The sequence below is a fragment of the Pristiophorus japonicus genome, chromosome 9, assembly GCF_044704955.1.
Source record: "Pristiophorus japonicus isolate sPriJap1 chromosome 9, sPriJap1.hap1, whole genome shotgun sequence".
NCBI classification, from domain to species: domain Eukaryota; kingdom Metazoa; phylum Chordata; class Chondrichthyes; family Pristiophoridae; genus Pristiophorus; species Pristiophorus japonicus.
Window position 1 is genome coordinate 119,681,751 of NC_091985.1, and position 284,246 is coordinate 119,965,996.

Here is a 284,246-nt window from a genome sequence, read left to right on the forward strand (position 1 = left end):
TCCGTAGCTGAGCGTCAATTGGCAATAATTTTGGCCTACTGGCCTTGGACGCCCACAACTTGTCGAACTGTTTGATACTCATCAGGGACTGGCTGGCCCCTGTGTCTAGCTCCATTGATACTGGGATGCCATTGAGGAGCACTTTCATCATTATCGGTGGCATCCTGGTGTATGAACTGTATATGTGCTTCACATGAACTCGCTGAACTTCAGCTTCCGGCGATTACCCCCAGTGTCCTTTTGGCCTCATAGGGCTTACATCGTCCCCGTCCTCCTCGTACATCAACCTGGCTGCAGGCTTCCTGCACATATGCACCAAGTGACCGCTGACGTTGCAGTTTCTGCAGGTATATTGCTGATACCTGCAAGCTCTGGCTGTGTGTTTGCCTCCACACCTCCAACATGAGCCGTTGTTGGAAACAAAAGGTCCAATATCAGTCGATCGTCTCTGAATGTCACTGTAACTGTTCTTAAGCGCACCATTAACAGGTGTTGATGGCCCCATTACTGGCTGCATTGTCCCTTGCGATGGCATGAATTGCCGTTCAGCTAGCCATTGTCTCTGTTGAATTCCCCCTTTGGGTTCGACTACATGCTCGGGCATGTCCGATTGCCCCTGTCTGCCTGGAGAACTATGCTGCATTAACAATGTTGACTCCCTGTCCATTTGCTGCATTTAAACCAAGATTTTTGTCAAACATCATTCTGGTCTCTTCCTCCCCTGAGATAAATGTCTGGGCCATCAAAGCCGCCGTTTCCAGGGTCAAGTCTTTGGTCTCAATCAGTTTCCCAGCGTGTCCGATGCCCTCAATAAAAAAGTCTCGCAGCATCTCCGCTCTGCATGCATCTGGGAACTTACTTAGGCTCGCCTGTCTCCGGAGGTTTGCCACAAAGTCTGGAACGTTTTGACCTTCTCGCCGCCGGTGCAAGTAAAACCGGTCGGTGTCTCACCATGTGCATGCTGCTCGCCGGTTTAAAGTGTTCCCCGATCAACTTACTGAGCTCTTCAAAAGTCTTGTCCGCCGGCTTCTCTGGTGCTAGAAGATCCTTCATCAGGGCATACGTCCTGGACCCACAAACCATCAAGAGATGAGCCCTGCGTTTGTCGGCTGAATCCTGTCTCAACCATTCCTTAGTGACGAAACTTTGCTGTAGTCTCTCAATAAAATCGTCCCAATCATCACCAACACAGTACCTCTCATCTGTGCTGCTAGTGGCCATGCTCGCGTGGTTTCAATCCCAGTTTCTCGTCGCCAACAATATGTCCTTACTATACAGTATAAATGCACACGAGGCCCATACTTGAGAGAAGGTCACTCTGTGACCAGTAACCTTTATTAGCCAGCACTGAAGTGATGAAGATGGGTGAAGCTTCCCCTTTTATACCTGAAAGTCCAGGTTAGGAGTGTCTTCCATAAGTTCACCACCTAGTGGTCAATGTTCCCACAGTGTAAAACTTAGGTAAGTTTATACATGGATTACAATGACAGTTGAATACATAACAGTCACCTCCTGACTCCCCAAAGCCTTTCCACAAGGCATAACTCAGAAGGGGGATGAAATACTTTCCACTTACCTGGATGAGCACAGCTCCAACAACACTCAAGAAATTCAGTACCATCTAAGACGAAGCAGCACGCTTGATTGGTACCCCATCCACCACCTTAAACATTCACTCCCACCAGCGCACCATGGCTGTAGTGTGTAGCATCTACAAGATGCACTGCAGCAACTCGCCAAGGCTTCTTCGACAGTATCTCCCAAACCCACGATCTCTGCCACCTGGAAGGACAAAGGCAGCAGGCGAATGGGAACACCATCACCTCTGAGTTCTCCTCCAAGTCACATACCAGCCTGACTTGGAAATATATCGCCGTTTTTTCATCGTCGGCAGCCTTCCTTAATTTTTGCTTTCCTATTTCCCCTATGGTTTTCACCTCTTATCCCTCTCGTTTGTTTCCACTGGCAACCACTGTCCTTCGGTAATTTGTCCAAGTGGCTATTCTTGATGTGCAGCTCTGAATTTTGGCAAGTTATTTGAACCATGGGAGTTATCACAGCCGAGCCCAAAGTCCACAGCTACAAGGAGAACTCAGTGACTCCAAATTTCCACAGAACCACATCCCAATCATGGCGTACGTTGCCTGGAAGAGCACTGCAAGGGCTGGAAAATCAGCTGATGCCTGGATAAGCAAAGTTCCAACCAAGGGGTCTGGTTGGGCCGGAACCTCTGCATACCCCAAACATGAGCCATGCCATCAGAAGGGCGGGGAGTGGGGGGGGGGGGGGGGGGGGGGGCGTGGGTGTCTGGATGGAGGCCTGTGAATTTCCTCCACCTCAGAATGAGTTGGACAAGATATGTAAGTGGGCAAAGCAATGGCCGATGAAATTTAATCCACACAAGTGCAAGGGGCACTTTAAAAACTAGATGAATGGTGTGGAAGTAGCTCAGGATGAAGCCAAAAGAGACCTCGGTATAGTAGACTTCACGGTAAACCCAGCCAACCGAAGCAGAACAGCAATGAATGAACAAAGCCAATTGGATGTTGAGCTCCATAGAATTTAAGAGAGAGGAGACAGTTATCAGATTTTGTAGTGATTTGGTCAGAATCCACCTTGAATACTGCAAACAGTTCTAGTTGCCAAACCTCACCGCCTCTCTGCCTCTCTCTCCTCCTTTCAGACGCTCCTTAAAACCTACCTCTTTGACCAAGCATTTGATCGCCTGTCCTAATATCTCCTTATGTGGCTCGATGTCAAAGTTTGTTTGATAATTGCTCCTGTGAAGTGCCTAGGGACATTTTACTATGCCAAGTGCTCAATATAAATATGCGTTGCTGTCGTTGTTACGAAATAAGTCATTCGAGTACAAGAGGCAGTGCAGAGAAGAGCCTTGAAGCTGAGGCCTGGGGTTAGGGTCAGGTTATGAGGAAAGACGGGAGAAACTTGAGACTTTTCAGCTTGGAAAGGATGCATTTGAGGCATGATCTTTCCACTTGTGGGGAGGCCATAAGTATCAGATAGTCATTAATAAATCCAATAGGGAATTCAGGAGAAACTTCTTTACCCAGAGAGTGGTTAGAATGTGTAACTCGCTACCACAAGGATTGGTTGAGACAAATAGCATAGATACATTTAAGAGGAAGTTAGAGAAGCGTGAGGAAGAAAGGAACAGTAGGATATGCCGATAGGATTAGGTGAATCGGGGTGGGAGGAGGCTCGTGTGCAGCATAAATGTCGGCATGGACCAGATGGCCAAATGGCCTGTTTTTGTGCCGTAGACTCGATGTACCTCGCTATATACATGAAATTGTTATGCGTATAGGAAAAATTAACCTGGAATATTACTTTAAAATTAAATCGTGGGACTAAAATGGGGGATATGGATATAAACTAGTAAAAGGTAAGTTTAACACTAATATAAGGAAATCTTTACATAAAGATGATCAATAGAATAGAGTAATGTATACAAAAGTGGTGTAGAGCTTTAGGGACTGTAGCTTCAAAGTCACCTTTTTCCTCCCAAACACGCCACACTTACCACATGTCATGTCTCCGATTACACATGTACTGTATCCCGTGTGGTGGCTGTTGTGCAACGGCCACCACACATTAAAAAAACCCAAGCACAGGCATCTTCCACCCTTGAGGATGCAGTCCGGGTCCTTCATTCGAAACACCTGTGAACTCATCCTTTTTTGGTGTGGAAGCAAGTCATCCTCATTTCGCGGAACCGCCTATGATGATGATGATGATGACCAAAAGATTATTTTCTGAAAGAAATCTATCTAATTTGCAATCTGGAGGGTCAAAACAGCTTTGTATCCTGGAAGTTATTGCCTTCCGACACTAACAGGGTGGCAAAACTGCCACAGAAATACTGCCAATCCAGATTTTTTCAAAGTTTTGAGAAACCTCTAGGAACAATTCACTACATGCAGGAGTGAGACGCCACAGTCTCATTGTTCTCTTTCTGGGCTTCCGAGGTTGAGTGGCATGTCAGGACCAGAAATCAAGTCATTAGCAGGGTCCTTACCGAAGGAATTAGAATATAGGAGGAAAGAAGTCTTACTGCAATTATATAGGGCCTTGATGAGACCACACCTGGAGTATTGTGTACAGTTTTTGTCTCTTTACTGAAGGAAGGATATGCTTGCCATAGAGGGAATGCAACAAAGGTCCACCAGACTGATTCCTGGAATGGGGGGATTGTCCTCTGAGGAGAGATTGGGTAGACTAAGCCTATATTCTCCAGAGTTTAGACGAATGAGGGGTGATCTCATTGAAACATACAAAATTCTTACAGGGCTTGACAGGGTAGATGCAGGGAGGATGTTTCCCCTGGCTGGGGAGTGTAGAACCAGGGGCTACAATCTCAGAATAAGGGGTCGGCCATTTAAGACTGATTGGAGGAGAAATTTATTTGGTGAATCTTTGGAATTCTCTACCCCAGAGGGCTGTGGATGCTCAGTCGTTGAGTAAATTCAAGGCTGAGATCAATAGATTTTTGGACTCTAGGCGAATCAAGGGATTTTGGGAATAGTGCAGGAAAGTGGAGATGAAGTCGAAGATCATTGAATAGCAGAGCAGGCTTGAAGGGCCGAATGGCCTACTCCTGCTCCTAATTCTTATGTTCTTATGAAATGAATTACCAGCCCTAAATGATTGTGGTGCGATTAATTCACATTAACGCCACAAATCCAGTAATTTCATGGCACACAGTGAACTTCAACAGGGAACCTCATAGTGAGACGTCAATAATTTTCGATGACGTTATGATAAATCATTCAGTAATTTGTGGGGAATGCTATGGATGCGTTTATTTGTACTAACAGAATTGCAGCCGTTTCTCTGATTGGCTCTCCATTATCACATGACCTATTGCTAATTGGTCCACTTGGAGGATAAGCCACACCCCGAAGTTTCTCTGGAATGTGGAAATGGAACCACCCAGCCTAACTTTGCACATTGTAACATGATCCAATTTGACTTCAGAAGTCAGAAAGGACACATCCCTCCCCCAGCCAAAGTCCCTCCTTACCCCAGTGCGTGCATGACCTTCCCACCAACCACCCCCCCTGCCCCCCCCCACCCCCCCGCCGCCATAGATGAGGCATTGTGTGGGATTGTTAACAGGTTTATTGGGTATGAAGTGAATCGTGACAGTATCGTGTCTTACGAATTTTATCCACTCCAACAATGTCCCTTGTAACACACGCACCGAGCTTTCCGAGAAATGGGGTGTGGGTGTAAAGGGGGTTGGAAAAACGTGATCCGTCTTCCCTGAGTTCCCTCTCTCACCTCCGATCCATCCCACCCCGTCTCTCCGGCCCACTCTCTCTCTCCTCCCATCCCCTGTATCTCTCGCCACCCCCCCCCCCCAAGGCTCTCTCTTCCCTCCTCATGTCTCTCTCTCCTACACGCCCCCCGCATGGCTCTCTTTCTCACCCCCCACCGTCTCTCTCTCCACGCCCCCTCCCCAAAGGCTCCCCCCCCCTCGAGTCTTTCTCTCCTACCCCGCAACCCCCCCCCCCCCACCCCCCAAGGCTCTCTCTCTCTCTCCCTCCTCCCCCCCACCCCCCCCAAGGCTCTCTCTCTCTCTCCCCCCCTTTCCCCCACCCCCAAGGCTCTCTCTCTCTCTCTACCTGGTCTATTAACATTGATTTTGTGTGTGGATCTTTCATCAAAATTGCTTTTGAGATTTGATAAATGAGTCGGGAGACGCATGCGCAGAAGTGACTTCGGACAAATAGTCACTCAGTATTTTTAACAAACTAATAATGACCTGCGCCGTGAATTCGCCGTTATTTTTCCAGCAAATTCTGGGCCATTATTATGCAGATAGTATTTAAATATTTACTTAACAGTTGCCCTCACCCCGTCCAGTACTGGCAGCTTGACAGTGGAAATTGGATCTGTTTCGAGAAAAAGCTAATCCTTGAGTCAGTGATCTGTGTGTGGGTGTGTGTGTGAATGTGTGTGTTTGTGGGTGTGTGTGTGTGTGAGTGTGTGTGGGTGTGTGAAAGTGTGAGTGTGTGTGGGTGTGTGTGTGTGTGGCTGTGTGTGGGTGTGCGTGGGTGTGTGTGTGCGTGTGTGAGTGTGTGTGGTTGTGTGTGAGTGTGAGCTTGTGTGTGTGTGTGTGTGGGTGTGTGTGCGTGTGTGGTTGTGTGGGTGTGGATGTGTGTGTGGGTATGTGTGGGTGTGTGTGTGGGGGTGTGTGTGGGTGTGTGTGTGTGGGAGTGTGTGTGTGGGCGTGTGTGGGTGTGTGGGAGTGTGTGGGTGTGTGTGTGATTGTGTGTGTGTGTGGGTGTGTGTGTGTGTGTGGGTATGTGGGTGTGTGGGTGTGTGGGTGTGTGTGGGTGGGTGTTGTGTGTGGGAGTGTGTGTGGGTGTGTGTGTGTGTGGGTGTGTGTGTGTGCGTGTGTGCATGTGTGGGTGGGTGTGTGTGTGTGTGTGAGGGTTTGTGGGTGTGTGTGTATGGGCGTGTGCCTGGGTGTGTGTGTGTGCGCGAATGTGTGCGTGGGTGTGTGTGTGTGTGTACGTGTGTGTGTGTGGGTGTGTTTGGGTGTGTGTGTGGGTGTGGGTGTGCCTGTGTGTGTGTGGGTGTGTGTGGGCGTGTGTGTGTGCAAATGTGTGTGTGGGTGTGTGTGTGTATATGGGTGTGTTTGGGTATGTGTGTGTGGGTGTGTGGGCGTGTGTGTGCAAATGTGTGTGTGGTGTGTGTGTGTGTATGGGTGTGTTTGGGTATGTGTGTGTGGGTGTGTGTGTGTGTGTGTGGGTGGTGTGTGTGCATGGGCGGGTCTGTGTGTATGTGTGTATGTGTGTGTGTGTGCGTGTGTGCATGTGTGTGTGTGGGTGTGTGGGTGTGTGTGAGGGTTTGTGGGTGCGTGTGTGTGTGGACATGTGCGTGGGTGTGTGTGTGTGCACAAATTTGTGCGTGGGTGTGTGTGTGTGTATGGGTGTGTTTAGGTGTGTGTGTATGTGGGCAGCTGTGTGGGTGTATGTGTGGGTATGTGTGTGTGTGTGTGGGTGTGTTTGGGTGTGTGTGTGGGTGTGGGTGTGTGCAAATGTGTGTGTGGGTGTGTGTGTGTATGGGTGTGTTTGGGTATGTGTGTGTGGGTGTGTGTGTGTGTGTGTGGGTGGTGTGCGTGCATGGGCGGGTCTGTGTGTATGTATGAGTGTGTGGGTGAGTGCGTGTGTGTATGTGGTTGTGTGTGGTTGGGTCTGTGTGTGTGTGGTGTGTGTGTGAGTGTGTGTGGGGTGTGTGTGTGAGTGTGTGTGGGGTGTGTGTGGGTGTGTGTGTGTGAGTGTGTGTGTGGGTGTGTGTGGGGTGTGTGTGGGTATGTCTGTGTGTGTGGGTGTGTGTGGGGTGGTGTGGGGGTATGTCTGTGTGTGTGTGGGGTGTGTGTGTGTGTGTGTGGGTATGTGGGGTGGTGTGGGGGTTTTGTGGGTGGGTCTGTGTGGGTGGGTCTGTGTGTGGGTGTGTGTGGGGGGTGGGTGTGGGTGTGGGTAGGTCTGTGTGTGGATGGGTCTGTGTGTGGGTGTGTGTGTGGGTGGGTCTGTGTGTGTGTGTGTGTGGGATGGTGTGGGGTTTTGTGGGTGTGTGGGTGGGTCTGTGTGTGTGTGGGTGGGTCTGTGTGTGTGTGTTTGTGTGTGTGCGTGGGTAGGTCTGTGTGTGTGTGGGGTGTGTGTGTGTGTGGGGTGGTGTGAGGGTTTTGTGGGTGTGTGGGTAGGTCTGTGTGTGGATGGGTCTGTGTGTGGGTGGGGTGTGTGTGTGTGGGGTGGTGTGGGGGTTTTGTGGGTGGGTCTGTGTGTGGGGGGTGGGTCTGTGTGTGGGTGTGGGTGTGGGTAGGTCTGTGTGTGGGTGGGTCTGTGTGTGGGTGTGTGTGGAGTGGGGGGAGCTGTGGAGCTGCATATTCCTGGCAGACAGTCTTGAATTCACATGGCACTTTGCATAAAGCGTTTTATCCTCTGCACATCATAACTTTCCGGAGCCTGCCTCCGGTTCAATGAGTGAGAGGTAATATCGGCGCTGGTTGCATCATCCGAGCGTGTTTCCCCACCTCCTGAGTTCAGGGGCCGGGTATTGAACATTACTGAACGCTCTCAGTCTGAGCAACACATCTGCAAACGCTCTTCCCTCCCCGCTGCAGGCTGCGCTGCTCGGCACAGGCTCGATACAGGCAGAACGCACATTCAACATGCAGAAAGGGTCGGAGCCGGTTGCGAATGGACACATTGTCTTGAAGAGCCGACCGCCTTGCACTATTGACGGCTTGGCCAGGGTTGGCTCTGAGGATGCACCGAGGGCAGGACAGAGACGCTCAGTCGCGGGCAAGGTCCTGGGCTTCCTCCGGAGAAACTGGCTGGTGTTATTCACTGTATCCGGGGTGCTGGCCGGAGTGGCGATGGGGATGGGCGTGAGGAAGCTGCACATCTCCCGGACCCACATGGTGTATTTCGCCTTCCCCGGAGAGCTGCTCCTCCGGCTGCTGAAGATGGTGATCCTGCCCGTGGTGTTCTGTAGCCTGTTGTCGGGAGCAGCGAGCCTGGACACCAGAGCCCTGGGCAAACTGGGGGGCAAAGCTATCCTCTACTTCGCCCTCACCACCCTCATCGGCTCAACAGTCGGGGTGGCCCTGGGGCTGATCATCAAACCGGGCCAAGACAGCCAGGCTGCGACCCCCAGCCCAGCCCCCGGCTCCCGCATCCCGGCCAGAGAAGCCGCAGACTCCTTCCTCGATCTCTTCAGGTAAAAGGGGGCAGCTAACTAGGGTTAGCAGAGAAGGTGAAGGGGAGATTTAATACAGGGACATTGATAAAAGCAAATAACGAGCAAGTGTTTCCTTCGGCAATCAGATCACACATATTTAAAAGAATTGGCAAAACAGGCCAAGGGAAATAGATTGTTTTATTACACAGCGAGTTGTTATGGCCTGAAATAGTGCTGGAAGATTCATATAGTGACTTTCAAAAGGGAATTAGATAAATACTTGAAACATAGAAACATAGAAACATAGAAAATAGGTGCAGGAGTAGGCCATTCGGCCCTTCGAGCCTGCACCGCCATTCAATGAGTTCATGGCTCAACATGCAACTTCAGTACCCCATTCCTGCTTTCTCGCCATACCCCTTGATCCCCCTAGTAGTAAGGACTTCATCTAACTCCTTTTTGAATATATTTAGTGAATTGGCCTCAACAACTTTCTGTGGTACAGAATTCCACAGGTTCACCACTCTGGGTGAAGAAGTTTCTCCTCATCTCGGTCCCAAATGGCTTACCCCTTATCCTTAGACTGTGACCCCTGGTTCTGGACTTCTCCAACATCGGGAACATTCTTCCTGCATCTAACCTGTCTAAACCCGTCAGAATTTTAAACATTTCTATGAGATCCCCTCTCATTCTTCTGAACTCCAGTGAATACAAGCCCAGTTGATCCAGTCTTTCTTGATATGTCAGTCCCGCCATCCCGGAAATCAGTCTGGTGAACATTCGCTGCACTCCCTCAATAGCAAGAATGTCCTTCCTCAAGTTAGGAGACCAAAACTGTACACAATACTCCAGGTGTGGCCTCACCAAGGCCCAGTACAACTCTAGTAACACCTCCCTGCTCCTGTACTCAAATCCCCTCACTTTGAAAAGGAAATGTTTGCTGCAGAAAGAGAGTGTGACTGGGACATCTTTTTCACAGAGCCGGCACAGGCACGATGGGCTGAGTCCCCAATCCCAGTCCCCAGTCCCAGTTCCCAATCCCAGTCCCCAATCCCCCGTCCCAATCCCCAGTCCCCAGTCCCAATCCCCAGTTCCAGTCCCAGTCCCAGTCCCTAGTCCCAGACCCAGTACCCAGTCACAGTCCCCTGTCCCAGTCCCCAGTCCCCAATCCCAGTCCCCATTCCCAGTTACCCAGTCCCCAGTCCCAGTCCCCAGTCCTAGTCCCCAGTCCCCAATCCCAGTCCCCAGTCCCCAATCCCAGTCCCCAGTCCCACAGTCCCCAGTCCCCAATCCCAGTCCCCAGTCCGCAATCCCCAGTCCCCTGTCCCCAGTCCCCTGTCCCCAGTCCCCTGTCCCAGTCCCCAGTCCCAGTCCCCAGGCCCCAGTCCCCAGTCCCAGTCTTCAGTCCCCAATCCCAGTCCCCAGTCCCAGTTCCCAATCCCAGTCTCCAATCCCAGTCCCCAGTCCCAATCCCCAGTCCCAGTCCCCAGTTCCCAATCCCAGTCCCCAGTCCCAGTCCCCAGTCCCCAATCCCAGTCCCCAGTCACAGTCCCCAGTCACAGTCCCCAGTCCCCAGTCACAGTCCCCAGTCCCCAGTCCCCAGTCCCAGTCCCTAGTCCCCAGTCCCAATCCCCAGTCCCCAGTCCCCAATCCCAGTCCCCAGTCCCCAGTCTCAGTCCCCAATCCCAGTCCCCAGTCCTCAATCCCAGTCCCCAGTCCCCAATCCCAGTCCCCAGTCCCAGTTCCCAATCCCAATCCCCAGTTCCCAATGCCAGTCCCCAGTCCCCAATCCCAATCCCCAGTCCCAGTCCCCAGTCCCACAGTCCCCAGTCCCCAATCCCAGTCCCCAGTCCTAGTCCCCAGTCCCCAATCCCAGTCCCCAGTCCCCAATCCCAGTCCCCAGTCCCACAGTCCCCAGTCCCCAATCCCAGTCCCCAGTCCGCAATCCCCAGTCCCCTGTCCCCAGTCCCCTGTCCCAGTCCCCAGTCCCAGTCCCCAGGCCCCAGTCCCCAGTCCCAGTCTTCAGTCCCCAATCCCAGTCCCCAGTCCCAGTTCCCAATCCTAGTCCCCAATCCCAGTCCCCAGTCCCAATCCCCAGTCCCCAATCCCAGTCCCCAGTCACAGTCCCCAGTCCCCAGTCCCCAGTCCCCAGTCCCAGTCCCCAGTCCCCAGTCCCCAGTCCCCAGTCCCAGTCCCTAGTCCCCAGTCCCAATCCCCAGTCCCCAGTCCCCAATCCCAGTCCCCAGTCCCCAGTCTCAGTCCACAGTCCCAGTCCCCAGTCCTCAATCCCAGTCCCCAGTCCCCAATCCCAGTCCCCAGTCTCCAGTCTCAGTCCCCAATCCCAGTCCCCAGTCCCAGTTCCCAATCCCAGTCCCCAATCCCAGTCCCCAGTCCCAATCCCCAGTCCCAGTCCCCAGTTCCCAATCCCAGTCCCCAGTCCCCAATCCCAGTCCCCAGTCCCAGTCCCCAGTCCTAGTCCCCAGTCCCCAATCCCAGTCCCCAGTCCCCAATCCCAGTCCCCAGTCCCACAGTCCCCAGTCCCCAATCCCAGTCCCCAGTCCGCAATCCCCAGTCCCCTGTCCCCAGTCCCCAGTCCCCAGTCCCCTGTCCCCAGTCCCCTGTCCCAGTCCCCAGTCCCAGTCCCCAGGCCCCAGTCCCAGTCTTCAGTCCCCAATCCCAGTCCCCAGTCCCAGTTCCCAATCCCAGTCCCCAATCCCAGTCCCCAGTCCCAATCCCCAGTCCCAGTTCCCAATCCCAGTCCCCAGTCCCAGTCCCCAGTCCCCAATCCCAGTCCCCAGTCACAGTCCCCAGTCCCCAGTCCCCAGTCCCAGTCCCCAGTCCCCAGTCCCAGTCCCTAGTCCCCAGTCCCAATCCCCAGTCCCCAGTCCCCAATCCCAGTCCCCAGTCCCCAGTCCCCAGTCTCAGTCCCCAGTCCCAGTCCCCAGTCCTCAATCCCAGTCCCCAGTCCCAATCCCCAGTCCCAGTCCCCAGTTCCCAATCCCAGTCCCCAGTCCCCAATCCCAGTCCCCAGTCCCCAGTCCCAGTCCCCAGTCCCCAGTCCCAGTCCACAGTCCCCAGTCCCAATCCCCAGTCCCCAGTCCCCAATCCCCAGTCCCCAATCCCCAGTCCCCAGTCCCCAATCCCAGTCCCCAGTCCCCAGTCCCCAGTCTCAGTCCCCAGTCCCAGTCCCCAGTCCTCAATCCCAGTCCCCAGTCCCCAATCCCAGTCCCCAGTCTCCAGTCTCAGTCCCCAGTCCCAGTCCCCAGTCCCCAGTCCCAGTCCCCAGTCCCAGTCCCAGTCCCCAGTCCCCAGTTCCCAGTCCTAATCCCAGTCCCCAGTCCCCAATCCCAGTCCCCAGTCCCCAATCCCAGTCCCCCAGTCCCCAGTCCCCAATTTGCCAGTCCCCAGTCCCCTGTCCCCCAATCCCCAGTCCCCCAGTCCCCAAGTCCCCAATCCCCAGTCCCCCAGTCCCCACTCCCCAATTCGCCAGTCCCCTGTCCCCAAGTCCCCAATCACCAGTCCCCAGTCTCCTGTCCCACAGTCCCCAATCCCCAGTCCCCCAGTTCCCAGTCCCCAATTCGCCAGCCCCCTGTCCCAAATCCCCAGTCCCTCAGTCCCCAGTCCCCAGTCTCCTGTCCCCCAGTCCCCTGTCCCACAGTCCCCAGTCCCCAGTCCCCTGTCCCCCTGTCCCCAGTTCCCCAGTCCCCAGTCCCCCAGTCACAGTCCCCAGTTCCAGTCCCCCAGTTCCCAGTCCCAATCCCCAGTCCCCCAGTCTCCAGTCCCCTGTACCCCTGTCCCCAATCCCCAGTCCCCCAGTCCGCAGTCCCCTGTTCCCAGTCCACTGTCCCCAGTCCCCAATCCCAGTCCCCGATCCCCAGTCCCCAGTCCCAATCCCCAGTTCCAGTCCCCAGTCCCCAATCCCCAGTCCCAAACCCCAGTCCCCAGTCCTCAGTCCCCTGTTCCCATACCCAGTCCCCAGTCCCAATCCCCAGTCCCCAATCCCCCGTCCCAAATCCCCAGTCCCCAGTCCCCAGTCCCAATCCCCAGTTCCAGTCCCCAATCCCCAGTCCCAGTCCCAGGTCACCAGTCCCAGTCCCTAGTCCCAGTCCCCAGTCACAGTCCCCAGTCCCCAGTCTCCAGTCCATCCATCCCCAGTCCCAGTCCCCAGTGCCCACTCCCAGTCCCCTGTCCCCAGTCCCAGTCCCCAGTCCCCAGTCCCCTGTCCCCAGTCCCAGTCCCCAGTCCCCAATCCCAGACCCCAGTCCCCTTTCCCCAGTCCCCTGTCCCAGTCCCCAGTGCCCAATCCCAGTCCCCAGTCCCCTGTCCCAGTCCCCAATCCCAGTCACCAGTCCCCTGTCCCCAGTACGCTGTCCCAGTCCCCTGTCCCCAGTCCCCATTCCCAGTCCCCAGTCCCCCAGTCCCCAGTCCCCAGTCCCCAGTCCCCAGTCCCCAGTCCCCAGTCCCAGTCCCCAGTCCCCAGTCCTCAGTCCCCTGTTCCCATACCCAGTTCCAGTCCCCAGTCCCCAATCCCCAGTCCCAAACCCCAGTCCCCAGTCCTCAGTCCCCTGTTCCGATACCCAGTCCCCATACCAATCCCCAGTCCCCAATCCCCCGTCCCAAATCCCCAGTCCCCAGTCCCCAGTTCCAATCCTCAGTTCCAGTCCCCAATCCCCAGTCCCAGTCCCAGGTCACCAGTCCCAGTCCCTAGTCCCAGTCCCCAGTCACAGTCCCCAGTCCCCAATCCCCCGTCCCAAATCCCCAGTCCCCAGTCCCCAGTTCCAATCCCCAGTTCCAGTCCCCAATCCCCAGTCCCAGTCCCAGGTCACCAGTCCCAGTCCCTAGTCCCAGTCCCCAGTCACAGTCCCCAGTCCCCAGTCTCCAGTCCATCCATCCCCAGTCCCAGTCCCCAGTGCCCACTCCCAGTCCCCTGTCCCCAGTCCCAGTCCCCAGTCCCCAGTCCCCTGTCCCCAGTCCCAGTCCCCAGTCCCCAATCCCAGACCCCAGTCCCCTTTCCCCAGTCCCCTGTCCCAGTCCCCAGTGCCCAATCCCAGTCCCCAGTCCCCTGTCCCAGTCCCCAATCCCAGTCACCAGTCCCCTGTCCCCAGTACGCTGTCCCAGTCCCCTGTCCCCAGTCCCCATTCCCAGTCCCCAGTCCCCCAGTCCCCAGTCCCCAGTCCCCAGTCCCCAGTCCCAGTCCCCAGTCCCCAGTCCTCAGTCCCCTGTTCCCATACCCAGTTCCAGTCCCCAGTCCCCAATCCCCAGTCCCAAACCCCAGTCCCCAGTCCTCAGTCCCCTGTTCCGATACCCAGTCCCCAGTCCCAATCCCCAGTCCCCAATCCCCCGTCCCAAATCCCCAGTCCCCAGTCCCCAGTTCCAATCCCCAGTTCCAGTCCCCAATCCCCAGTCCCAGTCCCAGGTCCCCAGTCACAGTCCCCAGTCCCCAGTCTCCAGTCCATCCATCCCCAGTCCCAGTCCCCAGTGCCCACTCCCAGTCCCCTGTCCCCAGTCCCATTCCCCAGTCCCCTGTCCCCAGTCCCAGTCCCCAGTCCCCAATCCCAGACCCCAGTCCCCTTTCCCCAGTCCCCTGTCCCAGTCCCCAGTGCCCAATCCCAGTCCCCAGTCCCCTGTCCCAGTCCCCAATCCCAGTCACCAGTCCCCTGTCCCCAGTACGCAGTCCCAGTCCCCTGTCCCCAGTCCCCATTCCCAGTCCCCAGTCCCCCAGTCCCCTGTCCCAGTCCCCAATCCCAGTCACCAGTCCCCTGTCCCCAGTACGCAGTCCCAGTCCCCTGTCCCCAGTCCCCAGTCCCCAGTCCCCAGTCCCCAGTCCCAGTCCCCAGTCCCAATCCCCAGTTCCCAATCCCAGTCCCCAGTCCCCAATCCCAGTCCCCAGTCCCCAGTCCCAGTCCCCAGTCCCCAGTCCCAGTCCACAGTCCCCAGTCCCAATCCCAGTCCCCAGTCTCCAGTCTCAGTCCCCAATCCCAGTCCCCAGTCCCAGTTCCCAATCCCAGTCCCCAGTCCCAATCCCCAGTCCCAGTCCCCAGTTCCCAATCCCAGTCCCCAGTCCCCAATCCCAGTCCCCAGTCACAGTCCCCAGTCCCAAGTCCCAGTCCCCAGTCCCCAGTCCCAGTCCACAGTCCCCAGTCCCAATCCCCAGTCCCCAATCCCCAGTCCCCAGTCCCCAATCCCAGTCCCCAGTCCCCAGTCCCCAGTCTCAGTCCCCAGTCCTCAATCCCAGTCCCCAGTCCCCAATCCCAGTCCCCAGTCTCCAGTCCCCAGTCCCCAGTCCCAGTCCCCAGTCCCAATCCCCAGTCCCCAGTCCCCAGTTCCCAGTCCTAATCCCAATCCCCAGTCCCCAGTCCCCAGTCCCCAGTTCCCCAGTCCCCAGTCCCCAGTCCCCAGTCACAGTCCGCAGTCCCCAATCCCCAGTCCCCAGTCACAGTCCCCAGTCCCAGTCCCCCAGTCCCCAGTTCTAATCCCCAGTCCCCCAGTCTCCAGTCCCCTGTCCCCCTGTCCCCAGTCCCCAGTCCCCCAGTCCGCAGTCCCCTGTCCCCAGTCCATTGTCCCCAGTCCCCAATCCCAGTCCCCAATCCCCGATCCCCAGTCCCCAGTCCCAATCCCCAGCCCATTCCCAGGTCACCAGTCCCAGTCCCAGTCCCCAGTCCTCAGTCCCCTGTTCCCATACCCAGTCCCCAGTCCCAATCCCCAGTCCCCAGTCCCAATCCCCAGTCCCCAGTCCCCAGTCCCAATCCCCAGTTCCAGTCCCAGGTCACAGTCCCAGTCCCCAGTCTCAGTCCCCACTCCCAGTCCCCAGTCCCCAGTCCCCAATCACAGTCCCCAGTCCTAGTCCCCAGTCCCCAATCCCAGTCCCCTGTTCCCAGTCCCCAGTCCCCAATCCCAGTCCCCAATCCCAGTCCCCAGTCCCCTGTCCCAGTCCCCAGTCCTAGTCCCCGTCCCTGTCCCCAGTCCCAGTCCCCAGTCCCCAGTCCATCCATCCCCAGTCCCAGTCCCCAGTGCCCAGTCCCAATCCCCAGTCCCCAGTCCCCAATCCCAGTCTCAGTCCCCAGTCCCAGTCCCCAGTCCCAGTCCCCAGTTCCCAATCCCAATCCCAGTCCCCAATTCCCAGTCCCAATCCCCAGTCCCCAGCCCCCAGTCCCCAGTCCCAGTCCCCAGCCCCAGTCCCCAGTCCCCAGTCCCCTGTTCCCATTACCCAGTCTCAGTCCCCAGGCCCAGTCCCCAGTCCCCAATCCCAGTGCCCAGTCCCGTGTCCCAGTCCCCAGTCCCAGTCCCCAGTCCCCAGTCCCCAGTCTCAGTCCCCAGTCCCCAGTCCCCAGTCCATCCATCCCTAGTCACAGTCCCCAGTGCCCACTCCCAGTCCCCAATCCCAGTCCCCAGTCTCAGTCCCCAGTCCCCAGTCCATCCATCCCTAGTCCCAGTCCCCAGTCCCCAGTCCCAGTCCCTGTCCCCAATCCCAGTCCTCAGTCCCCAGTCCCCTGTCCCAGTCCCCAGTCCCCAATCCCAGTTCCCATCCGCAGTCCCAGTCCCCAGTTACCAATCCCAGACCCCAGTCCTAGTCCCCGTCCCTGTCCCCAGTCCCCAGTACCCAATCATAGTCCCCTGTCCCCAGTCCAAGTCCCCAGTCCCCAGTCCCAGTCCGCAGGCCCCAGTCCCCAATCCAAGTCCCAGTCCCAAGTCTCCAATCCCAGTCCCCAGTGCCCACTCCCAGTCCCCAGTCCCAGTCCCGTCCCCAGTCCCAGTCCCCAGTCCCCAATCCCAGTCCCCAGTCACAGTCCCCAATCACAGTCCCCAGTCACAGTCCCCAGTCCCCAGTCACCAGTTCCAGTCCCCAGTCCCAGTCCCCAGTCCACAGTCCCAGTCCCCAGTCCCCAATCCCAGTCCCCAGTCTTAGTCCCCAGTTCCAATGACCTGTCCCCAGACCCCAATCCCAGTCCCCAGTCCACAGTCTCACTCCCCAGTCCCAGTCCCCAGTCCTCAATCCCAGTCCCCAGTCCCCAGTCTCCAGTCTCAGTTCCCAGTCCGCAGTCTCAGTCCCCAGTCCCAGTCCCCAGTCCCCAGTCCCAATCCCCAGTCCCCAGTCCCAGTCCCCAGTCCCCAATCCCAGTCCCCAGTCCCCAATCCCAGTCCCCAATCCCCAGTCCCCAATTCGCCTGTCCCCTGTCCCCAAGTCCCCAATCACCAGTCCCCTGTCCCCAATCCCCAGTCCCCCAATCCCCAAGTCCCCAATCCCCAGTCCCCCAGTCTCCAGTCCCCAATTCGCCAGTCCCCTGTCCCCAAGTCCCCAATCCCCAGTCCCCAGTCCCCAATTCGCCTGTCCCCTGTCCCCAAGTCCCCAATCCCCAGTCACCAGTCCCCTGTCCCCCAATCCCCAGTCCCCCAGTTCCCAGTCCCCAATTCGCCAGTCCCCAGTCCCCAGTCCCCAGTCTCCAGTCCCCAGTCCCCTGTCCCCCAGTCCCCAGTCCCCAGTCACAGTCCGCAGTCCCCAGTCACAGTCCCCAGTCCCCAGTCCCCAGTCACAGTCCCCAGTCCCAGTCCCCCAGTTCCCAGTTCCAAACCCCAGTCCCCCAGTCTCCAGTCCCCTGTCCCCCAGTCCCCAATCCCGAGTCCCCCAGTCCGCAGTCCCCTGTCCCCAGTCCATTGTCCCCAGTCCCCAATCCCAGTCCCCAATCCCCGATTCCCAGTCCCCAGTCCCAATCCCCAGTCCCAGTCCCAGGTCACCAATCCCCAGTCCCCAATCCCCAGTCCCAATCCCCAGTCCCCAGTCCCCAGTCCCAATCCCCAGTTCCAGTCCTCAATCCCCAGTCCCAGTCCCAGGTTACCAGTCCCAGTCCCAGTCCCAGTCCCATGTCCCAGTCCCAGTCCCCAGTCACAGTCCCCAGTCTCAGTCCCCAGTCCCCTGTCCCAGTCCCCAGTCCCCAGTCCCCAATCCCAGTCCCCAGTCCCACAGTCCCCAGTCCCCAATCCCAGTCCCCAGTCCCCAGTCCCAGTCCCCAATCCACAGTCCCCAGTCCCCAGTCCCCAGTCCCCTGTCCCCAATCCCAGTGCCCACTCCCAGTCCCCAGTGCCCACTCCCAGTCCCCTGTCCCCAGTCCCAGTCCCCAGATCCCAGTCCCCAATCCCAGTCCCCAGTCCCCAATCCCAGACCCCAGTCCACTGTCCCCAGTCCCCTGTCCCAGTCCCCTGTTCCCAGTCCCCTGTCCCAGTCCCCAATCCCAGTCACCAGTCCCCTGTCCCCAGTACGCAGTCCCAGTCCCCTGTCCCAGTCCCCAATCCCAGTCCCCATTCCCAGTCCCCAGTCCCACAGTCCCCAGTCTACAATCCCAGTCCCCAATCCCAGTCCCCAGTCCCCAGTCCCCAGTCCCAGTCCCCAATCCCCAGTCCCCAGTCCCCAGTCCCCAGTCCCCAGTCCGCAGTCCCCAATCCCCAGTCCCCAATCCCCAATCCCAGTCCCCAGTCCCCTGTCCCAGTCCCCAGTCCCGGTCCCCAGTCCCCAGGCCCCAGTCCCCAGTCCCAGTCTTTAGTCCCCAATCCCAGTCCTTTGTCCCAGTCTCCAATCCCTGTGCCCAGTCCCCAGTACCTAATCCCAGTCCCCTGTCCCCAGTTCCAGTCCCCTGTCCCCAGTATGCAGTCCCAGTCCCCAGTCCCCAATCGCAGTCCCCAGTCCCCTGTCCCAGTCCCCTGTCCCAGTCCCCAGTCCCCAATCCCTGTCCCCAGTCCCCTGTCCCAGTCCCCAGTCCTCAATTCCAGTCCCCAGTCCCCAGTCCCAGTCCCCAATCCCCAGTCCCAGTCCCAGTCCCCTGTCCCCATTCCCAGTCCCCAGTCCCAGGTCACCAGTCCTAGTCCCCAGTCCCAGTCCCAGTCCCACGTTCCTCAGTCCCCTGTTCCCAGTACCCATTCTCAGTCCCCAGTCACAGTCCCCAGTCCCCAATCCCAGTCCCCAGTCCCCAGCCCCAGTCCCAATCCCCAGTCCCCAGTCCCCAATCCCAGTCTCAGTCCCCAGTCCCAGTCCCCAGTCCCAGTCCCCAGTTCCCAATCCCAGTCCCCAGTCCCCAATCCCAAACCCAGTCCCCAATCCCCAGTCCCAATCCCCAGTCCCCAGCCCCCCCGTCCCCAGTCCCTGTCCCCAGCCCCAGTCCCCTGTCCCCAGTCTTCTGTCCCCAATCCCAGTCCCCAGTCCCCTGTTCCCAGTACCCAGTCTCAGTCCCCAGGCCCAGACCCCAGTCCCCAATCCCAGTGCCCAGTCCCGTGTCCCAGTCCCCAGTCCTAGTCCCCAGTCCCCTGTCCCCAGTCCCAGTCCCCAATCCCAGTCCCCAGTCTCAGTCCCCAGTCCCCAGTCCCCAGTCCATCCATCCCCAGTCCCAGTCCCTGTCTCCAATCCCAGTCCCCAGTCCCAGTCCCCAATCCCAGTCCCAGTCCCCAGTCCCCAGTCCCCAATCCCAGACCCCAGTCTCCTGTCCCCAGTCCCCTGTCCCAGTCCCCAGTACCCAATCCCAGTCCCCTGTCCCCAGTACCCAGTCCCAGTCCCCTGTCCCAGTCCACAATCCCAGTCCCCAGTCCCCAGTCCCCAATTCCAGTCCCCTGTCCCCAGTACCCAGTCCCCAATCCCAGTCCCCAGTCCCCTGTCCCAGTCCCCAGTCCCCAATTCCAGTCCCCAGTCCCCAGTCCCCAGTCCCCAGTCTCCAGTCCCAGTCCCCTGTCCCCATTCCCAGTCCCCAGTCCCCAGTCCCAGGTCATCAGTCCTAGTCCCCAGTCCCAGTCCCAGTCCCACGTTCCTCAGTCCCCTGTTCCCAGTACCCAGTCTCAGTCCCCAGTCACAGTCCCCAGTCCCCAATCCCAGTCCCCAGTCCCCTGTCCCAGTCCCCAGTCCCCAATCCCAGTTCCCATCCGCAGTCCAAGTCCCCAGTTACCAATCCCAGTCCCCAGTCCTAGTCTCCGTCCCTGTCCCCTGTCCCCAGTATCCAATCCCAGTCCCCTGTCCCCAGTCCAAGTCCCCAGTCCCAGTCCCCAGTCCCCAGTCCCAGTCCCCAATCCCAGGCCCCAGTCCCAGTCCCCAGTTCACAGTCCCCAATCCCAGTCCCCAGTCCCCAATCCCAGTCCCAGTCCCCAGTCTCCAATACCAGTCCCCAGTGCCCACTCCCAGTCCCAGTCCCCAGTCCCCAATCCCAGTCCCCAGTCACAGTCCCCAGTCCCAGTCCCCAGTCCCAGTCCCCAGTCCCAGTCCCCAGTCCCCAGTCTCCAGTCCCCTGTCCCCATTCCCAGTCCCCAGTCCCCAGTCCCAGGTCATCAGTCCTAGTCCCCAGTCCCAGTCCCAGTCCCACTTTCCTCAGTCCCCTGTTCCCAGTACCCAGTCTCAGTCCCCAGTCACAGTCCCCAGTCCCCAATCCCAGTCCCCAGTCCCCAGTCCCCTGTCCCAGTCCCCAGTCCCCAATCCCAGTTCCCATCTGCAGTCCCAGTCCCCAGTTACCAATCCCAGTCCCCAGTCCTAGTCTCCGTCCCTGTCCCCAGTACCCAATCCCAGTCCCCTGTCCCCAGTCCAAGTCCCCAGTCCCCAATCCCAGTCCCCAGTCCCCAATCCCAGGCCCCAGTTCCAGTCCCCAGTTCCCAGTCCCCAATCCCAGTCCCCAGTCCCCAATCCCAGTCCCAGTCCCCAGTCTCCAATCCCAGTCCCCAGTGCCCAGTCCCCAGTCCCCTGTCCCAGTCCCCAGTCCCCAATCCCAGTCCCCAGTCCCCAGTCCCCAATCCCAGGCCCCAGTCCCAGTCCCACGTTCCTCAGTCCCCTGTTCCCAGTACCCAGTCTCAGTCCCCAGTCCCAGTCCCCAGTCCCCAATCCCAGTCCCCAGTCCCCAGTCCCCAGTCCCCTGTCCCAGTCCCCAGTCCCCAATCCCAGTCCCCAGTCCCCAGTCCCCTGTCCCAGTCCCCAGTCCCCAATCCCAGTTCCCATCCGCAGTCCAAGTCCCCAGTTACCAATCCCAGTCCCCAGTCCTAGTCTCCGTCCCTGTCCCCAGTATCCAATCCCAGTCCCCTATCCCCAGTCCAAGTCCCCAGTCCCAGTCCCCAGTCCCCAGTCCCCAGTCCCCAGTCTCCAGTCCCCTGTCCCCATTCCCAGTCCCCAGTCCCCAATCCCAGTCCCCAGTCCCCAATCCCAGTCCCAGTCCCCAGTCTCCAATACCAGTCCCCAGTGCCCACTCCCAGTCCCAGTCCCCAGTCCCCAGTCCCAGTCCCCAGTCCCAGTCCCCAGTCCCCAGTCTCCAGTCCCCTGTCCCCATTCCCAGTCCCCAGTCCCCAGTCCCAGGTCATCAGTCCTAGTCCCCAGTCCCAGTCCCAGTCCCACTTTCCTCAGTCCCCTGTTCCCAGTACCCAGTCTCAGTCCCCAGTCACTGTCCCCAGTCCCCAATCCCAGTCCCCAGTCCCCAATCCCAGTCCCCAGTCCCCTGTCCCAGTCCCCAGTCCCGGTCCCCAGTCCCCAGGCCCCAGTCCCCAGTCCCAGTCTTTAGTCCCCAATCCCAGTCCTTTGTCCCAGTCTCCAATCCCTGTCCCCAGTCCCCAGTACCTAATCCCAGTCCCCTGTCCCCAGTTCCAGTCCCCAGTACCCAGTCCCCAGTCCCAGTCCCCATTCCCCAGTCCCAGTCCCCAGTCCCCAGTCCCCTATCCCCAATCCCAGTCCCCAGTCCCAGTCCCCTGTCCCAGTCTCCAATCCCAGTCACCAGTCCCCTGTCCCCAGTATGCAGTCCCTGTCCCCAGTACCCAGTCTCAGTCCCTTGTCCCAGTCCCCAGTCCCCAATCGCAGTCCCCAGTCCCCTGTCCCCAGTCCCCTGTCCCCTGTCCCAGTCCCCTGTCCCAGTCCCCAGTCCCCAATCCCTGTCCCCAGTCCCCTGTCCCAGTCCCCAGTCCTCAATTCCAGTCCCCAGTCCCCAGTCCCAGTCCCCAATCCCCAGTCCCAGTCCCAGTCCCCTGTCCCCATTCCCAGTCCCCAGTCCCAGGTCACCAGTCCTAGTCCCCAGTCCCAGTCCCAGTCCCACGTTCCTCAGTCCCCTGTTCCCAGTACCCATTCTCAGTCCCCAGTCACAGTCCCCAGTCCCCAATCCCAGTCCCCAGTCCCCAGTCCCCAGTCCCCTGTCCCAGTCCCCAGTTCCCATCCGCAGTCCCAGTCCCCAGTTACCAATCCCAGTCCCCAGTCCTACTCCCCGTCACTGTCCCCAGTCCCCAGTACCCAATCCCAGTCACCTGTCCACAGTCCAAGTCCCCAGTCCCCAGTCCCAGTCCCCAGTCCCCATTCCCAGTCCCAGTCCCCAATCCAAGTCCCCAATCCCAGTCCCCAATCCCAGTCCCCAGTCCCCAGCCCCAGTCCCAATCCCCAGTCCCCAGTCCCCAATCCCAGTCTCAGTCCCCAGTCCCAGTCCCCAGTCCCAGTCCCCAGTTCCCAATCCCAGTCCCCAGTCCCCAATCCCAATCCCAGTCCCCAATCCCCAGTCCCAATCCCCAGTCCCCAGCCCCCCCGTCCCCAGTCCCTGTCCCCAGCCCCAGTCCCCTGTCCCCAGTCTTCTGTCCCCAATCCCAGTCCCCAGTCCCCTGTTCCCAGTACCCAGTCTCAGTCCCCAGGCCCAGACCCCAGTCCCCAATCCCAGTGCCCAGTCCCGTGTCCCAGTCCCCAGTCCTAGTCCCCGTCCCTGTCCCCAGTCCCAGTCCCCAATCCCAGTCCCCAGTCTCAGTCCCCAGTCCCCAGTCCCCAGTCCATCCATCCCCAGTCCCAGTCCCTGTCTCCAATCCCAGTCCCCAGTCCCAGTCCCCAATCCCAGTCCCAGTCCCCAGTCCCCAATCCCAGACCCCAGTCTCCTGTCCCCAGTCCCCTGTCCCAGTCCCCAGTACCCAATCCCAGTCCCCTGTCCCCAGTACCCAGTCCCAGTCCCCTGTCCCAGTCCACAATCCCAGTCCCCAGTCCCCAGTCCCCAATTCCAGTCCCCTGTCCCCAGTACCCAGTCCCCAATCCCAGTCCCCAGTCCCCTGTCCCAGTCCCCAGTCCCCAATTCCAGTCCCCAGTCCCCAGTCCCCAGTCTCCAGTCCCAGTCCCCTGTCCCCATTCCCAGTCCCCAGTCCCCAGTCCCAGGTCATCAGTCCTAGTCCCCAGTCCCAGTCCCAGTCCCACGTTCCTCAGTCCCCTGTTCCCAGTACCCAGTCTCAGTCCCCAGTCACAGTCCCCAGTCCCCAATCCCAGTCCCCAGTCCCCAGTCCCCTGTCCCAGTCCCCAGTCCCCAATCCCAGTCCCCAGTCCCCAGTCCCCTGTCCCAGTCCCCAGTCCCCAATCCCAGTTCCCATCCGCAGTCCAAGTCCCCAGTTACCAATCCCGGTCCCCAGTCCTAGTCTCCGTCCCTGTCCCCAGTCCCCAGTATCCAATCCCAGTCCCCTGTCCCCAGTCCCTGTCCCCAGCCCCAGTCCCCTGTCCCCAGTCTTCTGTCCCCAATCCCAGTCCCCAGTCCCCTGTTCCCAGTACCCAGTCTCAGTCCCCAGGCCCAGACCCCAGTCCCCAATCCCAGTGCCCAGTCCCGTGTCCCAGTCCCCAGTCCTAGTCCCCGTCCCTGTCCCCAGTCCCAGTCCCCAATCCCAGTCCCCAGTCTCAGTCCCCAGTCCCCAGTCCCCAGTCCATCCATCCCCAGTCCCAGTCCCTGTCTCCAATCCCAGTCCCCAGTCCCAGTCCCCAATCCCAGTCCCAGTCCCCAGTCCCCAATCCCAGACCCCAGTCTCCTGTCCCCAGTCCCCTGTCCCAGTCCCCAGTACCCAATCCCAGTCCCCTGTCCCCAGTACCCAGTCCCAGTCCCCTGTCCCAATCCACAATCCCAGTCCCCAGTCCCCAGTCCCCAATTCCAGTCCCCTGTCCCCAGTACCCAGTCCCCAATCCCAGTCCCCAGTCCCCTGTCCCAGTCCCCAGTCCCCAATTCCAGTCCCCAGTCCCCAGTCCCCAGTCTCCAGTCCCAGTCCCCTGTCCCCATTCCCAGTCCCCAGTCCCCAGTCCCAGGTCATCAGTCCTAGTCCCCAGTCCCAGTCCCAGTCCCACGTTCCTCAGTCCCCTGTTCCCAGTACCCAGTCTCAGTCCCCAGTCACAGTCCCCAGTCCCCAATCCCAGTCCCCAGTCCCCAGTCCCCTGTCCCAGTCCCCAGTCCCCAATCCCAGTCCCCAGTCCCCAGTCCCCTGTCCCAGTCCCCAGTCCCCAATCCCAGTTCCCATCCGCAGTCCAAGTCCCCAGTTACCAATCCCGGTCCCCAGTCCTAGTCTCCGTCCCTGTCCCCAGTCCCCAGTATCCAATCCCAGTCCCCTGTCCCCAGTCCAAGTCCCCAGTCCCAGTCCCCAGTCCCCAGTCCCAGGTCATCAGTCCTAGTCCCCAGTCCCAGTCCCAGTCCCACGTTCCTCAGTCCCCTGTTCCCAGTACCCAGTCTCAGTCCCCAGTCACAGTCCCCAGTCCCCAATCCCAGTCCCCAGTCCCCAGTCCCCTGTCCCAGTCCCCAGTCCCCAATCCCAGTCCCCAGTCCCCAGTCCCCTGTCCCAGTCCCCAGTCCCCAATCCCAGTTCCCATCCGCAGTCCAAGTCCCCAGTTACCAATCCCGGTCCCCAGTCCTAGTCTCCGTCCCTGTCCCCAGTCCCCAGTATCCAATCCCAGTCCCCTGTCCCCAGTCCAAGTCCCCAGTCCCAGTCCCCAGTCCCCAGTCCCAGTCCCCAATCCCAGGCCCCAGTCCCAGTCCCCAGTTCCCAGTCCCCAATCCCAGTCCCCAGTCCCCAATCCCAGTCCCAGTCCCCAGTCTCCAATACCAGTCCCCAGTGCCCACTCCCAGTCCCCAGTCCCCAATCCCAGTCCCCAGTCACAGTCCCCAGTCCCCAGTCCCAGTCCCCAGTCCCAGTCCCCAGTCCCAGTCCCCAGTCCCCAGTCTCCAGTCCCCTGTCCCCATTCCCAGTCCCCAGTCCCCAGTCCCAGGTCATCAGTCCTAGTCCCCAGTCCCAGTCCCAGTCCCACTTTCCTCAGTCCCCTGTTCCCAGTCCCCAGTCTCAGTCCCCAGTCACAGTCCCCAGTCCCCAATCCCAGTCCCCAGTCCCCAATCCCAGTCCCCAGTCCCCAGTCCCCTGTCCCAGTCCCCAGTCCCCAATCCCAGTTCCCATCTGCAGTCCCAGTCCCCAGTTACCAATCCCAGTCCCCAGTCCTAGTCTCCGTCCCTGTCCCCAGTCCCCAGTACCCAATCCCAGTCCCCTGTCCCCAGTCCAAGTCCCCAATCCCAGTCCCCAGTCCCCAATCCCAGGCCCCAGTCCCAGTCCCCAGTTCCCAGTCCCCAATCCCAGTCCCCAGTCCCCAATCCCAGTCCCAGTACCCAGTCTCCAATCCCAGTCCCCAGTGCCCACTCCCAGTCCCCAGTCCCAGTCCCCAGTCACAGTCCCCAGTCCCCAGTCCCCAGTCCCAGTCCCCAGTCCCCAGTCCCAGTCCCCAGTCCCCAGTCCCCAATCCCAGTCCCCAATCCCAGTCCCCAGTCCCCAGTCTCAGTCCCCAGTCCCAGTCCCCAGTCCTCAATCCCAGTCCCCAGTCTCCAATCCCAGTCCCCAGTCTCCAGTCTCCAGTATCAGTTCCCAGTCCGCAGTCTCAGTCCCCAGTCCCAGTCCCCAGTCCTCAATCCCAGTCCCCAGTCTCCAATCCCAGTCCCCAGTCTCCAGTCTCCAGTCTCAGTTCCCAGTCCCCAGTCCCAATCCCCAGTCCCCAGTCCCCAGTCCCAATCCCAGTCCCCAGTCCCCAGTCCCAGTCCCCAGTCCCCAATCCCAGTCCCCAGTCGCCAATCCCAGTCCCCAATCCCCAGTCCCCCAGTCCCCAGCACCCAATTCGCTTGTCCCCTGTCCCCAAGTTCCCAATCCCCAGTCCCCAGTCCCCTGTCCCCCAATCCCCAGTCCCCCAGTCCCCAAGTCCCCAATCCCAGTCCCCAGTCACAGTCCCCAGTCCCCAGTCCCAGTCCCCAGTCCCAGTCCCCAGTCCCAGTCCCCAGTCGCCAGTCCCCTGTCCCCATTCCCAGTCCCCAGTCCCCAGTCCCAGGTCATCAGTCCTAGTCCCCAGTCCCAGTCCCAGTCCCCTGTCCCAGTCCCCAGTCCCCAATCCCTGTCCCCAGTCCCCTGTCCCAGTCCCCAGTCCTCAATCCCAATCCCCAGTCCCAGTCCCAGTCCCCTGTCCCCATTCCCAGTCCCCAGTCCCAGGTCACCAGTCCTAGTCCCCAGTTCCAGTCCCAGTCCCACGTTCCTCAGTCCCCTGTTCCCAGTACCCATTCTCAGTCCCCAGTCACAGTCCCCAGTCCCAGTCCCCTGTCCCAGTCCCCAATCCCAGTCACCAGTCCCCTGTCTCCAGTATGCAGTCCCTGTCCCCAGTACCCAGTCTCAGTCCCTTGTCCCAGTCCCCAGTCCCCAATCGCAGTCCCCAGTCCCCTGTCCCCAGTCCCCTGTCCCCTGTCCCAGTCCCCTGTCCCAGTCCCCAGTCCCCAATCCCTGTCCCCAGTCCCCTGTCCCAGTCCCCAGTCCTCAATTCCAGTCCCCAGTCCCCAGTCCCAGTCCCCAATCCCCAGTCCCAGTCCCAGTCCCCTGTCCCCATTCCCAGTCCCCAGTCCCAGGTCACCAGTCCTAGTCCCCAGTCCCAGTCCCAGTCCCACGTTCCTCAGTCCCCTGTTCCCAGTACCCATTCTCAGTCCCCAGTCACAGTCCCCAGTCCCCAATCCCAGTCCCCAGTCCCCAGTCCCCTGTCCCAGTCCCCAGTTCCCATCCGCAGTCCCAGTCCCCAGTTACCAATCCCAGTCCCCAGTCCTAGTCCCCGTCACTGTCCCCAGTCCCCAGTACCCAATCCCAGTCACCTGTCCACAGTCCAAGTCCCCAGTCCCCAGTCCCAGTCCCCAGTCCCCATTCCCAGTCCCAGTCCCCAGTCCCCATTCCCAGTCCCAGTCCCCAATCCAAGTCCCCAATCCCAGTCCCCAATCCCAGTCCCCAGTCCCCAGCCCCAGTCCCAATCCCCAGTCCCCAGTCCCCAATCCCAGTCTCAGTCCCCAGTCCCAGTCCCCAGTCCCAGTCCCCAGTTCCCAATCCCAATCCCCAGTCCCCAATCCCAATCCCAGTCCCCAATCCCCAGTCCCAATCCCCAGTCCCCAGCCCCCCCGTCCCCAGTCCCTGTCCCCAGCCCCAGTCCCCTGTCCCCAGTCTTCTGTCCCCAATCCCAGTCCCCAGTCCCCTGTTCCCAGTACCAAGTCTCAGTCCCCAGGCCCAGACCCCAGTCCCCAATCCCAGTGCCCAGTCCCGTGTCCCAGTCCCCAGTCCTAGTCCCCGTCCCTGTCCCCAGTCCCAGTCCCCAATCCCAGTCCCCAGTCTCAGTCCCCAGTCCCCAGTCCCCAGTCCATCCATCCCCAGTCCCAGTCCCTGTCTCCAATCCCAGTCCCCAGTCCCAGTCCCCAATCCCAGTCCCAGTCCCCAGTCCCCAGTCCCCAATCCCAGACCCCAGTCTCCTGTCCCCAGTCCCCTGTCCCAGTCCCCAGTACCCAATCCCAGTCCCCTGTCCCCAGTCCCCAGTCCCAGTCCCCAGTCCCCAGTCCCAGTCCCCAGTCCCCAGTCCCCAATCCCAGTCCCCAATCCCAGTCCCCAGTCCTCAATCCCAATCCCCAGTCCCAGTCCCAGTCCCCTGTCCCCATTCCCAGTCCCCAGTCCCAGGTCACCAGTCCTAGTCCCCAGTTCCAGTCCCAGTCCCACGTTCCTCAGTCCCCTGTTCCCAGTACCCATTCTCAGTCCCCAGTCACAGTCCCCAGTCCCAGTCCCCTGTCCCAGTCCCCAATCCCAGTCACCAGTCCCCTGTCTCCAGTATGCAGTCCCTGTCCCCAGTACCCAGTCTCAGTCCCTTGTCCCAGTCCCCAGTCCCCAATCGCAGTCCCCAGTCCCCTGTCCCCAGTCCCCTGTCCCCTGTCCCAGTCCCCTGTCCCAGTCCCCAGTCCCCAATCCCTGTCCCCAGTCCCCTGTCCCAGTCCCCAGTCCTCAATTCCAGTCCCCAGTCCCCAGTCCCAGTCCCCAATCCCCAGTCCCAGTCCCAGTCCCCTGTCCCCATTCCCAGTCCCCAGTCCCAGGTCACCAGTCCTAGTCCCCAGTCCCAGTCCCAGTCCCACGTTCCTCAGTCCCCTGTTCCCAGTACCCATTCTCAGTCCCCAGTCACAGTCCCCAGTCCCCAATCCCAGTCCCCAGTCCCCAGTCCCCTGTCCCAGTCCCCAGTTCCCATCCGCAGTCCCAGTCCCCAGTTACCAATCCCAGTCCCCAGTCCTAGTCCCCGTCACTGTCCCCAGTCCCCAGTACCCAATCCCAGTCACCTGTCCACAGTCCAAGTCCCCAGTCCCCAGTCCCAGTCCCCAGTCCCCATTCCCAGTCCCAGTCCCCAGTCCCCATTCCCAGTCCCAGTCCCCAATCCAAGTCCCCAATCCCAGTCCCCAATCCCAGTCCCCAGTCCCCAGCCCCAGTCCCAATCCCCAGTCCCCAGTCCCCAATCCCAGTCTCAGTCCCCAGTCCCAGTCCCCAGTCCCAGTCCCCAGTTCCCAATCCCAATCCCCAGTCCCCAATCCCAATCCCAGTCCCCAATCCCCAGTCCCAATCCCCAGTCCCCAGCCCCCCCGTCCCCAGTCCCTGTCCCCAGCCCCAGTCCCCTGTCCCCAGTCTTCTGTCCCCAATCCCAGTCCCCAGTCCCCTGTTCCCAGTACCAAGTCTCAGTCCCCAGGCCCAGACCCCAGTCCCCAATCCCAGTGCCCAGTCCCGTGTCCCAGTCCCCAGTCCTAGTCCCCGTCCCTGTCCCCAGTCCCAGTCCCCAATCCCAGTCCCCAGTCTCAGTCCCCAGTCCCCAGTCCCCAGTCCATCCATCCCCAGTCCCAGTCCCTGTCTCCAATCCCAGTCCCCAGTCCCAGTCCCCAATCCCAGTCCCAGTCCCCAGTCCCCAGTCCCCAATCCCAGACCCCAGTCTCCTGTCCCCAGTCCCCTGTCCCAGTCCCCAGTACCCAATCCCAGTCCCCTGTCCCCAGTCCCCAGTCCCAGTCCCCAGTCCCCAGTCCCAGTCCCCAGTCCCCAGTCCCCAATCCCAGTCCCCAATCCCAGTCCCCAGTCCTCAATCCCAATCCCCAGTCCCAGTCCCAGTCCCCTGTCCCCATTCCCAGTCCCCAGTCCCAGGTCACCAGTCCTAGTCCCCAGTTCCAGTCCCAGTCCCACGTTCCTCAGTCCCCTGTTCCCAGTACCCATTCTCAGTCCCCAGTCACAGTCCCCAGTCCCAGTCCCCTGTCCCAGTCCCCAATCCCAGTCACCAGTCCCCTGTCTCCAGTATGCAGTCCCTGTCCCCAGTACCCAGTCTCAGTCCCTTGTCCCAGTCCCCAGTCCCCAATCGCAGTCCCCAGTCCCCTGTCCCCAGTCCCCTGTCCCCTGTCCCAGTCCCCTGTCCCAGTCCCCAGTCCCCAATCCCTGTCCCCAGTCCCCTGTCCCAGTCCCCAGTCCTCAATTCCAGTCCCCAGTCCCCAGTCCCAGTCCCCAATCCCCAGTCCCAGTCCCAGTCCCCTGTCCCCATTCCCAGTCCCCAGTCCCAGGTCACCAGTCCTAGTCCCCAGTCCCAGTCCCAGTCCCACGTTCCTCAGTCCCCTGTTCCCAGTACCCATTCTCAGTCCCCAGTCACAGTCCCCAGTCCCCAATCCCAGTCCCCAGTCCCCAGTCCCCTGTCCCAGTCCCCAGTTCCCATCCGCAGTCCCAGTCCCCAGTTACCAATCCCAGTCCCCAGTCCTAGTCCCCGTCACTGTCCCCAGTCCCCAGTACCCAATCCCAGTCACCTGTCCACAGTCCAAGTCCCCAGTCCCCAGTCCCAGTCCCCAGTCCCCATTCCCAGTCCCAGTCCCCAGTCCCCATTCCCAGTCCCAGTCCCCAATCCAAGTCCCCAATCCCAGTCCCCAATCCCAGTCCCCAGTCCCCAGCCCCAGTCCCAATCCCCAGTCCCCAGTCCCCAATCCCAGTCTCAGTCCCCAGTCCCAGTCCCCAGTCCCAGTCCCCAGTTCCCAATCCCAATCCCCAGTCCCCAATCCCAATCCCAGTCCCCAATCCCCAGTCCCAATCCCCAGTCCCCAGCCCCCCCGTCCCCAGTCCCTGTCCCCAGCCCCAGTCCCCTGTCCCCAGTCTTCTGTCCCCAATCCCAGTCCCCAGTCCCCTGTTCCCAGTACCAAGTCTCAGTCCCCAGGCCCAGACCCCAGTCCCCAATCCCAGTGCCCAGTCCCGTGTCCCAGTCCCCAGTCCTAGTCCCCGTCCCTGTCCCCAGTCCCAGTCCCCAATCCCAGTCCCCAGTCTCAGTCCCCAGTCCCCAGTCCCCAGTCCATCCATCCCCAGTCCCAGTCCCTGTCTCCAATCCCAGTCCCCAGTCCCAGTCCCCAATCCCAGTCCCAGTCCCCAGTCCCCAGTCCCCAATCCCAGACCCCAGTCTCCTGTCCCCAGTCCCCTGTCCCAGTCCCCAGTACCCAATCCCAGTCCCCTGTCCCCAGTCCCCAGTCCCAGTCCCCAGTCCCCAGTCCCAGTCCCCAGTCCCCAGTCCCCAATCCCAGTCCCCAATCCCAGTCCCCAGTCCCCAGTCTCAGTCCCCAGTCCCAGTCCCCAGTCCTCAATCCCAGTCCCCAGTCTCCAATCCCAGTCCCCAGTCTCCAGTCTCCAGTCTCAGTTCCCAGTCTCAGTCCCCAGTCCCCAGTCCCCAGTCCCAATCCCCAGTCCCCAGTCCCCAGTCCCAATCCCAGTCCCCAGTCCCCAGTCCCAGTCCCCAGTCCCCAATCCCAGTCCCCAGTCGCCAATCCCAGTCCCCAATCCCCAGTCCCCCAGTCCCCAGTCCCCAATTCGCTTGTCCCCTGTCCCCAAGTTCCCAATCCCCAGTCCCCAGTCCCCTGTCCCCCAATCCCCAGTCCCCCAGTCCCCAAGTCCCCAATCCCAGTCCCCAGTCACAGTCCCCAGTCCCCAGTCCCAGTCCCCAGTCCCAGTCCGCAGTCTCCAGTCCCCTGTCCCCATTCCCAGTCCCCAGTCCCCAGTCCCAGGTCATCAGTCCTAGTCCCCAGTCCCAGTCCCAGTCCCCTGTCCCAGTCCCCAGTCCCCAATCCCTGTCCCCAGTCCCCTGTCCCAGTCCCCAGTCCTCAATTCCAGTCCCCAGTCCCCAGTCCCAGTCCCCAATCCCCAGTCCCAGTCCCAGTCCCCTGTCCCCATTCCCAGTCCCCAGTCCCAGGTCACCAGTCCTAGTCCCCAGTTCCAGTCCCAGTCCCACGTTCCTCAGTCCCCTGTTCCCAGTACCCATTCTCAGTCCCCAGTCACAGTCCCCAGTCCCAGTCCCCTGTCCCAGTCCCCAATCCCAGTCACCAGTCCCCTGTCCCCAGTATGCAGTCCCTGTCCCCAGTACCCAGTCTCAATCCCTTGTCCCAGTCCCCAGTCCCCAATCGCAGTCCCCAGTCCCCTGTCCCCAGTCCCCTGTCCCCAGTCCCCTGTCCCCTGTCCTAATCCCCTGTCCCAGTCCCCAGTCCCCAATCCCTGTCCCCAGTCCCCTGTCCCAGTCCCCAGTCCTCAATTCCAGTCCCCAGTCCCCAGTCCCAGTCCCCAATCCCCAGTCCCAGTCCCAGTCCCCTGTCCCCATTCCCAGTCCCCAGTCCCAGGTCACCAGTCCTAGTCCCCAGTCCCAGTCCCAGTCCCACGTTCCTCAGTCCCCTGTTCCCAGTACCCATTCTCAGTCCCCAGTCACAGTCCCCAGTCCCCAATCCCAGTCCCCAGTCCCCAGTCCCCTGTCCCAGTCCCCAGTTCCCATCCGCAGTCCCAGTCCCCAGTTACCAATCCCAGTCCCCAGTCCTAGTCCCCGTCACTGTCCCCAGTCCCCAGTACCCAATCCCAGTCACCTGTCCACAGTCCAAGTCCCCAGTCCCCAGTCCCAGTCCCCAGTCCCCATTCCCAGTCCCAGTCCCCAGTCCCCATTCCCAGTCCCAGTCCCCAATCCAAGTCCCCAATCCCAGTCCCCAATCCCAGTCCCCAGTCCCCAGCCCCAGTCCCAATCCCCAGTCCCCAGTCCCCAATCCCAGTCTCAGTCCCCAGTCCCAGTCCCCAGTCCCAGTCCCCAGTTCCCAATCCCAATCCCCAGTCCCCAATCCCAATCCCAGTCCCCAATCCCCAGTCCCAATCCCCAGTCCCCAGCCCCCCCGTCCCCAGTCCCTGTCCCCAGCCCCAGTCCCCTGTCCCCAGTCTTCTGTCCCCAATCCCAGTCCCCAGTCCCCTGTTCCCAGTACCAAGTCTCAGTCCCCAGGCCCAGACCCCAGTCCCCAATCCCAGTGCCCAGTCCCGTGTCCCAGTCCCCAGTCCTAGTCCCCGTCCCTGTCCCCAGTCCCAGTCCCCAATCCCAGTCCCCAGTCTCAGTCCCCAGTCCCCAGTCCCCAGTCCATCCATCCCCAGTCCCAGTCCCTGTCTCCAATCCCAGTCCCCAGTCCCAGTCCCCAATCCCAGTCCCAGTCCCCAGTCCCCAGTCCCCAATCCCAGACCCCAGTCTCCTGTCCCCAGTCCCCTGTCCCAGTCCCCAGTACCCAATCCCAGTCCCCAGTCCCCAGCCCCAGTCCCAATCCCCAGTCCCCAGTCCCCAATCCCAGTCTCAGTCCCCAGTCCCAGTCCCCAGTCCCAGTCCCCAGTTCCCAATCCCAGTCCCCAGTCCCCAATCCCAATCCCAGTCCCCAATCCCCAGTCCCAATCCCCAGTCCCCAGCCCCCCCGTACCCAGTCCCTGTCCCCAGCCCCAGTCCCCTGTCCCCAGTCTTCTGTCCCCAATCCCAGTCCCCAGTCCCCTGTTCCCAGTACCCAGTCTCAGTCCCCAGGCCCAGACCCCAGTCCCCAATCCCAGTGCCCAGTCCCGTGTCCCAGTCCCCAGTCCTAGTCCCCGTCCCTGTCCCCAGTCCCAGTCCCCAATCCCAGTCCCCAGTCTCAGTCCCCAGTCCCCAGTCCCCAGTCCATCCATCCCCAGTCCCAGTCCCTGTCTCCAATCCCAGTCCCCAGTCCCAGTCCCCAATCCCAGTCCCAGTCCCCAGTCCCCAGTCCCCAATCCCAGACCCCAGTCTCCTGTCCCCAGTCCCCTGTCCCAGTCCCCAGTACCCAATCCCAGTCCCCTGTCCCCAGTACCCAGTCCCAGTCCCCTGTCCCAGTCCACAATCCCAGTCCCCAGTCCCCAGTCCCCAATTCCAGTCCCCTGTCCCCAGTACCCAGTCCCCAATCCCAGTCCCCAGTCCCCTGTCCCAGTCCCCAGTCCCCAATTCCAGTCCCCAGTCCCCAGTCCCCAGTCTCCAGTCCCAGTCCCCTGTCCACATTCCCAGTCCCCTGTCCCCAGTCCCAGGTCATCAGTCCTAGTCCCCAGTCCCAGTCCCAGTCCCACGTTCCTCAGTCCTCTGTTCCCAGTACCCAGTCTCAGTCCCCAGTCACAGTCCCCAGTCCCCAATCCCAGTCCCCAGTCCCCTGTCCCAGTCCCCAGTCCCCAATCCCAGTCCCCAGTCCCCAGTCCCCTGTCCCAGTCCCCAGTCCCCAATCCCAGTTCCCATCCGCAGTCCAAGTCCCCAGTTACCAATCCCAGTCCCCAGTCCTAGTCTCCGTCCCTGTCCCCAGTATCCAATCCCAGTCCCCTATCCCCAGTCCAAGTCCCCAGTCCCAGTCCCCAGTCCCCAGTCCCAGTCCCCAATCCCAGGCCCCAGTCCCAGTCCCCAGTTCCCAGTCCCCAATCCCAGTCCCCAGTCCCCAATCCCAGTCCCAGTCCCCAGTCTCCAATACCAGTCCCCAGTGCCCACTCCCAGTCCCAGTCCCCAGTCCCCAGTCCCCAATCCCAGTTCCCAGTCACAGTCCCCAGTCCCCAGTCCCAGTCCCCAGTCCCAGTCCCAGTCCCCAGTCCCAGTCCCCAGTCCCCAGTCTCCAGTCCCCTGTCCCCATTCCCAGTCCCCAGTCCCCAGTCCCAGGTCATCAGTCCTAGTCCCCAGTCCCAGTCCCAGTCCCACTTTCCTCAGTCCCCTGTTCCCAGTACCCAGTCTCATTCCCCAGTCACAGTCGCCAGTCCCCAATCCCAGTCCCCAGTCCCCAATCCCAGTCCCCAGTCCCCAGTCCCATGTCCCAGTCCCCAGTCCCCAATCCCAGTTCCCATCTGCAGTCCCAGTCCCCAGTTACCAATCCCAGTCCCCAGTCCTAGTCTCCGTCCCTGTCCCCAGTACCCAATCCCAGTCCCCTGTCCCCAGTCCAAGTCCCCAGTCCCCAATCCCAGTCCCCAGTCCCCAATCCCAGGCCCCAGTCCCAGTCCCCAGTTCCCAGTCCCCAATCCCAGTCCCCAGTCCCCAATCCCAGTCCCAGTCCCCAGTCTCCAATCCCAGTCCCCAGTGCCCACTCCCAGTTCCCAGTCCCAGTCCCCAGTCACAGTCCCCAGTCCCCAGTCCCCAGTCCCAGTCCCCAGTCCCAGTCCCCAGTCCCCAGTCCCAGTCCCCAGACCCCAGTCCCCAATCCCAGTCCCCAATCCCAGTCCCCAGTCCCCAGTCTCAGTCCCCAGTCCTCAATCCCAGTCCCCAGTCTCCAATCCCAGTCCCCAGTCTCCAGTCTCCAGTCTCAGTTGCCAGTCCGCAGTCTCAGCCCCCAGTCCCAGTCCCCAGTCCCCAGTCCCAATCCCCAGTCCCCAGTCCCAATCCCCAGTCCCCAGTCCCCAGTCCCAATCCCAGTCCCCAGTCCCCAGTCCCAGTCCCCAGTCGCCAATCCCAGTCCCCAATCCCCAGTCCCCAGTCCCCAATTCGCTTGTCCCCTGTCCCCAAGTCCCCAATCCCCAGTCCCCCAGTCCCCAGTCCCCAATTCGCCAGTCCCCTGTCCCCAAGTTCCCAATCCCCAGTCCCCAATCCCCAGTCCCCCAGTCCCCAGTCCCTAATTTGCCCGTCCCCTGTCCCCAATCCCCAGTCCCCTGTCCCCCAGTCTCCAGTCCCCAGTCCCCTGTCCCCCTGTCCCCCAGTCCCCTGTTCCCCTGTCCCCAGTCCCCAGTCCCCCAGTCCCCCAGTCCCCCAGTCCCTCAGTCCCCAGTCCCCTGTCCCCAATCCCCCAGTCCCCCAGTCCCCAGTCCCCAGTCCCCAGTCCCCAGTCACAGTCCCCAGTCCCAATCCCCAGTCCCCCAGTCTCCAATCCCCAGTACCCCAGTCCGCAGTCCCCGGTCCCCAGTCCCCAATCCCAGTCCCCAATCCCCGATCCCTAGTCCCCAGTGCCAATCCCCAGTTCCAGTCCCCAGTCCCCAATCCCCAGTCCCAATCCCCAGTCCCAGTCCCAGTCCCAGGTCACCAGTCCCAGTCCCAGTCCCCAGTCCCCTGTTCCCATACCCAGTCCCCAGTCCCAATCCTCAGTCCCCAGTCCCCAGTCACAGTCCCCAATCCCCAGTCCTCAGTCCCCAGTCCCCAGTCCCCAGTCCCCAGTCCCCAGTCCCCTGTCCCAGTCCCCAATCCCAGTCCCAGTCCCCAGTCCCAATCCCAGTCCCCAGTCCCCAATCCCAGTTCCCATCCGCAGTCCCAGTCCCCAGTCCCCAGTCCCCAATCCCCAGTCCCCAGTCCCCAGTCCCAGTCCCCCAGTCCCCAGTCCCAATCCCCAGTCCCCCAGTCTCCAGTCCCCTGTCCCCCAGTCCCCAATCCCCAGTACCCCAGTCCGCAGTCCCCTGTCCCCAGTCCCCAATCCCCGACACCCAGTCCCCAGTCCCAATCCCCAGTACCCAGTCCCCAGTCCCAATCCCCAGTTCCAGTCCCCAGTCCCCAATCCCCAGTCCCAGTCCCAGGTCACCAGTCCCAGTCCCCAGTCCCCTGTTCCCATACCCAGTCCCCAGTCCCAATCCTCAGTCCCCAGTCCCCAGTCCCAGTCCCAGTTCCCAGTCCCCAGTCTCATTCCCCAGTCCCCAGTCTCATTCCCCAGTCCCCAGTCTCATTACCAGTCCCATACTCAGTTGTCTGTAGTTGCTGTTATTGTTTTATATCATCATCATCATCATAGGCAGTACCTCGAAACGAGGATGACTTGCTTCCACGCCAAAAAAAAGGATGAGTTCACAGGTGTTTCGAACAAAGAACCCGACCTACATCCTCAAGGGTGGAAGATGCCTGTGCTTGGATTTTTTTAAGTGTGTTGGCCGTTGCACACCAGCCACCACACGGGCTTGACAGAGCTAGGTCTTGATCCAGTGGCAAGGATTACCCAAGACAACTGGAGACCTGCTCTGCTGCACGTATCGCAATATGGAATTACACAGAATGTACAGAACAGAAACAGGCTATTTGACCCAACCGGTCTATGCCGGCATTTATGCTCCACTCGAGTCTCCTCCCACCCATCTTCCCCTCGCCCTGTCAGCATATCTTTCTATTTCTTTCTCCTGCATTGATCAACCTTCCCCGCAAATGCATCAATGTTATTCTCCTTAAAAGGGAGTTGGATAAATACTTGAAAGAGAAAAAGGGATACGGGCAAAGAGTGGGAGGTGGGATTATCTGGATTGCTTTGAAAGCCTGCACAGACTCAATGGGTCGAAAGGACTCCTTCTGTGCTGTACTATTCCATGATTTTCACATTTTAACCACTTTCTGGGTAAAGGGTTAAATTATGAGTAGATTACATAAGCTGGGTTTGTATTGCATGGAATATAGAAGTTTAAGGGATGATTTGATTGAGTTTTTTAGGATTTTGAAAGGATTTGATAGGGTGATAGAGAGAAACTATTTGTGCTGGAGGGTGAGTCTCGGACAATGGGACATAACCTTCAAATCAGAGCCAGGCCATTCAGGGGAGAGGTTAGGGAAACTCTTCTCCACGCAAAGGGTGGTAGAGCTGTGATACTCTCCCCCACAAAAAGCAGCAGATGCTTGCTGAATTAATGTAAGTTCTGAGATTGATAGATTTTTGCTAGCCAAGGGTATCAGGGATATGAGACTAAGGCGGGTAGATAGAGTTAGGATACAGATCGGCCATGCTCTCATAGAATGGCAGAACAGGCTCAAGGGGCTGAAAGGCCTACTCCTGTTCGTATGTAAATAAATTTCCCCAGAATTCCTTTTTTTTTAGTGACTGTTATGCATTTATGGTATCCCCACAAGTGGAAACATCTTCTCTACGTCTACCTTATGAATCCCCTTCATAATTTTAAAGACCTCTATTAGTTCACCCCTCAGTCTTCTATTTTCTAGAGAAAAGAGCCCCAGCCTATTCAGCCTTTTCTGATAGGTGTAACCTCTCAGTTCTGGTATCATTCTGGTAAATCGTTTTTGTACCTTCTCCAGTGCCTCTATATCCTTTTTGAAATATGGAGACCTGAACATTGTGCAGTACTCTGCAGTCTAGCCAAGGTCTGATACAAGTTTAACGTAACTTCTCTGTTTTTCAATTCTATCCCTCTAGACATGAGCCCCAGTGCTTGCTTTGCTTTTTTATGGCTTTATTAATCTGCATGGCTACTATTGGTGATGTGTTTCTGTTCCTTGAGATCCCTTTGCTCTTCTACTCCATTTAGACTTATTATCCAAGCAGCCTGTGGCCTCTTTATTCTTCCTACCAAAATGCACCAGCTCACACTTGTCTTTATTAAAGTTAAGTTCAATATAGTTTGAACTTTAATAGTCATTTGGGTCTTTGGTTATTTGAGTTGTACACATGTGAATCTTTCCCACACGTTAAATATTTCCTACGTCTGTTTCATTTCTGAAGCTGTTTTTATCCCTCCCTTATTCCCCCTTCCCCACCTCCTCCCCCCGCTCCTGCCAACACTGGGGTGTTTAGAGCACAAATGGGACAAGGATGAGGGTTAAGGCCGCAGCTTAGAGACCTGTACAGTGCATAAGGTTAACACCCACAACTGCTGAGGCGGTGATAAAACCGAGGGTTTGGGAGGTTACACCACAGGTGCAGTGAAGCTGATAAGAACATTTCTAACAAACGGTGCAGCAGATTACTTTTAGTACCAAGTTTACACCCTACAATGGTAAACAGAAAGGAAAATTGAACACAGAAGTAGAACTTAGCATGTTGGAAAAGATGTTACATTGTCAATGGGCTGAGCCTTTACTTGTGAGTGGGTTTGGGTGTGGGGGTGTGGGGAGGGGGGTGCTGCGTAACGGGTCGCCATCGCGAACTTTGCATCAGCCGCTCTCCACTATGTGTTCAATTTAACAAGAACAATTGACCGAGCCATGCGAGTTTCCCAGCCAATTAACTGGAGTGGGTCGATGATGTTACGGATGACTTGCTTCAGTTTGCTTGCTTAAAGGAGTCTGCTGTAGGCAGGTCTGAGGTGGTTGTGTGAGGTGCCTGTCGCTGTTACATCCAATATTTTGACTGTGAGCGTGCAATCATTTTTGGCCAATGATGCAGTCTCAGCACCAGAAGGCTGCGCACAGGTTTTCTGATTCCTCCCTGGACATCCTGCTCCAGGGAGTGAGAGCACGGAAGGAGGTCCTGTGCCCTGATGGCAGGAAGAGGCCAGCCACTGAAACAAAGGAGGCATTGCTGGAGATCGCCCAAGAAGTGAGCAGCAGGAGTGTTGTCAGCCACTCTTGGATGCAGTGTAGGAAGAAATTTAATGACCTCATGAGGTCAGAAAAGGTGAGTACAATGCCACATTCAACCCCATCCTGATGTGCATGTCACCCCAACCCCATCACTCTGCCTTCCCAAGCCTACTCCTGCACATCACTCCTCATAACCTACCTTGCAGGTGCACCCATCCCTCACTGTCTGTGCACCTACTCACATCCCCATCTGACTATGCACCACTGATACACACCTTCATCTTAATGTAATCCTTCAAAGTAATGCCACAGAAGGAGGCCATTTGGCAATGTCACGCCACTCCCTCATAGCCACCCTCTACAGATGTAGCCCATTCATCCCTTACACTCATTCCATCACTCTCACTCTTGCAGGAGAAGAGAGTGCAGAACAACAGGGAGAGACAGAGAACCGGAGTGGCTCTCCAATTTACAGTACATTGACACCAGCAGAGGAGGAGGTGCTGGAATTAAGTGGAGTGGCAGAGTTGCTGGCAGTGGGAGATGGAGAGAGGGGGATCTCCCAGCAACCTGTTGACAGAATTAAATATCATACATAAGTATCATGGCATACAACAGTTACACGTGGTGACTTGATGTCAGATGCCCGTGAAATATCATGGTGTGCATAATGGTAACGTTAAACATTCTTATCATTTTTAATTCATGTCTTTACTCTCCCACAGGTGTATCAAGTGCCCCCTCCACTATCCAGCCAAAGGAGGAAGATGAATCCTCAGAGGAAGCTCCATTCTCTGAGGGTGCACCATCACCAGACACATACGCGCCCAGCACCAGCGCAGATACGAGAGCTTTGGTGGATCCAGTGAGAGAGAGTAGTGTTGTCACACATCACAAGTGAGCAACAGCAGAGGGCGGAGACAGGGTCAGCAGTGGAGACTCCTTGCCGGAGGGAACAGGGCACTCCCAGCTCTGCTCAGCTGCAAGCAGACGCTGAGCCTTGGGAGCCATCGACAAAGAGGGTGAGCTTGGAGGAGCAGCACCAAAGGCACGAGGCTCTGGCAGCTTTTCAAGCCGCGATGTGCGTGATTGTAGAGAGAATGGAGGAGTCCATCGCCAACATGAGCACCACTATATCGTAGGCCATGGCGATGATGTGCTGTTCCATGGAAAGGCTGGCTACCTGCCTGGAGCAGCTAATGTGCCAGTCAAAGGAGTTCATGCTTGCTGTGAACAACAGCGTGCACACTCTGATTGCAGTCATCTCTAGGAGGGCTACCAATGTAGACTTGGGTGTTCACCACCACGCTGATGTGCTCTCCAGCTCTTTGCTAGCAGGGAAGTGCGAGTGGCCCATGAGAGGGATGATGGTGAGAGGGGACATGGAAGTGGGGTTCTTCTCAAAGCTCTCCCACTTCTCCCACATTGCCGTCCCCTCAGTCAGAGAGCCCCACATGATGCCTCGGATCCTGATGGCTGAGTCTGCCCCTGCACAGTTGCTTTGGCTGGGCCCTCACAGACTCCAAAACCCAGAGGACAGCCGCCAAAATTGCCGAAGCAGTCAGAGCAGGGAAGTGAGCAGGCTGCCGCTACCTCTGCTGAAGACACAGGGGCTGCACCTCGTAGAAGCACGCGGAAATGAAAAATGATACAATCGTAGATTCATAAGGGTATGCACATGGGTTTTCGCCAAAATGTTAGTGATAAGTTTCAGTTTTATTTATAACCCACATAAATGTTTTTTTTTGTACCACTTTCTGGTCTTGTCTATTTGTGCCTGCTATCTAAGTGAATGGTGAGACAGTACTTAACCTCCAACAATGTGTATATGCGACAGGAATGGTTTGGTCATTTTAGGACTATTTTGTGGTGTTGATGGGAGGCGCGGAATAAGTTGATACAGCATCTGGGAGCCAGATGGGTGCATTGGTGCAACTTAACTCAATCATGCCATTTATGAGGCCATCCCGGGCTCTCCTGGGCAGCGGAGTGCGCTGCTGCTGGTGCCATCGTCACCTCAGGTTCATCCTCTTCATCCTCCTCCTCCTCGTGTTTCACCTCCTCCTCCTCGTGTTCCACCTCCTCCTCCACCTCCTCATGTTCCACCTCCACCTCCTTGTGTTCCACCTCCACCTCCTCCTCCTCATGTTCCCCCTCCACCTCCTCGTGTTCCACCTCCTCCTCCTCCTCCTCCTCGTGTTCCACCTCCTCCTCCTCCTCCTCCACCTCCTCATGTTCCACCTCCACCTCCTTATGTTCCACCTCCTCCTCCTCCTCATGTTTCACCTCTTCCTGCTCCTCCTCCGTAGAGGCCCTGTGCCTTGCTCCTCCTGTAGCTCCAATCCTCGCGGCTGTGCTGTTGTGCAGTGTGCAGCATACGACGATGATTCTGGAGACTCTGGCTAGTGCGTACTGAAGGGCTCCTCCAGATCTCTCAAGTTATCTGCAGCGCATCTTCAGCATGCCAATTGCTTGCTCTATGGCACATCTGGTGGACATGTGGCTGACTTTATAGCGCTCCTCGGCCTCATTGCTTGGCCTCCTCAAGGGTGTCATCAGCCACATCTTCATTAGATAGCCCTTGTCTCCAAGCAGACGGCCGGGACGTCTGTTCAGAGATGCGAAGAGCTGAGGGAGGGTGGACTGACACAGCACAAAAGAGTTGTGACAGCTGCCAGAGAATTTGACGCACACATGCATGATCATCTTTATGGCTGCAGGCGAGATGCACATTGAGGGAGTGGAAGCCCTTGCAGTTCACAAACACTCCCGGGTGATGTGTGGGTGCTTTGATGGCCATATGTGTGCAGTCGATGTCACCCGCCATCTGTGGGAAGTCAGCCAGAACTGCAAAGCCAAGTGCCTGCTCAGTAACACTGGTCTCATCGTTGGCAAAATTGGCTGACTTATGAAACATGGCATCGGTGACCTGTGTGATGCATCTGTGGGTGGCTGAATGCAAGATCCTGCACGTGTCTGCTGCAGATCCCTGCAAGGAGCCTGAGGTGTAGAAGTTTAGGGTGTGGTGACTTTGGCAGCTACTGGTAAGGTGTGTCCACCAGGTGCTGTCGGCAGCAGGTCTTGTTCCAGCAAGCTACAAATGTCTGCGATGACTGGCATGACAGCCTGAGCCTCCTTTGGCACTGCTGCTCATGTTGAGGAAGCTCATCCTCTGCCTGTATACCCTGTGTTGGGGATATCGCCTCCAGTGCGGCGCACCCCTGCGCTGACCCCCTCTCTCCTGTGGAGCTTCAGGTCGGTGAAGAGGAGGCTGCTGCAGCTACTGCTGGTATGGCTGGTGTCGTTGGTGCTGGGGCTTGGTCCGATTCTGAGGTCCTAGGCGAGACAGCATAAGTGGCACCCATGCTGGTCTGATAGATGGCAGGTAAAGTGGAGATCAGAGGCACAATCCTCCAACATACTGAGACTGACGAGCAATGTGGTGACAGTGGCTTCCAAGGATGTAGAAATCACCTACAAACTCCTGAAAGCAAAATCTCTGCACAAAATGGTGTCAGCAAGAGCCTTTCCTTAGGCAAGGAAGCAGGTTTAAAGTGTAAGTATTTATGGGCTTTGTCCAGTTGTCACTTATTGCCCTCGCACAATAGTCACTGAGCTTCCATCCCCCCCCCCCCTTCACTGGCGAGGGTCCCGAGGTGCGTGAATCTCGTGCCCAATAAATTAAAGTTCAAACCTGACATTAAAAAGGCAATTAAGGATCTGTAAACGAGAAGGTAACAACCACAATAATGTCACTCTCCTCTCCTGAGCGGGTCTGTGGCGCATCGCAAAACGCGCCTGAGTTAAAGACGGAAGTCGACGGGTTGAAGACGGGTTCCTGGCACATTGTCAATTTCTGCGCCTTTAGCCGCTGTTCCGCCCCCAAACCTGCACGCTCTCCAATGTGAAAATTCCAGGCAATGTCTTTAAACAAGTCAGTGTAAATCTAATGACTCTTAGCAATAGGATTAGGTGTCACATGTAATTAACAAGATTCATGTGATCGCAGTAGTTGAGAATTTCGTGTTCTGAGTGGCTGAACATGTTCAAACTCGGTCAACATGCTTCTGAAATCCTTTCATCTGTGCCCTTCAAAGTGTTACCAGCTGTGATGTGTTTTCTGTTACTGTTTGAGTTAGGTAGGGATTTTTGAAAGCTGCACAAGACTGGAAAAACAAGATAATGGCCTCTATCAGTAGTAGAAACTGTGATCAAAAAGCAGTAATAAGCTCAGCCTGAACTGTACTCGGATCCTTCCAATTGATCTGGCAATCTTCAGTCTGCTGATTCAGTACACTTAGTTGCCTGTTATTACTTTCATCCTCAATGGACTTGATCCAAAATAACAAAATCAGAAGATTGCCAGTAATGCCCTGGTTAGATCATCAACAGTTTGGTGCCACAAAAATATCAAACATAAATTATAATGAAATGAATTTTTTAAAGTTGAAAGTGTGTCACTGGAAGCAACTCCATTGGGCTATAACAGTAGCTGGAGTGTAGGGGGCTGAAATTGGCCACAGCTGGAAACGGGACGTACCTACCCTGTTTCCCATGTTTTTACCGACACGGTGGATGCGGTGGCCTCTTGAGCGAAATTCCGCTCTTTGGCTCTTTTTTTTCCCGGCGGGCAGGAGGTCGGCCATAATGGGGGCGAAGGTGCAGCGGTGAGCACACTAGAGGGGCGGAAGTTGGGGGCGGGTGAAGTGACCAGCGCTGATGATGTCATCCGCGACGCCACATCACCACGGCTCTCCCCTTCACTTAGGGGAGAGCCTGCGCGATTGTTTAAATTCGATTCACTGGGCCACCAGGGAGGGTTTTGGCCGGGTCAGTGGCCTGGCATCGAAGAAGGGGTGCCAGGCTGCCTGTTGGCGGCCCAGCCGAACCCAGGACATTATTGTCAGCCCAACATGGCAGTCGGCCGACAATAAAAAAACATTGCGACAGCGGCAGTAGGTCCTCCCCTTTAATGGGAGCCGCACCGCCATTTTGGAAGGCCTCCAGCCTCACTGCATCGGCAGAAAAAAGCAGCTATTGTCACCGCGTGGCAGCAGCAAGATTTTCGCGGCGGAATTTTGCCATCAGGAGGGAATATCGGCGGTGCGCGCTCTTTTGACGCACTTAGCACGGATCGGCAGCAGCGCAGCAGTAGTGGGGGAGAGCGGGTCACCGCCGGAATATCACAGGAGCGGAATTTTTAAAATGGCGGCCATTACACGAAAAATCGGCAGCCATTGCACTCTGCAGCATGGCCATCGGCGATAACAGGCCTTAAGGGGAGGGGCAATTTCGGCCACTTGCACTTTAAACTTTTAGAATAGTCAGGCGGGACTGACCTATCAAGAAAGACTGGATCAACTGGGCTTGTATTCACTGGAGTTCAGAAGAATGAGAGGGGATCTCATAGAAACGTTTAAAATTCTGACGGGGTTAGACAGGTTAGATGCAGGAAGAATGTTCCCAATGTTGGGGAAGTCCAGAACCAGGGGTCACAGTCTAAGGATAAGGGGGAAGCCATTTAGGACTGAGATGAGGAGGAATTTCTTCACCCAGAGAGTGGTGAACCTGTGGAATTCTCTACCACAGAAAGTTGTTGAGGCCAATTCACTAAATATATTCAAAAAGGAGTTAGATGAAGTCCTTACTACTAGGGGGATCAAGGGGTATGGTGAGAAAGCAGGAATGGGGTACTGAAGTTGCATGTTCAGCCATGAACTCATTGAATGGCGGTGCAGGCTAGAAGGGCCGAATGGCCTACTCCTGCACCTATTTTCTATGTTTCTATGCTTCCCACACTACATTGGCTCCCGGTCCGACAAAGTCTCGATTTAAAACTTCTCATCTTTGTTTTCAAATGCTTCCATCGCCTTGCCCCTCTCTATCTCTATAACCTCCTTCAGCCCTACAATCCTTCGAGACCTCTGTGCTCCTCCAATTCTGGCCCCTTGCGCAACCCAATTTTAATCGCTCCGTGCCTTCAGCTGCTTGGAATTCCCTTCCTAAACCTCTCTGTCTCCTCTGAATCCCTTTCCTCCTTTAAGATGTTCCTTAAAACCCATTACTGTGAACACCAATGCTGCCTCGAAATAGCCCGTTTATTTAAATGCGCGGTACCTTTGAATTTGCAGCAGCTGTGTACGTACAGCACCTTCTACAAGACAGCCCGTGGGCGCCCTGCGTGATCCCTTCACAGATTGCTGTGCAGCTGCTCACCCGCACAGCTTACAGGGAACATTGGTGACCACCTGTCCTAATTACTCCTTATGTGGCTCGATGTCAAATTTTGTTTGATCATTGCTCCTGTGAAGGGCCTTGGGACCTTTTACTACATTAAATGTGCTGTATAAATGCAAGTTGTTGTTATAATCATTACATTTCTAATGGATGAAAAAAGGAAAATGTTCTGTCAGGTCTAAAAATCAAACCAACAATTGGAGGACAGTAATCACACCTTGCACGTATTTGAAGATACGTGCGTGTAACTGTGTCTCTCCCTACCTCGCAATAACGTGTACCAATCCACCACTTTTAATATTCCTCTAAATTTTGGGTAAATGTAATCTAGCGGATTTCCTCTCCCAAAGAAAGTTGAGGATCACGTGTCTAATCTCGAGGCAGGGAAATCATAGTCGGCTCGAGGGGCCGTATGGCCTACTCCTGCTCCTATTTCTTCTGTTCTTTGGAGACTATGCAAGCACTTGGCATTTAATGGGCAGACCTCTCACTTAGACTAATTCACTTTGTATCCTGAAATTATGCCAATCTCTTTGTCCTTACTCCCACATCTGATTCATTTTTAAAAACATTTTTCGGGATGCGGACGTCACTGGCAAGGCCAGCATTTATTGCCCATCCTTAGTTGCCCTTTGAGAAACCGCCTTCTTGAGCCACTGCAGTCCGTGTGGTGAAGGTACTCCCACAGTGCTATTAAGTAGGGAGTTCCAGGATATTGATCCAGCAACGATGAAGGATTAAGGACTGTGTATCTGATGCCCATCATGAGCGCTGGTTTTACGCCTGTAAAATGGATGCAGTGTCAACACATTTCTAGGCCATTAAGTAACAGCAACAAAAAATAAGTACCAAGAAAGAATAACTAAAATGAGTGACTGATCTCTGTGCGGCTACTGTGTCCTCTTTACATAGCAATTCTGTATATAACACATTAATCCTGTAATACTGTGGCAGGAGTTTACAACACTTGGCTCTCCAGTAAATACAAAGCGGCTAGAAATTCATGAGCTGAGCTTAAATGTGGTCACTGGGAGCGGCCAGCTGCTGGCGGGTCCCACGGTGGCTGCCATTTTTGTCCTTACCTTTGCGCTGAACTAAATGGCGGCATAGTGGCATAAACGTGCGTGCAAAGCCGACTCTATGTCACAAGTGTGAATTTTGACCCTAGCACTGAATTCAGCATTGGTCCTAAGCACGCGAGGTTAACCTGGTTAATGCTAGGCATGCATGCAGGCTGACAGTGGCGATGTCTGCACCTCTTAAAGGGACAAACACATTCTCCAGGTAAGTTTGGATTTAAGGTTTTGGACTTTAAAAATGTTTTTATTGAAACGGTGGTTAGCTGCAATAGATGCGAAAAGTTTTAAGTGTGTAGGGTTTGCTGCTGGACGCTTGTAAGGGCTCGGATGGTAAATGAAGACCTTTGCGAAAACAAAACATGCTGCAAATGCTCAGCAAGTCAGGCAACATCCGTGGAGACAGAAGCAGAGTTCACGTCTCAGGTTGAGATGCTGCCTGACCAGCTGAGTATTTCCAGCATTTTATGCTGTTATTTCACATTCACAGCATCCATCGCAGAGAGAAGATGGAGCCACAGAAGAGGAGGAAGCAGAAGAGGAAGAATCAGATGGAAGGATGCACCCCAGACTGCCCCTTTGTGGCCGGGATATCTGGGATGGAATCTTCCGCTTGTGCTCCCAGTGACCACAATCCCAATTCCCCTTTCAACATTAGTCCCACACCTTACCTTCCCTATGTTACTGACCATCACAGCGTCCTCTTAGCCACAATGCTGAAATAAATGTCCCACAAGGAAAACTTTCCAATCCACCTACATACATTTCTCCATTCAATGTAACATCAAGAAATCAACACATCACCCTTATGCATTCTCTTAGTGCCTGTCTTGTGTGTGCCTTTGCCTATCCTACTGATGTCACACTATGCTACCCCAGTGGCTGCAGCATGGCTTGTGGAAGGCTGCTGACTTTCAGTGGGAGACACTGCAAATGACCTTGTTGATTGACTTTAAGGAGCTGGTAGCTGGGAGTGTCAAATAAATCTTCTTCTTCCTCTTCACTCTCCTCTCCCTCATCTTGGTAACCCACTGGCTGGACAGGCTGTATTTCTTGTGTATGTGAAATAATAATAATAACAACTTTTATTTATATAGCGCCTTTAACGTAGTAAAACGTCCCAAGGTGCTTCACAACAGTGTTACAGCCAAACAGATACATTTGACACCGAGCTACAGAAGAAATGAAGGCAGCTGATCAAAAGCTTGTTTAGAGGTAGGTTTTAACGAGTGTCTTAAAGGAGGAAAGAGAGGTAGAGAGGCGTAGAGGTTTAGGGAAGGAGTTCCAGAGCTTAGGGCCTAGGCAGGTGAAGGCACGTCCACTGATGGTTGAGCAGTTATAATGAGGGATGTTCAAGAGGTCAGAATTTGAGGAGCGCAGACATCTTGTGGGATTGTGAGGCTGAAAAAGATTACCAAGATAGTGAGGGACGAGGCCATGGAGTGATTTGTAAACAAGGATGAGAATTTTGAAATCGAGGCGTTGTTTAACTGGGAGTCAATGTAGGTCAAAAAGCACAGGGGTGATGGGTGACCTTGACTTGGTGCAGGTTAGTACATGCGCTGCTTTGGATGACTTCAAGTTTACATAGTGTGAGAGAGTAATCATTTTAATAGGGTCTAGGGCATTAAAGGTGGTAGTGAGGGTGTGATTGAGCAGATCGATGGTTGAAGAAATGTCATTGTTAAAAGAGGGCCGAAGGTTGGACAGTTTCGAGTTGATAAGTGCAGTTGGAATAGAATTTGGGGAGAGATTTTTCCAGGGGCGGATGCAGAAGGAAGTAGGTTTGGATTGGGGTAGGGGGATATGGGTCGAGAGCGATATAAGGAGATGGCTTTATCTTTAATTGACACAGTTGGAATAGCAAGGCCACGAGAGATTGTATGGTCAAGGGGGTGGCCGTGAATATGGGTTGAGGAATTTACCTGGAGGGAAAGATTAAGGGAGGACAGGAGGGTAGAGAACTCAGAGGAGAGAGAGCATGATGAATTGAGATGAAGGTTGAAATCACCAAGGATGAGAAGTTGCTCGATGCAAAGGCTGAGGGAGGAAAGCAGTGAGGATATATCTCTGATAAAATTTTGATCATATTTGGGTGGGCGGTAGAGAACGAGAATTTTGAATGAGAGGGGTGAAATAAGGCGAGATGTTCCAAAGATGAGAATGTGCTGGAGGAATAAGGGGACAGACTAAGGTATGATTTAGTGATGAGAGCCAAACCGCCATGGCGGTTTGGGTAGGGCAATTGGTGGAAGGTATAGCCGGGAGGGGAGGCTTTGATTAAAGATATTGTGTCATTATCCTTCAGCCAAGTTTCAGTTAGTGCCATGATGTCAATGCATTCATCCACGATAAGGTCATGGATGGCATGGGCCTTGTTTGAAAGTGAACGGACATTCTGCAAGGAGATTTTGAGAACACCCGTAATGGCTGATCTACTACCAGAATACGCACGGTCATTGGTTGGAGCGATGAGTTGAACGGGATGGAGATTTGCAAGGTTAGCCCTCCCAGGGCAAGCTGGGCGGAAAGGTCGGTGAGAGAGTAGGATGGGACAGTTGGAGTTGCTGCTTGTGAGGAGACAGCGACGAGTGTCACGACGGGCCCTTCGGAGAATGCCAAGAGAGGCACAGAGGGAAGCTGCAGGCTTGTCTAAAAGCCTGGGACAGCAGCAGGAAAGTAGGAAGGTTGAAGAGTAATGAATTCTATGGGTAAGGATTTTGAAGGACAGAGTATATGAGAGAGGATAGATGAGAGGTGGTATGTCAACATTAGATAATGACCAGGGAGGGAAAGAGAGAACAAGAAACGGGAGAAGGAAGTGTAAAAAGAAGTCAATGGCTCGGGTCTGAAGCGGCATCCAAAATGCGCACGTGAATGGATACAAGCAAGAAAAAAAGAGAAATTCAATTTATAAGGGAAATACAATAAGTATTCTACAATAGTAGAATCAGTAAATCAAGATTGATTATATTAAATCAAATTAAATATATACAATTATCATAAATTAAATTAGAAAATCAACAATTGAAGCAAATTAAATTTGTTATTAGCTGTCTTTAAAATTCATTCCCTGTCCATTGATTCAATTAATATTGAAGGACCAATCACCACCCTCCATCATTGTGATGTCATAAGGAAGGCACAAGGGCGGAGCTGTGCTGAGGAGGGCGGGAAAGCAAGAGGTGCATGTCAAAAGGAGGGTAACGTATGAGGATACCAGCATCTTTTATCCTTTCAGCCCCACCGTTGGCCAAGGGCTCAACCATGCCCCTGCCAAGAATGGCCAGCACCGTCTCCTCCAAAGGGGTGAGGTGAGGTGAGGCTTGGAATGGGAGATATGCCTCGTGATTGATGCAGATTGTTGGTAGGTGAGCAATTGGGGTGGGGGTTCTGCATTGAGCAGTGTGTGAGGCTAGTCGTGCAGTTGGTAGGAGACAGCTTTTGAGATGCATTCACTGAAGCGAGTAGCTAAAGTAAACGTTGGTCCCTTAGAGGATGAGACTAGATAATGAATAATGGGAAATAGGGAAATGGCAGAACAAATATTTGAACAAATATTTTGTATCGGTCTTCGCAGTAGAAGACATTAAACGCATCCCATTAATTGATAATAAAAGAGCTATTGGGGTGGGGGAAACTAAAAACAATCACTGTCACTAGAGATAAAGTACTAGGCAAACTAATGGGACTAAAGGTGGACAAGTCTCCTGGACCTGATGGCCTGCATCCTAGGGTCTTAAAAGAGGTGGCTGCAGAGGTAGTGGATGCATTAGTTGTAATCTACCAAAATTTCTTGGATTCTGGAGAGGTCCCAGCAGACTGGAAAACCACAAATGTAACGTCCCTATTTAAGAAAGGAGGGAGACAGAAAGCAGGAAACTATAGACCAGTTAGCCTAACATCTGTCATTGGGAAAATGCTGGAGTCCATCATTAAGGAAGTAGTAGCAGGACATTTAGAAAATCATAATGCAGTCAAGCAGAGTCAGCATGGTTTTATGAACGGGAAATCATGTTTGACAAATTTGCTGAAGTTCTTTGAGGATGTAACGAGCAGGGTGGATAAAGGGCAACAAGTAGATGTCATGTATTTAGATTTCCAGAAAGCATTCGATAAGGTGCCACATAAAAGGTTACTGCACAAGATAAGAGTTCACCGAGTTGGGGTAAAATTTTAGCATGGATAGAGAATTGGCTAACTAACAGAAAATAGAGTCGGGATAAATGGGTCATTTTCAGGCTGGAAAACTACCTAGTGGGTTGCCACAGGGATCAGTGCTGGGCCTCAACTATTTACAATTTATATTAATGATTTGGATTAATATTTTATAATGGCACATTTGAATAAACAAAGAAAATGACAATTGTTATTTTTAATTTCCCCATTTTTGCACTTTTATATTGATTGCCTGTCTCGGGACATTTGACTGAAGGTGACATTTTACCATCTTAGAGAGCAGGAGGTTTTGATGATGGAACAAAGCTTTTCTATTTGTTCATTGCTGCCACTTTGCAGACTTTGTGAAGTTTGATTTATTCAGCTCGGTTATGACTAGACTTGAGTTATATAAAACATCTGTATATCGAACCGATTGTAAGATAAATTTGCAAATGTGTAAAAAAACCCAGACTGGCCAGTTATCCAATCTTTTCACTTTGTTAGAAGCAGAAGGATTCTCAAAAGTTCAGCTATCGTTTTGTGTGCAGTTCCTCTTGAGAACATCAATCCCTCCACCCAGCCCAGTGCTTTTTGAATACTTTACATAAAAACATTTAAATGGCAAAAAAAATGATTTAGAAAACATTTTTTGTCTGGTCCACAATGAATAACCTCCTCAGTATGACTTAGCAGTTTATTCACATTGACTTTCTCGGCCAAAGTAACTGTGCGCTACTATGTGTGTTAGTTCATTTATTTGGGTGCAATAACATTGTACAATAAAAATTGGATCAGTAAAATGCTAGTATGTATTGAACAGCTGAAGGGCTATTTTACCCCGAGAAGTATCCGACAGAGAGTTGAATTTTTTTTTTCTTAAAAATATTTTCCATTTCAATGTAAGGTATATCTACTTTTCTATCATTTAATATATGTGCACTATTCAATCAAGGAGCCCAGGCTTAGGCTAGAAGCCTTGATCAGAAATCACTGAAATAAATATGGACTGCTGCAGTGATGGCCGTAAATTGTGCAAATACTTGTGCAAATGAGAACTGAAGGCCGATAAATAACCACGATTGCATTCTGTCAGTCTGTATCCAGGTGCAAAAAGGCTTTGTTGTTAAATGTGTGAACTAGGAGGGGGAAATTGTGTTTCCCTAAAGTGACCCACTCATGCATGCATGATTGCAAACTTAGCTCATTTTGGGAAGGTACATAATGGTTTTGTAAACTGCACTGCTCATGTCTGGTTTTTGTCTCTGCAATACGGGACAACCATAACTGCTGGTATAAGTGGAGCTGTACCACAGAGGTGTCAGCACTTTCAGCAGATTATGGGAAGGGTAAGATGTGTGTAGGGATTGAGGGAAGGAAAGCATGTTTTGAACTGTTTCATACAATTTAATTTAAGAAGTAATAACTAAGTATTTTAATTCCTCGCTTATAGCAATTGCTTGAAGTACATGTGGGTTCTTACAGCTTTCACACTGAACACAGCAAAAAACTGCAGAAAATCTGTTCACGCGACAATAATACTCATTGTTACCAGAATGTGTCAGCTAAAAGCTTTGGGGTGCTGTTGGCAAAGTGTGGATAGAAAGCCCGCACTTTCAGAAAATTAATGACAATAGATCTCTGAGACATCTTGCTTATCAAGACAGTTAAATCAGTTGGAAAAGGCATATTGGAGCCAAAAGCTATGGCTGGTTGGGACTTGTCTCCATATGGAGGGGAAGTGAATACTGAAAGTAGCCCTGTGTCGACTGCTGACTAAAATAGGAGGAAGTAGAGAGAATGGGGGTAATTTTAACATTGAAAAACTGGTATGTTGTGGTTGAGTGGGAGATTAAAGTATTAAAAATGTGAATTACGACCTCAACCCCCCTCCAACCTGCCCACTTCCGGGTTAACAGAGGCAGGACGGGAGATGGCGGGCAGCCAACGTGCTCCCAGGAGGCAGATTGACACTTTAAAAATAATAATGTGGCTGGCAGGGGTTCATGGGCCTTGGGATTCCTAGCAGCTGCAGCGAGGCGAGGACAGGGAGGGAGAGAGAAGATAGATTATGAAAATAAACTAGCACGGAATATAAAACAGATAGTAAGAGTTTCGACAGGTACATAAAAAGGAAAAGAGTGGCTAAAGTAAATGTTGGTCCCCTAGAGGATGAGACTGGGGAATTAATAATGGGGAACAGGGAAATGGCAGTGACGTTGAATGAATATTTTGTATCGGTCTTCACGGTAGAAGACACTAAAAACATCCCAATAGTGGATAATCAAGGGGCTATAGGGAGGGTGGAACAATCACTATCACTAATGAAATAGTACTCGGTAAAATATGCAACTAAAGGCGGACAAGTGCTCTGGACCTGATGGCTTACATTCTAGTGTCTTAAAAGAAGTGGTTGCAGAGATAGTGGATGCATTGATTGTAATCTACCAAAATTCCCTGGATTCTGGGGTGGTCCCAGCGGATTGGAAAACTGCAAATGTAACATCCCTATTTAAAAAATGGGCAGACAAAAAGCACGAAACTATAGACCAGTTAGCCTAACATCTGTCGTTGGGAAAATGCTGGAGTCCATTATTAAGGAAGCAATAGTGGGACATTTGGAAAAGCATGATTCAATCAAGCAGAGTCAGCATGGTTTTATGAAAGGGAAATCATGTTTGACAAATTTGCTGGAGTTCTTTGAGGATATAACAAGCAGGGTGGATAAGGGGGAACTAGTGGATGTGGTGTATTTGGATTTCCAGAAGGCATTTGATAAGGTGCCACATAAAAGGTTACTGCACAAGATAAAAGTTCAAGGGGTCGGAAGTAATAAATTAGCATGGATAGAGGATTGGCTAACTAACAGAAAACAGAAAGTCGGGATAAATGGGTCATTTTCTGGTTGGCAAACAGTGACTAGTGGGGTGCCGCAGGGATCGGTGCTGGGTTATCAACTATTTACAGTCTATATTAATGACTTGGATGAAGGGACAGAGTGTAATGTAGTCAAGTTTGCTGATGATACAAAGGTAGGTGGGAGCAAATTATGAGGAGGACACAAAAAATCTGCAAAGAGATATAGACAGGCTAAGTGAGTGGGCAAAAATTTGGCAGATGGAGTATATGGAAAAATATGAGGTTATCCACTTAGGCAGAAATAATAGAAAAGCAAATTATAATTTAAATCTAGAAAAATTGCAAAGTGCTGCAGTACAGAGGGATCTGGGGGTCCTTGTGCATAAAACACAAAAAGTTAGTATGCAGGTACAACAAGTAATCAGGAAGGAAAATAGAATGTTGGCCTTTATTGCAAGGGGGATAGGGTATAAAAGCAGAGAAGTCCTGCTACAAGTGTACAGGGTATTGGTGAAGCCACACCTGGAATAATGTGTACAGTTTTGGTCTCCGTATTTAAGTAAGGATATACTTGCATCGGAGGCTGTTCAGAGAAGGTTCACTAGGTTGATTCTGGAGATGAGGGCATTGACCTTATGAGGGTTGGTTGAGTAGGTTGGGCATATACACATTGGAGTTCAGAAGAATGAAAGGTGATCTTATTGAAACTTATAAGATAATGAGGGGTCATGGTCTTAGAATAAGGGGCCACCCATTTAAAACTGAGATGAGGAGGAACTTCTTCTCCCAGAGGGTTGTAAATCTATGGAATTCTCTGCCCCAGAGAGCTGTGGAGGCTGGGTCATTGAATATATTTAAGGCGGAGATGGACAGATTTTTGAGCGATAAGGGAGTAAAGGCTTATGGGTAGCTGAGTCCGTGATCAGATCAACCATGATCTTACTGAATGGCAGAGCAAGCTCGAGGTGCCAAATGGTCTATTCCTGCTCCTATTTCTTGTTCTTATGACAGTCTTGGAAAGCAATCCTTGTGGGTCAGGAAGAGCAGGAGTGCTTCATTCTGGCCTTCCCAAGCTCCCCGACCATCAGGCCCCCCCCCCCCATATAAATCTCCTCACCCTGCCCCCAGGATCGAACCTAACCCAGGATCCCCACCCCGGGATCGGACTCCGCCCCTGGGCTCGGGCCTTGCACTTACCTGTGGTTGCGGCCTCCTGTCCAGCCTTCCCCATCCGACTGGAAGCCATCTTGTCAATCAGGCTGACCTCCAGGGGTGGGAGGGGTGGAGAACAGTGGCCGGGGGACCTGTCCATGGCGCCACACGCATGCTGTGGTGTTAAAACTCCGCAGCGTGCGGGGAAAACCGGACTTCCCGCACTCTACCGGGCGGGCCCGCCACCGCTCCCAGTGGGTCAAAAACTTAAAATTCCAGCCAATGAATGAAGGGAGCAGACAAACACTACAATGCGTAAGCAGTAAACCTGGCTAATTCTCCTTTAGCCTTTGGACTGAGATCTCGGGAGACATAGAATGAACCTGATGGAGGTGGATTATTCTATTCTTAGACAACACGAGTCTCAGAAACTCAGACAATAAAACATTCTATGAAATAGGACACACAATGCTAGTTTTGATGCACTTTACTTCAGTCTTAATTCAAATGTGCTGTACTTCAGTGAATTTGTAACTTATTAAAGACATAATGCCCACGTATTACTGGAATATTAGCTAATTGGATATGTAATCACAATTAAAAGGAGCTGGTTCAATTAGAAGCTGCTCAGCTTGGCTGTTAATGGCAAGAGTAAGGTGTCACACAGGCACAGAGCAGCTAATGTATGTTGAGTAATCGGATGGAAGATTTGTGAGAGACATTAAACTCCTGATTTAACAGTGCAGTGTTTAATATGATTATGAACATGTATCTAACAGCAGGCTGCCATTTCCAAAGCAAGATGTAAAAGTGCTACTTAAGCAGTTGTGCTTGGGTGCCTCTGCTAACTCGTTAATTCATCGATTACATCTGCATACAGGGCAGGTAGGTTCCAGGTGCGACGCCCGTTCTGCACTGACTAAGCTGAGGGGTGTTACGGTTAGCTTTTACACATGTGAGTTGAAGAGGATAAAATTACCTAAGACCCTCACTCCTGATTGCTGGAAATGTGCATGTGTAGATGTTGGATGAGGACCACATCAGACTTGGCTTTAATTGCACCTGCTGTGAAATAGCCCCCCTGTCACGGCTTATACGTGAATAATGGCCACTTGGGCACAGTACCACAGAGACACTGGCAGCTGTAGCATTGCACCCAGCGAGGAATTAGTATTTTCAGCTAAGTATTATTGTCACCTACGGTTTGCCAATTAAGATACATGCCTTTAAAGAGACTTGTAGATGTTTTTATTTAAAAAGAATTCCAAGCAATGTAGCATTGCTGCTATCCTGTCAGGGCAGGACAATCCCATCTCTGATAGCTCAGTGCGCACATATACCACCTCATATGGAAAAACAACAACTAGCATTTATACAGCGCCTTTAATATTGTAAAACGTCCCCAAGTGCTTCACAGGAGCGTTATTAAACAAAATTTGACACCGAGCCACATAAGGAGATATTAGGACAGATGACAAAAGCTTGGTCAAAGAGATGGCATATTGATAACCAAAATAGTAACTTGTTTAGACATGAAAACACGGTAAGCGATATATCAGAGTTCAGATTTAATGGTATCGCTTTGTTTCTGGTTATGGCAGTTACCATTGAATTATCTTTTTTAATCAATGCCTTAAACGCTGCTGTTCATTTTCTACAAACCATCTACAGCTTTATCTCAGGCTGTTGCCCACGTGGTTGGAAAGAGGATTAGGCGATCAGTTGGCATATGCAGTAAGCTGCACTGGAATCCGCTCCCTATACGTGTACAGTTTATACTTTGTCATTAAAGGTTGGAGTTTCAAGGGTATGTTTGTTTTAGCAATGTGTCTTGTAAGGGTTTGTTTAGAAGTGAAGGCAGATTTACATAAAATGTACAGCACAAAACAAGCAATTCAGCCCAACTGGTCTGTGCGGTGTTTATGCTCCACACGAACCTCCTCCCAACCCTCTTCAGCTCACCCCATCAGCATAACCTTCCATTCCTTCCTCCCTCATCTGTTACTCTTGCTTCCCCTCAGTATCTATTGGTCGTAGGATGATCACCATGTTGTGATTTACAACATGCAATTTATTTTAGCTTAAATAAACAGTAAAGAAAAATAAATACAACTCCATATTTTGAAAGTTTGCTGCACAGCATAGTTAACCCTGGGCAACATTACCTGACTGCACTCAGTGTCTCTCCACAGTGGCATGGAATGGGATTGGCAAGTCACTGAGCCTCCCATGGACTTCCAACACCACCTCGCACTACTCCACATCCTCTTCAAATTTAAATGGCTCGATTGTCCAAGCATTTGCCCGGCTGCTTGTCTCAGCAGAATGAGCTACTTTACATAGGATGTGCGGCACAGAAACAGGCCATTCGGCCCAACCAGTCCATGGCGGTGTTTATCCTCTACTCAAGCCTCCTCCTGTCTTTCCTCATCTAATTCTATCAGCATAACCCTCTATTCCCTTCTCCCTCTTGTGCTTGTCTAGCCTCCTCTTAAGCGCATCTGTGCTAATCGCTTCAGCCACCCCCTGTGGTAGCGAGTCTCTCAGTAAAGAAGTTTCTTCTGAATTCCCTATTGAATTTCTTGGTGACTATCTTATATTGATGTTTTACTCTTCCCCACAAGTGGAAACATTCTCCCTGTATCTACTGTACCTGTATTTTAAAACCTTTCATAATTTTAAAGAACTCAATTAGGTCACCCCAGGAAGTTCAGCAACTGTGCCTGCTCAGGAAATACTGACTAAGACAGCTGCATTCCTTTAAGCACTGTCATACTACGATACATTTGTAAACACCACCATCCGTATATCTGAAAAGCTAACTCCCAAAGATGTCCTGTAGGATTTTAACTGGCAGTATTTACATCATCCATAGTAAACCAGTGTTATTTTTTTATGAATTTATTAATTTATGAGATGTGGGTGTCGCTGGTAAGGCCAGTATGTATTGTGGTGGTGAGCCACCTTCTTGAACCGCTGCAGACCGTGAGGTGAAGGTACTCCTACAGTGCTGTTGGGGAGGGAGGTCCAGGATGTTGACCCAGTGACGATGAAGGAACAGCGATACATTTCCAAGTTAGGGTGGTGTTTTACTTGGAGGGGACTTTGGAGATGGTGGTGTTCCCATGTGCCTGCTGCCCTTGTCCTTCCAGGTGGTAGAGGCCGCAGGTTTGGGAGGTACTGCTGAAGAAGACTTGGTGAGTTGCGGCAGTGCATCTTGTAGCTGGTACACACTATTGAGTGGAGATTGAAGAACTTACAAATTAACCATGGGCTAGATTTTACACTTTTGTGCATATCGCCCAAAAATGTGCGTTATTTTCGGCGTGGGCGGCAAAAATGGGTTTTCAGATCGCCGGCTTCTCACTCATTCTCAAAGCACCTAATTTCCATTTTTGAAATTGGGCATTACCGCGAGCAATATGAAATGGGCGGTAGTGTTAGATCTCTCTGACCTTCTGCCGTAAAGTGTCGCCGTCCTTAGCAATGGCATGGCAATGCTCGATTCCCACGATTCAGGAGGTCAAGGGTCATCATGACATGCGCAGAAGAGGAGAAAGAGAGAGAGGGAGCTGAGAGGGACTGAAAGCACATCTGGGTGTGGTGTGTGCTTGTTTGGCTGTTGTGGGAGGCACGACGGAGATTCACCAGCAGTAAAAAGCCTACTAAGCACCAAGAACATAGTTGGCACCGAGTTTTTGTCCAACAAATAAGATATAAAATGGAAGGGATGGAGGAGGCCCTGGAGCTGTTAGCCAGGAACACTAGTGGCAGAGGACTCCCAGTGGTTCCGGAGCACATAGAAACATAGAAACATAGAAAATAGGTGCAGGAGCAGGCCATTCAGCCCTTCTAGCCTGCACCGCCATTCAATGAGTTCATGGCTGAACATGAAACTTCAGTACCCCCTTCCTGCTTTCTCGCCATAACCCTTGATCCCCCGAGTAGTAAGGACTTCATCTAACTCCCTTTTGAATATATTTAGTGAATTGGCCTCAACTACTTTCTGTGGTAGAGAATTCCACAGGTTCACCACTCTCTGGGTGAAGAAGTTTCTCCTCATCTCGGTCCTAAATGGCTTACCCCTTATCCTCAGACTGTGACCCCTGGTTCTGGACTTCCCCAACATTGGGAACATTCTTTCTGCATCTAACCTGTCTAAACCCGTCAGAATTTTAAACGTTTCAATGAGGTCCCCTCTCATTCTTCTGAACTCCAGTGAATACAAGCCCAGTTGATCCAATCTTTCTTGATAGGTCAGTCCCGCCATCCCGGGAATCAGTCTGGTGAACCTTCGCTGCACTCCCTCAATAGCAAGAATGTCCTTCCTCAAGTTAGGAGACCAAAACTGTACACAATACTCCAGGTGTGGCCTCACCAAGGCCCTGTACAACTGTAGCAACACCTCCCTGCCCCTGTATTCAAATCCCCTCGCTATGAAGGCCAACATGCCATTTGCTTTCTTAACCGCCTGCTGTACCTGCATGCTAACCTTCAATGACTGATGTACCATGACACCCAGGTCTCGTTGCACCTTCCCTTTTCCTAATCTGTCACCATTCAGATAATAGTCTGTCTCTCTGTTTTTACCACCAAAGTGGATAACCTCACATTTATCCACATTATATTTCATCTGCCATGCATTTGCCCACTCACCTAACCTATCCAAGTCACTCTGCAGCCTAATAGCATCCTCCTCGCAGCTCACACTGCCACCCAACTTAGTATCATCCGCAAATTTGGAGATACTGCATTTAATCCCCTCGTCTAAATCATTAATGTACAATGTAAACAGCTGGGACCCCAGCACAGAACCTTGCGGCACTCCACTAGTCACTGCCTGCCATTCTGAAAAGTACCCGTTTACTCCTACTCTTTGCTTCCTGTCTGACAACCAGTTCTCAATCCACGTCAGCACACTACCCCCAATCCCATGTGCTTTAACTTTGCACATTAATCTCTTGTGTGGGACCTTGTCGAAAGCCTTCTGAAAGTCCAAATATACCACATCAACTGGTTATCCTTTGTCCACTTTACTGGAAACATCCTCAAAAAATTCCAGAAGATTTGTCAAGCATGATTTCCCTTTCACAAATCCATGCTGACTTGGACCTATCATGTCACCATTTTCCAGATGCACTGCTATGACATCCTTAATAATTGATTCCATCATTTTACCCACTACTGAGGTCAGGCTGACCGGTCTATAATTCCCTGTTTTCTCTCTCCCTCCTTTTTTAAAAAGTGGGGTTACATTGGCTACCCTCCACTCCATAGGAACTGATCCAGAGTCAATGGAATGTTGGAAAATGACTGTCAATGCATCCGCTATTTCCAAGGCCACCTCCTTAAGTACTCTGGGATGCAGTCCATCAGGCCCTGGGGATTTATCGGCCTTCAATCCCATCAATTTCCCCAACACAATTTCCCGACTAATAAAGATTTCCCTCAGTTCCCCCTCCTTACTAGACCCTCTGACCCCTTTTATATCCGGAAGGTTGTTTGTATCCTCCTTAGTGAATACCGAACCAAAGTACTTGTTCAATTGGTCTGCCATTTCTTTGTTCCCCGTTATGACTTCCCCTGATTCTGACTGCAGGGGACCTACGTTTGTCTTCACCAACCTTTTTCTCTTTACATACCTATAGAAACTTTTGCAATCCGCCTTAATGTTCCCTGCAAGCTTCTTCTCGTACTCCATTTTCCCTGCCCTAATCAAACCCTTTGTCCTCCTCTGCTGAGTTCTAAATTTCTCCCAGTCCCCAGGTTCGCTGCTATTTCTGGCCAATTTGTATGCCACTTCCTTGGCTTTAATACTATCCCTGATTTCCCTAGATAGCCACGGTTGAGCCACCTTCCCTTTTTTATTTTTACGCCAGACAGGAATGTACAATTGTTGTAATTCATCCATGCGGCCTCTAAATGTCTGCCATTGCCCATCCACAGTCAACCCCCTAAGTATCATTCGCCAATCTATCCTAGCCAATTCACGCCTCATACCTTCAAAGTTACCCTTCTTTAAGTTCTGGACCATGGTCTCTGAAATTACTGTTTCATTCTCCATCCTAATGCAGAATTCCACCATATTATGGTCACTCTTCCCCAAGGGGCCTCGCACAATGAGATTGCTAATTAATCCTCTCTCATTACACAACACCCAGTCTAAGATGGCCTCCCCCCTAGTTGGTTCCTCAACATATTGGTCTAGAAAACCATCCCTTATGCACGGCACTGCACCCCAAGGTGCCGCACCCCCATTGCCAATGGCACATGAGAGCCAGGAGCAACATCTTGCTTCTGGCTCAGAGCACATTCCCACCTCGGGACCATCCTCTCCCGTATCCGTCCAAGCAGCGGTTCGGCCGTCATCCCCCCCCCCCCACCCCCCCACCCAATGAAGCATCGCCTGAGGAGCTCCTCGGCCAGGCGGCTTGGAGTCAGGAGGGGAAGGGATAGAGGTGGGGAGGAGGGGTGGGAGGGGGAGGATTTGTTTTTACAGAAATATTGATGATTTCAGATAAATGTTCTGTTTAAATGTTTTTTATTTAACAAAACCTTGTAGCGCATTGGCTCAGATAGCTGCACCGTTACAGCTGGTGATTCCTTAACATCAAAACTTAATTTCAATCAACTTAAACTTTAACTGTCACCAAGGCATTGATGCATGACCTGCACACCAAGCAGTGTGTCAGCCTTATAAATAACACCAACGTTCTTTCAGGCAAAGCACTCATTGATGAGCTCCTGACGTAAGACTCTTGCAGCTATCATGCCACCATGGGCCCTTTCATGCGGTCTACAAGGAGGCAGGGGCATGGCTTCAACATCAGCCTGATTGTCTGGGCCGATGTCAGCGTCCGCCTCCTTGTCCTCCTCTTCCTCGCTCTGGTGAGGTGGACTGTCAGACTCTTCAGGCAATTCTTGTCCCCTCCTGATAGCCAAGTTGTGCAGCATGGAGCACACCACCACGAATTGATCTACCTGCTCAGGGTGGTATTGGAGTTCGCCTCCTGAGTGGTCCAGGCATCTAAATTGCTGCTTAAGCACTCCAATGGTTTTCTCCACAATATTGCGAATGGCTCTGTGGCTCTTATTGTATCGCCTCTCGGCTTCAGTGTGGGTGTCACGCAGGGAGGTCATCAGCCAGGTGGCGAGGCCATATACTTTGTCACCAAGCATCCAGCATTGACCTTGTGGCTGATTGTTAAACACGTTAGATACAGTGCTCTCACGCATCATGGATGCTGCCCGGAAATTTAGCATTCACTGCCATAATAATTTGCTGGTGGTCGACAACGAGTGGAATCCCTTGCGGTTCCTGAAAACCTCTGCATCCTGAAAAGGTGCCCGCATTGCGATGTGTGTACAGTCTATTGCTCCCTGCACCTTGGGGAAGTTTGCAATTCTAGAGAATCCTAGAGCCCTCTCACTCTGTGCCTCCCTGGTCATAGGGAAGCTGATCAAGTCCCTCCTGAGTGTGTACAGGGTTTCAGTGACCTGTCTACAGCAGCAATGTGTGGTATGCTGAGACAGACCACAAATGTCGCCAGCTGAGGCCTGAAAAGAGCCTGACGCCTAGAACGACAGTGCCACGGTGACTTTGACCTCGATAGACAGTGCAGTACTGATGGTGCTGGCAGGCTGCAGATCTCCCCTTATGAGCTGGCATACCTCAGTGATAACCTCATTGTGGAAGTGCAGTCTCCGAAGGCAGGTGGTGTCGGGCAAGTCGAGGTAAGACCACTTGTCCCTGTACTTGCGGGGAGCTGGCCCCATTGCAATAGCTCTCTGTTTTCCACCGATTGGTCACAAAGAATGAATGTCCCGACAAAGACACCTATTAAATTCCAATCGGTCACAGTATGGTCAAGATGTTCACATCAACTCCAACGACCTCCAGAGTACATCTGAACTCCCCCGAGGTTGAAGCAGAGCAGACTTTTAAAGGATGCGACATGAGATGTAGAACATGGCGTCCATAACGCTGTGATTAGTTCCGGTTAGTTTCACTTTTTCTGGGTGGTTTTTTGAATGAGTGAAATTGTGGGCGAGATGTGTGCGAGGTGGTGAAAGTGACGCTGGGCGATCTCATGGCCGTTAGTTTCGGCAAATGTGATCTTTACGACAAAAAAAAGTGGGCGGGCGGTATTATTGAATCTCACCGCTAATTCCGTGCGGAAACTAACGCTGGGCGATAATGACGTTGATTTCGCCCATTCTGATGATTCCGCCCAAAAAAAGTGGGCGGGCGGTATTATTTTTTTCTGGCGTTACGCCGGAAAGTAACGCTCGGCGATAAGTTTCCGAAAAATGGGCGTCAGTTTCCATTTTGTGGCTAAATGGGCGATATATGGGTGTTATACGTCATTTCAGCGGTAAAATGGGCATTAAGTGGCCATTAAGCATTCACAAAAAGTGGAAAATCTAGCCCCATGTCTTTTACAGAATACATTGTTTAAGTTTGCTGCGCTATCTTATGATACGGCAGCAAATGTCAGCCTCTGTCTGTATCATTGAGGGATTGACAAGCAATGGCAAAGCTGAAGATTAATAGCAGTGAAAACCACTAAAGTATAAGTGTTTGGAAAATGTCACATTTGAGTCCTGAAAGCATTAAAGCCATATAATCTCTATAATTATTCAGAAATTCAGTCAGATTCAGTCCTTGGGCTAGTGAGGGGGAAAAACAGCCTGGGTTTCTGCTCCTGAGCTCTATCCAGCACCTCCAGCTGGAAAGGACATTTGAGCTGGACATGGTGCAATGACAGCATTGCTGGAATAAGACTCACAGTCGAGTAGTGCCTCACTGTTTGGGCTCACTTACTCAGTGAAATATCACAGAGGAGCTGGTATTTATAGAATGAGACTTCAATCTGAGTCAGCACTTTCAAGAGAGTAAAACAGATAATGAGAGAAAACCAGAGAGTAAAAACCAGAAAATGCTGGAAATCCTCAGCGGGTCAGGCAGCATCTGTGGAGAGAGAAACAGAGTTAACGTTTCGCGTTGACGACCCTTCGTCAGAACTGGAAAAAGTTAGAGATGTAACAGGTTTGAAGCAAGTACAGAGACAGGGAAAGGGGGAGGTGAGGAAAGAACAAAAGGGAAGGTCTGTGACAGGGTGGAAGGCCGGAGAGATTGTTTGACAAAAGGGATGATGGTGCAAGGCAAAAGGAGGTGGTCATGGAATAATAAAATAATCAATTATTTTATGTCGCTTGCAGTATAATCTGGTACTTGTTAGTCCGTTCTTCATATACCTAGAGTATTCTAAAATACCAGCAGTATTTGCATCATCCTAACCCTGTGCGTTGGAGCGTGGAGATGCAGGTACTTACAAATTAACCATGGGCGAGAAATTAATGCCTGGAGGGACATTAATGCGACTCAAATGGCTTACCGCCCGGCTGCACAGATTGTAGCGCCCTGCCGGGAAATTTGGTGCAGGTTTACCGGCGGCGCAAAACGCTACCGCCTCACCATCTAACATCAGTCAGACGATGACGTCAGTACGCGTGCAACAACCCACTAGCGCCCCGCTTGCAAAATTAGGTGTGGCTGCCTCATTTAGGTGAGTCTGCTGAACACGCCGGTGAAACCAGGCGATCCCAAATTCTTTAGGCAATACCTGGAGGCTATTTGAAGGGAGGAGCAACTGGATTAATTGGAGGTCACAGTGCGTGCAACATTTTAACAGAGCACGGTGCGTGAACCTTTCACTTTGCAGCGGCAGACTCATCTGACTTTACAGGTTCCTAGCAACTTGCATTTGAGAATTAAATGGGTGCATGACTAGAACGCCAGTGTCACCTTCTACATGCTCTTGTTCGGCGGGGTCAAGATAGAAGGCTGTTGGCCATGTCGGCCCACGACTGAGGAGACCCCATAGATGTCAAGGGCAGGAGGTCTACCGCCATGGGTTTACCAGGAGTAACACTCATACCTCGATATGTTAGAGAAACAGTGTGTCAGAAGGTTGCACTTCCAAAAGGAGGTCATTACAGAGACATTACAGAGGGAGCAGCGTGCGGCAGTCCGGCCCAGAAATCAGCGCGGTCCCGGCCTGCAAGACCATTAGCAGGCCGGGGCCATTGGAGGGAGCAGCGCACAGCGGTATACCACTGCAGGGAGCAGCGCGTGCTGCTGCAGGAGGGCGACGGCTACGAAGCCAGGTCGCTGATTGCAGTGCGGGCAGGCACAGCAGGAGGGGCGAAAGAGCGACAAGAGTTTGTAGATGGAAGTGACTGGAGCCCAGGAGAGGCGTGAGTTTGGGACTCAGAAGAGGCGAGGGCCTTGGGGTAGCACAGGCCAGCCCACACTGCGTTATGTGTGCGCACTAGGTCCGTGCAGCAGAGCTGGTCTCCAGTCGTCCTGGGTAATCCTTGCCACTGGACCAAGACCTAGCTCTGTCAAGCCCGTGTGATGGCTGGTGTGCAACGGCCACCACACATTAAAAAAATCAACACACAGGCATCTTCCACCCTTCAAGATGTAGTTCGGGATCTGGAATATTAGGTCCTTCATTGAAACACCTGTGAACTCATTCCTTTTTGGCGTGGAAGCAAGTCATCCTCGTTTCGAGGGACTGCCTATGATGATGATGATGCCATCTCCTGCAGCCAGACATGCAGCCTCACATCAGCACCAGGACTGCGCTGTCCGTCGCAGTGAAGGTCACGGTGGCGCTGACCTTCTAAGCCTCCGGCTCCTTCCAGGCTGCATCAGGGAACATATGCAGCATCTCTCAATTCGCTGCACATTGCTGTATCCGCGACGTGACACAGGCTCTGTACAGACAAAGAATGGAGTTCATAACGTTCCCAATAAGCGGGGATAAACAGGATGAGCGGACATGTTGGGTTTGCCAGGATAGCAGACTTCCCAATGGTTCAAGGAGCCATTGAATGCACACACATGGTCTTGCTAGCACCATTCCAGAATGCCGAGATCTTCCGAACCCGAAAGGGATATTACTCCCTGAATGTGCAGCTGGTGTGCAACCACACATAGCACATCCTGGCGCACATCATGCGTTCATCCTGCATGAGAGCACTGTGCCATGATTGTTTGAGCCACCACGGGAAGGGCGTGTGCTCGTGCCTGTTGTGTGCCAATTTCGACTGCAATAACAAACACCAGAAGGTGTGAGTGAGTGAGCAGCTCAACGTGTGCCACATGTGCCTTCCATAGTTGAATAGCTGGTACTGTATGGAAGAGTGCAGATCTCCATTTGAATCTGCATGGCTGTGCAGAGTGGCTGTGTGAATGGTGGGACTGGGTGACAACCACCTAAGATGAAGGATGAAGCTGAAGTGTTGCGAATGCATATTAAAAAGAAAAAGAAAGACTTGCATTTATATAGCACCTTTCACGACCACCGGATATCTCTAAGCGCTTTACAGCCACTTAAGTACTTTTGGAGTGTAGTCACTGTTGTAATGTAGGAAACGCGGCAGCCAATTTGCACACAGCAAGCTCCCACAAACAGTAATGTGATAATGACCAGATAATCTGTTTTTGTTATATTGATTGAGGGATAAATATTGGCCAGGGCACTGGGGATGACTCCCCTGCTCTTTTTAGAAACAGTGCCATGGGATCTTTTACATCCACCTGAGAGAGCAGACGGGGCCTCAGTTTAACATCTCATCCGAAAGATGGCACTCCCTCAGAGTGTCAGCCTAGATTTTATTTTGTGCTCAAGTCCCTGGAGTTGGGCTTGAACCCTTAACCTTCTGACTCGGAGGTGAGAGTGCTACCCACTGAGCCACAGCTGACACTGCAAGAGTGAAACGGTAGTACGAGGAGGGGTCAGGCTGAGTAGGAAACAAGATGGTCAACGACGATTGGATGGCCAGGGCCTGATTGCTGAACTGAGCCCGAATATTTAGGGTGTCTTCACCAATGAAGACCATAGCCTGGTACACACAGTGAAGGAGCAAGTACTGCAAAAACTTGACATTGTGTGAGACAGTGACATTATCGCATTGCAACATTAATCTGATGACCCTAGTGAGGTCGTTGAACTTCTTGCGACATTGTGTCACAGTTCTGGCCACCAAGTTCCTGGCGGAGACGTACTGGGCCACCTCCCTCCATAGCCTACTAAAGACTCTAGGAGTGGCCCTCCTTCCACTGGAAGGTTGCAGCACTCTCCGCTGCCTCCACTAATGCGTCGACGGCCGTGGGTGAGAAGCGGTGGGCACACTGGTGACCTTCTTCCCCCTGCATTTTCCCGCTCTGAGCAGACTGAGAAGTTGGAACTGCGCATGCGCATACTTATCTTACCGCAGCTTTAAGAATCGGCTGTCCATGGGATGTACAGTGGCCTCCGCAGCATGCACATTCGTTCTGGAAATTTATCGCTGAGATTTTCAGATGTACTACCCTGAGAGAATTGTGCAACGACTGATTTAACGCTCCTTTTCCCTCTTGGGTCGCTGAAACCTAATTTCGTGGTAGGCGGCGCAAACCTTCAGAGGGTGTTACAGTTACTGCCCCGACAGGATTAAAGCCTCAAAATGGGTGATACCAAATTCCTAGCCCCAGGTCTTTATTTGGTATCTTGATAATTACTTAAACACAGCAGTGAAGCAACCAACTTGTGAGTGAGCTGACATTAAACATGCTCACACTCAACAAGCTCACCGCTGGAGTGGAACTAAACTATAGAATCAGTGGGAACCTGTTCAACCTTCGTCATCTCCAGGCTAGATCCAAGACCGTCCCATCCTTTGTCGTTGCACTACAGTACGCGGACGATGCTTAGGTCTGCGCACATTCAGAGGCCGAACTCCAAGCCACCATCAACATCTTCACCGAGGCGTACGAAAGCATGGGCCTTACACTAAACATCCATAAAACAAAGGTCCTCCACCAACCTGACCCCGCCACACAGCACTGCCTCCCGCCCCCCCCCCCCCCCCCCCCCGGTCATCATCAAAATCCATGGCGTGGCCCTGGACAACGTGGACCACTTTCCATACCTCGGGAGCCTACTATCAGCAAGGGCAGACATTGACGACAAGGTCCAACATCGCCTCCAGTGCACCAGCACAGCCCTCGGTCGCCTGAGGAAGAGTGTTCGAAGATCAGGCCCTCAAATCTGGCACCAAGCTTATGGTCTTCAGGGCTGTAGTGATACCCGCCCTTCTGTATGGCTCAGAGATGTGAACCACTACAGTAGACACCTTAAATCGCTGGAGAAATACCACCAACGATGTCTCCGCAAGGTCCTGCAAATCCCCTGGGAGGACAGATGCACCAACGTCAGTATTCTTGATCAGGCCAACATCCCCAGCATCAAAGCACTGACCAGACTTGACCACACTCCGTTGGACGGGCCACATTGTCTGCATGCCCAACACAAGACTCCCAAAGCAAGTGCTCTACTCTGAACTCCTGCACGGCAGGCGATCCCCAGGTGGGCAGAGGAAACGTTTCAAGGACACCCTCAAAGCCTCCTTGATAAAGTGCAACATCCCCATGGACACCTGGGAATCCCTGGCCAAAGGCCGCCCTAAGTGGAGGAAAATCATCAGGGAGGGCGCTGAGCACCTTGAGTCTCGTCAGCGAGAGCATGCAAAAATGAAGCGCAGGCAACGGAAGGAGCGTGTGGCACACCAGACTCCCCACCCACCCTTTCCCTCAACGACTGTCCCACCTGTGACCGAGACTCTAATTCTCATATTGGACTGTACAGTCACCTGAGAACTCACTTTTAGAGTGGAAGCAAGTCTTCCTCGATTTCGAGGGAATGCCTATGATGATGATGATGAGCTAATTTTTGATAAGCCAGCTTGTTACACGTCTGTCAGAGTTATAGAATTTGGGAATTTCAAGAAGATTTACTCCCTCTGCAACACTGCTAATTAGGTCTTCAAAAGACAGTAAAAAGGATTGATGTGAGTGAGCTGAAATGCCTTGCTTCCTGTCAGCAGTTCACCGAGGGGCACTAAATAATATATCAGCAACCATCTCTGGACTGTGAGTGGAATGGGACAAAGTTCAAGGAGATTGTCTACAAAACGGCAGCCATAATCACCCATCATTGTCAGGACTGGTTTGAAGGAAATTACGCAGAGATTCTAAATCTTCTCAGCACAAACTCTGTCACAAAGAAAGAACATTACACAAACATCAGAAACAGAATGCCAGCTTAATTGGGAGAAACAAAGAATGCCTGATGAGGGAAAATAAGAGTGGAGGAGAATGCAGTTATACCCTGAGCAGAATGGTGCAAAGAACTGTGTCTGGCACGTCTCTCAGGAGCGCACAAACTACTGGAACATTGAGACAAATATTCCCTTGAGTCCACTGAGCTTCTCAATAGACCCTCAGCAATCAACAATGCTTCTACAGCCAGAATTCTACAGCAACAGATTGTAAGGGACTGCCAGTTTTTTTTGTGCTAGATATTATCTTTGCTCAGCCTCACTAGACACTCCTTTAAGCGGATCTTATGTTCCCTAAGATCAAGAGTGCTCCCTTTTCTGACCATATGTAGTTTAACAGCAGTATTGTCACCCAGGGATCAGAACACAGGACCTTTACTCTATCACCAGCTTCTAAAATATAACACTGTGAACTCTCTCCTTTTTATGGATGGCAAACTGAAAAAGCACTTTACTGAGACATGGCGCGGAGTTTAGACCAATAGCTGGTTTATTTACATAAAATACATGAATGAACAGTATACAGTTTCTACAGCGAGAGCTTATATTTTCCTTTAGTCTTCAGTTGCGAAAACAACAAAGACATAATTTGTTTCTCTCTAAATATAGGCTCTCCTTTATCTTAACCTACATTGGTTCCAACTTTACGTCACAGACCACCCTTTTGTTTCTCCTCTCATGATTTAATTGACCCAGAATGGCTATTTCGTCAATATTGAATGAAGACAATCTTTACTGATGACCTAAGAAGCTTATCGATAAATGTGACCAGTTCAGCTAACTGGGGATTTCCCATTGTCTGCAGTAACTTGTATAATATCAGTGGTGTTGTGTCTAGGGTAGGACTGCTGTGATTTCCTCCTCCCCATCTGAATGACCTTGGATGACATCGATTTAACCCCTTACATGCTGCCCCTAGAACTACAGAAATATTGTGGAGCTTTACCCCATTAGTAGCTGTCCTTCCCCCTTATGTGGAGGTATTATAGGATAGTCCTTTATCCAATAGCCCTAATACAAATTCAAGGAGTAGGAAACACCCAAATGTGTGATTAATACTCTTTATTTATCAAATCAAAGGTATACAACCCCTTGCAGCACCGTTGAGACTGATACCGATTGTAAATCACGAGCAGACAACTCATCAGGAAGTCATGAGCATGTCATCTTGACTGCTCACGCTAGCTTCAGCAAGACTAGGTCAAAGTCGCTAGGGTGTGTTGTATTCTTTATAGGGTTAATCGTGTCCTCCTAACGTGATGCCATTATGTCAACATGTCCTCCCTACGTCTAGTTAATCTCCCTTCAATGCGCAATAATAGCTATCTTTTCCTCAATGTTCCCCCTGCATGATGGACCATGGCTAGCCGTCATGGCTTTTTACTTCCTTATCTCTTTCCAGTACATCCATAACTAACTCTGTTCATACTCCTTTACATTCTCCTAACTGCCTGGCTCTATGCCCAATAGATTTCTTAATTCTTCCCACATAGGGTTACTGAGGTAGTGCCTGCCATACTCCAGGCCTCACCTCACATTTTTGCAACTACTGCAGAATTAGTCTTTAATATGTGTGTATATATGTTTTATATTAAGTAAAGCTTACAATGGCTATTCTACCTGGTACACCTGCACTTACACTGATGTGGGTCAAACAGGGCCATATTAGTATAGTGCAAGCACCACCAAAGGTATGGCCAACTTTAATCAGTGCTGTTTCTCCAATGACCTGGTGCTGCATTTAATGTAAGTTACCTCACAAGCCTTGGCTGAGGCGTGACAACTCCGACCGTAACTTCCAGAACAAAGTAGACAAATGAAGCATAAAATCCTGACAGTTCCCTTCCTCTTGCTTTGCTCAACAAGGGTGGACAATGGAAGGGACTGCCTCAACTTTTCAAGACTGACTAAAGTATCTCTTTTAAATATTGTGCTGTTATGAGCTACTTTTATTAGCAAATTAGAGCAGTGACTATGGAAAATAGTGTCCGACTGTAAGACCGCGATTTCCCCTCCTTCAGTGGATCCGTCACGGGCGATGTCGCTGGTGGGTCCTGGTCTCGCTGCTGGCTCCAGTCCACTGTGTAGAATGATTTTCCCCTAATTGGGCTTGTTTAGCCCGCCCAGCGCGTTTGCTGGCCAATTGAAGAAGCGGGTCTGATAATGTCATTTGATTATGTGTCATTAGCCGGTTTCCTTAAAGGGATCATGTCCAAATTTATCTCCCCAGGAGACCAACACAGCCTGGTTGAACATTGTACAGGAGGGCACAAGCAGGGATGTTGTCAGGAGGACCAGGCTGCAGTGATGCAAACCTTTCAATCATCTCAGTAGATCACAAAACTCTACTGCAAAGTCACACTCAACCTTATCCTGCTGTGCCACTCATCACATCCCCGTCACTCTGCCTTCCCTACCCTACTCCTGCACATTCTTACTCACACCAACGTACCTTGCAGCTCCACCCATCCATCTCTATCCACTTCCCCATCTCACTAGCCACCCCTCACACTCACCTCATCCTAGTCCAATCATACCAACTAATAACACGCAAGGGTAAGCACTTGGGTGCTTTATGTAATGTTCATGTAAAGTTTCAGTTAATGTGCTGTCAAAGATTGAAACCTTTATTTTGAACACTTTGGCTTCTTGGACAGATCTGTATGCACCTTTGGAAGTGGCTTAGTGAGTTGTAGTGAATGGCGAGGCATAACGGTATCCCCCACAATGGTGATGAATGTGAAAGGAATGGCTTGGGCATTGTAGGGATGCTTCATGGTGTTGGTGTGGTGTGGTGTCAACCTGGCGCATCATGTGGCAGCCAGGGTGTACAGCGTCAAGTGAAGTAAATCTGGCCATGGTGAGGCCATTTCTGGCATCCCAGGTGCTGATACTCTCTGTCCTGTGCAGTATCAGTTTATTGCGGAGAAGGTTGGTGTAGTTGTTGGTGCTGCTTATGTGCCTGGTGATGCTGGTGTTGGGGCTGATCGTGGTAGGATTCTGAGGACTAAGGTGAGATAGCTTCAAGGGCACCGTGCTGATGTAATAGATGGCAGGTGAAGTTGAGATGACAGAAGCCATCTGTCAATGGTGCGAGAGGTTGTTCCAATGAGGTGAGACTGGATAGAGAGTTTACTCCAAACACTTGCAACCTGCATAAAGCTCAATCTGACTGCCATATGCAATAAGCAACAGCTTCTGAGCTTGGAAAGTGAACAGGAGTGAGATGGGAGTTTTTATAGCATACTTACAGCTGTCAAATAATGAGATGATTCCATGTCATACAACTCCTGACCTGCTTACCTGACGTGATCCCTGAGCAGTGTGGACCCCATGGGCAATGTGGTGAAATGTAAAGGTGAGCTCAAAATACTATTTAATCGGCTGTTAACAAGGTCATCATGACCTGAACTGCCTCCACCACAGCGCTGACAGACCCGACATCTGGGAAAGGCGCGTGGCGGCGGGTTGACAGCGGAGACCCGACTTGCTGTCAAAAAACATTTTTCCCATCCTCCTGAAACCCCCCCACCCCCCTACGTCTGGAACATGGAACGTGTTTGAACGCCATTAGTTGGAACTCTTTTTGTGGTTAACGCCAGGTTTGCAAAATGTTTTGGTATTACTGAACTTTATACAGTTAGTGTAGATCAGGGTGAACAATGAAATGGAGCAATGCCGGACAAACTAGAAGCAAATATTGCAAATTTTATCCAAGTGTTCCATTCTTGTCTGAGACATATTTATTGTTTTTTTCTCTGTCTTAAGCTTGCTGAATTATTACCAAAATGTTTAGTGGGTCACTGAGAAATTGTTGTGTCTTTTTGTTGCAGAAACCTGGTTCCTTCAAATCTTGTTGCTGCTGCTTTCCGATCGGTAAGCTGAGCTCCATTTTAACATCAGCAAATCCAGTGTGACAGAAAAATTAATTATTAGCTAAAATAGATGTTGCACCTTCATTTTCCACTCTGATTGTCCTGTGCTCACAAACTAAATGTTCTATTTTGATGACATTTCTCATAAGCGCACAGCTTTTTAAATTCCAAATTGAAACCTTTGCTAAATGTCCATCAAAGCTTGAATAAGGACATGGCAACTTTTCAAAATAACTTTTGGGAATGATTCCTTCTGCTGTGTATAATGAAATTGCTAAAGCTTTCTTTATACTCTCAAATAGTGAACAAAAGAAATCTCCTTTTTTTGGTCTATTATAATACAGGTTGAACCTCCCTTATTCAGAACTCCCTTATCCGGAACTACCCCTCGTCCAGAACCATTCCTAGCTGCTCCGACATGAACAAATTGAAGTCCTTCCTCGCTGTCGACTCCCACAATCACTGGCCTGGCTCGCGATCCACCGCGACACCCACTCCTCCCTCCTCCCCCACCATGATCGCTCTGCCGCACTCCCAGCCCCAAGCCAGCCAGCCCCAATATTCTCTTGCTCAGTACCTGTATCATCCAATTTAACGTGACAACCCATCGTCCGGAAAAATCCCTTATCCAGAATAGGCCAGGTCCCCAGGGTTCCAGATAAGGAAGGTTCAACCAGTGCGTACTGTTAAAAAATTAGGGGACTGGGTGCAATATTGAGTTAATGCACTGTTGCTTCACCTCTGAAACCTAGACTCAAATGGATAAAAGACTCTTCTCTGTCGACAATAGGACAGAGTCTCCAACTTAATCCTGATTCCTAGGTCACAGTACGAAACTGTCCACAAATTGGCATTAATTGGCACTTAATTTTCTGACTCGGTTACAAACTCTATAAGGATGGTTGTGTAGGAAATTGATTGCTCTCCTCAGGTTAGGGTTATGGAACATTGTTGATTGAGAATAGAGGAGGCTTTGTTCTGCATCTATGCCTGACCTTGGAGTAGAAACATAGAAACATAGAAAATAGGTACAGGAGTAGGCCATTCGGCCCTTCTAGCCTGCACCGCCATTCAATGAGTTCATGGCTGAACATGCAACTTCAGTACCCCATTCCTGCTTTCTCGCCATACCCCTTGATCCCCCTAGTAGTATGGACACCAAGTGAAAAATGAGCATTTCCCATCTCCAGCACTGTCCCACACATTAATCCGCACAAAACACCAGAATAGAAAGAAGGAAAAAAACGAGTTACTTTTTCTTGCTGAATTCTCTTATTTTACATAAGAACCTAAGAACATAAGAAATAGGAGCAGGAGTAGGCTATTTGGCCCCTCGAGTCTGCTCCACCATTCAGTAAAATCCTGGCTGATCTTCCCTGCCCGCTCCCCCTAACCCTTTACTCCCTTATCGCTCAAAAATCTGTCTATCTCCGCCTTAAATCTATTCAATGACCCAGCCTCCACAGCTCTCTGGGGCAGAGAATTCTATAGATTTACAACCCTCTGAGAGAAGAAATTTCTCCTCATCTCAGTTTTAAATGGGCGGCCTCTTATTCAAAGACCATGTCCCCTAGTTTTAGTTTTCCTGATGAGTGGAAATATCCTCTCAGCATCCACCTTGTTGAGCCCTCTGATTATCTTATATGTTTCAATAAGATCACCTCTCATTCTTCTGAACTCCAATGTGTATAGGCCCAACCTACTCAACCTATCCTCATAAGTCAACCCCCTCATCTCCGGAATCAGCCTAGTGAACCTTCTCTGAACAGCCTCCAAAGCAAGTATATCCTTCCTTAAATATGGAGACCAAAACTGTATGCAGTTTTCCAGCTGTGACCTCACCAATACCCTGTACAGCTGTACAGTTGTAGTAGGACTTCTCTGCTTTAATACTCGATCCCCCTTGCAATAAAGGCCAGCATTCCATTTGCCTTCCTGATTACTTGCTGTACCTGCATACTAACTTTTTGTTTGAGGATTTTGTCTCCCTTTCTTGGTCACCCCGTTCTATCGGTGGAAAAATTGCTGCCACGGCACTCGAACAAATTCAAATAGCTGAAGTGGTCCCTTGTGCGTTTATAGCCTGCCCAATCTTCCCCTGCAACTGTCTGCTGACGCTGCTCTCGAAACACGAACTGGGTACCGCTGTAAGGTCGGAAGTGAGCTGCCAATTGTGGAGGCAGATTGGGTGGATGAGGGACAGGAATTAGAGACATAAAGCTAGAGAGGATCGGGAGAATATTGAGCATCAGCAGAGGATCAGACAGGCATGAGGAACATAAGAGCCATGAGCGATATTGGGCATGCACAACTGAGGGAGGGAGAGAGAGAAGCAAGGATGAAAACAGCATGGCAGATACAGGAGATAAATGATAGAGTACAACAGTAAAAGAAAGCCAGAGAAATAGCAGACACATAAGAAACACATCCAACAGAAAAGAGGCGAATTAGAAAAGACAAAACAGCAAGGAGAAGGACAGGATTGGGAAGGGAAGAAAATTGAAAGTCACGAATAAGTTTTAAGTATGGTATTATCATAGAATCCTAAAATCATAGAAATTTACAGCATGGAAGGAGATCATTTCGGCCCATCGCGTCCGGGCCAGCCAACAAAGAACTATCCAGCCTAATCCCACTTTCCAGCTCTTGGTCCGTAGCCCTGTAGGTATACAGCACTTCAAGTGCACATCTAAGTATTTGTTAAATGTAGTTAGGGTTTCTGCCTCTACCACCCTTTCAGTCAGTGAGTTCCAGACCCCCACCACCTTCTGGGTGAAAATATTTCCCCTGAAATCCCTTCTAAACCTTCTACCAATTACTTTAAATCTATGCCTCCTAGTTGTTGACCCCACTGCTAAGGGAAATAGGTCCGTCCTATCCACTCTATCTAGGCCCCTCATAATTTTATACATAAAATGTCTCCCCTCAGCCTCCTCTGTTCTAAAAAAAAACAACCCCAGCCTATCCCATCTTTCCTCATAGCTAAAATTCTCCAGTCCAGGCAACACCCTCGTAAATCTCCTCTACCCTATAGTACAATCTTAAACTTTAAAATCCTGTATGTTGAAAAGTGATCATTACATAAATAAAAGGATGCAAACATTTCCTTTCTCTGCATTCTTTCTCAGTGCATTCAATTCCCAGTGGACACAGGGAGAAACAGCCAACAAGGAGAAACATTAGTCTACGGGAAAAGTCTGAATAGGTTATAGGAACACACGGTTGCAGCACACATCCCACCTTTAATTTCTACACAGCTATTCCTTACATAGAACAGATAGCACAGAAACAGGCCATTCGACCCAACTAGCCAGTACTGGTGTTTAAACTCCACACGAGTCTCCAGATACCTCTCTCAACCTGTCCCTTAGCAGTGAATGAGCTCCCTATAGTGGGCACAAGAATTCATCGAAACATTTCTGGAGGAAAAGACACAAGTATTACTCACTTTTGGTGGTTTACCTGGGTGTGCCTGTTGGTATCTTAAGGTCCCCGGTGAATAGTACTCTGCTGAATGTGCCTGGTATATGCATTAACCTATAAACTGGGACAGCTCTAACACAAGCTTCATTTTTCAGTATGCGACAGATTACAAATGGGAGTTAACTGCTGCTCCTGGTGAAAATGTAACGTCTGGAAATGCTACTTATGAAAAGGTAAGAACTGGAATAGAACTTGTTGGTGACATGTGTTGTTCCAGAACTCATTCTGTGGTGTGTGCACTCAACGGATCGACCAGAAACCACTTGTCCATGCAGTAAGAAACCAGTGACTTCTGGCAATTAATTCATTGATTTGTGTTCTGGGAATTCTGTCACTCATGTAAGACTACTGTAAGCAAAGGCAGCCAAGTGGCATAGTGGGGCTGAATTTGCGGTTGGAGGCTTCCCACGGGCGGATGCCTCCAACCAGAAAGAAAATCTACAAACTTACCTTCTGCCTCGGGATCCACGGAGACTTGCGCTCCTGGGGCTGTACGCTTAGGCCTGCGTAGAGGCCCACGTATCCCAGGGGCACATGTAGTTCGCAAACATCCCTGGGATCATGTGGGCCAACCCAACCAATCAAAGAAGTGAATCCCCATTCATGCGTCATCATCATCATCATAGGCAGTCCCTCGGAGTTGAGGATGATTTGCTTCCACACTAGAAATGAGTTCTCAGGTGACTGAAAAGTTCAATGTGGGACCTACAGTCTCTGTCACAAGTGGAGCAGATGGTGGTTGAAGGAACGGGTGGGCGGGGGAGCCTGGGTTGCTATGCGCTCCTTCCGCTGTTTACGCTTGGCTTCAGCTTACTCTCGCCGAAGAGACTCGGTGTTCAGCACCTTCCCGGATGCTTTGTACGGAATCGCCATAAGCATGAATGGGGATCACATAAAAAATACATTTAACATAACATAACAAATAAATAAAAAAACATTACATATTTAAAATGAATTTAAATATAATTAAACATTTAAAACAAAAACGTAATTTTTTGAAAAATAAATTGAAATGTTTTAAAGAAACTAAAAATAACCTTATCTTATTGTACATGTGTTTTAATATTTAAATGAATGAAAAAAAAATAGTTTTAAGTTGGATTTATATAGCGCCTTTCACAACCACCGGACGTCCCAAAGCGCTTTACAGCCAATGAAGTACTTTTGGAGTGTAGTCACTGTTGCAATATAGGAAATGTGGCAGCCAATTTGTGCACAAGCAAGCTCCCATAAAGAGCAATGTGATAATGACCAGATAATCTGTTTCTTTGTTATGTTATTTGAGGGATAAATATTGACCAGGACAATGGGGATAAGTCCCCTGCTCTTCTTTGAAATAGTGCATGGGATCTTTTACACCCACTTGAGAGAGCAGACAGGGCCTCGGTTTAATGTCTCATCTGAAAGACGGCACCTCCAACAGTGCAGCGTGCCCTCAGCACTGCACTGAAGTGTCAGCCTAGATTTTTTTTGTGTTCAAGGAGATATTAATCAAAGAGGTAGGTTTTAAGGAGCATCTTAAAGGAGTAAAGAGAGATAGAGAGGCAGAGAGGTTTAGGGAGGGAATTCCAGAACTCAGCGCCTTAGCAGCTGAAGGCACGGCCACCAATGGTGGAGCGAACAAAAATCGGGGATGGCGAGAGGCCAGAACAGTAATAAAGAATACAAATCAAAACTTTTATACAGAATAAAAATACATTTTTGCCACAGTGCATTTGTACCTTTATTTCAGACGCACCAGGTTCCTGTTCCCAACCGGGGTAAAAGTCTCAGGGCCTCTCTACAAGGCAGAGTACAAGGGGAACGAGTTAAAGGAAAGGCTGATTGAGATGTGGGAATGATAGTGAGAAAAATCTGCATTTATATAGTGCTTTTCATGCCCTTCAAATGTTCCATCAGGCTTAACAGTCTGTGGTTTCCTTTTGAAATGTAGTCACTGTTGCTTTGAAAACGAACGAGGCAGACAATTTGCGCACACAAGTCCCAGAAGCAAAAAATGACCAATTAATGTATGGTTGAGGGATGAATATTGGCCAGGACACCGGGACAACTCCCTGCGGCTCTTTGGGAAAGTGCTAGGAAGTATTTTGCATTCAACAAACGGGTAGCTGGGACCTTGTTTAACATCTCACCTGTGACAATGCAGCGCTCATGTGGTATTGCACTGAAATGTCAGCCTAGATCACATATTTAGCACCTAAAACGAACTTGAACCAAAATTCTTCTGACTTAGAGGCCAGGGTGCTACCACTGAGCCAGGCTGGCAGTTGTAGACGTCATCAAAAGTAAAATCCTGCAGTAGAACGATCCAATTAATCCCACTCCCTTGCTCTTTCCCCATACTCCTGAAAGAATGTACCGTTCAATATTTGTCCAGTTCTCTTTTGAATGTTACTATTGAATCTATGCTACCCTATCAGGCAGCACATTCCAGATCACAACAACCCGCTGCGTAAAAATAATGTTTCCCCATGTCGTCTCTGTTTCTTTTGCCAATCACCTTAAATCTGATCACATTAGTGAACGGTATCTGCTCACTCTCTGGTGAAAGATGGCAGGTAGAATGGTGGAGACAGGAATCCAATAAAGAGAGGGGAACTTTTAAAAAAAATAGAAAAAGCAATTTTCGATTAACAACAGGAATACATCACAAGGCACCTCAAGCTTCTTCATGCAAAAGCAAATTACTCCGAGTGCTGGAAATCTGAAATATGTAGAAAATGCTGGAAATAGTCAGCAGGTCAGGCAGCATCTGTGAAGAGTAAAGCTCACCAGCCTTCTCAATCAGCGGATTATCCTCCGCCATTTTCGCCACCTCCAGTGTGATCCCAACACGCAGCACATCTTCCCCTCCCCTTTCAGCATTCCGAAGGGAGCGCTCCTTCCGCGATATCCTGGTCCACTCCTCAATCACCCCGAACATCCCTTCCCATTCCCACGGCTCCTTCCCGTGCAAGCCCAGGAGATGCAACACCTGCCCCTTTACCTATTTATCTCCTCCCTTCCCACCGTCCAGGGCCCCAAACACTCCTTCCAGGTGAAACAGCCATTTACTTGTTCTTCTTGCAACTTAGTATATTGTATTAGCTGCTCACGATGTGGTCTCCTCTACATTGAGGAGGCCAAACGCAGATTGGGTGACTGCGTTGCAGAACACCTCCGTTCAGTCTGCAAGCATGACCCCAAGCTTCCGGTCGCCCGTCACTTTAATTCTCTGCTGCACTCCCACTCTGACCTCTCCGTCCTCTGCCTCTTACACTGTTCCAATAAAGTTCAACGCAAGCTCGAGGAACAGCACGTCACCTTTCGTTTAGGCACTTTACGGCATTCTGGACTCAACATTGGTTCAACAATTTCAGATCATAATCTTTGCCCCCATTTTCCGGATGGCAGTTGTTGGTAATGATTCTGCTATTCCCATTTACACCTCCTCTGGGCCCATCTTTGTTTCTTTGCTTATCCCATTACCATCTCCTTTCGCCTTGTAACATTATCCCCTTTGTCATTTAATCTCTCCGGCCTTCCACCCTATCACAGACCTTCCCTTTTGTTCTTTCCTCCCCTCCCCCTTTCCCTGCCTCGGTACTTGCATAAAACTTGTTATATCTCTAACTTTTTCCAGTTCTGGCGAAGGGTCATCGACCTGAAACATTAACTCTGTTTCTCTCTCCACACATGCTGCCTGACCGGCTGAGTGTTTGCAGCATTTTCTGTTTCTATTACAAGCTTCTTCATGTTTGAGTGAAAAGTACGACACTGATCAGAACCTTTATGTGATATCCTCTGTTTATTGCTACGCTCTGTATTTCTGTTTGTGATTACAGGTTCCCGTTGGTACTGAAGTGGAGGGCATGAACATACTGGGGTTGATCCTCTTTGCAATTATTTTTGGCATAGCCCTCAGGAAACTTGGCCCTGATGGCGAGCAGCTGATTAAGTTTTTCGGTACCTTCAATGACGCAACTATGATCTTGGTTTCCTGGATTATGTGGTGAGTTATGCAGTATGGTGCCAGGTGGGAAGACCTTCAATAATGTATTGTCATAACTCTAAAGCCATAGCCCTCGATTATAACTCCAGGCGGAAACAATGCGGTAATGTGGAGGTGGATGCAGTTAATATAGAGCGGGGTCTTGCTGCTTTCCTGTCCTGATTTGACTGACTGCAATTTTAAGTTCCAGACAGCAAGGGTACCCTCTGCAAGCTGGTGAGGTCTCCTTTAAATATGCAGATCAAGGTATGATGACATCATCAGGGCCAAATGTGTTATTTTAACCCAAGGCCCGAGTTGGGAAGCTGTGGTGGATTTGTCGCCACACCAAACCTGCCCAGAACGACAGCAAGGGACAACATTTTAGTTCCCTTGTAGGCCAGGAGGAGCAGGATTGCCCACCACAGCCCCAGGTGTTTTACCCCCCACCCTTCCTCAACCCCCGTCTCTGCATCTCCCCATCACAAACACTTCTGCACAAACCCCATGCCTCCGCCTCCCATCACCACTCACGTGACTCCCGGGGCCCCCTCCCGCGGGTCCCTCACGACATACTCCTGCTGTTGTAGTATCCGCCCTCCTGTATGGCTCAGAGGCATGGACGATGTACAGAAGACACCTCAAGCCGCTGGAGATATATCACCAATGATCTCTCCGCAAGATCCTGCAAATCCCCTGGGAGGACAGGCACACCAACATCAGTGTCCTCGTCCAGGCCAACGTCCTCAGCATTGAAGCACTGACCACACTCGATCAGCTTTGCTGGGCAGGCCACACAGTTCGCATGCCAGACACGAGACTCCCAAAGCTAGTGCTCTATGTGGAGCTCCTTCACGGCAAACGAGCCAAAGGTGGGCAGCGGAAACGCTACAAGGACACTCTCAAAGCCTCCCTGATAAAGTGCGACATCACCACTGACACCTGGGAGTCCCTGGCCAAAGACCGCCCTAAGGGGAGAAAGTGCATTCGGGAGGTCACAGAGCACTTCGAGTGTCAACGCCGAGAGCGTGCAGAGGTCAAGCTGCAAACCAGTCCCATCCACCCCTTCCCTCAATGACTATCTGTCCCACCTGTGACAGAGTCTGTGGCTCTCGTACTGGACTGTTCAGCCACCAAAGAACTCACTTCAGGAGTGGAAGCAAGTCTTCCTCGATTCCGAGGGTCTGCCTATGATGATGATGAGCTGCCCGAATTCCCGCTGCTGCCCACTATGATTCCCGCCGGGAGTCGGAGCGTGACTATAGAAACGAGGCCCTCATCCCCGGGCCTCGACATGTGTGTTTGTCACTCGTTCCGGCCCCTTGCACACTCCAATCCTGCTATGAGTTAAAATCGAGGCCCTCATTATTTTGCCGTACGATGCAGTATTGATCCATATAAATCCAGTCAGGTTTCGTGTTGAATCATAGGATCATGAGGAGGCCATACAGCCCCTCGAGCCTGTTCCGCCATTCAGTTAGATCATGGCTGATCTGTATCTTAACTTCATCTACCTGCCTTAGTTCTGTTACCATTGCCTAACAAAAACCTAATCTCAGTTTTGAAATTTTCAATTGACCTCTAGCCTCAACAGCTTTTTGTGGGAGGGGAGAGAGTTCCAGATTTCCACCGATTTATTCTGGGTTAGTGAAGGTTAAAGAAGTCAGCCAGGGTAACTGTGTGAAGATTATAATTAATCTCAGTGTTGCTAGACTAGAGCGGGGAGGAGAATTTAGCCCAGCTTCCTACTCCCGATTCTCAATCAGTGATCTCTGTTGTGACTTGTACTTAACAATGGTTTCAACTGAAGACAGAATTGAGTTTGTCTGTAATGCTGTTCTTGGCGGGAATAGGCTGCTGATATTCACTGCTGAAGCTCGCACACAATGAATGGCCTCTTCGAGATGGTGAACGGAAGGCAATACCCACGAACTGCACTTCACTATGAATCAACAGTTTCAGGAGGAGAGGAAATTAGAGAGTAAAGTCTATTGTCTATAATTGTGTTAATCATCCATGTCTTTGTTACCTCTGGACTCGACTATTGCAATGCTCACCTGGTTGGCCTCCCATCTTCCACCCTCCATAAACTTGAGCTCATCCGAAACTCTGCTGCCCATAACCTAACTCGCATCAAGTCCCAGTCACCCATCACCACTGTGCATTGTTTCGGCAACGTCTCAATTTTAAAATTCTCATCCATGTTTTTAAATCCCTCCATGGCCTCGTCCCTCCCTATCTCTGTAATTTCCTGCAAATCTTCGAGGTATCTGCGCTCCTCCAATTCTGGCCTTTTTAACATCCCTGATTATAATCACTCAACCATTGGCGCCCGTACCTTCAGCTGCCTGGCCCTAAGCTCTGGAACTCCCTCCCTAAACCTTTCTGCCTTCCTACCTCTCGCTCGTCCTTTAAGATGCTCCTTAAAACCTACCTCACCTGTCCTAATATCTCCTTATGTGGGAGGTTTCACTACGTTAAAGGTGCTACACAAATGCAAGTTGTTGTTAATATTCTATTGTGTGACGTGTCCTGCATGTAATGTTTCACTGATGATTGTTTTATGCCTTGTTTTAAACAGGTACGCACCAATTGGTATCCTGTTCCTGGTTGCCAGCAAAATAGTGGAGATGGATAATGTTGTTTCCCTGGTAACTGGCTTGGGAAAATACATTCTTGCTTCCATATTGGGACACCTTATACATGGAGGAATTATTCTACCGTTGATCTATTTCATGCTAACCCACAAAAATCCATACACGTTTCTGTTGGGCATCATCACTCCGCTAACAACAGCATTCGGAACATGTTCCAGGTCTGAGTTTTGTTTAGTACTTAACGTCATTAAGGGGTAACAATGAGGGAAATATATATCTATTTACATCTATTGAGATTATCAAGTACGGTAGCTCACTATACAACTCTCTGATTTACCGAAACCCTGGGTCAAAACAGCATCCCATTAAAACATGTGGGATATTTTTCAATTTATATAACGCCTTTAACATTGTAAAACGTCCCAAGGTGCTTCACATGATTGTTAACAATGTTTGACGACGAGCTACATAAGAAGATACTAGGGGTGATGGGTAAACTGGACTTGGTGCAAGTTAAGATACACCCTGGGGCTGAAATTGCCCCTTTCTGTAAGGCCTCTGGCTGCCTGAAAGCAGTGGCCACGGGTTGGTGCGGAATAGTAACATAGAAACATAGAAAATAGGTGCAGGAGTAGGCCATTCGGCCCTTTGAGCCTGCACCGCCATTCAATGAGTTCATGGCTGAACATGCAACTTCAGTACCCCATTCCTGCTTTCTCGACATACCCCTTGATCCCCTGAGTAGTAAGGACTACATCTAACTCCTTTTTGAATATATTTAGTGAATTGGCCTTAACAACTTTCTGTGGTAGAGAATTCCACAGGTTCACCACTCTCTGGGTGAAGATGTTTCTCCTCATCTCGGTCCTAAATGGCTTACCCCTTATCCTCAGACTGTGACCCCTGGTTCTGGACTTCCCCAACATTGGGAACATTCTTCCTGCATCTAACCTGTCTAAACCCATCAGAATTTTAAACATTTCTATGAGATCCCCTCTCATTCTTCTGAACTCCAGTGAATACAAGCCCAGTTGATCCAGTCTTTCTTGATATGTCAGTCCCGCCATCCCGGGAATCAGTCTGGTGAACCTTCGCTGCACTTATTCGATAGCAAGAATGTCCTTCCTCAAGTTAGGAGACCAAAACTGTACACAATACTCCAGGTGTGGCCTCACCAAGGCCCTGTACAACTGTAGTAACACCTCCCTGCCCCTGTACTCAAATCCCCTCGCTTTGAAGGCCATCATGCCATTTACTTTCTTAACCGCCTGCTGTACCTGCATGCTAACCTTCAATGACTGATGTACCATGACACCCAGGTCTCGTTGCACCTCCCCTTTTCCTAATCTGTCACCATTCAGATAATAGTCTGTCTCTCTGTTTTTACCACCAAAGTGGATAACCTCACATTTATCCACATTATACTTCATCTGCCATGCATTTGCCCACTCACCTAACCTATCCAAGTCACTCTGCAGCCTCATGGCATCCTCCTCACAGCTCACACTGCCATCCAACTTAGTGTCATCCGCAAATTTGGAGATACTACATTTAATCCCCTCATCTAAATCATTAATGTACAATGTAAACAGCTGGGGCCCCAGCACTGAACCTTGCGGTACCCCACTAGTCACTGCCTGCCATTCTGAAAAGTACCCATTTACTCCTACTCTTTGCTTCCTGTCTGACAACCAGTTCTCAATCCACGTCAGCACACTACCCCCAATCCCATGTGCTTTAACTTTGCACATTAATCTCTTGTGTGGGACCTTGTCGAAAGCCTTCTGAAAGTCCAAATACACCACATCAACTGGTTCTCCCTTGTCCACTCTACTGGAAACCCTTCTTGGGTGTTAGACCGCTGGCCCGGCCGAACCCCTCCCTGGTGGCCCAGTGTTTGCCACTAAAGTGGCTGCAGAGTTCGCAGCGGTCCCCCCCTTTAACTGAAGGGGAGAGACGTTGTGATGCACCAGCGCTATGATGTCATCAGCGCGGCGCTGATGCCTTGCAGCGTCAGTCATTCTGCCCCGCCCCGCCCCCACTTCCACCCCCATGATGAGGCCACTTCCACCCCGCTCGGAAAAAAACCCCGAACTGCTGAATTTCAACAGTTTGGCCGTCCCATGCATTGGGGCGGCTGGAACACGTCGAAGACAGTGGGTGAGCCTGGTTTCGAAGGTGGGCAATTTCAGCCCCAGGCAGTTTTGGATGAGCTTAAGTTTATGGACGGTGGAAGATGGATGGCTGGTCAGGAGTTCATTGGGATAGCTAAGTCTAGAGGTAACAAAGACGTGGATGAGGGTTTCAGCAGCAGATGAGCTGAGGCAGGGGTAGAGACGAGTGATGTTACGGAGGTGGAAATAGGTGGTCTAGGTGATGTAGCAGACCTGTGGTCGAAAGCCCAGCTCAGGTCACATCAAGGTAACGAAAGGTCGGGTTCACCAATGGCAGTTGCTGCTCTGACTAGGATTGGCTTTTCTACTCACACATTGTGAACTCTCCAAGTAAACTTGTGAAAGGAATTCAAGAGTAGTAGTCACGTTGTTGTTGACTGGTGACCATTAGATGAGAGGTTAAGATTCTCCACACATATTTTTGTGAAGAAACTTCAAAAACATTCGACTTTGAAGCCAGCCTTCTAGGCACATTTGGTTATAATGATGAAAGTTTAGCTCACACCCAGCCACTTTCCCCATTTTACCCTTTAGTTTTCATCTCATGGGATCACGCCTGTACACAGTCTTTGTCATTAGTACAAAGACCAACATCAACTTTCAATGTAATAGTGCCCCTCGTGTAGAGGAAACTCTCACAGCTCTCTGTATAAGGTGATACGTCCTTACTACACAGTATAAATGCACACGAGGCCCATGCTTGAGAGAAGGTCAGTCTGTGACCTGTCCTTTATTCCTTAGCACTCAAGTGATGAAGGTGGGTGGAGCTTCCCCTTTTATACCTGAAGGTCCAGGTTGGGAGTGTCTCCCACCTAGTGGTCATTGTTCTCACAGTGTACAACTTAGGTCAATTTATACATGGGTTACAATGCTGGTTGAATACATGACATCACCTCCCCCTCCAAAGTCTGATTGGGATCACAGGTTGAGTCTCTCTGGTGGTTTACGCTCCCTTGTAGAGCGCCTGAGTTGGGGCTCCGGTTGTTGGGCGCTGGCCTGAGTGTCTGCTGTTTGCGGTGCCTCAGGCCTGTCCGGACTGCCCACAGTGACTGGGCTCTCGTCCCTTTGGTTACGGTGTTCGGTCACCTGTGGTGGAGTGAACTCTATATCATGTTCTTCCTCTGCTTCTTCTATGGGGTTGCTGAACCTCCTTTTTGTTTGATCCACATGTTTGCGGCAGATTTGTCCATTGGTAAGTTTAACTACCAGAATCCTATTTCCCTCTTTGGCAACCACAGTGCCTGTGAGCCATTTGGGCCCTGCAGCGTAGTTGAGGACAAAAACAGGATCATTTACATCAATACATCGCGCCCTCGCATTCCTGTCATGGTAGTGATATTGTGACTGGCGCCTGCTCTCGACAATTTCTTTCATGGTGGGGTGTATAAGGGATAATCGGGTTTTGAGCCTCCTTTTCATCAGTAGCTCTGCGGGTGGAACCCCTGTGAGCGAGTGTGGTCGGGATCTATAGGCCAACAACAGGAGGCGTGATAAGCGGGTTTGTAGGGAACCCCCTTGGAATCTGAGCATCCCCTGTTTGATTATCTGCACTGCTCGTTCTGCCTGGCTGTTTGAGGCCGGCTTGAACGGTGCCGTTCTAACATGGTTAATTCCATTGCCTGCCATGAAGTCCTGGAATTCAGTGCTTGTGAAGCACGGGCCATTGTCGCTGACCAAGTTGTCTGGTAGACCGTGGGCGGCGAACATTGACCGTAGACTTTCTACCGTGGCAGAGGATGTGCTTGAATTTAAAATGTCACACTCGATCCATTTCGAGTAGGCGTCTACTACAACCAAAAACATTTTCCCCATGAAAGGACCTGCGTAGTCCACATGGATGCGTGACCAAGGCTTGGCGGGCCATGGCCAGGGGCTAAGGGGGGCTTCCCTGGGCGCATGGCCCAGCTGGGCACACGTGTTGCACCTGTGAACACAAAGTTCCAGATCTGCGTCTATCCCTGGCCACCAAACGTGTGACCTGGCAATTGCCTTCATCGTGACAATGCCCGGGTGCCCATTGTGGAGTTCTCTGATGAACACCTCTCTGCCCATCTGGGGCATGACTACGCGGTTTCCCCACAGTAGGCAATCGGCCTGAATCGAGAGTTCATCCTTGCGCCTGTGAAATGGTTTAAATTTCTCAGGGCATGCCCTGTACGTGGCTGTCCCCCCAGTCCCATTCGCGACCTTTGCGTAGGAGCACGTGTAGCGGCTCTAGCAGCATGCTCAATTTGGGAAGAAAGTTACCAAAATAGTTCAGGAGCCCCAGGAACGAACGCAGCTCTGTCGTGTTACGGGGTCTGGGTGCTCTCTGGATCGCTTCCGTCTTGGATGCAGTAGGGCTGATCCCGTCTGCTGCTACCCTCATCCCCAGGAATTCTACCTCTGGAGCTAGGAAGACGCACTTCGCCTTTTTCAGTCGCAGCCCTACCCAGTCCAGTCTGCGTAGCACCTCCTCCAGGTTGTGGAGGTGTTCTTCAGTATCGTAACCCGTAATGAGGATGTCGTCCTGAAAAACCACCGTCCCTGGAATTGACTTGAGGAGGCTTTCCATATTTCGTTGGAAGATCGCGGCGGCCGAGCGAATCCCGAACGGACATATGTTGTACTCAAACAACCCCTTGTGTGTCGTGATGGTGGTCAGCTTCTTCGACTCACTCGCCAGCTCCTGGGTCATGTAAGCTGAGATCAGGTCCAATTTTGAAAAAAGTTTGCCACCGGATAGCGTCGCAAAGAGGTCCTCCGCTCTCGGTAGCGGGTACTGGTCTTGGAGTGACACCCGATTGATGGTGGCCTTGTAATCGCCACATATCCTGACCGACCCATCCGCCTTGAGCACCGGCACAATCGGGCTCGCCCAGTCACTGAATTCGACTGGCGAGATGATGCCTTCCCTCAACAGGCGGTCCAATTCGTCTTCTATCTTTTTCCGCATCACGTACGGCACTGCTCTGGCCTTGTGGTGTACTGGTCTGGCGTCCGGGTTTATGTGAATCACTACCTTGGCCCCCATGAAAGTGCCAATGCCGGGTTGAAATAATGAGTCAAATTTGTCCAGGACCTGTGAGCATGATACTCGCTCCACAGAGGAAATTGCATTGACATCGCCCCATTTCCAGTTCATGACAGCAAGCCAACTCCTCCCCAGTAGTGCGGGATCGTCCCCTGGGACAATCCAGAGTGGCAACCTGTTCTCCGAATCTTTGTGGGTCACGACTACCGTGGCGCTGCCTAGCACCGGAATGATCTGCTTTGTGTAAGTCCATAGCTGTGCGTCAATCGGCGATAATTTTGGCCTCCTGGCCTTGGATGCCCACAACTTTTCGAACTGTTTGATACCCATCAGGGACTGGCTGGCACCCGTGTCTAACTCCATTGATACTGGGATGCCATTGAGGAGCACTTTCATCATTATCGGTGGCGTCCTGGTGTATGAACTGTATACGTGCTCCACATGAACTCGCTGAACTTTAGCTTCCAGCGATTTCCCCCAGTGTCCATTTCTGCAATTTCTGCAGGTATTTTGCTCATCTCTGCAAACTCCGGCTGAATGTATGCCTCCACGCCTCCAGCATGAGTTGCGGTTTGAAACAAAAGGTCCCTTGCCAGTCGATCGTCCCTGACTGCCCCTGTTATTGTCCTTGAGTGCACCATTAACAGGTGTTGATGGCTCCATTACTGGCCGCATTGTCCCTTGCAATGGCGTGAATCGCTGTTCAGCTTGCCATTGTCTCTGTCGAACTCCCCCTCTGGGTTCGACTACATGTTGGGGCATGCCTGACTGCCTTTGTCTGCCTGGAGAACTGTGTGCTGCTTTAACAATGTTGAATCTCTGTCCCAACCATTCCTTAACACAGTACCTCTCGTCTGTTCTGCTAGTGGCCATGCTCGTGTGGTTTGAATCCCAGTTTCTTGTCGCCATTGATATGTCCTTACTACACAGTATAAATGCACACGAGGCCCATGCTTGAGAGAAGATCAGTCTGTGACCTGTCCTTTATTCCTTAGCACTCAAGTGATGAAGGTGGGTGGAGCTTCCCCTTTTATACCTGAAGGTCCAGGTTAGGAGTGTCTCCCACCGAGTGGTCAGTGTTCTCACGGTGTACAACTTAGGTCAGTTTATACATGGGTTACAATGCTGGTTGAATACATGACAGAGGGTGTGTAGAGGTTGCCAAGCAAGAGCTGGGACTGCGAAAGGGGGACAAGAATCAAAAGCATGTTCAAAGTGATAGATTTTTCAGGGGCTTTTGAAAGGTACAACAGAGGCAGCAAAGCAAAGTGTTTTTGGAAGGGTTCCAGAGATCAAGGGGGTGGGGACTAATGACTGAATGCTTGGCCAATGATGTTGGAACGCAAATAGAAAATCGGAGTTGGAGCATGAAGGATGCAGGCTGGGAAATCTGAGGAGAAGATTGCTTCGATATGGTGGGATGAGATCATGGAATAATTTGATGACAAGGGCAAATTGATGCACTGGAGGACAGTGAACTCGTGGAGGTAGGGGAGAAAGGGGTAAGGGTATATGGTACTTTGTCCAAGCGAGAGTGCAGGCTGCGGAGTTCTACATTAACTAGAGGTTATGGAGTGTAGAGAAGGGAGGGATGACCAGGAGATCATTTGAGAAATTGATTTATTTTTACTTCATTTTTGGGATTTGGGCGTTGCTGGAATTTATTGTCCATGCCTCGTTGCCCTTGAGAAGGTGGTGGCGAGCCTCCTTCTTGAACCGCTGTAGTCTGTGTGGTGAAGGTACTCCCACAGTGCTGTTCTAGGTTTTTGACCCAGCGACGAAGAAGGAACAACCAATATATATCCAAATCAGGATGCTGTGTGATTTGGAGAGGAACTCGGAGGTGGTGATGTTCCCACGCACTTGCTGCCCTTGTCCTTCTAGGTGGTAGAAGTCACGGGTTTGGGAGGTGCTGCCGAAGAAGTCTTGGCAAGTTGCTGCAGTGCATCTTATAGATGGTACACACTGCAGCCACGATGCGCCGGTGGTGGAGGGAGTGAATTTTTAAGGTGGTGGATGAGATGCCGATGAGACAGAATGCTTTGTCTTGGATGGTGTTGAGTTTCCTGAGTGTTGTTTCAGTTGCACCCATCCAGGCAAGAGGAGGTGATGGGGGCGGTGAAGATGTGGATTAAGATTTGAGCAATGGATGGCGACTGATAGGGACATGGAGGTAAAATGTTTCAGAGGTGAAAAGTTTAGTTTTCAGGAATTACTCGATTTTTCCATCTTTGGAATCGAAGAGATCGTGAACTTGCACATAACATTGTGTGGCATGAATGCAACAACTAGACAAGGGAGAGGGCGGACAATGTCTCTTTAATAATGAGTCTGAAACCAGAATCCTGGCTCGGTCACAAGATGCTGTTTATTATTTTGTATAATTCAGTGATCTATTCCAACTGTTTGTGATGTCAGCACATCGCAAAATAATGATGAAGGATTACTTGGCTTTTCCAGAGCTGCTTTTAGTAGATGTAAAGGGAGAACTGTTAACATTTACTATATTGTCATTCCCATTAAAGAGCTGGCTGATATCATTGATGTTTTAATGGACACTCTGCTAATGGAACATTTGTTCACCCACTACCTAAAGATTCAAAGTGTTTGCTTAGCTGGATGTTTTGGGAATAAAAACTTGATATTTAAAAGGATGTTATAAAAAATCTTGCAGCGTAAGCATCCCTGTAACTTGCTTTGGTACAACTAATGAAGAGGGAGAGTGTAATATAACTGCCAGCTTCCGTGGCATTGCACATGGGGAGTCAAGACGGTCAAAGAAGATTAGAAGTTGCGGGGCGGGGGGGCGGGGTGGCGGGATAATTGAACCGAGGTGTGGGAGGGGGAAAGAGGTTGAGAGAAAGATAGAAGAGTGGAACAGGAGGAACATGGGAGAGTGCGAGAGGAGGAGAGGGGACAGACGTAGAGGTAACGGTACAAGAGTGTAGTGATAATGTTACTGGCCTCCTTCGACCTTACAAATGCCTTTGACACTGTCAACTGCGAGGGTCTATGGAGCGTCCTCCTCCGTTTCGGATGCCCCCAAAAGTTCGCCAACATCCTCCGCCTGCTCCACGATGATATGCAGGCCGTGATCCTTTCCAATGGATCCATTACAGACCCAATCCACATCTGGACCGGGGTCAAACAGGGCTGCATCATCGCTCCAACCCTCTTCTTCTCAATCTTCCTCGCTGCGATGCTCCACCTCACAGTCAACAAGCTCCCTGCTGGAGTGGCACTAAACTACAGAACCAGTGGGAACCTTCGCCACCTCCAGACCAGGTCCAAGACTACTCCAACCTCTGTCATCGAGCTACAGTGCGCGTCTGCGCACATTCAGAGGCTGTACTCCAGGACATAGTCAACGTATTTATTGAGGCGTACGAAAGCATGGGCCTTACGCTAAACATCCGTAGGACAAAGGTCCTCCACCAGTCTGTCCTCACCGCACAGCACTGCCCTCCAGTCATCAAGATCCACGGCTTGGCCCTGGACAACGTAGACCATTTCCCATACCTCGGCAGCCTCTTATCAAAAAAAGCAGACATTGATGAGGAGATTCAACACCGCCTCCAGTGCACCAGCGCAGCCTTCGGCCGCATGAGGAAAAGAGTGTTCGAAGACCAGGCCCTCAAATCTACCACCAAACTCATGGTCTACAGGGCTGTAGTAACACCCGCCCTCCTGTATGGTTCAGAGACATGGAGCATGTACAGTAGACACCTCAAGTCGCTGGAGAAATACCATCAACAGTGCCTCCGCAAGATCCTACAAACACCCTGAGAGAACAGGTGCACCAACATTAGCGTCCTCGACCAGACCAACATCCCCAGCATTGAAGCACTGACCACACTTGATCAGCTTCGCTGGGCAGGCCACATTGTCCGCAAGCCAGACACGAGACTCCCAAAGCAAGCACTCTACTCTGAATTCCTTCATGGCAAACGAGCCAACGGTGGACAGAGGAAACGTTACAAGGACACCCTCAAAGCCTCCCTGATAAAGTGCGGCATCCCCACCGATATCTGGGAGTCCCTGGCCAAAGACCGCCCTGAGTGGAGGAGGTACATCTGGGAGGGCGCTGAGCGCCTCGAGTCTCGTCGCTGAGAGCATGCAGAAATCAAGCGCAGGCAGCAGAAGGAATGCGCGGCAAACCTGTCCCACCCTCCCTTACCCTCAACAACTGTATGTCCCACCTGTGACGGGGACTGTGGTTCTCGTATTGGACTGTTCAACCACTTAAGGACTCATTCTAAAAGTGGAAGCAAGTCTTCCTCGATTCCGAGGGACTGCCTATGATGATGAATGTTACTGAGCTAGTAATTCAGAGGCCTGGACTAGTAATCCAGTGAACTTGAGTTCAAATCCCACCATTTCAGTTTTGAGAATTTGAATTTAGTTAAAAAAAATCTGGAAATATAAACAAACCTGGTATCAGTAAAAGTGACCATGAAGCTGTCAGAAGCCCTCATGTGTTTATCTAGCTTAAATGCATCAATACTATTCACCTCAACTACACCCAGTGGTAGCAAGTTCCACATTCGCACCACTCTCTGGGTAAAGAAGTTTCACCTGAATTCCTTACTAGATTTATTATCCAGTGACTATCTCGGCACAGACACGATGGACTGAATGGCTTCCTTCTGTGCTGCAAATTTCTATGACTCTATGATTCTTATATTCCTGACCTCTAGTTGGCTCACACTTGCACAATGGCCTTACTTCTTGAATGATTTAGTATGTAAGTGCGCTGCCATACAGTCCAGCTGATCCAGGATGAATTCCAGGTCTGTGCTGATCATAGCTTATGTGGCAGTAGGGGTTGTGGGCTCAGAACCCCATGTCTAGGGATGGGAAAAATCAGCCAGGTTTGCAGCTCCTAATTACTCGCAATGACCAATGCTGGGAAAGGTGCATTTTTTGTTGTCGGATGATGGCAGGATTGAGCTGGGCTGTGATGTGATGATAGATAGCTCCCCACTTGTCCCGTCATCGCGCCACCCCCCCCCCCCTCCCCCCAATGATGTAAACGCCTGTCAACATTCACTATCTAAGCTCACATAGGAAAACTGACGACTTGGGTGATATACAGGGGGTTATTCAGAACCCGTGGAACCGTAGCCCAGCAAAAGTCACTGTCTTCAGGAAAGGAGGAGGGGAGGAATTGGGGAGGAAATTGGCAAAGAAAAGGATGGTCATTGGTCATGGCACTGAAGGGCTGGTGGTGGCCAGGGAATCATATCTCAGCAAGAATCACCACCTTTAGGAGAAGTGGCAGAATAATGAAGGAAAAAGTAGACCCAAGCTTACTCTTAGATTATATCATTTATGTTCTTGTAGCTACACTATGTCATTTAATTTGTGGAAAACAGTTTTTACAAACTATAATATCTAGCTGCCTATATATAGGATGTAAAAGATCACCACCACAACAACAACCTGCATTTATATAGTGCCTTTAACGTCCCAAGGCACTTCACAGGAGCATTACTAAACACCGAGCCACATAAGGAGATAACAGGACAAGTCAAAGAGGTAGGTTTTAAGGAGCATCTTAAAGGAGGAACTCCCTCTTTCCTCCTTTAAGACGCTCCTTAAAACCTACCTCTTTGACCACGCATTTTCCGAATATGTGGCTCTGTGTCACATTTTGTTTGATAATCGCTCCTGTGAAGCGTGTTGCTACGTTCAAGGCGTTAAATGCAGGTTGTTGTTGTAGGGAAAGAATTCCAGCACTTCGGGCCTCGGCACAAACTGGAGTCCAATCTTGTGGAAACCATGTTCTTATTGAAACATAAGATAATGAGGGGGCTCGACAAGGTAGATGCAGAGAGGATATTCCCACTCATAGGGGAAACTAAAACTAGGGGACATAGTCTCAGAGTAAGGGGCCGCCCATTTAAAACTGAGATAAGGAGGAATTTCTTCTCTCAGAGGATTGTAAATCTATCGAATTCTCTGCCCCAGAGAGCAGTGGTGGCTGGGTAATTGAATATATTTAAGGCGGAGATAGACAGATTTTTGAGCGATTAAGGGAGTAAAGGGTTATGGGAAGCGGGCGGGGAAGTGGAGCTGAGTCCATGATCAGATCAGCCATGATCTTATTGAATGGCGGAGCAGGTTCGAGGGGTCAAGTGGCCTACTCCTGCTCCTATTTCTTATGTTCTTATGTTATCTTTGAGTGCAAAGATGTGTAATCTATATATTTCACTCTATCTCCCAATGACATGTTGCAGCTCTGCCACCCTTCCTTCAATGATCAAGTGCGTTGAAGAAAACAATGGAATCGATAAAAGGATTTCCAGATTTGTCCTGCCCATCGGAGCGACAGTCAACATGGACGGAGCTGCTATATTTCAGAGTGTTGCTGCAGTCTTCATTGCACACTTAAATGGGATCACCTTGGATGCAGGACAGATCTTTACTGTCATGTAAGTATCATATTCTCCTTTTATCCTTTTTCATAATGAAGTAGAGAACTGAGGGGAGATCCATTGCTGTCAGAAGTGTCTTATGCTTCGCTTCTTTCTTCTGCCTCACCAATTTCCCTTAACTCCATCCTCAGAAATGCACCTTTTGCTAAACCATTGTGGATTTTCCTATTGTCATCATTATGCTTACATATATTTGCACAAGTGAGATTGCCAATTAAGCCCCAATTTGTGATGATTTGTGGGTAGTTTTATACTATGGACCTCAAAGAATCATAGAATGACACAGCAAAGAAGGAGGCCATTTGGCCCGTTGTGCCTGGCTTTTTGGTCGCATTCCCCTGCTTTTCCACAATAGCCCAGCCTATTTTTCCCCTTCAACTATTTATCCGATTCCCTTTGAAAGTTACTATTGAATCTGCTTCCTCCACCCTTTGAGGCAGCGCATTCCTGATCATAACAACTCGCTGTGTAAAAAAATTAAAATCCTCATCTCGCCTCTGGTTCTTTTGCCAATCACCTTCAATTTGCCAATTACTTTGATTGATGACCTGTATCCATTAGCAACTGTCCTGAGTCTACTGAAACCTTTCTCACATTGGACTTTTACAAACAACGTAGAGAGAGAAGATATTCAGCTCATGATTGTAGGCTGGATTCAAACCAAAAACACAGAGGTGAAAGAACAGTGTGTGAACCCAATTCACCACCTTCTCTCTGAAATAACTAACTTCAAAATAGGAAAACGGGCCCTTGCTTCCAAAAGAGTTTTTTTTTGAGTAATAGCTGTAATAAATCTGCTCTGAATTTCTAGTAAACCTTGCTCCGGTGTCCTAACTCGCACTAATTCCCGTTTACCCATTACCCCTGTACTCACTGACCTATACCGGCTCCCGGTTAAGCAACGCCTCGATTTTAAAATTCCCATCCTTGTTTACAAATCTATCCATGGCCTCGCTCCTTCTAGTCTCTAATCTCCTCCAGCCCCACAACCTCCCGAGATATCTGCGCTCCTCCAATTCTGGCACCTTGAGCATCCCCTGTTTTAGTCGCTCCGCCATTGGCAGCCGTGCTTTCAGCTGCTGAGGCCCTGCCTGAACCTCTCCACCTTTCTCTCCTTCCTTAAGATGCTCCTTAAAACCTATGTCATTGACCAAGCTTTTGGTCATTTGTTTTAATATCTCCATATCAAATTTAGCTAATAATCGCTCCTATGAAGCACCTTGGGACATTTTACTATGTTAAAGGTGCTATATAAATGCAAGTTGTTGTTGGTGTTGTTGTTCTGCCCTGTGAGTATCTCTGGGAGTGCAGTGTAGCAGAATCATCGCTCGTGTGCGAGCTTGAGGAAAACACAGGACTGGGCATCACTTTGACGGGCCGTACAGTTCCTGTTCTGGCTCAGGTATGAATACTAGTGAAGTAGTTAAGAGGTCCATTTCTGGTGGGGGGTGCATGAGCCACTGTCTCAGGAGGAGAGCAATGGGGATAAAATTACAGGGGTAAGCGGGAGAATGATCTTTCTTTGCAAAGTGAGGCTTTCTGTATTAAAACAAAACTGGATTTTAAAAGTACCAGGAATTGAAACATAGAATCATTGCAGCAAGAGGCCATTCGGCTCATCAAGCCCATGCCGGCTCTCTGCAAGAGCACTTCAGCTAGTCCCACACCCCCGCCTTTTCCCCGTAGCCCTGCACATTTTTTCCTTCAGGTACTTATCCAACTCCCTTTTGAAAGCCACGATTGAATCTACCTCCACCTCCCTTTCAGGCAGTGCATTCCAGATTCTTACCACTCGCTCATGTAGCCTTTGGTTCTTTTGATAATCACCTTAAATCTGTGTCCTCTGGTTCTCGACCCTTCTGCCAATGGGACCAGCTTCTCTCTATCTACAGACCCCTCATGATTTTGAACACCTCTATCAAATCTCCTCTCTGCTCTAAGGAGAACAACTCCAGCTCCTCCAGTATATCCACATAACTGAAGTCCCTCATTCTTGGAACCATTCTTGTAAATCTTTTCTGCACCCTCTCTAAGGCCTTCACATCCTTCCTAAAGTGCGGTGCCCAGACTTGGACACAATACTCCAGTTGAGGCCGAACAAGTATTTTATAAAGGTTCATCATAACTTCCTTGCTTTTATACTCTATGCCTCTATTTATGAAGTCCAAGATCCCGTATGCTTTTTAAACCGCTTTCTCAACCTGCCCTGCCACCTTCAATGATTTGTGCATATATACCCTCATGTCTCTCTGTTCATGCACCTCTTTTAGAATTGTACCCTTTAGTTTATATTGCCTCTCCTTCCTACCAAAACATATCACTTCGCACTTTTCTGTGTGTAATTTAATTTGCCACCTGTCCGCCCATTCCACCAGCCTGTCTATGTCTTCTTGAAGTCTCTCCTCCTCACTGTTCACTAGACTTCCAAGTTTTGTGTCATCTGCAAATTTTGAAATTGTGCCTTGTACACTCATGTCGTATCATTAATATATCAAGAAAAGCAGTGGTCCTAGTACCGACCCCTGGGGAACACCGCTGTATACCTTCCTCCAGTCCGAAAAACAACCGTTCACCACTACTCTCTGTTTCCTGTCACTTAGCTAATTTTGTATCCATGCTGCCACTGTCCCTTTTATTCCATGGGCTTCAACTTTGCTGGCATTTTATTAAACGCCTTTTGGAAATCCATGTACACCACGTCAATTGCATTGTCCTCATCAACCCTCTCTGTTAACTCATCATAAACTAAATCAAGTGAAGTTGCATTTTGATCATAAAAATGGAAATAAAATGAAAAACTGGCTTTCCATTTCTGACACATGCATTTAGAATGGTTAAGATTATATGCAGGCTTCATTAACTACAGGAGGGACATTCTTGGTCCCAACAATTGAAGCGGTTGTATCATCATTCAAAAATATCCAAGAGGAGAGAAGCACCTTCGAGTCTATTTGGTGTTGCACAACAGCAGTGTCTTTAGACCATTGTAGACAGATGACATTTTTGAGTAATAGCTTTGTTAAAAGTGATAAATTGCACTTGCTGTCTCTCTTAAGTCAAACACTTACTTCTTTTATGCTAGCTTTCCTGATCCCAGTTTTCTCCTACAAGAAGTGAATCCCAACAGTTTCTAAGTAGATTGAATTGAATGAGTTGAATGGCATTTAAGTGGTGGAACAGATGCAAAGGACCAGGGAGCAGGGGAGCATTGGAATAGTCGGGTCTGGAGGTAACAAAGGCACGCCTGAGGGCTTCAGCAGCAGATGGGCTCAGGCAGGTGCGATGTTACAGAGATGGAAGGAGATGATCTTTGTGATGGAAGATGGATAGGCTACCTATTTCAGGCATTGGGGAACAAAGCTACTCTGACACGGACTCACGGAGTGCACAATAAAATGAGAGAGCAATTTGAAATAATCTCGCCTCATTAGTCTGGAAAGCCATCCCTGTGTTTGTTCAGTGACTGCCTCCACAAGCAAGTTCTCAACACTTGCGTTCACTCTGGTCATTAATCAAAACTGCGGGTGATGTCTAACTCAGCTAATCTCTCATCTGAAACAATAAGGCCGGATAATACCAGTTTCATATCAATAATTCACCGGCAGCAAAACAGCATCAACGTTGGTGTTCAGGCAATTTGCACTGTTGTACAGCTCCACTTTAAACGTAAACACTTTCCTATTTTGCCAGAACTTGCTGGGTGGTGGGTTGATCTACTTGCTTGTGTTTGCAGTTAAGTCAAGGACTGGAATTTTGTGTGTTTCTGAGAGGGTCGAGTCCGTCAGTCATCGCAACTTCCTGGCGTTTGGGGAAATTTGGATTCATTAATTTTAATGCTGCTGCTACTGAAGAGCCCTGTTAGGATTGTGGAAGAGGCCACACCCCTCCATCCCTGCCTCCCACAGTTACCGTTCACCAAGTCTGTGTGTGGTACCCATACCTCCAGAAGAGAGAAAGTACCCCAAAGGAATAGGAGAAAATGGAGAAGGATTAAAATTATGAAACATTTCAAAAGTGCTCGAAAATACACCCAGAAAGTGTTCTTAAAAAAAGTGTAAATTTCCCGGAGGGAGAAGCATGGGCCCAGACCCCTGCCACAAAATAAAGAGTAAATTTTAACACAAAGGCAAAATATTGTGGATGCTGGAAATCTGAAATAAAAACAGAAAATTCTGGCAACACTCAGCGGGTCAGGCAGCATCGGTGGAGAGAGAAACAGTGTTACTATTTCTGATCGATGACCCTTCGTCGCAACTGGCAAAAGTTGGAGATGTAACAGTTTTTAAGCAACTACAGATGTAGGGAAAGGGAGGAGGGGAGGAAAGAACAAAAGGGAAGGTGTGTGATGGGTGGAAGGCAGGAGTGATTACATTTTAACAGGTGGTTTGTGTGATGTATGTATGCCAAGGTTTACCTGCCACCAGGGGGAGCGACCGCCGGAGGTCATTGGGCCACAGACACACATGTGCAGCCCTTGTACATAAAGAAAGCCTCCATGTTTAATCCTCACTTTGAGAGCTAAGAAAGTAGAGTCAGATCGCACCTGATTGATTTCATGGTACTAAGCCTATTGAGTTATTGCATACGCAACATTTGGCGACGAGGTACAATATGAACTTTTACGCACAAAAAAAAATGAGCACCATTGGAATCCTGGAGTGATTTGTGGATTTTACAGATCGCCTCAACCAGTACTTCGTAGCCAACAAGATGGATGAAGACTCTGACGCAGTTAGCCGCAGGGCGGTTTTCCTCACGGTTTGTGGTTCAAAAATCTATGGCCTCATAAAGAACCTGCTCTCACCTGCAAGTCCAATGGAAAAGACCTATGAGGAATTGTGTGCTCTGATTCAGAACCATCTCAAATCTAAAGAAGGCATCATTATCTCGAGATATCGCTTTTACAAGCATGTTTGTTCTGAGGGCCAGGACATGGTGGAATTTGGTGCCGACCTGAGACGTCTCGCTGGGCCGTGTAAGTTTGGAACTGCATTGGAAGACATGCTGCGCGACGTCTTTGTAATCGGCATAAACCACGAGGTGATCCTGCGGAAGCTGCTGACTGCGGAGACGCTGGATCTGAGCAGGGCCATCACGATCGCACAGGCTTGCCTGACCATGATCGATAGTACAAAGCAGATATCCTCACAAAGTCGGAACTCCACGGCAAGTACTGTGCACTACATTGTGTCGTTGGTTGGCAGAGCTGCACCTGGCAGGGCCTACCCGACTGGGTTTGCGAAACCTGTAGCTGCTCGAAGTCCGCCATTGGGCACGAATCTAATTTCACCCTGTTGGCGTTGTGGGGGCAATCATCGGCCTCCTCAGTGCCGTTTCAGACAGTATATTTGTAGAGTCTGTGCGAAAATGGGATACCTTCAGTGAATGTGTCCAAAGCTCAGCAAGCGTGCTGCGACATACCACATGGATGATGATGACCGATCCGGAGCGGATCGGGCAATGCAACCCAAGATATCCGAGAATGTATAGTGTACATTCGATCCTGACAAAGAGCCACCCGATAATGATTGAAGTAAAATTGAATGGCGTGCCGGTATCTATGGAATTAGACACGGGTGCAAGTCAGTCAATTACGAGCCAGAGGACTTTCAAGAAGCTGTGGGACACCAAGGCCGTGAAACCCAAGCTGAGTCCAGTAAATGCAAAATTGCGTACCTACACCAAAGAGCTCATACCAGTGATTGGCAGTGCAGCAGTCAAGGTGTCGTACGATGGGGCGGTTCATCATCTATCACTGTGGATCATTCCAGGCAATGGTCCAACGCTGTTCGGCAGGAGTTAGCTCGAAAAAATAAAGTGGAACTAGAACAATATTAAAGCTCTGGAACAATATTAAAACTTTGTCATCGATGGATGACGCTTTGTATGCTCAAATGCTGAGCAAATTTCCCTCGCTGTTTGAACCGGGCATCGGCAACTTCACGGGAGCCAACGTGCAGATCCACCTGGACTCCGATGCAAGACCCGTCCATCACAAAGCCCGGGCAGTCCCGCACATGATGAGGGAGAAGGTCGAAATCGAACTCGACAGATTCCAACATGAAGGGGTCATTTCACCGGTCGAATTTAACGAATGGGCTAGTACCATTGTTCCTGTACTGAAGATTGATGGCATTGTCAGGATTTGTGGAGACTACGAGGTTACAATCAACCAAGTTTCGAAACAGGATCAGTACCCGTTACCAAAGGCTGATGACCTGTTTGCAACGCTAGCCGGGTGAAAGTCATTCACCAAATTGGATCTGACGTCGGCCTATATGACACAGGAGCTTGTTGAATCATCGAAGAAACTTATGTGCATAAAGAGCTGTTCATTTACAACAGGTGTCCTTTCGGAATTTGCTCGGCTGCAGCCATATTTCAGAGAAACATGGAGAATTTACTGAAGTCCCTAGAACCGTGGTGTTCCAAGATGACATTCTGGTCACAGGTTGTGATACTGCCGAACACCTGCACAACCTGGAAGAGGTTTTACGTCGTCTGGACTAAATGGGGCTCAGGCTGAAATGTTCAAAGTGCGTCTTTATGGCATTGGAAGTCAAATTCCTGGGAAGCAAGATTGCTGCAAACGGCATCAGGCCTAAGGACTCGAAAACAGAGACCATCAAAAATGCACCAGAATATGACGAGTTGCGTTCGTTCCTTGGTCTTCTCAACTACTTCGGTAATTTCTTACCTAAATTGAGCACATTATTAGAGCCACTGCACATGCTGCTCAGAAAAGGCGACAACTGGGTTTGGGGTGTATCTCAAGACAAGGCCTTTGAGAAGGCTAGAAATCTGCTTTGTTCCAACAAATGCTGGTACATTATGACCCGTGTAAGCATTTAGTATTGGCCTGTGACGCTTCATCACATGGGGTTGGTTGCGTGCTCCAACAATCCAATGAGTCGGGAAAACTACAACTCGTATGCGTCGAGAAGCATGTCTAAAGCGGAACGAACCTATGGCATGGTAGAGAAAGAAGCTTTAGCCTGCGTATATGGGGTTAAAAAGATGCACCGGTATCTTTTTGGGCTTCGTTTCGAGCTTGAAATCGATCACAAGCCGCTCATATCTTTGTTTTCAGAGCATAGAGGTATCAATACCAATGCGTCGTCCCGCATTCAGAGGTGGGCGCTGACATTATCTGGCTATGATTATGTCATTCGCCATAGACCTGGCACTGAGAATTGTGCAGATGCATTGAGCCGTTTACCGTTGCCCACGCCGGAGGTGGAAACGCCACAGCCCGCAGAACTACTGTTGGTCATGGATGCCTTTGATAGTGAAGGGTCGCCTGTCACTGCTCAACATGTTAGAACCTGGACCAGCCAGGATCCGATCTTATCGGTTGTAAAACGTTGTGTCCTTAGTGGTGATTGATCGGCCATTCCCAGGGAAGTGTGTGATAAGACCAAACCTTACAACCGTCGCAAAGACGAACTATCCATTCAATCTGATTGTTTGCTATGGAGTAATCTTGTTGTTATGCCCAAGAAAGGCAGGGAGAGATTTGTACAGGATTTACACACTCCTCATCCCGGTATTGTGATGATGAAGGCCATTGCCAGGTCTCACGTTTGGTGGCCTGACATTGACTCTGATCTGGAGTCATGTGTGCATCAGTGTAACACTTGCATGCAGTTAAGCAATGCGCCAGTGGAATCTCTGCTAAGTCTGTGGTCGTGGCCATCCAAACCATGGTCGCGGATCCACATTGACTATGCGGGTCCTTTCCTGGGCAAAATGTTTTTGGTGGTGGATGCGTATTCCAAATGGATAGAATGTGTGATCATGTCATCCAGCACATCCACAGCCACCATTGAGAGCCTTCATGCCATGTTCACCACTCATGGTCTGCCCAACATCGTTGTGAGCGACAACAGATTGTGCTTCACGAGTTTGGAGTTTCAAAAGTTTATGAGACACAATGGTATCAAGCATGTAATGTCAGCACCATTCAAACCCACGTCCAATGGTCAAGCGGAGCGGGCCATCCAAACCATCAAGCAGAGCCTGAAATGCGTAACTCACGGTTCTTTGCAGACTCGCTTGTCACGCATACTGCTTAGTTACAGGACAAGACACCACATGCTTACCGGGGTCCCCCCTTGCTGAACTGTTGATGAAGAGAAGTCTCAAGACCAGGCTCTTGCTTGTCCACCCTGATCTTAACGATCACGTCGAAAACAGACGTCAACATCAGCATGATCGCACTGCCGTGTGACGCGACATCTCTATTAATGATCCTGTATTTGTGCTAAATTATGGTCAAGACCTCAAGTGGGTCACTGGCACTGTTACGGCCAAGGAGGGTACCAGGGTGCTTATTGTCAGGCTGACTAATGGGCAAACATGCAGGAGGCACATTGATCAGACGAAATTGCGACACACAGACGAACCGGAACAGCTTGAAGAAGACACCATCAATGACCAACCGATTCATATTCAGTCATCAGAAGACCCTGCTGTTGTCAGTTAATCTGGACCTTCAATCCCCGACATGGACACTGGCACTCCAATTAGATCGGCTACCCAGCCTCAAGTCATGAATGACTTGGAGAGCTCACCCAGATCTGGAATTGAACTGAGACGATCAACTAGGGAGCGGAAAGCCCTGGACCGTCTCAATTTGTAAATAGAACTGATACCAAGATCTTGGGGGGAATGATGTAATATATGTTTGCCTGGGTTAACCTGCCACCAGGGGGAGTGACCATCGGAGGTCATTGGGCCACAGACACACACGTGCAGCCTTGTATATAAAGAAAGCCTCCATGTTTAATCCTCACTTTGAGAGCTAATAAAGTAGAGTCAGGTCGCACCTAATTGAGTTCACGGAATTAAGCCAATTGAGTTATTGCATACGCAACAATTTGTACCATAAAAATACTAAGGGGGCAAAATTGCGTATTGCCCCATTCGGGGGCGGTAACCTTCGCGGGGCAGGACATCCTGCACCCCCGCAGAAGTCCCGCCCCGTGACTAAATTGGGGCTACCACCCCCGAGAGGAAATGGCGCGCAATGTCAGTCAGCTCTGAGGCGTTAGGCGCGCACAAGTCGGAGCGCTACGCGGCCTCTCCGCATAGCGCTGATGCGATCACAGGACCTTCCCATTCCAGGGAGCGCACGCTGCGAGTTCTGCATGGGTTTCAGGGGCCTCCGCTAGGCCACCGGGGATGTGGGGTGCGTGGCTGCAGCCTGGCACCGAGACGGAGTGCCTGGCTGCACCATCGCGGCGCGGACGCCACGAAAAATCACACGGAGGCCGGACCGGTAAGTCAGAGGTCAACACGAAATGGCGCCTCGCACCTCCCCTTTAAATTTTGCCCCGCAAGTGGCGTGTGACCCAGTTCTCGACCCGCAAGGCGGGCGCTGACATCGCCGATGGCAGCCTAACGGGGCTCTGCCCAATTTCCGCCACGAGGTGAAAACAGGGCACTGTGAACGGTGGCGCAGCAGACTGGGCCACTACCGGCAGGAGCGGGGCACTACCAGATTTGTGTCTCCTCTAACTCCCGCCCAATTTTGCGGGAGCCGGTAATCCCGCCCGGGCAAGAAGTGGTTTGCGCCCGTGGGTGGTAACGGCAGTCGCAAACCATGCCAATTTCTCCCCCTAAACATGCAACTTGTCCCTGTTATGGACTCGACACAATTACAAGTTAGTTGCCCTGACTGGCTTGGTACCTGACAGCTTCTGTTACGGGGTATACATGTTCAAACCAAGGACTGAAGTCTCTCAATCTCCCTGACTACAGAGACAGATCACCCTGTCTCTCTCACTCTGCCCAGATTGCAATACATGGAAACATAGAAAATAGGTGCAGGAGTAAGCCATTCGGCCCTTCGAGCCTGTACCACCATTTAATAAGATCATGGCTGATCATCACCTCAGTACCCCTTTCCTGCTTTCTCTCCATACCCCTTGATCCCTTTAGCCATAAGGGCCATATCTAACTCCCTCTTGAATATACCCAATGAACTGGCATCAACAACTCTCCGCGGTATAAAATTCCACAGGTTAACAACGCGGGGGAAAGAGAAAACAAAGGCTATCTTGTGACAGCCCCCACCCCCCCACACACACCTCGCTCACCTCTGGGTGATGGAGAGAGGTCTGGCAAGCTGTCAGTCCAAAATTACCATCTTGAATGAAACACAGGACCCCTGCCCTTACACCCTCCTGCCTGCCCAAGTTATGGAAGCTAATGGCAACTGTAGTGTCTATTCAGCTAAATACCCCTGCCAGGGTGCATTGAATGAAAACTATTCTGGCATCAGCATGTAAACTGATATCATCATCATAGGCAGGCCCTCAAAATCGAGGAAGACATGCTTCCACTCTAAAAGTGAGTTCTCAGGTGACTATACAGTCCAATACGAGAACCACAGTCTCTGTCACAGGTGGGACACACAGTGGTTGAAGGAAAGGGTGAGTGGGGCGTCTGGTTTGCCGCACGCTCCTTCCGCTGCCGGCGCTTGATTTCTGCATGCTCTCGGCGATGAGACTCGAGGTGCTCAGCGCCCTCCCGCATTCTCTTCCTCCATTTAGGGCAGTCTATGGCCAGGGACTCCCAGGTGTCGGTGATATGTGAGGAACTCAACAACCCACATTGCCTCAAAACAGATGCAATATGCAAAAGTAAACAGTTTGATGGCTGTCCATTTCCCTTTGGGATAGTTCATCACCATTCCCAATCATCCAGGACTCTCGTGATTGCAGAGTACTTAAGGAGGTGGCCTTGGAAATAGCGGATGCATTGACAGTCATTTTCCAACATTCCATTGACTCTGGATCAGTTCCTATGGAGTGGAGGGTAGCCAATGTAACCCCACTTTTTAAAAAAGGAGGGAGAGAGAAAACGGGGAATTATAGACCGGTCAGCCTGACCTCAGTAGTGGGTAAAATGATGGAATCAATTATTAAGGATGTCATAGCAGTGCATCTGGAAAATGGTGACATGATAGGTCCAAGTCGGCATGGATTTGTGAAAGGGAAATCATGCTTGACAAATCTTCTGGAATTTTTTGAGGATGTTTCCAGTAAAGTGGACAAAGGAGAACCAGTTGATGTGGTATATTTGGACTTTCAGAAGGCTTTCGACAAGGTCCCACACAAGAGATTAATGTGCAAAGTTAAAGCACATGGGATTGGGGGTAGTGTGCTGACGTGGATTGAGAACTGGTTGTCAGACAGGAAGCAAAGAGTAGGTGTAAACGGGTACTTTTCAGAATGGCAGGCAGTGACTAGTGGGGTGCCGCAAGGTTCTGTGCTGGGGCCCCAGCTGTTTACATTGTACATTAATGATTTAGACGAGGGGATTAAATGCAGTATCTCCAAATTTGCGGATGACACTAAGTTGGGTGGCAGTGTGAGCTGCGAGGAGGATGCTATTAGGCTGCAGAGTGACTTGGATAGGTTAGGTGAGTGGGCAAATGCATGGCAGATGAAGTATAATGTGGATAAATGTGAGGTTATCCACTTTGGTGGTAAAAACAGAGAGACAGACTGTTATCTGAATGGTGACAGATTAGGAAAAGGGAAGGTGCAACGAGACCTGGTTGTCATGGTACATCAGTCATTGAAGGTTAGCATGCAGGTACAGCAGGCGGTTAAGAAAGCAAATGGCATGTTGGCCTTCATAGCGAGGGGATTTGAATACAGGGGCAGGGAGGTGTTGCTACAGTTGTACAGGGCCTTGGTGAGGCCACACCTGGAGTATTGTGTACAGTTTTGGTCTCCTAACTTGAGGAAGGACATTCTTGCTATTGAGGGAGTGCAGCGAAGATTCACCAGACTGATTCCCGTGATGGTGGGACTGACCTATCAAGAAAGACTGGATCAACTGGGCTTGTATTCACTGGAGTTCAGAAGAATGAGAGGGGACCTCATAGAAACGTTTAAAATTCTGACGGGTTTAGACAGGTTAGATGCAGGAAGAATGTTCCCAATGTTGGGGAAGTCCAGAACCAGGGGTCACAGTCTGAGGATAAGGGGTAAGCCATTTAGGACCAAGATGAGGAGAAACTTCTTCACCCAGAGAGTGGTGAACCTGTGGAATTCTCTACCACAGAAAGTAGTTGAGGCCAATTCACTAAATATATTCAAAAGGGAGTTAGATGAAGTCCTTACTACTCGGGGGATCAAGGGGTATGGCGTGAAAGCAGGAAGTGGGTACTGAAGTTTCATGTTCAGCCATGAACTCATTGAATGGCGGTGCAGGCTAGAAGGGCCGAATGGCCTGCTCCTGCACCTATTTTCTACGTTTCTATGTTTCTATGTTTTTGAGTGTTAAGTTAAAAATGTTGTACCTCCAGGGAGGTAACCATTGTGTACGCTCGAGCTAATCTTTACAGAAATAAGTGAACATGAGTTCTAACAATATATTATGATGTTTCCTCCCCACATCTACGATGCCTTACTGAGTTGAGTGTAGATGGGGTAGATAGCTAATGATGCTTTCAATATTAGCACTACACTAGCTCACTACATTGGATGCTGGAGCCCAATACAGGAGTTTCCTTGCTACCCAAGACTGCCAACGTCCCTCACTCAGTGAAGATTCAGATTCAAATTTGGGTTTTCTAGGGAGTGTCCCACTCGAGCATTACAAATATCAGACTGACTTTTAGTTCCATATCTCTCCCCATATTGCCCGTCCCTATCTCTGTGACCTCCACCAGCCCAAAAAGCAATGTTCCCTCTAAGCTGCATGGCCGCGTGGTTCTCTGTGGGGCCCGCACAACCCGGGACTGGCTTTTTCAATGTGATTGAGCCACGCAGCCTGTTAAAGGGGCCACACATCCCCCCCCCCAAAAAATAAGAGGGAACATTGCCTACAACCCTCCGAGATCTCGGCGCCCTTCCAATTCTGACCTCCTGCGCATTCCTGATTTCCTTCATTCCACTATTGGCGGCCGTGTCTTCAGCTGCCTGTGCACCAAGCTCTGGAATTCCCTCCCTAAATCTCTCTGCTTTGTTCCCTCTCTCTCCTCCTTTGAGACACTTGAAAAAATCTACGGGGTTGAAATTGCCCCTTTTAATAGTCTTGTTAGCATCTCCGGCAGACGCTAATGGGGTGCTAATGTTTTTTTGCCCGGGGGCAGGCAGCAGAAGCGACCCGCCCAGAATTGCCCTGGGGATGCTGCGGACGAAAACGGGTTTGCACTGCGCCCCTTTGTTTAGCCCTGGGCGGGTGTGCACATGGTGATGATGTCATTGTCGTGCGCGGTGACCCCTTATTGCCCTATGCCGATCCCTTTGCACCCTGCGGGGAAAATTGCCCGGCGGGATGGGAGATTGACGTAGGGTGATGCCAATTACAGCTTCGTGGGTCGCGAGGCTGTCGTGGCTGGGGTGCCCCGGACTCCCTTAAAGGAGAGGGCCTTGCACCATGGCCGCCATCTTTTTTTTGTCGGCCGACTTTGCAGTCGGTCCGACAGTGGCAGTTGCTGGTTCGGCTGGGCCGCTAACATGCAGCCGGGCATTCCCTCTCAGGTGCCGGGCTAATGACCCGGCCGAAATCCTCCCTGGTGGCCCAGTGGGTGCCAGGAAAGCAGCGACAGAGTTCACAGCAGCCCTCCCCTTTAAAAGAAGGGGAGGGATGTTGTGATGCGTCAGCACGACGCTGCACGTCCGCATTGCGCTGACATCCTCAGTGCAACGCTGAGCCTCGTACCTCACCACTGCCCCGGGGAGTCTAATCACGCCCCCATCACCGCCCCGGGGAGTCGACTCACGCCCCCAATACCGCCCCGGGGAGTCTAATCACGCCCCCACCACCGCCCCGGGGAGTCTAATCACGCCCCCACCACCGCCCCGGGGAGTCTAATCACGCCCCCGATACCGCCCCGGGGAGTCTAATCACACCCCCGATACCGCCCCGGGGAGTCTAATCACGCCCCCGATACCGCCCCGGGGAGTCTAATCACGCCCCCACCACCGCACCGGGGAATCGAATCACGCCCCTGATACCGCCCCGGGGAGTCTAATCACGCCCCCACCACCGCCCCGGGGAGTCTAATCACGCCCCCGATACCGCCCCGGGGAGTCTAATCACGCCCCCACCACCGCCCCGGGGAGTCTAATCACGCCCCCGATACCGCCCCGGGGAGTCTAATCACGCCCCCACCACCGCCCCGGGGAGTCTAATCACGCCCCCAATACTGCCCCGGGGAGTCTAATCACGCCCCCGATACCGCCCCGGGGAGTCGAATCACGCCCCCACCACCGCCCCGGGGAGTCTAATCACGCCCCCACCACCGCCCCGGGGAGTCGAATCACGCCCCCGATACCGCCCCGGGGAGTCTAATCACGCCCCCGATACCGCCCCGGGGAGTCTAATCACGCCCCTGATACCGCCCCGGGGAGTCTAATCACGCCTCCGATATCGCCCCGGGGAGTCTAATCACGCCCCCGATACTGCCCCGGGGAGTCGAATCACGCCCCTGATACCGCCCCGGGGAGTCTAATCACGCCCCTGATACCGCCCCGGGGAGTCTAATCACGCCCCCGATACCGCCCCGGGGAGTCTAATCACGCCTCCGATACCGCCCCGGGGAGTCGAACCACGCCCCCGATACCGCCCCGCGGAGTCTAATCACGCCTCCGATACCGCCCCGGGGAGTCTAATCACGCCCCCGATACCGCTCCGGGGAGTCTAATCACGCCTCCGATACCGCCCCGGGGAGTCGAATCACGCCCCCGATACCGCCCCGCGGAGTCTAATCACACCCCTGATACCGCCCCGGGGAGTCTAATCACGCCCCCGATACCGCCCCAGGGAGTCTAATCACGCCCCCGATACCGCCCCGGGGAGTCGAATCACGCCCCCGATACCGCCCCGCGGAGTCTAATCACGCCCCTGATACCGCCCCGGGGAGTCTAATCACGCCCCTGATACCGCCCCGCGGAGTCTAATCACGCCCCTGATACCGCCCCGGGGAGTCTAATCACGCCCCTGATACCGCCCCGGGTAGTCTAATCACGCCCCTAATACCGCCCCGGGGAGTCTAATCACACCCTTGATACCGCCCCGGGGAGTCTAATCACACCCCTGATACCGCCCCGGGGAGTCTAATCACGCCTCTGATACCGCCCCGGGGAGTCTAATCACGCCCCTGATACCGCCCCGGGGAGTCTAATCACGCCCCTGATACCGCCCCGGGGAGTCTAATCACACCCCTGATACCGCCCCGGGGAGTCTAATTACGCCCCCGATACCGCCCCGGGGAGTCTAATCACGCCCCCTATACCGCCCCGGGGAGTCTAATCACGCCCCTGATACGCCCCGGGGAGTCGAATCACGCCCCGATACCCCCCCGGGGAGTCTAATTACGCCCCCGATACCGCCCCGGGGAGTCTAATCACGCCCTCGATACTGCCCCGGGGAGTCTAATTACACCCCCAATACCGCCCGGGGGAGTCTAATTACGCCCCCGATACTGCCCTGCGAAGTCTAATCACGCCCCCAATATCGCCCCGGGGAGTGTAATTACGCCTCCGATATCGCCCCGGGGAGTCTAATCACGTTTCCGATACCCCCCCGGGGAGTCTAATCACGCTTCCGATACCCCCCCGGGGAGTCTAATCACGCCTCCGATACCGCCCCGGGGAGTCTAATCACGCCCCCGATACCGCCCCGGGGAGTCTAATCACGCCCCCAATATCGCCCCGGGGAGTCTAATCACGCCTCCGATACCGCCCCGGGGAGTCTAATCACGCCCCCAATATCGCCCCGTGGATTTGAATCATGCCCCAGATACCGCACCGTGGATTTGAATCACGCCCCCTATACCGCCCCGGGGAGTCGAATCATGCCCCTGATACCGCCCCGGGGAGTCTAATCACGCCCCCGATACCGCCCCGGGGAGTCTAATCACGCCTCCGATACCGCCCCGGGGAGTCTAATCACGCCTCCGATACATAGAAACATAGAAACATAGAAAATAGGTGCAGGAGTAGGCCATTCGGCCCTTCTAGCCTGCACCGCCATTCAATGAGTTCATGGCTGAACATGCAACTTCAGTACCCCATTCCTGCTTTCTCACCATACCCCTTGATTGCCCTCGTAGTAAGGACTTCATCTAACTCCTTTTTGAATATATTTAGTGAATTGGCCTCAACAACTTTCTGTGGTAGAGAATTCCACAGGTTCACCACTCTCTGGGTGAAGAAATTCCTCCTCATCTCGGTCCTAAATGGCTTCCCCCTTATCCTTAGACTGTGTCCCCTGGTTCTGGACTTCCCCAACATTGGGAACATTCTTCCTGCATCTAACTGTCTAACCCCGTCAGAATTTTAAACGTTTCTATGAGGTCCTCTCTCATTCTTCTGAACTCCAGTGAATACAAGCCCAGTTGATCCAGTCTTTCTTGATAGGTCAGTCCCGCCATCCCGGGAATCAGTCTGGTGAACCTTCGCTGCACTCCCTCAATAGCAAGAATGTCCTTCCTCAGGTTAGGAGACCAAAACTGTACACAATACTCCAGGTGTGGCCTCACCAAGGCCCTGTACAATTGTAGCAACACCTCCCTGCCCTTGTACTCAAATCCCCTCGCTATGAAGGCCAACATGCCATTTGCTTTCTTAACCGCCTGCTGTACCTGCATGCCAACCTTCAATGACTGATGTACCATGACACCCAGGTCTCTTTGCACCTGCCCTTTTCCTAATCTGTCACCATTCAGATAATAGTCTGTCTCTCTGTTTTTACCACCAAAGTGGATAACCTCACATTTATCCACATTATACTTCATCTGCCATGCATTTGCCCACTCACCTAACCTATCCAAGTCACTCTGCAGCCTCATAGAATCCTCCTTGCAGGTCACACTGCCACTCAACTTAGTGTCATCCGCAAATTTGGAGATACTACATTTAATCCCCTCGTCTAAATCATTAATGTACAATGTAAACAGCTGGGGCCCCAGCACAGAACCTTGCGGTACCCCACTAGTCACTGCCTGCCATTCTGAAAAGTCCCCATTTACTCCTACTCTTTGCTTCCTGTCTGACAACCAGTTCTCAATCCATGTCAGCACACTACCCCCAATCCCATGTGCTTTAACTTTGCACATTAATCTCTTGTGTGGGACCTTGTCGAAAGCCTTCTGAAAGTCCAAATATACCACATCAACTGGTTCTCCCTTGTCCACTCTACTGGAAACATCCTCAAAAAATTCCAGAAGATTTGTCAAGCATGATTTCCCTTTCACAAATCCATGCTGACTTGGACCTATCATATTACCTCTTTCCAAATGCACTGCTATGACATCCTTAATAATTGATTCCATCATTTTACCCACTACCGATGTCAGGCTGACCGGTCTGTAATTCCCTGTTTTCTCTCTCCCTCCTTTTTTAAAAAGTGGGGTTACATTGGCTACCCTCCACTCCATAGGAACTGATCCAGAGTCAATGGAATGTTGGAAAATGACTGTCAATGCATCCACTATTTCCAAGGCCACCTCTTTAAGTACTCTGGGATGCAGTCCATCAGGCCCTGGGGATTTATCGGCCTTCAATCCCATCAATTTCCCCAACACAATTTCTCGACTAATAAGGATTTCCCTCAGTTCCTCCTCCTTACTAGACCCTCCGACCCCTTTTATATCCGGAAGGTTGTTTGTGTCCTCCTCAGTGAATACCGAACCAAAGTACTTGTTCAATTGGTCCGCCATTTCTTTGTTCCCCGTTATGACTTCCCCTGATTCTGACTGCAGGGGACCTACGTTTGTCTTTACTAACCTTTTTCTCTTTACATATCTATCGAAACTTTTGCAATCCGTCTTAATGTTCCCTGCAAGCTTCTTCTCGTACTCCATTTTCCCTGCCCTAATCAAACCCTTTGTCCTCTTCTGCTGAGTTCTAAATTTCTCCCAGTTCCCGGGTTCTCTGCTATTTCTGGCCAATTTGTATGCCACTTCCTTGGCTTTAATGCTATCCCTGATTTCCCTTGATAGCCACGGTTGAGCCACCTTCCCTTTTTTATTTTTACGACAGACAGGAATGTACAATTGTTGTAATTCATCCATGCGGTCTCTAAATGTCTGCCATTGCCCATCCACAGTCAACCCCTTCAGTATCATTCGCCAATCTATCCTAGCCAATTCACGCCTCATACCTTCAAAGTTACCCTTTTTTAAGTTCTGGACCATGGTCTCTGAATTAACTGTTTCATTCTCCATCCTAATGCAGAATTCCACCATATTATGGTCACTCTTCCCCAAGGGGCCTCGCACAACGAGATTGCTAATTAATCCTCTCTCATTACACAACACCCAGTCTAAGATGGCCTCCCCCCTAGTTGGTTCCTCGAAATATTGGTCTAAAAAACCATCCCTTATGCACTCCAGGAAATCCTCCTCTACCGTATTGCTTCCAGTTTGGTTAACCCAATCTATGTGCATATTAAAGTCACCCATTATAACTGCTGCACCTTTATTGCACACACCCCTAATTTCATGTTTGATGCCCTCCCCAACATCACTACTACTGTTTGGAGGTCTGTACACAACTCCCACTAACGTTTTTTGTCCTTTGGTATTCTGCAGCTCTACCCATATAGATTCCACATCATCCAAGCTCATGTCCTTCCGAACTATTGCCTTAATTTGCTCCTTAACCAGCAATGCTACCCCACCTCCTTTTCCTTTTATTCTATCTTTCCTGAATGTTGAATACCCCTGGATGTTGAGTTCCCAGCCCTGATCATCCTGGAGCCACGTCTCCGTAATCCCAATCACATCATATTTGTTAACATCTATTTGCACAGTTAATTCATCCACTTTATTGCGGATACTCCTTGCATTAAGACACAAAGCCTTCAGGCTTGTTCTTTTAACACCCTTTGTCCTTTTAGAATTTTGCTGTACAGTGGCCCTTTTTGTTCTTTGCCTTGGGTTTCTCTGCCCTCCACTATTCCTCATCTCCTTTCTGTCTTTTGCTTTTGCCTCCTTTTTGTTTCCCTCTGTCTCCCTGTATTGGTTCCCATCCCCCTGCCATATCAGTTTAAATCCTCCCCAACAGCACTAGCAAACACTCCCCCTAGGCCATTGGTTCCGGTCCTGCCCAGGTGCAGACCGTCCGGTTTGTACTGGTCCCACCTCCCCCAGAACCGGTTCCAATGCCCCAGGAATTTGAATCCCTCCCTGTTGCACCACTGCTCAAGCCACGTATTCATCTGCACTATCCTGCGATTCCTACTCTGACTATCACGTGGCACTGGTAGCAATCCCGAGATTACTACTTTTGAGGTCCTACTTTTTAATTTAGCTCCTAGCTCCTTAAATTTGTTTCGTAGGACCTCATCCCTTTTTTTACCTGTGTCGTTGGTACCAATGTGCACCACGACAACTGGCTGTTCTCCCTCCCTTTTTAGAATGTCCTGCACCCGCTCCGAGACATCCTTGACCCTTGCACCAGGGAGGCAACATACCATTCTGGAGTCTCGGTTGCGGCCGCAGAAACGCCAATCTATTCCCCTCACCATTGAATCCCCAATCACTACTGCTCTCCCACTCTTTTTCCTGCCCTCCTGTGCAGCAGAGCCAGCCATGGTGCCATGAACTTGGCTGCTGCTGCCCTCCCCTGATGAGTCATCCCCCTCAACAGTACCCAAAGCAGTGTATCTGTTTTGCAGGGGGTTGACCACAGGGGACTCCTGCACTACCTTCCTTGCACTGCTCTTCCTGTTGGTCTTCCATTCCCTATCTGGCTGTGGACCCTTTCCCTGCGGTACGACCAACTCGCTACACGTGATACTCACGTCATTCTCAGCATCGTGGATGCTCCAGAGTGAATCCACCCTCAGCTCCAACTCCGCAACGCGGTCTGTCAGGAGCTGGAGGCGGATACACTTCCCGCACACGTAATCGTCAGGGACACCGGAAGTGTCCCTGAGTTCCCACATGGTACAGGAGGAGCATAACACCCGACCGAGCTCTCCTGCCATGACTTAACCCTTATATACACTTAAATTGGCAACAACAATATTAAAAGTTACTCACTGATATAGAAGAGAAAAAAGAAAAACTACTCACCAATCACCAGCCAATCACTTACCCTCTTGGCTGTGACGTCACCTTTTGATTTCTTTCTACTTCTTTTTTGCCTTCTCCCTATAGCTGCACCGGCCACGTCTTTTATAGGCCTCTCCACACACCTCCTCGACGCTACTCCCGACTGCCGCCGACTCTCGGCCCCGGACTCCCTGCTGTGCCTTTTATAGGCGTCTCCACACACCTCCTCGACGCTGCTCCCGACTGCCGCCCCGGGGAGTCTAATCACGCCTCCGATACCGCCACGGGGAGTCTAATCACGCCTCCGATACCGCCCCGGGGAGTCTAATCACGCCCCCGATACTGCCCCGGGGAGTCTAATCACGCCTCCGGTACCGCCCCGGGGAGTCTAATCACGCCTCCGATACTGCCCCGGGGAGTCTAATCACGCCTCCGATACCGCCCCGGGGAGTCGAATCACGCCCCCAATATCGCCCCGGGGAGTCTAATCACGCCCCCGATACCGCCCCGGGGAGTCTAATCACGCCTCCGATACTGCCCCGGGGAGTCTAATCACGCCCCCGATACCGCCCCGGGGAGTCTAATCACACCTCGGATACCGCCCCGGGGAGTCTAATCACGCCCCCGATACCGCCCCGGGGAGTCGAATACCGCCCCGGGGAGTCGAATCACGCCCCCAATATCGCCCCGGGGAGTCTAATCACGCCCCTAATACCGCCCCGTGGAGTCTAATCACGCCCCCTATACTGCCCCGGGGAGTCTAATCACGCCCCCTATACTGCCCCGGGAAGTCTAATCACGCCCCCTATACTGCCCCGGGGAGTCTAATCACGCCCCCGATACTGCCCCGGGGAGTCTAATCACGCCCCCTATACTGCCCCGGGGAGTCTAATCACGCCCCCTATACTGCCCCGGGGAGTCTAATCACGCCGCCGATACTGCCCCGGGGAGTCTAATCACGCCCCCTATACTGCCCCGGGGAGTCTAATCACGCCCCCTATACCGCCCCGGGGAGTCTAATCACGCCCCTGATACGCCCCGGGGAGTCGAATCACGCCCCGATACCCCCCCGGGGATTCTAATTACGCCCCCGATACCGCCCCGGGGAGTCTAATCACGCCCTCGATACTGCCCCGGGGAGTCTAATTACACCCCCAATACCGCCCGGGGGAGTCTAATTACGCCCCCGATACTGCCCTGCGAAGTCTAATCACGCCCCCAATATCGCCCCGGGGAGTGTAATTACGCCTCCGATATCGCCCCGGGGAGTCTAATCACGTTTCCGATACCCCCCCCGGGGAGTCTAATCACGCTTCCGATACCCCCCCGGGGAGTCTAATCACGCCTCCGATACCGCCCCGGGGAGTCTAATCACGCCCCCGATACCGCCCCGGGGAGTCTAATCACGCCCCCAATATCGCCCCGGGGAGTCTAATCACGCCTCCGATACCGCCCCGGGGAGTCTAATCACGCCCCCAATATCGCCCCGTGGATTTGAATCATGCCCCAGATACCGCACCGTGGATTTGAATCACGCCCCCTATACCGCCCCGGGGAGTCGAATCATGCCCCTGATACCGCCCCGGGGAGTCTAATCACGCCCCCGATACCGCCCCGGGGAGTCTAATCACGCCTCCGATACCGCCCCGGGGAGTCTAATCACGCCTCCGATACATAGAAACATAGAAACATAGAAAATAGGTGCAGGAGTAGGCCATTCGGCCCTTCTAGCCTGCACCGCCATTCAATGAGTTGATGGCTGAACATGCAACTTCAGTACCCCATTCCTGCTTTCTCACCATACCCCTTGATTCCCCTCGTAGTAAGGACTTCATCTAACTCCTTTTTGAATATATTTAGTGAATTGGCCTCAACAACTTTCTGTGGTAGAGAATTCCACAGGTTCACCACTCTCTGGGTGAAGAAATTCCTCCTCATCTCGGTCCTAAATGGCTTCCCCCTTATCCTTAGACTGTGTCCCCTGGTTCTGGACTTCCCCAACATTGGGAACATTCTTCCTGCATCTAACTGTCTAACCCCGTCAGAATTTTAAACGTTTCTGTGAGGTCCTCTCTCATTCTTCTGAACTCCAGTGAATACAAGCCCAGTTGATCCAGTCTTTCTTGATAGGTCAGTCCCGCCATCCCGGGAATCAGTCTGGTGAACCTTCGCTGCACTCCCTCAATAGCAAGAATGTCCTTCCTCAGGTTAGGAGACCAAAACTGTACACAATACTCCAGGTGTGGCCTCACCAAGGCCCTGTACAATTGTAGCAACACCTCCCTGCCCTTGTACTCAAATCCCCTCGCTATGAAGGCCAACATGCCATTTGCTTTCTTAACCGCCTGCTGTACCTGCATGCCAACCTTCAATGACTGATGTACCATGACACCCAGGTCTCTTTGCACCTGCCCTTTTCCTAATCTGTCACCATTCAGATAATAGTCTGTCTCTCTGTTTTTACCACCAAAGTGGATAACCTCACATTTATCCACATTATACTTCATCTGCCATGCATTTGCCCACTCACCTAACCTATCCAAGTCACTCTGCAGCCTCATAGAATCCTCCTTGCAGGTCACACTGCCACTCAACTTAGTGTCATCCGCAAATTTGGAGATACTACATTTAATCCCCTCGTCTAAATCATTAATGTACAATGTAAACAGCTGGGGCCCCAGCACAGAACCTTGCGGTACCCCACTAGTCACTGCCTGCCATTCTGAAAAGTCCCCATTTACTCCTACTCTTTGCTTCCTGTCTGACAACCAGTTCTCAATCCATGTCAGCACACTACCCCCAATCCCATGTGCTTTAACTTTGCACATTAATCTCTTGTGTGGGACCTTGTCGAAAGCCTTCTGAAAGTCCAAATATACCACATCAACTGGTTCTCCCTTGTCCACTCTACTGGAAACATCCTCAAAAAATTCCAGAAGATTTGTCAAGCATGATTTCCCTTTCACAAATCCATGCTGACTTGGACCTATCATATTACCTCTTTCCAAATGCACTGCTATGACATCCTTAATAATTGATTCCATCATTTTACCCACTACCGATGTCAGGCTGACCGGTCTGTAATTCCCTGTTTTCTCTCTCCCTCCTTTTTTAAAAAGTGGGGTTACATTGGCTACCCTCCACTCCATAGGAACTGATCCAGAGTCAATGGAATGTTGGAAAATGACTGTCAATGCATCCACTATTTCCAAGGCCACCTCTTTAAGTACTCTGGGATGCAGTCCATCAGGCCCTGGGGATTTATCGGCCTTCAATCCCATCAATTTCCCCAACACAATTTCTCGACTAATAAGGATTTCCCTCAGTTCCTCCTCCTTACTAGACCCTCCGACCCCTTTTATATCCGGAAGGTTGTTTGTGTCCTCCTCAGTGAATACCGAACCAAAGTACTTGTTCAATTGGTCCGCCATTTCTTTGTTCCCCGTTATGACTTCCCCTGATTCTGACTGCAGGGGACCTACGTTTGTCTTTACTAACCTTTTTCTCTTTACATATCTATCGAAACTTTTGCAATCCGTCTTAATGTTCCCTGCAAGCTTCTTCTCGTACTCCATTTTCCCTGCCCTAATCAAACCCTTTGTCCTCTTCTGCTGATTTCTAAATTTCTCCCAGTTCCCGGGTTCTCTGCTATTTCTGGCCAATTTGTATGCCACTTCCTTGGCTTTAATGCTATCCCTGATTTCCCTTGATAGCCACGGTTGAGCCACCTTCCCTTTTTTATTTTTACGACAGACAGGAATGTACAATTGTTGTAATTCATCCATGCGGTCTCTAAATGTCTGCCATTGCCCATCCACAGTCAACCCCTTCAGTATCATTCGCCAATCTATCCTAGCCAATTCACGCCTCATACCTTCAAAGTTACCCTTTTTTAAGTTCTGGACCATGGTCTCTGAATTAACTGTTTCATTCTCCATCCTAATGCAGAATTCCACCATATTATGGTCACTCTTCCCCAAGGGGCCTCGCACAACGAGATTGCTAATTAATCCTCTCTCATTACACAACACCCAGTCTAAGATGGCCTCCCCCCTAGTTGGTTCCTCGAAATATTGGTCTAAAAAACCATCCCTTATGCACTCCAGGAAATCCTCCTCTACCGTATTGCTTCCAGTTTGGTTAACCCAATCTATGTGCATATTAAAGTCACCCATTATAACTGCTGCACCTTTATTGCACACACCCCTAATTTCATGTTTGATGCCCTCCCCAACATCACTACTACTGTTTGGAGGTCTGTACACAACTCCCACTAACGTTTTTTGTCCTTTGGTATTCTGCAGCTCTACCCATATAGATTCCACATCATCCAAGCTCATGTCCTTCCGAACTATTGCCTTAATTTGCTCCTTAACCAGCAATGCTACCCCACCTCCTTTTCCTTTTATTCTATCTTTCCTGAATGTTGAATACCCCTGGATGTTGAGTTCCCAGCCCTGATCATCCTGGAGCCACGTCTCCGTAATCCCAATCACATCATATTTGTTAACATCTATTTGCACAGTTAATTCATCCACTTTATTGCGGATACTCCTTGCATTAAGACACAAAGCCTTCAGGCTTGTTCTTTTAACACCCTTTGTCCTTTTAGAATTTTGCTGTACAGTGGCCCTTTTTGTTCTTTGCCTTGGGTTTCTCTGCCCTCCACTATTCCTCATCTCCTTTCTGTCTTTTGCTTTTGCCTCCTTTTTGTTTCCCTCTGTCTCCCTGTATTGGTTCCCATCCCCCTGCCATATCAGTTTAAATCCTCCCCAACAGCACTAGCAAACACTCCCCCTAGGCCATTGGTTCCGGTCCTGCCCAGGTGCAGACCGTCCGGTTTGTACTGGTCCCACCTCCCCCAGAACCGGTTCCAATGCCCCAGGAATTTGAATCCCTCCCTGTTGCACCACTGCTCAAGCCACGTATTCATCTGCACTATCCTGCGATTCCTACTCTGACTATCACGTGGCACTGGTAGCAATCCCGAGATTACTACTTTTGAGGTCCTACTTTTTAATTTAGCTCCTAGCTCCTTAAATTTGTTTCGTAGGACCTCATCCCTTTTTTTACCTGTGTCGTTGGTACCAATGTGCACCACGACAACTGGCTGTTCTCCCTCCCTTTTTAGAATGTCCTGCACCCGCTCCGAGACATCCTTGACCCTTGCACCAGGGAGGCAACATACCATTCTGGAGTCTCGGTTGCGGCCGCAGAAACGCCAATCTATTCCCCTCACCATTGAATCCCCAATCACTACTGCTCTCCCACTCTTTTTCCTGCCCTCCTGTGCAGCAGAGCCAGCCATGGTGCCATGAACTTGGCTGCTGCTGCCCTCCCCTGATGAGTCATCCCCCTCAACAGTACCCAAAGCAGTGTATCTGTTTTGCAGGGGGTTGACCACAGGGGACTCCTGCACTACCTTCCTTGCACTGCTCTTCCTGTTGGTCTTCCATTCCCTATCTGGCTGTGGACCCTTTCCCTGCGGTACGACCAACTCGCTACACGTGATACTCACGTCATTCTCAGCATCGTGGATGCTCCAGAGTGAATCCACCCTCAGCTCCAACTCCGCAACGCGGTCTGTCAGGAGCTGGAGGCGGATACACTTCCCGCACACGTAATCGTCAGGGACACCGGAAGTGTCCCTGAGTTCCCACATGGTACAGGAGGAGCATAACACCCGACCGAGCTCTCCTGCCATGACTTAACCCTTATATACACTTAAATTGGCAACAACAATATTAAAAGTTACTCACTGATATAGAAGAGAAAAAAGAAAAACTACTCACCAATCACCAGCCAATCACTTACCCTCTTGGCTGTGACGTCACCTTTTGATTTCTTTCTACTTCTTTTTTGCCTTCTCCCTATAGCTGCACCGGCCACGTCTTTTATAGGCCTCTCCACACACCTCCTCGACGCTACTCCCGACTGCCGCCGACTCTCGGCCCCGGACTCCCTGCTGTGCCTTTTATAGGCGTCTCCACACACCTCCTCGACGCTGCTCCCGACTGCCGCCCCGGGGAGTCTAATCACGCCTCCGATACCGCCACGGGGAGTCTAATCACGCCTCCGATACCGCCCCGGGGAGTCTAATCACGCCCCCGATACTGCCCCGGGGAGTCTAATCACGCCTCCGGTACCGCCCCGGGGAGTCTAATCACGCCTCCGATACTGCCCCGGGGAGTCTAATCACGCCTCCGATACCGCCCCGGGGAGTCGAATCACGCCCCCAATATCGCCCCGGGGAGTCTAATCACGCCCCCGATACCGCCCCGGGGAGTCTAATCACGCCTCCGATACTGCCCCGGGGAGTCTAATCACGCCCCCGATACCGCCCCGGGGAGTCTAATCACACCCCGGATACCGCCCCGGGGAGTCTAATCACGCCCCCGATACCGCCCCGGGGAGTCGAATACCGCCCCGGGGAGTCGAATCACGCCCCCAATATCGCCCCGGGGAGTCTAATCACGCCCCTAATACCGCCCCGTGGAGTCTAATCACGCCCCCTATACTGCCCCGGGGAGTCTAATCACGCCCCCTATACTGCCCCGGGAAGTCTAATCACGCCCCCTATACTGCCCCGGGGAGTCTAATCACGCCCCCGATACTGCCCCGGGGAGTCTAATCACGCCCCCTATACTGCCCCGGGGAGTCTAATCACGCCCCCTATACTGCCCCGGGGAGTCTAATCACGCCGCCGATACTGCCCCGGGGAGTCTAATCACGCCCCCTATACTGCCCCGGGGAGTCTAATCACGCCTCCGATACCGCCCCGGGGAGTCTAATCACGCCCCCGATACCGCCCCGGGGAGTCTAATCACGCCCCCGATACCGCCCCGGGGATTCTAATCACGCCCCCGATACCGCCCCGGGGAGTCTAATCACGCCCCCGATACCGCCCCGGGGAGTCTAATCACGCCCCCGATACCGCCCCGGGGAGTCTAATCACGCCCCCGATACTGCCCCGGGGAGTCTAATCACGCCCCCGATACTGCCCCGGGGAGTCTAATCACGCCCCCTATACTGCCCCGGGGAGTCTAATCACGCCCCCGATACTGCCCCGGGGAGTCTAATCACGCCCCCGATACCGCCCCGGGGAGTCTAATCACGCCCCCGATACCCCCCCGGGGAGTCTAATCACGCCTCCAATATCGCCCCGGGGAGTCGAATCACGCCTCCGATACCGCCCCGGGGAGTCTAATCACGCCCCCGATACTGCCCCGGGGAGTCTAATCACGCCTCCGATACCCCCCCGGGGAGTCTAATCACGCCTCCGATACCGCCCCGGGGAGTCGAATCACGCCTCCGATACCCCCCCGGGGAGTCTAATCACGCCTCCGATACTGCCCCGGGGAGTCGAATCACGCCCCCGATACCGCCCCGGGGAGTCTAATCACGCCCCCGATACTGCCCCGGGGAGTCTAATCACGCCTCCGATACCCCCCCGGGGAGTCTAATCACGCCTCCGATACCGCCCCGGGGAGTCTAATCACGACCCCAATATCGCCCCGGGGAGTCTAATCACGCCTCCGATACCGCCCCGGGGAGTCTAATCACGCCTCCGATACTGCCCCGGGGAGTCTAATCACGCCTCCGATACCGCCCCGGGGAATCTAATCACGCCTCCGATACCGCCCCAGGTAGTCGAATCACGCCCCCGATACCGCCCCGGGGAGTCTAATCACGCCCCCGATATCGCCCCGGGGAGTCTAATCACGCCCCCAATATCGCCCCGGGGAGTCTAATCACGCCCCCAATACCGCCCCGGGGAGTCTAATCACGCCTCCGATACCCCCCCGGGGAGTCTAATCACGCCTCCGATATCGCCCCGGGGAGTCGAATCACGCCCCCAATATCGCCCCGGGGAGTCTAATCACGCCTCCGATACCGCCCCGGGGAGTCTAATCACGCCTCCGATACCCCCCCGGGGAGTCTAATCACGCCTCCGATACCCCCGCGGGAAGACTAATCACGCCTCCGATACCGCCCCGGAGAGTCTAATCACGCCTCCGATACCGCCCCGGGGAGTCTAATCACGCCTCCGATACCCCCGCGGGAAGTCTAATCACGCCTCCGATACCGCCCCGGGGAGTCTAATCACGCCTCCGATACCGCCCCGGGGAGTCGAATCACGCCCCCGATACCGCCCCGGGGAGTCTAATCACGCCTCCGATACCGCCCCGGGGAGTCTAATCACGCCTCCGATACCGCCCCGGGGAGTCTAATCACGCCTCCGATACCGCCCCGGGGAGTCTAATCACGCCTCCGATACTGCCCCGGGGAGTCTAATCACGCCTCCGATACTGCCCCGGGGAGTCTAATCACGCCTCCGATACTGCCCCGGGGAGTCTAATCACGCCTCCGATACTGCCCCGGGGAGTCTAATCACGCCTCCGATACTGCCCCGGGGAGTCTAATCATGCCCCCGATACTGCCCCGGGGAGTCTAATCACGCCTCCGATACCGCCCCGGGGAGTCTAATCACGCCCCCGATATCGCCCCGTGGAGTCTAATCATGCCTCCGATACCGCCCCGGGGAGTCTAATCACGCCTCCGATACCGCCCCGGGGAGTCTAATCACGCCTCCGATACCGCCCCGGGGAGTCTAATCACGCCTCCGATACCGCCCCGGGGAGTCTAATCACGCTTCCGATACCGCCCCGGGGAGTCTAATCACGCCTCCGATACCGCCCCGGGGAGTCTAATCACGCCTCCGATACCGCCCCGGGGAGTCTAATCACGCCTCCGATACTGCCCCGGGGAGTCTAATCACGCCCCTGATACCGCCCCGGGGAGTCTAATCACGCCCCCGATACCGCCCCGGGGAGTCTAATCACGCCCCCGATACCGCCCCGGGGAGTCTAATCACGCCTCCGATACCGCCCCGGGGAGTCTAATCACGCCTCCGATACCGCCCCGGGGAGTCTAATCACGCCTCCGATACCGCCTCGGGGAGTCTAATCACGCCTCCGATACTGCCCCGGGGTGTCTAATCACGCCCCCGATATCGCCCCGGGATATCGAATCACGCCCCCGATACCGCCCCGGGGAGTCGAATCACGCCTCCGATACCGCCTCGGGGAGTCTAATCACGCTCCCGATATCGCCCCGGGATGTCGAATCACGCCCCCGATACCGCCCCAGGGAGTCTAATCATGCCCCCGATACCGCCCCAGGGAGTCTAATCATGCCCCCGATACCGCCCCAGGGAGTCTAATCATGCCCCCGATACCGCCCCAGGGAGTCTAATCATGCCCCCGATACCGCCCCGGGGAGTCTAATCACGCCTCCGATACCCCCCCGGGGAGTCTAATCACGCCTCCGATACCCCCCGGGGGAGTCTAATCACGACTCCGATACCGCCCCGGGGAGTCTAATCACGCCCCCGATACTGCCCCGGGGAGTCTAATCACGCCTCCGATACCCCCCCGGGGAGTCTAATCACGCCTCCGATACCGCCCCGGGGAGTCGAATCACGCCTCCGATACCCCCCCGGGGAGTCTAATCACGCCTCCGATACTGCCCCGGGGAGTCGAATCACGCCCCCGATACCGCCCCGGGGAGTCTAATCACGCCCCCGATACTGCCCCGGGGAGTCTAATCACGCCTCCGATACCCCCCCGGGGAGTCTAATCACGCCTCCGATACCGCCCCGGGGAGTCTAATCACGACCCCAATATCGCCCCGGGGAGTCTAATCACGCCTCCGATACCGCCCCGGGGAGTCTAATCACGCCTCCGATACTGCCCCGGGGAGTCTAATCACGCCTCCGATACCGCCCCGGGGAATCTAATCACGCCTCCGATACCGCCCCAGGTAGTCGAATCACGCCCCCGATACCGCCCCGGGGAGTCTAATCACGCCCCCGATATCGCCCCGGGGAGTCTAATCACGCCCCCAATATCGCCCCGGGGAGTCTAATCACGCCCCCAATACCGCCCCGGGGAGTCTAATCACGCCCCCGATACCGCCCCGGGGAGTCTAATCACGCCCCCGATACCGCCCCGGGGAGTCTAATCACGCCCCCGATACTGCCCCGGGGAGTCTAATCACGCCCCCGATACTGCCCCGGGGAGTCTAATCACGCCCCCTATACTGCCCCGGGGAGTCTAATCACGCCCCCGATACTGCCCCGGGGAGTCTAATCACGCCCCCGATACCGCCCCGGGGAGTCTAATCACGCCCCCGATACCCCCCCGGGGAGTCTAATCACGCCTCCAATATCGCCCCGGGGAGTCGAATCACGCCTCCGATACCGCCCCGGGGAGTCTAATCACGCCCCCGATACTGCCCCGGGGAGTCTAATCACGCCTCCGATACCCCCCCGGGGAGTCTAATCACGCCTCCGATACCGCCCCGGGGAGTCGAATCACGCCTCCGATACCCCCCCGGGGAGTCTAATCACGCCTCCGATACTGCCCCGGGGAGTCGAATCACGCCCCCGATACCGCCCCGGGGAGTCTAATCACGCCCCCGATACTGCCCCGGGGAGTCTAATCACGCCTCCGATACCCCCCCGGGGAGTCTAATCACGCCTCCGATACCGCCCCGGGGAGTCTAATCACGACCCCAATATCGCCCCGGGGAGTCTAATCACGCCTCCGATACCGCCCCGGGGAGTCTAATCACGCCTCCGATACTGCCCCGGGGAGTCTAATCACGCCTCCGATACCGCCCCGGGGAATCTAATCACGCCTCCGATACCGCCCCAGGTAGTCGAATCACGCCCCCGATACCGCCCCGGGGAGTCTAATCACGCCCCCGATATCGCCCCGGGGAGTCTAATCACGCCCCCAATACCGCCCCGGGGAGTCTAATCACGCCTCCGATACCCCCCCGGGGAGTCTAATCACGCCTCCGATATCGCCCCGGGGAGTCGAATCACGCCCCCAATATCGCCCCGGGGAGTCTAATCACGCCTCCGATACCGCCCCGGGGAGTCTAATCACGCCTCCGATACCCCCCCGGGGAGTCTAATCACGCCTCCGATACCCCCGCGGGAAGACTAATCACGCCTCCGATACCGCCCCGGAGAGTCTAATCACGCCTCCGATACCGCCCCGGGGAGTCTAATCACGCCTCCGATACCCCCGCGGGAAGTCTAATCACGCCTCCGATACCGCCCCGGGGAGTCTAATCACGCCTCCGATACCGCCCCGGGGAGTCGAATCACGCCCCCGATACCGCCCCGGGGAGTCTAATCACGCCTCCGATACCGCCCCGGGGAGTCTAATCACGCCTCCGATACCGCCCCGGGGAGTCTAATCACGCCTCCGATACCGCCCCGGGGAGTCTAATCACGCCTCCGATACTGCCCCGGGGAGTCTAATCACGCCTCCGATACTGCCCCGGGGAGTCTAATCACGCCTCCGATACTGCCCCGGGGAGTCTAATCACGCCTCCGATACTGCCCCGGGGAGTCTAATCACGCCTCCGATACTGCCCCGGGGAGTCTAATCATGCCCCCGATACTGCCCCGGGGAGTCTAATCACGCCTCCGATACCGCCCCGGGGAGTCTAATCACGCCCCCGATATCGCCCCGTGGAGTCTAATCATGCCTCCGATACCGCCCCGGGGAGTCTAATCACGCCTCCGATACCGCCCCGGGGAGTCTAATCACGCCTCCGATACCGCCCCGGGGAGTCTAATCACGCCTCCGATACCGCCCCGGGGAGTCTAATCACGCTTCCGATACCGCCCCGGGGAGTCTAATCACGCCTCCGATACCGCCCCGGGGAGTCTAATCACGCCTCCGATACTGCCCCGGGGAGTCTAATCACGCCCCTGATACCGCCCCGGGGAGTCTAATCACGCCCCCGATACCGCCCCGGGGAGTCTAATCACGCCCCCGATACCGCCCCGGGGAGTCTAATCACGCCTCCGATACCGCCCCGGGGAGTCTAATCACGCCTCCGATACCGCCCCGGGGAGTCTAATCACGCCTCCGATACCGCCTCGGGGAGTCTAATCACGCCTCCGATACTGCCCCGGGGTGTCTAATCACGCCCCCGATATCGCCCCGGGATATCGAATCACGCCCCCGATACCGCCCCGGGGAGTCGAATCACGCCTCCGATACCGCCTCGGGGAGTCTAATCACGCTCCCGATATCGCCCCGGGATGTCGAATCACGCCCCCGATACCGCCCCAGGGAGTCTAATCATGCCCCCGATACCGCCCCAGGGAGTCTAATCATGCCCCCGATACCGCCCCAGGGAGTCTAATCATGCCCCCGATACCGCCCCAGGGAGTCTAATCATGCCCCCGATACCGCCCCGGGGAGTCTAATCACGCCTCCGATACCCCCCCGGGGAGTCTAATCACGCCTCCGATACCCCCCGGGGGAGTCTAATCACGACTCCGATACCGCCCCGGGGAGTCTAATCACGCCTCCGATACTGCCCCGGGGAGTCTAATCACGCCTCCGATACCGCCCCGGGGAGTCTAATCACGCCTCCGATACTGCCCCGGGGAGTCTAATCACGCCTCCGATACTGCCCCGGGGAGTCTAATCACGCCTCCGATATCGCCCCGGGGAGTCTAATCACGCTTCCGATACCCCCCCCGGGGAGTCTAATCACGCCCCCAATATCGCCCCATGGAGTTGAATCACGCCCCCAATATCGCCCCATGGAGTTGAATCACGCCTCCGATACCGCCCCGGGGAGTCTAATCACACCCCCGATACCCCCCCCGGGGAGTCTAATCACGCCTCCGATACCGCCCCGGGGAGTCTAATCACGACTCCGATACCACCCCGGGGAGTCAAATCACGCCCCCGATACCGCCCCGGGGAGTCGAATCACGCCTCCGATACCACCCCGGGGAGTCTAAGCACGCCCCTGATACCGCCCCGGGGAGTCTAATCACGCCCCTGATACCGCCCCGGGGAGTCTAATCACACCCCCGATACCGCCCTGCGAAGTCTAATCACGCCCCGAATACCGCCCCGGGGAGTCTAATCACGCCTCCGATACCGCCCCGGGGAGTCTAATCACGCCTCCGATACCGCCCCGGGGAGTCTAATCACGCCTCCGATACCGCCCCGGGGAGTCTAATCACGCCTCCGATACCGCCCCGGGGAGTCTAATCACGCCCCCGATACCGCCCCGGGGAGTCTAACCACGCCTCCGATACCGCCCCGGGGAGTCTAGAAACATAGAAACATAGAAAATAGGTGCAGGAGTAGGCCATTCGGCCCTTCTAGCCTGCACCGCCATTCAATGAGATCATGGCTGAACATTCAACTTCAGTACCCCATTCCTGCTTTCTCGCCATACCCCTTGATCCCCCGAGTAGTAAGGACTTCGTCTAACTCCTTTTTGAATATATTAAGTGAATTGGCCTCAACAACTTTCTGTGGTAGAGAATTCCACAGGTTCACCACTCTCTGGGTGAAGAAGTTCCTCCGCATCTCGGTCCTAAATGGCTTACCCCTTATCCTTAGACTGTGACCTCTGGTTCTGGACTTCCCCAACATTGGGAACATTCTTCCTGCATCTAACCTGTCTAACCCCGTCAGAATTTTAAATGTTTCTATGAGGTCCCCTCTCATTCTTCTGAACTCCAGTGAATACAAGCCCAGTCGATCCAGTCTTTCTTGATAGGTCAGTCCCGCCATCCCGGGAATCAGTCTGGTGAACCTTCGCTGCACTCCCTCAATAGCAAGAATGTCCTTCCTCAGGTTAGGAGACCAAAACTGTACACAATACTCCAGGTGTGGCCTCACCACTGCCCTGTACAATTGTAGCAACACCTCCCTGCCCCTGTACTCAAATCCCCTTGCTATGAAGGCCAACATGCCATTTGCTTTCTTAACCGCCTGCTGCACCTGCATGCCAACCTTCAATGACTGATGTACCATGACACCCAGGTCTCTTTGCACCTCCCCTTTTCCTAATCTGTCACCATTCAGATAATAGTCTGTCTCTCTGTTTTTACCACCAAAGTGGATAACCTCACATTTATTCACATTATACTTCATCTGCCATGCATTTGCCCACTCACCTAACCTATCCAAGTCGCTCTGCAGCCTCACAGCATCCTCCTCGCAGCTCACACTGCCACCCAACTTAGTGTCATCCGCAAATTTGGAGATACTACATTTAATCCCCCCATCTAAATCATTAATGTACAGTGTAAACAGCTGGGGCCCCAGTACAGAACCTTGCGGTACCCCACTAGACACTGCCTGCCATTCTGAAAAGTACCCATTTACTCCTATTCTTTGCTTCCTGTCTGACAACCAGTTCTCAATCCATGTCAGCACACTACCCCCAATCCCATGTGCTCTAACTTTGCACATCAATCTCTTGTGTGGGACCTTGTCGAACGCCTTCTGAAAGTCCAAATATACCACATCAACTGGTTCTCCCTTATCCACTCTACTGGAAACATCCTCAAAAAATTCCAGAAGATTTGTCAAGCATGATTTCCCTTTCACAAATCCATGCTGACTTGGACCTATCATGTCACCTCTTTCCAAATGCACTGCTATGACATCCTTAATAATTGATTCCATCATTTTACCCACTACCGATGTCAGGCTGACCGGTCTATAATTCCCTGTTTTCTCTCTCCCTCCTTTTTTAAAAAGTGGGGTTACATTGGCTACCCTCCACTCCATAGGAACTGATCCAGAGTCAATGGAATGTTGGAAAATGACTGTCAACGCATCCACTATTTCCAAGGCCACCTCCTTAAGTACTCTGGGATGCAGTCCATCAGGCCCTGGGGATTTATCGGCCTTCAATCCCATCAATTTCCCCAACACAATTTCTCGGCTAATAAGGATTTCCCTCAGTTCCTCCTCCTTACTAGACCCCGGAAGGTTGTTCGTGTCCTCCTTCGTGAATACCGAACCAAAGTACTTGTTCAATTGGTCCGCCATTTCTTTGTTCCCCGTTATGACTTCCCCTGATTCTGACTGCAGGGGACCTACGTTTGTCTTTACTAACCTTTTTCTCTTTACATATCGATAGAAACTTTTGCAATCCGTCTTAATGTCCCCTGCAAGCTTCTTCTCATACTCCATTTTCCCTGCCCTAATCAAACCCTTTGTCCTCCTCTGCTGAGTTCTAAATTTCTCCCAGTCCCCAGGTTCACTGCTATTTCTGCCCAATTTGTATGCCACTTCCTTGGCTTTAATACTATCCCTGATTTCCCTTGATAGCCACGGTTGAGCCACCTTCCCTTTTTTATTTTTATGCCAGACAGGAATGTACAATTGTTGTAGTTCATCCATGCGGTCTCTAAATGTCTGCCATTGCCCATCCACAGTCAACCCCTTAAGTATCATTCGCCAATCCATCCCAGCCAATTCACACCTCATACCTTCAAAGTTAGCCTTCTTTAAGTTCTGGACAATGGTCTCTGAATTAACTGTTTCATTCTCCATCCCAATGCAGAATTCCACCATATTATGGTCACTCTTCCCCAAGGGGCCTCGCACAACGAGATTGCTAATTAATCCTCTCTCATTACACAACACCCAGTCTAAGATGGCCTCCCCCCTAGTTGGTTCCTCGACATATTGGTCTAAAAAACCATCCCTTATGCACTCCAGGAAATCCTCCTCCACCGTATTGCTTCCAGTTTGGTTAGCCCAATCTATGTGCATATTAAAGTCACCCATTATAACTGCTGCACCTTTATTGCACGCACCCCTAATTTCATGTTTGATGCCCTCCCCAACATCACTACTACTGTTTGGAGGTCTGAACACAACTCCCACTAACGTTTTTTGCCCTTTGGTGTTCTGCAGCTCTACCCATATAGATTCCACATCATCCAAGCTAATGTCCTTCCTAACTATTGCCTTAATCTCCTCCTTAACCAGCAATGCTACCCCACCTCCTTTTCCTTTTATTCTATCCTTCCTGAATGTTGAATACCCCTGGATGTTGAGTTCCCAGCCCTGATCATCCTGGAGCCACGTCTCCGTAATCCCAATCACATCATATTTGTTAACATCTATTTGCACAGTTAATTCATCCACCTTATTGCGGATACTCCTTGCATTAAGACACAAAGCCTTTCGGCTTGTTTTTTTAACACCCTCTGTCCTTTTAGAATTTTGCTGTACAATGGCCCTTTTTGTTCTTTGCCTTGGGTTTCTCTGCCCTCCACTTTTCCTCATCTCCTTTCTGTCTTTTGTTTTTGCCTCCTTTTTGTTTCCATCTATCTCCCTGAATTGGTTCCCATCCCCCTGCCATATTAGTTTAACTCCTCCCCAACAGCACTAGCAAACACTCCCCCGAGGACATTGGTTCCGATTCTGCCCAGGTGCAGACCGTCCGGATTGTACTGGTCCCACCTGCCCCAGAACCGGTTCCAATGCCCCAGGAATTTGAATCCCTCCCTGCTGCACCATTGCTCAAGCCACGTATTCATCTGAGCTATCACGCCTCCGATACCGCCCCAGGGAGTCTAATCTCGCCTCCGATACCGCCCCGGGGAGTCTAATCACGCCCCCAATATCGCCCCGGGGAGTCTAATCACGCCTTCGATACCGCCCCGGGGAGTCGAATCACGCCCACGATACCCCCCTGGGGAGTCTAATCACGCCTCCGATACCGCCCCGGGGAGTCTAATCACGCCTCCGATACCGCCCCGGGGAGTCTAATCACGCCCCCGATACCGCCCCGGGGAGTCGAATCACGCCCCCGATACCCCCCTGGGGAGTCTAATCACGCCTCCGATACCGCCCCGGGGAGTCTAATCACGCCTCCGATACCGCCCCGGGGAGTCGAATCACGCCCCCGATACCGCTCCGGGGTGTTGAATCACGCCCCCAATATCGCCCCGGGGAGTCTAATCACGCCCCCGATACCGCTCCGGGGAGTCGAATCACGCCCCCGATACCGCCCCGGGGAGTCTAATCACGCCCCAGATACCGCCCCGGGGAGTCTAATCACGCCCCCGATACCGCCCCGGGGAGTCTAATCACGCCCCCGATACCGACCCGGGGAGTCGTATCAAGCCCCCGATACCGCCCCGGGGAGTCTAATCACGCCCCGAATACCGCCCCGGGGAGTCTAATCACGCCCCCGATACTGCCCCGGGGAGTCGAATCACGCCCCCGATACCGCCCCGGGGAGTCTAATCACGCCCCGAATACCGCCCCGGGGAGTCTAATCACGCCTCTGATACCGCCCCGGGGAGTCTAATCACGCCCCCGATACCGCCCCGGGGAGTCTAATCACGCCTCCGATACCGCCCCGGGGAGTCTAATCACGCCTCCGATACTGCCCCGGGGAGTCTAATCACGCCTCCGATACCGCCCCGGGGAGTCTAATCACGCCTCTGATACCGCCCCGGGGAGTCTAATCACGCCCCCGATACCGCCCCGGGGAGTCTAATCACGCCCCCGATACCGCCCCGGGGAGTCTAATCACGCCCCCGATACCGCCCCGGGGAGTCTAATCACGCCTCCGATACCGCCCCGGGGAGTCTAATCACGCCTCCGATACCGCCCCGGGGAGTCTAATCACGCCCCCGAATACCGCCCCGGGGAGTCGAATCACGCCCCGATACCGCCCCGGGGAGTCTAATCACGCCCCGAATACCGCCCCGGGGAGTCGAATCACGCCCCTGATACCGCCCCGGGGAGTCTAATCACGCCTCCGATACCGCCCCGGGGAGTCTAATCACGCCTCCGATACCGCCCCGGGGAGTCTAATCACGCCTCCGATACTGCCCCGGGGAGTCTAATCACGCCTCCGATACCGCCCCGGGGAGTCTAATCACGCCTCCGATACCGCCCCGGGGAGTCTAATCACGCCTCCGATACCGCCCCGGGGAGTCTAATCACGCCTCCGATACCGCCCCGGGGAGTCTAATCACGCCCGCGATACCCCCCCCGGGGAGTCTAATCACACCCCCGATACCGCCCCGGGGAGTCTAATCACGCCCCCGATACCCCCCCCGGGGAGTCGAATCACGCCTCCGATACCGCCCCGGGGAGTCTAATCACGCCTCCAATACCGCCCCGGGGAGTCTAATCACGCCTCCGATACCGCCCCGGGGAGTCTAATCACGCCTCCGATACCCCCCCGGGGAGTCTAATCACGACTCCGATACTCCCCCGGGAGTCTAATCACGCCCCTGATACCGCCCCGGGGAGTCTAATCACGACTCCGATACTCCCCCGGGGAGTCTAATCACGACTCCGATACTCCCCCGGGGAGTCTAATCACGCCCCTGATACCGCCCCGGGGAGTCTAATCACGCCCCCGATACCCCCCCCGGGGAGTCTAATCACGACTCCGATACCCCCCCGGGGAGTCTAATCACGCCCCCGATACCGCCCCGGGGAGTCTAATCACACCCCCGATACCCCCCCGGGGAGTCTAATCACGTCTCTGATACCGCCCCGGGGAGTCTAATCACACCCCCGATACCCCCCCCGGGGAGTCTAATCACGCCTCCGATACCGCCCCGGGGAGTCTAATCACGACTCCGATACCGCCCCGGGGAGTCAAATCACGCCCCCGATACCGCCCCGGGGAGTCGAATCACGCCTCCGATACCACCCCGGGGTGTCTAAGCACGCCCCTGATACCGCCCCGGGGAGTCTAATCACGCCCCTGATACCGCCCCGAGGAGTCTAATCACACCCCCGATACCGCCCTGCGAAGTCTAATCACGCCCCGAATACCGCCCCGGGGAGTCTAATCACGCCTCCGATACATAGAAACATAGAAAATAGGTGCAGGAGTAGGCCATTCGGCCCTTCTAGCCTGCACCGCCATTCAATGAGTTCATGGCTGAACATGCAACTTCAGTACCCCATTCCTGCTTTCTCACCATACCCCTTGATTCCCCTCGTAGTAAGGACTTCATCTAACTCCTTTTTGAATATATTTAGTGAATTGGCCTCAACAACTTTCTGTGGTAGAGAATTCCACAGGTTCACCACTCTCTGGGTGAAGAAATTCCTCCTCATCTCGGTCCTAAATGGCTTCCCCCTTATCCTTAGACTGTGTCCCCTGGTTCTGGACTTCCCCAACATTGGGAACATTCTTCCTACATCTAACTGTCTAACCCCGTCAGAATTTTAAACGTTTCTATGAGGTCCCCTCTCATTCTTCTGAACTCCAGTGAATACAAGCCCAGTTGATCCAGTCTTTCTTGATAGGTCAGTCCCGCCATCCCGGGAATCAGTCTGGTGAACCTTCGCTGCACTCCCTCAATACCAAGAATGTCCTTCCTCAGGTTAGGAGACCAAAACTGTACACAATACTCCAGGTGTGGCCTCACCAAGGCCCTGTACAATTGTAGCAACACCTCCCTGCCCTTGTACTCAAATCCCCTCGCTATGAAGGCCAACATGCCATTTGCTTTCTTAACCGCCTGCTGTACCTGCATGCCAACCTTCAATGACTGATGTACCATGACACCCAGGTCTCTTTGCACCTGCCCTTTTCCTAATCTGTCACCATTCAGATAATAGTCTGTCTCTCTGTTTTTACCACCAAAGTGGATAACCTCACATTTATCCACATTATACTTCATCTGCCATGCATTTGCCCACTCACCTAACCTATCCAAGTCACTCTGCAGCCTCATAGAATCCTCCTTGCAGGTCACACTGCCACTCAACTTAGTGTCATCCGCAAATTTGGAGATACTACATTTAATCCCCTCGTCTAAATCATTAATGTACAATGTAAACAGCTGGGGCCCCAGCACAGAACCTTGCGGTACCCCACTAGTCACTGCCTGCCATTCTGAAAAGTCCCCATTTACTCCTACTCTTTGCTTCCTGTCTGACAACCAGTTCTCAATCCATGTCAGCACACTACCCCCAATCCCATGTGCTTTAACTTTGCACATTAATCTCTTGTGTGGGACCTTGTCGAAAGCCTTCTGAAAGTCCAAATATACCACATCAACTGGTTCTCCCTTGTCCACTCTACTGGAAACATCCTCAAAAAATTCCAGAAGATTTGTCAAGCATGATTTCCCTTTCACAAATCCATGCTGACTTGGACCTATCATATTACCTCTTTCCAAATGCACTGCTATGACATCCTTAATAATTGATTCCATCATTTTACCCACTACCGATGTCAGGCTGACTGGTCTGTAATTCCCTGTTTTCTCTCTCCCTCCTTTTTTAAAAAGTGGGGTTACATTGGCTACCCTCCACTCCATAGGAACTGATCCAGAGTCAATGGAATGTTGGAAAATGACTGTCAATGCATCCACTATTTCCAAGGCCACCTCTTTAAGTACTCTGGGATGCAGTCCATCAGGCCCTGGGGATTTATCGGCCTTCAATCCCATCAATTTCCCCAACACAATTTCTCGACTAATAAGGATTTCCCTCAGTTCCTCCTCCTTACGAGACCCTCCGACCCCTTTTATATCCGGAAGGTTGTTTGTGTCCTCCTCAGTGAATACCGAACCAAAATACTTGTTCAATTGGTCCGCCATTTCTTTGTTCCCCGTTATGACTTCCCCTGATTCTGACTGCAGGGGACCTACGTTTGTCTTTACTAACCTTTTTCTCTTTACATATCTATAGAAACTTTTGCAATCCGCCTTAATGTTCCCTGCAAGCTTCTTCTCGTACTCCATTTTCCCTGCCCTAATCAAACCCTTTGTCCTCCTCTGCTGAGTTCTAAATTTCTCCCAGTCCCCGGGTTCTCTGCTATTTCTGGCCAATTTGTATGCCACTTCCTTGGCTTTAATGCTATCCCTGATTTCCCTTGATAGCCACGGTTGAGCCACCTTCCCTTTTTTATTTTTACGACAGACAGGAATGTACAATTGTTGTAGTTCATCCATGCGGTCTCTAAATGTCTGCCATTGCCCATCCACAGTCAACCCCTTCAGTATCATTCGCCAATCTATCCTAGCCAATTCACGCCTCATACCTTCAAAGTTACCCTTTTTTAAGTTCTGGACCATGGTCTCTGAATTAACTGTTTCATTCTCCATCCTAATGCAGAATTCCACCATATTATGGTCACTCTTCCCCAAGGGGCCTCGCACAACGAGATTGCTAATTAACCCTCTCTCATTACACAACACCCAGTCTAAGATGGCCTCCCCCCTAGTTGGTTCCTCGACATATTGGTCTAAAAAACCATCCCTTATGCACTCCAGGAAATCCTCCTCTACCGTATTGCTTCCAGTTTGGTTAACCCAATCTATGTGCATATTAAAGTCACCCATTATAACTGCTGCACCTTTATTGCACGCACCCCTAATTTCATGTTTGATGCCCTCCCCAACATCACTACTACTGTTTGGAGGTCTGTACACAACTCCCACTAACGTTTTTTGTCCTTTGGTATTCTGCAGCTCTACCCATATAGATTCCACATCATCCAAGCTAATGTCCTTCCTAACTATTGCATTAATCTCCTCTTTAACCAGCAATGCTACCCCACCTCCTTTTCCTTTTATTCTATCTTTCCTGAATGTTGAATACCCCTGGATGTTGAGTTCATCCTGGAGCCACGTCTCCGTAATCCCAATCACATCATATTTGTTAACATCTATTTGCACAGTTAATTCATCCACTTTATTGCGGATACTCCTTGCATTAAGACACAAAGCCTTCAGGCTTGTTCTTTTAACACCCTTTGTCCTTTTAGAATTTTGCTGTACAGTGGCCCTTTTTGTTCTTTGCCTTGGGTTTCTCTGCCCTCCACTTTTCCTCATCTCCTTTCTGTCTTTTGCTTTTGCCTCCGTTTTGTTTCCCTCTGTCTCCCTGTATTGGTTCCCATCCCCCTGCCATATCAGTTTAAATCCTCCCCAACAGCATGAGCAAACACTCCCCCTAGGACATTGGTTCCGGTCCTGCCCAGGTGCAGACCGTCCGGTTTGTACTGGTCCCACCTCCCCCAGAACCGGTTCCAATGCCCCAGGAATTTGAATCCCTCCCTGTTGCACCACTGCTCAAGCCACGTATTCATCTGCACTATCCTGCGATTCCTACTCTGACTATCACGTGGCACTGGTAGCAATCCCGAGATTACTACTTTTGAGGTCCTACTTTTTAATTTAGCTCCTAGCTCCTTAAATTCGTTTCGTAGGACCTCTTTTTTTACCTATGTCGTTGGTACCAATGTGCACCACGACAACTGGCTGTTCTCCCTCCCTTTTTAGAATGTCCTGCACCCGCTCCGAGACATCCTTGACCCTTGCACCAGGGAGGCAACATACCATCCTGGAGTCTCGGTTGCGGCCGCAGAAACGCCAATCTATTCCCCTCACCATTGAATCCCCAATCACTACTGCTCTCCCACTCTTTTTCCTGCCCTCCTGTGCAGCAGAGCCAGCCATGGTGCCATGAACTTGGCTGCTGCTGCCCTCCCCTGATGAGTCATCCCCCTCAACAGTACCCAAAGCAGTGTATCTGTTTTGCAGGGGGTTGACCACAGGGGACTCCTGCACTACCTTCCTTGCACTGCTCTTCCTGTTGGTCTTCCATTCCCTATCTGGCTGTGGACCCTTTCCCTGCGGTACGACCAACTCGCTACACGTGATACTCACGTCATTCTCAGCATCGTGGATGCTCCAGAGTGAATCCACCCTCAGCTCCAACTCCGCAACGCGGTCTGTCAGGAGCTGGAGGCGGATACACTTCCCGCACACGTAATCGTCAGGGACACCGGAAGTGTCCCTGAGTTCCCACATGGTACAGGAGGAGCATAACACCCGACCGAGCTCTCCTGCCATGACTTAACCCTTATATACACTTAAATTGGCAACAACAATATTAAAAGTTACTCACTGATATAGAAGAGAAAAAAGAAAAACTACTCACCAATCACCAGCCAATCACTTACCCTCTTGGCTGTGACGTCACCTTTTGATTTCTTTCTACTTCTTTTTTGCCTTCTCCCTATAGCTGCACCGGCCACGTCTTTTATAGGCCTCTCCACACACCTCCTCGACGCTGCTCCCGACTGCCGCCGACGCTGGGCCCCGGACTCCCTGCTGTGCCTTTATAGGCCTCTCCACACACCTCCTCGATGCTGCTCCCGACTGCCGCCCCGGGGAGTCTAATCACGCCTCCGATACCGCCCCGGGGAGTCTAATCACGCCTCCGATACCGCCCCGGGGAGTCTAATCACGCCTCCGATACCGCCCCGGGGAGTCTAATCACGCCTCCGATACCGCCCCGGGGAGTCTAATCACGCCTCCGATACCGCCCCGGGGAGTCTAATCACGCCTCCGATACCGCCCCGGGGAGTCTAACCACGCCTCCGATACCGCCCCGGGGAGTCTAGAAACATAGAAACATAGAAAATAGGTGCAGGAGTAGGCCATTCGGCCCTTCTAGCCTGCACCGCCATTCAATGAGATCATGGCTGAACATTCAACTTCAGTACCCCATTCCTGCTTTCTCGCCATACCCCTTGATCCCCCGAGCAGTAAGGACTTCGTCTAACTCCTTTTTGAATATATTAAGTGAATTGGCCTCAACAACTTTCTGTGGTAGAGAATTCCACAGGTTCACCACTCTCTGGGTGAAGAAGTTCCTCCGCATCTCGGTCCTAAATGGCTTACCCCTTATCCTTAGACTGTGACCTCTGGTTCTGGACTTCCACAACATTGGGAACATTCTTCCTGCATCTAACCTGTCTAGCCCCGTCAGAATTTTAAATGTTTCTATGAGGTCCCCTCTCATTCTTCTGAACTCCAGTGAATACAAGCCCAGTTGATCCAGTCTTTCTTGATAGGTCAGTCCCGCCATCCCGGGAATCAGTCTGGTGAACCTTCGCTGCACTCCCTCAATAGCAAGAATGTCCTTCCTCAGGTTAGGAGACCAAAACTGTACACAATACTCCAGGTGTGGCCTCACCACTGCCCTGTACAATTGTAGCAACACCTCCCTGCCCCTGTACTCAAATCCCCTTGCTATGAAGGCCAACATGCCATTTGCTTTCTTAACCGCCTGCTGCACCTGCATGCCAACCTTCAATGACTGATGTACCATGACACCCAGGTCTCTTTGCACCTCCCCTTTTCCTAATCTGTCACCATTCAGATAATAGTCTGTCTCTCTGTTTTTACCACCAAAGTGGATAACCTCACATTTATCCACATTATACTTCATCTGCCATGCATTTGCCCACTCACCTAACCTATCCAAGTCGCTCTGCAGCCTCACAGCATCCTCCTCTCAGCTCACACTGCCACCCAACTTAGTGTCATCCGCAAATTTGGAGATACTACATTTAATCCCCCCATCTAAATCATTAATGTACAGTGTAAACAGCTGGGGCCCCAGTACAGAACCTTGCGGTACCCCACTAGTCACTGCCTGCCATTCTGAAAAGTACCCATTTACTCCTATTCTTTGCTTCCTGTCTGACAACCAGTTCTCAATCCATGTCAGTACACTACCCCCAATCCCATGTGCTCTAACTTTGCACATCAATCTCTTGTGTGGGACCTTGTCGAACGCCTTCTGAAAGTCCAAATATACCACATCAACTGGTTCTCCCTTATCCACTCTACTGGAAACATCCTCAAAAAATTCCAGAAGATTTGTCAAGCATGATTTCCCTTTCACAAATCCATGCTGACTTGGACCTATCATGTCACCTCTTTCCAAATGCACTGCTATGACATCCTTAATAATTGATTCCATCATTTTACCCACTACCGATGTCAGGCTGACCGGTCTATAATTCCCTGTTTTCTCTCTCCCTCCTTTTTTAAAAAGTGGGGTTACATTGGCTACCCTCCACTCCATAGGAACTGATCCAGAGTCAATGGAATGTTGGAAAATGACTGTCAACGCATCCACTATTTCCAAGGCCACCTCCTTAAGTACTCTGGGATGCAGTCCATCAGGCCCTGGGGATTTATCGGCCTTCAATCCCATCAATTTCCCCAACACAATTTCTCGGCTAATAAGGATTTCCCTCAGTTCCTCCTCCTTACTAGACCCCGGAAGGTTGTTCGTGTCCTCCTTCGTGAATACCGAACCAAAGTACTTGTTCAATTGGTCCGCCATTTCTTTGTTCCCCGTTATGACTTCCCCTGATTCTGACTGCAGGGGACCTACGTTTGTCTTTACTAACCTTTTTCTCTTTACATATCGATAGAAACTTTTGCAATCCGTCTTAATGTCCCCTGCAAGCTTCTTCTCATACTCCATTTTCCCTGCCCTAATCAAACCCTTTGTCCTCCTCTGCTGAGTTCTAAATTTCTCCCAGTCCCCAGGTTCACTGCTATTTCTGCCCAATTTGTATGCCACTTCCTTGGCTTTAATACTATCCCTGATTTCCCTTGATAGCCACGGTTGAGCCACCTTCCCTTTTTTATTTTTATGCCAGACAGGAATGTACAATTGTTGTAGTTCATCCATGCGGTCTCTAAATGTCTGCCATTGCCCATCCACAGTCAACCCCTTAAGTATCATTCGCCAATCCATCCCAGCCAATTCACACCTCCTACCTTCAAAGTTAGCCTTCTTTAAGTTCTGGACCATGGTCTCTGAATTAACTGTTTCATTCTCCATCCCAATGCAGAATTCCACCATATTATGGTCACTCTTCCCCAAGGGGCCTCGCACAACGAGATTGCTAATTAATCCTCTCTCATTACACAACACCCAGTCTAAGATGGCCTCCCCCCTAGTTGGTTCCTCGACATATTGGTCTAAAAAACCATCCCTTATGCACTCCAGGAAATCCTCCTCCACCGTATTGCTTCCAGTTTGGTTAGCCCAATCTATGTGCATATTAAAGTCACCTATTATAACTGCTGCACCTTTATTGCACGCACCCCTAATTTCATGTTTGATGCCCTCCCCAACATCACTACTACTGTTTGGAGGTCTGAACACAACTCCCACTAACGTTTTTTGCCCTTTGGTGTTCTGCAGCTCTACCCATATAGATTCCACATCATCCAAGCTAATGTCCTTCCTAACTATTGCCTTAATCTCCTCCTTAACCAGCAATGCTACCCCACCTCCTTTTCCTTTTATTCTATCCTTCCTGAATGTTGAATACCCCTGGATGTTGAGTTCCCAGCCCTGATCATCCTGGAGCCACGTCTCCGTAATCCCAATCACATCATATTTGTTAACATCTATTTGCACAGTTAATTCATCCACCTTATTGCGGATACTCCTTGCATTAAGACACAAAGCCTTTCGGCTTGTTTTTTTAACACCCTCTGTCCTTTTAGAATTTTGCTGTACAATGGCCCTTTTTGTTCTTTGCCTTGGGTTTCTCTGCCCTCCACTTTTCCTCATCTCCTTTCTGTCTTTTGTTTTTGCCTCCTTTTTGTTTCCATCTATCTCCCTGAATTGGTTCCCATCCCCCTGCCATATTAGTTTAACTCCTCCCCAACAGCACTAGCAAACACTCCCCCGAGGACATTGGTTCCGATTCTGCCCAGGTGCAGACCGTCCGGATTGTACTGGTCCCACCTGCCCCAGAACCGGTTCCAATGCCCCAGGAATTTGAATCCCTCCCTGCTGCACCATTGCTCAAGCCACGTATTCATCTGAGCTATCACGCCTCCGATACCGCCCCAGGGACTCTAATCTCGCCTCCGATACCGCCCCGGGGAGTCTAATCACGCCTTCGATACCGCCCCGGGGAGTCTAATCACGCCGCCAATATCGCCCCGGGGAGTCTAATCACGCCCCCAATATCGCCCCGGGGAGTCTAATCACTCCTCCGATACCGCCCCGGGGAGTCTAATCACGCCTCCGATACCGCCCCGGGGAGTCTAATCACGCACCCAATATCGCCCCGGGGAGTCTAATCACGCCTCCGATACCGCCCCGGAGAGTCTAATCACGCCCCCGATACCGCCCCGGGGAGTCTAATCATGCCTCCGATAACCCTCCGGGGAGTCTAATCATGCCTCCGATACCCCCCTCGGGAGTCTAATCACGCCCCCGATACCGCCCCGGGGAATCTAATCACGCCCCCGATACCGCCCCGGGGAATCTAATCACGCCTCCGATACCCCCCTGGGGAGTCCAATCACGCCTCCGATACCCCCCTGGGGAGTCTAATCACGCCCCCGATACCGCCCCGGGGAGTCTAATCACGCCCCCGATACCGCTCCGGGGAGTCTAATCACGCCCCCGATACCGCTCCGGGGAGTCTAATCACGCCCCTGATACCGCCCCGGGGAGTCGAATCACGCCCCTGATACCGCCCCGGGGAGTCGAATCACGCCCCCGATACCGCCCCGGGGAGTCGAATCACGCCCCCGATACCGCCCCGGGGAGTCTAATCACGCCCCCGATACCGCTCCGGGGAGTCTAATCACACCTCCGATACCGCCCCGGGGAGTCTAATCACGCCTCCGATACCGCCCCGGGGAGTCTAATCACGCCTCCGATACCGCCCCGGGGAGTCTAATCACGCCTCCGATACCGCCCCGGGGAGTCGAATCACGCCCCCGATACTGCCCCGGGGAGTCTAATCACAACCCCGATACTGTCCCGGGGAGTCTAATCACAACCCCGATACTGCCCCGGGGAGTCTAATCACGCCCCCGATATCGTCCCGGGGAGTCGAATCATGCCTCCGATATCGCCCCGGGGAGTCTAATCACGCCCCGAATACCGCCCCAGGGAGTCTAATCACGCCTTCGATACCGCCCCGGGGAGTCTAATCACGCCTTCGATACCGCCCCGGGGAGTCTAATCACGCCCCCAATATCGCCCCGGGGAGTCTAATCACGCCCCCAATATCGCCCCGGGGAGTCTAATCACGCCCCGATACTGCCCCGGGGAGTCTAATCACGCCCCCGATACCCCCCCCGGGGAGTCTAATCACGCCCCCTATACCGCCCCGGGGAGTCTAATCACGCCCCGAATACCGCCCCGGGGAGTCTAATCACGCCCCCTATACTGCCCCGGGGAGTCTAATCACGCCCCCGCTACTGCCCTGCGGAGTCTAATCACGCCCCCTATACCGCCCCGGGGAGTCTAATCACGCCCCCGATACCGCCCCGGGGAGTCTAATCACGCCTCCGATACCGCCCCGGGGAGTCTAATCACGCCCCCGATACCGCCCCGGGGAGTCTAATCACGCCCCCGATACCGCCCCGGGGAGTCTAATCACGCCCCCAATATCGCCCCGGGGAGTCTAATCACGCCCCCGATACTGCCCTGCGGAGTCGAATCACGCCCCCGATACCGCCCCGGGGAGTCTAATCACGCCCCTGATACCGCCCCGGGGAGTCTAATCACGCCCTGATACCGCCCCGGGGAGTCTAATCACGCCCCTGATACCGCCCCGGGGAGTCGAATCACGCCCCTGCTACCGCCCCGGGGAGTCTAATCACGCCCCTGATACCACCCCGGGGAGTCGAATCACGCCCCCGATACCGCCCCGGGGAGTCGAATCACGCCCCCGATACCGCCCCGGGGAGTCTAATCACGCCCCCGATACCGCCCCGGGGAGTCTAATCACGCCCCCGATACCGCCCCGGGGAGTCGAATCACGCCCCTGATACCGCCCCAGGGAGTCTCATCACGCCCCCGATACCCCCCCGGGGAGTCTAATCACGCCTCCGATATCGCCCCGGGGAGTCTAATCACGCCCCGGGGAGTCTAATCACGCCTCCGATACCGCCCCGGGGAGTCTAATCACGCCCCCGATACCGCCCCGGGGAGTCTAATCACGCCCCCGATACCGCCCCGGGGAGTCTAATCACGCCCCCAATATCGCCCCGGGGAGTCTAATCACGCCCCCGATACTGCCCTGCGGAGTCGATTCACGCCCCCGATACCGCCCCGGGGAGTCTAATCACGCCCCTGATACCGCCCCGGGGAGTCTAATCACGCCCTGATACCGCCCCGGGGAGTCTAATCACGCCCCTGATACCGCCCCGGGGAGTCGAATCACGCCCCTGCTACCGCCCCGGGGAGTCGAATCACGCCCCTGATACCACCCCGGGGAGTCGAATCACGCCCCCGATACCGCCCCGGGGAGTCGAATCACGCCCCCGATACCGCCCCGGGGAGTCTAATCACGCCCCCGATACCGCCCCGGGGAGTCTAATCACGCCCCCGATACCGCCCCGGGGAGTCGAATCACACCCCCGATACCGCCCCAGGGAGTCTCATCACGCCCCCGATACCCCCCCGGGGAGTCTAATCACACCCCCGATACCGCCCCGGGGAGTCTAATCACGCCCCCGATACCCCCCCGGGGAGTCTAATCACGCCCCGAATACCGCCCCGGGGAGTCTAATCACGCCCCCTATACTGCCCCGGGGAGTCTAATCACGCCCCCGATACCGCCCCGGGGAGTCTAATCACGCCCCTGATACCGCCCCGGGGAGTCGAATCACGCCCCTGATACCGCCCCGGGGAGTCGAATCACGCCCCGAATACCGCCCCGGGGAGTCTAATCACACCTCCGATACCGCTCCGCACATCTTCTTCAGACAAAGACCCCAATTCAGTGACATTTAGCGGCCCATCTTGCTGGGCACTAAATATTCATTTGATTCAAATTGTGCCCCCTACCTCTTTGACCAAGTTCCTATCCTAATATCTCCTTAGGTGGCTGAGAGTCAATGTTGTTTGATAATCACTCCTGTGAAGCCCCAATGGGAAATTTTAGTACATTAAAGGCGCTATATAAATACAAGTTGTTGTTGTGCTAAAGTCCAGCCAGTGCTGTAAATAATTGATGTATTAAAGCAGTAAGGTACCAGAGCTGAAAGGTTTTAACTATCAAGACTCGGGCTCTTTTCTCTAGAAAAGTGAAGGCTGAGAAGTGACCGTATGGAGCTCTTTAAAATTATAAAGGGGTTCGATAGGGTAGACGTAGAGAAAATGTTTCCACTTGTGGGGGAGATTAGAACTAGGGCCCATAAATGTAAGATAGTCGCTAATAAATCCAATAGGGAATTCAGGAGAAACTTCTTTACCCAGAGAGTAGTTAGAATGTGGAATAAAAACAGAAAATGCTGGTCAGGCAGCAGAATGCGAAGTTAGCTACCACAGGGAGTAGTTGAAACAAATCGCATAGATGCGTTTAAGGGGAAGCTAGATAAACGCATGAGGGAGAAAGTGATAGAAGGGTATGCTGATCAGTTGAGGGGAAGAAGGAGTGGGAGGAGGCTCGTGTGGAGCATAAACATCAGCATGGACCAGATGGCCTGTTTCTGTGCTGTAAACTCCATGTAACTCGATGTAAAGTGAGTGAGCGGTGTTAATGTTGAAGTGCCGTTTATCCTGATTACAGAGTGACTGCGACAGCATCCAGCATTGGAGCAGCGGGAATCCCAGCTGGAGGAGTACTCACAATCGCAATTATTCTGGAGGCTATTGGACTTCCCACCAACGACCTTTCTCTCATACTAGCAGTTGACTGGATTGTGTAAGTGCCTCAGAACCCACTACGCTCCAAATTTCTACTTTTTTTTAAAGAAAGTAATTTCTGTAATAGTTAAATGTTGAAATATTTATTTTCCTGTGTTTTGGACTTTTTATTTGCTTTCCATTTATTAACCTGTGCCACTTGGAATGGTTGGGAACTAGGGGTGAGCCAATATTCTGGGAATACTAACGGGATTTGGTTGAAATTGAACTCAGTGAAGCCCATCAAACCCAAATCTGAGCTAATTTGCTGAAAGTGCTATTCTCTGCTCCACTTCAGTGGCAATGTGAAAACAGTGAATTTAACGGCCGGGCCATAATTTTAATCCCATCGGACAACCTCCCGCACGGAACAGCGGGAAAATCTCGCGGTTGGAAGAATGCTCGCTCACAAAAGATAGATGGCAGGAATTCTGTTGCCCGTATCCTAAGTAGCACCAAGTCCCATTCACCCATCGTCCCCCAGTGCTCGCTGACCTACATCATCTCCACTGTTCTCTGTCATTTATTTTGGTGTCGCATGGCCCCTTTAAGGGGATGTGCGGGCCATTCAAAATACCGCACAAGCGCGGTTTTTGCATTGAAAAGTCGGCAAACCAGCTGTGCGGGAGCACTGTGCCATTGCACAGCTTAAAGGGATCATTGATTGGCTCCCGTTCTGGCAATGCCTCAATTCTAAAATTCTCATCCTTGTTTTCAAATCCCTCCAGGGCCTTTCTCCCTCTCTCTGAGATTGATAGATTTGTGTTAACCAAAGGTATTAAAGGGATATGGGGCAAAGGTTTTCAGAAGTTGAGGGGGAGGTCGCATTGGCAGAAATAAGGGTAGGCAGAGAAAGGCTGTGGAAGGTCCCAGCTGAAAAATGTGTGTGTATGAACTTTGGCCGATAACAAGTTCGAGCTCAGTCATATGCCTCCTACAAAGAAAATGCCTGTCGGTTGACACTTATTGACTGGGCTCACGCAGAAAGAATAGTCTCTTGGTGAGGTACCAGGGGGCTGCCGTTGCTTGTAGGACAGTCACCGCTATTGGGACGGGGAGGAGATTGGAGGGGCGAGCAGAAATCTCTCGCTGCATTCTGAATCGTTCTTCTGATTGTCAACCAGGGACCGGACCTGCACTGTGGTTAATGTGGAAGGGGATGCTCTAGGAGCAGCCATCCTTCATTACACCAGCTTGAAGGAACTGGACACAGAGAAAACAGAACTAACAGACGTGAAAGTTGAAGCTGTGGCTAACCCTAGTTCAGAGGAAGAATCATCTCCACTGGTCACTTACACTGAACAGCTCCCTACTGCCTCCATCACCATGGACCCAGAATCAAAAGAATCTATACTGTGAAGGCATCGAAATATCCAACACAAACATCTGCTACCTGTGTCTGAAACCCTTTTCATCGTGGAGCATCTATGTGGGAATCAAAATCTCCCGTGCTATCTGTTGATTTCTGATTATTTAATGAGCAGATCTGCCCCATGGTATCACTGCTTTATCCATCTCCACACTGGTTATTTCATAATAGTTCAAATATAAATCACACGTTAATCATGTGAAAACAATCCCCAACAAACATGAGCAACACACCAGTGACATCGTGGAAACAATGGGTAACTGCCTGGGACCACAGGCAATCAGTGACATTGCAACAAAGTTTAATGTTTAAGAACTTCAACTAAGTTTAATATTTGTGTTTATCCATCTTGTTCTGTTTTTCTACTGTCCTTTTCCTTTTAAACATTAATGTAGAGTAAGATACCACTGCAATGTACCTCTTCCTGTTACAGATAAGACAGGGGGTTTCAAAATGTTCTTGTGTCAAACACTGGCTTTTCACACTCGTGAAATAATACATTGTCATATGTACAGTATCCTGTGTAACATCGCATGGACCAGCTATTTTCAGATAAAAAATACATTTCAAATGTACACGGTGTTGCTTTAACCTGTGAATAAGTCTTGTGCCTTAAAGTGTACTTTCTCCACATTACTTTGACCCCTCTCTAAACCAATCCTGATTTGGCAGCGTTCAGCTTGATTCTGACTCTGCATCCCACAAGAACAGAAATGTAAATGAGAAATCCCACAATGCCAAAATGAAAATGGTTTACAAAGCAAAGAGCTTTGCTTGTCCCTCTACCATTTTGATATGCCGCAGTGTAAAGTTGCTGCTGAATGCTGTTAGTATCCCCTAGCAGCACATTTACAGGACAAGACTCTCCAACTGTGTCTGCCTTTGTATCTCAGGTTGGAAGAACACACAGACTGTGGGCACTGGCTTTTTGAGGGTTTGCTACACAATTAAGTGCGAGAAGACCTGCATGTAAAGAAGGCAAAGGCTTTTTGTGTTTTTTTATAAATTATTTCAGCCTGAATTAATGACCGTCATTCATTCAAATCAATTATTCCTAATCTTAAAAAGTGTGGTTTCCTTTTGTAAAACTCTTGCAAACTCCAAAATGTAATATTAAAACTATAGTATCAGGGAATGAGCCCGCCATGATAGTTTTCATAACAGCTTTCAAAGAAGCAATCTAGACTGCGTTTTGGAAGCTATTCAATAGTTGAAAGTCACAGCTGATGCACGCACTAATTTTCACCATATTGCTTATCTCCTGCATAGATTTTTGTTGTACAAAACATTTTTACAATACAGTATACAGGTGCAGCGTCAAGAATCCGTAATGTTCCGGAATCCGGACCGGATCGATCAATGGCAGGGTCGTCCGGAATCCGTAAAATCTTCCAGAATCCGGATCTGCCGACCTCAGGCCTCGCCCGCTGCCACTGCCCTTACCTCACCCCACTCACCTCACCCCACTCGCCTCACCCCACTCGCCTCACCCCACTCCACTCGCCTCACCCCACCCCACTCGCCTCACCCCACTCACCTCACCCCACTCGCCTCACCCCACTCACCTCACCCCACTCGCCTCACCCCACTCGCCTCACCCCACTCGCCTCACCCCACTCCACTCGCCTCACCCCACCCCACTCGCCTCACCCCACTCACCTCACCCCACTCGCCTCACCCCACTCACCTCACCCCACCCCACTCCACTCACCCCACCCCACTCGCCTCACCCCACTCGCCTCACCCCACTCGCCTCACCCCACTCGCCTCACCCCACTCGCCTCACCCCGTTCGCCTCACCCCACTCGCCTCACCCCACTCACCCCACCCCACTCACCTCACCCCACTCCACTCACCTCACCCCACTCACCCCACCCCACTCGCCTCACCCCACTCGCCTCACCCCGTTCGCCTCACCCCACTCGCCTCACCCCACTCACCCCACCCCACTCACCCTACCCCACTCCACTCACCTCACCCCACTCACCCCACCCCACTCACCTCACCTCACCCCACTCACCCCACCCCACTCACCTCACCTCACCCCACTCACCTCACCCCGTTCACCTCACCCCACTCGCCTCACCCCACTCACCTCACCCCACTCGCCTCACCCCACTCACCTCACCCCCCACTCGCCTCACCCCACTCACCTCACCCCACTCACCTCACCCCCCACTCGCCTCACCCCACTCACCTCACCCCACTCACCTCACCCCCCACTCACCTCACCCCCCACTCGCCTCACCCCACTCACCTCACCCCACTCACCTCACCCCCCACTCGCCTCACCCCACTCGCCTCACCCCACTCACCTTGCCCCGCTCGCCGCTGCTGCCCTTATCTTGGGGCCTCCGCTCAAATACCTCCTCCGCGACAGGGCCAGCCGGCCGGAATAGCTCCTCGGCGGAGCCTGCCTGAACAGCTCCTCCTCGGCGTGGCCCTGCCCGAATAGCTCCTCATCGGGGACCCCCCCCCCCGCTTTCTGAAGTTCCGAAATCTGGAAATACCCGAACCTGGGCTCGGATGCTTCCGGATTTGTGGCGTCAGAAAGATGATCGAAAGTCCGGGAAAGCTCGAAATCCGGAACGACCTCAGTTCCGAGTGTTCCAGAATCTCAACGCTGTACCTGGAGCGCTTTAAAACTACATAATGACTCCAATCCAGATATGTGTCCATCATAATGGGAATCTTCTTTACCCAAAGAGTGATGAAAATGTGGAACTCCCTACCGCAGGGAGTGGTTGAGGCGAATAGCATAGAAACATAGAAAATAGGTGCAGGAGCAGGACCTTTGGTCCTTCGAGCCTGCACCACCATTCAATGGATAAGTATGCGAGGGAGAAGGGAATGGAGGGCTTTGTTGATAGGGTTAGATGAGGAAGGATCGATGGAGGCTCGAGTGGAGTATGCACTAGTTGGGCTGAATTACCCGATCCTGTGCGGTATATTGTTTGTAATTCTTTGATAGGTTTCACTGTGAGCCTTATCCTAGCCCACAATCTCAAGGATGGACATTGATTTTGTAAAAAGGAGCCCCCATTTCAAAGTTGGGGTCCAGGAACATTTATTGACTAGTCTAGTTAGAACCAGCTTTTGCTGATCACTTGTTTTCTTCCATACTAACTTAATTTGAAGTGCGGTTTAGCATTTTGCGACTAACCTCTTGAGGGAATTAAGCAGGAGCGCATTTTTACCGAGGAATCTTCACTGTGCATTATCCAATGAATGATGGTGTGAACCATTTCCTACATGGTGAGAATGGACAATAATCAGACAAATTAATTTTCTTCCCCAACTTCAGTTACATGCCGAAACAAATAGAATACATGATATGAAAATGTATACTTGAGAGGAATCTAGTACCATTATACTTTGTGTGGATTTTCTTTTTGTTTTAAGGACAGTATTTTGGTTTGTTATATGTGTTCGTTGATATATAATTTTATACTTCAACTGGAACAATGGAAACGTGTTCTGCTAGTTCTCATCATTGTTTATCAATCCCTCCATGGCCTCACCCCTCCCTATCTCTGTAACCTCCTCCAGCCCTACAACACTCCGAGATCTCTGCGCTCCCCCAATCCTGGCCTCTTGCGCATCCCCAGTTTTAATCGCTCCACCATTGGCGGCCATGCCATCAGCTGCCTAGGCCCTAAGCTCTGGAATTCCCTCCCTAATTATTTCCACCTTGTTACCGCTTTCTCCTCCTTTAAGACACTCCTTAAAACCTACCTCTTTGATCAAGCTTTTAGTTTTCTATCCGAATATCTCAAGTGGCTCAGTGTCAACATTTTGTCTGATAACGCCCTTATGAAGCGCTGTAGGGACATTTCACTACATTTAAGGTGCTTATAAATGCAAGTTGATGTTCTGTTACTACACCTGCTGTGATTTTCACTTATTGCTAGGTTCAGTTCCATATGTTCCTGAGAATATGGTAATCCAGTAATAGTTATATCTATTACTGTTGACCTAATAATATTTTTAATTTAATAGATCGAAGGGGTCATTTTCACTTTGGTTGCAGGCAGAAAGCTGCCGATTGTGGATCGGGCCCCATTGTAAATGGAAAGGAAAATCAGGCGAGATGTCGATCGGGCGAGATGTACAATGTGTGAGATGTAGATCGGGCGAGATGTACAATGTGTGAGATGTAGATCGGGCGAGATGTACAATGTGTGAGATGTAGATCAGGCGAGATGTACAATGTGTGAGATGTAGATCGGGCGAGATGTACAATGTGTGAGATGTAGATCAGGCGAGATGTACAATGTGTGAGATGTAGATCGGGCGAGATGTACAATGTGTGAGATGTCGATCGGGCGAGATGTACAATGTGTGAGATGTAGATCGGGCGAGATGTACAATGTGTGAGATGTAGATCGGGCGAGATGTACAATGTGTGAGATGTCGATCGGGCGAGATTTACAAAGGGCGAAATGTACAACAGGTGGGCCAGCCACATTTGTAGGTTTTGGCCCGCACAAAGTGGAAATTGCCCCTCATGTTTCAGATTTAAAGATGACAGTGGCTATTACTATTGCTGTTGTGGCACAGCACAGCACACTAATAAGTGGGATGATGCCAGTTTTCTCTTTAGGATTCCCTCTTGCACTATCCTTTCCCCCAGTCCTGGCTCTCGGCACTTGTTCCCGGCGTCTCACCACAGGCAGATCCGCTGACTTGAGTGGGCACTAGGCTTTTTCCTCAAACGGCAAATCGGAGACTGGCTGATGCCAACTACCGCTCATGTCTGGCTGGCTGAATAAAATGCGGCACGAGCAGGGAGCTCCTGGTGCAGGTAGGCTTCCACAGACTCTCATTTGGAGAAGATTATTTGACACAGGAGGTCAAGAAACAGGAGAAAAAATAATTTGTTTTAAAAATCAAGTGATTATTTTACGTAATCGCTGTGGCCTTATTTGTGTCTTTGTTTTCAGTAATATAAATGCAGATAACAGAACTGCTTGACCACCCAAAGGTGATCAAAGGGAGAAAACAGTAATGATGGTTTGCACTGGTTACCATGATTTCTGCTGATTGAAGTCTTTTCTCTTACTTGTTGGTTTAAATTATGTGATTTAATCTGTTGTGATTTAATTTACCTCAGATAACTTCTAATCTAGTGATATGCTTTCTACTGTGAACCGTGTACAAGCTGATTCTGTGAATTTAAAGTACTGAATATTGTACTATATAGTATTAAAGGAGTCACTGAGCCCTGCAATGTTCTTTGAATAAAGTCCAAGATGTCAATGTGCTTTGTTTGTATTTTTCTAGGTAAGATCCTCCAAGGGTTTGTGTATTTTAGTGTTATTTCCTTTCATCTAATTTATGGCTAAAATGGAGGAATAGAGAAGAAATAAATTATGAAATGCATATCCTGTGCTGATTCCAGCAGTGTAGATGGAATCTCAGGAGGTTCCTATAGATATACAAGTTAATTTTCCTTTTTAGGAAGGTTGACCTGAGAGAGGGTGTAGAGGAGATTTATAAGAATGGTACCAGTGATGAGGGACTTCAGTTCTGTGAAGAGACCGGAGAAGCTGGGGTTGTTCTCCTCACAGCAAAGAAAGTTAAGAGGAGATTTAATAGAGGTGTTCAAAATCATGAACCGTTTTGTTAGAGTAAATAAGGAGAAACTGTTTGCAGTGACAGATCTTAGTCTGATTGACTATTTATCCAGTAACGAGGCAACACCCTCCAAGACCACACACTCAAACAGAATAAACCAGCAAATAATCAATATAAACACAAGCGGGACTGAGATGCTTTTGTTTTGGGGGCCAGATCGCCAGGGCTTACGATCCATGGCACATCCTGCCTTGTACCATGCATGTACACCAGCCAAAGGGTGAGTGCGAAACCCACTCCCAGGCCACAGCATATGGATTTTAAATATCTGTGTAGTTATTAGAGTTGATCATAGCACCAAGTTAGTTCTTGAAGGGATGAATAAAGAAATAAGATTAGAATCTAATGAACCTGAATTCCAGTTTAGAGGCTCCTTTTATGGATATATTCCTTACTGCCAAATATACAAATGAGTTTGGATTAACTTGATTTCTGATCTTCTTGGCTCCTGACCTTGGCAATAACTAATTAGTGCTGATAAAAGGCATCTGGATTCCCGCTTGTAGAGTCCACTGGCTCATTTGTTGACTTGGGGGAGAAATTCCTTACCTTATTAACAATAAATAATAAGGGAAAGAAGTCACTGGTGGGAGTGGTCGATAGGTCCCCTAACAGTAGCTACACTGCAGGACAGAGTCTAAATCAAGAAATGATGGAGGCTTGTAAGAAAGGTACGGAATAATCATGGGTGATTTTAATCTTCATATTGATTGGACAAATCAAATTGGCAAAGGTAGCCTTGAGTTCATAGAGTGTATTCAGGATGGTTTATTAGAACAGTACGTTGTGGAACCAACCAGGGAGTAGACTATATTAGATCTGGTAATGTGTAATGAGACTTGATTAATTAATGATCTCATAGTAAAGGATCTTTTTGGGAAGAGTGATCATAGCATGGTAGAATTTCAAATTCAGTTTGAGGGTGAGAAAGCGCGGTCTCAAACTAGTGTCCTGAACTTAAATAAAGGCAATTACAAAGGTATGAAGGCAGTGTTGGCCAAAGTGGACAGAGAAAATAGATTGAAGGGTAAGATGGTAGATAAGCAGTGGCAAACAGTTAAGGAGATATTTCATAACCACGAGCAAAGATATATTCCAGTGACAAAGAAAGACTCTAAAAGGATGAATCATCGGTGGCTAACTAAGGAAGTAAAGGATGGTATCAAATTGTAAACAAAGGCATACAATGTTGCGAAGAATAATGGAAGGCCAGAGGATTGGGAAATTTTTAGAAATCAGCAAAGGACGACAAAAAAAAAGAGTTGATAGTTTATGAGAGTAAACTAGCAAGAAATATAAAAACAGACTGTAAGAGCTTCTACAGGTATATAAAATGGAAGAGAGTAGCTAACATAAACGTTGGCCCTTAGAGGATGAGACTAGGAAATTAATACTAGGGAACAGACTTTGAACAAATATTTTATATCAGTCTTCACAGTAAAAGACATTAAAAGCACCTTAATAATTGGTAATCAAGGGGCTATTGGGAGGGGGGAACTAAAAATAATCAGTACCACTTGAGAAAAAGTACTCGGCAAACTAATGGGACTAAAAGTGGACAAGTCCCCTGGACCTGATGGCCTGCATCTTAGGGTCTTAAAAGAAGTGGCTGCAGAGATAGTGGCTGCATTGGTTGTAATCTACAAAAATTCCTTTGATTCTGGAGAGGTCCCAGCGGATTGGAAACCGAAAATATAATGTATTTAGGAAAGGACGGAGACAGAAAGCAGGAAGCTATAGACCAGTTAGCCTAACATCTGTCATTGGGAAAACGCTGGAGTCCATTATTCATCATCATCATCATAGGTAGGCCCTCAAAATCGAGGAAGACTTGCTTCCATGCTAAAAGTGAGTTCTCAGGTTGCTGTACAGTCCAATGCAGGAATTACAGTCTCTGTCACAGGTGGGGCAAACACTGGTTGAAGGAAAGGACAGGTGGGGGAGCCTGGTTTGCCGCACACTCCCACCGCTGCCTGCGATTGATTTCTGCATGCTCTTGGCGACGAGACTCGAGGTGCTCAGTGATATCCCGGATTCTCTTCCTCCACTTAGGGCGGTCTTGGGCTAGGGGTTCCGAGGTGCTGGTGGGGATGTTGCACTTTATCAAGGAGGCTTTGAGGGTGTCCTTGCAACTTTCCTCTGCCCACCTGGGGCTCGCTTGTCGTGTTGGAGCTCCAAGTAGAGCGCTGGCTTAGTGAGTTTCTTGTCGGGCATGTGGACGATGTGGCCCACCCAACAGAGGTGGTCGAGTGTGGTCAGTACTTCAATGCTGGGGATGTTGGCCTGAACAAGAACACTGATGTTGGTGCGTCTATCTTCCCAGTGGAGTTGCAGGATCTTGCAGAGGCAGTGCTGGTGGTACTTCTCCAGCGCTTTGAGATGTCTGCTGTACATATCTGACCAACGGATCCACCACAGACCCAATCCACGTCCGGACCAGGGTCAAACAAGGCTGCGTCATCACACCAACGCTCTTCTCGATCTTCCTTGCTGCAATACTTCATCTCACTCTCAGCAAGCTCCCCGCTGGAGTGGAACTAAACTATAGAACCAATGGGAACCTTCGCCGCCTCCAGGCTAGATCCAAGGTCGTCCCATCCTCTATCGAACTACAGTACGCGGATGATGCTTGCGTCTGCGCATACTCAGAGGCCCAACTCCAAGCCATACAAATATACAAATGAGTTTGGATTAACTTGATTTCTGATCTTCTTGGCTCCTGACCTTGGCAATAACTAATTAGAGCTGATAAAAGGCATCTGGATTCCCGCTTGTAGAGTTCACTGGCTCATTTGTTGACTTGGGGGAGAAATTCCTTACCCTATTGACAATAAATAATAAGGAAAAGAAGTCACTGGTGGGAGTAGTCTATAGGTCCCCTAACAGTAACTACACTGCAGGACAGAGTCTAAATCAAGAAATAATGGGGGTTTGTAAGAAAGGTACGGAATAATCATGGGTGATTTTAATCTTCATAGTGATTGGACAAATCAAATTGGCAAAGGTAACCTTGAGTTCATAGAGTGTATTCAGGATGGTTTATTAGAACAGTACGTTGTGGAACCAATCAGGGAGTAGACTATTTTAGATCTGGTAATGTGTAATGAGACTTGATTAATTAATGATCTCATAGTAAAGGATCTTTTTGGGAAGAGTGATCATAGCATGGTAGAATTTCAAATTCAGTTTGAGGGTGAGAAAGCTAGGTCTCAAACTAGTGTCCTGAACTTAAATAAATGCAATTACAAAGGTATGAAGACAGTGTTGGCTAAAGTGGACAGGGAAAATAGATTAAAGGGTAAGATGGTAGATAAGCAGTGGCAAACAGTTAAGGAGATATTTCATAACCACGAGCAAAGATATATTCCAGTGACAAAGAAAGACTCTAAAAGGATGAATCATCGGTGACTAACTAAGGAAGTAAAGGATGGTATCAAATTGTAAACAAAGGCGTACAATGTTGCGAAGAATAATGGAAGGCCAGAGGATTGGGAAATATTTAGAAACCAGCAAAGGACGACAAAAAAAAAGAGTTGATAGTTTATGAGAGTAAACCAGCAAGAAATATAAAAACAGACTGTAAGAGCTTCTACAGGTATATAAAATGGAAGAGAGTAGCTAACATAAACGTTGGTCCCTTAGAGGATGAGACTAGGAAATTAATACTGGGGAACAGACTTTGAACAAATATTTTATATCAGTCTTCACAGTAAAAGACATTAAAAGCACCTCAATAATTGGTAATCAAGGGGCTATTGGGAGGGGGGAACTAAAAACAATCAGTACCACTTGAGAAAAAGTACTCGGCAAACTAATGGGACTAAAAGTGGACAAGTCCCCTGGACCTGATGGCCTGAATCTTAGGGTCTTAAAAGAAGTGGCTGCAGAGATAGTGGCTGCATTGGTTGCTTGAGGTGCTCAGTGATGTCCCGGATTCTCTTCCTCCACTTAGGGCAGTCTTGGGCTAGGGATTCCGAGGTGCTGGTGGAGATGTTGCACTTTAGCAAGGAGGCTTTGAGGGTGTCCTTGCAATGTTTCCTCTGCCCACCTGGGGCTCGCATGTCATGTTGGAGCTCCAAGTAGAGCGCTGGCTTAGTGAGTTTCTTGTTGGGCATGCAGACGAGGTGGCCCACCCAACAGAGGTGGTCGAGTGTGGTCAGTACTTCAATGCTGGGGATGTTGGCCTGAACAAGAACATTGTTGTTGGTGCGTCTATCTTCCCAGTGGAGTTGCAGGATCTTGCAGAGGCAGTGCTGGTGGTATTTCTCCAGCGCTTTGAGATGTCTGCTGTATATATCTGATCAACAGATCCACCACAGACCCAATCCATGTCCGGACCGGGGTCAAACAAGTCTGCGTCATCGCCCCAACGCTCTTCTCGATCTTCCTTGCTGCAATACTTCATCTCACTCTCAGCAAGCTCCCCACTGGAGTGGAACTAAACTATAGAACCAATGGGAACCTGTTCAACCTTCGCCGCCTCCAGGCTAGATCCAAGGTCGTCCCATCCTCTATCGAACTACAGTACGCGGATGATGCTTGCGTCTGCACATACTCAGAGGCCGAACTCCAAGCCATTGTCAACACCTTCAGTGAGATGTATGAAAGCATAGGCCTTACACTAAACATCCATAAGACAAAGGTCCTCCACCAACCTGACCTCGACATACAGCATTGCCCCCCCCAGTCATCAAAATCCATGACGCGGCCTTGGACAACGTGGACCATTTTCCATACCTTAGGAGCCTACTATCAGCAAGGGTAGACATCGATGATGAGGTCCAACACCGCCTCCAGTGTGCCAGCGCAGCCTTCAGTCACCTGAGGTAGAGAGTGTTTGAAGACCAGGACCTCAAATCTGGTACGAAGCTTATGGTCTACAGGGCAGTAGTGTTACCCACCCTCTTATATGGCTTAGAGACATGGATTATATACAGCAGTCCATTATTAAGGAAGTAGTTGCAGGACATTTAGAAAATCATAACACAGTCAAGCAGAGTCAGCAAGATTTTATGAACGGGAAATCATGTTTGAAAAATTAGCTGCCGTTCTTTGAGGATGTAACGAGCAGGGTGGATAAGGGGGAACCAAAAGATGTAGTGTATTTGGATTTCCAGAAAGCATTCAATAAGGTGCCACATAAAAGGTTACTGCACAAGATAAGAGCTCACAGGGTTGGGGGTAATATATTAGCATGGATTGAGGATTGGCTAACTAACAGAAAACAAAGAGTCGGGATAAATGGGTCATTTTCAGGTTGACAAACTGTAACTAGTGGGGTGCCACAGGGATCAGTGCTGGGGCCCCAACTATTTACAATCTATCTTAATGACTTGGATGAAGGGACCGAGTGTAATGTAGGCAAATTTGCTGATGGTATAAAGATAGCTGGGAAAGCAAGTTGTGAGGAGGATGCAAATAATCTGCAAAGGGATATAGATAGGCTAAGTGAATGAGGAAAAAAGTGGCAGATGGAGTATAATGTGGGAAAATGTGAGGCTATCCATTTTGGTAGGATAAATAAAAAAGCAAATTATTATTTAAATATGGAGAGATTACAAAATGCAGCAGTACGGAGGGATCTGTGGGTCCTTGTACATGAAACACAAAAAGTTAGCATGCAGGTCCAGCAAGTAATTAGGAAAGCAAAGAGAATGTTGGCCTTTATTGCAATGGGGATGGAATATAGAAGTAGGAAAGTCATGCTACAACTGTACAGGGTGTTGGTGAGACCACACCTGTACTGCGTACAGTTTTGGTCTCCTTATTTAAAGAGACATATATTTGCATTGGAGGCAGCTCAGGTGATTGATTCCTGAGATGAAGTGGTTGCCTCATGAAGAAAGATTGAGCAGGTTGGGCCTATACTCATTGGAGTTTAGAAGAATGAGAGGTGATCCTATTGAAAATGTATAAGATTCTGAGGGGGCTTGACAGGGTAGATGCAGAGAGGATGTTTCCCTCGTGGGGGAATCGAGAACTGGGGGAAGAGTTTCAGAATAAGGGGTCATAGAAACATAGAAAATAGGTGCAGGAGTAGGCCATTCGGCCCTTCGAGCCTGCACCGCCATTCAATGAGTTCATGGCTGAACATGCAACTTCAGTACCCCATTCCTGCTTTCTCGCCATACCCCTTGATCCCCCTAGTAGTAAGGACTATATCTAATTCCTTTTTGAATATATTTAGTGAATTAGCCTCAACAACTTTCTGTGATAGAGAATTCCACAGGTTCACCACTCTCTGGGTGAAGAAGTTTCTCCTCATCTCGGTCCTAAATGGCATACCCCTTATCCTTAGACTGTGATCCCTGGTTCTGGACTTCCCCAACATTGGGAACATTCTTCCTGCATCTAACCTGTCTAAACCCGTCAGAATTTTAAACGTTTCTATGAGATCCCCTCTCATTCTTCTGAACTCCAGTGAATACAAGCCCAGTTGATCCAATCTTTCTTGATATGTCAGTCACGCCATCCCGGGAATCAGTCTGGTGAACCTTCGCTGCACTCCCTCAATAGCAAGAATGTCCTTCCTCAAGTTAGGAGACCAAAACTGTACACAATACTCCAGGTGTGGCCTCACCAAGGCCCTGTACAACTGTAGCAATACCTCCTTGCCTCTGTACTCAAATCCCCTCGCTATGAAGACCAACATGCCATTTGCTTTCTTAACCGCCTGCTGTACCTGCATGCCAACCTTCAATGACTGATGTACCATGATACCCAGGTCTCGTTGCACCTCCCTTTTTCCTAATCTGTCACCATTCAGATAATAGTCTGTCTCTCTGTTTTTACCACCAAAGTGGATAACCTCACATTTATCCACATTAAATTTCATCTGCCATGCATTTGCCCACTCACCTAACCTATCCAAGTCACTCTGCAGCCTCATAGCATCCTCCTCGCAGCTCATACTGCCACCCAACTTAGTGTCATCCGCAAATTTGGAGATACTACATTTAATCCCCTCATCCAAATCATTAATGTACAATGTAAACAGCTGGGGCCCCAGTACAGAACCTTGCGGTACCCCACTAGTCACTGCCTGCCATTCTGAAAAGTCCCCATTTACTCCTACTCTTTGCTTCCTGTCTGCCAACCAGTTCTCAATCCATGTCAGCACACTACCTCCAATCCCATGTGCTTTAACTTTGCACATTAATCTCTTGGTCACCCATTTAAAATGGAAATGAGGAGGAATTTCTTCTCTCAGAGGGTTGCGAATCTTTGGAATTCTCTACCCCAGAGAGCTGTGGAGTTTGGGTCATTGAATATATTTAAGGTGGAGATAGACAGATTTTTGAATGATAAGGACGGCTAATGTAGTACCCCTGTTTAAGAAGGGAGAAAGGGATAGGCCGAGTAATTACAGGCCTGTCAGCCTAACCTCAGTGGTGGGAAAATTATTGGAAAAAATCCTGAAAGACAGGATAAATCTGCATTTGGAAAGGCAGGGATTAATTAGGGACAGTCAGCACGGATCTGTTAAGGGAAGATCGTGTTTGACTAACCTGATTGAGTTTTTTGATGAGGTAACCAAGAGGGTCGATGAGGGTAGTGCGTACGATGTAGTGTATATGGACTTTAGCAAGGCTTTTGATAAGGTCCTACATGGTAGACTGGTCATGAAGGTTAAAGCTCATGGGATACAGGGCAAAGTGTCAAGTTGGATCCAAAATTGGCTTGGGGGTAGGAAGCAAAGGGTAATGGTTGATGGATGTTTTTGTGATTGGCAGGATGTTTCCAGTGGGGTTCCGCAGGGCTCAGTACTGGGTCCCTTGCTTTTTGTGGTATATATCAACGATTTAGATTTGATTATAGGGAGTATGATTAAGAAGTTTGCAGACGACACTAAAATTGGCTGTGTGGTTAATAATGAAGAGGAAAGTCATGGGCTGCAGGAGGATATCAATCTACTGGTCAGGTGTGCAGAGCAGTGGCAAATGGAAAGGGTATACACATTAAGCAGTAGGTCACTTAATAGTGTAGCTGAACAAAGGGACCTCGAAGTGTTTGTCGACAGATCCGTGAAAGTAGCAGGCCAGGTGGATAAGGTGGTTAAGAAGGCATACGGAATGCTTGCCTTTATTGGCCGAGGCATAGAATGCAAGAGCAGGGAGGTTATGCTTAAATTGTATAATACTTTGGTTAGGCCACAGCTGGAGTATTGCGTGCAGTTCTGGTCGCCATATAATAGAAAGGACGTGATTGCACTCGAGAGGGTGCAGAGGAGATTTACTAGGATGCTGCCTGGAATGGAGAATCTTAGTTATGAGGACAGATTGGATAGACTGGGTTTGTTCTCATTGGAACAGAGGAGGTTGAGAGGCGACCTCATTGAGATGTACAAAATATTGAGGGGTCTGGACATAGTAGATAGTAAGGGCCTATTTCCATTGGTGGAGGGGTCTATTACGAGGGGGCATAGATTTAAGGTGGTTGGTGGAAGGTTTCGAGGGGATTTGATGGGAGGCTTCTTTATGCAGAGGGTTGTGGGGATCTGGAACTCGCTGTCTGGAAGCGTGGTGGATGCAGAAACCTTCACCGCTTTTAAGAGATGGTTGGATGGGCACTTAAAGTGCCGTAACCTGCAGGGTTACAGACCTAGAGCTGGTAATTGGAACTAGACTGAATGACCTTTTGTTGAACGGCGCAGATATAATGGTAAGTACTGCAGGGAATAGAATACGGCCAGGGTGATCTCCTGGATTAGTTTCAATCACCTGGATGGGTTGGAGAGGAATTTTCCTAGATTTTTTCTCCCTAACTTGGCCTGGGTTTTTATCTGATTTTTGTCTCTCCCAGGAGATCACATGGCTCCGGCTGGGGTGGAGTGTATAATGTTTCAGTATAAGGGGTGTCGCAGTTGTGTGAGGCAGACTGGGCTGGGTGTTCTTTGACTTTCCGTCATTGTTCATAGGTTTATATGTAACCTTTAGGGCTGCTGACCAAGGGCCGTGCGGTTCTTTGTCGGTCGGCGCAGATATGATGGACCAAAATGGCCTTCTTCTGCGCTGTAAATTTCTATGTTTCTATGTTTCTAAGGGAGTCAAGGGTTAGAAACATAGAAACATAGAAAATAGGTGCAGGAGTAGGCCATCCTGCCCTTCGAGCCTGCACCGCCATTCAATAAGATCATGGCTGATCATTCCCTCTGTACCCTTTCCTGCTTTCTCTCCATACCCCTTGATCCCTTTAGCTGTAAGGGCCATATCTAACTCCCTCTTGAATATATCCAATGAACTGGCATCAACAACTCTCTGCGGTAGGGAATTCCACAGGTTAACAACTCTTTGAGTGAAGAAGTTTCTCCTCATCTCAGTTCTAAATGGCCTTCCCCTTATCCTAAGACTGTATCCCCTGGTTCTGGACTTCCCCATCATTGGGAACATTCTTACCGCATCTAACCTGTCCAGTCACATCAGAATCTTGTAAGTTTCTATGAGGGCAGGTGACCAAAGGCTTGGTCAAAGAGGTAGATTTTAAGGAGCGTCTTAAAGGAGGAAGAGAGGTAGAGAGGCAGAGAGGTGTGGACGGGAATTGCAGAGCTTGGGACTCGGCAGCTGAAGGCATAGCCATCAATGGTTGAGCAATTATAATCAGGGATGCTCAAGCGGGCAGAATTAGAGCAGCACAGATATCTCGGGTTGGGGGGGGGAGGGTGTTGTGGGGCAGCAGGAGATTACAGAGATAGGGAAGGGTTCGGCCATGGAGGGATTTGAAAACAAGGATGTGAATTTTGAAATCAAGGCGTTGCTTAACCGAGAGCCAATGTAGGTCAGCAAGCACAGTGGTGATGGGTGAACGGGACTTGGTGCGAGTTAAGACTCAGGCAGAAGAGTTTTGGATGCCCTCAAGTTACGTAGGGTAGAACGTGGGAGGCCAGCCAGGAGTGCGTTGGAATAGTCAAGTCCAGAGGTAACAACGGCATGGATGAGGGTTTCAGCAACAGATGAGCTGAGGCAGGGGTGAAAACAGGTGATGTTATGGAGGTGGGAACTGGCGGTTTTAGTTATGCCGCGGATATGTGGTCGGAAGCTCATTTCAGGGTCAAATATGATACCAAGGTTGCGACCAGTCTGCTTTAGCTCCAGACAGATGCCAGGGAGTGAGATGGAGTCAGTGGCTAGGGAACGGAGTTTGTGGCGGGAACTGAAAACAATAACTTTGGTCTTCCCAATATTTAGTTGGAGAAAATTCCTGCTCATCCAGAACTGGATGTCGGGAAAGCAGTCTGACAATGTAGAGACCATGGAGGGATCGAGAGAAGTGGCGGTGAGGTAGAGCTGTACCTGTGGAAACTGACGCTGTGTTTTCGGATGAGAGCTGTTTCAGTACCGAGGCAGATCGGAAACCTAATTGGTGGGATTCAAACATGGAGTTGCAGAAAAAATGGGCACAGATTTGGGAGGCAACAACACGTTCAAGGACTTTGGAGAGGAAAGGGAGGTTGGTCCCTTAGCGACTGAGGTAGGAGACCTTACATTCCATTGAGAAATAAAAATCCACAAGATAAGTGATCCAACCGTGGCTAACTAAAGAAGTTGAGGATAGTATTTGATTAAAAGAAGAGGTTTATAATGTTGCGAAGAACAATAGTAAGCCTGTTGATTGGGAATGGTTTAGAAACCAGCAAAGGATGACCAAAATATTGATAAAAAGGGAGAAAATGGAATGTGAGAGTAAATTAGCAAGAAATATAAGAACAGATTGTAAGCGCTTCTCCAAGTATGTAAAAAGCAAGAGAGTAGCAAAAGCAAGTATTGGTCCCTTAGAGGCTGAGATGGGATAACTTATATTTGGGGAACAAGGAAATGGCGGTGACCTTAAATAAATATTTTGTATCAGTCTTCACAGTAGAAGACCAATTATATACCAAAAATAGTGGGGAATCAAGGGCCTAATGAGAGATTGCAGAGTCAGAGGACAAGTAATTAATATCAGTAGAGCAAAAGAACTTGGGAAACTAATGGGAATAAAAGCTGACAAGTGCCTGATGGACTCCATCCTAGTGTTCCAGGTAGCTGCAGAGATAGTGCATGCATTGGTTGTGATCTTCCAAAATTCCCTAGATTCTGGAAAGGTCCCAGTGGATTGGAAGGTAGCTAATGTAACCCCACTATTCAAGAAAGGAGGGAGAGAGAAAACGGAACTGTTTCCTGACATCAGTAACCAGGAAAATGCTGGTATCCATTATTACGGAAGTGGCAACAGGGAACTTAGAAAATCATAATATGATTAGGCAGAGTCAACATGTTTTCTGAAAGGAAAATCATGTTTGACAAATTTATATGAGTTTTTTAAGATGTAATTGGCAAGGTAGATAAAGGGGTACCAGTGGATGTCGTATATTTGGATTTCCAAAAGGCATTTGATAAGGTGCCACATAAAAGGTTGTTACACAATATAAGGGCTCATGGGATTGGAGGTAATGTATTAGCATGGATAGAGGATTGGTTAATGGACAGAGTTGGGATAAACGGGTCATTTTCAGATTGGCAGGCTGTAACTAGTGGGCTGCCGCAAGTTCAGTGCATGGGCCTCAGCTATTTACAATCTATATTAATGACTTAGATGAAGGGGCAGAGTGTATTGTATCCAAGTTTGCTGACAATACAAAGCTAAGTGGGAAAGTAAGCTGTGAGGAAGATGCAAAGAGCCTGCAAAGGGATATAGACAGGTTAAGTGAATAGGCAGTAAGGTGGCAGATGGAGTATAATGTGGGGAAATGTGAGGTTATTCACTTTGGTAGGAAGAATAGAAAAACAGAATATTTTTTAAGTGATGAGAAACTATTAAATGTTGGTGTTCAAAGAGATTTAGGTGTCCTTGGACCGGAAACACAGAGAGTTAGCATGCTGGTACAGCAAGCAATTAGGAAGACAAATGGCATATTGGTCTTTATTTCTCGGGCATTACAGTACAAGAGTAAAGTTTTGCTACAATTGTACACGGCCTTGGTGAGACCACACCTGGAGTACTGTGAATAGTTTTGATCTCCTTATCTAAGGAAAGATATATTTGCCTTAGAGATGGTTCAAAGAAGGTTCACTAGATTGATCCCTGGGAGGAGAAGGTTGTCCTATAAGGAGAGATCGAGTGGATTAGGCCTATACTCTTTGAATTTAGAAGAATGAGAGGAGATCTCACTGAAACATATAAGATTCTGAGACGATTGACAGGGTAGATGCTGAGAGGTTGTTTCCTCTGGCTGGAGAGTCCAGAACTAGGGGGCATAGTTCAGGATAAGTAGTCGGCCATTTAAGACTGAGACGAGGAGGAACTTCTTCACTCTGAGGGTTGTGAATCTTTGCAATTCTGTGCCCCAATGGGCTGTGGATGCTGAGTTATTGAGTATATTCAAGGCTGAGATCGATAGATTTTTGGACTCTACGGGAATCAAGGGATATGGGGATAGGGCGGGAAAGTGGAGTTGAGGTCGAAGATCTGCCATGATGTTATTGAATGGCGAAGCAGGCTCAAAGGGCAGTGTGGGCTACTCTTGCTCTTAATTCTTATGTTCTCATCATTCTTTCTGGAGGGCCTCCTGGCTTCTGTGGGTAGAGGACCCCCTGCACAAAGCTGGAGTGCTGCGTGTAAGACCCTGGGTGCCTTTTTCCTGGCTTTGCTGAGCCATTTGTATTTGTGCTGAAGCACTTTTCCCATTCTTAGAGGTTCAGAAGGGCAGTAAAGGCTGAAAACTACATTTTTTCCCACTACATTTTAATGTTTATTAGTTCTGAACTCATTGTCTCCTTAATTAATAGCCCTTTTAATTGCCCATAATTCCTTGCGAGCTCCACAGCCTCGCTCTCAACGACAGTAAGAGACTGGAATGCCGCTCCTGATGAGAACTTTGGGTCGGATGCCTCCACTAACACAATCAGAAGGGCATTTCACAGCAAGTTAGCGCTGGACTAAAAATCTTTAGCCCTAGATTGAATGTTTGTCTGATATCGCTGTGGCCATTTTCAGCAGCTGTAAACCCGAGCAAGTTTTTGCCGATGTCCAATTTCTGGAACAAGGACTTCATTTTCCTCATTAGAATTACATGGAATGTACAGAACAGAAACTGGCCATTCGGCCCAGCTAGTCTGTGCCAGTGGGTTTAAGCTCCACTCGAGCCTCATCCCACCCCTCTTCATATAACCCTATCAGCATATCCTTCTATTCCTTTCTCCCTTGTGTATTCTTCTAGCGTCCCCACAAAATAGACTGATGAACAAGGTCAGAGAATGCGGAGTCAGGGGACAAGTAGCAGAATAGATAGCTTGAGCTTCAGGACAGAAAGCAGAGAGTGGGAGTAAAGGGTAGCTATTCCCAGTGGCAGAAGGTGGGTAGATGTGTTCCACAAGGATCAGTGCTGGGACCATTATTGTTCACAATTTATATTAACGATTTAGACTTTGGAATCAAAAGCTCAATTTCTAAATTTGCGGACACCAAATTGGGGGGGCGGGTGGGGGGGGGGGATAATCAATACTGAGGAGGACTGCAACAAATTACAGGAGGATGTTAATAAATTTGCAGAATAAGCAAATAATTGGCAAATGAAGTTCAACACAGATACATGTGAGGTATTACAGTTTGGTAGGAAGAATAGAGAGGTCACTTATTACTTGGAGGGTGCGAGTCTAGGTGGGGTAGAGGGAACAAAGGGATCTCGGAGTACAAATACATAAATCACCAAAAGTTGCGACATGGGTTAACAAGGCCATAAAAAAGCAAACCAGCACTAGGGTTTATTTCTAGAGGGATAGAATTAAAAAGTAGTGAAGTAATGCTAAACTTATAAAGAAGCTTGGTTAGGCCACATTTGGAGTACTGCTGACAATTCTGGTCACCATATTATAAAAAGGATACAGGGGCACTGGAGAGAGTGCAGAGAAGATTTACAGGGACGATATCAGAAATGCGAGGGGATACATATCAGGAAAGGATGAACAGGCTGGGTCACTTTTCGCTTGAAAAGAGAAGGCTGAGAGGTGACCTAATAGAGGTCTTTAAATTTATGAAGGGTTTTGATAGAGTGGATACAGAGAGAATTTTTTCACTTGTGGGGAAGAGCTAAATTAGAGGCCATCAATATAAGATAGTCACCAAGAAATCAAATAAGGAATTCAGAAGAAACTTCTTCACCCAGAGAGTGGTGAGAATGTGGAACTCGCTGCCACGGGGAATGGTTGAAGCAAATAGTATAGATGCATTTATGGGGAGGCTAGATAAACATATGAGGAAGAAGGGAATAGAGAGTTATGCTGACAGAATTAGATGAGGAAAGACGGGAGGAGGCTCGAGTGGAGCATAAATGCCAGCATGGACAGGGTGGGCCGAATGGCCTGTTTCTGTGCTGTATATCTATGCTATTCACCTCAACCAGTCCATGTGGTAGCAAGTTCCACATTCCAAACATTCTCTGGGTAAAGAAGTTTCTCCTGAATTCCCATTGGATGTATTACTGACTGCCTTATATTGTTGGCCCCTGGTTTTGGACTCCCCCACACAGCTTTTCTATGTCTACCCTATCAAACCCCTTGATCATTTTAAAGACCTCTGTGAGATCACCTCTCAGCTTTCTCTATCACCTTTAGACGCTTAGAGTTCCCATTAATTCCTGAGGCACTAATTGTGAGAAGAAAATATGCTCAAAGAACTGTCAGTTGCATAAACAATCTTATAAGGCTATATCTGTGGAAGGGTTGTTGACCTTGTAGCATTGACTGAAGACAGATCTGTGCGATTAGCATTTTTCACCATGCCCACCTGTAACACAGGAACTAGAAAGAATCTTTAGCTGCCTGGAAGAGATGTTCATTTAAGTAGAAGTCAGTGAGCTGGTGTGCTTGCCTTGTTTGTGAGAGCAACAACACATAGGGGCGTGAAGTGGTGGAAGTGGGGGTGTGAGGTTGGTGGGGGGGTCACACATGCATTCTCCCACATGCTGAGTTGCTGATCTCAGGTGTGCTATTGTGAAGAATGTCGCACAAAGGTAAGCTGCTCCACCAAGACCCAACTTGTGATCTTAGACCTAACATGGAGTTAGGTCTCAGATCAGCCATGATCTCACTGAATGGCGGAACAGGCTTGAGGGACTAAATGGCCTACTCCTGTTCTTATGTTCCTAATCACCAGCAACACCACTGTCCCCATTTCTGTGGAACAAAATCCCTAGGGAACGCCATTGCCAAACCATTCCTGCCCACCTCTATGTAGCTGTTTAAGATTGGCATAGGAATATGTTTTACCTCCTCTCAATAGAAACTGATAAAATCTTCATGGTGAGTGAGCAGGGGGTTATGCTGACACAAGTGTGACTGATCTGCAGTCTTTGCAAATGGTAACCAAGCTTTTAAATGATGAAATGGTGGTCGATGTTACATTGTGCAGTTATAACAAGGTCTATTGTGCACCAGAAAAAGTGATACTTTCTGTTAGCAAAATGCACAAATAGTAAAGCCTTCAAACAATGTATTACTTTATTAAGAACAATAAACTGATAAATATAAAAGTTCAAAACAGACTATTATCAATTTGAAATAGTATAGCCAAGATCATCTTACTATCCCTAACAGTACTAATTTGAGTTAAGGGAAAGTCAAGTTGCTTGAGGTTTTAATCTAAAAATAAAAGTGGAGGGCAGAGAAACCCGAGGCAAAAATCAAAAAGGGCCACATTACATCAAAATTCTAAAGGGGCAAAGTGTGTTAAAAAGATAAGCCTGAAGGCTCTGTGCCTCAATGCGAGGAGTATTCATAATAAGGTGGACAAATTAACTGCGCAGGCAGCAATTAACGAATATGATGTAATTGGCATCATGGAGACATGGCTCCAGGGTGACCAAGGATGGGAACTCAACATCCAGGGGTATTCAACATTCAGGAAGGATAGACAGAAAGGAAAAGGAGGTGGGGTAGCATTGCTAGTTAAAGAGGAAATTAATGCAATAGTAAGGAAGGACATTAGTCTGGATGATGTGGAATCGGTATGGGTGGAGCTGCGGAATACCAAAGAGCAGAAAACGCTAGTAGGAGTTGTGTACAGACCACCAAACAGTAGTAGTGAGGTTGGGGACAGCATCAAACAAGAAATTAGGGATGCGTGCAATAAAGGTACAGCAGTTATCATGGGTGACTTTAATCTACATATAGATTGGGCTAACCAAACTGGCAGCAATACGTTGGAGGGTAATTTCCTGGAGTGTATTAGGGATGGTTTTCTAGACCAATATGTCGAGGAACCAACTAGAGGGCTGGCCATCCTAGACTGGGTGATGTCTAATGAGAAAGGACTAATTAACAATCTTGTTGTGCGAGGCCCCTTGGGGAAGAGTGACCATAATATGGTAGAATTCTTTATTAAGATGGAGAGTGACACAGTTAATTCAGAGACTAGGGTCGTGAACTTAAGGAAAGGTAACTTCGATGGTATGCGACGTGAATTGGCTAGGATAGACTGGCGAATGATACTTGAAGAGTTGACGGTGGATAGACAATGGCAAACATTTAAAGATCACATGGATGAACTTCAACAATTGTACATCCCTGTCTGGAGTAAAAATAAAACGGGGAAGGTGGCTCAACCGTGGCTAACAAGAGAAATTAAGGATAGTGTTAAAGCCAAGGAAGAGGCATATAAAATGGCCGGAAAAAGCTGCAAACCTGAGGATTGGGAGAAATTTAGAATTCAGCAGAGGAGGACAAAGGGTTTAATTAGGCGGGGGGGAAATAGAGTACGAGAGGAAGCTTGCTGGGAATATAAAAACTGACAGCAAAAGCTTCTAGAGATATGTGAAGAGAAAAAGATTAGTGAAGACAAATGTAGGTCCCTTGCAATCAGATTCAGGTGAAATTATAATGGGGAACAAAGAAATGGCAGACCAATTGAACAAATACTTTGGTTCTGTCTTCACTAAGGAAGACACAAATAAGGTTTTGGAAATACTAGGGGACCGATGGTCTAGAGAGGAGGAACTGAAGGAAATCCTTATTAGTCAGGAAATTATATTAGGGAAATTGATAGGATTTAGGCCGATAAATCCCCGGGGCCTGATAGTCTGCATCCCAGAGTACTTAAGGAAGTAGTCCTAGAAATAGTGGATGCATTGGTGATCATTTTCCAACAGTCTATCGACTCTGGATCAGTTCCTATGGACTGGATGGTAACTAATGTAACACCACTTTTTAAAAAAGGAAGGAGAGAGAAAACAGGGAATTATAGACTGGTTAGCCTGACATTGGTGGGGAAAATGTTGGAATCGATTATTAAAGATGAAATAGCAGCACATTTGGAAAGCAGTGACAGGATTGGTCCAAATCAGCATGGATTTATGAAAAGGAAACCATACTTGACAAATCTTCTAGAATTTTTTGAGGATGTAACTCATAGAGTGGACAAGGGGGAACCAATGGATGTGGTGTATTTAGACTTTCAAAAGGCTTTTGATACGGTCCCAAACAAGAGATTAGTGTGCAAAATTAAAGCACATGGTATTGGTGGTAATGTATTGACATGGATAAAGAACTGGTTGGCAGACAGGAAGCAAAGAGTAGGAATAAACGGGTCCTTTTCAGAATGGCAGGCAGTGACTGGTGGGGTGCCGCAGGGCTCAGTGCTGGGACCCTAGCTATTTACAATATACATCAATGATTTAGATGAAGGAATTGAGTGTAATATCTCCAAGTTTGCAGATGACACTAAGTTGGGTGGCAGTGTGAGCTGTGAGGAGGATGCTAAGAGGCTGCAGGGTGACTTGGACAGGTTAGGTGAGTGGGCAAATGCATGGCAGATGCAGTATAATGTGGATAAATGTGAGGTTATCCACTTTGGTGGCAAAAACACGAAGGCAGAATATTAGCTGAATGGTGGCAGATTAGGAAAAGGGGAGGTGCAACGTGTCATGGTACATCAGTCATTGAAAGTTGGCATGCAGGTACAGCAGGCGGTGAAGAAGGCAAATGGTGTGTTGGCCTTCATAGCTAGGGGATTTGAGTATAGGAACAGAGAGGTCTACTGCGGTTGTACAGGGCTATGGTGAGGCCTCACCTGGAATATTGTGTTCAGTTTTGGTCTCCTAATCTGAGGAAGGACATTCTTGCTATTGAGGGAGTGCAGCGAAGGTTCACCAGACTGATTCCCAGGCTGGCAGGACTGACATATGAGGAGAGACTGGATCGACTGGGCCTGTATTCACTCGAATTTAGAAGGATGAGAGGGGATCTCATAGGAACATATAAAATTCTGACGGGACTGGACAGGTTAGATGCAGGAAGAATGTTCCCGATGTTGGGGAAGTCCAGAACCAGGGGTCACAGTCTAAGGATAAGGGGTAAACCATTTAGGACTGAGATGAGGAGAAACTTCTTCACTCAGAAAGTTGTTAACCTGTGGAATTCTCTACCGCAGAGAGTTGTTGATGCCAGTTCATTGGATATATTCAAGAGGGAGTTAGATATGGCCCTTACGGCTAAAGGGATCAAGGGGTATGGAGAGAAAGCAGGAAAGGGGTACTGGGGTGAATGATCAACCATGATCTTATTGAATGGCGGTGCAGGCTCGAAGGGCCGAACAGCCTACTCCTGCACCTATTTTCAATGTTTCTATGTTTCTAACCAGTCTGGAGAACATATTTGTATTTTGCTTGAAATGTTACAGACGGGTGCTGGATACCGCTGAGCTGAGTCGCACAGACTTACTCGCAAGTTGTTACTGAGAAGCGCAGAATCTTATTTTCAGCTTGCAGCCTGTTTATATTCTCACCACAAGTGCCTGCCAAGTTCTCAAGTCTAAACAATTCAAAGTTATTTACACGAATTGTCTCTATGAGTAAATATTCCCACACGTTGACCTCATTTACCTAGGACTGCAAACCTGGAGTTTCACATCCGTACAAAAGTCGAATGGAATTTCCCTGCTAACTGCAGAATGTCACATACATTTCGCAAATGTTTCAAACATAACACTCCGGTGAAGCGTCTTGGGATGTTTTACTATGTTAAAGGCGCTGTATAAATGTAAGTTGTTGTTGTTGATGCAACTTGATGTAATTTAATAAATGGACACTGTTGCAGCTTGTTTCTTGTAAATAATCACAATTCGTTGCAAGTGGAGAGCAAAGCGACGTCTATTTAAACACCCGGGTGATGGAAACAAAATCAAGCCCGACATTGATATTGCGCTAAGGAAGCTCAAGTTCTTCTAAAAGTTTCTTATCCACAAGGCACAGAATGTGCTGCCAGGCATACTTGGCAGGAATCCTGCTAATCCCACTCACATGGAATGTTCTTTGTGGAGTTTTCTGTGGTCTAAGGGTTTGATTTAAACGGGTTCCTTTAAGGACCACTGCATGAGCTGCTCTGCGGCCGAGAGAACTGACGGCAAGCATGCACAGCCCATGTCCCGCTGTCCGCCTCAGTCACATGCCAGGCCAGTTACCCTCGCCCCAGTCACACCCACATCCCCAGTCAGCCCCACCCCAGTCACAACTGCCCCAGTCACACCTCACCCCAATCACACCCAGACCATGTCACCCTCGCCCCAGTCACACCCACATCCCCAGTCAGCCCCACCCCAGTCACAACTGCCCCAGTCACACCTCACCTCAGTCACACCCCGACCATGTCACACCCTCGCCTCAGTCACACCTAGACCATGTCACACCCCGTCCCAGTCACACCCTGACCATGTCACATCCGCCCCAGTCACACACCAGGCCAGTTACACCCCCGCCCCAGACACACCTTGACATGTCACACCCGCCCCAATCACACACCGATCATGTCGCACCCTCGCCCCAGTCACACCCCGACCATGTCACACCCCGTCCCAGTCACACCCTGACCATGTCACATCCGCCCCAGTCACACACCAGTCCAGTTACACCCCCGCCCCAGACACACCTTGACATGTCACACCCGCCCCAATCACACACCGATCATGTCGCACCCTCGCCCCAGTCACACCCCGACCATGTCACACCCCGTCCCAGTCACACCCTGACCATGTCACACCCGCCCCAGTCACCCCCCTGCCCAACTCACACTACGACCATGTCATACCCAACCCAGTCACACCCAACCATGTCACACACACCCCAGTCTCACCCTCGCCCCAGTCACACCCCGACCATGTCACATCCACCGCAGTCACACCCCGACCATGTCACACCCCAACCATGTCACACCCGCCCCAGTTACACCCGTCCCAGTCACACCCGCCCCAGTCACAACTGCCCCAGTTACATCGCCCCAGTCACACCCGCCCCAGTTACAGCCACCTCTGTCACACACTGCACCAGTCACAATCCACCTCAGTCACACATCTGCCCCAGTCACACCCCGACCATGTATCACCCACCCCGGTCACAACCCGCCCCAGTCACACCCCGACGATGTCACACCCACCTCAGTCGCACCCGCCCCAGTTACACCCACCTCTGTCACACACTGCGCCAACACACCCCGCCCCAGTCACACGCCAACCATATCACACCGGCCCCAGTTACACGTGCCCCAGTTACAACCGTCCCAGTCACACACGTCCCAGTCACAACCGCCCCAGTCACATTGCTCCAGTCACACCCGCCCCAGTCACACCCGCCCCAGTCACACCCCGACCATGTCACACCCACCCAGTCACACCAGCCTCAGTCACACCGCCCCAGTCACATCTGCCCCAGTCACACCCTAACCATGTCACACCCACCCAGTCACACCGCCTCAGTCACACCTGCCCCAGTCACACCCCGACCATGTCACACCCACCCAGTCACACCGCCTCAGTCACACCTGCCCCAGTCACACCCCGACCATGTCACACTCACCCAGTCACACCAGCCTCAGTCACACCGCCCCAGTCACACCTGCCCCAGTCACACCCCAACCATGTCACACCGGACCCAGTTACTCTTGCCCCAGTCACACCCGCCCCAGTTACAACCGTCCCAGTCACACCCATCCCATTCATACCCGTCCCAGTCAGAACCGCCCCAGTCACACCCACCCCGGTCACAACCCGCCCCAGTCACACGCCAACCATGTCACACCGGCCCCAGTTACACGTGCCCCAGTTACAACCATCCCAGTCACACACGCCCCAGTCACACCCGCCCCAGTCACATCCCGACCATGTCACACCAGCCTCAGTCACACCGCCCCAGTCACACCTGCCCCAGTCACACCCTAACCATGTCACACCCACCCAGTCACACCGCCTCAGTCACACCTGCCCCAGTCACACCCCGACCATGTCACACTCACCCAGTCACACCAGCCTCAGTCACACCGCCCCAGTCACACCTGCCCCAGTCACACCCCAACCATGTCACACCGGACCCAGTTACTCTTGCCCCAGTCACACCCGCCCCAGTTACAACCGTCCCAGTCACACCCATTCCATTCACACCCGTCCCAGTCAGAACCGTCCCAGTCAGAACCGCCCCAGTCACAACGACCCCAGTCACACCCGCCCCAGTTACAACCGCCTCTGTCACACACTGCACCAGTCACAACCCGCCCCAGTCACACCACAGGCCAGTCACACACCCCTCCCCAGTCACACCCCGATCATGTCACACCCGTCCCAGTCACACCCCGCCCCAGTCACACCCCACCCCAGTCACACCCCTCCCCAGTCACACCCCGATCATGTCACACACGCCCCAGTCACACCCCACCCCAGTCACACCCCACCCCAGTCACACCCCACCCCAGTCACATCCCGGCCCAGTCACACCCTGCCCCAGTCACACCTGCCCCAGTCACACCCCAACCATGTCACACCGGACCCAGTTACTCTTGCCCCAGTCACACCCGCCCCAGTTACAACCGTCCCAGTCTCACCCATCCCATTCACACCCGTCCCAGTCAGAACCGCCCCAGTCACACCCACCCCAGTCACACCCCGATCATGTCACACATGCCCCAGTCACACCCCACCCCAGTCACACCCCACCCCAGTCACACCCCGATCATGTCACACCCCCCCAGTCACACCCGACCATGCCACATACGCCCTTGTCAAACACGCCACATCATACACCGCCCCAGTCACACCCGCCGCAGTCACACCACACCCCAGTCACACCCCGACCATGTCACACCCCGACCCAGTCACACCCCGATCATATGGTGCCCCATCCCAGTCACACCCCAGGCCAGTCACACCCTCTCCCAAGTCACACCCCGGCCATGTCACACCCGCCCTAGTCACACCCCGACCATATCACACCTTCCCCAGTCACACCCCGCCATGTCACACTTGCCCCAGTCACACCCCGACCATGTCACACCCCGACCATGTCACACCTGCCCCAATCACACCCTGACCTTGTTACACCCGCCCCACTCACACGCACCCCAGTTACAGACGTCCCGTCACTCACTGCGCCTATCACACGCTCTCTACAGTCACACATGCCCCAATCACACTCCGCCCCAGTCACACCCCTCCCCAATCACAGCCCGACCATGTCACATACGCCGCAGTCACACCCTGCCCCAGTCACACCCCACCCCAGTCACACCCGCCCCAGTCACACATCCATCCCAGTCACACCCCGACCATGTCACACACGCCCCAGTCACACCCTGCCCCAGTCACACCCGCCCCAGTCACACCCGCCCCAGTCACACACCCGCCCCAGTCACACCCCTCCCCAATCACACCCCGACCATGTCACACACGCCCCAGTCACATCCCACCCCAGTCACACCCGCTCCAGTCACACATCCATCCCAGTCACACCCCGACCATGTCACACACGCCCCAGTCACACCCCACCCCAGTCACACCCGCCCCAGTCACACATCCATCCCAGTCACACCCCGACCATGTCACACACGCCCCAGTCACACCTGCCCCAGTTACAGCCGTCCTGTCACTCACTGCGCCTGTCACACCCTCTCCACAATCACACCCGCCCCAGTCACACCCCGCCCCAGTCACACCCGTCCCAGTACCACCCCGTTCAGTCACACCCGCCCCAGTCACACCCAGCCCCAGTCACACCCCAGACCAGTCACACCCCAGACCAGTCACACCCGCCCCAGTCACACCTCACCCCAATCACACCTCAGACCAGTCACACCCCACCTCGGTCACACCCACCTCAGTCACGCCATCCCAGTCACACCCGTCCCAGTCACACTCGCCCCAGTCACACCCACCCCAGTCACACCCCACCTCAGTCACACCCGCAAAAGTCACACCCGCCCCAGTCACACCCTGCCCCAGTCACACCCGCCCCAGTCACACCCCAGACCATAGAAATATAGAAACATAGAAAATAGGTGCAGAAGTAAGCCATTCGGCCCTGAGAGTCTGTACCACGATTCAATATGATCATGGCTGATCATGCAACTTCAGTACACCATTCCTGCTTTCTCTCCATGCCCCTTGATCCCTTTAGCCGTAAGGGCCACATCTAACTCCCTTTTGAATATATCTAACGAACTGCCCTCAACAATTTTCTGTGGTAGAGAATTCCACAATTTTTCAATTCTCTGAGTGAAGAAGTTTCTCCTCATCTCGGTCCTAAATGGCTCACCTCTTATCCTTAGACTGTGACCCCTGGTTCTGGACATCCCCAACATCGGGAACATTCTTCCTGCATCTAACCTGTCCAATCCCGTCAGAAGTTTATATGTTTCCATGAGATCCCCTCTCATTCTTCTAAATTCCAGTGTATTTAAGCCTAGTCTTTCTTCAGATGTCAGTCCTGCTTTCCCGGGAATCAGTCTGGTGAACCTTCGCTGCACTCCCTCAATAGCAAGAACATCCTTCCTCAGATTAGGAGACCAAAACTGCACATAATATTCCAGATGAGGCCTCACCAAAGCCCTGTACAACTGTAGTAAGACCTCCCTGTTCCTATACTCAAATCCTATTGCTATGAAGGCCAACACACCATTTGCCTTCTTCATCGCCTGCAGTACCTGCATGCCAACTTTCAATGCCTGATGTACCATGACACCCAGGTCTCCCTTTTTCCCAATGTGTCACCATTCAGATAATATTCTGCCTTCCTGTTTTTGCCACCAAAGTGGATAACCTCACATTTATCTACATTATACTGCATCTGCCATGCATTTGCCCACTCACTTAACCCTGTCTAAGTCATCCTGCAGCCTCTTAGCATCCTTCTCACAGCTCACACTGCCACCCAGCTTAGTGTCATCTGCAAACATGGAAATATTACACTCAATTCCTTCATCTAAATCATTAATGTATATTGTAAATAGCTGGTGTCCCAGCACTGAGCCTTGCAGCACCCCACTAGTCACTGCCTGCCATTCTGAAAAGGACCCGTTTATTCCTACTCTTTGCTTCCTGTCTGCCAACCAGTTCTCTATCCATGTCAATACATTACCCCAATAGCATGTGCTTTAATTTTGCACACTAATCTCTTGTGTGGGACCTTGTCAAAAGCCTTTTGAAAGTCTAAATACACCACATCCACTGGCTCCCCCTTGTCCACTCTACTAGTTACACCTCAAAAAATTCTAGAAGATTTGTCAAGCATGATTTCCCTTTCATAAATCCATGCTGACTTGGACCAATCCAGTCACTGCTTTCCAAATGCGCTGCTATTACATCTTTAATAATTGATTCCAACATTTTCCCCACCAATGTCAAGCTAACCAGTCTATAATTCCCTGTTTTCTCGCTCCCTCCTTTTTTAAAAAGTGGTGTTACATTAGCTACCCTCCAGTCCATAGGAACTGATCCAGAGTCTATAGAATGTTGGAAAATGACCACCAATGCATCCACTATTTCTAGGGTCAGTTCCTTAAGTACTCTGGGATGCAAACTATCAGGGGATTTATTGGCCTTCAATCCTATCAATTTCCCTAACACAATTTCCTGACTAATAAGGATTTCCTTCAGTTCCTCCCTCTCACTAGACCCTCGGTCCCCTAGTATGTCCAGAAGGTTATTGGTGTCTTCTTTAGTGAATACAGAACCAAAGTATTTGTTCAATTGGTCTGCCATTTCTTTGTTCCCCATTATAAATTCGCCTGATTCTGACTGCAAGGAACCTACATTTGTCCTCACTAATCCTGTTCTCTTCACATATGTTTGAAGCTTTTGCAATCAGTTTTTATGTTCCCTGCAAGCTTACTTTCATACTCTATCTTCCCCCACCAGTGACGAGTCACACCCGCCCCAATCACCCCCAACCCAGTCACACCCGCCCCAGTCATTCCTGCCTCAGTCACACCCTGACGAAGTCACACCCTGACTATGTCACACCCGCCCATGTCACACCCTGCCGCAGTCACACCTGCCCCAGTCACGCCCCGGCCCATGTCACACCCTGCTCCAGTTGCTACCCGACCATGTCACGCCAACACAGTCAAACCCGGACAATGTCACACCCGGCCCAGTCACACCCCTCATCCCTCTCATATCCTGACCATGTCACACGCAACCCAGTCACACACCTACCATGTCACACCACGCTCCATCACAGCCACCCCAGTCACGTTCTGTCCCAGTCTCAGCACAGGCCAGTCACACCCTTGCCCCAGTCACACCCCCGCCGCAGTTACACCCCGCCCCAGTCACACCCGCCCAGTCACACCCGCTCCAGTCACACCCGCCCCAGTCACACCTCGACCATGTCACACCCCGCCCCAGTCACACCCCGCCACAATCACACACCGCCCCAGTCACACCACCGCCCCAGTCATACCCCGCCCCAGTCACAACCTGCCCCAATCACACCCGACTTAATGACACACCACAACAGTCACACCTGCCTCAGTCACACCTGCCTCAGTCACACCACAACCATATCACACCCCGCCCCAGTCATACCCTGTACCAGTCACACCCGCCCCAGTCACACCCCAGGCCAGTCACACCTGCCCCAGTCACACCCGCCCAAATCACACCCCAGGCCCGTCACACATAGAAACATAGAAACATAGAAACATAGAAATTTACAGCGCACAAGGAGGCCATTTTGGCCGATCATGTCTGCACCAGCCGACAAAGAGCCGCACGCCCCTTTGTCAGCAGTCCTAAAGGCTACATACAAACCCATGAACAATAATGGAAAGGCAAAGAGCATCCAGCCCAACCAGTCCGCCTCACACCACTGCAACACCCCTTATACTAAAAACAACTACACTCCACCCCAACTGGAGCCATGTGACCACTTGGGTGGGGCAAAAACCAGGTAAAAACCCAGGCTAATTTAGGGAGAAAAAAATCTGGGAAAATTCCTCTCTGACCCATCCAGGCAATCGAAAATAGTCCAGGAGATCATTCTGGCCGTATTCTATTCCCTGCAGTACTTCCATTATATCTGCACCGAACAACAAAATGTCATCTAGTCTAGGTCCGTAACCCTGCAGGTTACGGCACTTTAAGTGCCCATCCAACCATCTCTTAAAAATGGTGAGGGTTTCTGTATCCACCACTCTTCCAGGCAACGAGTTCCAGATCCCCACAACCCTCTGTGTAAGGAAGCCCTGCCTCAAATCCCCTCTAAACCTTCCATAAACCACCTTAAAACTATGCCCCCTCATAATATGCCTCCTCCACCAATGGAAATAGACCCTTACTATCCACTATGTCCAGGCCCCTCAATATTTTGTACACCTCAATGAGGTCTCCTCTCAACCTCCTCTGTTCCAATGAGAACAAACCCAGCCTATCCAATCTGTCCTCATAACTAAGATTCTCCATTCCAGGCAGCATCCCAGTAAATCTCCTCTGCACCCTCTCTAGTGCAATCACGTCCTTCCTATAATACAGTGACCAGAAATGCACACAGAACTCCAGCTTTGGCCTAACCAAAGTATTATACAATTTAAGCATAACCTCCCTGCTCTTATATTCTATGCCTTGGACAATAAAGGCAAGCATTCTATATGCCTTCTTAACCCCTTATCAACCTGGCCTGCTACTTTCAGGGATCGATGGACAAGCACTCCAAGGTCCCTTTGTTCATCTACACTATTAAGTGGCCTACCGCTTAATGTGTATACCCTTTCCTTATTAGCCCTCCCAAAGTGCATCACCTCACACTTTGCTGAATTAAATTCCATTTGCCACTGCTCTGCCCACCTGACCAGTAGATTGATATCCTCCTACAACCCATGACTTTCCTCTTCATTATCAACCACACAGCCAATTTTAGTGTTGTCTGCAAACTTCTTAATCATACTTCCTATATTCAAATCTAAATCGTTGATATATACCACAAAAAGCAAGGGACCCAGTACTGAGTCCTGCAGAATCCCACTGGAAACATCCTTCCAATCACAAAAGCATCCATCAATCATTACCCTTTGCTTCCTACCTCCAAGCCAATTTTGAATCCAACTTGACACTTTGCCCTGTATCCCATGAGCTATAACCTTCATGACCAGTCTACCATGCGGGACCTTATCAAAAGCCTTGCTATATTCCATATATACTACATCGTATGCACTACCCTCATCGACCCTCTTGGTTACCTCTTCAAAAAATTCAATATTAGTCAAACACGATCTTCCCTTAACAAATCCGTGCTGACTGTCCCTAGTTAATCCTTGCCTATCCAAATGCAAATTTATCCTGTCTTTCAGGATTTTTTCCAATAATTTTCCCACCACCGACGTTAAGTTGACAGGCCTGTAATTACTCGGCATATTCCTTTTTCCCTTCTTAAACAAGGGGACTACATGAGCAGTCCTCCAAACCTCTGGCACCATGCCCATATCCAAAGAGGACTGGAAAATGATCGTCAAGGCCTCTGCTATTTCCTCTTTTACTTCGCTTAACAACCTGCGATGCTTTTCATCTGGGCCTGGGGACTTATCTACTTTCAAAGCTGCTAAACCCCTTAATACTTCCTCGCTCACTATATTTATTTCATCCAGAATATCACACTCTATAGCAGTATCTGCATTACCTCTTTCCTTTGTGAAAACGGATGCAAAGTATTACTTAAGAACCTTACCAACATCTTCCGCCTTCTCACAAAGATTACCCTCATGGTCTCTAATAGGCCCTATCCTTTCCTTAGTTACCCTCTTACTCTTAATATATTTATAGAACATCTTAGGGTTTTCCTTACTTTTACTGGCCAAGAATTTCTCGTGCTCTCTCTTAGCATTCCTAATATCCTTTTTAATTTTTCGTCTGATCTTTCTATATTCCTCTAAAGATTCTAAAGTATTTAGCTGTTGATATGTGACATAAGCGTCCTTTTTTTGCTTAATCCTCCCCTGTAAGTCCCTAGACATCCGAGGGGCTCTAGAATTATTTTGCCCAGCTTTTTTCATTAAGCCTGAACCTTTCGGATCTCCTCCTTGAATGCCTCCCACTGTTCCGACACCGATTTACCCACAAGTAGCTGTTTCCAGTCCACTATGGCCAAATCACTCCTTAACTTAGCTAAATTAGCTTTTCCTCAATTCGGAACTTTTATTCCAGGCCTATTCTTGTCCTTATCCATAACCAACTGGAATGTGACTGAATTATGGTCACTGGCACCCAAATGCTCCCCCACTCATACCCCTTCAACCTGCCCAGCTTCATTCCCCAAAACTAAATCCAAGACCGCCCTTCTTATATTGGGCTTGCTACATACTGACTAAAAAAGTTCTCTTGAATGCATTTCAAGAATTCCGCACCCTCTATACCCTTCACATTAAATTTGTCTCAATCAATATTTGGATAGTTAAAATCCCTTACTATTACTACCCTATGGTTTTTAGACTTCACAGCAATTTGCCTACATATTTGCTCCTCTATCTCCCTCCCACTGTTTGGGGATCTATAATACACTCCAAGCAGTGCGATCGCCCCGTTTTTATTTTTCAATTAGACCCATATAGCCTCAGTTAATGATCCCTCTAACATATCATCCCTCCTCACTGCTGTAATAATTTCTTTAATTAGTACCTCAACCCCCCCCCCCCCCCACCTTTTATCCCTCTCTCTATCTTGTCTAAAAGTCCTGCAGCCAGGAATATTAATCGGCCAAACCTGCTCCTCTTTCAGCCATGTTTCTGTAATGCCTATAATGTCATACTCCCAAGTGTCTACCTGTGCTCTTAGCTCATCCGCCTTATTCACTATACTCCTTGCATTTATACATACTAAGCCTTGTATATACCATTTAGCACAGGAAGAGCTCCTTGCTTACTACATACTAAGTCCTGTTTCCTCTGTCTTACAGATTCGCTTTCTAGATTCTCGCTATCCAACTTCTGCTTTACTTCCTTCCCTTTTGAATTAGTTCTCAGGATCCCATCCCCCTACCAAGCTAGTTAAAGTCTCCCCAACAGCACTAGCAAAACTCCCCACGAGGATATTGGTCCCAGCGCTGTTGAGGTGCAACCCGTCCGATTTGAACAGGGCCCATCTCCCCCAGAAGTGGTCCCAATGCCTCAAAAATTCAAAGCCCTCCCTCCTACACCAATTTTCCAGCCACATGTTCATCCTCTCTATCCTTCTATTCTTGTACTCATTAGCACGTGGCACCGGTAGTAACCCGGAGATTATTACCTTTGAGGTCCTACCCTTTAATTTTCTTCCTAGTTCCCTAGATTCTTCTGTAGGACCTCATCCCTAATTTTACCTATGTCGTTGGTCCTGATATGGACCACGACCTCGAGCTGTTCACCCTCCCCCACCACCCCCTGCCCCAGGATGCCCTACGTCCGCTCTGTGACGTCCTTGACCCTGGCATCAGGGAGGCACAAAACCATTCGGGAGTAAAGTCTACGGCCGCAGAAACGCCTTTCTGTTCCCCTAACTATAGGATCCCCTAATACTAGAGCTTTTTTTCTTCGGCCCTACCTCTGTGCAGCTGAGCCACCCGTGATGCCTTGGAATTGGCTCAGGCTGCACTCTCCAGAGGCACCATCGTCCTTGCTGATACTCAGAATTGAATATTGGTTTGAAAGCGAGATGGACTCACGGGGGGACTCCTGCACTACCTGCCTAGCACACTTACTACGTCTGGTGGTCACCCACTTCCCCTCCACCGGCACACCTTTAAGCTGCGGGGTGACCACCTCCTGAAACGTGCTATCCACGTAATTCTCAGCTTCGCGGATGCACCTTATTAACTCCATCTCCTGCTCCAGCTCCGAAACACGACTATGTCACACCACGACCATGTCACACCCACCCCAGTCACACCCCGACCATATCACACACTGCCCCAGTCACACCCGCCCCAGTAACACACCCGCCCCAGTCACACCCGCCCGTCACACCCGCCCCTGTCATACCCGCCTTATTCACACCCCGCCCCTGTCACACCTGCTCCAGTCACACCCCGTCCCAGTCATACCCACCCCAGTCACACCGCGCCACAGTCACACACACCCCAGTCACACCCCATGCCAGTCACACCCGCCTCAGTCACACCCGCCTCAGTCACACCCCGTCCCAATCACACCCACCCCAGTCACACCCACCCCAGTCACACCCGCCAAAATCACATCCCAGGCCAGTCACACATAGAAACATAGAAATATAGAAACATAGAAATTTACAGCGCACAAGGAGGCCATTTCGGCCGATCATGTCTGCACCGGCCGACAAAGAGCCGCACGGTCTTTGGTCAGCAGCTCTAAAGGTTACATACAAACCCATGAACAATGACGGAAAGGCAAAGAGCACCTAGCCCAACCAGTCCGCCTCACACCACTGCAACACTCCTTATACTAAAAACAACTGCACTCCACCCCAACCAGAGCCATGTGATCTCCTGGGAGAGGCAAAAACCAGGTAAAAACCCAGGCCAATTTAGGGAGAAAAAATCTGGTAAATTCCTCTCCAACCCATCCAGGCGATCGACACTAGTCCAGGAGATCATCCTGGCCGTATTTTATTCCCTGCAGTATTTACCATTATATCTGCACCGAACAACAAAATGTCATCCAGTCTAATCCCAATTACCAGCTCTAGGTCCGTAACCCTGCAGGTTACGGCACTTTAAGTGCCCATCCAACCATCTCTTAAACGTGGTGAGGGTTTCTGTATCCACCACTCTTCCAGGCAGCGAGTTCCAGATCCCCACAACCATCTGCATAAAGAAGACCCCCTCCTCAAATTCCCTCCAAACCTTCCATCAACCACCTTAAAACTATGCCCCCTCGTAATAGCCCCCTCCACCAATGGAAATAGGCCCTTATTATCCACTTTGTCCAGGCCGCTCAATATTTTGTACACCTCAATGAGTTCTCCTCACAACCTCCTCTGTTCCAATGAGAACAAACCCAGCCTATCCAATCTGTCCTCATAACTAAGATTCTCCATTCCAGGCAGCATCCTAGTAAATCTCCTCTGCACCCTCTCAAGTGCAATCACGTCCTTCCTATAATACAGCGACAAGCTGTGCTCACAGTACCCCAGCTGTGGCCTAACCAAAGTATTATACAATTTAAGCATAACCTCCCTGCTCTTATATTCTATGCCTGGGACAATAAAGGCAAACATTCCGTATGCCTTCTTAACGACCTTATCCATCTGGCCTGCTACTTTCAGGGATCTGTGGACAAGCACTCCAAGGTCCCTTTGTTCATCTACACTATTAAGTGGCCTACCGCTTAATGTGTATACCCTTTCCTTATTAGCCCTCCCAAAGTGCATCACCTCACACTTTGCTGAATTAAATTCCATTTGCCACTGCTCTGCCCACCTGACCAGTAGATTGATATCCTCCTGCAGCCCATGACTTTCCTCTTCATTATCAACTACACAGCCAATTTTAGTGTCATCGGCAAACTTTTTAATCATACTTCCTATATTCAAATCTAAATCGTTGATGTATACCTCAAAAAGCAAGGGACCCAGTACTGAGCCCTGCAGAACCCCTCTGGAAACATCCTTCCAGTCATAAAAACATCCATCAATCATTGTTTCCTACCTCCAAGCCAATTTTGGATCCAACTTGCCACTTTGCCCTGGATCCCATAGGCTTTAACCTTCATGACCAGTCTACCATGTGGGACCTTATCAAAAGCCTTGCTAAAGTCCATATATACTACATCGTATGCACTACCCTCATCGACCCTCTTGGTTACCTCCTCAAAAAATTCACAATCAGGTTAGTCAAACACGATCTTCCCTTAACAATTCCATGCTGACTGTCCCTAATTAATCCTTGCGTATCCAAATGCAGATTTATCCTTCTTTCAGGATTTTTTCCAATCATTTTCCCACCACTGACATTAGGCTGACAGGCCTGTAATTACTCGGCCTATCCCTTTTTCCCTTCTTAAACAAGGGGACTACATTAGCAGTCCTCCAATCCTCCGGCACTATGCCCAGATCCAATGAGGACTGGAAAATGATGGTCAAGGCCTCTGCTATTTCCTCTTTTACTGTGATGCATTTCAGCCAGGTCTGGGGACTTATCTATTTTCAAAGCTGCTAAACCCCTTAATACTTCCTCGCTCACTATATTTATTTCATCCAGAATATCACACTCCTCCTCGATAGCAGTATCTGCATTACCTCTTTCCTTTGTGAAAACAGATGCAAAGTATTCCTTAAGAACCCTACCAACATCTTCCACCTCCACACAAAGATTACCCTCATGGTCTCTAATAGGGCATACCCTTTCCTTAGTTACCCTCTTATTCTTAATATATTTATAGAACATCTTAGGGTTTTCCTTAATTATACTGGCCAAGAATTTCTCGTGCTCTCTCTTAGCATTCCTAATATCCTTTTTAATTTTACCACTTATTTTTCTATTTTCCTCTAAAGATTCTAAACTATTTAGCCGTTGATATATGACCACTCCAACCTCTATCGTCGAGCTTCAGTACGCGGGCGACGCCTGCAATCTCCAGGACATAGTCGACGTATTTACCGAGGTGTATGAAAGTATGGGCCTTACGCTAAACATTAGTAAGACAAAGGTCCACCACCAGCCTGTCCTCACCGCACAGCACTGCCCCCCAGACATCAAGATCCAAGGCGTAGCCCTGGACAACGTGGACCACTTTGCCTATCTCGGGAGCCTCCTATCAACAAGAGCAGGCATTGATGACGAGATCCAACACTGCCTCCAGTGCACCAGTGCAGCCTTCGGCCGCCTGAGGAAAAGAGTGTTTGAAGACCAGCCCCTCAAAACTGTCACCAAGCTCATGGTCTACTGTATGGCTCAGAGACGTGGACCATGTACAGTAGACGCCTCAAGTCGCTGGAGAAATACCACCAGCAACGTTTCCGCAAGATCCTGCAAATCCCCTGGGAGGACAGACGCACAAACATTAGCGTCCTCGTCCAGGCCAGCATCCCCAGCATTGAAGCACTTGATCAGCTCCACTGGGCAGGCCACATAGTTCGCATGCCAGACACGAGACTCCCAAAGCAAGCGCTCTACTCGGAACTCGTCCAAGGTAAACGAGCCAAAGGTGGGCAGAGGAAACATTACAAGGACACTCTCAAAGCCTCCCTGCTAAAGTGCGACATCCCCACTGACACCTGGGAGTCCCTGGCCATAGACTGCCCTAAGTGAAGGAAATGTATTCGGGACAGCGCTGAACTCCTCGAGTATCGTCGCCGAGAGCATGCAGAAATCAAGCGCAGGCAGCGGAAGAAGAGTGCGGCAAACATAGAAACATAGAAACATAGAAAAATAGGTGCAGGAGTAGGCCATTCGGCCCTTCGAGCCTGCACCGCCATTCAATAAGATCATGGCTGATCATTCCTTCAGTATCCCTTCCCTGCTTTCTCTCCATACCCCTTGATCCCCTTAACCGTAAGAGCCATATCTAACTCCCTCTTGAATTTATCCAGTGAACTGGCATCCACAACTCTCTGCGCCAGGGAATTGCACAGTTAACAACTCTCTGAGTGAAGCGGTTTCTCCTCATCTCAGTCCTAAATGGCCTACCACTTATCCTAAGACTATGTCCCCTGGTTCTGGACTTCCCCAACATCGGGAACATTCTTCCCGCATCTAACCTGTCCAGTCCCGTCAGAATCTTATATGTTTCTATGAGATCCCCTCTCATCCTTCTAAGCTCCAGTGAATAAAGGCCCAGTTGATCCAGTCTCTCCTCATATGACAGCCCAGCCATTCCTGGAATCAGTCTGATGAACCTTCGCTGCACTCCCTCAATAGCAAGAACGTTCTTCCTCAGACTAGGAGACCAAAACTGAACACAATATTCCAGGTGAGGCCTCACTAAGGCTCTGTACAACTGCAGTAAGACCTCCCTGCTTCTATATTCAAATCCCCTAGCTATGAAGGCCAACTTACCATTTGCCTTCTTTACCGCCTGCTGTACCTGCGTGCCCACTTTCAGTGACTGATGAACCATGACACCCAGGTCTCGTTGCACCTCCCCTTTTCCTAGACTGCCACCATTCAGATAATATTCTGCCTTCATGTTTTTGCCCCCAAAATGGATAACCTCAAATTTATCCACGTACTAGGCTCCCTGCCCACCCTTTCCCTCAACGACTATCTGTACTACCTGTGACAGAGTCTGTGGTTCTCATATTGGACTGTACAGCCACCTAAGAACTCATGCTAAGAGTGGAAGCAAGTCCTCCTCGATTCCGAGGAACTGCCTACGATGATATGACATAAGCTGCCCCTTTTTTCTTAATCCCCCGCTATAAGTCCCTAGACATCCAAGGGGCTCTAGAATTATTTTGCCCAGTTTTTTTCTTTAAGCCTGAACCTTTCGGATCTCCTCCTTGAATGCCTCCCATTGTTCCGACACCGATTTACCCACAAGTAGCTATGGCCAAACTTAGCAAAATTAGCTTTTCCCCAATTCGGAACTTTTATTCCAGGTCTATTCTTGTCCTTATCTATAACCAACTGGAATCTGACTGAATTATGGTCACTGGCACCCAAATGCTCCCCCACTAATACCCCTTCAACTTGTCCAGCTTCATTCCCCAAAACTAAATCCAAGAATGCCCCCTCTCGTGTTGGGCTTGCTACATACTGAATGCATTTCAAGAATTCCGCACCCTCTATACCCTTCACACTAAATTTGTCCCAATCAATATTTGGATAGTGAAAATCCCCTACTATTACTACCCTATGGTTTTTGGACTTCACAGCAATTTGCCTACATATTTGCTCCTCTATCTCCCTCGCACTGTTTGGGGGTCTATAATACACTCCCAGCAGTGTATTATTTTTATTTTTCAATTAGACCCATATAGCGTCAGTTAATAATTCCTCTAACATATCATCCGTCCTCACCGTTGTTATAGTTTCTTTAATTAGTACCTCAACCCCCCGCCCCACCTTTTATCCCTCTCTCTATCTTGTCTAAAAATCCTGTAGCCAGGAATATTAATCTGCCAAACCTGCCCCTTTCAGCCATGTTTGTCTAATGGCTATAAGGGCTTGTATCCACTGGAGTTTAGAAGAATGAGAGGGGATCTCATAGAAACATACAAAATTCTGACGGGATTGGGCAGGTTAGAGGCAGGAAGAATGTTCCCATTGCTGGGGAGTTCTAGAACCAGGGATCACAGTCTAAGAATAAGGGGTAAGCCATTTAGGACCGATATGAGGAGAAACTTCTTCACTCAGAGAGTGGTTAACCTGTGGAATTCCCTACCGCAGAGTTGTTGAGGCCAGTTCGTTAGATATATTCAAAAGGGAGTTAGATATGGCACTTACGGCCAAAGGGATCAAGGGGTATGGAGAGAAAGCAAGAAAGGAGTACTGACATTGAATGATCAGCTATGATCTTATTGAATGGCGGTGCAGGCTCGAAAGGCCTAATGGCCTACTCCTGCAACTAATTTCTATGTTTCTATAATGTCATACTCCCAAGTGTCTACCTGTGCTCTTAGCTCATCCGCCTTATTCGCTATACTCCTTGCATTAAAGTATATACCATTTAGCACAGGACGACCTCCTTGCTTACTACATACTAAGCCCCGTTTCCTCTGACTTACAGATTTGCTTTCTAGATTCTTGCTATCCAATTTCTGCTTTACTTCCTTCCCTTTTGAATTCGTTCTCAGGATCCCATCCCCCTGCCAAACTAGTTTAAATTCTCCCCAACAGCACTAGCAAAACACCCCGCGAGGATATTGGTCCCGGCGCTGTTGAGGTGCAACCCGTCCGCTTTGTACAGGTCCCATCTTCCCCAGAAGTGGTCCCAATGCCTCAAGAATTTAAAGCCCTCCCTCCTGCACCAACTCTCCAGCCACGCGATCATCCTCTCTATCCTTCTTTTCTTGTACTCATTAGCAAGTGGCACCGGTAGTAACCCGGAGATTACTACCTCTGAGGTCTTACCCTTTAATTTTCTTCTGTTGGACCTCATCCCTCATTTTACCTATGTCATTGGTCCCAATATGGACGGTTTACCCTCCCCCCGCCATCCCCCGCCCCGCCCCAGGATGCCCTGCATCCGCTCTGTGATGTCCTTGACCCTGGCACCAGGGAGGCACAAAACCATTCGGGAGTCAAGTATATGGCTACAGAAACGCCTTTCTGTTCCCCTAACTATAGAATCCCCTATCACTAGTGCTTTTTCGTCCCTCTCCCCTGTGCAGCTGAGCCACCCGTGGTGCCTTGGAATTCGCTCTGGCTGCACTTCCCAGAGGCACCATCGTCCTTACCGACACTCAAAATTGAATATTGGTTTGAAAGCGAGATGGACTCACGGGGTGTCTCGTGTGCTACCTGCCTAGCACACTTACGACGTCTGATGGTCGCCCACTTCACCTCCACCTGCACGCCTTTAATCTGCGGGGTGACCACCTCCTGAAATGTGCTATCCACGTAATTCTCAGCCTCGCGGATGCACCTTATTGACTCCATCTCCTGCTCCAGCTCTGAAAAGCGACCATATCACACCATGACCATGTCACACCCGCCCCAGTCAAACCCCGCCCCAGTCACACCCTGACCATGTCACACCCGCCCCAGTCACACCCACCCCAGTCACACCCCGGCCATGTCACACCCCGAGCATGTCACACCCGCCCAGTTACACCCGCCCCGTCACACCCTGCCCTAGTCACACCCGACATTGTCACATCCTGCCCCTGTCACAGCACAGCCCCAGTCACACCCCGATCATGCCACACCCCCACCCCAGTCACTCCCTCGCTCCAGTAACACCCCACCCCAGTCACACACGGCCCAGTCACACTCACCCCAGTCACACCCGGCCCAGTCACACCCATCCGTCACACCCGCCCCAGTCACACCCGGCCCAGTCACACCCACCCCAATTACACACCGCCCCAGTCACACCCACCCCAGTCACACCCGGCCCAGTCACACCCGGCCCAGTCACAGCCACCCCAGTCACACCCACCCCAGTCACACCCACCCGTCACACCCGCCCCAGTCACACCCGGCCCAGTCACACCCACCCCAATTACACCCCGCCCCAGTCACACCCACCCCAGTCACACCCACCCGTCACACCCGGCCCAGTCACACCCATCCCAGTCACACCCACCCCAGTCACACTCGACCCAGTCACACCCACTCCAGTCACACCCGGCCCAGTCACACCCACCCCAGTCACACTCGACCCAGTCACACCCACCCCAGTCACACCCGGCCCAGTCACACCCACTCCAGTCACACCTGGCCCAGTCACACCCACTCCAGTCACACTCGACCCAGTCACACCCGGCCCAGTCACACCCATCCCAGTCACACCCACCCCAGTCACACTCGACCCAGTCACACCCACTCCAGTCACACCCGGCCCAGTCACACCCACTCCAGTCACACTCGACCCAGTCACACCCACTCCAGTCACACTCGACCCAGTCACACCCGGCCCAGTCACACCCATCCCAGTCACACCCACCCCAGTCACACTCGACCCAGTCACACCCACCCCAGTCACACCCGGCCCAGTCACACCCACTCCAGTCACACCCGGCCCAGTCACACCTTCCCCAGTTACACCGCGCCCCAGTCACACTCTGCTCCAGTCACACCCCGCTCTAATCACACCCCGACCATGTCACACCCCACCCCAGTAACACCCGCCCCAGTCACACCGCCCCTGTCACACCCACCCCTGTCACACACGCCCCAGTCATACCCCGCCCCAGTCATACCCCGCCCCAGTCACACGACGACCATGTCACACCTGCCGCAGTCGCACCCCGACCATTTCACACCCTCCCACAGTCACACCCACCCCGTCAAAGCACCGCCCCAGTCACCCTTGCCCCAGTCACACCACGACCCAGTCACACCCCGACCATGTCACAGCTGCCCCAGTCACACCCCGCCCCAGTCACATGACGACCAAGTCAGACCCGCCCCAGTCACACCCTGCTCCAGTCACACCCCACTCTAATCACACCCTGGCCATGTCACACCCCGCCCCAGTCACAACAAGATCATGTCACATCCTCACCCCAGTCACATCCGCCCCTGTCACACCCCAATCATGTCACACCTGCCGCAGTCACACCCCGACCATGTCACACCCGCCCCACTTACATCTGCCCCGTAAGACCCTGCCCCAGTCACACCCTGCCCCTGTCACAGCACTGCCCCAGACACACCGCAACCATGTCACACATCCCAATCCAGTCACTCCCTCGCCCCAGCCCCACCCCATCACAGTCACACCCGCTCCAGTCTCACCCGCCCCAGTCACACACACACACCAGTCACACCCCGGCCATGTTGCACCCGCCCCGGGCACATCCGTCCAGGCACACCCTGCCCCATTCACATTACGCCCCAGTCACACGACGACCATATCACATATGCCCCAGTCACACCCCGATCATGTCACACCCACCCCAGTCACATCCCGCCCCACTCACACCCGCCCCAGTCACATCCCGCCCCAGTCACACCCCAATCATGTCACACCCACCCCAGTCACATCCTGCCCCAGTCACACCCGCCCCAGTCACACCCGCCCCAGTCACATCCCGCCCCAGTCACACCCGCCCCAGTCACATCCTGCCCCAGTCACATCCCGCCCCAGTCACACCCCGCCCCAGTCACACCCTGCCCCAGTCACACCCGCCCCAGTCACACCCCGCCCCAGTCACACCCGCCTCAGTCACACCCGCCCCAGTCACATCCCGCCCCAGTCACACCCGCCCCAGTCACACCCGCCCCAGTCACACCCGCCCCAGTCACACCCGCCCCAGTCACACCCGCCCCAGTCACATCCCGCCCCAGTCACACCCGCCCCAGTCACATCCCGCCCCAGTCACACCCGCCCCAGTCACATCCTGCCCCCGTCACACCCGCCCCAGTCACATCCCGCCCCAGTCACATCCCGCCCCAGTCACATCCCGCCCCAGTCACACCCGCCCCAGTCACATCCTGCCCCAGTCACACCCGCCCCAGTCACACCCGCCCCAGTCACATCCCGCCCCAGTCACATCCTGCCCCAGTCACACCCGCCCCAGTCACACCCCGCCCCAGTCACACCCGCCTCAGTCACACCCGCCTCAGTCACACCCCGCCCCAGTCACATCCCGCCCCAGTCACATCCCGCCCCAGTCACACCCGCCCCAGTCACATCCCGCCCCAGTCACATCCCGCCCCAGTCACACCCCGCCCCAGTCACACCCGCCCCAGTCACACCCCGCCCCAGTCACATCCCGCCCCAGTCACACCCCGCCCCAGTCACACCCGCCCCAGTCACATCCTGCCCCAGTCACATCCCGCCCCAGTCACACCCCGCCCCAGTCACACCCACCCCAGTCACACCCCGCCCCAGTCACACCCCGCCCCAGTCACATCGCCCAGTCACACCCCGCCCCAGTCACACCCCGCCCCAGTCACACCCGCCCCAGTCACACCCGCCCCAGTCACACCCGCCCCAGTCACATCCTGCCCCAGTCACACCCGCCCCAGTCACATCCCGCCCCAGTCACACCCGCCCCAGTCACATCCCGCCCCAGTCACACCCGCCCCAGTCACATCCTGCCCCAGTCACACCCGCCCCAGTCACATCCCGCCCCAGTCACATCCTGCCCCAGTCACACCCGCCCCAGTCACATCCTGCCCCAGTCACACCCGCCCCAGTCACATCCTGCCCCAGTCACACCCCGCCCCAGTCACATCCCGCCCCAGTCACACCCGCCCCAGTCACATCCTGCCCCAGTCACACCCGCCCCAGTCACACCCGCCCCAGTCACATCCCGCCCCAGTCACATCCCGCCCCAGTCACACCCCGCCCCAGTCACATCCCGCCCCAGTCACACCCCACCCCAGTCACACCCCGCCTCAGTCACATCCCGCCCCAGTCACACCCGCCTCAGTCACACCCCGCCCCAGTCACACCCGCCTCAGTCACACCCCGCCCCAGTCACATCCCGCCCCAGTCACACCCGTCCCAGTCACACACCGCCCCAGTCACATCCCGCCTCAGTCACACCCCGCCCCAGTCACACCCGCCCCAGTCACACCCCGCCCCAGTCACACCCCGCCCCAGTCACACCCCGCCCCAGTCACACCCGCCCCAGTCACACCCGCCCCAGTCACACCCGCCCCAGTCACACCCCGCCCCAGTCACATCCCGCCCCAGTCACACCCGCCCCAGTCACACCCCGCCCCAGTCACATCCCGCCCCAGTCACACCCGCCTCAGTCACACCCCGCCCCAGTCACACCCCGCCCCAGTCACACCTGCCCCAGTCACACCCGCCCCAGTCACACCCGCCTCAGTCACACCCGCCTCAGTCACACCCCGCCCCAGTCACATCCCGCCCCAGTCACATCCCGCCCCAGTCACACCCGCCCCAGTCACACCCGCCCCAGTCACATCCTGCCCCAGTCACATCCCGCCCCAGTCACATCCCGCCCCAGTCACACCCGCCCCAGTCACACCCCGCCCCAGTCACATCCCGCCCCAGTCACACCCGCCCCAGTCACATCCTGCCCCAGTCACATCCCGCCCCAGTCACACCCCGCCCCAGTCACACCCGCCCCAGTCACACCCCGCCCCAGTCACATCCCGCCCCAGTCACACCCCGCCCCAGTCACACCCGCCCCAGTCACATCCTGCCCCAGTCACATCCCACCCCAGTCACATCCCGCCCCAGTCACACCCGCCCCAGTCACACCCACCCCAGTCACACCCCGCCCCAGTCACACCCCGCCCCAGTCACATCGCCCAGTCACACCCCGCCCCAGTCACATCCTGCCCCAGTCACATCCCACCCCAGTCACACCCCGCCCCAGTCACACCCGCCCCAGTCACATCCTGCCCCAGTCACATCCCGCCCCAGTCACACCCCGACCATGTCACACCCCGACCACGTCACACCCCGAACATGTCATATCTGTCCCAGTCACACCCACCCCTGTCACAGCACCGCCCTAGTCACACCCATCCCAGTCACAGCACCGCCCTAGTCACACCCAACCCAGTCACAGCACCGCCCTAGTCACACCCACCCCAGTCACATCCCGCCCCAGTCACACCGACCCCTGTCACAGCACCGCCCTAGTCACACCCATCCCAGTCACACCCATCCCAGTCACAGCACCGCCCCAATCACCCTCACCCCAGTCACACCTGCCCCACACACCCCGCCTCAGTCACACACCCACCTGAGTAACACACAAGCCACAGTCACACCTGTCCCTGTCACCCCTCGCCCCAGTCACACCCACCCCAGTCACACCCGTCCCAGTCACACACCGACTATGTCACACCCGCCCAGTCACACCCCGAACATGTCACACCTTGCCCCAGACATACCCGGACCTGTCACACCTTGCCCCAGACATACCCGCACCTGTCACACCTTGCCCCAGACATACCCGCCCTTGTCACAACCTGCCCCAGTCACGCGCCCGCCCAAGTCACTCCCTCGTCCCAGTCTCACCCCACTCCAGTCACATCGCCTCCTCAGTCACATCTGCCCCATTCACAACCGCACGAGTCACACCCGTCCCAGTCACACCTGTCCCAGTCACGGCTACCCCATTCACACCCGCCCCAGTTATACACCCGCCTGAGAAGCACACAAACCGCAGTCACACACGCGCCCCAGTCACACCCGCCCCAGTCTCACCTGCCCCAGTCACACACACACCAGTCACATGCCAACCATGTCACACCTGCCACAGTCACACCCAGTGGCTGCCCCGGCCCCAGTCACATCCCGCCCCAATCACAGCACCGCCCCAATCACCCTCACCCCAGTCACACCTGCCCCACACACCCCGCCTCAGTCACATATCCGCCTGAGTAACACACAAGCCACAGTCACACCTGTCCCTGTCACCCCTCGCCCCAGTTACACCCCGACCATCTCAAACCCACCCCAGTCACACCCCAACCATGTCACACCCGCCCCTGTCCCACCCCGCCCCAGTCTCACCTGCCCCAGTCACACACACCCCAGTCACACCCCGACCATGTCACACCCGCTCCTGTCCCACCCCGCCCCAGTCTCACCTGCCCCAGTCACACACACCCCAGTCACACCCCGACCATGTCACACCCGCTCCTGTCCCACCCCGCCCCAGTCTCACCTGCCCCAGTCACACACACCCCAGTCACACCCCGACCATGTCACACCCCCTCCTGTCCCACCCCGCCCCAGTCTCACCTGCCCCAGTCACACACACCCCAGTCACACCCCGACCATGTCACACCCGCTCCTGTCCCACCCCGCCCCAGTCTCACCTGCCCCAGTCACACACACCCCAGTCACACCCCGACCATGTCACACCCCCTCCTGTCCCACCCCGCCCCAGTCTCACCTGCCCCAGTCACACACACCCCAGTCACACCCCGACCATGTCACACCCGCTCCTGTCCCACCCCGCCCCAGTCTCACCTGCCCCAGTCACACACACCCCAGTCACACCCCGACCATGTCACACCCGCTCCTGTCCCACCCCGCCCCAGTCTCACCTGCCCCAGTCACACACACCCCAGTCACACCCCGACCATGTCACACCCGCTCCTGTCCCACCCCGCCCCAGTCTCACCTGCCCCAGTCACACACACCCCAGTCACACCCCGACCATGTCACACCCCCTCCTGTCCCACCCCGCCCCAGTCTCACCTGCCCCAGTCACACACACCCCAGTCACACCCCGACCATGTCACACCCCCTCCTGTCCCACCCCGCCCCAGTCTCACCTGCCCCAGTCACACACACCCCAGTCACACCCCGACCATGTCACACCCGCTCCTGTCCCACCCCGCCCCAGTCTCACCTGCCCCAGTCACACACACCCCAGTCACACGCCGACCATGTCACACCTGCCCCAGTTACCCCCAGCCCCCCCCCCCTCCCCCGGCCCCAGTTACACCCCGGCCATGTCACACCTTGCCCCAGTCACACCCCGCATCAGTCACACACCGCCCCAGCACACCCTCGCCCCAGTCACACCCTCACCCCAGTCACACCCCTGCCCCAGTCACACCCCGCCTCAGTCACACCCGCCACAGTCACACCCCAGACCAGTCACGCACCGCCCCAGCACACCCTCGCCCCAGTCACACCCTCACCCCAGTCACACCCCTGCCCCAGTCACACCCCGCCTCAGTCACACCCCACCCCAGTCACACACCTGCCCCAGTCACACTCCGCCCCAGTCACACCCACCACAGTCACACCCCAGACAGTCACACCCCGTCCCAGTCATACCCCGCCCAGTATCATCAGATTCCGATTCGCATGAATGAAACCCAAGATCCCTGCTGTTCACCACAATCCCTGTCTCATGCCATATCACAGCGTCCTCTTGGGTAGAAAGGTCAAATGAGAGAGACCACAAAATATTCCAAATACCATTAATAAATGTATCTACAAACATATCACGCATCTAATAACTGATCACCCTTATGCCTACCACAGTTAAAGAGCTGTCATTGTGTGCAAAGTATGAGATGTGGGTGTGAGTGTTGGTAGATAGAGATTGTTGGTTGGTGAGTGCTGGGGTGTGGTGCATTGAGCAGTGTGTGAACCTTGTGGTACAAATGGTGAAATGTAGCATTTGTTGAAGCCTCCGCCCACCCTGACCACCCATGTGAGCTCGTTAAACTTCCTTGTGCACTGTGTGTGGGTCCTTGGGACCACAATGCTGCCCGTGACGTGGTGTGCCACCTCCCTCCACATAGTTTGGCAGGCCTGTGGTGAGGGCCTCTTGGTACAGCACCGCCTGCTTTCTCTCCATCACTATAACCAATGTCTCTAAAGCTTCATTGGCGAACCTCCAGGCTCTCTCCCTGGGGCGGCGATCTGTCATCAGCATTTGTAAATAAGTGCTCCTTCTCTTTGTGCTTCTTCTGGTTGTTGAGGCAGCTGCACACCCAGCCATGCTGAGAATGAGGTGCTGCAGCATCAATGGCCCTCCCCTTTAGCAATTGGAGTGCCAGACTGCATCCATGCACATTGTGTGCTTCCCCAGGGTCCCGGGGGGTGATTGACTACACCCATATAGGTCTCAGGGCACCCCACCAAGCTGCAGAGCAATTCAGAAACCACAAGGGCTTCCTGTCCCTCAATGTACAACTCGTTTGCGACCACAACTGCAAGGTTATGCACATTGATGCCCGGTACCCTGGCAGCACCCACGACTCTTTCATACTGCGCCAGAGCAGTGTGCCACGCCTCTTCACTGGTCCAAATGAACATTGCGGCTGGCTCCTGGGTGATAAGGGCTACATGTTGAGCACTTGGCTTCTGACTCCTCTGCGCAACCCGAGAACTGATGGGCAGGTCGCGTACAATGAGAGTCTGACGGCCACCAGGATCATCATCGAACACACGAGAGGCATTCTGAAACAGAGGTTCCGTTGCCTCGACCACTCAGGGGGTGTGCTGCAGTACTCGCCTGAGCGTGTCTCCACATTTGTGGTGGTCTGCTGCATGCTCCACAACTTCGCCATCATGAGGCGCAGCCATTGGAGGATGATGCAGCAGTGACACCTGTGCAGGAGGAGGTGGAGGAGGTGGAGGAAGAGGAAGCCCATGAGGAGGAGCAGCCATGTAGGATGTGGCATCCCCATCCTAATCCTGCAAGGGAAGCACAACGCCCGCTTCACATAAGTCAATAACCATTAATGACTGCACCTGGCCATGTCCATGGGCCAAACTGTGAGCCCTCTCACACATCATTCCCGCACACTGAAATGAGGGACCTGATCATTGATTCCACTCACTAAATAAAGATTTCTTACAACCAAAACAATGGGTCTCAAAAACACTCACATAATCCATTATCACTCTTGTCCAACTCCTTATTACCCCTCTATTGCAGACCTATCCTTACAGTACGCCGCAGTGTCTCCCCTGTAGGTGCCTCATGCCTTTGGGAAGGCGGCTGTGTGTGTGTAGAGGAAGCTGCAGATGTCCTTCTCGGATGCCCTTGATTAGCTCTGGCCCTGGAAAGGCCGGCTGAAGACTGGGCCGCATCCTCCTGTGAGCCTTCCGTTGGAAGTGGCTGGGGCGAAGCAATTGCGGAGTGGCAGGTCACGGCTCAGGACTGATAGGAACCGGAGAGCCCACATCAGTATCCTGGTCCGAGGAGCCAATGCCACTCCCACGGGGCAGCACCACACCTTCCCCACCAAGCCACAGGTCGGCGGGGTGTGGTGGCATCATTAGGCCCCTGGTGGATTGTGGTGGGCCTAGCCACAACGACAGCAGTCAGATGTCGCTTAGCCTCCAGCTGAGACTGCATGACAGCAGCCACACTCTGGAAGCCATCAGAGACAAAACATAGAAACATAGAAACACAGAAAATAGGTGCAGGAGTAGGCCATTCAGCCCTTCCAGCCTGCACCACCATTCAATGAGTTCATGGCTGAACATGCAACTTCAGTACTCCCTTCCTGCTTTCTCGCCATACCCCTTGATCCCCCGAGTAGTAAGGACTTCATCTAACTCCCTTTTGAATATATTTAGTGAATTGGCCTCAACTACTTTCTGTGGTAGAGAATTCCACAGGTTCACCACTCTCTGGGTGAAGAAGTTTCTCCTCATCATGGTCCTAAATGGCTTACCCCTTATCCTTAGACTGTGACCCCTGGTTCTGGACTTCCTCAACGTTGGGAACATTCTTCCTGCATCTAACCTGCCTAAACCCGTCAGAATTTTAAACGTTTCTATGAGGTCCCCTCTCATTCTTCTGAACTCCAGTGAATACAAGCCCAGTTGATCCAGTCTTTCTTGATAGGTCAGTCCCACCATCCCGGGAATCAGTCTGGTGAATCTTCGCTGCACTCCCTCAATAGCAAGAATGTCCTTCCTCAAGTTAGGAGACCAAAACTGTACACAATACTCCAGGTGTGGCCTCACCAAGGCCCTGTACAACTGCAGCAACACCTCCCTGCCCCTGTACTCAAATCCCCTCGCTATGAAGGCCAAAATGCCATTTGCTTTCTTAACCGCCTGCTGTACCTGCATGCCAACCTTCAATGACTGATGTACCATGACACCCAGGTCTCGTTGCACCTCCCCTTTTCCTAATCTGTCACCATTCAGATAATAGTCTGTCTCTCTGTTTTTACCACCAAAGTGGATAACCTCACATTTATCCACATTATACTTCATCTGCCATGCATTTGCCCACTCACCTAACCTATCCAAGTCACTCTGCAGCCTCATAGCATCCTCCTCGCAGCTCACACTGCCACCCAACTTAGTGTCATCCGCAAATTTGGAGATACTACATTTAATCCCCTCGTCTAAATCATTAATGTACAATGTAAACAGCTGGGGCCCCAGCACAGAACCTTGCGGTACCCCACTAGTCACTGCCTGCCATTCTGAAAAGTACCCATTTACTCCTACTCTTTGCTTCCTGTCTGACAACCAGTTCTCAATCCACGTCAGCACACTACCCCCAATCCCACGTGCTTTAACTTTGCACATCAATCTCTTGTGTGGGACCTTGTCGAAAGCCTTCTGAAAGTCCAAATATACCACATCAACTGGTTCTCCCTTGTCCACTTTACTGGAAACATCCTCAAAAAATTCCAGAAGGTTTGTCAAGCATGATTTCCCTTTCACAAATCCATGCTGACTTGGACCTATCATGTCATCATTTTCCAAATGCACTGCTATGACATCCTTAATAATTGATTCCATCATTTTACCCACTACTGAGGTCAGGCTGACCGGTCTATAATTCCCTGTTTGCTCTCTCCCTCCTTGTTTAAAAAGTGGGGTTACATTGGCTACCCCCCACTAGATAGGAACTGATCCAGAGTCTATGGAATGTTGGAAAATGACTGGCAATGCAGCCACTATTTCCAAGGCCACCTCCTTAAGTAATCTTGGATGCAGTCCATCAGGCCCTGAAGATTTATCGGCCTTCAATCCCATCAATTTCCCCAACACAATTTCCCGACTAATAAAGATTTCCCTCAGTTCCTCCTCCTTACTAGACCCCCCGACCCCTTTTATATCCGGAAGGTTGTTGGTGTCCTCCTTAGTGAATACCGAACCAAAGTACTTGTTCAAATTGGTCTGCCATTTCTTTGTTCCCCGTTATGACTTCCCCTGATTCTGACTGCAGGGGACCTACGTTTGTCTTTACTAACCTTTTTCTCTTTACATACCTATAGAAACTTTTGCAATCCGCCTTAATGTTCCCTGCAAGCTTCTTCTCGTACTCCATTTTCCCTGCCCTAATCAAACCCTTTGTCCTCCTTTGCTTAGTTCTAAATTTCTCCCAGTCCCCGGGTTCGCTGCTATTTCTGGCCAATTTGTATGCCACTTCCTTGGCTTTAAGACTATCCCTGATTTCCCTTGATAGCCACGGTTGAGCCACCTTCCCTTTTTTATTTTTACGCCAGACAGGAATGTACAATTGTTGTAGTTCATCCATGCGGTCTCTAAATGTCTGCCATTGCCCATCCACAGTCAACCCCTTAAGTATCATTCGCCAATCTATCCTAGCCAATTCATGCCTCATACCTTCAAAGTTACCCTTCTTTAAGTTCTGGACCATGGTCTCTGAATTAACTGTTTCTTTCTCCATCCTAATGCAGAATTCCACCATATTATGGTCACTCTTCCCCAAGGGGCCTCGCACAATGAGATTGCTAATTAATCCTCTCTCATTACACAACACCCAGTCTAAGATGGCCTCCCCCTAGTTTGTTCCTCGACATATTGGTCTAGAAAACCATCCCTTATGCACTCCAGGAAATCCTCCTCCACCGTATTGCTTCCGGTTTGGCTCGCCCAATCTATGTGCATATTAAAGTCACCCATTATAACTGCTGCACCTTTATTGCATGCACCCCTAATTTCCTGTTTGATACTCTACCAACATCACTACTACTGTTTGGAGGTCTGTACACAACTCCCACTAACGTTTTTTGCCCTTTGGTGTTCTGCAGCTCTACCCATATAGATTCCACACCATCCAAACTAATGTCGTTCCTAACTATTGCATTAATCTCCTCTTTAACCAGCAATGCTACCCCACCTCCTTTTCCTTTTATTCTATCCTTCCTGAATGTTGAATACCCCTGGATGTTGAGTTCCCAGCCCTGATCATCCTGGAGCCACGTCTCCGTAATCCCAATCACATCATATTTGTTAACATCTATTTGCACAGTTAATTCATCCACCTTATTGCGGATACTCCTTGCATTAAGACACAAAGCCTTCAGGCTTGTTTTTTTTAACACCCTTTGTCCTTTTAGAATTTTGCTGTACAATGGCCCTTTTTGTTCTTTGCCTTGGGTTTCTCTGCCCTCCACTTTTCCTCATCTCCTTTCTGTCTTTTGCTTTTGCCTCCTTTTTGTCTCCCTCTGTCTCCCTGCATTGGTTCCCATCCCCCTGCCACATTAGTTTAACTCCTCCCCAACAGCACTAGCAAACACTCCCCCTAGGACAGTGGTTCCGGTCCTGCCCAGGTGCAGACCGTCCGGTTTGTACTGGTCCCACCTCCCCCAGAACCGGTTCCAATGCCCCAGGAATTTGAATCCCTCCCTGCTGCACCACTGCTCAAGCCACGTATTCATCTGCGCTATCCTGCGATTCCTACTCTGACTAGCACGTGGCACTGGTAGCAATCCCGAGATTACTACTTTTGAGGTCCTACTTTTTAATTTAGCTCCTAGCTCCTTAAATTCGTTTCGTAGGACCTCATCCCTTTTTTTACCTATGTCGTTGGTACCAATGTGCACCACGACAACTGGCTGTTCTCCCTCCCTTTTCAGAATGTCCTGCACCCGCTCCGAGACATCCTTGACCCTTGCACCAGGGAGGCAACATACCATCCTGGAGTCTCGGTTGCGGCCGCAGAAACGCCTATCTATTCCCCTCACCGTTGAATCCCCTATCACTATCGCTCTCCCACTCTTTTTCCTGCCCTTTTGTGCAACAGAGCCAGCCACGGTGCCATGAACTTGGCTGCTGCTGCCCTCCCCTGATGAGTCATCCCCCCCAACAGTACTCAAAGCGGTGTATCTGTTTTGCAGGGGGATGACCACAGGGGACCTCTGCACTACCTTCCTTGCACTACTCTTCCTGCTGGTCTTCCATTCCCTATCTGGCTCCGTGCCTTGTTGCCCAGAGTGCACAAGAGCATTCTGAGCTTCCAGGGCAGTGGCCATCCTGTGCAAAGAAAGGTCAAGAGGAACTCAGGACACAGCTGCAAAACCTGTCCTTTAAGAAGGCCAGGGAGCAGCCTCATCGTTAGCATGATGGTTTGCATCAAATGGATAGGAGGGGAATCTCACAGTGCAAACTCCACTCCGCAGACACACCGCTGAAAGCAGCTCTCACCACCGGGAATTAACACTCCGCTCCGTTTCGGACGCGAAAAAGGGCAATTTATATCTTATTAACACAGCATCCATATTGGCAGTAATGGACGGTCAAATGCAGTGCGTATTCCCCGTTTCAGGCAATTTCGGCCCCCTGGTGTTACAAATAAACACAACCTCAAAGCAGGGAAATACGTTCAGCTATTTTAGGCTTCAGATGCCACCTCTGGTTATTTGATGTATCTGCAATAACAGAAGGCTCTGATGTTTTCTGCACCTTTTTTATGCCTGCACATATTGCTCACAGCTGACCTTTCCGGGGTCAAACCCAATTTAAGACACCAAGAATTAGGGGCAGAATATCCGGCACAACTGTAACTTTTAAATGGCTGCAACAAACATTTAAAGAGATTAGGCCATTTAAATGGAAATTACTGCACATGGGGGTAAAACATCTTTCCTGTCTGTCAAAATATTTTAAAATTCTCATCATCATATTCAAATCTCTCCATGGCCTCAACCCTCCCTATCTCTGTAATCTCCGCCAGTCCTACAATCCTCTGAGATCTCTACACTCCTTCAATTCTGACCTCTTGAGCATCCCCGATTTTAATCGCTCAACCATTGGTGGCCGTGCCTTCAGCTGCCAAGGTCCTAAGCTCTGGAATTTTTCTCCCTAAACCTCTCCACCTCTCTACCTCTCTTTCCTCCTTTAAGACACTCCTTAAAACAAAACTTTTGATCACCTTCCCTACTATCTCAATATGGGGCTCGGTGTCAAATTTTGTTTGATAATGCACCTGTGATGCGCCTTGGGATGTTTTACTACATTAAAGGTGCTATATAAATACAAGTTGTTTCGTTAAACAAAATACAGAGAATCTATTGACACCATTGTGTCAACCAATGAGATGGAGGCGGGGTGGAACTTACGGCAGCATTTACAGTAAACAAAGTCTATTCATTCACCAGAGTCCATTTAAACAACACTCTACAGCAAACAGTCCACAGAGTCTATTTAAACAACACTCTACAGCAAACCGTCTACAGAGTCTAGTTAAACAACACTCTACAGCAAACAGTCTACAGAGTCTATTTAAACAGCGCAGTACAGATATCCGTCTACAGAGTATATTTACACAACTCTACAGCAAACAGTCTACAGAGTCTATTTAAACAGCGCACTACAGACAACCATCTACAGAGTCTATTTAAAAAAGAGTCTCTATGAACTACAGCAAACAGAACTCATGATCGAAACTGCAGCAACGTCTCCCGATAACAGCAGGGCGATTTCCCCAGCACAATGCAGTGAGTGGCAGATAGTTACATAATACAAATGATGTGGGTAAAATCCATCCTAGTCACTTACAGTAGCATGGTCTATATTCTGACCAGTCGACAAAATTGCAAATGATGCTAAAAAAAAACGGGAAATGGAGTCCCCAGCTAAGAAATGAGCCCTCCTTGATGTCACTGCTCTCTACAGGGTTTCCTGCTGCGAGCTTGAATAAAGATGTGATGTGCATGCGGTGACGGCCATGTGTGCCACTCACGGCTCTAACATCTCAGAAACTCAGCTGATCAGAACTAATGTAGAGGGATATCATCACACACAGTTGCACACATACACCTCTTGGACATGACCATTTTTCCTCATGCAAAGAGGTGTGTATGTTTTACATCCCTGCCACCAAATTCAGCGAATTCTGTGTTCCTGTTCCAATCCTAATTGTCACTGAACATTTATCCTTTAATTCACAGGCGACAGCCATGGCTCAGTGGGTAGCACTCTTGCCTCTGTGGCAGAAGGTCATGGGTTCAAGTCGCACTTCAAAGCTTTGAGCCCATAATCCAGGCTGATGTTCCAGTGCAGTACCAAGGGAGCATTGCACTGTCGGAAGTGCCTTCTTTCAAATGAGATGTTAAACCGAGGCCCCATCTGCCCTCTTGGGTGGACATAAAAGATCCCATGGCACTATTTGAAGAAGAGCAGTGGAGTTCTCCCTGGTGCCCAGGTCAGCACTTATCCTTCGAACAACATCACTACAACAGATTATCTGGTCATTGTTGCATTGCTGTTTGTGGGACCTTGCTGTGCACAAATTGGCTGCCACATTTCCTACATTGCAATAGTGACTACACTTCCAAAGTACTTCACTGGCTGTAAAGCGCTTTGGGACATCCTGAGGTCATGAAAGGCGGCTATAGAAATGCAAGCCCTTCATTCTAATTAAAATGTATTTCCTTGCAATTGCTCTATTCCTTACTGAGAGGGAATGGATTTAGACAGCTGGGAATGCGAGGCTGAGAGAAATACAGTGGTTCTGACCATTAGGTGGTGCAATCACAAGACAGACTCAGCCTGTGAAGTCAATCGTACCGTGCTCGGGAACTCCTGCAAACAGCTGGAACTGTATTACCCATAATCAACTCTGATATCATTCACAGAATGGTACAACTGAAACTAACAATAACAATCAGCAGTTTAAAAAAGATGTATTTCTGCTTTTCAAGCTCTTAATAATGTTATCAATTTTCCGATTTAAAAGTTTCCATTTCTTTTTTTTTGATCAGCCAGAGGTGGGAACCAGACAGAAACCCATTGCCATGTTTCAGATTCTCCAAATCAAGCTAGACTTATCTGCAGCATTCCTGTTCTGTAAGGAGTGCATACCCTCTCCCCATGAGGACATATCTCACTCACCCAAGTCCAGAGAGCTAAGGCGCAGTTGGCAAAGCACAGACTTGGGAACCCCCCAAAAGTGTACGCAGGGGTACCACTGGAATTTAACCCGTGCAGCTTGCCAGAGCTGCCTCCCCAGCTAGGACCACCCTAGCTGACACGGCATTGGCCTGCAGAGTTGTTTGGAGCTGAGTCGGGAGAATCTAGGTCCCTGATGCCTGGGCCTTCAGGTTCCATTCTTGAGCCAGGTTGCTGGTCAATCATCAACAGTGCCCTCAGATACTGCAGACCTGAATGGTTCAGGTATCTGATTACTGAGTCCACAATAGAGGGTTGAAAGAATTCAGAGCTTCCATCAAACTTCGTGGCGGAACTTCGGAGGCTGGCTAGTTGATGTGAGTTCCCCGATGAACTAAGGAGAGAAGTACTGAGAGACTTTTTTATTGAAGGAATAGGCCACGCAGGCATATTCCAAAAGCTTATAGAGACTAAGAACTTGACTCTAGAGGCAGCAGCACTGGTCGCACAGACGTTCTTGGCAGGCGAAGAAGAAACGAGGCTGATCTATACTTCCGGTACGACAATCAACGAGGCATCGGAACAAGGGGTTCACATTGTGAAACAAACCGCTACCCCCACACACAGACAAAGGCAGGAGAGCAGGCCTTCAACAGCAGACAGTGGTGCCAGAAGCCATCAAAATCAAGGGCCACATGAACGGCCGATCACACCTCATCAACCCACAATGCGAGCAATCAACAACAGATTGAGAAAAGCTCAAGGGACATCATCATTCGGAAACAATGGAAACAGTCTGTGTTGGAGATGTGGGGGAAGGTACTCAACCAGGGTGTGTCGATTTCAGCGTGCCGTTTGCAGAAACTGCAACTACACAGGGCATCTGGCTCGCATGTGCAGAAAAACAGCTGCTCGGCTGGTATACGAATCGGAAGGGTCGGAAAGCGGACCAGAAGACATTTGGAACAGTGCACGGGACGCCAAGGTACAGCGGGTTAACACGATCAATGTCCACTGTTCTTACACCAAGAGGCCTCCAATTATGATGAGGGTTCTACTCAAGGGGATACCCGTCAACATGGAACTGGACACGGGGCCAGTCAATCCCTCATGAGCGTTCAACAATTTGAACAGCTGTGGCCGCACAAAAGCAACAGACCAAAACTCACAAAGATCGACACCAAACTAAGGACCTATACTAAAGAAATCGCCCCAGCCCTTGGCAGCACCATGCTCTCAGTCACACACAAAGGGATGGTGCACCGACTTTCCCTGTGTATTGTCCCCGGGGATCTCCCAGCACTGTTGGGGAGAAGCTGGCTAGCAGAACTTAATTGGAAATGGGATGATGTTCACACCATGTCGTCAGAGGAACGGATCTCCTGCTCAACAGTTCTAAGCCGTTTTGAACATCTCTTTCAGCCAGGTGTGGGTACCTTCAAAGGGGCTAAAGTTAGAATCTACATCACACAGAATGCCAGACCGGTCCATCACAAGGCTAGAGCTGTGCCTTATGTGATGAGGGAAAAGATTGAAAACGAACTGGACCGGCTTCTGCGGGAAGGCATAATTTCTCCCATGGAATTCAGCGACTGGTCAAGCCCCATCATCCCCATCATGAAGCCTGATGGATCCGTACGAATCTGTGCGATTACAAGTCTACCATAAACAGAGTCTCCCTACAGGACCAATACCCGCTGCCCAGAGCGGAGGACCTATTTGCCACGTTGGCTGGAGGAAAACTTTTCTCGAAACTTGACCTCACATCTGCGTATATGACGCAAGAACTGACCGAAGAGTCTAAGCTACTCACCACCATCAACACACATTGAGGCCTTTTTGTGTACAATCGATGCCCATTCGGCATCAGGTCGGCAGCTGCTATATTCCACGCAACATGGAGAGTCTGCTTAAGTCCATCCCGGGGACGGTTGTGTTTCAAGATGACATACTCATCACGGGCAGGGACACCGACTCTCATCTACGCAATCTTGAGGAAGTACTAAGTTGATTGGATCGGGTAGGCCCAAGAGTTAAGAAATCCAAGTGTCTGTTTCTCGCGCCTGAGGTTGAATTTTTGAGCAGAAGGATTGCGGCTGATGGAATCCGCCCAACCGAATCCAAAATAGAAGCAATTCGCCTTGCACCCAGGCCCCGGAATGTCTCGGAACTGCACGCCTTTCTCGGGCTACTCAATTACTTTGGGAACTTTATGCAGAACTTGAGCACGCTGCTGGAGCCTCTCCACGTGCTACTCAGAAAGGGGTGCGATTGGTTTTGGGGGGACGCCCAAGAACGCGCCTTCAATAAGGCACGCAACCTTCTATGTTCCAAGAGTGTTTTAGCCTTTTTTGACCCAGGTAAAAAGTTAGTCCTTACGTGTGTTGCATCAGCGTTCGGGGTCGGGTGCTTTTTACAGCACGTCAATGATGCGAGTAAATTGCAGCCCGTTGCTTATGCCTCCAGGTCACTTTCGCGGGCGGAGCGTGGGTACGGTATGGTTGAGAAGGAGGCGCTCGCGTGCGTGTACGGTGTCAAAAAGATGCACCAGTAGCTTTTCGGGGCCAAGTTTGCATTAGAAACCGACCACAAACCCCTTACGCCCCTACTATCCGAGTGCCAGGCAATCAACGCCAACGCCTTGGCGCGCATTCAATGGTGGGCACTCATACTGGCGGCTTACGACTACACGACCAGGCACAGACAACTGTGCCAACGCGCTTAGCAGGCTACCCCTGGCGACCACAGAAGCATCCGACGAACAGGACTGTGGGATGGTCATGGCAATCAATGCCTTTGAATCCACAGGTTCGCCCATGACGGCTCGCCAAATCAGAGCCTGATGACCAGCGACCCCACATAATCTCTAGTTAAAAGATGCGTTTTACCCGGTGACTGGGCAGAGGCTCGCGATGCCTGCCCCGAGGAGGTCAAACCTTTCCATAGGCGCATGCATGAACTCTCACTACAGGCAGACTGCCTGATGTGAGGCAGCCGAGTAGTTATGCCCTTACAAGCAGGGAGGCGTTTGTCCGGGAGCTCCATCGCGAGCACCCGGGGATCGTCCTTATGAAAGCCATAGCCAGATCTCACGTCTGGTGGCCTGGCATTGACGCGGACTTGGAGCTCTGCGTCCGTCGGTGCACCATTTATGCCCAACTCAGTAATGCCCCCAGGGAGGCCCCCCTAAGCCCCTGGCCCTGGCCCACAAAACCATGGTCGCGGGTGCATGTAGACTATGCGGGCCCATTCATGGGCAAAATGTTCCTCGTAGTCGTTGATGCATTTTCAAAATGGATTGAGTGCACCATTTTAAACGCGAGCACCACCTCCACCACTGTGGAGAGCCTTAGTACCATGTTTGCAATGCACGGCATTCCTGACATATTGGTCAGTGATAATGGTCCGTGCTTCACAATCGCAGAATTTCACGATTTTATAGTTGACCACGGTATAAATCACGTTAAGACGGCACCTTTCAAGCCGGCCTCCAATGGCCAGGTGGAGCGAGCAATGCAGATCATTAAACAAGGCATGCTCAGAATCCAAGGTCCCACGCTGCAGAGCCGCCTGTTGCGACTGCTGCTGGCATACAGATCTCATCCGTATTCTTTGACTGGGGTTCCCCCTGCGCAACTATTGATGAAATGAACCTTAAATACCAGGCTCTCGTTAATCCTCCCAGACATGCATGAAATTGTTGAGGCTAAGCGTCAAAAGCTAACTGAGTACCATGACCGAAATTCGAGGGGGAGGTGAAATGATATAGGGGACAAAGTGTTTGTGCGAAACTATGGCCGGGGTCCCAAATGGCTTGCAGGGACAGTAACAGACAAAGAGGAAAACAGGCTACTGGTTGTACAAATGGACAATGGCCAAACCTGCCGGAGGCATGTAGACCAAGTAAAAAGTAGATTCACTGATAACACTGAAGAACCAGAGGCAGACTACAATGTGGAACTCACACCACACCTGGTGGACAGACATGGAACAACCTGAGGAAAGGGCAGTCTCAACAGACAGCCCAAGCGAGATACCAGCAATCACACCGAACGAAACAGACAGCCCAGGCAAGATACCAGCAATCACACCGAACGAAAAACAGGCACCAAGGCAAACAACTGAACCACAACTAAGACGCTCCACGCAAGAGCGCAGACCACCTGAGAGACTGAATCTATAAAGGCAATAAGACCTTGGGGGAGGGTGATGTCATGCATCTCACGTTACTGTATATAACTGTATCTTACCATGCTATACATGACTGTAACTGGATATGACCTGTAACAATAAGCATACCATACCACCAGGGGTGCACTTGCAGGAGATACTCCATACCTGTCCCACTGAGGTATATAAAAGGAGGTCTCAGGCAAGTGCAGCACTGGAGAGCGGGAATTAAAGGTGCAGGTCCTGAGTGACCTTGACTTCAGCATGTGTCTCGTGTAAGTCAGTACATTAGAGTCAGGACTTAACACCCCCCACCAAGGAGCATAGTTTAGTTAAGAGTTGGGGATCAGACAACTAACAAATGTGGGTTTGGACCCGGGCTAAGTGGACAGCAAGTATCAGCAGGTACTCAGGAACACTATACTGAGCAGCACAACTCAGCATTACCTGTGCGAGTGCACAACCAACATGCTCCTGATGACAGCATGGACACATACCATATCCTACTGAATGGTGGATCCACCAGTTACAGATGTGAAGATTCAGCAACAGCAGCTTGCCTCTCTGTAGCCCAATCATGGTAGACCCTAAGCCCATAGTATGCTACGTAGCCAGACGTTATGATCTAGAATGCATTGCTTGAGAGGGCGGTGGAAGCAGATTCAATAATAACTTGGATATATACTTGAAGGGAAAACATTTGCAGGGCTACAGGGAAAGAGCAGGGGAGTGGGATTAATCAGATAGCTCTTATCAAAGAGCCAGCACAGGCACAATGGGCCAAATAGCCTCCTTCCGTGCTGTACCATCAGCAGCAGGTCGGGGCCATAAAAGGAGCGGCACGCGACGGCCATGGGCAGCGTGGAGGCATGCAACTTCAAGGTACAGCACGAGCTGATGCAGGAGGGCGATGGCAGCGAAGTGTGACGTCATCAAGTCGGTGATTGGAGCTTGGGCAGGTACAGCAGGAGCGGCGAGATCGGGGCAAAGGAGCGGCGAGAGATTGTAGAGGGACGTGATCTGGGCCCAGGAGAGGCGTGAGTTCGGGGCCAGAAGAGCCAAGGGCCCAGGTACAGCACGGACCAGCCCACACTGCGATATGTGTGCGACTAGGTCCGTGCAGCAGAGCTGGTCTCCAGTTAGTCTTGGATAACCCTTGCCACTGGAACAAGACCTAGCTGTCAAGCTTGTATGGTGGCTGGTGTGTAACGGCCACCACACGTTAAAAAAATCCACGCACAGGCATCTTCCACCCTTCAGGATGTAGTTCGGGACCTGGAATATTAGGTCCTTCATTGAAACACCTGTGAACTCATCCTGTTTTGGCATGGGAGCAAATCATCCTCACTTCGAGGGACTGCCTATGATGATCATCATCATCATTCTTTGATTCTTTGTTGTCATACTAGGCCTCCAGGTAATGTAGGTGTTGCTAATCCTCCAGGATTGCCCTGGAATCTCCAGGAATTAAAGGTTGATCTCCTAGGCATTGCTTCCAGAAACTGGAGAAAAATCAGGCGAGCATTAAAAATATATGGTGTTTTATTTCCATTTACTTTGAACACTTTGGAGATGGGAGCTGGTGTGATGGTACAGCAAGAATGTTTACTAAGCTGTAATTTAATGGCGTTGGTGAGCACATTTAATTTATCCTCATGCCTTCTCATCATCATCATCATTGACAATCCCTCAGGATCGAGTATGACTTGCTTCCACACTAAAAATGAGTACTCAGCTGACTGATGAACTCATTTTAAATGGTGGAAGATGCCTGTGCATGAATTCTTTTAACATGGGGTGGCCATTACACACCAGCCTTCTATTCTAAAGGTGGCAACTCAGGCTGGGGTACAGCTCCATTTTCAAGTGCTGCAATGGCCATAACCTTTCTATGGGGAGAACAAGATCAAGTGACTAAATAGGACATGGCTGGCATTTCACAGCCATACAACAGTTCCAGATACAGTAATGCTGTGGACTATCTGTATGGTGAATTCCCTTTCTTAGCAAATGCATTTGGGAAAGGAGTCAAACAGACACTGGGTGTTACCAGAACTGAGAAGATATAACTATCAGGAAAGGCTGAATAGGCTGGAGCTCTTTTCTCTAGAAGAGACAAGGCTTAGTGGTGACCTGTTGGAGGTATTTAAGATAATAATAAGGCTAGAGAGCAGGGGACTGAGATTAATTGGATAGCTCTTTCAAAGAGCTGGTGCAGGCACAATGGGCCGAATGGCCTCCTGTGCTGTAAGATTTTTTTAAATTTGTTCACAGGATTTGGCGTCGAGGCCGGGATTTATTGCCCATCTCTAATTGCCCTTGAGAAGGTGCCTCACTGTCACCTTGAACCTCTGTAGTTCTTGTGGTGAAGGTATTTCCATAGTGTTCACTTTGTCACAACAAAAGAGTCAACCACATTGCTGTGGGTCTGGAGTCACAAATAGGCCAGTCCAGGTAAAAGTGGTAGATTTTCTTCTCTAAAGAACACTAGTGAACTAGATGGGTTTTTACAACAATCTGGTAGTTTCACAGTCACCAGTACTGATACTAGACTTTATTCAATTAACTGAATTTAAATTCCCCAGCTGCTGTGGTGGGATTTGAACTCAGATCATTAGCCCAGGCCTTGGGATTACTAGTCTGGTAACATAACCACGATGTTACCATGCCCCTAGTTTCTATGATAATGAAAGGATTTGATAGGGTAGATGTAGCGAAGATGTTTCTACTTGTAGGGGGAGTCCAAAACTAGGTCATAATAAGATAGTCACTAATCAATCCAATAGGGAAACTTTTTGTGGAGCATAAATGCCAGCATAGACCAGTTGGGCCAAATGGCTTGTTTCTGAGTTACAGAATTGATGTTACTCTATGTACTGTGAAGAATGGAAAATCGCCTCATCGTCCTGTTGTGTCCCCGAGCAGCAAATACACAAGGTGTGCTCAGAGAAAAAATAATTTACAAAATTAGGCGAGGAGAAATATACACATATTATATGTATGTAGCTTACGCTGTCCGGTTCAAAAATTCAAACATGTTGCATATGGAGGTAATAATTTACTCCCAGGTTTTGCTGGTTTTTGCATATATATATATGTGTGTGTGTGTGTGTGTGTGTGTATCATGTGTACGTGTGTGTGAGAAGGGAGTGTGGATAACATGAATTGTTTGGGCTTTTTTCAGTGTATAAGCGGGATACATACATAGGTTAATGAATAATCTTTTGCTGGATTGCATTAGTTCTGACACCGACACTATTTGGCCTTGAAGTTCAGCAGTGATAACGTGGCTCCAGAGGCAAGAATTAGTCAAAGATATGAAAAATTGCTACAGTTGTATAACTATATGAGTTAAATTATAATAACTCTAAACTTAATGTTTTCATTTTGTTAGATCAGATATGACACACAAAATATAACCAATAGCAAGAAAGAATTCGGCAGAATGTGAAAGATCATGGTGTTAAGCTCTTATCAAATGTGTTGACAAAATGAAGAAGAAATGTAATGAGGAATCTCACAATTATTAATAGCTACAGAATAGATGCAATGTCCCCATCCTTAAAAGTGTTTCTGTATCTTAATGAGAATATGCATTTGGAATTCCTGAGATGGCATGACTGGAAGGATTTCTAGTGCTTAATAATTCCTCGAACTTTCACGGTCCTGCACAGTGGGGACGCCAGGAAATTTCCAGCCCACAAAACACTGCAGGATGTAAGGTTGAATCCACAACCATCTGACTCAGAGGCAAGAGTGTTACCATAAAACTAAGTGAAAATGGAAGTCAAGATATAAGCAATTGCTAATGGGGGAGTGATACAATTCTGCAAATGTGCATTGACATAGAAAAATAGAAAATAGGTGCAGGAGTAGGCCATTCGGCCCTTCAAGCCTGCACCGCCATTCAATGAGTTCATGGCTGAACATGCAACTTCAGCACCCCATTCCTGCTTTCTCGCCATACCCCTTGATCCCCCTAGTAGTAAGGACTACATCTAACTCCTTTTTGAATATATTTAGTGAATTGGCCTCAACAACTTTCTGTGGTAGAGAATTCCACAGGTTCACCACTCTCTGGGTGAAGAAGTATCTCCTCATCACGGTCCTAAATGGCTTACCTCTTATCGTTAGACTGTGACCCCTGGTTCTGGACTTCCCCAACATTGGGAACATTCTTCCTACATCTAACCTGTCGAAACCCGTCAGAATTTTAAACGTTTCTATGAGATCCCCTCTCATTCTTCTAAACTCCAGTGAATACAAGCCCAGTTGATCCAGTCTTTCTTGATATGTCAGTCCCGCCATCCCGGGAATCAGTCTGGTGAATCTTCGCTGCACTCCCTCAATAGCAAGAATGTCCTTCCTCAAGTTAGGAGATCAAAACTGTACACAATACACCAGGTGTGGCCTTACCAAAGCCTTGTACAACTGTAGTAACACCTCCCTGCCCCTGTACTCAAATCCCCTCGCTATGAAGGCCAACATGCCATTTGCTTTCTTAACCGCCTGCTGTACCTGCATGCCAACCTTCAATGACTGATGTACTCTGACACCCAAGTCTCGTTGCACCTCCCCTTTTCCTAATCTGTCACCATTCAGATAATAGTCTGTCTCTCTGTTTTTACCACCGAAGTGGATAACCTCACATTTATCCACATTATACTTCATCAGCCATGCATTATACTTCATCTGCCACTCACCTAACCTATCCAAGTCACTCTGCAGCCTCATAGCATCCTCCTCGCAGCTCACACTGCCACCCAACTTCGTGTCATCCGCAAATTTGGAGATACTACATTTAATCCCCTCGTCTAAATCATTAATGTACAATGTAAACAGCTGGGGCCCCAGCACAGAACCTTGCGGTACCCCACTAGTCACTGCCTGCCATTCTGAAAAGTACCCATTTACTCCTACTCTTTGCTTCCTGTCTGCCAACCAGTTCTCAATCCACGTCAGCACACTACCCCCAATCCCATTTGCTTTAACTTTGCACATTAATCTCTTGTGTGGGGCCTTGTCGAAAGCCTTCTGAAAGTCCAAATACACCACATCAACTGGTTCTCCCTTGTCCACTCTACTGGAAACATCCTCAAAAAATTCCAGAAGATTTGTCAAGCATGATTTCCCTTTCATAAATCCATGCTGACTTGGACCTATCATGTCACCTCTTTCCAAATACGCTGCTATGACATCCTTAATAATTGATTCCATCATTTTACCCACTACCGATGTCAGGCTGACCGGTCTATAATTCCCTGTTTTTTCTCTCCCTCCTTTTTTAAAAAGTGGGGTTACATTGGCTACCCTCCACTCCATAGGAACTCATCCAGAGTCTATGGAATGTTGGAAAATGACTGTCAATGCATCCGCTATTTCCAAGGCCACCTCCTTAAGTACTCTGGGATGCAGACCATCAGGCCCTGGGGATTTATCGGCCTTCAATCCCATCAATTTCCTCAACACACTTGCCTGACTAATAAGGATTTCCCTCAGTTCCTCCTTCTTACTGGACCCTCTGACCCCTTTTATATCCGGAAGGTTGTTTGTGTCCTCCTTAGTGAATACCGAACCAAAGTACTTGTTCAATTGGTCTGCCATTTCTTTGTTCCCCGTTATGACTTCCCCTGATTCTAACTGCAGGGGACCTACGTTTGTCATTACTAACCTTTTTTTCTTTACATATCAATGGAAGCTTTTGCAGTCCGTTTTAATGTTCCCTGCAAGCTTCCTCTTGTACTCTATTTTCCCTGTCCTAATCAAACCCTTTGTCCTTCTCTGCTGAGTTCTAAATTTCTCCCAGTCCCTGGATTCGTTGCTATTTCTGGCCAATTTGTATGCCACTTCCTTGGCTTTAATACTATCCCTGATTTCCCTTGATAGCCACGGTTGAGCCACCTTCCCTTTTTTATTTTTACGCCAGACAGGGATGTACAATTGTTGTAGTTCATCCATGCGGTCTCGAAATATCTACCATTGCCCATCCACTGTCAACCCCTTAAGTATCATTCGCCAATCTATCCTAGCCAATTCACGCCTCATACCTTCAAAGTTACCCTTCTTTAAGTTCTGAACCAGGGTCTCTGAATTAACTGTTTCATTCTCCATCCTAATGTAGAATTCCACCATATTATGGTCACTCTTCCCCAAGGGGACTCGCACAATGTAATTGCTAATTAATCCTCTCTCATTACACAACATGTCAGTATTGGTTTCAACTGGTGGTTGTGAGAGGCTGAGAGGAAGCAGGCTTTTTAAATAAAGGATGGAAAGAATTTTAGAAGGAGTAGGTTGAATGCGAACGACATACATAGAAAAATGTGAGAGATGGAGACACCAAGACATGGTGGAGTGAAAATGAGCTGAGGGAGGAGGAGAACTTTATATATAGTGTAACGGGTTGGGGTAGAGAAGAGAGCAGGCTGTTGCGTGTGCACGGGCAATAGGCATGGGACAAAGCAACAAGTGGTAGTGAATAGGAACAATGGGCAGGAGAAAGAACTAAAAATCATAGCAAGTGAGTGATGGTGGGGATATGTTTGGGAGCATTCAGGCATGTCTCCCCCTCTGAGAGTTGATACAGAAGGAATTACGATGTTGCTGGGAAACAAATGAAATAAGCCCATAATAGAACACTGAATTTTCTGCTCATTCACAACCAATGGGTATATAATCTTTAGAAGTCTTTTGATATTTCATGTCTGCCATCTAAGAACATAAGAAATAGGAGCAAGAGTAGGCCATACAGCCATCTAGATAAGAGTGAAACTGTACCCTTAGAAAAGTAACTACTGAACTTATTATTTTATAATGAAAGGGAGGCAAATGGCATGTTGGCCTTTATTGCAAAGGGTTGGAGTACAAGAGCAAGAAAGCCTTACTACAATTGTACAGAGCTTTGGTGAGACCATACCTGGAGTACTGTGCACAATTTTGGTCTCCTTATTGAAGGAATTATATACTTGGCTTCAAGGCAATACAACAAAGGTTCACTCGATTGATTCCTGGGATGAGAGGGTTGTTCTATGAGGAGAGATTGAGTAGATTGGGCCTGAGTAGAAGAATAAGAGGCGATCGCATTGAAACATATAGGATTCTGAAGGGGGATTGATAGGTTAGATGCTGAGAGAGTGTTTCCCCTGGCTGGAGAGTCTAGAACCAGGGGGTGCCGTCTCAGGATAAGGGGTCGGTCCTTTAAGACTATGAGGAGGAATTTCTTCACTGAGAGGGTTGAGAATCTTTGGAATTCTCTTCCCCAAGAGGCTGTGGATGCTGAATCATTGAGTTTGTTCAAGGCTGTGATTTATAGATTTTTGGACTCTTGAGGAATCAAGGGATATGGGGATTGGGCAGGGAAAGTGGAGTTGAGGTTGAAAATCAGCCATGATCTTGTTGAATGGCGGAGCAGGCTCGAGGGGCTGTATGGCCTGCTCCTGCTCCTAATTCTTATGTCCTTTTATTCTTATACCAAATAGAGAACAAATATAAGCTGAATAAATTACTGAATCTCAAATTGGTGCCAAGCCGCATCATTCTCACCAGTGCGGACACAAAAACACACTTGTATGTATATTAGACATTCAGAATCCTAACCAGAGTCTCTGTTACATCCCATCTCCTACTGTTACCATACCATCCAACATTTCTTCCTTGTATGGACTGCAGTTAAGAACATAAGAAATAGGAGCAGGAGTAGGCCATTCAGTCCTTCGCACCTGCCACCATTCAATAAGATCATGGCTGATCTTCTACCTCAACTCCACCTTCCTGCACTATCCCCATTATCCCTTGATTCCGTTAATATCCAAAAATCTATCAATCTCTGTCTTCAATATACTCAACAACTGAGCATCCACAGCCCTCTGGGTTTTGCGAATTCTAAAGATTCACAACACTTTACGTGAAGAAATCTCTCTTCATCTCAGTCCTAAATGACCGCCCCCTTATTCTGAGACTATGGCCCCAGTTCTAAATTCCCCAGCCAGGGAAAACACCCTCCCAGCATCTACACTGTCAATCTCCGTAAGAATTTTATATGTTTCAATGAGATCATCTCTCATTCTTCTAAATTTTAGGGAATATAGGCCTAGTCTCCTCAATTTCTCCTCATAAGACAATCTCCCCATCCCAGGAATCAGTCTGGTGAATCTTTGTTGCACTCCCTCTAAAGTAAGTATATCTTTACTTAGGTAAGGAGACCAGGTGTGGTCTCACCAGGGCCCTATATCATTGCAATAAGATTTATTTATTCTTATACTTCAATCCTTTTGTAATAAAGGCTAACATACCATTTACTTTCCTAATTGCTTGCTGTATCTGCATGTTAACTTTCAGTGATTTGCGTATAAGGATACCCAGGTCCCTTTGAATACCAACATTTCCCAGTCTCTCACCATTTAAAAAATATTCTGCTTTTCTGTTTTTCCTACCCAACTGCTTAACTTCCTATTTATCTACATTATATTCCATCTGCCACATCCTTGCCCACTCAGTCAACCTATCTATATCCCTTTGCAACCTCTTTGCATCCTCCTCACAGCAAACTTGGATACATTACTACAAAAGCAAAATACTGCGGATGCTGGAATTTGAAATAAAAACAGAAAATGCTGGAAACACTCAGCAGGTCAGGCAGCATCTGTGGAAAGAAATGGAGGTAACGTTTCAGGTCTTTTACAATCAGTTCGTGAATAATTCATAATTTTATAATATCTTGCTGCAGGACTTTTTGACCATTTTTCCCAAACAAAAAAACTTGCAAAGAAAAATATTTGTAACTGTTTTTTTTCAAAAGCTCGGTGACCTCGAAATTGGTTCACGTCCAACTTTGGGCGTGAACTCAGCAGGCCGGATTGCAGCCAGCGCTCTGATTGGTCGTTGCGGCAGGGTAGCCATTCGCGTTGCCGCACTCTGATTGGCTGCAACATGCGCTCGTCCCGCCCCTTATCATTGTTACACTTTCCTCGAACGTGTGAAATTGTTCCGGAAGCGACAGATCTCGCGGACCGGGACTGAGCGACAGATCGGGCACCGGGACTGAGCAAGTGGCACCGCGATGGGTGAGCATGGTCTACTCTATCATTAAACAAGCTGGCAGAAGTCATTTGTAATGCGAACTGAAATTGCAACGCTTACACAGCGCATTCCGCGTCCTCGAACTACATTTGTCGGGATTGTGTAAAGGCTGCCTGGTTTTCGCAGACATTTGCTGTGCAATGGTGGCAGAGGCGATCCCGACCTCATTGGATAATTCGTGAATCTGGCCATTTCAATCACGAATATTCTGGGCACAGTCACTGAGTCTGTAGTGAACATGCGAGGGCGCCACTCCTTATCCTTTCATTGTCTTCTGACTGATGAACATAAAGAGATCTTACATTTGTCAATTTACATCATTGCTTCGATAAATATTAACACAATAACCAAATGACTTATTAAAGGCGCTCCCATCTTCATTGAAACATAAAATGTTTTTGGTTTTGAGGTTAAAGGAGAGCCTGTGATGTCATGTGTTTAATGTATCACTGTATCTATAAACAGATGGGGGAAAATGCCATGAAGACGGTTCCGCTTTCATTTGAAATTCGCCCACTATTTTATATATTGTTTTTTTACTGTTGTATCTGGAATGATCTATTGTGGAAATCCGTTTGACTTTGAATAACCGAATGAGTGCAAAGAAAGACGATCTTCTTCAATCAATTTCACAATGTTGCTGATTTCATGCTTGTAACTTGGGCGAATGGCGGTGACACAAATCAAAGTGAAATCGACATAGTTTTGTCTCACCGCCTTACGCTGATCAGTTTTGTTTTAATTTATCCTCCCTTGAAAGAAATATAGTGTTGGTCATAAATATATATTCATAACAAGGGATTAGTATTTTATTAGTTTAACTGAATATGTAACATTAAATAATTAATTAATTTAAATCTGTCTTTTGGATGAGACGTAAAACCAAGGCCCCATCTGCCCTCTCAGGTGGGTGTAAAAGATCCCATGGCTTTATTTTGAAGAAGAGCAGGAGAGTTATCCCTGGTATCCTGGCCAATATTTATCCCTCAATCAACATCACAAAAACAGATAACCTAGTCATTAACACATTGCTGTTTGTGGAAGCTTGCTGTGTGCAAATTGGCTGCTGCGTTTTCTACAGTGCAACAATGACTACACTTCAAAAGTACTTCACTGACTGTAAAGTGCTGTGGTCCTGAGGTTGTAAAAGGCACTATAGAAATTGAAGTATTTTCTTTCTTTACTATATTAGTAATCCAGGTAATTGGATATCTGGATTTTTTAATTATCTAGTCTGATAGAGGAAGTGGTGCAGAAATATTTGTTAGTGGTTCCGTGCTGCTCTTAATTATCCTTCCCCTGGTCTGTTCCAATGAGCATACTTCAAAGTTCTGAAGTGTGATTGTGTTCGGACTGTAAACCTGTTCAGCATTCTCTGAGATAAACTGGACTCGTACAGATTTCTCTAAAAGGCAAAATGACCGGAAGATGAATTAAATTGACTGTGGATTAGACTTCTGACAATTCATACTCAATGCTTGGAAAATCCATTGTCTTTTTCATTTAAAAAAAACTGCATTGTTGAGTGAATTGTTGGAGATTTGCTTTGAACACAGCGTATCTCATCGTGGCATACAACAAGAACATGAACTTGCATTTATATAGTGCATTTAATGTAGTAAAAGCTCCCAAGGCACTTCACAGGAGCAACTAAGAACATAAGAAATGGGAGCAGGAGTGGGCCATTTGGTCCCTCGAGCCTGCTGCACCATTCAATAAGATCACAGCTGATCTGATCATGGACTCAGCTCCACTTTCTTGCCCGCTCCCCATAACCCTTCACTCCCTTATCGCTCAAAAATCTGTCTCTCTCCGCCTTAAATATATTCAATGCCCCAGCCTCCACAACTCTCTGGGCAGAGAATTCCATAGATTTACAACCCTCTGAGAGAAGAAATTGCTCCTCATCTCAGTTTTAAATGGGCGGCCCCTTATTCTATGTCCCCTAGTTTTAGTTTCCCTATGAGTGGAAATATCCTCTCATTATCTTAAGTTTCAATAAGATCTCCTCTCATTCTTCTGAATCCCAATGTGTTTCGGCCCAACTTACTCAACTTATCCTCATAAGTCAACCCCCTCATCTCCGGAATCAACCTAGTGAACCTTCTCTGAACAGCCTCCAATGCAAGTATATCCTTTCTTAAATACGGAGACCAAAACTGTAGGCAGTACTCCAGGTGTGGCCTCACCAATGCCCTGTACAGTTGTAGCAGGACTTCTCTGCTTTTATACTCTATCCCCCTTGCAATAAAGGCCAACATTCCATTTGCCTTCCTGATCACTTGCTGTACCTGCATACAAACTTTTTGTGTTTCATGCACAAGGACCCCCAGGTCCCTCTGTACTGCAGCACTTGCAATTTTTCTCCATTTAAATTATAATTTCCTTTTCTATTATTTCTGTCAAAGTGGATAACCTCACATTTTCTCATAGTATACTCCCTGTGCCAGATGTTTTCCCACTCACTTAGCCTGTCTATATTCCTTTGCAGATTTTTTGTGTCCTCCTCACAATTTGCTTTCCCATCCATCTTTGTATCATCAGCAAATTTGGCTACGTTACACTCTGTCCCTTCATCTATGGAGATATTAGGACAGGTGACGGTCAAAGAGTTAGGTTTTAAGGAGTGTCTTGAAGGAGGAAAGAGAGGTGGAAAGTTTTAGGGAAGGAATTCCAGAGCTGAAGGCACAGCTGGCATTAGTGGAGTGATTAGAATCAGGCATGCTCAACAGGCCATTCTTGGAGGAGCCCAGAGATCTCCGAGGGTTGTAGGCAATGCTCCCTCTAATATTTTTTCGTGCGCGGTCCCTTTAAATTTGCTTTGTGGTATCTTCCAGCGACGGCAATTTGTGAGCAATGTTCCTGCTAAGCTGTGCGGCCACGCAGTCATCTGCAAGGCCCCACACAGGCCGCTCAGCGGCTTTCACACTGTAGATACCGCGGATGTGCAAAAATCTGATGCTGCTTGTGAACGGTCTGCGCGGGACCTCCTGACTGATGCATTGCCGCACGCCTTGTGGGGAACATTGGCTGGAGGGCTGGAGGAGGTTGCAGAGATAAGGAGGTACAGGGCAGAAAAGGCAGCTGCCAAGTTGTTTTGTGAAAAGGACTGCCATCCGTAGTGACGTAATGACCTGTTCAATCTTTCCTGATTGCTGTAAACTGGTTTTGTTACCATCCTTGTAAATCTTTTTTTGCACTTTCTCTCGTGCTTCTATGTCCTTGTTATAGAATGGAGACCATATGTACATCTAAATAATCACTTGTATGTAACTTGGTGCCAGAAATAACATTGAAACAATTTGCAATGTGAATGAGAATTATGCAGCGAGTTTTCATGCTGAGGTTAAACCTTGTATGTCAGACACCATTGATTTGGAAATCATTTAAGTTTGCAATGTTAATTTAGTTTTGTATTTTTATGATATCTCCTCCTCCTGTTTAAGAACCGATCTAGAAGCTCAAAACTGGGCATCCATGAGGTGCTGTGAGGCAGCAGCAGAATTGTATTCCGCCACAATCTGTAAACCCATGGCCTGGCATATCCTTTACTTTACCATTACCATCAAGCCAGGGGACCAACCTTGGTTAATGAGGAGTGTAGAAGAGCATGCTAGGAGCAGCACTAGGCGTGCCTAAAAATGAGGTACCAACCTGGGGAAGCTGCAACACTGGACTGCATGCATGCTAAACAGCAGAAGCAGCATGATATAGACAAGGCTAAACGATCCCACAATCAACGGATCAGATCAAAGCTCTAGTCCTGCCACATCCAGTCAGGAATGGTAGTTGTTTAATGGTCCACCAATGGGAGGAGGAGGCTCCATGAATACCCCCATCCTCAATGATGGTGGAGCCCAGCACGTGAGTGCAAAAGACAAGGCTGAAGGGTTTACAACCATCTTCAGCCAGAAATGCCGAGTGGATGATCCATATCAGCCTCTTCCTGAGGTCCCCACTCTCTCAGAAGCCAGTCTTTAGCCAATTCGATTCACCCCATGCAATATCCAAGAAACGGCTGAGCGCACTGGATACACCAAAGGCTATGGGCCCTGACAACATCCCAGCTGTCGTGCTGAAGACCTGAGCTCCAGAACTAGCCACGCCTCTAGCCAAGCTGTTCCAGTACAGCTACAACACTGGCATCTATCTGATAATGTGGAAACCTGCCCAGGTATGTCCTCCACAAAAAGCAGGACAAATCCAATCCGGCCAATTACCACCCCATCAGTCTACTCTCAATCATCAGCAAAGTAATGGAAGGTGTTATCAACAGTGCAATCGAGCGGCACTTACTCACCAATAACCTGCTCACCGATGCCCAGTTTGGGTTCTGCTAGGATCGCTCACCTCCAGACCTCATTGCAGCCTTGGTCCACACATGGACAAAAGAGCTGAATTCCAGAGGTGAGGTGAGAGTGACTGTCCTTGACATCAAGGCAGCATTTGACCGAGTGGCATCAAGGAGCCCTAGTAAAACTGAAATCAACGGGAATCAGGGGGAAAACTCTCCACTGGCTGGAGTCATACCGAGCACAAAGGAAGCTAGTTGTGGTGAATAGAGGTCAATCATCACAGTTTTAGGACATCGCTGCAGGAGTTCCTCAGGGCAGTGTCTGAGGCCCAACCATCTTCAGCTGCTTCATCAATGACCTTCCCTCCATCATAAGGTTAGAAGTGGGGATGTTCGCTGATGACTGCACAATGTTCTGTGCCATTTGCAACTCCTCAGATAATGAAGCAGTCCATGCCCGCATGCAGCAAGACCTGGACGACATTCAGACTTGGGCTGATAAGTGGCAAGTAACATTCGCACCACACAAGTGCCAGGCAATGACGATCTCCAACAAGCGAGAGTCTAACCACCGCCCCTTGACATTCAACGGCATTACCATTGCCGAAACCCCCACCATCAACATTCTGGGGATCACCATTGACCAGAAACTTAACTGGACCAGCCACATGAGTACTGTGGCAACAAGAGCAGGTCAGAGGCTGGGTATTCTGCGGTGGCACAAGTCAGGAGTGTGATGGAAAACTCTCCACTTGCCTGGATGAATGCAGCTCCAACAACACTCAAGAAGCTCGACAACATCCACGACAAAGCAGCTTGATTAGCACCCCATCCACCACCTTAAACATGTACTCTCTCCACTACCGGCGCACCGTGGCTGCAGTGTGTACCATCTACAAGATGCGTTGCAGCAACTCGCCTAGGCTTCTTCGGCAGCACCTCCCAAATCTGCGACCTCTACCACCTAGAAGGACAAGGGCAGCAGGCACATGGGAACACCACCACCTCCAAGTTCCCCTTCAAGTAAAACACCATCCTGACTTCGAAATATTTCGATGTTCCTTCATAGTCGCTGGGTCAAAATCCTGGAACTCCCTCCCTACCAGCACTGTGGGAGCACCTTCACCACACAGACTGCAGTGGTTCAAGAAGTTGGCTCACCGCCACCTTCTCAAGGGCAATTATGGATGGGCAATAAGTGCTGGCCTTGCCAGCAATGCCCACAACCTATGAACAATTTTTTTTTTTAAACCCTGTGTTCGCTAACCCACAGTTTCCCCCATCACCCCTGTGCTCGCTGACCTGCATTTTCTCCCTGTCCGGAAAAGCCTCGCTTTTTTTTTTTGAAATTCTCATCCTTGTTTTTAAATCCGTCCCTAGCCTCGCCCCTCTCTATCTCCAACCCAACCCACCCCCAACTGACTCCCCTTCCCCATTCCTAGAATCGCCGGCAGCCCCATGGCCAGCACATTCTGCCAAAGAGAAAATGGGGGCTATGGCAATGTTCCCTTTAAGCTGCATCCAGCCGGCTCACCTCCTAAATAGGAAAAACCGCGCTTGCGCAGAATTTGGAATGGGCCGTGCAGCCCTTTAAAGGAGCCACGCACCCAAAGGGAAGATTGAGCTACAATATTGTGTTTTGTCAATATTAAGGCTACAGAGTAACAAAGTGCCTAGTAGAGAGATAGGTTCCTATTTCTCGCGTTTGCATTGAACCCCATTGGAACAGAGTTTTGGTCAAAGACAGTGGGGCGGAGAATTGAAGGAGCAAGCGACAGGGAGCTTGGCATCACGCTTGCAGACAAAACCAAGGTGTTTGGCAAAGCGATCACCTGATCTATGTTTGGTCTCCCCAATGTAGAGAAGACCGCATTTTCAGCGTACCAGGTTGGAGGCAGTACGTGGCAATTGCTGTCTCACCTGGAAGGATTGTTTGGGGCCCTGGACAGTGGTGTGGGAGAAGGTAAACCTTCTATCCACGCTGTTGCTGAAGTTGTGGGAGCTTGCAAGGAAGCTGTTTCCAGTAACTGACTATCTGCTCGAGGCATGAGCACAGACCCTCAGCAAAGCCGACACAATGAGTCTGAGTGAAACAGCCAACCAAAATGTCTTGCATTTATGCCATGGGATTTTGCTGAGCTATGATGGAAATTGTCATAATGAAAGTGGGACTTTCAGAGTAAAGTCCATCTGGCAGACTGCCTACAACTCTTTGTAGTTTACCCCATTGGGTGCAGCAACAGCCCCCAGGTCAATAACCACCACGCTAACTGTAACCAACCGTCCTGCCCAAAACCAGAGTTCAAGTTGCCAGGAATGGATTTGCCACATCACCCTTGATGATGCACATTGGTATGTTAATCCACTGCACCACAGTATGCTCCGCCATGGAGTAATGGGACCGTGGGTTTCCATCCGTGTTTCTCCACATGACGAGGTGGATTCAGGTCATCGATCCATCCTAGTCAGGTGGACGCAGCGAGACTGACCGAAAGGAACAGAAGAAAATATACTGCATATTTTATTGAAAAAGTAATTTATTTAGTTGTGAGAATGTAAGAGGATGTGAGGGGATGTTCCGTCAACGTGCAGCTACTGAAATCGTTTACTTCCAAAATTTACTATGGTAATTATTGACCTTTGTTTATCCTCTGGAACTTCAATGTAATTGGATTAGCTCGAATGGTAATTATAAATCACTGTTGTACTCCTGACCAATCAGGGATGCTGTTTCAGAATTAGATCTAAAGTCAATGAGGCCAACTTTGCAACAATATTCTTAGAGAAAGCAGCATGCAGTCTCATTGTCATTGAGCATTCTGTTACTTTGATCGTGTTCTTTATCTTTTGTATTTACTAGGGCTGATTTTTTTTTAAAAAGGCACACTAGTGAAGGAGTCTCCCGTTATTTAATAGGGAGCTGGGTGTTTCCTGTATAGTCTCTCAATTCATTTTCAGCATTATAGGCCTTTCACATTACAACGCCGGACACAAGTGGGAGGGGAATTCGATGATTCGAAGATCCGATCAAGGAGGCCAATTTTCAGGTGTTTTTTGAAAGTGGGGGAGATATAACCAGATGGAGTGATTTGTGAATGCCAGAGATATGGAAGCAAGGTGGCTGTTATGCTGAGGGCTGGATAGGCAATGATGAATGGGACGTTGTGGGATTAGTTGCCAATGGCAGCATTGTGAATTAATTGGTATTGATGGAGGACAGAGCTTGAGAAGCTGGTGAGGTGGGGTTGGAGAAAACTAATGCAGAGGTGACAAAAAGCAGGAGTGAAGCTTTCAGCAGCAGTGAGGGTAATAATGGAGACAGATGAAAGTCTGCTGACGGATTGGATGTGAGATTTGAGTCTCAGCTCAGGATCAAGTTGAATCATCCAGTTCACACCATTTGGTTGAGTTTGTGTGGAAAGCGAGAGGTAGGAGTGAGGTCCTGGTGGGGGTCAAAGAGGATAATTTGGATCTTGCCCATTTTGAGCTGCACAAACATCTGGGTCATCCACGATTTGATGTCTGACAATTTGACAGCACACTAACAATGAAGCATAGGTAAAGCTCGGTATTGTTGGCATAAATATGAAGGCTGTCCTCGTGCTTAAGGGCAATATTGTTGTGGGGGTAACATATAGATTAGGAAGAGAGCCAAGGATGAAACCATGGGTCACTTTCCCTCTCTGCTGGTCCTATGGAGCCTGGGACCAGCTTTTTCAATGCTAAGTTCACACAAACTGAATGTGCCATGCATCCCATTATTAGGGCTGCGCACCCAAAAACAAAGTGGGGGGGAATATTACACTGGAGATGACCCTGTGGGCATTGGAAGAAAAGCCATTGCAGTAGCTATGCTGGCTATGGTGGTGAAGGTAGGAAAGGAACCATCTGAAGGTATTATGGAGAAGGACAGCAGAAATCTCCCATCAAATACAACTTTTTGAGTCACTTCAGAAATCATGACTAGATCCTGATCCAGTGCAAATCTGTCTATTTTCTGGTTACACTAATGATTAATGAAGTATTCAAGTGATGAATGAAACCCTCATCCATGCCTTTGTTATCTAGACTTGCCTATTCCAATGCTCTCCTGGCCGGCCTCCCATCTTCCACCCTCCATAAACATCAGCTCATCCAAAACTCTGCTGCCTCTATCCCAACTCACGTCAAGTCCCATTCACCCATCTACCCTTGTGCTCGTTGAACTACATTGGCTCCCAGTCTGGCAATGTCTCGATTTAAAAAAAAAAACATTTTCATCCTTGTTTTCAAATCCCTCCATGGCCTCTCCCTCCCTATCTGTATAACCTCTTCCAGTCCAACAACACTCCAAGATATCGGCGCTCCTCCAATTCTGGTCTCCTGCGCATCCATGATTTTAGTCGCTCCGCCGTTGGCGGCTGTGCAGTCAGCTGCCTGGGTCCCAAGCTCTGTAATTCTCTCCTTAAACCTCTCCACCTCTCCCTGCTCCTTTTACGATGGTGCTTAAAACCTACCACTTTGACCAAGCTTTTGCTCATCTGCCCTAATCGCTCCTTTATGTGGCTCGGTGTCAAATTTTGTTAATCACTCCTGTGAAGCAGGCTGGGACGTTTTACACTGATCAAGGTGCGATATAAATGCAAGTTGTAGTTGAATTTGTGAGGACACGAGATCATTAATCCTCTGGTTATACATGGATTGATGGTGGAGACTGTAAAACAATATTGTACACAGGATTTTAAATAACCTTCATTGTTCTGGAGCATGTCACTACATGTTTGTGTCGAAGTCAGTGGGTGGAGAGAAACTGACCGTTTAATAGTTCTGGCTGAGCTATTTCATAAGTCCTTTGTTCATACTATGCTGATTCCCAATGCACTGGTCTCCCGGCTGGTGACAACATTCCCAGGCTCGCGGAGGCTGGTAGCTGGGAAGTCTGGTTGCCAACTCTGGCTGGAGGTATTCCTGGGGGTGCCATCACATGACGACCTGCGTCTGATTGCCCTGCCCCTCCCCCCCCCCCCCCCCACTCCCCCACAGTTCCATCGATTGGCCAACATAGCCAAACTCGCACCGCAATGCTTTCCCACGGCCAATTGGAAAGCAAACTGACTCTTCATTAACCGATTGGATGATTCTTGACTTGTCAGTCAAACAGCCTTTTCTTTCTCATCGCCAGCATGTTTATAACAAATAAATAAAAATGTCGAAAGAAAATGTTTTTTTTTAGTGCCGCTATTATTTTTATGCTGAGTTGCTTGCTCTCAGCAATGTCCTGGCGACTAACCATCAATTCCTGAAGGATTGACAACCTTACCGGGAACACATGGCCGAGGTCAGGGCTTTCTGGCCATTAGCTGCAGCAAATCTAGAGTCCTACAACCCTTCAAGATCTCTGCGCTGCTCCAGTTCTGTCTGGTCTCTTGTACATCCTTGATTTGAATGGCTCCACCATTGGTGGCCGTGCCTTCAGTTAGTCAACAGTTAATTGTTCTCTGTCTGAATTGATTAAAATCTCTGCTGTTGTGAAAGAATCTGGGACTTCATTAATGAGAGAAATATGCTTTGGTTCTGATGTGTGAGCAAGCTGCCTGTACCAGGTATATATCTGCTTATTATACTTGTTCTACTTGACCTCGAGCTCCGCTTCCGACCCCGTGTTCTTTCCATCACCCAAGACCGCCTACTTCCACCTCTGTAACATCGCCCTTCTCCTCCCCTGCCTCTGCCCATCTGCTGCTGAAAAACTCATCCATGCTTTTGCTACCTCCTAGATTTGACTATTCCAATGCTCTCCTGGCTGACCTCCCATCGTCCACTCACTATAAACTTGAGCTCATCCAAATCTCTGCTGCCCGTATCCTAATTCGCAGCAAGTCCTGTTCATCCATCACCCATGTGCTGTGCTATAGAAATACAAGTTGTTGTTGTTGCCTGCTGACCTACATTGGCTCCCAGTCCAGCAACATTTTGATTTTTTTTTTACAATTTTCATCCTTGTTTTCAAACCCCTCCATGGCCTTGCTCCTCTGTGACCTCCTCCAGCTGTACAATCCTACGAGATCTTTGTACTCTTCAATTCTGGCTCCTTGAGCATCCCTCATTTCAATAGCTCCACCATTGTTGGCCGTGTTTTCATCTGCGTAGCCCCTCAGCTCTAGAATTACCTCCCTAACCATACTATAATTCTATAAACCTCTTTGCCTCTCTATCTCTCTTTCCTCCTTTGAGACACTCCTTTTTAAAAACGACCTTTTATGCCAAGCTTTTGGTCATCCGCACATAATATCTCCTTATGTGACTCAATGTCAAATTTTGTCTGATATCGTTCCTGTGAAGCGCCTTGGGATGTTTTACTACGTTAAAGGCGCTATATAAATGCAAGTTGTTTGGCAGCCCAAGTTTTTCTTGCATCTGGCTTTAAAGACTGTTTTATCATATGTGACTTGGGCAGACACTAGTTCGAATGATCAAGTGAACAAACGGGAATCTGTTCAACCATCGCCGTCTCCAGTCCAGATCCAAGGTCGTCCCGTCCTTTGTCATTGAATTACAGTACACCTTCACCGAAGCGGACGAGAGTATGGGCCTTATACTAAACATCCGTAATACATAGGTCCTCTACTAACCTGATCCCACCACGCAGCACTGCCCCCCGATTATCAAAATCCACGACAAGGCCTTGGACAATGTGAACCATTTTCCATACCTCGGGAGCCTACTGTCAACAAGGGCAGATGTCGATGACTAAGTCCAACACTGCCTTCAGTGTGCCAGTGCAGCGTTCAGTCGCCTGAGGAAGAGAGTGTTTGAACACCAGGACCTCAAACCCAGCACCAAGCTCTTGGTCTACAGAGCAGTGGTGATACCTGCCCTCCGAAATGCTTCAGAGACATGCACTATGTACAGCAGACACCTCAAAGCACTGGAGAAGTACCACCAACGCTGCCTCCGCTAGATCCTGCAAATCCACTGGGAGGATAGATGCACCAACGTCAAGTGTTCTCGCTCAGACCAACATCCCCAGCATCGAAGCACAGACCACACTCGATCAGCTCCGATGGATGGGCCACATTGTCCACATGCCTGATACTAGACTCCAAAAACAAGCGCTCTACTCAGAGCTTCGACACAGCAAGCGAGCCAAGGTGGGCAGAGGAAATGTTTCAAGGACATCCTCAAAGCCTCCTTAGGGAAAAAGTGCAACATCCCAACAGACACCTGGGAATCCCTGGCCCAAGACCACTCAAAGTGGAGGAGAAGCATCCGGGAAGGCGCCGAACACCTCGAGTCTCTTTGCCGGGAGCAAACTGAAGCCCAGCGGAAAGAGCACACGGCAACCCAAGAACCCCACTCACCCCGTTCCTTCAACCACCGTCTGCCTCACCTGTGACAGAGACTGTAGGGCCGGCACTGGACTGTACAGTCTACTGAGAACTCACTTTTAGTGTGGAAGCAAGTCATCCTTGATTCCGAGGGACTGCCTAAGAGAAGAAGAAAAAGAAAACATTTGTTCTTTGGGAGAGAACTGAATTGCTTTGGATCTGATCGTTGCTGTCATTTGAATTTTGCACTGAATAAGTTGAAAATTCATCAACTCTGCCTCTCTTTGTGCTCTGTCCCATCCTACGCTCCCTTCCTCTCTCCAAGTTTTTTAACCAACATTCCTGACTGATGCCGTTCACATTATGAAAGCAGAGTTACACACTGTAGTACAGGAACAGGCAATCATCCATTCTCTGCACTAACACTGTAGTACAGGAACAGGCAAGTCTTAACTTGTTCTGTTACGTAGCTGAAAGATTCCTGCAAAGCCAAAGTTATTGTGCTATTGTTTAGTCAAGGAACGCTTTTGTGGCCCCCACTATTCAAGTGCTAATTAAAATATTCTGCACCGACAACAGCACGGTAAGTTTGTGTGTCAGAGCAGAGCGATACAGCAGCTGAAACTGGAAAGGCCAGGAGTTGTTTGGTAACAAAATCTTTCTGCAAAACAACAATTCTTGTGTCCATCAATGGCCCAACAATTATTTCTCAGTGGGTGGTAGATACTAGAAATACAAGGCTCCCCTGATAACTGCGGATACCTTGGTGATTCCGGTACAGGAGGGAGAGTGAAGCAGTGATCCTGATTGGAGTAGAAGGCCTGTCCAAGCAACAGCAAAATGTTTTCGCTCATATTCACGGAGAGTGCACATGCACGATGGTGAGCTGCTGATTTGAAGGAGCTGTCTCCATTTGGGGGGGGGGGGGGGGGGGAGGAAAGAGAGCTTGGGGGAGGAGGGTGGAGAGAGAGTTTGAGTGTTTGGGGTGGGGGGGGGGGAAGAGAGAGAGATGACACCTTGCCTTTAAACGAAGCCTCCCTGCCTGGCTATACTGTCCGCCACTTGCTCAGACCGTCGTGGAGGCGGTGACTCTCTCATCAGCAAATCACACCTTGTTCTGTCCCCTTACACCTCCAGCACTTTCTCCGCCTTTGAACATCTCGCCTTATTCCACCCCTCTCACTTCTCATTTTAAAATTCTCGTTCTGTACCAACCACCCAAGTATAACAATTTTATCACGGCGATATCTTCACTACTATCCTCCCTCAGACTTTCTACCCAACGACTTCTCATTCTCGGTGATTTCAACCTCCATCTCAATTCAACATGCTCTCTCCTCTGAGTTCACTACATTCCTGCCTTCCCTTAATCTCTCCCTCCATGTGAACTCCCCATATTCACGGCCAGCCCCTTGACCTTGCCATCTCTCGTGGCCTCGCTATTCCTAATGTGTCAATCGCAGATAAGGCCATCTCTGACCATTTCCTTGTATTGTTCTCAACCCACATCCCCCTTCCCCACCCAACACTACTTCCTTCTGCATCCGCCCCTGGAAAAAAAAAATCTCCCGACTCTCTCTCAACTGCATCTCTTTGGCCAAGCTTTTGGTCATCTGCCGTCATTTCTTTTTATGTGGCTCGGTGTCAAATTAATTTGTTTTGTCTTCTAACACTGTTGTGAAGCGCTTTGGAACGTTTTACTATATTAAATGCGCTATATAAATAAAAGTTGTTGTTGTCTCATCCAAAAGAAGGTACCACTGACTGTAGCACTCTGTCAGTACTGCATTGGAGTGTCAGTCCACAACCTTCTGACTCAGGCGAGAGTGTTGCCCACTGAGCAGAGCTGACCAGAGTTGGCAAAGGTCATGCATCGAGAAGCCTGTCTGTCCTCCTGGCTGGGAAAATGTGAGCTCTACCCAAGATCAGAGCTACTCTCTGTCCCAATGCCAGTAGGAGACATTGTTCCGATCTGTGCCCCCAAACCAATGCTCTGTGAAGCTGCATATTACTGAGCCACAGAGCCATAATGTGGAAGGAAACATGCAGACTATAAAAGCAGGGAAGAATGTTGGCTCACTGATCCATTGAACTCTGGTCAAAGTGTCTTTACGTTCAACTTGCCACCCAGTTTAGTCTCCTGGCAACAAGTGAATTACTAAAGTTTAGCAGCTTTGAGCCTGGCCAGTGTGCAGTTGTTACCTGCCTTGGAGAACATTAACTTGGCCTGTGATCTGTGGATTCGTGCACCTATTCCCAATTGTTCTGTCAAATCGTGCGGCATAAAGGGTTTTTCTCAGAAGGGGGTGGGTGTGGGGGGCCGGGAATCGGGGGTGGGGGTGGAGGATCGGGGATCGGGGGGGCTGGTGGGAGATTGTGGGGAGGGTCAGGGGGTTGGTGGGGCAGGGACGCTGGATCCACCAGATCAGTGGAACGGCACTGGCCCCTGGATCCAGCAATCCTCGCCGTCCTTTAGCTGCCGGATTCCCCGAGGCCTGCAGAACCCGCCCACCCACAGATACATTAAAAATAGAGACTCAAAATGAAACATGCAGTCTTGTTATAATGCTTTAAAGTGCCAATGCGCCTCCCGCGAGCAGGTTGGCTGTCCACCCCCATCAAAACTGCAAGTGGGCAGGTTGGGGTTGCCAATTAGATTTTTAACACTTTAACCTCCCACCCGACCCAAACCTGCACATTGTTTGGGCAAACGATTCTGTTCCAGCAATCTTCTGTGTAACAAAATGATCCCTAATCTCTTGCTCTCTCTCTGATAATTTAAAATTAATAACCCCATGTCACTGACTCCCCGACAAGAGAAAATATTCGTACCTATTCACTATCAACCCTCCTTCATTTTAAAAACCTCCTATCAAATCTCCTCTTGGCCTTCTCTACTCCAGTGGTAATCAGCCCAGTATCTCATGGCTCTAGCTTCCCATCCGTGGTTTTTACAGTCCTCCTCACTCTTTGCCAAGACCCCAACTTTTCTGTCATCAGCAATGTTCTCCATTGTGCCCAAGTTCAAATCATCTCCTCCTCCCCCCCCGCCCCTCCTCTTATCCACCCCTCCCTCTACCTCTCTCTTCTCCTCTTTCCCAACCCCGCCCCGGTCAGCCATTGCCCAGTTGGTATCGCTCTCACCTGAGTCAGAAGGTAGTGGGTTCAAGTCCCGCTCCAGAGACTTGAGCTCAAAATCTACTCCTGTGCAGTGCTGAGGAAATGCTGCACTGTCAGCGGTACCTTCTTTCGGATGAGACATTAAACCAAGCTGTCTGTGTTCTCGGGTGAATGTAAAAGAGCTCATGGCCACTATTTCCTACATTATAACAGTGACTACACTTCAAAAGTACTTCATTGGCTGTAAAGCAATTTAGGAGATCATGTAAGGTGCGATAGAAATGCAAATCTTTGTTCTTTCCCTCTCTTCCCCTTCTCCTTCCCTCCCTCCCCATCTCTATATATTTATAGGCCCAGCACTGACTCTTAGCATGCATCACTTCTAGCTCTTGAACAACACTCGTTTACCGTGAACTCTTGTTTCCCGACCATCGACCACATTTCTATCTATGTTGCCACATTTCTTTGCTTAACCCACGCATTCCTAAATGCTCACTAATTTTATCTCAAATTACACCAATTTCCCACAACTGGGTCCACTATGGGTGCAATTGGCGAACCGGGCACAGATTGCACTCAAAACTGGGAGGAGGCTCGTGTTGAGCATAAACACCGGCATGGACCATATGGGCCAAATGACTTGTTTCTGTGCTGTAGGCTCAATGTATCTCATTACGTTACATATTTTACTTTTCAGACAATGCCAGCAGTTGTAAATGTATTCATTCATGCCCTTGAAGATTGAGACCTTTTCTAACATTTCACCCAGAAGCCACCCCAAGAGGTACGGCAGATGGAATTATACTGCCTTGGAGGCAGATTGCCCTGAACTTCTTCGCAATATCCATCAGTTATTATTCTCTACTGACTTTTATTCATTGCCAAGGAAAACATTAGTTCCTTTAACTTTGATCAATTCCAAAAGGCATCCACGTTTGAATGACGGGTCATTCGACCAAATCCAAAAGAAAGATGTCGCTAGTAACTCAAAAATATTTTTACGAAAATCAGTAGCTGATCAAAGAAGATCTGACTACTACAAGCAAATATCCAGTCAATTTACAAGTCGTACTATAACATCTAGATCCAAGCAGGTGAGCACTATGAATGTTGTATCAGCATGTACATACACATTTGTCCATTTAAAGATAATTAGAAACTTTCTAATTTAGTTTAAACACCAATGTAGTTTATCAGATTCACTTCAGCACAAAAGTGGGGTCACTTCCTGGCTATTTGTTGAAGGCCAGAATCCCAATAATATTTTTATTTGAATGTTGACTCTTTCTGTCAAATATTACACTTTTTTTTTTAATCTCCCCTTTCTCTCCTGCCTCTCTTTTTTCCTTTCTCCTTTGTTTCCCTTTTTGTCTCTGACTTTTTCTCTCTATCTCTTGCTCTCGCGCTCTCTTTCTGTCTTTCTCTCGCTCTCTTTCTGTCTTTCTCTCGCTCTCTTTCTGTCTCTCTCTCGCTCTCTTTCTGTCTTTCTCTCGCTCTCTTTCTGTCTTTCTCTCGCTCTCTTTCTGTCTTTCTCTCGCTCTCTTTCTGTCTTTCTCTCGCTCTCTTTCTGTCTTTCTCTCGCTCTCTTTCTGTCTTTCTCTCGCTCTCTTTCTGTCTTTCTCTCGCTCTCTTTCTGTCTTTCTCTCGCTCTCTTTCTGTCTTTCTCTCGCTCTCTTTCTGTCTTTCTCTCGCTCTCTTTCTGTCTTTCTCTCGCTCTCTTTCTGTCTTTCTCTCGCTCTCTTTCTGTCTTTCTCTCGCTCTCTTTCTGTCTTTCTCTCGCTCTCTTTCTGTCTTTCTCTCGCTCTCTTTCTCTCTCCTTTTTCTCTCTTCTTTTCTCTCTCTCTCTTTTCCAGAAAGTGACAATTACCACGAAAATGGCCAGATTGTTGTAAAAACATCACTAATGCCCCTCCCCCTGGCCTACATGTGATTTGCTGAATTTATCATTGTGTCCAAAGTCTCATAAACTGAAAAATATTGTATGAATATTTGATGTTTTGAATAGAGAAACGCATATTTAATAATCACTTCACCCTCTTTTGAAGGGAGTTGTTATGCAGGAGCTGAAGAAAAGATATGCCCTCCCAAATTCTGGATATTCATCAAGAGTGGTACCATCGCAAAGTATGAATGCCAATGGGACCAACTCTCTGCCTTGCGAATCCTTCCAATCTTCGGATCATGTAGATCACCCAAAATCCTCACCACCTTCAGTTTCTCAAACAAATGAACCAAGTGGTAGTTTTGATCAGATGATAGCGAAACATAGCATTTCATCACCACCACCACCAAAGAACTATGAGGTTGAAAGACCGGACAGTGGAAGGTGCCTGTCCACTCCAAGGTACAGTACTTGTCTGGATACTTGTACTTTCTCTCAATGTTTGCCAAAAACAAAGGCCACATTAAGCTTACAAAATGTAAAGTTACACAAATATAGGTCATTGGGCCAAATTTCTAATGAGTGCCTTGCCCCTACCGTCTCCAATCATAAACCTCTGTATAGAAAAGAGATGTTGCCCTACATATCAGAATACTGGGCATATAGACCACCCGATTCTTTCAGACCATCGAAAGATCGGACTTTACCCGATTGGGATCCTGATGAGGAATACCAGGCTTTGCTTGATTTTACCTATCCCTTAAGACCAGGACATTACACCTCCAAGGACTCCTTAGATGGTGATGATTTATCCTCTGACTCGTGTTTAAAGGATTCGGGCATCGTGGCTGACAGTTCTTTGCCCTCTCTGTCAAATACATTAACATCAAAGAGTATGCTGTCATTCCCTGCTTACCAGTCTAGCCCCAGCAACACTGCTAACCCAGCCTGGGATTATAGCAGCCACAGAGGGTATGTGGATCCTCCTCACCGTTCCTCCAGACCTTTGCACATATATAACCAGCCTTCCAGTTTGAGCTCTCATTCAACCTATAAAGCAAGACCCTCTGTGGAACATTCCACAAACAATAAAGCACAACTCTCAGAGAGTTTGAGTAACAGTGCAATCACATTTGGTTGCTCCTTGGCCACTACAGTTGCCGATTCCAGTTTTCTATCCAAGAGCTCAAATGAAGGATTTTCCAACCACGTAATATCAGGAAGAGATTCTACAGGCTTTATACCCACAACACAGATACTTCCCTTAAACAAGGAATGGGAGAGCGACGAAGAGTATCTGGCGCTTCCATACAAGCTCAATGAGTTGGAAGCTTTAGCTCAGCAATTGGAGAACCTCTCTGTTCACTTGGATAACAAGTCAACTTGTGCAACCAACGCAAACAAGGGGATCGTAAAGCCAACAAAGGACACAACCATTCAAGGTGGCAGAACTGAGGATACCCTCATTGACCACGGCAGTGGTGCTGAAGTTACCCAATCAACCTGCCAACTGGAAAGTGACCCCATATATACACCCAAAGGTCTAGGTTGTGAAGATACAATCATGGAATTGAAAAAGATCAACAACTTTATAAAAAAGCTCGGCAGGTGGCCTGGTTCTCGATTGATGTCCAACCAGCAACTCCAACATGGCACCAAGGAGCAGAAGAATGATGATGGTCTTCTGGCTCATATTCAGGTAAAACATTACATGCCTTTGAAAGTTTTGTGTTGAATACACTAGCAGAATAAAGTTGCTTGCACAAAATGATTGAATTAAGCAATCTGGAAACCAAAGGCAAATTAATGGATGAAATGCTAGCTGTAATAGTTTTAATTTTGAATTGAGGTTTGTCTTTTCAAACCCGAGAAAGTTCTAATGAGGATCTAACTGAATTGTGCTGGCCGGCTGTATTCCGCACAATTTCCTCTACAGCTATCAAGTAAGATTGAACTGGTTGGGGTTTTAGAAAAGAGAAGACTTTGAGGTCTTTACAATTATGAATGCGTTGGACAGAGTAGAGGGGGAGAGACTGTTTCCACTTGTGGGAGAATTCAAAACTAGGGGCCATCAATTCAAGATAGTTACTAATAAATCCAATCGGGAAATTCGGAGAAATGTCTTTACACAGAATGGTTAGAATGTGGAACTCGCTACCCTAGCAAGTGGTTGAAGCAAATAGCTTAGATGCTTTCAAAAGGAAACTAGATGAGTACATGAGAGAAAAGGGAATAGAAAGATGTGCTGAAAGGCTGAGATGAGGTAGGTGGAATGGGGGTAGACTCGTGTGGAGTATAAATACAGACTAGTTGGGCCGAATGGCCTATTTATGCTGTATATTCTGTGTAATTCTATGTAACTGAGCAGATGTTTTGTTCAAATAGAACTTCAGCACTAAACTGGAAGAAATGGTCCAGTGGTTGTATGAAGTTGCTGAGACCATGGACAACTGGATCTCACCACAGCCCGAGATGGAAAGCATAAAGTCCTCTCTGGATGTGTGCATGGTAAGTGGCTCCCATCATGCTTTTATTTTTCAAAGTTAGTTTCTTAAATTGTATCATTCAAGATTTTTGATTTCCCTAAACTAATACTTTACGGATTTTTAAAAAAAATGTGGCTACATTGAGCCTGAGCTATCACGAATATTGCACTGAATTTTAGTTGCGCCTGTCTGACATTGAGCTTCATATCATCCTGTCTTGCGCAGGCCAATATACTTTCTTCAACTAATATCAGTTGCTTAGCTGATCAGCCAGAAATGTAAAACAAAACTTGTTTTTTGATTGTAAAAGACCTGTATTTATACAGTGCCTTTCACAACCTCAGAACATCCATAGTGCTTCACAGCCAATTAAGTACTTTTGAAGTTTAGTCACTGTTGTAATGTCAGACAATCAGGGCCCACTGGAAGGAGCACTTTGAAGATCTCCTCAACTGAGACTCTGTCCTCGACTCCATCCCACAGCATGGTACCCACCACCAGCTCAGCAAAACCCCAGCCCTACACGAGGTAGAAAAGGCCATCCGCCAGCTCAAGAACAAGGCATCATGAGCAGATGGAATCTCCGCTGAGCACTAAAATATGGGGAGAAGTACTATTGGCACAAATGCATGACCTCATGTCTCTTATCTGGAAGGAGGAGAGTATGCCAGGAGATCCGAGAGATGCTGTAATCGTGACCATCTTCAAAAAAGGAGACAAGTCCAATTGCGGCAACTACAGAGGAATCTCCCTGGTGTTGGCCACTGGGAAAGTAATTGCGGGGGAGGAAGGGGGGCGGGAGGAGGGAGAGGTGGGAGGGGGTAGGGGAAGGGGGAGGGAGGAGGAGCAGGGGGAGGGAGGAAGAAGAGGGGTGCAGGGAGGAGGAAGAGGGGTGCAGGGAGGGGGAGGAGGGAGAGGTGAGATGGGAGGGGGGAGGAGGAAGAGGGGGCGGGGTGCAGGGAGGGGGGAGAGGTGGGATGGGCGAAGGGGGGGGAAAGGGGAGAGGGCGGTGGGGGGAAGAGGAAGGAAGAGGGGGGGCAGGGGCAGGGAGGAAGAGAGGGGGGGTGGGGGAGGGGGGTGAAGCCTTTCGGCCAGGTTTAGGAGCAGCACCCAGCACCGGGAGGGAAGGGAAGCCCTTTGGTCAGGGTTAGGTGCAGCAACCGGCATTGGGAGGGGGAGGCCTTTTGGCCAGGGCTAGCAGCAGTAACCCCCCAAACCGTATCAGTTATTCTAAATATAAACTATCCGAATGCCTTGGTTAGAGTACAGCCTGTAACTCAATCCCGGGTACCTGTTACTTCATATGTAAACCATCTGAACCCCTGGATTTGATTCCAGCCTGTAACACACTCCCACGTGTCTATTATTTTATGAAGAAACCATCTGAATCATTCAATTACATTTCCGTCTATAACTCACTCTCCGGTATCTGTTATTCTATGCACAAATAATTGAAAACACTTGATTGGATTCTAACCTGTAAACCCGCTCCTGGTTATCCACTGTTCTATGTATGAAACATCCAAACCCATTAATTTAGATTCCAGCCTGTAACTCATTCTTTGGTATCTGACAATTTATATATATATATATCAGGCACTCAAACCCTTTTATAATTCAGCTTTGAACTCACAGTGGTGTAAAAATTTACAGATGATACCAAAACAGAGGTACAGTTAATTATTTAGAAGACCAAAGGAAACTGCAAATGGGTATTGATAAGATGGGAGAATAGGCTAAAAAGTATGAGATGGAATTCAATGTCAAAGTGTATTTTGGTAAAAAGAAATGGCAGCATTAATTCTAGTTTGAATGGAAGTAGCTCAGTGCTGTGGAACAGCAGAGGGACAGGTTCATAGAACAATAAACGCAGCACCTCAGGTTGATAGGATTATAAACAAAAGCTAATGATGAGTCTATATAAAACCTTAAGACCTCAGTTAGAGGCATCAGGAAGAGTGAGGCCTTTCGGCCAGGATTAGGAGCAGCACTGGGCACTGGGGGGGGGGGGGGGGAATAGACTTTTGGCATAAACAATTTAATAATTTAATGCTGGTAAGCTGCTGAAATGTGCTTGTGCAGGTTGCTGTGAGCTGGCCAGAATGTGTTGTATGTTTCACTTTCCTGTCTCAGCCCGCAAGTGTGTCCCTGGTTACCATGGCAACCCGATCTTTTTCAAGTACACTAAAAAACGGCTTTGGGGAAAATTGAGCCCTTTAATTGTGGACATAGGAAGTGCAAGGCAGTGTTAGATTATTAATGTAGCACTAGTCGATTTCCTGTGATGTTGCACATAGCGACTTAACTCCAAATGTTATTTTTAGGTTGTGAGTTTAGAGGAGTGAAGGGGATGAGGGGAGAGCAGGAAAAAGGGAGGAAGGGGGGCGAGAGAAAGAGAGAATTCAGGGGATGAAGGAGTAGATCAAGGGGGAAGAGATGGGGATGGTGTTATTTTGATGATCTCCTTCATCTCATACTCCTACTCTAAACTCCTCCCTTTTCCCTTTCCCTACTATTCTTGCCCTTTCTCCCTTTTCCTACTATCCTTGTCCTCTCTCCCTTTCCAACTTCTCTCCCTCTTACTCCTCCTCCCCTGGTCTTCCAGCCATAGCCTGGGATGGGGGTGGGTGGGAAAGTGAGTTAGGACATTAGCCAAGCTAACTGTCTCAGTGGAGAAAAGGGTGGGGGTTGATGGACTGGATGTGCGCACGTACATGCTGCTCTGGGTGGGGGAGATGCAACAGATCTTTGACCTTCGACAGGTAGGCGGGTCCAGGGAGGGACTGCGAAGATGCAGAAAGTCACCAAGTGAGCAGATTGTGTTGGAGTGACGAGTTTATGTACTGTAAAGTATAAGCAACGTTTGATTTTCTTGTGTATAAAGTTGGCTTCAGAATTTGAGTTTTGTGTGTCTCTACCTACAGGCTTTTAAGAATGATGTCAATGAACACCGAGAGCTAACTAAATCTGTATTAAAATCTGGCGAAATCCTGCTCCAGTCAGTGACCGACATCACTCCAGGTACAATCTGTGAATATGTAGAAAACACTACGCCTCCTATTTAGTGCCTTATTTTTTATCTGCACCACCATGAAACCCGTCGTTCGTAGTAGGCTCTGACACAAAAGGTTTTATTTACTGTTCTTTCCAAAGGACAGTTCTTTTTACCTCCCCCTAGGCTGTGGTGGGTGGTGGTCATGCGCATTGGTCCAGATCATGATATACATAGCAACAGGAGTAGGCCATTCAGCCCCTCGAGTCTGTTCCACTGTTCAATGAGATCATGGCTGATCTGTGACCTAACTCCATCCACCTGCCTTGGCTCCATTTCCCTTAATACCCTTGGCCAGCAAAAATCTTTTGATCTTCTAAACTTATGAATTGAGTTTGCATCTGCTGCTTTTGTGGGAGAGGGTGATGTGTCACTAGCTTTCAGCCACAGGTTTGTTAATTTTGTCACAGATTTTGGAATCCTGAAAATATGATGAAACAAAAAATAAATTGGGAAGGTAGTCAGATTTTTTAATTCTTTATAAAAAAAAATCAAGCATCTGTATTTTAAGAATATTAAAAATAGATGGAATGGCCATTTTTCTTTGCAAAAAAAAAAACTGCTTGCATTTTTATAGCACCATTTTTAATATATAACAATGTCCCAAGGTACTTCAGAGGCATAGTCAAATAAAATAAACACTGAACCAAAAGCTTGGTCAAAGAGGTGGGTTGTAAGGAGGGTCTTAAAGAAGCAGAGGGAGTTATGGGAGAGACTGCAAGACGAGCGGTCTGATATCACAACGGCAATACAGGAGTCATAAGAGGCGGAGAGACCAAACTGCACCTTTCACAACCTCAGGACGTCCCAAAGCACTTTGGAAGTGCAGTAACTGTTGTAATGCAGGAAACACGGCAGCCAATTTGCGCACAGCAAGCTCCCACAAATATCAATGTGATAATGACCAGATAATCTGTTTGTGATGTTGATTGTATAATGCATAAATTACTTCTATACAGGATAAAATTATTTCTGAAAAATCTGCACAACCTTTGCAGTCTGGGCACTTTTCCAGCACTCAGATTATTTATCAGTTATGTTTGCTGTTTGAATGCTGGTTTTCTGAACACTCTGCTACCATTTCAGTTCTCAAAGAAACACTCACATTGATAGCAAGACAATCCAAGCAACTTAACGGGCATGCTGCACATCTGTACTCCTCTGTCCTTGCAGCCATGAATATAGTCAAAGATGACCTGGAGACCAAGCAAAATGAACTCGAAGCTGCTGGCTTGGGAAGGCAGTCATCATTGGTAAAGTACTAACTAACTACGCCTTGAATGTTGTTTCATAAATTGCTGAATGTGGTGAAACAAGGGCTGTGCTTATTTATTGTGTTCTTGCAATAAAATATGCACACAGTGCTGTTGCATCCTTTGCAACTTAATTTACATCACCAGTGACCTCTTGTTACTTGAACTTTAGTTCTGGAGGCGAGGGAAAAGGTTCTGCAAAACAAAGACTTTGCATTGAAACCGGAGGGCTGGGATGTAATTTTTTTAAAGTTATTTTCACACATAGCTGGACGTGGAAAGTGTCGATCCTCTTGGTTCAGGATCATCAGAATCTGGGAAATTAGTTTTAAAGATTAGGGGGGGAGAAATTGGCCTGCTTTGCGCCTCCCATTAGCCCCCCACAGGGGCTAACGGGGCGCTAAGAGGTTACCGACTGGGCGCAGCAAATTCAGCAACGCCCATAAACCTCGCTGGCGATTTTTGCGCTGGCACGCACACTTACCATCTCACTCTCTTGCGCCCCGGAGAACATGATGTCATCCGGGTGTCACTCCTGCCCCCTGTAGCATCATCAGGCGTCAACAAGGCAGCTGCAGGAGGTGTGTCACTTTGGCTGGCCACTTGGGGAGCAATATTTAAAGGCAGTGGTCGTTGGGTAGGGCAAAATTTAATTAGTTCTCCTGTGTGGTGTTTTTTTTACTTTGTTGGGGACCCCGCGATTGCACAACCCTGCACACTTTGAGTGCTTAGGGCTGCAATAGATGGTAGAGCAGGTGCCGTGGCTCAATACAGATGGCAGAAAATCTGTCACCCCAGCATTGGCCCTACCCTTTAAGGGAGGGAAGGAGCCTGTACAGATGGCAGCACTGCACGGAACATTGTTCAGCGCTCTGCCGATACCGCCCCTCTCCCTTTAGCGCTGTAAGGGAAGTGATAGCGCTTGATTTAGTACTCCACTTCCCTCTTGGAGCACTAAAGCGGAAGTTCCTGCCAGCTGGAAATCTTTTTCCCCTGGCCATCACAAAACTGAACATTATACAATTTCTAGCCCCGGGAGATTTCAGTTGATTTTCATTGTGTTTTTTTTTCTCCCGCTGTTCCAACTTGCTGTTTTGTCTAGAACTCGAGTCATAGACTCGGGATAAGGCGTCAGCCTTTTAAAACTGAGATGAGAAGAAATCTTTCACTCGGAGGGTTGTGAATCTTTGGAATTCTCTACCTCAGAGGGCTGTGAATGCTCACTCATTGAGTATATTCAAGACTGAGATATAGATTTTTGGACTCTAAGGGAATCTAGGAATATGGGGGGTGGTGGAGTTGATGTAGAAGTTCAGACATGATCTTATTGAATGGCAGAGCAGGCTCGAGAGGCCTTATGTTCTTGACTAGAACAGTTTCTGTTTTAATTAGAAATTGAGCTGGGTTTTCTTCTGATGACAGTAAAGACAGTTCCCTATGCTGGTCGTAACAATTCTTGCAGATGGTGGTGGATGCAGAAAATCCAGCAATGCTGGCCTTCAGATCACCTTGGCATAACATCTTTACTGAAAGTATTTGATTGAGGTGCTTCCAAGGACACAGTCAACATTAAAGTTCGTCAGGCATTCAGATATGTTCATGGTGCTATTCGATCTGTTGCCCCAGTTTCCGTTTAAAATCAGAGCCTCCATATGCACTAATTGTAGTCGCCCGACACTGCCCCTGCTAAAACCCTCATCCATAGCTTTGTTACCTTTTAGACTTGACTATTCCAACGCACTCCTGGCTGGCTTCCCACATTCTCTGTACTCTAATTCTTGCCTCTTAAGCATCCCTGATTTTAATTGTTCCGCCATTGGCTGCCAAGGCCCCAAGCTCTGGAATTACATCTCTATCCTTTAAGACACTCCTTAAAACTACCTCTTTGACCAAGCTTTTGGTCACCTGCCCTAATTTCTCATGTGGCTGTGTCAAATTTTGTTTTAGAACACTCCTGTGAAGCACCTTGGGCTGTTTTACTGTATTAAAGATGCTATATAAATACAAGTTGTTGTTGTGGTTATGTCACTGGACTAGTAATCCAGAAAACACAAGTTCAAATCTCAATAGCAGTTTGAGAATTTTGAACATAATTATATTACATGAAACATAGTGAGTGCAGAAACAGGCCATTTGGCTCAACTAGTCACTTGGTGTTTATGCTCCAAATGAGTCTCCTCCCATTCCATCTACTCTTTCAGTATATCTTTGTTCCTAAAAAGCCTCAACTTGTCCAATCTTTACTAATTAGCTTAATTTTAATTCAGTTGTTTGTTTAAATCTGGAAGTAAAAATCTGATCAGTAAAAGCAGCCATGAAGCTGTCGGATTGTCACAAAAACCCAACTGGTTCACTAATGTCCTTTTTTTTAGGAAAAGAAACCTACCTCTTGACTCCTGTCCCGAGCCAACATGTTTGACTGTAAACAGTCCTCTGAAGTGGTCACTGTTGATTTGTACCTTTGGTACAGCCTGGCACTAATCTGTTGTTCCAAACACTTCATAACGATCATGGTAGAGTTGCAACAATTAGCACAAAACATGTAGGCAGGGGGAAAAAAAAACAGTAAAGTGATTTGCAATGTGTTTACTTTAACATTACTGTGTCCTTTCCCTGACCCCTCATTTACTTATTACTGAGAAACTGTAAATGTGCAATTCATGTAGGTGTAATTATGAATGCGCATCCTGTACACCCATACAGGACATCAGCCTCCACATTAATATTTAAATGAAACTCCAGCCAGTTTCTCAGTAAATCCCCAAAGTAAAAATATAATTTTGAAATTTTACACCACTAATGGTTCCCTCAATAAAAACACCAGTTTTTACTTAAAGTTTCACAATTGTTTCTCCCCTCCTACTATATGACCTATTCCACTGGAGGGCAACATGGAGCTGAGTCAACCAGTGGAACAGTCTAATAATAGGAGGAAATCAGTAAATGAGGCTCTAACATTAAATCTGCTGATTTGGGATATAAAACCTTTTCATGTTTTTGTCAGAACTAAAGTTTGCTGTTTAATAATTTCTTCCAAGTCCATCAAAAACATTTGCAAAATACTTAGCAATTTTGTTTTGAATATGCTGTCAAGTTTTCAGAACTCTTGAATACAGTTGAGAAATCCCAATCCAGCCCCTTTTAATCAAAGATCTTTCAGGATTTCAAACCCATTGACTAAATGTCTCCATCCTGAGAAAGTTGCCCTACCTTGTTTTGATTTTCTACAATACCCCTTTCCTCAGTAAAACACATTACTTCTGTCAATAGAAGCCACTTGACATTTCTAAAACTAGATGATTCACCAGCAAGATTGGGGATTCTACATTTTAATTGAAGTCTTTTTGGAGAATTTAAAACTAACTTTGCATCCTAGTGGCTTTAGTGATGTTTTGTTTGCAGTTGCAGTCTATAAAAAGCACAGTACATGACTAAATAACTGCATTGGTACTAGTCATTCCTATGCAGCTGCTAGTCAGGGGAAAAACAGGATGTTGAGATCAGTTTACCATTACTTCCCTTCATGCAATTCATTGAATCATGTGATCAAAATGTCTGTCACGTTTAAAGTCTGTGGGTAATGACTGGGGTATTTACAGACATCAGCAATTTGAAATGAATAAATTACATGATTTTTTTCCTATTGGGTAAATGGAATATTGACATACCTAATTAAGAATCTTATTCCTTTTGGAGATCTTCAATTTAAAGTTTTGTTTACAGGATATAGTACAATCAAATTACACCCATCACAGTAAATTGATGGCTGCAAGTATTGTTTTTCCAGACTGAAGATGGCAAGTGGCTTTGAGGAACATCATGATGCATGAAATCACATGAACTTGGATCATCCAATTTAAAATACTGAGCAACAAGAGGCTGAAACTCTCTAATTCAAGTTTGGGACAGAACTGTTCTGTCAAACTGTTGGTCTGCCTTGCACATTGTTTTTTTTACAAAAGTACCTGTTAAGCAAATGGGCATATACATTTCCTGCAATTTTTTTTTTAAAAAGCTCTTCACTTTATGCAGTCAACACTCGGGATTAACTTTCATTGCCATAACAATTTAACTTTTGAACTGGTCAAATTCAAGTTATTAAATAATTCATTTTGGCCAGAAGCAAATGGAATAAAATAATTGTTTATAAACGGCATTAACTATTTTGAATTGCAGGTAGATCTGTGGCATTGGCTATGGGTTGTCTGTAACCTGAAGTACAGTTTGAGGTTCTAGATGGATAACACTCATCATTACCATGAGTTGGGAGTCTAATCTACACTCCCTGCTGCTGAGGTCTCCCTTGGTGCATTATCAGTCCCCACACAAGCAAAGCTGGTTGCTACTGGATAAGTTCAAAAGCACTGGCGTAATCGGCAGTCAATGGTGATTATGATTCTATAGTTTTCGTTTAGAGCAAGTCTTCCTCCTGCACAACCCCAAAGAGGATAAACAGAAGGGGTACCCCACTCTGTCCAACTTATCTTGAGGAAAAAGTGACAGGATTATCCTATTGCTGCCTTCCTCTACTCCGCACCAGCCCTTAATGACATGGTCATGGTCCAACACTTACCTGCGGAGAAACTTCAGAGACTGAAATGTCCATGGCACAAGGTCCCAAACCACCACCCCACAAAAAAAAGAGTTTGTGGAATGCTGTTTTGAGGCAACACTGACATTCACTCACCATGAAGGAGAGGAAGGTGGTGAATGCTTCCCAGAGTCCAAATGTGAGTTTTGATCAGGGCAAGTCATTTGCTACAGCATAATATCCAGCAACAAATCTCTATTTTCTGTATCTAGTGTGTTGCAGCACAATGTGACTGGATTACTGCAAAATTGCAGTAAGTCCTGCAGGTTGTGTAAATGCTAACTTTAAAAAAAAATCTGAACTTGGTAATAACTTGCCCGAGTTGTATTAAGTGGCTAGATGTTATCAGTTTTGTAACCTTTTCAAAATTACTTTCATAAATGAAGCCGTATCTAAAAACTGATTGTATTATGATGTAATGTGAATTTTTATTAAAATGCTTTTGTTGCCTTATTTTAATTGATCAGCGTGTAAAGAGTTTTACTTGTTTTTAGCGTGTTTGCTTTAGAATAATGCAACTTGGCAAAAAGCGGGTGGGGAGGCAGCAGAGAGATGGAGAAAGCAAGCAATGTCTGCATCTCGATGGGAGCGAGGGATCCAAGAGAGGAAGGTTAATGTTCTGTTAATCCAAGAACAATGGTGATTACAATGTTCCCAATGCCAAAAAAAACAAAGACCCAATTGCTTGAGGAATCACGTTAATCTCCACTACAAGGTTACACCAATTTTAAGAGGTTGTACAGTAGAAAGTGATGGATTTGAAAGAACATTTCAGATTCTGGTGTGACCCTACACCAGAGGTTACTCCTGCATTAAAGGATTACCCTTTGTCTTTCAGTGAAATACAAAGGAAATTATGAAACTGATTTGAAACACTGGTTTGGCACAAAACATCCAGTAGAATATACAGAGTGGGGAAGTGCAAGAGGCCAGAATTAGTGAAGAGCAGAGATCTCAGGGTTTTAAGGCTGGAGGAAGTTAGAGATAGGAAGGAGTGAGGCAGGCACATGGAGGATAAACACAGTTTCTATGTAATTTTATGATTTATTTTGCAATCAAGAAAATGTACTTGAATCATGCAAGTCAATGTCTTCTATGGAATTAAAAAGCAGATGAATACCTATTGGAAAACTTACATTTGAATACATACAAAATAAATCAAGAAGTGTGGAGGAAAAAGTGCCATTAAGCATTTTATTTAGAATGAGTAAAAATAAATTTGAATTAAATCACCCTTAACCATGCTTAAAATATTTTAACTAAATTGTTTCAAATTATATGGGTCCCTAGACTAGTTCTAAAAAATGAAATGGTTAGCATGCCTGATATACTGTCACTGTTTACGAAACTTTCTGGAGAAAAGAACCCACCAGTATCCAGATGTACAGTTTCTAAAAATCCACAAAAATAAATGAAATTCACTTGTAAAAATGTCACCTGTTTAGAGCACCTGTTCAATGAGCAATGTCTCTGTGCTCACATATGCAGTTTATAAATACAAGCCATTTTCCAAGGCAAATGGGAATCATTAACAACCAGTGATCTACATATTGAAAACTGTCATCCACAACCAAGTCTACATTGAGATACAACAAATGAGATATATGCAGAATAAATAATTAAGACATTTAAAGCTCTGCAGCGATTTAGCCCATTGTCTTACAGGCTATGAAGCTTTGTGGACCATTCTGAGCCACCACGTTAGTTCTAAAGTAATTCTAGTAAGTACAATATTTATTAAACATTTCTTCAGTTGTTTAATGTTACATATGTGCAACAAATTACAATATCCTGCAGCCACAAGTTATACGCAGAGAATATGAAGGTAATGCAGTGTACGTCACTTGTATCGCTACAGGAAGTACTCGCAAAATCAGGTCTGACACATAACATTTCACTAAACTTTATTGATGTCAATGAACATGACAAACACTGTTGTGCTGCTTGACGTGAAATGGCTAAACTTCATCTTCAGAGGAGATCCAATGTTGACATTTAAAACATGCCATTATAAACAAAATCAATTTTTATAATATAAACCAACCGCAATAAAGTCTGATAACGGGTATGAGATTTATGCACATTATTAATGACCTGCACGTTTTAAAGTTTAAAACAGTTCTGAAAATGAAGTTAGTCTCAAGTTGGAAATCCCAGCCAATAGTGGCTTTTCAGTGCCCGATTGTGTCTGAAAGGGAGCAGGAAAGGGGCATGGGGGGGGGGGGGGGGGGTGTCTGCAGTAGTGTGGCTACACACAGTACAACTCAGGCAACGTTTCTTACTTTTGGGCCTATTAAATCAAATTTATTAGGAGAATGTGAAAATTCTTAGCAGCAACCCCCACTGGACGACTTCACTGGTGTGCTCTGGATATTTACATTTGACTTTTCAGAACCACCAGATGTCGCTCCTGGACCCATCCGTTTTTTAATCTCAGCAGCCATCGTCATGAAAGCTTGTTCTACATTCGTTGCATTCTTTGCACTGGTTTCCAAAAATGGAATCCCAAGGGAGTCTGCAAATTCCTGTTGACCAATAAAAGAGGAATTAATTATCCAGCAAGACCACTTTACTGTATACACTAATACATTAGGTTTCTCATGCATTTTACAACATTGCAGATAAGAATACTTGATCGATCTAAAAAGTTTTTTTGCTACTGAATTTTTTGTTAATCCAAATCCTTCAACAATACAACTAGATTTTGGATTAGCATTACCAAGAACTGCAAATGTACATATAACCATGAAAATTGGCTACACATTGTAATTTACCTCACCATAGGATGACTCCTTCAATTGACTTACTGCAAAACATGCACAAACATAAACTAACCAAGACTATTTGACAGTTCTTAGGAAACTGGATGAAAGACTCAATGTGCTTATTGATGAAGATGGGAGTGCACACATTACACCAGCATCAATAGGCAAACTGTTTTTAAATACAACTCGCATTTATATAATGCCTTTAACATAGTAAACCATCAGAAAGGCGCTTCACAGGAGTGTTATCAAACAAAATTCGACATCGAGCCAGATAAGGATATCTTAGGATAGGAAGAGGAAAGAGGCGAGATAGAGGCGCTTAGGACCTAGGCAGCTAGAAACCAGCCTGGAGTGACGGGTGAGGTGCCATAACTAACGTCGAACTATTCCTTCAGTCTTTCTGGAGCTGGAAAAATGAAAGTTTGTAAACTGCTGCGTCTTAATGGGGGAGGGTATATGGGCAGTGCTTGATAATGGCATTGTGCTTTAATACAGTGTTGGGGTTTAATACATGGGAGTTTGAGGGGTAAAATGCAAGGGTCTGCAAACCCTCTTTAATTGCCAATGGTGGAGCAATTAAAATGAGGGATGTGCAATAGGCCAGAATTGGAGGAGAGCAGAGATTTGAGTGAGGCCATGGAGGGATTTGAAAACAAGGATGAGGATTTTTTTTTTATAAATCTGGGTGTTGCTGGACCGGGAGCCATCGTAGGTCAGCGAGCACAGGGGTGATGGGATTAGGATAGGGACAGCAGAATTTTGGATGAATTCAAGTATATGGCATCAAAGACCATCATACTTTCAACCAATGTTCCCTCAATTATTTTTTGGCCTGCGGGCCATTCAAAATTCCACGCATGCACGGTTTTTCTATTTAAAAGCCAGCTTACCGGCTGCGGAGGACCGTCAGAGCAAGGGAACATTAATCTCAACCACAAACGACCAAATGTTTAAGAACTACACTGGAAATAAATTTCTCCATTAACACCAGTGTTGATAATCACAATTTTTTAACTATCAAAGTGCCTTTACTCGATATAGATGCAGGTATTATATACAAGTCTACTGCTCCTTCAAAACTTTTTTTGCAGAAAAATTCAAGTTCAACAATTTAACTATTTAACAGTACTTGTTCTCAAGGCTGATTACAATTAAGCAACCAAATTAAATAGTTACATTAAATTCCTGAAAAACACAGTATTCTTGGAAGGGTATTTTATGTTTATTTCAAAAGATTAATGAGGATTTCTCTGCATATGAATCTCATTAAAAAGATTTCAACCTTTTATGAATTCCAGAAATGTTGCACAAGCACAAAATGCTCATTTTGCGAGATAGCTTCCAAGAAAAATGAAATTCAATATTTCCACGATTTGAAATCAACAGCTTTTTATATAAAAGAAAATGGGTCTGAAATGGCTCATTTAATCCCCACAACATGCGTTGTGTGTGGCCTGGACACGACTCTCCCTGCAAATTCTCCGCAAGTCTTCACCCAGACTGTGCACGCACAGCTGGCACATGAAAGGCCAGAAATAGATCACTATCTATGCTCCAAAAGTTCAAAAATACCATCTTATACTCACCTCAAGCAGTTTGATTTTGCCAATAAACTATCCAACTCCCACTTGAATTTAACGTTGGACCTGCATTTAGATCTCCACCCCCAAGAAGCACAATGAAAAATCAATCCATTACTGGTGCAATTCAAGACAGATTTTAGGGTTTAAAAAATTATTTAACAGTGAAGCTGTGTGAATTTTGTATTTTATTTTTCTGTATGTCTAGTATATTCAACGTTACTTTTCTCATTACCATTTGTATACATAAATTGTAATGCTTTGCTCACTGCTAACTTTTGAAAAATGCGAAGCCATGTTGGTTTTACATTCACATATGTAGAGATTGACTTTACAAAACATACCTTTGCTGTTGTATAGTCCACCACTTTCTTTGTTGTCAGATCACATTTATTCCCTACCAATAACTTGTTAACATTTTCACTGGCATAACGATCTATCTCCTGGAGCCACTGTTTTACATTGTTGAATGACTCCTAGAGGAAAAGGAACAAGAAGTTGAAAGTGTGGCCTTCACTCCCTTCCTCTCCTAAAGACACATTCACAAATGGCAACAACCCTCCAGTCCTGGTTTTCATGAATTCAAACCTGAACAGTGAATGCTTGCAGACTATTTGACTGTGGGTAATCACAGCCAAACCCATCTTCAGCTGACGCTTGCTTAGGTTTACTTCCAACAGGTGGCCGATTTGATAAGTTTATCCACTAAAGTTTCAGGGAGGGGCGAGTCATCCAAACTGAATTTTAAACAAAAGCAAAATAAAACCAAAACTGGTAGGCTCAAAGGAAATCAAAAACATACCATGTAATCCCCACTTATAAGGCATCCAGTGACCAGGTAGACAGCACATTGTGGCACACAAGAGTTACCCAAACAAACCAGATATATTTTAAGAAAGCCAGCTATTTTAAAGGAGCAATCCACTTAGTCCCACTCCCCTGCTCTTTCCTCATATCCTTGCTATTTTTTTTTTTACATCAAGTATTTTTCCAATTCCCATTTAAAGGCTATTATTGAATCTGTATCCACCACCCTATCAGGCAGTGCATTCCAAATCCTAACCACTCATTACATAAAGAAGTTTTTCCTCATGTTGTTGCTGGTTCTTTTGTCAATCACCTTAAATAGTTTATCACTTACAGCACCAGATTAAGATTTAATGGTGTAGCTATATTGGTCACCATCTAATTTGCTTTGTTTTTTCCACCACTGTATTTAGATTAGTTTCACGGTACCTGGTCTGTGACATCATACACGACTATAATGCCATGTGCTCCTCTGTAATAACTGGATGTGATTGTTCGAAACCTCTCCTGGCCGGCTGTGTCCCACTGGAAGCAAGAACAATAAAAGAAATACACTAAGTCATGGTTGATGCAGTCATACCTTGTTTGATGCATAATTTCAAACGCTGTTTCAAAACGGACAGCCAGTCTATAACAAGAGCTATTGGTCCCATTTTTTGCCTTGTTCTCCACCTCCCAGTTCAATCCACAGGCCTTGGATTATTTTACAATTGAGTGGTGGTTGCTAAAACAATGCATATATACTTTTAAAAGCTACTATTTTGTTCAAGTTCAGAAGTTAACACACAGTTTGCAGTTATATAGCACCCTTAACATAGTAAAATGTCCCAAAGTCCTTCATATGAGCGATTAACAAACAAAATTTGACACCAAGTCATACAAGGAGATATTAGGACAGGTGTGTAAAAACTTGGTCAAAGAGGTACGCTTTAAGGAATGTCTTAATGGAGATGTTTAATGAATCACAGAATCTACATTGAGACAAGTTTCCAAATTGTTGATTTAAGAAAAAAAATGATCAATAGATATCTTGGAAATTTCTAGTCTTTTAATTTATAATGAACTATGTACTTTAACAATTTTACAATTGCAATGCTCCAGTATTAAGAAATACTTACAATTTGAAGTTTGATGGTCTTGCCGTCTAACTCTATAGTTCTGATTTTGAAGTCAACACCAATAGTACTGATATAACTTTCTGTGTACGTATCATCCTGTAAATGAACAGAAGCAATAGCTTTCCATTGTAAAGTACAGTATTATCAGAATGCAACAACCTACTTTGGATAATCTGAAGTATTCCCATTTAGTCAACACACTGAATTTTGTTCCTACTCATGAGATTTTGTGGCGTTATCCATTTTCTGGACTAGAATATCTGCAAAACCCCGTTCTGGGTCTAATGTCTGGAAACTTTTGCAATATCCCAAAGAATCTGTAGAGACCCTCCCCCCGCCAATATTTGATACCACTGAACTATGTTCCCTAAAAGTGCTCAGATCAGTTTATATACTGGGAAATAATTCCTACAGTCACACACTGGGAGGAAACCAGGTGTTTTGTATATTTTTTTTAGTCCAGACTACAGGTTTTTATAATAAAAGCAGAAAATGCTGGAAATACTCAGCAGATCAGGCAGTATCTGTGGAGAGAAACGTTTCAGGTTGGTGACCTTTCCTCAGAAAAGGTTTTTAGAATGCTTACTTTGAATTGGAATAGTTTTCTCTTGTATTCCTCACTTGTTCTCAATCATGTTTAATTGCACTGCCTTCTGCAATTTGCATTTATGAACTAAAAAATTGCCCATGGGCGGAAAAGTAGTCAGAAACTGGGATTGAAGTTCATTCCCAGGTTATAATCAGAGTGCTACTTATGCCTGAGGAAGCAATCCAAAATGTCCAATTGTTTATGCTGAAAACAAAGTTGATAATCGCATGCAACCGTGACACAAACTAACAGCATCCAGCTGCCACTTACACAAGCCACTGGCACGGAGCACTTATGCAGACCCTATAAAATCATTCCAGAAAAAACCCTAAAAGCACTTTTGCTGTTCTGTTCCTGCTAGGTTCCACAGCTGCCTGAGAAGCCAGCATCAGACCAATTGCAAAGTTTATCAAGATATGCGTGGGGAGGGAGGGAGTGGGGGAAATCAAAGTTACAAATTTCAACTTACAAACTGCTGCTTCTTGAAGCAGGTCTACACCATAGAAGTGTCACTCGGTTTTAACTGGTCATACTTTTGAAAATAGGCCGTTACTTCTCACCATTCAATACTGAGGGCGTTAAATGTTGGATCTAGTTTCTAAAAATGTACTTTCATTTTCATCCTTATCAAAACGAGCAGACGGAAAAGCCAATTTAATGCAGCACTTATGCAGCAAAACCACTTCCTGAAGCAGCACGATACTCGCAGCTGCTGCAGTTTAAAACTGAAAGACACACCTCCAGCCTGTGCTGACTCAGTTCATCTCAGCAAAAGCAGCAGGAAAGGAGAAATAGGTGGTCAGCATCACTTAAAACACAAAAGTTGGGATGTGGCAACTATCTTTTATCTTCTGTGGTAGCTTCGTTGAGTTAGCAAGTGGAACTTAGATCCCTGCAAGGAAAGGAGAATAGTGTGGCAAGTCAACACAGCACTCTTCTTGGTAACAAGTTCATGGCCACACAGGAAGAGCTGTACAAAAACCATCTCTCCCTCCATCGTTGGTCTTGTCTGGTGTGAGTGTTATCACTTATATTTTCTTTGTTTTTAATTCAATTGCACACAATAGACTTCATATTTCTAGCACTGGAACTTTAAGGAGCACGAGTATAGTATTCTAAATGGTTTCTGGACACTATGGGCCCAAATTTCCCCAACCCCTTTTTCCGGCGCACTCACCCGAGATGCGCCGACTGTGTGTGCTTAAAACGGCACCAAAAAAACGTACTCACGATTCTGGCTGCTCTGCTGTGTGTCCCGCGTCCTGGCGCGGCATATATAGTGCAATTGGGGGGGGTAGAGCTACAGCCCTGCGCCAAAAACAGTGCCGGCATCTGTCCTCATGCGTGACAGAGTCTGCGCACATGCGCAGTAGCTCCTCACCCTCCCAGCGCGTCCTGCAGGCTGTGAGCGGGACCCGATGCTCGCCGCCCCTATCACTGGCCGAAGGGACGACCTGATGTTCGCCGCCCCCATCCCTGGCCGAATACTCTCCCGCACCAGCCCGCGAGCTATTGAACAGATGGAAACCTGCTGTGCTAACTTGTTTCTGGCAAAAATATGGGGAAATTATTTCTATGTTACACATCTTTTGGGAGTATCTCGGCATACAGCCTTTGGAGCCAATTACTTAGAGAATGGAAACATCGCTTGGCTTAATTTGTTTTAGGGAGATCCCTGTACAGGTTAAAAAAAAATGATTGTGGAGGAGACCTGTAAAAAATGTGCAAAGTAATGAGTGACATAAAAAAAGCCCTGTACATGCAAGTAGCTGCTTGTGTTGTTTAAACTACTGTGATTGTGTGTTTAGAGTTCCTTTATTTTCTTTTAATCTTTCCTTAAAACTTTGTAAGTCTTCGTGCTTTAGGTGCAGGTCTTCTCCGCTTTCTTCTATCTTTTATTTGTTATTGAATGTTTTTTGTGCTTTGTTTAGTGCTTTGTAAGTCTTGGTGTTTTAGAATGTACTAACCTGCGCTGATTTCTTAACTCTCTGCAAGGGTTTTCTGTGCGGCCACAAACGCTGGTCTAATTTAGGTTGGAGCAACTATTAGCTGTCCAAACTGGCTTAAATGGCCAAAACAGCTGGTAATGCCCCCTTTTGGAAAACAAAAACGAAACAAAAAAAAATCCTAACTAACTCACTTACACTGGCGTAAATTAAATGTGCAGAATGGGCATTTTTAAGATACTCCAGAAAAATCAAGTTGCTCCAAAAAAAAAAGAGCAACTCCTGGGCAAATTTGGGCCCTAAGTTCTGTACTTAATGTTGTGTATGTGTGGGTTTATCAATTTACATCGTAGTACTGAATTATCAGAATTCACCACAACTCATGAGTTATGAATACAGAATCTTTCTCTCCCAGTTTGCAGGTTGCCTTGCCATTTAGCAACGTAACTGTATTTGTACCAGTGGAGGTCAACCTACATAAGCTCTCTAACAAGCAACACTATTTCTAGTTAAACCACGATTTAGTATGTGTACACAGTCATAATGCAGCTTTTACGCAAGACCACGGCCATCGGTATTACAAGTTTTAATTGATGGCACAATAGGGAGCAGTTTACATTTACTCCAATCTCTGCAATATACCACTCTCATTTTTAGGCTTGAATAGATCAATTTCCTGCATGCTGAGCAGCTGCAAAAACAGAGCAGTAATGGCACGTTTGTGACAATACAATCTAATCAAATTCCCACTTTGCTATATCATAGCAGACGTCTGACCCTTGCCCAGGATTTACTGCACTTGGAGCATTGTTCTCCCTAAGGCGCGCTACCCGTAACAATCAGGATGTCCCGCGCAGGCCGCTCACACTGTTGCTGCTGGAAGATACCGTGCAACAAATTTAATGGGACCGCGCACGGAAAAAAAAGAGGGGGAACATTGCTTTGGGGGGGGGGGGGGGAGGGGCGCATGAGAGCCAATGTGCCAGATCCACATTTAACTGTACTCTGATCCCAATTTGCCTGTACCTTTTAATTTTTTCATCTTCAATTCCATGAAATATCACAACTGACAGCCTTAACCATTTGTAATACATATTTCAATAATCCTTTGTAAAAAGACCTTCTATTTTCAACTTTTATTATCCTAGGTTTGAGCTCCTTTGTCACCAAGCACGGGATGATGGGTGAACGGGACTTGTTGCGAGCTAGGACACGGGCAGCCGAGTTTTAGATCACCTCTAGTTTATGGTAGAATGTGGGAGGCAAGCCAGAAATGCATTGGAATAGTCAAGTCTAGAGGTAACAAAGACATGGATGCGGGTTTCAGCAGCGAATGAGCTGAGGCAAGGGTGGAGACGGGCGATGTTACGGAGGTGGAAATAGGCGGTCTTAGTTATGCTGAGGATATGTGGTCGGAGCTCATTTCAGGGTCAAATATGACACCAAGGTTGTGAACAGTCTGGTTCAGCCTTGGACACGTTAGGGAGAGGGATAGAGTCAGTGGCTAGAGAACGGAGTTTGTGGCGGGGACAGAAAACAATGGCTTCAGTCTTCCCAATGTTTAATTGGAGCAAATATCTGCTCATCCAGAACTGGACATCGGACAAGCAGTCTGACAATTTAGAGAACATGGAGGGCTCAAAAGAAGTGGTAGTGAGGTAGAGCTGAGAGCCATCAGCGTACATGTGTAAACTGGCGCTGTGTTTTCAGATGATGTCGCCATGGGGCAACATGCAGATGAGAAATAGGAGGGGGGGGGCCAAGGATAGATTCTTGGGAGGACAAGCAGAAAGAGAAGCCATTGCAAGTGATTCTCTGGCTACGATTAGATAGATAAGAATGACCAATTCACTAACTAGTGTAAATAATCTTACCAGTTGCCATTAACCTTTTCCAATAAATCTTAGATCCTCCCCTCAAGCTTGACAATATTTCTCATCTATTTATAGAAGGAGCTATTGGCATGCATGAAATAAAGTTCCAAAAATGTATACTTAAATGAAAAAATAACTAGTAACAAATGAAAGTGCACGTAAATCTGAGGGAGTGGGAAAATGGAGAGACGGGCCACTTCTAAAGCCTAAATTCACTTACCAACATTTCTTAAAACAATTTGATGAATGAACATGAACCTTAAGTAAGATTTGCCAAGTTTCTTCACTCACTAAGATATCTAGTAAACATATACTAATTCACTTCAAACTGTTAAGGTGATACTTTGCCCCAAGCACAGAATTAGGAAACTAAAAATCTGTAGTTAATATTTCCAAATTGTTATGAGTGAGATTCACCATTCCAAGTGCATGCTGCTCCAAAGCAACGATTAACATTTTGTCTCTCTCCTTTACATACTATACCACATAGATCAAAAGGTATAAACTTACCCTGCTCCATTCTTTCCTTAATGCAACAGTCAAAGGCATTCTTTTGCTCAATTCTTCCTCACCTAAATTATCTCTTCTTGCTGGAATGGGACTTAAACCACTGAAGCTTCAAACTAGTGATATATAGCTCAGAATACTCTCTTCGGGCACAACCCAAATTTGGAAGGACAAAATATGATTTTACAATAGGTACTTTTCACATGACCATCATAACTCATTCTACTCATCTGTATAGCATGCACCACTCACTTCCTGTAATGGTACTCAACCGTGGCTAAATTGGTAGCACCCCGCCTCAGAGTCATTAGGTTGTGGGTTTAAGTCCCATTCCAGAGAATTTGAGCAAAAAAAAAGTCTAGGCTGACACTCCAGTGCAGTGCTGAGGGAGTGCTGCACAGTCAGAGGTGCTGCCTTTCAGATGAGACGTTAAACCGAGGCCTCGTCTGCTCTTAGGTGGTCGTAAAAGATCCTATGGCACTATTTTGAGGACGAGCAGGGGAGTTCTTGCGGTGTTCTCGCCAATATTTATCCCTCAATCAACATCACAAACAAATTATCTGGCCATTATCATATTGCTATTTGTGGGAGTTTGCTGTGCACGCATTGGCTGCCGCATTTCCTACATTACAACAGTGACTACACTTCAAAATTACTTTCGTTGGTTGTAAAGCACTTTGGGATGTGTGGTGATAATGAAAGGCGCTATATAAATCCAAGTTTTTCTTTCTAATCCGAGTGATAATGCAATGTGAACACATTTGGGAAAGGTAAATTTGGATGTCAGCGTGCTGCTTTGGGTGTCATTGTGGAGTGCAATTGATATTCTAGACCCAGGAGTGTAAAATACACAAGAACATAAGAAATAGGAACAGGAGTCGGCCATAAGGCCCCTCGAGCCTGCTCCACCATTCAATAAGATCATGGCTGATCTGATCATGGACTCAGCTCCACTTCCCTGCCAGCTCCCCATAACCCCTTATCGTTTAAGAAACTGTTTATTTCTGTCTTAAATTTATTCAATGTCCCAGCTTCCACAGCTCTCTGAGACAGCGAATTCCACAGATTTACAACCCTCAGAAGAAATTTCTCCTCACTTCAATTTTAAATGGGCGGCCCCTTATTCTAAGGTCATGCCCTCTCTAGTTCTAGTCACCCCCATCAGTGGAAACATCCTTGTCAAGCCCCCTCATAATCTTATACATTTCAATAAGATCACTGCTCATTCTTCTGAATTCCAATGAGTAGAGGCCCAACCTACTCAACCTTTCCTCATAAGTCAACTCCCTCATTCCCCGGAATCAACCTAGTGAACCTTCTCTGAACTGCCTCCAAAGCAAGTATATACTTTCGTAAATATGGAAACCAAAATTGCACGCAGTATTCCAGGTGTGGCCTCACCAATACCTTATTATAGCTGTAGCAAGACTTCCCTGCTTTTATACTCCATACCCTTTGCAATAAAGGCCATGATACCATTGGCCTTCCTGATCACTTGCTGTACCTGCATACTATCCTTTTGCATTTCATGCACAAGTACCCCCAGGTCCCGTTGTTTTGTGGCACTTTGCAATCTTACTCCATTTAAATAATAACTTGCACTTTGATTTTTTTCTGCCAAACTGCATGACCTCACACTTTTCAACATTAAACTCCATCTGCCAACTAAGTGGCCAGTCTTTGCGGCGATTATAAAGCTGGTGTAAGAATTGTCACACGGTTAAAGCTGTACTTACTGCAAATCTAAGGAGGAGACAAGATTTTCCAACACCAGAGTCTCCAATCAGCAGCAGCTTGAATAAATAGTCACTGAAAGAGATAAATGCAAGAGAAGTTATCAAAAGATTGTATTGTGCATTTAACATTCTTTATTAATATATAGCACTGAACAAGGTTGCTTTTATTTGCAATGAGTCACCTTTCAATACTGTTCCTGCTGAACACAGAACTCTATCCTCACCTGAAAATAATGATGCTTTGATGGGCACCTCACCCAAATGATTATTCTTCACGAGAACCTTATGTCAATGGGTTTGAGTGAATAGCCTTCATTGAAGACAGCACTGAATGCCTGATCAGATGTTCCCATATAACAGTATTCCAACCCTGTTTGATTACCCACCCCCCCCCCCACCCCCAGCCTGGTGGTACAGAGGTAAACCGTGCCAACAACTTCCATTTATATAGTGCCTTTAATGTAGAAAAACACCCCAATGAGTTTCATCAAGGTGTAATCAGACAAAAATAGACATCAAGACAAAGCAAGAGATATCAGGGAAGGATGACCAAAAGCTTGGTCAAAGAGATGAGTTTTAAGGAGGGTCGTAAAGCAAGAGTGGTGGAGAGGTGAGGAGTTTAGGGGGAGTATTCCAGAATGTTGGGCCTAACTGGCTGAAGGCACAGTACCAATGTTGAGGCGAGGTGGTGTACAAGAGACCACAGCAGGAGGAAGAGTCCGGGGCCGGGGGGGTGTTCTTTACAGGGATGGAAGAGGTTTTAGAAATTGGTGGCACGGCTATGAAGGGCTTAAACAAGAATGAGAATTTTAAATAAGAGGCATTGTGGACACTGAGAACCAACATAGATCAGCAAGGACAGGAGTGATGGGAGAGCAGGATAGAATATTTATATAGTACCTTTAACGTAGCAAAACTCCCCAAGACACTTCACAGGAGCATTATCAAACAGAATTTGACACCAAGCCACCCACATAAGGAGGCATTAGGTCAGATAAGAGTTTGGATTTAAGGAGCATCTTAAAGGAGGAAAGAGAGAGGCGGAGAGGTTTAGGGAGAGAAATCCAGAGCTTAGGGCCTTGGCAGCTGAAGGCATGGTTGAGCAATTAAAATTGGGGCTGCTCAAGATGCCAGAATTGGAGGAGCACAGCTATCTGGGAGGGTTGTAAGGCTGGAGATTACAGAGATAGGAAGGGGCAAGGCCATGGAGGGATTTGAAAACAAGGATGAGAATGTTAAAATTGAGCCGTTGCCAACGGCAGACAATGTAGGTCAGCGAGCACAGGAGTGATGGGTGAATGGAACAGACATCAGAGATCAGGCTGAGCCAAGTTATGGAGCATGGAGGATGAGATGTTGGCCAGAAGAGCAATATAGTCAAGGTGGGAGGTGACAACGGCATGAATTAGAGTTTCAGAAGCAGAGGGGCAGATCTTAGACTGGGGGGGGGGGTAGAATGGAATCAGCAGCAAGGATACAGGGTTTGTAGTGGGACCAAAAGCAATGGCGTCATTTTTTCCAATGTTTAAATGGAAGAAATTGAGGCTTACCCAATACTCAGTCAGACAAACAGTCTGACAACAGAGGCAGTGCAGTTGGATCTCTCTGGTCTGGCACCCTCGGAACCTGATTGGTGCCGGAACAGAGAATTTTCTGAACCACGGGAGGTCACGCTTACCGCTACCTGTCGACAGTGCGTGGGCACCTGCGTGTGTGCGCATGTGCTGGCAGCCTGTGGGCAGCTCCCTCAGCCAATCAGCAAACACACTCACTGACTGACAGCCACTCCAGCCGATCGGTGAACACACTCACTGACCGCACCAGCCAATCAAAGCGTTTTTTAATAAACCCACTTCTCCCTCAGGCCCAAATAATGCCGAACCACGGATGTTTCTGGATTAGAGTCCCGGACCGGAGAGGTACAACCTGTAGATGGGTCAAATAAATTCCTCAAAGATATAATATAATGCCAGGCACTGTCATAAAATATTTACCAACAGGACCTTTTTTCTTTTTTGGGGGGGGGGGGGGCAGGGGGAGGAAGAGAGGGGGGAGGGGAAGGGGAAAGGAAGAAGTGGGAAAAGGGACTCAAACAACCTTTGGCTTTATAAAACTGGAATTGAGTGAATCCTCTGAAGGGAAGCAAACAAGGCTTCAAATTGTTTCCGAGGTCCTTTTGAAAATTTATCTCCATTAATCGCTCTTCCACTTCCTTCGCAGGTACTCCTTCTACCTTTTCTGTGAAAAGGAGGCATCCTCACCATTACTTCACTCTCAACGGTTGTAGGAACACTGATATATATAAAAGGGCAGCAGTTGAATCCTTAACCCTTCAGCTTAACTTCTTGTCAAGGAACCATCAGGGTTTACCAGCCAGTTTATGCCTAGGAGTGAATGATGGCCAAATTTGGCTTGCCAAATTATTTTTCAACCACCAGTTCCAATACTGGTATTTACACTACCAATCTCCCATCTGGGGTCACACAAGCTACTGAGTGAATTAACTCTTTCTTACCAATCAAATAAGCCAGACTAGAGTGTCATGAACTGTTTATTAACCACATAATTCTAATTAGCAGCACTTAAATATTGACTATACAAATAATTAATGGACAGGATTAATTGACAAAACAAAGAAAGGCAGTTCAGTTATGTCAAAGTAATTCAGCTATAACTGCTCGGTGATTATAAATTTACAGATGTGATCAGTGTCTCGAGATTGATATGAATTGGTGAGATTCATTTAGGATTAGCTTCTGTAGATAGCCAGTCTATTAAATTTTTATGCCTATAGTTAGCAAAGTTTCCAGAACTGATACAACCTTGTATTAATGAACTGGTGTTGACGAATTGGTTGCCTTGCATTCTCCTGGGAGAATGGTGTTTGCCCGAGATCTCAAAGTGATGAGCCTTCACTTGGAGGTGCTATCCATTCCTCCTAGGTGAATGCACCGACTGCACTGGTTGAGCTGGCATCAATCCCACCTCCTTTGGCCTGGGAAGTAAGTGATGCACCTGCCTCTATCCAGCTGGCATAGCAATACAATTTTAATTTCTGTAGCCTTCTGTCTATCTGCCAGAGGTGGAATTTCTGATTTTACAGACATCCTTTTACATATACTGGACAAAGTGCATCTAAAAGAACTGGAACTACACTAAGGACTGAAGACCGAAAATTGAGACTGAACTTTAGTGTGAAAAGTACACTTGTATTCTTCATTTCCAGTGAAACCTCTCCAATCTGAGTGACACATTCGAAGAGTGTCAATAACCTTACACAGCCTTGTTGGTATCATGACCTCCAAATCAATGAAGCACAGGCATAACTCCAGTTTAGGCTAAACTCTACCCAAATGCAACTCCACTGACTCTTGCCTGTACAATCTACTTAAATCCACTCAACAGCTGTTAGCACAATCTGACAATTAAAACAGTGATACCTCTTCTAAAACAGCTAACTATTGCAATATAATTTAGCATTACCCCACTCACTTCCATTCAGGGCAGATCTACTCACTCAGCTGGCCTCTTGCAACTTTTTCTTACAACTTGGAGAGCAAGCAACAAAGCAAACAGAACACTGAACTATATAGAGATCATACACACATTGTACAGCACCGTGGTTAGGCCACACTGAGTACCATGCCCAATTCTGGTCACCAAAGCACAAGGGAAACAGTCAAGCTTTGGCCAATTTAGAGAAGAGCCAGGAAATTGATCCCCAGTGTCAGAGGACTGAGTTGAAGGAAGAGTGGAGAAACTTGGACTTTTTAACCCCTGACAGGTTGATCACAAGATAGTGAATGATAGGAATCCTGCTTGAAACTGATGTAGCATCATAGTACTACACTTCAAAAGTAATTAGTTGGATATGTTGAGTTTTAGTACTTGCTAAGAATGTGATATGGCACTATATAAAGTTCTTTCTTTACCAGTCCTTCAAACAGAAATTTCTAAAGCAAGTTGTCTAGCATTTCATTTCAGCTAAATTCAATCCTTTCTGGTTATTGTCCAAGTTAGAATAGAATCTGTGGCCCCAAGTTTCCACACACGGCGAAAAAGGCGCACCTCAGAGCTGGGCACCTGTTTTTCGCGCCGAAAACGGCGCCGGAAAAAAAGTGCGGTATTGCTCGATGTCTGTTTGGCACGGTGCACAGGGGGCGGAGCCTACCACTCGCACCGATTTTGTAAGTAGGAGGGGGCGGGTACAATTGAAATGAGGCTTCTTGGTGCCGGCAACCCTGCGCGTGCGCGTTGGAGCGTTCGCGCATGCGCAGTCTGAAGTAAACATTGGCACTCGGCCATTTTTAAAAGTACTGCAGAAAAAGTGAAGATTTGTTTCTTGGACCCCTGCAAAGGCTTGTATTTTAATTTTCTTGATATTTCTGTGTGTGAGGGAGTGCTTTTAGCAGCACTGCTGAATAAATCACCTGCTGAAATCAGTGAGTTCAGCTTTTCACTGCTAAACTTGCAGATTAAGGACTGTGTTTGGAGAAATAAAAGTGCCAATTCAACTTTGCAATGGATCAACGTCCACCAAGAACAAAGAATTTCTTGCATGAGGAAGCAAACCATTGCATAATGTGGTGTTGACAATGCAGCACCCATTCTGCAAATTTAAATATAAAGATATCGATGTAGCTGCCTCTCCCTGTCCAAATGGCCTCAGTCAGTCCCCCTCACAGCTCGAAGGCTGCTGCTGTTCTTTCTTCGGCTCCCAGCCAGCCACTGACGCCGCTGCAATCCCATGGCCGAATGGCCTCACGTCCGCTCCTGATTCTTCGGCTGCCTTCGAGCCACTGACGCCGCCCCATAAGCGTGGCCGAACGGCCTAAAGAATTTTAAATCTGCAGCTGTGTGTGTCCTGTGTTCATTCTTCGGCTCCCGGCCAGCCACTGACGCCGCTGCAATCCCATGGCCGAATGGCCTCAAGTCCGTCCGGGTGCTGCATCTTCGCGGGGAATGAAGGCCTGCCTCAAGCACCGCAGCTCAGCTCGAAGGCTGCTTGCTGCCTGCCGCTGCCGTTGAGACGAGACACTGACGCCACACCACTGCCTGTCTCCAACATGAAAGGCCTGCCTCAAGCACTGCAACTCAGCTCGAAGGCTGCTTGCTGCCGCTGCCGTCGAGACACTGATGCCACACCGCTGCCTGAAAGGCCTGCCTGAAGCACTTTCACACAGGTAGGAACATGGTTTATTTAATCTTTTCTTTGCTTATAAATTTTTATTCAGGTTGGATTTATTTGTTTAATATTTGTATAAGTATAACTAAGGATTGATTGTAGAATTTAATGACTTCCCTTCCCCCCCCACCTCGTTCCCAACGCCTAATTTGTAACCTGCACCTGATTTTTTAAAGTGTAGACAAGGTTTTTTCAAGCGTACAAAAATCTTCACTTACTCCATTCTAAGTTAGTTTGGAGTACGTTTTCACTCACGAAACTTTGAAATCAGGCGTCAGTGGCCGGACACGTCCCCTTTTGAAAATAAAATTCAGTTCCAAAGTGAAACTGTTCTACCTGACTAGAACTGCAAGAAATTAAATGTGGAGAATTCCGATTTCTAAGATACTCCGTTCTACACCAGTTGCTCCTAAAAAATCAGGAGCAAATCATGTGGAAACTTGGGGCCATAGAATCTTACAGCTCTTTGAAAGAGCTGTCCAATTTAGTCACACACACCAGCCTTTTCCCCATAACTCTGCAAAGTAGTTCTCTTGAAATACATGTCCAATTACAGTTTGAAAATTCCTATGGAATCTGATTCTACCACCCTTTCAGGTAGTGTTCCCCAGATCTTCAAATCTAAAATTCTTGTCATTTCCCCTCTAGTTCTTTTGCCTATTATTTTAAATCCATGACCTCTGGTTACTGGCCCACTTGCCATAAGAAACAGTTTCTCCCTATGCGCTCTATGAAAACCCCTCAATTTTGAATACCTTTATTAGGTCGCCCCTCCAAGGCCTTGGCATCCTTCCTAAAGCGTGGTGCCCAGAATTGTACACAATATTCCAGCTGGGGCCTAACCAGTGATTTCTAAAGGTTGACTTCCTTGTTTTGTATTCGATGCCCCTATTTACAAAGCCAAATATCCCAGACGTTTTCTTAACTGCCTTCTCACCTTGTCCTCACCTTCATGATCATATGAATAAGCATCTCCAGGTCCCTCTACTCTTGCACCCCCCTCAATATAGTACCATTTAGATTATACAAAAGCAAAATACTGCAGATGCTGGAATAAAAACAGAAAATGCTGGAAATCTCAGCGGGTCCCCTTCCCACGGCACATTTTTGTGCAAGCACAGGAGATGCAACACCTGCCCTTTTACTTCCTCCCTTCCCACTATCCAGGGCCCCAAATACTCCTTCCAGGTGAAACAGTGATTTACTTTACTTCTTTCAATTTAGTATCATCATAGGCAGTCCCTCAAAATCGAGGCTTGCTTCCACTCTCAAAGTGAGTTCTCAGGTGACTGTACAGTCCAATACGGGAATTACAGTCTGTCACAGGTGGGACACACAGTGGTTGAAGGAAAGGGTGGGCGTGGAGTCTGCTTTGCCGCAGGCTCCTTCCGCTATCTGTGCTTGATTTCTGCATGCTCTCAGCGACGAGACTCGAGGTGCTCAGCGCCCTCCTGGACATTCTTCCTCCACTTAGGGCGGTCTTGGGTCAGCGATTCCCAGGTGTCAGTGCTTATTTAGTATACTGTATTTCCTGCTCATGATGTGGTCCCCTCTACATTGGGGAGACCAAGCATAGATTGAGTGACCGTTTTGTGTAGCACCTCCGTTCAGTCTGCAAGTGTGACCCTGAGCTTCCGGTCACCGGTCACTTTAATTCTCCACTCCATTCCCACTCTGATACCTCCGTCCTCATTCTCCTACACTGTTCCCACGAAGCTCAACGCAAGCTCGAGGAACAACACCTCATCTTTTATTTAGGCATTTTACAGTCTTCTGGACTCAACATTGAGTTCAACAATTTCAGAGTGTAGTCACTGCCAAACCTCCCCACCCCATTGAGCCTGGTTCTTTTTTTTCTCCTAGTCTCTAATGGCAGCTGGTCATGATCCCACCATTCACACCCTATCTTGACTAATGTTTTTCTAACGCCCGGCATTACTATTTGAATTTGGGCCATCATCCATTTTGTCTCTCTAATCTCTCCTGTCTTCCAACCCATCACCGACCTTCCTTTTTGTTCTTTTTTCCCCTCCCTCTTTCAGTGCTTGCTAAGAATCCGAAGGGTCATCGACCCGAAACTTTAACTCTGCTTTCTCTCCACAGATGCTGCCTGACCCGCTGAGATTTCCAACATTTTCTGTTTTTATACTGTTAGATTATGCTGCCTCTCCATGTCACTTCTCCCAAAGTGCATCACTTCGCTTACCTGAATTAAATTTCATCTGCCACGTCTGACCATTTCACCAGTTTATGTCCTCCTGAAGTCTAACACTATTCTGCTCACTATTTACGACGTTTCCAAGGTTTGTACCATCCACAAACTTTGAAATTGTACTCCCTATACTCACATCCAAGTCATTTATATAGAAGAAAAGCAATGGCCCTAATTCCGACCCCTACTTCTCTGCAGTCAGAAAAACATCTGTTCATCATTACTCTCTGCCTCCTATCCTTTATTTCCTCCTGCACTCTAATGCTGTCCCACAAAATGCACACATCACAACTGTAGGAGATCTCAATCTGAACAGCAGAAAAATAAATAGCAAATGGAAGCCATATTTAAATTGTTGAAAAAAATGCTGGCTGGTACTGTACAATCTTGGATTGCAGCTGGTTTATAAAGTGCTCGGTGATTTAGAACCTCTGGACTCTTAAATTTGTTACTCCACACCAACAATTATTCTCTATACAACAACTTGTATTTATATGGTACCTTTAACATATTAAAATGTCCCAAAGCGCTTCACAGGAGAATTCTCAAACGAGCCACATAAGGAGCTATTAGGGCAGGTGATCAAAAGCTTGGACACAGAGGTTGATTTAAAGGAGCTTCGTAAAGGAGGAGAGGTAGGGAGATGGAGAGGTTTAGAGATGGAATTCCAGCACTTAGAGCCTAGGCAGCTGACAATGGTGGAGCGATGGAAATCAGGGATGCACAAGAGCCCAGAATTGGAGCAGCCCTGAAATCTGAGGGGGTTACAGGGCTGGAGGAGGTTACAAAGATAAGGAGGGCAGAAGCCATTGAGGGATGTGAAAACAAGGTTGAGAATTTTAAAATTTATCCATAAGTATTGAGATCCATTTGACTTACATGGATCACAATTGAAAAATAGACACTAGGGAGAGTACCAAGGCACAGTTGTATATTTGGTAGTGTAACAGGATGTAATTAGTGAATTCTATGCACAAATATTTAATGATGGATGTGAAAAATAAGCAGAGGCTTCGAAAAAAGTGTTATTGGATTGCCAGAAGGATACATCTTTATATACCTGTATTTGTTTTTGGGGTGTGGGCAACGACGGCATGGCCACATTTATTGTCCAACTCTAGTTCCACTGCAGGCATCGAGTCAACCATGTGGTGTTGGACTGGAGTCACATGTAGGCCAGACCAGGTAGGGATGGCAAGTTCCGATGCTTGTCTGCAGCCTTTAACACAGGTCACCACATCCTCGTCCTCATATACCTCTACTCAGTTGTCCAGCTGTGAGACTATCCTGACCTGGTTCCATTCTTAACTCTTCCCGCAGTCGCAGCCAGAGAATGTCCTGCAATGTGTTCTTTTACCACCACCCCCTCGCACAGTTACCTCTGGAGTCCCCCAAGGATCTATTCTTGGCACCCTCCTATTTCTCATCTACATGCTACCCCTCGGTGACATCATCTGTAAACACAGCATCATATACATCATCCACATGTACCCTAATGGCATCCAACTCTACCTCACCATCTCTCTCTCTCTCTCTCTCGAGCCCTCCACTGCCTCGGTGTTGTCAGATTGCCTGTCCGACATCCAGACCTGGGCGAACCTCAAATTAAACAGGAGGACCAAACCCATTGACTTTGGTCCCCGCCACAAACTCCGCTCCCTAGCCAACGACTCCATCACCTCCCGTAACATTGCCCGGTCTCTGCCCTGGCCTCAGCCCATCTGCTGCTGAACCCCTCATTCATGCCTTTGTTACCTCCAGACTCAACTATTCCAATGCACTCCTCGCCAGCCTCCCATCTTCCATTGGATGTTTACCAATGTAAGTGTAATTTTGTGTTCTATGTTAAATATTACATTTAGATGTGTGTACTAACCTGGGAAAGAAACTGGTGGCCAAAAGCAGTCCAAAAAAAAATTGTTGCATGATTTCCCTGATTCTTGGTGGTTAGGTTTGGAAAATCAGTGAACGATTTGATTAGGTGGCTGGTGATGCTCGTTACTCGATTAATAATCTGCACCTGTCTAGGGAACGGAAATTGTTTTCGTCAAATGAAATATGTTAACCAATTAGTATGTTAATGGGCTGTGGAAATTTGAGCCAACTACTTTTGTCGTACATTGAAGCTTGGAAAACTACACTAAAAAAATGTAAACTTCACAAAGATTTTTTGTAGCTGGTGGAAATCAGACACTGATGATCACTGTGGGATTGTGGTGGAATCATTAATGAATAATCTTTGGTTGAATATCACAAAATTCTGATGTAATTTGTTATTTTCTCCCTAGTATCCAACACATTTTTGCTATTTTCATTTTTAAGTCTTTCTTGCTTAATTTTTACCTATTGTCTCATTGCTTTCTTCCACGCACTTCGCCCAAAAAATATAAACATTTAAGGACAAAAATCAGCATTTGATATACTTAAGCAGATTCAGAGAGCACTGCAGTATCAGTACTAAAAATGGAAAAGATTTAGAAGCCCTGTAGAATCATGCATTAACTCCTGAGTTTACTAAGTGATCAATAGACACTTTCTGGTTAGGCCTATCACTACTCAGACAGATGTACCAATATTTCTTCAGATTAATTCTGAAATCAGTTTAGCTTTGTATTTTAATCTCCCTCCTGGAAATGAGAAACTCATTGTGTGTCTCAGTACAGAAGGAGACCATCTGATCCACCGTACCGGCTCTTTGGAAGATGTATCCAAGTAGACCCCACTCTCTTGCTCTTATAGTATCATTGAACAAACCTGAGAAAATACAATTAATGTGCAACAGGATTGACTGAAATAGATAAAACTACAAACCCCTGCTTCAACACAAAAAAACAATTTAGCATCACGTAATTGCAGTATTTAATCGCCAAAGCCCTTTTCACATTCATATCTAATCACCTTTTTTCAGCCACTTTTGGCAGAGGTTAAACTTAACACCAGCAGACTATCAAAAGCTAGATTTTTTTTAAGCTTTGTTCTTATAACTACTCTAAAAATATGTTCTTAACTGCAGTTCACAAAGAGGTTTTCAATATTGAGAATGACACCAAGCTGCTGTGTGTGTATATATATTTAACTCAGTAAAAATGCTCTTGCATAGATCAATTTACTATTTAACCCCAATCTGACATTCTGTCAAGAGAATGCTCACAGTCAATGGGATATTGTTAAGATTAGTAGTGATCTACAACAGAGCATCCTTAATGAGTTAAAATAAAACCAGTTTGTCCGCCGGTCAAAACTAATTTCACGAACTAAGACAATGATCTGACATTGCAGAGTACGAGGATCTTGTGACATTCGGGAGGATATGAACATTTGCACAAGGTTAAACATCAAAACGAAGATTTCTGGTAATACAGTCCTCCTGTCTCCTTTTGTTTCTATTTCAGTTTGTTTAATATTTTACTTATAAGATTCAATATTATACCTTTTCATTGGTGGAACTGGAGGCCTTTAGAAAAATAATTTTGAATATATATCTGAACAAAGTATGGATTATTGTGTTTGTTTTGTCTAAAGAACACAATGATTACAATGTATCCCCACAGTGGAACTCTTGGAAATAGTTTGCTACAAATAAACTACATGTAATTAGATTTGAGTTTTGAAAGGACACTGTCCTGTTTGTTGTACTTAACCAGCAACATTTCAAAGTTTAATTAACCGAACAGCATGCATAGCACATGACAACCATTTCCTGCAATGCCACATACATTAAGTGTTAGAAATCTACACATCAGGACCAGTTCCAGATCCCAGTTGCTTCTTTAGGGATGAAAACATAAGGAAGGACGGTCAGTTCAAGCTGTGCCAGCGCATCTCCCTGCCAGGTGTGTGGGTAAAGGACATAAAGCAGGCTGCCTGTCCCCATCTCAAACATGGAAGGTGAAACCTTATTTGGACACTGAAAATGAGGGGAAAGTGCTGGGTTGAATATGTTGTAATGTGATCAGAGTTAGCATGCACCGCAGTATATACAATGCTGTTTCAGAAGTGTCCAGTTAGCAAAATTCAGCACTGCTGAATACAGCAACTTTGGCTCATGCTGAACCAGGTGGAACTTGGGGTGGGACACGGAGATCAGGGGTTGTCAGAAATAGGTTGGCAACATGCAGGTGGAGCATCTCTGGGGATAGGCTATTGACCGACATCCACTAAAAGCCCACCAACTCCTCAGCTACCTTGATTACACTTCCTCCCACCCCACTTCCTGTAAGGACTCTATTCAATTCTCCCAGTTTCATCTGTTCTGATGATGCAATACCACTGTTTCTGATGTCTCCTTTTATCCTCAACCGAGGATTCCACTCCACCTTAGTTGACAGGGCCTTTGACGGTGCCCGTCCCATTACTCGCATTTCTGCTCTCAGCCCTTCTCCTCCTTCCCAAAACCACAATAGAGTTCCTCTGATAAAAATGCAGATTAGGCAATCACTTTGCGAACACCCCAGTTCAGTCCGCAAGCATGATCCGAGCTTCCGGTCGCCTGTCATTTTAATTCTCCACCCCACTCCCACTGTGACATCTCTGTCCTCGGCCTCCTACACTATTCCAATGAAGCTCAACATAAGCTGGAGGAACAGCATCACAATGTTGAGACGGAAGGCACTTTACAGCCTTTCAGACTCAATCAACTGGGTAAAGTGACTTCCGGATCACAACCATTGCCCCCATTTTTTTCCCCCCCGAGAGAGCAGATGTTGGTAATAATTCCCATTTACACCTCTAGACCCATCTTTTGTTTCTTTACTTGTCCCATTACCATTCCTTTTAATCTCTCCGGCCTTCCACCATATCATAGACCTTCCCTTTTGTTCTTCCTTCCGCTGTTACATCTCTAACCTTTTCCAGTTCTAATGAAAGGGTGTCGACCTGAAACATTAACTTATTTTCTCTCTCCACAGATGCTGCCTGAGCTGCTGAGTAGTTCCAGCATTTTCTGTTTTTACTGCACAGTTCACAGTGTATTCCACATTGAAGTAGATGTATGGATGAAAAAGTGCCAGGTTTGGTACTTGCTTTTTTGAGAGTTCAGGGCCATCAGAAATACTCAGTAGTCAATGAAATAATTTGCTGTATAGATTGATTTGGGGGTAAGGGCAGAAGCGGGTGGGGAAAGTGAAGGGGGAGAATGCAAATCAAATCGACACTGAGTTTTTGGCACACATCAACCCGATTCCCTCCCCTTCCCCCCCTCCTCCACAAAAATGCATCCTAGCTTTATTTACATAAAGAAATATGCTTTTATCCCTTTATCTGTTCCTTGCAACAGATCTATAATAGGTGCTTGAATCGACTTTCAACGTATTTAATTTTAGGGAAGTGAATGAACACAGGTAGAAATTCCAAGATAAATCAAATTTTCCAGACCATGAATTATAATCAACATTAACAACCTCTTCTATTCGTATCTTTATAATCTCCAACTCCCATTCTTAACTGTATATTTCCTTATTAAAGGAATTTGCCGACTCAGCAAGAACTATACGAGCCTATTGTGGAAAAATATAATTCTCACTTTTTTGCTTATTCAGACTTGACACATTTTATACTCTCAAGTAATGAAATAGCCTGCTAACATTTTACAATATGCATGCTCTTCATCCTTTTAAACACATTCCCTTTGTTCAATTTATTCAATAATAAATTCGGTCAGCTTATCTTCAAATCTTAAAACTCAGCCCCAAAACTACTTGTAATGTTTGTCTGAACCCTCAACAATGCCCTTCCAGAACGCTGTGCCCAAGATATTCTAAATAAGGCCTATCGGTTAAGGCAAATCGGTTATGACTTGTAATCAAGTGCCCTTGACCTCCAACTGATGATTACAGCTTTGGACTGGATACATTCAGTAAACAAATACAAATACATCTTTTTCCAACACGATCAAAAGACATCCATCCACCATGCAGAGATTTCATGTTACATCATATATACCCACAATTCACCATTACCAAATGTTGCTCATGCATCGGCTTCATATTATGGCCAAATTCGTTGGAATTCTCTCAGATGAGTTGGACTGTATTTTCAAGTTTATAAATGCAATCCAAATCATATGAGCACCATGTGGCAAGCAAGTCTCTTATGAATACAATATAGTAGCAATTGTTATAAGTGTAAAAAACACCATCACCCCCCACCCCCACCCACCCAAGATAAAGACAAGCAATTTTCTCAATTACTTAAATTCACAGATTAAGTGTTAATATAAAGGTTTGTCATCACTACACAAAATGGACAGTACCTGTACTATATTTTAAAACATAAAGATGAAGTGTAATTTCAGTTGCTTGTCCTAAAGGGAGTGTGAACGATGAAAGGTCAGCCAGGCTGAGGCAGGGATGGAGACGGGTATTGTTACAGAAAAAGATTAGAGCAAAACCTTTGATATGTTTAATTTCACACTTTCCACCCAACTGCACATTTACTTGCCAGCACTTTAATCTAAGTGGCAGCACGGTTCCACTGGTAGCTTTTGAATCAGAAGGTTGCAATTCCAAATCCCACACCAGGATTTACATATAATCTAGGCTGAAAGCTTGGTGCATTACCGAGGGAGTGGTACATTGTCAGAAATGCCAGAGATGAAACTTTAAACCAGTCTCAAATGGGAATACATCTTGAATTATTTCTCAAGATACATTATTGCTGTTGGGTGGAGCATTACTTTTGTTTAACATGTATTAATAGATGTTGTGACATTAATACAGGACACTTGCACACTTCAACATTTGTAACCTGCCATTGTTTTGCAATGGAACTAATTATTTAATTGTGAACCATGCCAAATGACAATTGAAAGGCCGTAGTTCAAATTATGGATAAACTGCTTAAATATGCTAAGCATGTTAGAAACAGTTTTCTATTTGGCTCATTTCAAGGAACTGATTCATGTCGCGAGCTGTCCTCCAGTACTCATCGAAGGAGTCATCATTCTATGCAAGACTAGACACATTAAGTACCTGTATTGTCAGTACTTGAGAACAGAGGCATGGACAAGACAGTCCCTCACATATCACCGGCATGCATTTTGTGAGCTCTGTGCATTTCTCCAAAAATTAGTCATGTAGTGAATAAAAAAAGACATAAATTGACTGATATTTTGAGGCTTAACTAGTTTTTAATTATTAGGCTGCCAAAAAGCACTTACAATGTTACTGTTAAATGCCACTTAGAGGGCATGCATTCTAGAGCTGCTTATGTTGAGTCTTCAGTATCTTGCAAGGTCCATGTGACCTAGACCAACATCCTGGGTGAATCACATCTGAATGGGCCAGGGAAAGTAATCTAAAAGAAACCTTTACAGGTGGCTCATATGTATACGATTTTCCATTAACTGCAAAACAACGAGATTGTTCACCTGACGGTCACTTTAGTCCTTAAACCCTAGAGAGGAATGTTCATAATTGTGCGTAAAAGGACAAGTTTCTCAAGTATAACGTGGATTGAAATCTACCATTTTTACCAAGGGGAACCTTTGTTCCACATTTCTATCTGAAAAATAGCCAAGTATGACTAAGCAATTCAGTCAGGAAACCCTAGACATGACTTTGGATATGTTCATTTAAAGTAACCAGATTTCACAAAGGAAAACAAAAAGTTGCAATGAATTAGTTTCCTATCAGTGATTGGCTATCTGCAACTTAATTTGCCGCCAGTCAATAACTAAACCCGCATGCAAGTGCAGATCAAAACACTGCTTCAGATATAATTTTCTTCTCAGTCAGTGTCTCTCTCTTTCATCTATCGGCCCCGGACTAAAGTCCAGATCTTTAATAACCCGCTTTTTCCATCAGACCATCAAGGGTATCCAGGAAACTGTTCCCATGCAAAAACATATAGACCTGAAAGGAGCAGGACACAGCTGGGCCCTGCCTGCAACGGTGCCAGGGGGGTGGGGGTAGATAATAGAATGGTTAGTGTTAGTGCTTGAGGTCACCCGGAGTAAGAGCTGCTGCCCCATAGTTACACAGTAACAGGAGGCGGCCATTCAGCCCCTACAACCAGTTACACAAGGACAGCAGGAGGCCATTTAGTCCTTCAAGTCTGTTACACAGGGTCAGGAGGATGCCACTCTGCCCCTCCAGCCAGTTGCCAGGGACGGGAGGAGGCCATTCAGCCTCTCCAACCAGTTACACAGGGACAGGTGGACATTCAGCCCCTCTAGCCTGTTCGGTCATTCAATTACATCAGGGCTGATCTGTATCTTAACCTAATCTCCCTACTTTGGTTCTGTAACACTTAATATCCTTGCCTAACAAAAATCTATCAATCTTAGTTCCAATTGATCCGCCAGCTGCAAGAGTTTTTTTTGTTTGGGGTGGGGGAAGGGAGAAGACAGTTCCAGATTTTCACTCCCCTTTGTGCGAAGAAATGCTTCCTGACATCACCCCTGAACGGCCGAGCTCTCATTTTAAGGCGATGCCCCCTTGTTCTAGCCTCCACAGCAGCCCAGAGCCGGCTCCCAGGGAGTGTCATCGCCAACAGGGCAGGCCCGGAGGCGCGCCGCCCTTCCCTTCCCTCCCCTCCCGTCTCGCCTCATCTCTGCTTTTAACCAAGCGGTTAGTTCACACTCCCCCTTTTCATCTACTCCTTCCCTCATAACGTGTCGGCCTTGCCGGCTCACCGGTCACTCGGGACGGCGTTTAACCTAAGAGAAAGGAAAATGAAACTGTCACTTACTACTCGGGATTCATGGTTGACATTTCACTTTCAACCCCGGATTTTTTGTCAGCTGTGTTTTTTCTAACCGGTTTCTTAATCCAAACGTCGAAATAAAAGAAAAATACTTGGGGACAAGAAATGCCCGAAACTACGAGTGGCCAAGCTGCGGGCCGAGTCAGTCACAGCCCAAAATGGCGGCCTGTCCAACCAGGAAATAACAAGCCGCCGTCGGAGCCCCGTGGCACGCTGGGTGTTGGAGGCCGATGACGTCACCCGCCCCTGCTTGCAGAACCACCGCGGGCTCTGAAAAGACTACAATTCCCAGAAGGCATTTAGGTCGCACGGACTGCGCGATGATGTTCTTCACCGGTCATCGCTGCATGCGCGGTGACGTTCTTCTCGGTCATCAACGCATGCGTGGTGTCATTCTGCTGGTTCATCGGACGCATGCGCCATCACGTTCCAATCCCGCCCCTGTTTCGCCACACTTGCGACATGACCCGATTGCGTCATCGGCGAACACGTGGCAAGTTGAGTTGAGTGCCAGAGGTGGGGAAGGTGGCAGAGTTAAGCAATTCAAGTAGCGCTTTCGCAAGAGCATGTGTTTTTGTAACCGAAGAAGTGCATCATAAGACATTCTCAGAACTGTTATGTAATAATGCTGCATTCTTACAAAGATTCATAGGGTATAAAAAACAAAATGCTGGAAATCTCAGCGGGTCAGGCAGCATCTGTGGAGAGAGAAACAGAGTTAACGTTTCAGGTCGATGACCCTTCGTCTGTTCTGACGAACAGATCATAGACCCGAAACATTAACTCTGCTTCCTCCCCACAGATGCTGGCTGACTTGCTGAGATTGCCAACATTTTCTGTTTTGATTCCAGATTCCAGCATCCGTAGTATTTTGCTTTTATAAGATTCATAGGGTGGTGGAAGCAGCAACTTTCAAAACAAAAGAGCAGGGGGAGTGGGACTCTTTTTATTAGTTCCTGGGATGTGGGCGTCGCTGGCAAGGCCAGCATTTATTGCCCATCACTAACTGCCCTTCAGAAGGTGGTGAGGAGCCGCCTTCTTGAACCGCTGCAGTCCATGAGGTGAAGGTACTCCCACAGTGCTGTTAGCATGGGAGTTCCAGAATTTGACCCAGCGACAATGAAGGAATGGCGATATATTTCCAAGTCAGGATGGTGTTAAACTTGGAGGGAACTTGTAGGTGATGGGTGTCCCCATGCGCCTGCTGCCCTTGTCCTTCTCGGAGGTAAAGGTTGCGGGTTTGGGAGGTGCTGTCAAAGAAGCCTTGGCGAGTTGCTGCAGTAGCTAGTTCTTTCCAAGAGTCAACACAGCCACGATGGGCCTCTTTCTGTGCTGTATCATTCTACGATGCAAGTTCAATGCTGAAGCTTTCCAAGTGTTACAGGTCTCGCAACACGAGTATTAGATTACGTGTTTCCCCACTTTGATAAACTCTTAAAAGTTTGTAATTCACTCCTTCCCACATATCGATGATATAAAATACAATAGATGATGAGAATACCCCTGAGCAATGTGCGTGTTGTATCAACTCAAGAAGACATTTAATGGGTCTGTTTTCAGAGCTTCCTGTGGTTGCTGACAGGGTTGTATTACTGCAATTTATAGAAAAAAGTTGACAGGTTACCAATTGTTTAGGTCCAAAGTTATCTTTAGGTCCAAGTCGCTGGAGAAATGCCACCAACGATGTCTCCGGAAGATCCTACAAATCCACTGGGAGGACAGACGCACCAACATTAGCATCCTCGACCAGGCCAATATCCCGAGCATTGAAGCACTGACCACACTTGACCAGCTCCGCCGGGCAGGCCACATTGTCCGCATGCCAGACACGAGACTCCCAAACCAACGCTCTACTCGGAACTCCTACACAGCAAATGAGCCAAAGGTGGGCAGAGGAAACATTACAAGGACCCCCACAAAACCTCCCTGATAAAGTGCAACATCCCCACCGACACCTGGGAGTCCCCAGCCAAAGACCACCCTAAGTGGAGGAAGTGCATCCGGGAGGGCACTGAGCATCTCGAGTCTCATCGCCGAGAGCATGCACAAATCAAGCACAAGCAGCAGAAAGAGCGTGCGGCAAACCTGTCCCACCCACCCTTTCCCTCAACGACTATCTGTCCCACCTGTGACAGGGACTGTGGCTCTCGTATTGAACTGTTCAGCCACCTAAGGACTCATTTTAAGAGTGGATGCAAGTCTTCCTCAATTCTGAGGGACTGCCTATAATGATGATGATGAGGTCCAAAGTTATCTCAATGTGATGTCCAGCAGCACCAAAATGGTATTATTGTTGAGGATGGTTATGTGGAATAGGATACTAGGTTTTTTAGCTGCTTCTTACACATCAGATACTTTAAAGTTCCAGCGAAGTCACATTGAAATGTACAATTCATTTTGTGTCTCACTTAGCCTACTAGTGTTAGAGACTTTCATTACAGGTCCAATCAGTTGCTTGATTTCTGTGCCCTCTCAGGAAGATATCTTTTCTCACTGGGTTTGTAGTAAGCAAAATTATGTAAGACCAACTCAGTCACAGAAATAAACACATGTGAACAATGGATTAAAAAAATATAAAATTACATCTCATTTGAACACACAAAAGAACCTTCTAGGCCTGCCTTTGTTTAATTTGAATTTAAAATGTAATGCCATACCTGCAAGTATCTTAAGATGTCCACATCATCAAGGCAACCAGTATCAGTCCAAACGTTAACTCTGCTATCTCTCCACAGATGCTGCCTGACCTGCTGAGATTTCCAGCTTTTTCTGTTTTTATTCCAGATTCCAGCATCCGCAGTATTTTGCTTTTGTATCAGTATCAGTCCAACTCTTGGACTGGGACAAAAGCTAGCAGTTCCATAAATCATACTTTTGTATCTCGCTGGTATGAATTAAGACTTGCATTTTATAGCACCAGCCGCCCCCAGTGTCTATCTTCCCCCCTACCCCGTCTCTTTCTTCCCCCCTACCCCCGTCTCTTTCTATCCCCCCCCCCCCCCGCCTCACCGTGTCTCTCTCCCTCCTCCATGTCTCTCTCTCCCCATCCCCGGCCCCCCCCACCGGTGTCCCTTTCTCACCCCGGTGTCTCTCTCCGCCCCCCGGTCTCTCTCCCCCCCCCCCCCCCCAATGTCATGTCTCTCTCTCCCCCGTGTTGCTCTCTCTCCCCCCCCCCCCGTGTCTCTCTCTCCACACCACCACCCCTCCCCCACCACCGTATCTCTCTCTCTTTCCCCCCCACCTATTTTCTATGCTTCCATCTCTACCCCCCACCCCACCCCACTCCCCCGCCCCGCCTCCAACCCCATGTTACGTGGCTTGAGGAATGGTGCAGAAGGGCGGTATTCAAATTACTGGGACATTGGAACTAGTTCTGGGGGAGGTGGGACCAGTACAAACCAGATGGTCTGCACCTGGGCAGGACCGGAACCAATGTCCAAGGGGGAGTGTTTGCGAGTGCTGTTGGGGAGGGGTTAAACTAATATGGCAGGGGGATGGGAACCTATATAGGGAGACAGAGGGAAGTAGAATGGGGGCAGAAGCTGCGGAATACCAAAGGGCAGAAAACGTTAGTGGGAGTTATGTACAGACCACCAAACAGTAGTAGTGAGGTTGGGGACAGCATCAAATAACAAATTAGGGACACGTGCAATAAAGGTACAGCAGTTATCATGGGCAACTTTAATCTACATATAGATTGGGCTAACCAAACTGGTAGCAATATGGTGGAGGACTTCCTGGAGTGTATTAGGGATGGTTTTCTAGACCAATGTGTCGAGGAACCAACTCGAGGGCTGGCCATTCCAGACTGGATGATGTGTAATGAGAAAGGACTAATTAGCAATCTTGTTGTGCAAGGCCCCTTGGGGAAGAGTGACCATAATATGGTAGAATTCTTAATTAAGATGGAGAGTGACACAGTTAATTCAGAGACTAGGGTCCTGAACTTAAGGAAAGGTAACTTCGATGGTATGAGGCGTGAATTGGCTAGAATAGACAGGCAAATAATACTTAAAGGGTTGACGGTGGATAGGCAACGGCAAACATTTAAAGATCACATGGATGAACTTCAACAATTGTACATCCCTGTCTGGAGTAAAAATACAATGGGGAAGGTGGCTCAACTGTGGCTAACAAGGGAAATTAAGGATAGTGTTAAATCCAAGGAAGAGGCATATAAATTGGCCAGAAAAAGCAGCAAACCTGAGGATTGGGAGAAATTTAGAATTCAGCAGAGGAGGACAAACGGTTTAATTAGGAGGGGGAAAATAGAGTATGAGAGAAAGCTTGCTGGGAACATAAAAAATGACCGCAAAAGCTTCTATAGATATGTGAAGAGAAAAAGATTAATGAAGACAAACGTAGGTCCCTTGCATTCAGATTCAGGTGAATTTATAATGGGGAACAAAGAAATGGCAGACCCGTTGAACAAATACTTTGGTTCTGTCTTCACGAAGGAAGACACAAATAACCTTCCGGGAGTACTAGGGGACCGGGGGTCCAGTGAGAAGGAAGAACTGAAGGATATCCTTATTAGGTGGGAAATTGTGTTACGGAAATTGATGGGATTGAAGGCCGATAAATCCCCGGGGCCTGAGAGTACTTAAGGAAGTGGCCATAGAAATAGTGGATGTATTGGTGATAATTTTCCAACAGTCTATCGACTCTGGATCAGTCCCTATGGACTGGAGGGTAGCAAATGTAACACCACTTTTTAAAAAAGGAGAAAACGGGTAATTATAGACCGGTTATAGATCAATAGTGGGGAAAATGTTGGAATCAATTATTAAAGCTGAAATAGCAGCGCATTTGGACAGCAGTGACAGAATCGGACCAAGTCAGCATGGATTTATGAAAGTGAAATCATGCTTGACAGAGCTTCTGGAATTTTTTGAGGATGTAACTAGTAGAGTGGACAAGGGAGAATCAGTGAATGTGGTGTATTTGGACTTTAAAAGGCTTTTGTCAAGGTCCCACACAAGAGATTGGTGTGCAAAATCAAAGCACATGGTATTGAGGGTAATGTATTGACGTGGATAGAGAACTGGTTGGCAGACAGGAAGCAGAGAGTCAGGATAAATGGGTCCTTTTCAGAGTGGCAGGCAGTGACTAGTGGGGTGCCGCAGGGCTCAGTGCTGGGACCCCAGCTCTTTACAATATACATTAATGATTTGGATGAGGGGATTGAGTGTAATATCTCCAAGTTTGCAGATGACACTAAACTGGGTGGCGGTGTGAGCTGTGAGGAGGATGCTAAGAGGCTGCAGGATGACTTGGACAGGTTAGGTGAGGAGAACTTTCTTCATTCAGAGAGTTGTTAACCTGTGGAATTGCTTACCGCAGAGAGTTGTTGATGCCAGTTCATTGGATATATTCAAGAGGAAGTTAGATATGGCCCTTACGGCTAAAGGGATCAAGGGGTATGGAGAGAAAGCAGGAAAGGGGTACTGAGGGAATGATCAGTCATGATCTTATTGAATGGTGGTGCAGGCTCGAAGGACCGAATGGCCAACTCCTGCACCTATTTTCTATGTTTCTATCTCTCCCCCTCCCTGTGCGTCGCTTTCTCCCGCCCCACCGTGTCTTTCTCTCCCCGTCCCCTTGTGTCTCTCTCTCCCCTCCCCCCATGTCTCTCTTCCCCCCCCCCCCGTCGTGTCTCTCTCCCTTCTCCCCCCAGTGTCTCACTCCTTCCCCCCCATGTCTCTCTCTCTCCCCCCCATGTCTCTCTCTCTCTCCCCCATGTCTCTCTCTCCCCCCCAATGTCTCTCTCTCTCTCCTCCCCCAATGTCTCTCTCTCTCTCTCCCCCCCAATATCTCTCTCTCTCTCTCCCCACCCCATGTCTCTCTCTCTCCCCCCGCCCATGTCTCTCTCTGTCCCCCCCATGTCCTCTCCTCTCCCCCACCCCTGTGCTTCTTTCTCCGTCTCCGTGTCTCACTCCTCCCCCACTCCCATGTCTCTCTCTCTCTCTTTCCCCAGTGTCTCTCTCTCTCTCCCCCACCGCGCCCCCCCCCCCCTGGCCCATGTCTCTATCTTCCCCCCCTGTCTCTCTCTCTCCTCCCCTCCACCCAGTGTCTCTTTCTCTCTCTTCCCTCCTCCCCGTGGTCTCTCTCTCTCTCCACCCACCCCGACCCTCCACCGTCTCTCTCTCTCCCTCCCACTGCCCTCCGTCCCTCTCTCCCCACCGCCCCTCTCTCCCCCCCGGCTCGATCGGAGGCTCAGCGGCTGGCTCGGACAACGTGGTCAAATGCGGGACCCCACTTCCGGTTCAGAGCCCCACTTCAGGTTCTGGTTTCAGGCGGGAGGCGGGGTCCGGAGGACACAGGTGCAGAAGGAAGAGAACAGTGTTAGCACAAATAGTCAGTCTAATTATTTGTCCAATTTTCCATTAGTCAGCGCCAGCCATGGCTCAGTTTGTAGCTGTCGCACCTCTGAGTCAGAAGGTTGTGGGGTCAAGTCCAGGGACTTGAGCACAAAAATCTAGGCTGACACTCAAGTGCAGTGCTGAGGGAGTGCTGTTTGTGGGAGCTTGCTGTGCATGAATTGGCTGCCACATTTCCTGCATGACAGCAGTGACTATACTTCAAAAATATGTCATTGGCTGTAAAGCGCTTTGGGACTTCTGAGGTCGTGAAAGGCGCTATAGAAATGTAAGTCTTTCTTTTTTAAAAGATGCATTTGTACCTGCCTCAACCAGTTCCTGTGGCAAAGCATTCCATGCTCCCAACAACCATCTGCATAAGGAAATGTTCCGAACCTTTCTCTATGCACTGTCTTAGTGACAATTTTAATTGATGACCCATTGTCACTGATACCCTAACCAGAGGAAATAATATTTCCTGATTCACGCCTTCATTTGATTTCGAGTGAATTGCCAGTGCAGGCAAGTCTGCACCCTTAGCCAGCAGCATCACAGGTCTGTCCAAGGTTCATAGAAACATAGAAAATAGGTGTAGGAGGAGGCCATTCGGCCCTTCGAGCCTGTACCACCATTCAATATGATCATGGCTGATCATTTTTGCAACTTTAGTACCCCATTCCTGCTTTCTCTCCATACTCCTTGATTCCTTTAGCCGTAAGGGCCACATCTAACTCCCTTATGAATATATCTAACGAACTGGCCTCAACAACTTTCTGTGGTAGAGAATTCCACAGGTTAACAATTCTCTGAGTGAAGAAATTTCTCCTCATCTCGGTCCTAAATGGCTTACCCCTTACCCTTAGACTGTGACCCCTGGTTCTTGGCTTCCCCAACATCGGGAACATTCTTCCTGCATCTAACCTGTTGAATCCCGTCAGAATTTTATATGTTTCTATGAGATCCCCTCTCATTCTTCTAAATTCCAGTGACTATAAACCTAGTCGATCCAGTCTTTCTTCATATGTCAGTCCTGCCATCCCGGGAATCAGTCTGGTGAACCTACACTGCACTCCCTCAATAGCAAGAATGTCCTTTCTCAGATTAGGAGACCAAAACTGCACACAATATTCCAGGTGTGGCCTCACCAAGGCCCTGTACAACTACAGTAAGACCTCTCTGCTCCTATACTCAAATCCTCTCGCTATGAAGGCCAACATGCCATTTGCCTTCTTCATCGCCTGTTGTACCTGCATGCCAACTTTCAATGGCTGATGTACCATGACACCCAGGTCTCGTTGCACCTCCCCTTTTCCTAATCTGTCACCATTCAGATAATATTCTGCCTTCCTGTTTTTGCCACCAAAGTGGATAACCTCACATTTATCCACATTATACTGCATCTGCCATGCATTTGCCCACTCACCTAACCTGTCCAAGTCACCCTGCAGCCTCTTAGCATCCTCCTCACAGGTCACACTGCCATCCAGCTTAGTGTCATCTGCAAACTTGGGAGATATTACATTCAATTCCTTCATCTAAATCATTAATGTATATCGTAAAGAGCTGGGGTCCCAGCACTGAACCTTGCAGTACCCCACTAGTCACTGCCTGCCATTCTGAAAAGGACCCGTTTATTCCTACTCTATGCTTCCTTTCTGCCAACTAGTTCTCTATCCACGTCAATACATTACCCCCAATACCATGTGCTTTAATTTTGCACACTAATCTCTTGTGTGGGACCATGTCAAAAGCCTTTTGAAAGTCCAAATACACCACATCCACTGGTTCTCTCTTGTCCACTCTACTAGTTACATCCTCAAAAAATTCTAGAAGATTTGTCAAGCATGATTTCCCTTTCATAAATTCATGCTGACTGGACCGCTCCTGTCACTGCTTTCCAAATGTGCTGCTATTAGATCTTTAATAATTGATTCCAACATTTTCCCCACTACCGATGTCAGGCTAACCGGTCTATAATTCCCCGTTTTCTCTCTCCCTCCTTTTTTAAAAAGTGGGGTTACATTAGCTACCCTCCAATCCATAGAAACCGATCCAGAGTCTATGGATGTTGGAAAATGACCTCCAATGCATCCACTATTTCTAGGGTCACTTCCTTAAGTACTCTGAGATGCAGACTATCAGGCCCTGGGGATTTATCGGCCTTCAGTCCCATCAATTTCCCTAACACAATTTCCTGACTAATAAGGATTTCCTTCAGTTCCTCCTTCTCGCTAGACCCTCGGTCCCCTAGTATTTCCGGAAGGTCTCCTAACTTGCTATTGAGGGAGTGCAGCGAAGGTTCACCAGACTGATTCCCGGGATGGCGGGACTGACATATCAAGAAACACTTGTTCAACTGGGCTTGTATTCACTGGAGTTCAGAAGAATGAGAGGGGATCTCATAGAAACGTTTAAAATTCTGATGGATTTAGACAGGTTAGATGCAGGAAGAATGTTCCCAATGTTGGGGAAGTCCAGAACCAGGGGTCACAGTCTAAGGATAAGGGGTAAGCCATTTAGGACCGAGATGAGGAGAAACTTCTTCACCCAGAGAGTGGTGAACCTGTGGAATTCTCTACCACAGAAAGTTATTGAGGCCAATTCACTAAATATATTCAAAAAGGAGTTAGATGTAGTCCTTACTACTAGGGAGATCAAGGGGTATGGCGAGAAAGCAGGAATGGGGTACTGAAGTTGCATGTTCAGCCATGAACTCATTGAATGGCGGTGCAGGCTCGAAGGGCCGAATGGCCTACTCCTGCACCTATTTTCTATGTTTCTATGTTATTTGTGTCTTTCTTAGTGAAGTCAGAATCAAAATATTTGTTCAATTGGTCTGCCATTTCTTTGTTCCCCATTATAAATTCACCTGATTCTGACTGCAAGGGACCTACATTTGTCTTCACTAATCTTTTTCTCTTCACATATCTATAGAAGCTTTTGCAGTCAGTTTTTATGTTCCCAGCAAGTTTGCTCTCATACTCTATTTTCCCCCTCCTAATTAAACCCTTTGTCCTCTTCTGCTGAATTCTAAATTTCTCCTAGTCCTCAGGTTTGCTGCTTTTTCTGGCCAATTTATATGCCTCTTTCTTGGATTTAACACTATCCCTAATTTCCCTTGTTAGCCACGGTTGGGCCACATTCTCCGTTTTATTTTTACGTCAGACAGGGATGTACAATTGTTGAAGTTCATCCATGTGATCTTTAAATGTCTGCCATTGCCTATCCACCGTCAACCCTTTAAGTATCATTCGCAAGTCTATCCTAGCCATTTCACGTCTCATACCATCGAAGTTACCTTTCTTTAACTTCAGGACTCTTGTCTCTGAATTAACTGTGTCACTCTCCATCTTAATGAAGAATTCTACCATATTATGGTCACTCTTCCCCAAGGTGCCTCGCACACCAAGATTGCTAATTAATCCTCTCTCGTTACACAACACCCAGGCCCCAAGTTTCCACACGCGGCAAAACAGGCGCCCCTCTGAGCTGGGCGCCCGTTTTTCGCGCCGAAAACGGCGCCTGAAAAAAACCGCGCTATTCTCGAGCGCTTTGCAGCTCAATGTCGGCTTGGCGCGGCGCCCAGGGGGGCGGAGCCTACTACTCGCACCAATTTTGTAAGTAGGAGGGGGCGGGTACCATTTAAATGAGTTTTTTTCGTGCCGGCACGTTGAAGCATTCGCGCATGCGCAGTGTGAACGAAACATTGGCACTCGGCCATTTTTGTAGTTCTTTGTAGCTGTTCAATTTTTAAAATTTTTTAATAAAACCACATTGCCCTTCCATGATCAGCACTGAGGCTTCTTGCAGCTTTCTCCCCCTGCCGTCCGTCGGTCCCGACTGCAAACGGCTGCCTCAAGTTCTGAGGCTTTCAGCAGCCTTCTCACTGCCTTCCCCCCCCCCCCCCGACCCCTGCCGTCGGGAACGGCTGCCTCAAGTTCTGAGGCTTCCTGCAGCCTTCTCACTGCCTCCCCCCCCCCTGCCGTCGGGAACGGCTGCCTCAAGTTCTGAGGCTTCCTGCAGCCTTCTCCCTGCCTGCCGTCGGGAAACCGCTGCCTGAAAGGCCTGCCTGAAGCACTTTCACACAGGTAGGAAGATGGTTTATTTAATCTTTTCTTTGCTTATAAATGTTTATTCAGGTTGGATTTATTTGTATAATATTTGTATAAGTATAAATTAGGATTTATTATAGAATTTAATGACTTCCCTTCCCCCCACCTCGTTCCGGACGCCTAATTTGTAACCTGCGCCTGATTTTTCAATGTGTAGACAAGGTTTTTTCAGGCCTACAAAAATCTTCACTTGCTCCATTCTAAGTTAGTTTGGAGGACGTTTTCACTGTGGAAACTTTCAAATCAGGCGTCAGTGACCGGACACGCCCCCTTTTGAAGAAAAAATTCTGTTCCAAAGTGAAACTGTTCTACCTGACTAGAACTGGAGCAAACTAAATGTG

At 49.3% G+C, this 284,246-nt stretch overlaps 3 protein-coding genes across 6 annotated transcripts; 2 read left to right on the top strand and 1 right to left on the bottom strand.

The window, feature by feature from the left end:
• Positions 1-8,120: 8,120 nt before the first annotated feature.
• On the top strand, positions 8,121-146,886 carry slc1a4 (solute carrier family 1 member 4). 2 transcript variants are annotated; one of them, XM_070889777.1, is made up of 8 exons: positions 8,121-8,751; positions 71,754-71,796; positions 75,374-75,451; positions 79,103-79,269; positions 81,830-82,063; positions 93,272-93,466; positions 143,706-143,840; positions 146,084-146,886. In XM_070889777.1, exons 1-8 carry the CDS (start codon positions 8,201-8,203, stop codon positions 146,139-146,141), a joined length of 1,461 nt encoding a protein of 486 aa, XP_070745878.1. In that variant the 5' UTR covers positions 8,121-8,200; the 3' UTR covers positions 146,142-146,886. The 2 variants fall into 2 exon arrangements, with proteins under 2 accessions (XP_070745878.1, XP_070745876.1); XM_070889775.1 differs by having other exon boundaries at positions 144,946-146,848.
• Positions 146,887-216,319: 69,433 nt separating this feature from the next.
• cep68 (centrosomal protein 68) lies at positions 216,320-244,868 on the top strand. 3 transcript variants are annotated; one of them, XM_070889779.1, is made up of 7 exons: positions 216,320-216,408; positions 231,843-232,239; positions 233,191-234,726; positions 235,413-235,535; positions 238,438-238,534; positions 239,652-239,818; positions 243,606-244,868. In XM_070889779.1, the coding sequence occupies exons 2-7, from the start codon at positions 231,862-231,864 to the stop codon at positions 243,627-243,629; spliced, it is 2,325 nt and encodes a 774-aa protein (XP_070745880.1). In that variant the 5' UTR covers positions 216,320-216,408; positions 231,843-231,861; the 3' UTR covers positions 243,630-244,868. The 3 variants fall into 3 exon arrangements, with proteins under 3 accessions (XP_070745880.1, XP_070745879.1, XP_070745881.1); XM_070889778.1 differs by having other exon boundaries at positions 243,542-243,630; XM_070889780.1 differs by having other exon boundaries at positions 239,739-239,818; positions 243,542-243,630.
• Positions 244,869-246,142: 1,274 nt separating this feature from the next.
• Positions 246,143-273,618, bottom strand: rab1ab (RAB1A, member RAS oncogene family b). Its single transcript, XM_070889781.1, has 6 exons — positions 273,420-273,618; positions 257,335-257,407; positions 250,683-250,778; positions 249,994-250,089; positions 249,102-249,233; positions 246,143-246,934 (listed from the first exon to the last, which is right to left on the bottom strand). The coding sequence occupies exons 1-6, from the start codon at positions 273,440-273,442 to the stop codon at positions 246,737-246,739; spliced, it is 618 nt and encodes a 205-aa protein (XP_070745882.1). The 5' UTR covers positions 273,443-273,618; the 3' UTR covers positions 246,143-246,736.
• Positions 273,619-284,246: the final 10,628 nt, after the last annotated feature.

Bases quoted from the DNA above. Each gene is read 5' to 3' on its own strand.
- slc1a4 (XM_070889775.1), top strand. From the start codon at position 8,201: ATGCAGAAAGGGTCGGAGCCGGTTGCGAATGGACACATTGTCTTGAAG. The intron at 82,064-93,271 runs GTCTGAGTTTTG...GACATGTTGCAG, and splicing joins GCATTCGGAACATGTTCCAG to CTCTGCCACCCTTCCTTCAA. The intron at 143,841-144,945 runs GTAAGTGCCTCA...ATTGTCAACCAG, and splicing joins CTAGCAGTTGACTGGATTGT to GGACCGGACCTGCACTGTGG.
- cep68 (XM_070889778.1), top strand. From the start codon at position 231,862: ATGTATTCATTCATGCCCTTGAAGATTGAGACCTTTTCTAACATTTCA. The intron at 234,727-235,412 runs GTAAAACATTAC...TTGTTCAAATAG, and splicing joins GTCTTCTGGCTCATATTCAG to AACTTCAGCACTAAACTGGA. The intron at 235,536-238,437 runs GTAAGTGGCTCC...CTCTACCTACAG, and splicing joins CCTCTCTGGATGTGTGCATG to GCTTTTAAGAATGATGTCAA.
- rab1ab (XM_070889781.1), bottom strand. From the start codon at position 273,442: ATGTCAACCATGAATCCCGAGTA. The intron at 257,408-273,419 runs GTAAGTGACAGT...TATCTCTTTCAG, and splicing joins TCAACCATGAATCCCGAGTA to TGACTATTTATTCAAGCTGC. The intron at 250,779-257,334 runs GTAAGTACAGCT...GTTCATTTACAG, and splicing joins GTCTCCTCCTTAGATTTGCA to GATGATACGTACACAGAAAG.